Source organism: Bombina bombina, chromosome 3 (assembly GCF_027579735.1).
Source record: "Bombina bombina isolate aBomBom1 chromosome 3, aBomBom1.pri, whole genome shotgun sequence".
In the NCBI taxonomy this organism is placed as follows: Eukaryota; Metazoa; Chordata; class Amphibia; order Anura; family Bombinatoridae; genus Bombina; species Bombina bombina.
In genome coordinates, this window is record NC_069501.1 from 646970230 (window position 1) to 647223197 (window position 252968).

The 252968-nt window shown below is 39.0% G+C and overlaps 1 protein-coding gene across 2 annotated transcripts; it reads right to left on the reverse strand.

The window, feature by feature from the left end:
- Positions 1 to 7961: 7961 nt before the first annotated feature.
- LOC128653834 (multidrug and toxin extrusion protein 1-like) lies at positions 7962 to 182825 on the reverse strand. Of its 2 annotated transcripts, XM_053707369.1 has the most exons (17): positions 182578 to 182822; positions 168938 to 169039; positions 166232 to 166300; positions 155332 to 155480; positions 133992 to 134034; positions 128986 to 129030; positions 127278 to 127375; positions 100479 to 100576; positions 89690 to 89803; positions 89534 to 89601; positions 89262 to 89370; positions 87703 to 87778; positions 83549 to 83618; positions 75849 to 75981; positions 63613 to 63707; positions 52176 to 52248; positions 7962 to 8719 (listed from the first exon to the last, which is right to left on the reverse strand). In XM_053707369.1, exons 1-17 carry the CDS (start codon positions 182689 to 182691, stop codon positions 8514 to 8516), a joined length of 1662 nt encoding a protein of 553 aa, XP_053563344.1. In that variant the 5' UTR covers positions 182692 to 182822; the 3' UTR covers positions 7962 to 8513. The 2 variants fall into 2 exon arrangements, with proteins under 2 accessions (XP_053563344.1, XP_053563345.1); XM_053707370.1 differs by lacking the exon at positions 52176 to 52248 and having other exon boundaries at positions 8552 to 8719; positions 182578 to 182825.
- Between the last annotated feature and the right edge of the window lie 70143 nt (positions 182826 to 252968).

The window sequence follows — 252968 nt, forward strand, 5'->3', positions numbered from 1 at the left end:
GGTTCCAGGTTGTAGGATGAAAGTGTAGCATCCTCGGCCTTCCTGGCGCAGCTGGGCAAATAGCTGATGGTACTTGGGGGGCAGAGGCCAGCGGCACTCTGCCCTGGTGCCAGCGCTTCTGCTGGGGTGAGGGGTTTGCAGGCCAGTCCTGTAACAAGGGGGTCTGTAGGGCAGAGGCCAGCAGCGCTCTGTCCTGATGCCAGCTCTTCTGCTGGGGTGAGGGGTTTGCAGGCCAGCCCTGTAACAAGGGGGTCTGTAGGGCTGAGGCCAGCAGCGCTCTGTCCTAATGTCAGCTCTTCTGCTGGGGGCATTGGGGCATAGTCCTGCCCGGTGGCAAAGGGAACGTGGGGGTCAGTGGGGGTTAACATCTCCACTGTTAACCCTGGGCCCAAGTTAGGAGTTAGCTGGAGAATGGAGACTGGGCTCCCAATCCACTGCATCTCACTCTGCTGATGGGGGACAGGAGCAACTATCTCTGCCCCCTGTGCTGTAAGTGCAGAGACCATGGTCCCATCTGCACGGTTGTGGGGCTTACTGTCTCCCCCTGTTGCGTTAAGCTGCCGCTGCGGAGAGGGGGTTACAAGCTTCTCTCCCATACATACTTCCAGCCGCTGGGGAATGGAGTCTGGGCTCCCAATTCCCTGCATATTCCTCTGCTGCTGGGGGACAGGACCAACTGTCTCTGCCCCCTGTAACTCAGCCTGCCGCTGGGGAATGGAGTCTGGGCTCCCAATTCCCTGTATATTCCTCTGCTGCTGGGGTACAGGACCAACTGTCTCTGCCCCCTGTAACTCAGCCTGCCGCTGGGGAATGGAGTCTGGGCTCCCAATTCCCTGCAATTCACTCTGCTGCTGGGGGACAGGACCAACTGTCTCTGCCCCCTGTAACTCAGCCTGCCGCTGGGGAATGGAGTCTGGGCTCCCAATTCCCTGCAATTCACTCTGCTGCTGGGGGACAGGACCAACTGTCTCTGCCCCCTGTAATTCCGCCTGCCGCTGGGGAATGGAGTCTGGGCTCCCAATTCTCTGCAATTCACTCTGCTGCTGGGGGACAGGACCAACTGTCTCTGCCCCCTGTAATTCAGCCTGCCGCTGGGGAATGGAGTCTGGGCTCCCAATTCCCTGCATATTCCTCTGCTGCTGGGGGACAGGACCAACTGTCTCTGCCCCCTGTAACTCATTTTCTCGCTGGAGAGCAGGTGTTCATACCCCCAAACTCTACAGTTGGCGCTCAAAGGCTCGTAACGCTTCGTTCTCAGTAGCCAATTTTCGGATGATTCGACTGACTACCTCCTGCGCAGGGTCTGGACCATATCGGACTAGCCGCCTCTTTACCTCTGGAACGAAATCAGCGCCCTCATAGAGACGGATCAGGTTGAGGTGCTCTTCACAGGGTTCTGACCAGTGTCTTGTCAGCTCCATGCTGCTGTAGGTAGGGACACTGCGCAGTGGCTAGCGTTGCCCTCAATAACTCTCCTACGATACCAGTGCTGTTGTGGTGCTGCTCCTTGCGCTTGGACGCTATCCCACCGCTGCCGCCAAATGTTACGGTTGCCTCCAGGCTGGCTGGAAGTTGGACCATAGAAAAGGATCCTCCTAGCGCTCACCAAAGGAGCAGCAGCACCGTAGACACTCTAACTACTGCGTAGCCACCATACGTAATGCAGACTCTATGAACCACCGCTGCTGGGCTGGTATCTCGCTGTCTGCTCTGCGCCCTGGACCTACGACCAGGCTCCAGTAGGTGAACCTCTTCCTTCTGTAGCAATCCCTGTAGCTAAGGGAGTATGAAAAGCATAGCAATCCCTGTAGTGATTATAGCTGTATCCTACAAACATGAGTCAAAGCTGCAAGTTAGAGGGTCAGAATAGGTATGATGTGCTGGACACACAGCCTGCTTTTTATTGAGGTTACATGCAAACAGGACACTCTCAGGGGGAGGCATAAAATCCCCCATCACACATTTGATATTAGATAGAGAGACACTCCCTTTGACAGGCCACAACATTACTTCAGCAGATAACAAGTTACACACAATAAAACAATGCAGTCCACCTTATCACTAGCAGTCTGATTAGACAATGGTAAGGTTTATCACTAAACCTAATTAGAGATGATCCCAGCAAACTTGTATTTAGAATTGAACAAAATTAACTCTTAATGGCACACAATGAAACTGAACCAAGTGGGAGAAAGCCAGGGACAAGTCATTTCACAGGTCTGGGGACATAGTCTTAAAGGGGCATTGTTCACCAAAGTCACAATATGTCCCCAGACGGTTCTTAAAGGGCCATACACACCCAATAAAAGTTAATATGCTCTCAGGGGCACAATCTTCCAGGGGCCATAGTCATGAGGAAGGAGGCTGGCAAATAGGCTTCTCCAAAATCCAGGGAAGCAGGGCAATTTTCCATTTAAAGGGCCAGTTACAAATAGCAGTTTGTAACATATCTCCCCTTTTGGAGGGAGACTAACCAGGCACCTGACCTTCTGTCGGTCAGTGCCTAAGTTAGTCTCGTAACCCAACCACAAATAAACATTAGCAGGAAAGTAGCCCCTCCACAATACGTAGTACTGGCCTGTAGGTTCCAGGTTGTAGGATGAAAGTGTAGCATCCTCGGCCTTCCTGGCGCAGCTGGGCAAATAGCTGATGGTACTTGGGGGGCAGAGGCCAGCGGCACTCTGCCCTGGTGCCAGCGCTTCTGCTGGGGTGAGGGGTTTGCAGGCCAGTCCTGTAACAAGGGGGTCTGTAGGGCAGAGGCCAGCAGCGCTCTGTCCTGATGCCAGCTCTTCTGCTGGGGTGAGGGGTTTGCAGGCCAGCCCTGTAACAAGGGGGTCTGTAGGGCTGAGGCCAGCAGCGCTCTGTCCTAATGTCAGCTCTTCTGCTGGGGGCATTGGGGCATAGTCCTGCCCGGTGGCAAAGGGAACGTGGGGGTCAGTGGGGGTTAACATCTCCACTGTTAACCCTGGGCCCAAGTTAGGAGTTAGCAGGAGAATGGAGACTGGGCTCCCAATCCACTGCATCTCACTCTGCTGATGGGGGACAGGAGCAACTATCTCTGCCCCCTGTGCTGTAAGTGCAGAGACCATGGTCCCATCTGCACGGTTGTGGGGCTTACTGTCTCCCCCTGTTGCGTTAAGCTGCCGCTGCGGAGAGGGGGTTACAAGCTTCTCTCCCATACATACTTCCAGCCGCTGGGGAATGGAGTCTGGGCTCCCAATTCCCTGCATATTCCTCTGCTGCTGGGGGACAGGACCAACTGTCTCTGCCCCCTGTAACTCAGCCTGCCGCTGGGGAATGGAGTCTGGGCTCCCAATTCCCTGTATATTCCTCTGCTGCTGGGGTACAGGACCAACTGTCTCTGCCCCCTGTAACTCAGCCTGCCGCTGGGGAATGGAGTCTGGGCTCCCAATTCCCTGCAATTCACTCTGCTGCTGGGGGACAGGACCAACTGTCTCTGCCCCCTGTAACTCAGCCTGCCGCTGGGGAATGGAGTCTGGGCTCCCAATTCCCTGCAATTCACTCTGCTGCTGGGGGACAGGACCAACTGTCTCTGCCCCCTGTAATTCCGCCTGCCGCTGGGGAATGGAGTCTGGGCTCCCAATTCTCTGCAATTCACTCTGCTGCTGGGGGACAGGACCAACTGTCTCTGCCCCCTGTAATTCAGCCTGCCGCTGGGGAATGGAGTCTGGGCTCCCAATTCCCTGCATATTCCTCTGCTGCTGGGGGACAGGACCAACTGTCTCTGCCCCCTGTAACTCATTTTCTCGCTGGAGAGCAGGTGTTCATACCCCCAAACTCTACAGTTGGCGCTCAAAGGCTCGTAACGCTTCGTTCTCAGTAGCCAATTTTCGGATGATTCGACTGACTACCTCCTGCGCAGGGTCTGGACCATATCGGACTAGCCGCCTCTTTACCTCTGGAACGAAATCAGCGCCCTCATAGAGACGGATCAGGTTGAGGTGCTCTTCACAGGGTTCTGACCAGTGTCTTGTCAGCTCCATGCTGCTGTAGGTAGGGACACTGCGCAGTGGCTATCGTTGCCCTCAATAACTCTCCTACGATACCAGTGCTGTTGTGGTGCTGCTCCTTGCGCTTGGACGCTATCCCACCGCTGCCGCCAAATGTTACGGTTGCCTCCAGGCTGGCTGGAAGTTGGACCATAGAAAAGGATCCTCCTAGCGCTCACCAAAGGAGCAGCAGCACCGTAGACACTCTAACTACTGCGTAGCCACCATACGTAATGCAGACTCTATGAACCACCGCTGCTGGGCTGGTATCTCGCTGTCTGCTCTGCGCCCTGGACCTACGACCAGGCTCCAGTAGGTGAACCTCTTCCTTCTGTAGCAATCCCTGTAGCTAAGGGAGTATGAAAAGCATAGCAATCCCTGTAGTGATTATAGCTGTATCCTACAAACATGAGTCAAAGCTGCAAGTTAGAGGGTCAGAATAGGTCTGATGTGCTGGACACACAGCCTGCTTTTTATTGAGGTTACATGCAAACAGGACACTCTCAGGGGGAGGCATAAAATCCCCCATCACACATTTGATATTAGATAGAGAGACACTCCCTTTGACAGGCCACAACATTACTTCAGCAGATAACAAGTTACACACAATAAAACAATGCAGTCCACCTTATCACTGGTAAGGTTTATCACTAAACCTAATTAGAGATGATCCCAGCAAACTTGTATTTAGAATTGAACAAAATTAACTCTTAATGGCACACAATGAAACTGAACCAAGTGGGAGAAAGCCAGGGACAAGTCATTTCACAGGTCTGGGGACATAGTCTTAAAGGGGCATTGTTCACCAAAGTCACAATATGTCCCCAGACGGTTCTTAAAGGGCCATACACACCCAATAAAAGTTAATATGCTCTCAGGGGCACAATCTTCCAGGGGCCATAGTCATGAGGAAGGAGGCTGGCGAATAGGCTTCTCCAAAATCCAGGGAAGCAGGGCAATTTTCTATTTAAAAGGCCAGTTACAAATAGCAGTTTGTAACAGTCAGTAATAGTGGTAATAATTAAAGTGGGTACAATAGTTTGGGCATGGCTATCATTTTTAGTAAGCTAACTCTGCCAGAGAGTGATAGTGGTAGATTGGCTTGTTAATAAGGATTGAAATTGTGTTAGAACTGGGGTGATATTAAGTTTGTAGATGAGGTTAGGCTTTGTGTGTAGTTGGATACCAAGATATTTAAATAAACCATCCTTAATTTGGAATGTGTTGTGTATTAGAGGGAAATTAGCTGTCTTTTTTAGGAAAATTAATTCCGATTTAGTAAGATTAACGTTGTATCACGAAATTGCTCCGAATTGTTGAATGATATGTAGGAGTTTGGGGATCATTCGGTTTGGGGTTTGAATGTATAGTAGTAGGTCTTCAGCATAGAGAGACAAATGTAATGAGTGATGTCCAATGTTGATGCCTTCTATTGAATTTCTAATATATATGGCCAGAGGCTCAATGGCTAGGTTAAACAGAAGGGGTGACAGGGGGCACCCCAGTCTGGTACCTCTTTCTAAGATGAATAGTTGGGAGACTTCGCCATTTACTAAAATTGAGGTCCGTGGTTTGAAGTAGAGTGTGTGGAGAAGGTTATGAAAGTCACCCGTTATTCCAAATTTGTCCAGGGAGAACAGTAGGTGGTCCCAATCAACCCTGTCAAAAGCCTTCTCAGCATCAATGGTGAGAAAGCATACATCTAAGAGTGAATTAAGTCGCCCTTTCCCTTTGGCCTGCCAGTATTGTGTAATTACTGCAAGTGTCTGACGAATGTTGGTGACTGATGAATGATGTCGCATAAATCTCGTCTGGTCTGTCTGTATAACCGTTCCCACTACCCCTACAAGTCTTTCCACCAGAATGGCTGTAAAGAGCTTGTAGTCGTTGTTTAATAATGCTATGGGCCTATAAGAGGCATTCTGGTTTGGGTCTTTGTCAGGTTTTAGGAGTAGACACAAATGTGCATCTGTGAAGTCATCTGGGGGTAAGGCTGTCCCTTTTAAGTAAGAAGTAAAAGTTTGAGCTAGGAGTGGGCTAAGTTCACTCTGTAAAATTTTGTAGTACTCAATTGGTATTTTGCCCGGTCCTGGGGCTTTACCTTGTTTAGCTGATTGTATAGCTTTCTGTACCTCCGTTGGAAGTATCAGTGCATTCAGGACCTCTATTTGCTCTGCTGTTAGGGTGGGGAGTTTAATTTAATTTGGGCCCAGAAATTGTCTTTATCAGGTGTATCTATCGTTTGTTTGGAGTAAAGTGTTATATAAAACTGTACAAATTCTTCCATAATCCCTTTGTTATCAGTACCTATGTCCTTGTTAGTACTTATGGCCATTATTAATGATTTAGGTGAGGTTAGTTTTACTTTATTGGCAAGAAGCTTTCCAGCTTTTCTTCCATATCGGTAGAAATGTCCCTTTCTGTGTTGTTGGAATATGATGTCTTGCTGCTTTAAAGCATTATCTCTCAATGTTTTCAGCTTGTAGTATTGATTTCTATTGGTAAGGAAGGAGTCAGATAATTGTTAAATGATGCCGATACCACTAAATTTGTAGTTCTCCCTATGTGTTTGCGTTTAGAATTAAAAAGGGCAGTGAAGTTAGTTATTTGTCCCCTCATGACCCCCTTAGAGGCTCCCCAAATGATTCCAGGGGTGTCTAGGTGTGGGGAATTAAAAGTGTAGTAATCCAGCCACTGTGCCTTAAGTTGTCTTTGAAATTTTATGTTATGATAGAGGTATGTGGAAAATCTTCATGCTCTTATGGGGTGTTTGGGAGTTTGGGAAAGTTGTAGCCATATGGGTGCATGATCTGAGATTGTGATATCAGATATTGCAATGTCTGAGATTTGTCTATGCAAGTAGGGGGAACACAACAAATAATTAATGTGTGAGAGAGTTCCGTGTGCCTTGAAGACACAGATAAATTCCCTTTGTGTCGGGTGTCTTTGTCTCCATAGGTCAATTAGTCCTAATGTGTTTCTAAATGAAGAAATGGTGCTAGCTTCTTTTCTGTGTCTTCTAGCTGCAATTTTTGTTTGGTGTTTGATGCGTGTGTCAGCTTTACGATCTCATGGTAGTAATTGAGCAAGGTTGAAGTCGTCCCCTATCAGGAGAGGTTTATCTGTGTGGGGCAGTAAAGCGGTTTGAAGTGATTTCCAGAAGAGGGGGAGTGGGCAGCTGGGTCCATATACATTACATAAGATGTAAGATTGTCCAGCTATTGGAAAAAAATAAATGTTATAGTCTTTCCATATCCCCCCACCCCCTTATATTAATGCCTGAGATATCCAGATTAGGGGAATGCAGCTAAGGTTGCATAAAGTGCTGATAATATGCACCCTGCTGTGTCTCAATTTTTATGTGTAGCGTTGCAGTATAATATGTTAATGATCAATCATCTAACTTATAGCTAAACTATCTTTTATGTTTTCGATGTCTAACTCTAAGATATAGAAACACCATTTATTTCTCCCAACATTTACTGAGCTGTATCCAATACTGGGAGCCTGAGGGCTGTGTCATGGCAGTTCTGGGGGCTGATTCAGGATGGGTCATGAGTGGAATAGAGTATGCTTGTGGCATGGTTGAGCATTTTGCCACCATGGATGAGATTTCCATGGTCATTGCTTGGTGGAGTATAGATGACCCCCACATTCACTTTGTAATACTGAGGCACATATAGGGATAGGAGAGTTACTATGCTCACAAATCACATTTGTCCCAGATTATCCTCTCTCTTTGCCTTTCTCATTTTGTTAAAACTTTGCCCTGTCAATTAAAATTCCTTATTGCTCTGTGGGAAAATTATTATTCAAAGAATGGGATAGATCAAGTGTGTTTAACTTATTCAGATCCAGGAACACATTGAAATTTCTTTACTTGCAGGACCAGCTAACACATTTTTTTTAAAAGTTCTAATAAATGAAATAAAAACATACACATCTGCTTAATCAGATTGGAAATGAGCAATTCTTTATCACAATATGTATCAAGCCTAGATACACGCCATAAAAAATATGCTTTGGATTATTGCAGTAAGAACAGTTCAGCTGTGATCTATCTAAAAAAATAACTGCAAATTTGTCTAAATACATCAGTATTGCGGATTTACATACGAATGGTAGGAGAGCCCTGTTGTTGCCCTGTACAGGTTTATAGTGAATAAAGAATACCTGCATATAACCTATAACTTAACTTCTCTATATATATTGCTAGAAAGTAAAAGTTAAACCTCAAGTTGATTGATGCAAATGGAGTCTGGGAATGGGGATTACAATTTACAAATTAGTATTTAGTACTGAACTAACAATGATCATGAATAAAATGATAAATAAGAAAGCTGTTTTATTTTACCTAGCTGCACTATAAGTGTACAAAGTCCCTGACTGTTCAAAGCTGGTCTAGCATTAGCAATACTATAATACTGCCTGTAAAGTAGCATGTGATTAATAAGCAACGTTAACATTATACATTGTTCAGTTCTGTTATTTCTGATACAGAAGTTAATGCGGATTCACGGTTAACCTAATTAGAAGCCCAATAAGGAAAATAGAGATCATAGCGAGTGTTGTCAGAACACGGTGGATAATTATCTTCTTCAGAGACTGTTCATCCTTCACTTTAAGTAGTGCAAAAGATTGTCTTTCATGTGGTTCTGTCTCACTATTGGTAGAGTTTATCGATGCATAATTATTTCCATCCACTGTGTCTACAAATAAAAACAAACAACAAAGATAATTTAAAAAAAATTTGTGTATCATATACCTAAGCATCAATTGAGTATATATATATATATATATATATATATATATATACACATATACATACACACACACATATATATATAATATTTTGGATCAACACAGAGATTATAGCAATGGGCAGAGTTCTTTCATAAAGTAGTTGAATCCACTTCCTTAGCACTTTACGAATGTGTTTTTAACCCCTTTACAGAGTGGATAACAGTCCTTTAGAAATGCTTATCTAATACTCTTTCTATAAAATTCATCATGAAAGTCTATGGGTATTTTTGTAGATAAATCATTTGATAAACTTTTCTAAAGGATTGGAATTAACTCCAGTTGCGAAATGTAAACAAAAATTAAGAAGCATTTTTTCTCTGGGCTCAATTTATCAAAGAGTGGGAAGATGAGATTAGCTGTCATGAAGCAGTATGCTGCCCACATTTTACATTGCCCAAGCCACTGCTTGTGCACTGCTGCCCCCTGTTCGCATGCGGCAAATCTTGCACAAGTGGGGGCTATCATTCATCTTATTCAGGATGATTGCAATCGGCAATGCTATAAGTGGCTGGAGAGGTTAAGTATAGAGGGTATTTAGAGTGATTAGTGCCTGGCAGGCTGCTAAATCAATACTAAAAATCTGTGGCGCTGAAGAAACAGCTAAACTATAAACTTAATGGCTTAAATGATTAATTAAAAGATATATATAATTAATTAATAAAATATAATTAGTTAATAAAATATATAATGCTGTTGATTCAATCCCTGTAGTTCATAGTAATGTGGCAAAAATTCAATAATTTAATAATAATGCATCAAAAATAAAATAACACAGTCTAAATAACCGTTAAAAGAAGCAATTGCTTTCTAGAAATAAACATAAAACATATGCACATAAATATAAAAATACAAAATGCAAAAAATGCAATCCAAAACACAATTTGACCGTCAGAAGGATAGTGTAGTATCCCAATATAAAAAGCACAGTTTATAAAGACAGTCTCTAGCGTGTCTGCAGTAAGTACGGATCCTCAAATGGAAAAATAGCTTGAGAAAGGCGTATCAGCCAAAACGCGTTGCTTTCCTTTTTTTTTTTTTTAAATAAATTTTTATTGAGGTACAGTTTGGCGTACAAGCAAGATTTTTAAACATTCCACAAGTGTCAACATAAACAACTCAGTGCAAGGTTCATCATACAGTGGATAAGTTGCAAAGGATTATCAATCATAACAACTAATAGAATAACAACAAGGTAAGCAATGTTAGACAAAAAAAATTCTTTGCTCAGTAGAGACACAATACAATCGTGCCAATGATAGTGTAAGCCTCCTCTCATAATTCAAAGAGCCACTCTTGGACTTCTGATTAAGGGGGTGTTTTGCAATAATTGGAGGCTACCTGCTATATATTAGACCACTCATGGATCTTATTCCGATTACCTCAGATTTTTAAAAGTTTTTATTATATTAACCAACTGTTAGGGACTATATCAAGGGAGGAATATGCAATCATAACCAGGCTTAATCCCTGTTAGCTGTCATTAAGGACAAAGAAGGTAGTTAGTGAACGGTATAAGTAAGACAGGCCGCGCATTAAAACCTCCTAAAAAGGGAGGTATATTATATTATGGACAAGGTGTTAAAACAATTTTGCTATACCTTAAGGGGGAACTATGGTTGGTCTCATGGTGCACTACAAGATTAACATATAAAGACAATAATTAAGGTGCGGTACAAGTTAGAGAAACCGCGCAGTGAATCCTCCCGTAGGAGGTGCCTTAAGTGGGAAAGTGGGGGGGGAGGAGGTAGGAATTTAAGTAAACCAAACTAGGTAAAACAGGGGTTTGCATAGTACCAAGAGGGGTGGAATAAAGCACTGCATCCTGGTGAGAAGTATATTATTTGCTAAAGGACAGAGAGTTATGCCTGTGGGGAGGACTAGTTGGGCATGGATAAAAGCTATATTTCACATACTAAGAAGTTGTGCAACTAGAAATAAGTGCAGGTCCAGCCTGCGCTAGGAGGCAGGGCATCCTAAGGTAACTAGGATCAGTACATAGAGAGGGCTTTAGCTAATAAAATGGTTAAAGTACTCCAAATTGTATACTCTAGTACAAATAATATTAAAACCATCTGAGTATATCAAAGTCATATGACAACTGTAAGTAGAATATTTGGGACAAAACTATAATCCTAGTACTCAATGAAGAACTGAAACATTGCTTTTGTGCTGTGGGAGGAAATATGTTGCAAAGCTATATCCAAGGCTATTCTTTGGGGCTATCTGTTTGACAAATATAGTCATCTCACCGCCTCGGCCTCTGGCGGCAAAAAGTCATGCACATAAATTACACCTGGGCACAATGTGTATACATACAGTGTAAGGGTTTGCAACCTTGGAGAAACTATGCAGTGTAATTTTGATATTCAGTTGATCTCATAATAAGTGCAAACAATAAGGAGCCTGCAAACATAATATGATACAGTATATAGACAAAGTCAGCATCCCACAAAATAATCTAGTTAGCACATATGGACGCCATTTATAGCGATCTAATATATAGGCAATCAAAATTTAAGAGATACTGTGTCTGGGACATCAAGCATTCCTAGGTGCAACACACACTCTTACATAGGGAAGTCTATAATACTGAAGCTATGCAGCTAACTTATAATCTAGCAGAGCCACAAAATAATTAAGAATTTAAACTTAGAGCACTGCCAAGAATAAATAGTTATTTTCCTGTAATGTCAACTGTTACTGGTTTTGTGGGTACATATAACTCTTGAAATAGATTATAAACGGGTGCTTAGCGCCTATGAACTAACATTAGAGCAGACATATAACTAAAACCTATGCTTTAACTTTAGAACATTACATACGTAACCAGTCCAAAATGAGCAGAGGTATTGTACCAAATAAGGTATATATGAGATAGTAGAACTGATTTGTGAAAGTACATAATGTTAACAAGAAAACAGATGTGGCAAAGTCTGTTAATGTCCAACTGCAATGTCCATATCTCTGCCAACTCTGCAATCAGATGAACGTGGTAGTTAGCATCATGTAAGATATGGATGCAAAGAAATTTCCCCAGATAGGGTTACCCTATTCCGCATCTTAGGAACATATTGATCACCATGATGGGTACACATATTTGCAATTTATTGTAAGTAGCAGTTGACCAAGGCATGCTAAGGCAAAGTAAGGCAAACCCCAAGGGTATGTCTACAAAGACAGATGAAAAAAGCATGAGAGATAGGGCCTGCTTTCATGAGTCACCGCGGTTGTTAATTATGTGCGTGCTGCTGCAAGGATCTATGAAGTTCCCATACGATACCTGGCAATCTTTCTCCCCAGCCTGTCTCCGTGAGGCCAGAGACCCCTCCGTGGTTAAATAAATGTTGTCAAAGTCCAAGCCTGTTACTGCATCCTGAGATGGGTCTGCGATGGCCGCCGCGTGAGTACTGCCCTTCACCGTTACGGTAATACGCATCTGTGATTGGAGATCCAAGGCCCCACAGGACAGCAGCTGCTGGGAACCCAAGGCAGTGTCATCAGAAGGCTTGCTAGTTGCGTTGTCCTCAGTGACTGCGGTAGGAGCATAAGTAATAGGGGGAGAAAATGCGGCCTCCATCTGAGCTAGAAAATTTTCCTGGTGCTGGCGCAGCGCACAACCAATTGCGTGCAGCAGGGTGAGAGGCTCCATATTGAGTGTCAAAAAATCACCTCCGGAGGGTCTTAGATTGAGAATCAGCAGGTTCTTCAGTGTTAGCGATCTGTGCCCAAGCCACAAAATGATTGCCCAGTCGGCAGGCTTACTGGATTACACTGAGAGCTCCATATTGCAGGTGTCGATCTCTAGGTTAGCCCTCCTCATGGCCTCAGAGAAATAAAGTCCATGTTAGTTTAGCTACTGCTGTAGAAATCAAGTTAAAGCAGCCCAAATTAGATTCTTCCATTATGTCAGAAATAAAAAACCAAAAGTAAGGTATTTAGGCTACATATTACAGCCATAGAATGAAAATATTTTGCAGGAGCTCTGTGTCTGTGTGACCTATCGCTATGGAGGCTGGCTCCGACCCCCCCCCCGCTTTCCTATTTTTCATTTGAGGATCCGTACTTACTGCAGACACGCTAAAACGCTGACACGCTGATTCAGTCTGAAAACGCTGAAGCGGCAAGACTACTGTAACTATTGAAGCGGTAACAGTATACAGAGATGTCTGCATCGATAGTGCCCTGCTGTTAGGAGACACAGAAACAGCCACTGGGATGAACTTCGAGGAGCTATTTGACACCCTCTGGTGATCATTGTGCAATCACTGGATTGTGAACATAACACAACTGTTTTTTAACCAACTAACTTTTTTAACAAACTGACTTTTACATCTAAGGTCTTATCAAACCTTATAAAGGATCATCTAGAGACTGTCTTTATAAACTGTGCTTTTTATATTGGGATATTACACTATCCCTCTGACGTGTTTTGGATTGCATTTTGTATTTTTATATTTATGTGCATATGTTTTATGTTTATTTCTAGAAAGCAATTGCTTCTTTTAACCGTTATTTAGCCTTATTATTATTTTATTTTTGATGCATTATTATAAAATTATTTAATTTCTGCAACATTACTATGAACTACAGGGATTGAGTCAACAGCATTATATATTTTATTAATTAATTATATTTTATTAATTAATTATATATATTTTTAAATTAATCATTTAAGCCATCAAGTTTATAGTTTAGCTGTTTCTTCAGCGCCACAGATTTTTAGTATTGATTTAGCAGCTGGCAAGGCACTAATCACTCTAAATACCCTCTATAGTTCTGTTAAGGTGTGTTTTGGAGAATAGCACCTGTATCTGTAGGCTTCTATTCACTTCTATTTGCAAGCGCAGTTCTAAATTTGTACACTTGGAGAGGTTAAGTAGCAGTGGTCTTAAGACCACAGCTACTTGCAGGTGAAACTTGAAAAAAATTAGAATATCATGCAGAAGTTAATTTATTTCACTAATGCAACTTAAAATGTGAAACTAATATATGAGATAGACTCATTACATGCAAAGCAAGATAGTTCAAGCCGTGATTTGTCATAATTGTGATGATTATGGCTTACAGCTCATGAAAACGCCAAATCCACAATCTCAGAAAATTAGAATATTGTGAAAAGGTGCACAGCCTGGAGAGGATTGTCAGGCCATTCAAAAGTGTTGGGAACTTTTACAAGGAGTGGACTGAGGCTGGAGTCAGTGCATCAAGAGCCACCACACACAGATGGATCCTGGACATTGGCTTCAAATGTCGTTTTCCTCTTGTCAAGCCAAGCATCTTGGAAACTTCACAATGGACTTCAGGCATCTTGCAGTGTGTGCCTCTTCATTCTTCCTCCATACTCTGGGTCCTTGGTTTCCATATGAGATGCAAAATTTGCTCTCATCAGAAAAGAGGACTTTAAACCAATGAGCAACAGACCAGGTCTGTTTTTCTTTAGCCCATGTAAGACGCTTCTGACGTTGTTTGTTGTTCAGGAGTGGCATGACAAGAGGAATACGACATTTGAAGCCCATGTCCAGTATCCATCTGTGTGTGGTGGCTCTTGATGCACTGACTACAGCCTCAATCCACTCCTTGTAAAAGTCCCCCAACACTTTTGAATGGCCTTTTCCTGACAATCCTCTCCAGGCTGCAGTCATCCCTGCTGCTTGTGCACCTTTTTCTTCCACACTTTTCCCTTCCACATAACTTTCTATTAATGTGCTTTGATATAGCACTTTGGGAACATCCAACTTCTTTTGGAATTACCTTTTGAGGCTTTCCCTCCTTATGGAGGGTGTCAATGATGGTTTTCTGCACAACTTTCAGGTGAGCAGTCTTTCCCATGATTGTGATTCCTACTGAACCAGACTGAGAAACTATTTAAAGGATCAGGAACCCTTTGCAGGTGTTATGGCTTAATTAGCTGATTAGAGTGGGACACTTTGAGCCTAGAATATTGCACCTTTTCACAATATTCTAATTTTCTGAGATTGTGGATTTGGGGTTTTCATGAGCTGTAAGCCATAATCATCACAATTATGACAAATTAAGGCTTAAAAATTACATAGTTGATGCAGAGTCTGGTTTTAATCCATAAAGGGCATAAATCACCTAACATTCCTAAATTGTTTGGAACAACGTGCTTTAAAACATCAGGTATGATGTTGTATCGTTCAGGTAGTGTAAGGGTTTTTTTTTTTTAAATGTACACTACTGTTTTAGCAGGTATGACTTGCACTGGTGTGACACTGTGCCCTGGCAGGACCTGGAACGCACACGTGTGAGGGAAACTGACTGCTATTATTTCACAGTAAAAAAAGGCTGTTTTTTTTTTTTAATGTATGTACACTACTGTTTTAGTAGATATGACTTGCACTGGTGTGACACTGTGCCCTGGCAGGACCTGGAGCGCACACGTGTGAGGGAAACTGACTGCTATTATTTCACAATAAAAAAGGGTTTGTTTTTTTAACCCCTTAATGACCACAGCACTTTTCCATTTTCTGTCCGTTTGGGACCAAGGCTATTTTTACATTTTTGCGGTGTTTGTGTTTAGCTGTAATTTCCCTCTTACTCATTTACTGTACCCACACATATTATATACCGTTTTTCTCGCCATTAAATTAACTTTCTAAAAATATCATTATTTTCATCATATCTTATAATTTACTATAAAAAAAATTATAAAATATGAGGAAAAAATGGAAAAAAACACACTTTTTTTAACTTTGACCCCCAAAATCTGTTACACATCTACAACCACCAAAAAGAAAACATGCTAAATAGTTTCTAAATTTTGTCCTGAGTTTAGAAATACCTAATATTTACATGTTCTTTGCTTTTTTTGAAAGCTATAGGGCCATAAATACAAGTAGCATTTTGCTATTTCCAAACTACTTTTTTTCAAAATTAGCGCTAGTTACATTGGAACACTAATATCTTTCAGGAATCCCTGAATATCAATGGACATGTATATATTTTTTTTTAGAAGACATCCCAAAGTATTGATCTAGGCCAATTTTGGTATATTTCATGCCACCATTTCACCGCCAAATGCGATCAAATACAAAAAATCGTTCACTTTTTCACAAATTTTTTCACAAACTTTCGGTTTCTCACTGAAATTATTTACAAACAGCTTGTGCAATTATGGCACAAATGGTTGTAAATGCTTCTCTGGGATCCCCTTTGTTCAGAAATAGCAGACATATATGGCTTTGGCATTGCTTTTTGGTAATTAGTAGGCCGCTAAATGCCGCTGTGCACCACACGTGTATTATGCCCAGCAGTGCAGGGGTTAATTAGGGAGCTTGTAGGGAGCTTGTATGGTTAATGTTAGCTTTAGTGTAGTGTAGTAGACAACCCAAAGTATTGATCTAGGCCCATTTTGGTATATTTCATGCCACCATTTCACCGCCAAATGCGATCAAATAAAAAAAAAAACGTTAAATTTTTCACAATTTTAGGTTTCTCACTGAAATCATTTACAAACAGCTTGTGCAATTATGGCACAAATGGTTGTAAATGCTTCTCTGGGATCCCCTTTGTTCAGAAATAACAGATATATATGACTTTGGCGTTGCTTTCTGGTAATTAGAAGGCCGCAAAATGCTGCTGCGCATCACACGTGTATTATGGCTAGCAGTGAAGGGGTTAATTAGGAAGTTTGTAGGGAGCTTGCAGGGTTAATTTTAGCTTTAGTGTAGAGATCAGCCTCCCACCTGACACATCAGACCCCCTGATCCCTCCCAAACAGCTCCCTTCCCTCCCCCACCCCACAATTGTCCCCGCCATCTTAAGTACTGGCAGAAAGTCTGCCAGTACTAAAATAAAAGCTTTTTGGGGGTTTAGGTTTTTTTAAAAAATAAAAAAATAATTCTTCTGCTGTGTAGGACCCCCCTTAGCCTCCAACCTCCCTGATCCCCCCCAAAACAGCTCTGTAACCCTTCCATATCTGCCTTATTGGGGGCCATCTTGGGTACTGGCAGCTGTCTGCCAGTACCCAGCTTGCACAAAAAAGGGCTTTTTTTTTTTCTTTCTTAGTGTTATTTTTCTTTCTTATGTATTTTTTTTCTGTAGTGTAGCTTCCCCAAACACCCCCCCCCCACCACAAACCCCCACCATCTCATTGATCGTATTTTTTTTTATATACATTTTTTGAACTGATTGCCTTTTTCTGTAGTGTAGCGGTTCCCACCCGCTCCCTCCCCGTGCACGCGCCCGCCCCCCCCCCTCCCGTGCACGCGCGCGCGTCCGTGCGCGCCCCTGGGCATCCCCGCCCACGATCCCGCCCCCCTCCACATCTCCAGGGCCATCGATGGCCGCCACCCGCCTCCCGGTACTGCTCCCACCCACCAACGAAGGAAGCCACCGATCTCCGGTGCAGAGAGGGCCACAGAGTGGCTCTCTCTGCATCGGATGGCTTCAAAAGGTTATTGCAGGATGCCTCCATATCGAGGCATCACTGCAATAACCGGAAAGCAGCTGGAAGCGAGCAGGATCGCTTCCAGCTGCTTTCCACACCGAGGACGTGCAGGGTACGTCCTCAGGCATTAACTGCCTTTTTTTTGAGGACGTACCCTGCACGTCCTCGGTCATTAAGGGGTTAAATGTATGTACACTACTGTTTTAGCAGATATGACTTGCACTGGTGTGACACTGTGCCCTGTCAGGACCTGGAACACACACGTGTGAAGGAAACTGACTGCTATTATTTCACACAGTAAAAAAAGTTGTTGTTTTTTTTTTTAAATGTACACTACTGTTTTAGCAGATATGACTTGCACTGGTGTCACACTGTGCCCTGGCAGGACCTGAAACGCACACGTGTGAAGGAAACTGACTGCTATTATTTCAAATTAGAAAAAGGTTGTTTTTTTTTAAAAATGTACGCTACTGTTTTAGCAGATATGACTTGCACTGGTGTCACACTGTCACCTGGCAGGACCTCAAATGCACATGTGTGAAGGAAAATGACTGCTATTATTTCAAATTAAAATTTTTTTATTTTTTTTTTAAATGTACACTACTGTTACACCAGATATGAGTGGTGGCACTGGGCAAGTGGGCACAGTATATGCTGCGAGCCTGAGCTGGCAGGCAGGTAACTACAATTAGATTACACAGGAAAAAAAAAAAAAGCAGGCTGATGTTCTAGCCCTAAAAAGGGCTTTTTGGGGTGCTGTCCTTACAGCAGAGATCAGATGAGTCCTTCAGGACTGTAGTGGACACTGAATACACTAGCCTAGCTATCGATTTCCCTATTAAATCAGCAGCAGCTACACTGTCCCTCCTCTCACTAAGAATGCAGGCTCCGAATGAATCTAAAATGGATGCCGTCCAGGAGGTGGGAGGGTCTGGGAGGGAGTGTCTGCTGCTGATTGTCTGGAATGTGTCTTGTGACTGTGAGCTACAGGGTCAAAGTTTACTCAATGATGACGAATAGGGGGCAGATCGAACATCGCATATGTTCGCCGTCCACTGCGAACGCGAACATGCTATGTTCGCTGCAAACTATTTGCGGCAGAACTGTTCGCGACATCACTACCAATAAATAAAGCTATTAACCCTTAAACCGCAAATCACGAAATAAAACTATTAACCCCTAAACCTAACACCCAACAACTTTAAATTAAAATTACAATATAATTATATTTAAATAAATGAAAACTTAAGGGTGAAATAAAAAAAAATATATATAAATGAACCTAACATAACTAATCTAATAAAATAAAAAATACTACCAATTAAAATATCTAAATTACAAATTTAAAAAAAAACTAACACTATGAAGAAAATTAAAAATTCTAAATTACAACAACAAAAAAACAAATCCTGCAAAAAAATTAAATATTCTAAGTTTACCAAAAATAAATAACACTAAAATCACGAAAAATTAAAAGCACTAAGATTACAAAAAATAAATGAAATTATTAAAAATAAAAACAATTACACCTAATCTAATAGCCCTATAAAAATAAAAAAGCCCCCCAAAATAAAAACACCCCCTAGCCTATAATAAACTACCAATAGCACTTAAAAGGGCCTTTTGTAGGGCATTGCCCTAAAGAAATCAGCTCTATTACCTGTAAAAAAATAAAAAGTCCCCCCAAAAGTAAAACCCACCACTCAACCAACCTCCCAAAATAAAAAACCTAACTCTAAAAAAAAACCTAAGCTACCCATTAGCCCTAAAGGGACATTTGTATGGGCATTGCCCTTAAAAGGACATTTAGCTCTTTTTCAAAGCCCAAACTCTAATCTTAAAAAAAACACTCAAAAAAATAAAAAAATACTTAACACTAACCCCAGAAGATCTACTCATGGTTTCTGAAGTCCGGACATCCATCTCCATCCAGGCGGCAAGGTCTTCATCCAGGAGACAAGGTCTTTATCCATCCCGGGGCCTTCTTCTATCTTCATCCCGGCAGCGCAGAGCCATCCTGGAAACCGATGCCATCCTGCGCAGAGCGTCCTCTTCATACGGTTGCCGCTGTGCACTGAAGTTGAATGCAAGGTAGCCATTTCAAAATGGTGTACCTTGCATTCCTACTGGCTGATTTGATTCTGTTTTGAACAGCCAAAAGGTTTTCAGAATCTCTCATCCTATTGGCTGATTTGAATTTGAACAATCAAATCAGCCAATAGGAATGCATGGTACACCATTTTGAAACGGCTACCTTGCATTCAACTTCAGTGTACGGCCACGACTAAATGAAGAGGACGCTCCGTGTAGGATGACATCGGCTTCCAGGATGGCTCTGTTCCGCGCCGCCAGGATGAAGATGGATGAAGACCTCGCCGCCTCGATGGAGATGGATGTCCGGACTTCAGAAACCGTGAGTAGATCTTCTGGGGATAGTGTTATTTTTTTTATTTATTTTTTTGGGGGGTGTTTTTTTTAAGATTAGGGTTTGGGCTCTGAAAAATAGCTAAATCCCCTTTTAAGGGCAGTGAAAAAGAGCTAAATGTACTTTTAAGGGCAATGCCCATACAAATGCCCCTTAAGGGGAAATGGGTAGCTTAGGTTTTTTTTAGAGTTAGGTTTTTTATTTTAGGGGTTGGTTTGGTGGTGGGTTTTACTGTTGGGGGGACTTTGTATTTTTTTTACACAGGTAAAAGAGCTGATCTCTTTATGGCAATGCCTATTTTTATAGGGCTACTAGATTAGGTGTAATTGTTTTTATTTTTGATAATTACGTTTAATTTTTTGTAATCTTACGCCTAGATTTAGAGTTTGGCGATGTTAGCTGTCAAAAGCAGCGTTAAGGGCTCCTAACGCTGCTTTTTACCGCCTGCTGGTATTTAGAGTCAGTCAGGAAAGGGTCTAATGCTCACTTCCAAGCCGCAACTTTTCCATACCGCAGATCCCCTTACGCCAATTGCGTATCCTATCTTTTCAATGGGATCTTCTTAACGCTGGTATTTAGAGTCTTGGCTGAAGTGAGTGGTAGAGCCTCTACCGACAAGACTCCATCCGCAGGAAAAAGTCAGTAGTTAAGAGCTTTCTGGGCTAACGCCGGTTTATAAAGCTCTTAACTACTGTGCTCTAAAGTACACTAACACCCATAAACTACCTATGTACCCCTAAACCAAGGCCCCCCCACATCGTCGCCACTATAGTAATTTTTTTAACCCCTAATCTGCCGACAGCACATCGCCGCCACCTACATTATTATTATTATCATTTATTTGTATAGCGCCGCCAAATTCCGTAGCGCTGGGTACAATGATAGGGGTATACAATGAAAAAGATTTGTGATACAATACAAAACATAACAAGACTAAACAAATCTAGCACAGGAGGAAGAGGGCCCTGCTCCGGAGAGCTCACAGTCTATAGGTTTAGGGTGCAGAGACATAAGGTTGGGGTAGCTTGTTACATCGGTTGTATTTGCAACAGTGAGTCAGGCAGTTCATGTACATGTATTAGCTTGGTTCGGATGCGGGATGGAGGAGAGATGGTAAGCCTCTCTGAATAGGTGGGTTTTCAAGGATCTTCTGAAGCTATACAAGGTTGGAGACAGTCTGATGGAGCGGGGTAGAGAGTTCCAGAGGACAGGAGCAGCACGTGCGAAGTCTTGGAGGCGGGTGTGGGATGTAGAGATAACAGGAGTGTAGAGATGGAGGTCAGAGGTTGATAGAAGAGGACGGGATGGGGAGTATTTCATGATGAGAGAGGAAATATAGTTGGGAGTTAGACTGTTGAGTGCTTTGTAGGTTAGGGCTAATACTTTAAATTGCATTCTGGAGTGTATGGGGAGCCAGTGTAGAGACTGGCAGAGCGGAGCAGCTGATGTAGATCGTCGACTTAGGTGGATGAGTCTAGCAGAAGCATTCATAATAGATTGGAGGGAGGAGAGGCGATGTTTTGGAAGGCCATTTAAGAGTAGATTGCAATAATCAATGCGTGACAGGATGAGGGAATGAATAAGTATTTTTGTAGTATTTTGAGTAAGGAAGGGACGAATTCTGGAAATGTTGCGTAGATGTGAACAGCATGATTTGGTAAGCGTTTATATATGTGGGTTGAATGTGAGTTCTGAGTCTAGTGTGACCCCAAGGCAGCGGACCTGGGGTGAGGTGTTGAGAATAGAGTCTCCAACCATCAGAGAAATGTCAGGTGTCGGATGTCTCGAAGAGGGGGGAATAAGAAGCAGCTCAGTTTTGGACAGATTGAGTTGGAGGTAGTGTGAAGACATCCAAGAGAAAATTGCAGAGAGGCAGTCATAAATCTGGTTGAGTAAAGAGGGAGAGATATCAGGAGAGGAAAGATAGATTTGGGTATCATGAGCATATAGCATTATCCCTATGAACCCCTAATCTGCTGCCCCTAATATCGCCGACACCTACATTATATTTATTAACCCCTAATCTGCCCCCCCCCCCAATGTCGCCGCTACCTACCTACACTTATTAACCCCTAATCTGCCGACCGGACCTCGCCGCTACTATAATAAATGTATTAACCCCTAAAGCTAAGTCTAACCCTAACACCCCCCTAAGTTAAATATAATTTTATTCTAACGAAATAAATTAACTCTTATTAAATAAAGTATTCCTATTTAAAACTAAATACTTACCTGTAAAATAAACCCTAATATAGCTACAATATAATGAATAATTATATTGTAGCTATTTTAGGATTTATATTTATTTTACAGGCAACTTTGTATTTATTTTAACTAGGTACAATAGCTATTAAATAGTTATTTACTATTTAATAGCTAACTTTTTAAAATAATTACAAAATTACCTGTAAAATAAATCCTAACCTAAGTTACAATTAAACCTAACACTACACTATCAATAAATTAATTAAATCAATTAAGTACAAGTACCTACAATTAAATAAACTAAACTAAATTACAAAAAAAACAAAACACTAAATTACAAAAAAATAAAAAAAGATTACAAGAATTTTAAGCTAATTACACCTACTCTAAGCCCCCTAATAAAATAACAAAGCCCCCCAAAATAAAAAAATAACATAATTTATGTAAGAACTTACCTGATAAATTCATTTCTTTCATATTAGCAAGAGTCCATGAGCTAGTGACGTATGGGATATACATTCCTACCAGGAGGGGCAAAGTTTCCCAAACCTCAAAATGCCTATAAATACACCCCTCACCACACCCACAAATCAGTTTAACGCATAGCCAAGAAGTGGGGTGATAAGACAAAAGTGCGAAAGCATAAAAAAATAAGGAATTGGAATAATTGTGCTTTATACAAAAAAATCATAACCACCACAAAAAGGGTGGGCCTCATGGACTCTTGCTAATATGAAAGAAATGAATTTATCAGGTAAGTTCTTACATAAATTATGTTTTCTTTCATGTAATTAGCAAGAGTCCATGAGCTAGTGACGTATGGGATAATGACTACCCAAGATGTGGATCTTCCACGCAAGAGTCACTAGAGAGGGAGGGATAAAATAAAGACAGCCAATTCCGCTGAAAATAATCCACACCCAAAATAAAGTTTGAATCTTATAATGAAAAAAACTGAAATTATAAGCAGAAGAATCAAACTGAAACAGCTGCCTGAAGTACTTTTCTACCAAAAACTGCTTCAGAAGAAGAAAACACATCAAAATGGTAGAATTTAGTAAAAGTATGCAAAGAAGACCAAGTTGCTGCTTTGCAAATCTGATCAACCGAAGCTTCATTCCTAAATGCCCAGGAAGTAGAAACTGACCTAGTAGAATGAGCTGTAATCCTTTGAGGCGGAGTTTTACCCGACTCGACATAAGCATGATGAATTAAAGATTTCAACCAAGATGCCAAAGAAATGGCAGAGGCCTTCTGACCTTTCCTAGAACCGAAAAAGATAGCAAATAGACTAGAAGTCTTTCGGAAATTCTTAGTAGCTTCAACATAATATTTCAAAGCTCTAACTACATCCAAAGAATGCAATGATCTCTCCTTAGAATTCTTAGGATTAGGACACAATGAAGGAACCACAATTTCTCTACTAATGTTGTTAGAATTCACAACCTTAGGTAAAAATTTAAAAGAAGTTCATAACACCGCCTTATCCTGATGAAAAATCAGAAAAGGAGACTCACAAGAAAGAGCAGATAATTCAGAAACTCTTCTAGCAGAAGAGATGGCCAAAAGAAACAAAACTTTCCAAGAAAGTAATTTAATGTCCAGTGAATGCATAGGTTCAAACGGAGGAGCTTGAAGAGCCCCCAGAACCAAATTCAAACTCCAAGGAGGAGAAATTGACTTAATAACAGGTTTTATACGAACCAAAGCTTGTACAAAACAAAGAATATCAGGAAGATTGGCAATCTTTCTGTGAAAAAGAACAGAAAGAGCAGAGATTTGTCCTTTCAAGGAACTTGCAGACAAACCTTTATCCAAACCATCCTGAAGAAACTGTAAAATTATCGGAATTCTAAAAGAATGCCAGGAAAAATGATGAGAAAGACACCAAGAAATGTAAGTCTTCCAGACTCGATAATATATCTTCCTAGATACAGATTTATGAGCCTGTAACATAGTATTAATCACAGAGTCAGAGAAACCTCTTTGACTAAGAATCAAGCGTTCAATCTCCATACCTTCAAATTTAAGGATTTGAGATCCTGATGGAAAAAAGGACCTTGTGACAGAAGGTCTGGTCTTAATGGAAGAGTCCACGGTTGGCAAGAGGCCATCCGGACAAGATCCGCATACCAAAACCTGTGAGGCCATGCTGGAGCCACCAGTAGAACAAACGAGCATTCCTTCAGAATCTTGGAGATTACTCTTGGAAGAAGAACTAGAGGCGGAAAGATATAGGCAGGATGATACTTCCAAGGAAGTGACAATGCATCCACTGCTTCCGCTTGAGGATCCCTGGATCTGGACAGATACCTGGGAAGTTTCTTGTTTAGATGAGAAGCCATCAGATCTATTTCTGGAAGTCCCCACATTTGAATAATCTGAAGAAATACCTCTGGGTGAAGAGACCATTCGCCCAGATGTAACGTTTGGCAACTGAGATAATCCGCTTCCCAATTGTCTATACCTGGGATATGAACCGCAGAAATTAGACAGGAGCTGGATTCCGCCCATACCAGTATTCGAGATACTTCTTTCATAGCCAGAGGACTGTGAGTCCCTCCTTGATGATTGATATATGCCACAGTTGTGACATTGTCTGTCTGAAAACAGAGGCCATGACTGAAGAGCTCTTAAAATTGCACGGAGTTCCAAAACATTGATTGGTAATCTCACCTCCTGAGATTCCCAAACCCCTTGTGCTGTCAGAGACCCCCAAACAGCTCCCCAACCTGTCAGACTTGCATCTGTTGAAATCACAGTCCAGGTCGGAAGAACAAAAGAAGCCCCCTGAACTAAACGATGGTGATCTGTCCACCACGTCAGAGAGTGTCGTACAATCGGTTTTAAAGATATCAATTGAGATATCTTTGTGTAATCCCTGCACCACTGGTTCAGCATACAGAGCTGAAGAGGTCGCATGTGAAAACGAGCAAAGGGGATCGCGTCCGATGCAGCAGTCATAAGACCTAGAATTTCCATGCATAAGGCTACCGAAGGGAATGATTGAGACTGAAGGTTTCGACAAGCTGAAATCAATTTTAGACGTCTCTTGTCCGTTAGTGACAGAGTCATGGACACTGAATCTATCTGGAAACCTAAAAAGGTTACCCTTGTCTGAGGAATCAATGAACTTTTCGGTAAATTGATCCTCCAACCATGATCTTGAAGAAACAATACAAGTCGATTCGTATGAGATTCTGCTAAATGTGAAGACTGAGCAAGTACCAAGATATCGTCCAAATAAGGAAATACCACAATACCCTGTTCTCTGATTACAGACAGAAGGGCACCGAGAACCTTTGTAAAAATCCTTGGAGCTGTTACTAGGCCAAACGGCACAGCCACAAACTGGTAATGCTTGTCTAGGAAAGAGAATCTCAGAAACTGAAAGTGATCTGGATGAATCGGAATATGCAGATATGCATCCTGTAAATTTATTGTGGACATATAATGCCCTTGCTGAACAAAAGGCAGGATAGTCCTTATAGTTACCATTTTGAATGTTGGTATCCTTACATAAAGATTCAATATTTTTAAATCCAGAACTGGTCTGAAGGAATTCTCCTTCTTTGGTACAATGAAGAGATTTGAATAAAACCCCAGTCCCTGTTCCAGAACTGGAACTGGCATAATTACTCCAGCCAACTCTAGATCTGAAACACATTTCAGAAATGCTTGAGCCTTCGCTGGATTTACTGGGACACGGGAAAGAAAAAATCTTTTTGCAGGAGGCCTTATCTTGAAGCCAATTCTGTACCCTTCTGAAACAATGTTCTGAATCCAAAGATTGTGCATTGAATTGATCCAAATTTCTTTGAAAAATCTTAATCTGCCCCCTACCAGCTGGGCTGGAATGAGGGCCGCACCTTCATGTGGACTTTGGAGCTGGCTTTGGTTTTCTAAAAGGCTTGGATTTATTCCAGACTGGAGATGGTTTCCAAACTGATACCGCTCCTGTGGGTGAAGGATCAGGCTTTTGTTCCTTATTGTGACGAAAGGAACGAAAACGATTATTAGACCTAAATTTACCTTTAGATTTTTTATCCTGTGGTAAAAAAGTTCCTTTCCCTCCAGTAACAGTTGAGATAATAGAATCCAACTGTGAACCAAATCATTTATTACCCTGGAAAGAAAGGGAAAGCAAAGTTGACTTAGAAGACATATCAGCATTCCAAGTTTTAAGCCATAAAGCTCTTCTAGCTAAAATGGCTAGAGACATATACCTGACATCAACCCTAATGATATCAAAGATGGCATCACAAATAAAGTTATTAGCATGTTGAAGAAGATTAACAATGCTATGAGAATTATGATCTGTTACTTGTTGCGCTAAAGCTTCTAACCAAAAAGTTGAAGCTGCAGCAACATCTGCTAAAGATATAGCAGGTCTAAGAAGATTACCTGAACATAAGTAAGCTTTTCTTAGAAAGGATTCAATTTTCCTATCTAAAGGATCCATAAAGGAAGTACTATCTGCCGTAGGAATAGTAGTACGTTTAGCAAGAGTAGAGATAGCCCCATCAACCTTAGGGATTTTGTCCCAAAACTCTAATCTGTCAGATGGCACAGGATATAATTGCTTAAAACGTTTAGAAGGAGTAAATGAATTACCCAAATTATTCCATTCCCTGGAGATTACTTCAGAAATAGCATCAGGGACAGGAAAAACTTCTGGAATAACTACAGGAGATTTAAAAACCTTATTTAAACGTTTAGATTTAGTATCAAGAGGACCAGAATCCTCTATTTCTAATGCAATTAAGACTTCTTTAAGTAAAGAACAAATAAATTCCATTTTGATTAAATATGAAGATTTATCAGCATCAACCTCTGAAACAGAATCCTCTGAACCAGAGGAATCATTATCAGAATCAGAATGATGATGTTCATTTAAAAATTCATATGAAAAATGAGAAGTTTTAAAAGACCTTTTACGTTTACTAGAAGGAGGAATAACAGACATAGCCTTCTTAATGGATTTAGAAACAAAATCTCTTATGTTAACAGGAACACTCTGAGTATTAGATGTTGATGGAACAACAACAGGTAATGTAATATTACTAAAGGAAATATTATCTGCATTAACAAGTTTGTCATGACATTCATTACAAACAACAGCTGGAGGAACAGATACCACAAGTTTACAGCAAATACACTTAACTTTGGTAGATCCAGCACTAGGCAGCGATTTTCCAGAAGTATCTTCTGACTCAGGGTCAATCTGGGACATCTTGCAATATGTAATAGAAAAAAACAACATATAAAGCAAAATTGATCAAATTCCTTAAATGACAGTTTCAGGAATGGGAAAAAATGACAGTGAACAAGCTTCTAGCAACCAGAAGCAATAAACAAAGAGACTTAAATAATGTGGAGACAATAGTGACGCCCATATTTTTTAGCGCCAAAAACGACGCCCACATTATTTGGCGCCTAAATGCTTTTGGCGCCAAAAATGACGCCACATCCGGGACGCCGACACTTTTGGCGCAAAAAAACGTCAAAAATGACGCAACTTCCGGTGACACGTATGACGCCGGAAACCAAGAAAAAAATTTTGCGCCAAAGATGACGCAATAAAATGAAGCATTTTCAGCTCCCGCGAGCCTAACAGCCCACAGGGAAAAAGTCAAATTTTAAGGTAAGAAAAAAATTGATTTATTCATATGCATTATCCCAAATATGAAACTGACTGTCTGAAATAAGGAACGTTGAACATCCTGAATCAAGGCAAATAAATGTTTGAACACATATATTTAGAACTTTATATAAAAGTGCCCAACCATAGCTTAGAGTGTCACAGAAAATAAGACTTACTTACCCCAGGACACTCATCTACATGTAGTAGAAAGCCAAACCAGTACTGAAACGAGAATCAGTAGAGGTAATGGTATATATAAGAGTATATCATTGATCTGAAAAGGGAGGTAAGAGATGAATCTCTACGACCGATAACAGAGAACCTATGAAATAGACCCCGTAGAAGGAGATCATTGAATTCAAATAGGCAATACTCTCTTCACATCCCTCTGACATTCACTGCACGCTGAGAGGAAAAGCAGGCTCCAACCTGCTGCGGAGCGCATATCAACGTAGAATCTAGCACAAACTTACTTCACCACCTCCATAGGAGGCAAAGTTTGTAAAACTGATTTGTGGGTGTGGTGAGGGGTGTATTTATAGGCATTTTGAGGTTTGGGAAACTTTGCCCCTCCTGGTAGGGATGTATATCCCATACGTCACTAGCTCATGGACTCTTGCTAATTACATGAAAGAAATCCCTACCATAATCTAAATTAAAAAAGTTTACAGCTCTATTACCTTACCAGCCCTTAAAAGGGCTTTTTGCGGGGCATGCCCCAAAGAAATCAGCTCTTTTGCCTGTAAAAAAAAACACAATACCACCCCCCAACATTACAACCCACCACATACCCCTACTCTAACCCAAACCCCCCTTAAATAAACCTAACACTACCCCCTGAAGATCTCCCTACCTTGAGTCGTCTTCACATAGAATGTTCGCGTTCGCCGCAGCGGGCGAACATATGTGATGTTCGATCCGCCCCCTATTCGTCATCATTGAGTAATACTTTGACCCTGTACCTCACAGTCAGCAGGCACATTCCAGCCAATCAGCAGCAGACCCTCCCTCCCAGACCCTCCTACCTCCTTGACAGCATCCATTTTAGATTCATTCGGAAGCTGCATTGTTAGTGAGAGGAGGGACAGTGTAGCTGCTGCTGATTTAGTAGGGAAATCTATAGCTAGGCTAGTGTATTCAGTGTCCACTACAGTCCTGAAGGACTCATCTGATTTCTGCTATAAGGACAGCACCCCAAAAAGCCCTTTCTAGGGCTGCTTTTTTTCCTGTGTAATCTAATTGCAGTTGCCTGCCTGCCAGCGTGTGTGTCAGGCTCACAGCGTATACTTTGCCCACTTGCCCAGTGCCACCACTCATATCTGGTGTAACAGTAGTGTAGATTTTAAAAAAACAACACTTTTTAGACTGTGTTAAATAATAGCAGTCAGTTTCTTTCACATGTGTGCGTTTAAGTGCCTGCCAGCCAGGGTACAGTTTCACCCCAGTGCAACTCATATCTGGTGTAACAGTAGAGTAGATTTAAAAAAAACAAAAAACTTTTTTGACTGTGTTAAATAATAGCAGTCAGTTTCCTTCACACGTGTGCGTTTAAGTACCTGCCTGCCAGGGCCCAGTGCCACCACTCATATCTGGTGTAACAGTAGTGTAGATTTAAAAAAAACAACACTTTTTTGACTGTGTTAAATAATAGCAGTCAGTTTCCTTCACACGTGTGCGTTTAAGTGCCTGCCTGCCTGCCAGGGCACAGTGTCACCCCAGTGCAACTCATATCTGGTGTAACAGTAGTGTAGATTTAAAAAAAACAACACTTTTTTGACTGTGTTAAATAATAGCAGTCAGTTTCCTTCACACGTGTGCGTTTAAGTGCCTGCCTGCCAGGGCACAGTGTCACCCCAGTGCAACTCATATCTGGTGTAACAGTAGTGTAGATTTAAAAAAAAAAAAAACACTTTTTGGACTGTGTTAAATAATAGCAGTCAGTTTCCTTCACACGTGTGCGTTTAAGTGCCTGCCAGGGCACAGTGTCACCCCAGTGCAACTCATATCTGGTGTAACAGTAGAGTAGATTTAAAAAAAAACAAAAAACACTTTTTTGACTGTGTTAAATAATAGCAGTCAGACCTTGAAGCCCACCTCTTTCAAATTGCATTTTAACAGTTTCATATAGATAACACTGTGCTTGTGCATGAGAAGTTATCTGGGAGCAGGCACTGATTGGCTAGACTGCAAGTCTGTCAAAAGAACTGAAAAAAGGGGCAGTTTGCAGAGGCTTAGATACAAGATAATCACAGAAGTTAAAAATATTTTATTATAAATGTGTTAGTTATGCAAAACTGGGAAATGGGTAATAAAGGGATTATCTATCTTTTAAAACAATAAAAATTCTGGTGTAGACTGTCCCTTTTAACGGGGAGTTTGGTCTGTCACTGTGAAGTGGGCATAACCCTTACACTACCTGATCAATACAACATCATACCTGATGTTTTAAAGCATGTTGTTCCAAACAATTTAGCAATGTTAGGTGATTTATGCCCTTTATGGATTAAAACCAGACTCAGCATCAATTATGTAATTTTCCATGGGAGTTTTGCCATGGATCCCCCTCCGGCATGCCACAGTCCAGGTGTTAGTACCCTTGAAACAACTTTTCCATCACTATTGTGGCCAGAAAGAGTCCCTGTGGGTTTTAAAATTCGCCTGCCTATTGAAGTCTATGGCGGTTCGCCCGGTTCGCCCGTTCGCAAACAGTTGTGGAAGTTCGCGTCCACCGTTCGCGAATGCAAAATTTTAGGTTCGCAACATCACTAGTCTTCACCCAACCGGGCACCGATGGACCAAAAGAGGGCATCCGGAGCGGCAGAAGTCTTCATCCTATCCAGGCAGAAGAGGACATCCGGACCGGCAAACATCTTCATCCAAGCGGCATTTTCTATCTTCATCCACCCGACGAGGAGCGGCTCCATCTTCAAGACCTCTGGCGCAGAACATCCTTCTTGACTGACAACTAGACGATGAATGAAGGTTCCTTTAAGTGACGTCATCCAAGATGGCTTCCCTCGAATTCCGATTGTCTGATAGGATTCTATCTAGAGAAGGACAGGCGGCACTCCAGGATAAAAGTTAAAAAGTCATTCTTTATTCAAAGATACTTTAAAAATAGCAACACTCATGTTGCAAACAAACAAAAGGTGGAGGAGGAGGAAACCTTACATGTTTTGTACCCTGCGGCACTTAATCATAGATACCTATGATTAAGTGCCACAGGGTACGAAACATGTAAGGTTTCCTCCTCCTCCACCTTTTTTTTTTGTTTTTGTTTTTTGTTTTGTTTGTTTGTTTGCAACATGAGTGTTGTTATTTTTAAAGTATCTTTGAATAAAGAATGACTTTTTAACTTTTATCCACGAGTGCCGCCTGTCCTTCTCTATATTGTATTTTGGTCTGCTCAAACCTATTTTTTGTGCTGGCACCGCTCCTTCACAGACCTATTACCCACTTTCAGGATTTTGGAAAGGATCATTTGTTCAGCTGTGTGAATTGGACTGAGCGACGCTGCACCTTTCTCACTACTGGATAGGATTCTATTAGCCAATCGGAATTAAGGTAGGAAAAATCTGATCGGCTGATTGAATCAGCCAATCAGATTCAAGTTCAATCCGATTGGCTGATCCAATCAGCCAATCAGATTGAGCTCGCATTCTATTGGCTGATCGAAACAGCAAGCCAATCGGAATTCGAGGGACGCCATCTTGGATGACGTCACTTAAAGGAACCTTCATTTGTCGTCTAGTCGTCGGTCAAGAAGGATGTTCCGCGCTGGAGGTCTTGAAGATGGATGAAGATAGAAGATGCCGCTTGGATCAAGATGTCTGCCGGTCCGGATGTCCTCTTCTGCCCAGATAGGATGAAGACTTCTGCCGCTCTGGATGCCCCCTTTTGGTCCATCGGTTCCCGGTTGGGTGAAGACGACTCAAGGTAGGGAGATCTTCAGGGGGGTAGTGTTATGTTTATTTAAGGGGGGTTTGTGTTAGAGTAGGGGTAAGTGGGTGGTGGGTTGTAATGTTGGGGGGTGGTATTGTGTTTTACAGGCAAAAGAGCTGATTTCTTTGGGGCATGCCCCGCAAAGAGCCATTTTAAGGGCTGGTAAAGTAATTAGCTTTTTTAATTTAGATTAGGGTAGGGAAATTTTTTTATTTTGGGGGGCTTGTTATTTTATTAGGGGGCTTAGAGTAGGTGTAATTAGCTTAAAATTCTTGTAATATTTTTTTATTTTTTGTAATTTAGTGGGGTTTTTTTTTTGTAATTTAGTTTATTTAATTGTAGGTACTTGTAGTTAATTGATTTAATTAATTTATTGATAGTGTAGTGTTAGGTTTAATTGTAACTTAGGTTAGGATTTATTTTACAGGTAATTTTGTAATTATTTTAACTAGGTAGCTATTAAATAGTAAATAACTATTTAATAGCTATTGTACCTAGTTAAAATAAATACAAAATTGCCTGTAAAATAAATATAAATCCTAAAATAGCTACAATATAATTATTCGTTATATTGTAGCTATATTAGGGTTTATTTTACAGGTAAGTATTTAGCTTTAAATAGGAATACTTTATTTAATAAGAGTTAATTTATTTTGTTAGAATAAAATTATATTTAACTTAGGGGGGTGTTAGGGTTATGGTTAGACTTAGCTTTAGTGGTTAATACATTTATTATAGTAGCGGCGAGGTCCGGTCGGCAGATTAGGGGTTAATACTTGAAGTTAGGTGGCGGCAATGTTAGGGAGGGCAGATTAGGGGTTAATACTATTTATTATAGGGTTTACGAGGCGGGAGTGCGGCGGTTTAGGGGTTAATACATTTATTAGAGTGGCGGCGAGGTCCGGTCGGCAGATTAGGGTTTAATAAGTGTAGGTAGGGTAGCGGCGATGTTGGGGGGGGGGCAGATTAGGGGTTAATAAATATTATGTAGGTGTCGGTGATGTTAGGGGCAGCAGATTAGAGGTACATGGGTATAATGTAGGTTGTGGCGGTGTCCGGAGCAGCAGATTAGGGGTTAATAAGTGTAAAGTTAGGGGTGTTGAGATTCGTGGTTCATGTTAGGGTGTTAGGTGCAGACTTAGAAACTGTTTCCCCATAGGAAACAATGGGGCTGCGTTAGGAGCTTAACGCTGCTTTTTTGCAGGTGTTAGGTTTTTTTTCAGTCCAAACTGCCCCATTGTTTCCTATGGGGGAATCGTGCACAAGCACATTTTTCCAGCTAGCCGCTACCGTAAGCAACGCTGGTATTGAGAGTTGAAGTAGCGGCAAATTCGGCTCTGCAAAAAATGGGTTTGAGAAAGGAGCACCAAAAGAGGCAAGGTCTCGAGAGTGTAGGGTATAACACCCTATATATATACCCTACACTCTCGAGACCTTGCCTCTTTTGGCGCTCCTTTCTCAAACCCATTTTTTGCAGTATCTTATTTGTGGGTATTTGGGGACCCACCTAGACAGGAGCTATAGGTCTAGTTCTTAGAAGCGCTGTGAGTCATACCATTTCCTTGGTAAATTCGGCTCTACGCTCCCTTTTTGGAGCACAATGCAGCCCTTCAGAGAACTCTAAATAACAGCGTTGTCTTAAGGGTGCGCTGGGAAAAAAAGCAGCGTTAGCTACGCGGGTCTTTACCGACAAAACTCTAAATCTAGCCGTTAGTGTTTTTTATTTTTCGGGATTTTAGTGTTAATTATTTTTTGTAAATTTAGATTATTTAATTTATTTTAATTTTTTCGTAGTGTTAGGATTTTTTAAATTTTTAATTCAGATATTTTAATTGGTAGTGATTTTTTATTTTATTAGATTAGTTATGTTAGGTTAATTTATTGTTTAATGTTAGGTTTATTTTTATTTCACAGGTAAGTTTTTATTTATTTAAATAGAGTTATATTGTAATTTTAATTTAAAGTTAGGGGGTGTTAGGTTTGGGGTTAATAGTTTAATTTAGGGTTTTGCGATGTGGGGGGGCGGGTTTGGGGTTTAATAGGTTTATTTAGTGGCGGAGATGTAGGAGGCTGGAGGTTTAGGGGTTAATAACTTTATTTAGTGGCGGCGATGTCGGTAAGCAGTGGAATAGGGGTAAAGTGGCGGCAATGTCGGGGTGTGGGGGAATGGGGTTAATATATTTAAATGGTTTTGGTGATGTGGGTGGGCGGCAGATTAGGGGTTAATAACTTTATTGAATAGTCGCTATTTCGGTGGGCGGCAGATTAGGGGTCAATAGGTTCAATATAGTGTTTGCGATGCAGGAGGGCGGCGGTTTAGAGGTTAATAGGTAGTTTTGGGGTGTTTAATGTACTTTGTAACAGTTTAGTTATGAGTTTTGTGAAACATTTTTGCTACACAAAATCCATACTTTTGCTCTCAGATGGCGATATGGATTGTGTCGGTATAGGCTGTAACGTAAGCATTTTAGCCTCACCGCACAACCTGTAATATCAGCGCTATGAAAATCCCACACAAAAACTTACGGCTAGATTTAGAGTTGGGCGGTAGCCGTAAAAACCAGCGTTAGAGGCTCCTAACGCTGGTTTTTACCGCCCTCTGGTATTTGGAATCAGTCAGGAAAGGGTCTAACGCTCACTTTCCAGCCGCAACTTTTCCATACCGCAGATCCCCTTACGTCAATTGCGTATCCTATCTTTTCAATGGGATCTTTCTAACGCCGGTATTTAGAGTCGTGGCTTTAGTGAGCGTTAGAAATCTAACAACAAAACTCCAGCCGCAGAAAAAAACAGGAGTTAAGAGCTTTCTGGGCTAACGCCGGTTTATAAAGCTCTTAACTACTGTGCTCTAAAGTACACTAACACCCATAAACTACCTATGTACCCCTAAACCGAGGTCCCCCCACACCGCCGCCACTCTATTAAATTTTTTAACCCCTAATCTGCCGCTCCGTACACCGCCGCCACCTACATTATCCCTATGTACCCCTAATCTGCTGCCCCTAATACCGCCGACACCTACATAATATTTATTAACCCCTAATCTGCCGCCCCCAACGTCGCCGCCACCTACCTACACTTATTAACCCCTAATCTGCCGACCTAACCACACCGCTACTATAATAAATGTATTAACCCCTAATCCGCCTCACTCCCGCCTCAATAACCCTATAATAAATAGTATTAACCCCTAATCTGCCCTCCCTAACATCGCCGACACCTAACTTCAAACATTAACCCCTAATCTGCCGACCGGAGCTCACCGCTATTCTAATAAATTTTTTAACCCCTAAAGCTAAGTCTAACCCTAACACTAACACCCCCCTAAGTTAAATATAATTGTTATCTAACAAAATAAATTAACTCTTATTATATAAATTAATCCTATTTAAAGCTAAATACTTACCTGTAAAATAAATCCTAATATAGCTACAATATAAATTATAATTATATTGTAGCTATTTTAGGATTAATATTTATTTTACAGGCGACTTTGTAATTATTTTAACCAGGTACAATAGCTAAAATAGTTAAAATAATTACAAAATTACCTGTAAAATAAATCCTAACCTAAGATACAATTAAACCTAACACTACATTATCAATAAATTAATTAAATACAATACCTACAAATAACTACAATTAAATAAACTAACTAAAGTACAAAAAATAAAAAAGAACTAAGTTACAAAAAATAAAAAAATATTTACAAACATTAGAAAAATATTACAGCAATTTTAAACTAATTACACCTACTCTAAGCCCCCTAATAAAATAAAAAAGACCCCCAAAATATAAAAATGCCCTACCCTATTCTAAATTAAAAAAGTTCAAAGCTCTTTTACCTTACCAGCCCTGAAAAGGGCCATTTGCGGGGCCGAAGAGGAGATCCGGGAAGAAGAGGAGATCCAGACCGGCAACCATCTTGATCCAAGCGGCATCTTCTATCTTCATCCAATGAGGAACGGCTCCATCTTGAAGACCTCCAGCGCGGATCAATCTTCTTCTTCCGACGTCCAACTGAAGAATGAAGGTTCCTTTAAGGGACGTCATTCAAGATGGCGTCCCTCGAATTCCGATTGGCTGATAAGATTCTATCAGCCATTCGGAATTAAGGTAGGAAAATTCTGATTGGCTGATGGAATCAGCCAATCAGAATCAAGTTCAATCCGATTGGCTGATCCAATCAGCCAATCAGATTGAGATCGCATTCTATTGGCTGATTGGAACAGCCAATAGAATGCAAGCTCAATCTGATTGGCTGATCGGATCAGCCAATCGGATTGAACTTGATTCTGATTGGCTGATTCCATCAGCCAATCAGAATTTTCCTACCTTATTTCCGATTGGCTGATAGAATCCTATCAGCTAATCGGAATTTGACGGATGCCATCTTGGATGACGTCATTTAAAGGAACCGTCATTCGGCGAGTAGGCGTCGGTAGAAGAGGTTGGATCCGTGTTGGGTGGAAGATGATGGCTCCGGAAGAAAGAAGATTGAAGATGCTGTTGATAGAAGACTTCAGCCGGATCATGGTCCTCTTCAGCTCCCGCTTGGATGAAGACTTCAGCTGGATCATGGACATCTTCAGCCCCCCGCTTGGGCTTGGATCAAGACATCGGAGCCAGGACGGATCGGTGTGATACCCGGCGAGGTGAAGACAAGGTAGGAAGATCTTCAGCGGCTTAGTGTTAGGTTTATTTAAGGGGGGTTTGGGTTAGATTAGGGGTATGTGGGTGGTGGGTTGTAATGTTGGGGGGGGTATTGTATGTGTTTTTTTTACAGGCAAAAGAGCTGAATTCTTTGGGGCATGCCCCGCAAAGGGCCCTTTTCAGGGCTGGTAAGGTAAAAGAGCTTTGAACTTTTTTAATTTAGAATAGGGTAGGGCATTTTTTTATTTTGGGGGTCTTTGTTATTTTATTAGGGGGCTTAGAGTAGGTGTAATTAGTTTAAAATTGTTGTAATATTTTTCTAATGTTTGTAAATATTTTTTTATTTTTTGCAACTTAGCTTTTTTTATTTTTTGTACTTTAGTTAGTTTATTTCATTGTATTTATTTGTAGGTATTTTATTTAATTTATTTATTGATAGTGTAGCGTTAGGTTTAATTGTATTTATTTGTAGGTATTTTATTTAATTTATTTATTGATAGTGTAGTGTTAGGTTTAATTATAGATAATTGTAGGTATTGTATTTAATTAATTTATTGATAGTGTAGTGTTAGGTTTAATTGTAACTTAGGTTAGGATTTATTTTACAGGTAATTTTGTAATTATTTTAACTAGGTAACTATTAAATAGTTATTAACTATTTAATAGCTATTGTACCTGGTTAAAATAAATACAAAGTTGCCTGTAAAATAAATATTAATCCTAAAATAGCTACAATATAATTATAATTTATATTGTAGCTATATTAGGGTTTATTTTACAGGTAAGTATTTAGCTTTAAATAGGAATAATTTATTTAATAAGAGTTAATTTATTTCGTTAGATTTAAATTATATTTAACTTAGGGGGGGTGTTAGTGTTAGGGTTAGACTTAGCTTTAGGGGTTAATACATTTATTATAGTAGCGGTGAGAACCGATCGGCAGATTAGGGGTTAATTATTGTAGGTAGGTGGAGGCGACGTTGGGGGCGGCAGATTAGGGGTTAATAAATATAATATAGGGGTCGGCGGTGTTAGGGGCAGCAGATTAGGGGTACATAACTATAATGTATGTTGCGTCGGTGTACGGAGCGGCAGATTATGGGTTAATAATAATATGCAGGTGTCAGCGATAGCGGGGGCGGCAGATTAGGGGTTAATAAGTGTAAGGTTAGGGTGTTTAGACTCGGGGTACATGTTACAGTGTTAGGTGCAGACGTAGGAAGTGTTTCCCCATAGGAAACAATGTAGCTGCGTTAGGAGCTGAACGCTGCTTTTTTGCAGGTGTTAGGTTTTTTTTCAGCTCAAACAGCCCCATTGTTTCCTATGGGGGAATCATGCACAAGCACGTTTTTGAAGCTGGCCGCGTCCGTAAGCACCGCTGGTATCTAGAGTTGCAGTGGCGGTAAATATGCTCTACACTCCTTTTTTGGAGCCTAACGCAGCGCCTCTGTGAACTCTAAATACCAGCGGTATTTAAAAGGTGCGGGGGAAAAAAGCATGCGTAGCTAACGCACCCCTTTGGCCGCAGAACTCTAAATCTAGCCCGTTAAATTTTTTGAGTGTGGGATTGACGTTGCGTTACATTACAGGCTAAAATATGCAGGATAGCTATACTGACATGACTCCCAATAGTGCGTTCCTGCTTTTACGCTGAAATTGCCATTTTTTGAGCGTTAAAAGCCGCAACACAAAACTTGTAATCTAGGTGTAAACTACTAGATATATTGGTCAAAAAAAATTCTTTTTGATCTTCATTTCATATTTATTCTTAATAGTGTGAACTGATTTTTTAGTTTAGTAAACATTTATTATTCCATGTTATATTGGCAACATCTCCAATGCATATTTACGTGTAATTTTATGTATTGTTACTAAAGTATATAGTAAATTAACAAATATATATGTTTTTACAGATGGGTAAACAAAGTGACTTGTCATTAAAGAAAGTCAGTCAAAATGACGGCCTGTTGAATGCAAAAAACATTGCAGTACAAAATAAAAAACATATTTTATGTAAGAATTTACCTGATAAATTAATTTCTTTCATATTGGCAAGAGTCCATGAGCTAGTGACGTATGGGATATACAATCCTACCAGGAGGGCAAAGTTTCCCAAACCTCAAAATGCCTATAAATACACCCCCCCCCCCCACCACACCCACAATTCAGTTTAATGAATAGCCAAGAAGTGGGGTTAAAGGAGCGAAAGCATCAACAAGGAATTTGAATAATTGTGCTTCATACAAAAAAAATCATAACCACCATATAAAGGGTGGGTCTCATGGACTCTTGCCAATATGAAAGAAATGAATTTATCAGATAAATTCTTACATAAATTATGTTTTCTTTCATGTTATTGGCAAGAGTCCATGAGCTGGTGAAGTATGGGATAGCAAATACCCAAGATGTGGAACTCCACACAAGAGTCACTAGAGAGGGAGGGATACAAATAAAGACAGTCAATTCAGCTGAAAAATTAATCCACAAGCCAAATCAAAAGTTTTAATCTTAATAATGAAAAAAAATGAAATTATAATCAGAAGAATCAAACTGTAACAGCTGCCTGAAGTACTTTTCTACCAAAAACTGCTTCTGAAGAAGAAAAAACATCAAAATAGTAGAATTTAGAAAAAGTATGCAAAGAAAACCAAGTTGCTGCTTTGCAAATCTGATCAACAGAATCTTCATTCTTAAAAGCCCAGGAAGTAGAAACTGACCTAGTAGAATGAGCCGTAATCCTCTGAGGCGGGGATTTACCCGACTCCAAATAAGCATGATGAATCAAAAGCTTTAACCAAGAAGCCAATGAAATAGCACAGGCATTCTGACCTTTCCTAGAACCAGAGAAGATAACAAATAGACTAGAAGTCTTCCTGAAATATTTAGTAGTTTCAACATAATATTTAAAAGCTCTTACCACATCCAAAGAATGTAAAGATCTCTCCAGAGAATTTTTAGGATTAGGGCACAAAGAAGGGACGACAATTTCTCTACTAATGTTGTTGGAGTTCACAACTTTAGGTAAAAATTTAAACTAAGTCCGCAAAACCGCTTTATCCTGATGAAAAATCAGAAAAGGAGACTCACAAGAAAGAGCAGATAATTCAGAAACTCTTCTAGCAGAAGAGATGGCCAAAAGGAACAATACTTTCCAAGAAAGTAATTTAATGTCCAGAGAATGCATAGGCTCAAATGGAGGAGCCTGTAAAGCCTTCAAAACCAAATTAAGACTCCAAGGAGGAGAGATTGATTTAATGACAGGCCTTATACGAACCAAAGCCTGAACAAAACAATGAATATCAGGAAGATTAGCAATTTTTCTGTGGAACAGAACAGAAAGAGCAGAGATTTGTCCTTTCAAGGAACTTGCAGACAAACCCTTATCTAAACCACCCTGAAGAAACTGTAAAATTCTAGGAATTCTAAAAGAATGCCAAGAGAATTTATGAGAAGAGCACCATGAAATGTAAGTCTTCCAAACTCGATAATAAATCTTTCTAGACACAGATTTACGAGCCTGCAATGTAGTATTAATCACTGAGTCAGAGAAACCTCTGTGACTAAACACTAAGCGTTTAATCTCCATACCTTCAAATTTAATGATTTGAGATCCTGATGGAAAAATGGGCCTTGAGATAGAAGGTCTGGCCTTAACGGAAGTGGCCAAGGTTGGCAACTGGACATCCAAATAAGTTCTGCATACCAAAACCTGTGTGGCCATGCTGGAGCCACCAGCAGTACAAACAAATGCTCCATTATGATTTTGGAAATCACTCTTGGAAGAAGAACTAGTGGCGGAAAAATATAAGCAGGTTGATAATTCCAAGGAAGTGTCAACGCATCCACTGCTTCTGGCTGAGGATCCCTGGACCTGGACAGATACCTGGGAATTTTCCTGTTTAGATGAGAAGCCATCAGATCTATTTCTGGAAGCCCCCACATCTGAACAATCTGAAAAAACACATCTGGGTGAAGAGACCACTCTCCCGGATATAAAGTCTGACGACTGAGATAATCTGCTTCCCAATTGTCTATAACTGGGATATGGACCGCAGAGATTAGACAGGAGCTGGATTCCACCCAAGCAAGTATCCAAGATACTTCTTTCATAGCCTGAGGACTGTGAGTCCCACCCTGACATTGTCTGTCTGAAAACAAATAAACAGTTCTCTCTTCAGTAGAGGCTACAACTGAAGAGCTCTGAAAATCACACAGAGTTCCAAAATATTAATTGGTAATCTCGCCTCTTGAGATTTCCAAACCCCCTGCACTGTCAGAGATCCCCAGACAGCTCCCCAACCTGAAAGACTTGCATCAGTTGTGATCACAGTCCAGGTTGGACGAACAAAAGAGGCCCATTGAACTAAACAACAGTGATCTAACCACCAAGTCAGAGATAGTCGAACATTGGGATTTAAGGATATTAATTGTGATATCCTTGTATAATCCCTGCACCATTGGTTCAGCATACAAAGCTAAATAGGTCTCATGTGAAAATGAGCAAAGGGGATCACGTCCGATTCTGCAGTCATGAGACCTAAAACCTCCATGCACATAGCTACTGAAGGCAATTATTCAAACTGAAGGTTTCGACAAGCTGAAACCAAGAGACAAAGTCATGGATACTGAATCTATTTGGAATCCTAAAAAGGTTACCCTTGTCTGAGGAATCAAAGAACTTTTTGGTAAATTGATCCTCCAACCATGTCTTTGAAGAAACAACACTAGTTGATTCATGTGAGATTCTGCAGAATGTAAAGACTGAGCAAGAACCAAGATATCGTCCAAATAAGGAAACACATCAATACCCCGCTCTCTGATTACAGAGAGTAGGGCACCAATAACCTTTGAAAAGATCATTGGAGCTGTTGCTAGGCCAAAAGGAAGAGCAACAAATGCTTGTCTAGAAAAGAGAATCTCAGAAACTGATAGTGATCTGGATGAATCGGAATATGAAGATATGCATCCTGTAAGTCTATTGTGGACATATAATGCCCTTGCTGAACAAAAGGGAGAATAGTCCTTATAGTCACCATCTTGAATGTTGGTATTCTTACATAACGATTCAAAATTTTTAGATCCAGAACTGGTCTGAAAGAATTCTCCTTCGTTGGGACAATGAACAGATTTGAATAAAACCCCAGATCCCGTTCCTGAAAAGGAACTGGCACAATTACCCCAGACAACTCCAGGTCTGAAACACACTTCAGGAAAGCCTGAGCTTTTTATGGCTTCACTGGAATGAATGAGAGAAAGAAACTTCTCACAGGCCGCCTTACTTTGAAACCTATTCTGTACCCCTGAGAGACAATGTTCTGAATCCAATGATTTTGGACTGAATTGATCCAAACATCCTTGAAAAATCTTAGTCTGCCCCCTACCAGCTGGGCTGGAATAAGGGTCGCACCTTCATGCGGACTTGGGGGCTGATTTTGATCTTTTAAATGGCTTGGATTTATTCCAGACTGAAGAAGGCTTCCAATTGGAAACCGTTCCCTTAGGGGAAGCATCAGGTTTCTGTTCCTTATTTTGTCGAAAGGGACGAAAATGGTCAGCAGCCTTACATTTACCCTTAGATTTTTTATCCTGAGGCAAAAACACTCCCTTCCCCCCAGTGACAGTTGAAATAATCTAATCCAACTGAGAACCAAATAATTTATTACCTTGGAAAGAGAGAGATAGCAACGTTGATTTAGAAGTCATATCAGCATTCCAAGATTTAAGCCATAAAGCTCTTCTAGCTAAAATAGCTAAAGACATATATCTAACATCAATTCTAATTATATCAAAAATGGCATCAGAAATGAAATTATTAGCATGTTGAATTAATTTAACAATGCTATACACATTATGATCTGGTACTTGTTGCGTTAAAGGTTTCCAACCAAAAAGTTGAAGCAACTGCAACATCAGCTAAAGAAATAGCAGGCCTAAGAAAATGACCTGAACATTTAAAATAAGCCTTCCTTAGATAAGATTCAAGTTTCCTATCTAAAGGATCTTTAAAAAAAGTACTATCTGCCGTAGGAATAGTAGTACGCTTTGCAAGAGTAGAGATGGCCCCATCAACTTTGGGGATCTTTTCCCAAAACTCCAATCTATCAGACGGATACAATTTCTTAAACCTTGAAGAAGGAGTAATAGCAGTACCCAGTCTATTCCATTCCCTAGGAATCACATCTGAAATAGCATCAGGAACTGGAAAAACCTCAGGAATAACTACATGAGTTTTTTTTTTTTTTTTTTATTATATTTTTATTGAAGTTCAATTAAAGGCATACATTAATGTCATGTCATCAAAAGGAAACACAAGAATAACTGATAATAAACATACAAACAATAGAAAAGTAGCATAAATAGTAAATGCTAATGACACATCGTAGGATTATATGTATAGTACTTGTCTATCAAAACTGTATACCCCCTAGATGACGCCTGAGGCCTCTCTTGGACCTCTTACTAAAATGAAGAGTGCAAAGCTACAGGAGGTAACCTTTGATTGGGAGAGACCACTCTTAGATCCCATATGTTGAACTTCTAGTTTTTTATTTTTAATATGGTCTTTTATGCTTTCGCAGTATTTATTACAGAGGAGAAGAAAAAAAATAAAAAAAAAATAAAAATAGATTTTACTGCTTAGTACAAGGAATTTACCTTGGAAGTTTAGTACAGAAGGGTATGACTGGAGCTACACTACACACTAACTGTAAACCGGTTATGAAGGGTCACATGAGAAAGCACATTTGCTAAAGCATGGGGACTAAGGGTCATGGGTATAGTGTTGATAGGTAAGACCTGAGAGACATATACTGTAGGAAAGGAGCTATTGGTTATCAGGAGGCACATCCTGACTGGTAGAGCAAAACGACTCATGTTCTTAGCTATGCATTCAATTTTAGGTCATTTAATGCAGGCTTGAGTATGTTATAAGGAGTATCAACAAAAAAATAAGTGAGGGGGTATTCTATACTGTACCTATATCTGGTTCTGGGAGTGAATGGAAACTACTTGGCTAGGAGCATTATGAAAGCAAACGGTGTACTATAAAAAGACAGGATCCCACCATCCCGGCCGCAGACAGCAGGACCCCAATACATGCTAATAAAGGACCAGAAGCAAACACTCCTAGACGGGTCATGGGAGTCAGAAAAAGAAATAATATTAATAAGAGTGGTGCTGCTAGCTGGGAGAGAAGAAATGCGCTTGCTTTGCAAGTGTATGTTAGGCGAGGGCTTAGTTTCTATAAGGTGCTACCTCTACACACGCTAATGTTAGATTGTTTCTCCATCCCTCCTAGCAAATCATATCCTAGTAGAAGCCATAGAAATACAAATAGGGGCTATTTAGGATGGACACATAACTATATTGTCCTTCAGAAATATATGAATGAAGCATTAAGTAAACAGTCAATTATTATTACTGAACCCAGGAGGCTTCTTTAAAAAAAATATTTACAAATTTCTGCTGTGAAAAACTGTTATAGTAGCTTAAGCGACTTAATATCTGGGGGGTAACTGGTAGTCATACATCTAAAATACTAAGGACTTGTTAAATCTGCAAGTATACATTTGGTCTAACATACAATAACTAACAAGTGCTCACATATATAGCCATGCATCAGAAATACTAACGACATATTTAACCTGCAAGTACACATTTGGTCAAGTATCCATTCTATAATGCAATAGCTAACAATTGCCCACGTGTGTATGAGATAACTTCAGTGTGTATCTCTGGCTGTCATATAAAGTCTCAGGCTGGTAGATGCAGTAAAAATAAAAGAGCTGTGAGCAACAAAGCTTAAATAAGATAACTATTATGAGAGGTAATAAAATAAAAATAAAATAAAAAAGTTAGTGCTATAGGTATATAATAAGCAAATAATAGGCCCCCACATAGTACCATGACATCTATTTCGTTCCTTCTTCAATGCTATGTACATAGAAAGGACACTCCCCATCCAGCCTACAAATACTAGGGCACATATAATACATTAACCCTGCAATGCAAGATACTTTTAAAGTGAATGGAAATAAACAACTGAAGTCCCGATAATGATTAAGAGGGTCTGCATAGTTTGGTGCGCTCATGCACGCTAGTAACTGTATTGAGATAAGACTCCCCACCTTAAACAGTGTGTGAATCAATATCTAGCCCACACCGGTTTTAATACTTGAAAATCCATAAGACAATCGTCCATATTCTTGATAAACATGACCCCGCATATATGGCCCCCAACTGGTGTCTCTCACAGGACCGGGTCTGGAACAGAATACAAGCGCGGCCAAAGTTGTGATCTCATTGAAAGACCTCTTGTCACTGTCCTGCAGTGATATTTCCAGGTGCGGTAACATGGTAGCCGGATGAATAACAATGTCCTTATCCCTTTGACCGGACACATAGGTAGTATCTATACCTGGCCCGGGAGCTAGATTTGAGACAGGAGGAGAGTGGAGGTGCGTAGGCGGTAATGGTGCGGTGCTCTCTGTATTGCGGGTTAGACCGAGTGTTGCGCATTGGTCACTTGGAGGGCAAGTACTTGTGAGGGAGACATCAGGTCGCCACGCCATGTCCGATCTCTTGCTCCTATCGACATACTCAGTCAGAGTGTGCTTCGTATTTGCGGCGTGGAGGCGCCATTCTGAATTATTGCTGTGGCCCCATACTGTGTCAAGTGTGTGCGCGAGACGCTGGAAATGTTCATCGAAGAGATCTTTTAGCTGATTGTGTAGCTTGGTAAGGTTAGACTCCATCTGGGAGGTAGAAGCGTTAATTCCTTCAAGGTGAATGGCATCCATACTCTCAAGGTACTTTGCGTTCAGCACAATATGCTGCGTAACGACAAGGCCCATACAGGCCTCGCCGGGGGGTAGGATAAAGGTCGCAACCTTAAAGTTTGATCCGGGAGCTCACAGTTCTCTCTTTCAGAGTGGTTTTAGGCTCAGCTGATGCAGGAGCTTTAGAGCTTCAAGGATCAAGGTGTGAATCAGGCAAAAGAGCCGATGGGCTGCTATAGTATTCAAAAGTTATTAGAGATGCTGGAGCAGGATGGTATCTTGCGACCTGTCATGGCCGCCGCCCGGAAGTTCCCCCAACTACATGAGGTTTAAAACCCAAATTTAAATGTTTATTAGTTTTAATATCAAGAGGACTAGTCTCCACCATATCAAATGCAATTAACACCTCCTTTAATAAGGAACGAATATACTCCATTTTAAACAAATATGAAGATTTGTCAGTGTCAATATCTGAGGCAGAATCTTCTGAACCAGATAGATCCTCATCAGAGATAGATAAATCAGAGTGCTGTCGGTCATTTAAAAATTCATCAATCTTATGAGAAGTTTTAAAAGACCTTTTACGTTTATTAGAAGGCGGTATGACAGACAAAGCCTTCTGAATGGAATTAGAAACAAATTCTCTCACATTAACAGGAATATCCTGAGCATTAGATGTTGAAGGACCAGCAACAGGTAATGGACTACTACTAATGGAAATATTGTCTGCAGGTAAAAGTTTGTCATGACAACTATCACAAATTACAGCCGGAGGAACACAAGTTTACAACAAATGCACTTAGCTTTGGTAGAACCGGCATCAGACAGCAGGATTCCAGTAGTAGATTCTGAAACAGGGTCAGTTTGAGACATCTTGTAATATGTAAGAGAAAAAATAACATATAAAGCAAAATGATCAATTTCCTTATATGACAGTTTCAGGAATGGGAAAGAAATGCAAAACAAAATAAGCCTCTGGAAAACAGAAGCCAAAAGAAATTAAGTCTTAAATAATGTCAAAAAGTTTGGCGCCAAGTATGACGCCCAACTGACAAAATATTTTTTGGCGCCAAGAACGTCTGCAACAAACACGAGCGTCATAGATGACGCAACTACGTTAAAAAACTCAGCGCCAACTAAGGGTTTGCTTCCATTGAGTCATTAAAAATGGAGCCATAAGCTACTGAAGCGGCTGACAGCCAAAAGTAATTTACGGCTCCATTTTGGTACCAGGTTTCCATTGAAATATTTTGCGGATAGCGTGCAATCGCTCTTTTCGTGTAGCTGTAAGTTAACGTTGTGTTAACGCTTCCATCTTATGTCGGATTTCTTGAAAATCAATTAGTTGCTAAGGTAACCCGACCTTACGCTATAGAATTTACGTTTAACGTCCGTGCTCCTTACCGGTGATCACCTCTCAAGAAAAATAAAGATACACTTATCCATATTTTTAATAATCAAATACTATTTTTAATATAATTATATTTACCACTTCATAAATATAAGTAATATGTATTGCTGCCCTAGGCATAGCTCTAGTTTGCATTCTGTAGATATGTTCTTGCATATATTATTATATTTAAATATATACTGATATTTTTATTAGAATATAAGTTAAACTATTTCTATACATGAGACAACAATAACTATTACTTATAACAATTTATTTCTACATTAAAACACTTGCATTATTTGCAAGTTTTATAATTTCAATAGAAAATAGGTCTCAAAAAGCACAATTTTCCTCTTTTACACCTAGTTGAGCTTGGTGTAATATTTCTCAATGTATCGACAGCCTCCGACGGTATATTAACGGTTTGCGCTTTCATTGGAAACCTGGTATAATTTATCGATTAACGGCTTCTATTACTTTCTATGGGAGGTGAAGATTTTTTCGGCAGCCGGAGTCCAGCTGCCGATATTGAGGTATATCGCGCCATTGGAAACAGTAGATAAACGATATTGCTTTTGACAGCATATTTAATGGTTTGCGAGTGCACGCAAACTGAATTACAACTCAATGGAAGTGAGCCCTAAGACGCCGGAAATGATGAAATTACGTCAACAAACGTAATTCTCGTGCCAAAAAAATCTTTCGCCAAGAAAGTCGCAATCAATTATAGCATTTTGTGCTCCCGCGAGCCTAACAGCCCACAATTTTGAAAAGAGAGTCAATTTGAAAACTTCAGGTAAGAAAAAAATTTTTTTATGCATTTCCCAAATATGAAACTGACAGTCTGCAAAAAAGGAAATATACTGATAAACCTGAATCATGGCAAATATAAGTACAAACATATATTTCGAACTTTAAATATGTTTAAATATATAACTTTAAATATAAGTGCCAAACCATAGCTGAGAGTGTCTTAAATAAAGGAAACATACTTACCAAAAGACACTCATCTACATAAAGTAGATAGCCAAACCAGTACTGAAACGAGAATCCGCAGAGGTAATGGTATATAAGAGTATATCGTCGATCTGAAAAGGGAGGAACGAGATGAATCTCTACGACCGATAACAGAGAACCTATGAAACAGATCCCCGTTAGGATGACCATTGTATTCAACAGGTGATACTCCCTTCACATCCCTCTGTCATTCACTGCACTCTGAGAGGAACCGGGCTTCAAAAAAGCTGAGAAGCGCATATCAACGTAGAAATCTAGCACAAACTTACTTCACCACCTCCATAGGAGGCAAAGTTTGTAAAAACTGAATTGTGGGTGTGGTGAGGGGTGTATTTATAGGCATTTTGAGGTTTGGGAAATTTTGCCCCTCCTGGTAGGATTGTATATCCCATACGTCACTAGCTCATGGACTCTTGCCAATTACATGAAAGAAATTGCAGTTCCGTAAAGAATATAGAGAAAAAATGGATTGTGGGGATGATTTGAACCCCACACGGAAGGGTGCTTGTGATTGACATCATGTTACTACACCAAGAACTGACAGAAGAATTCAAGATTTATGTACTGAACATAGGAAACTGCCTGTCATAGTCTTCACTAAACACATTCAGGATGTAGTCATCAAGGTATCCGAGAGAATTGTTCAGCGACGATTAGCTGAAGACAACCTGTTAAGCAGAAACCCTGCTCGGAAGCTATCCCCACAATCCATTTTTCAGAGCTAAATTACACGAAAAGGGGAAGAAACACATAATGATAATAAACTGCAAAGTTGTTTCATTATTTATAACTAAACATTTTATATATGTTCATTTAACAGGCATATTAGGCAGCCTCTTTTAAAACCCAGAGGACACATAAGAGGTCGTATAATAATGCATCTCTCCATCTGTTCTCTTGCAATATTCTGCTTCATCTGGTAGTTTATAGCCTTTGTATTATGAAATGACACATTTACAATGAAAAGTAGAGGTGAACACGGGAGAAAAATTTAGTTTGCCAAATCTTTTGGAACGAATATTAGAAAAATTTATTTTTCTGAATACAGGTAGCCCTCAGTTTACACCAGGGTTAGGTTCCAGAAGGAATGGTTGTAAATCGAAACCATTGTAAATTGAAACCCAGTTTATAATGTAAGTCAATGGGAAGTGAAGGAGTTAGGTTCCAGGCCCCTCTCAAAATTGTCATAAGTAACACCTAATACATTATTTTTAAAGCTTTGAAATGAAGACTTTAAATGCTAAACAGCATTATAAACCTAATAAAATAATCACACAACACAGAATATATAATTAAACTAAGTTAAATTAACAAAAACATTTGCTAAACAGCATTATAAACCTAATAAAATAATCACACAACACAGACTTCACTTACATTTTTCTGCAAACAGTTTTTTCTATGCATTCCAATCTGGACTGATTTATAGACAGGAAGATCTTGTTCCTTTGAAATCTGCTCGATAGCTCAGGTCTGGTTAAACTGATTAATTTCAGCTTGCTTGGCTTTGCTGCAACACAAGCGGGCAGCTCCACCTACTGGCTATTTTAATAAATGCACTGCTTCTCAATGCTTTTCAATAGCAGTGACATGACTGGAAAAAAAGGTTGTTATTCTGAAACGGTGTAAATTGAACCGTTGTAAAACGAGGGCCACCTGTATTTGTTTGGAGTGCTATTCGGTATTCATTTTGTTTTAACTAAAACAAAAACTGAATATTTATTGAACATTTACATTTGTTTTCGAATATAAATGTTCCTTTGCTACAGGTGAGAAAGTTCATCCTGGCCCTTCTTCACAGATCCCCAGGGGGCGCTAATAGGAGGCTTAGTACAGCAGGGCCTGTGCTAAAGGATCGTCACCTTTAATGCAGGCCCTGGATTCTGAGACAATAAGCCTCCTGTTTGCACGCGCAGGGGCTCTTTGAAGAATGGTCAGGAACTCTCTGGCGTGCTTAAGGTATTTTTAACCCCTAAGGTCATTTAAAGGAAATAAATACTGACAAATTTCGTCAGTATTTATTCATTTTCTTTCAATGTTGTGGTTGTTTGGATATTCGTCTTGTGAAAATGAAATGAATATCTGCTCTGTTAACGAATTTGCATTTGTAATGAAACAAATGCACGTCTACTGAAAAGTATTGTTACTACTAGCATTGTTGTTATTGGCACAAGGTGGTTTAGGAGTATATCTTATAAATTCCTAAATGGAAGATGTAAAACAAGCCCTTATACTAAAGCTAGCTTGTAAAAGCCAATCGGCTAGATTTAGAGTTTGGCGTTAACCGTCAAAAGCAGCTTTTTACCGCCCGCTAGTATTTAGAGTCAGGCAGGAAAGGGTCTACCGCTCACTTTCTTTCCGCGACTCCAGGCTACCGCAGATCCCCTTACGTCAATTGAGTATCCTATCTTTTCACTGGGATTTGCCTAACGCTGGTATTTGGAGTCTTGGAAGAAGTGAGCGGTAGAGCCTCTACCGACAAGACTCCTACCGCCAAAAAAAGTCAATAGTTAAGAGCTTTATGGGCTAACGCCAGAACATAAAGCTCTTAACTACTGTGCTATAAAGTAAACTAACACCCATAAACTACCTATGTACCCCTAAACCGAGCCCCCCCCCCACGTCGCAAACACTCTAATAAAAAAATGTAACCCCTAATCTGCCGACCGGACACCGCCGCCACCTACATTATAGCTATGAACCCCTAATCTGCTGCCCCTAACATCGCCAACACCTACATTATATTTATTAACCCCTAATCTGCCCCCCAATGTCGCCGCTACCTAACTACAATTATTAACCCCTAATCTGCCGACCGGACCTAGCCGCCACTATAATAAATGTATTAACCCCTAAACCGCCGCACTCCCGCCTAGCAAACACTATAATAAATAGTATTAACCCCTAATCTGCCTTCCCTAACATCGCCGCCACCTACCTACAATTATTAACCCCTAATCTCCCGCCCGCAATGTCGCAGCTACTATAATAAATGTATTAACCCCTAAACCTAAGTCTAACCCTAACCCTAACACCCCTTAACTTAAATATAATTTAAATAAAACAAAATAATATTCATATCATTAAATAAATGAATCATATTTAAAACTAAATACTTACCTATAAAATAAACCCTAATATAGCTACAATATAACTAATAGTTACATTGTAGCTATTTTAGGATTTATATGTATTTTACAGGCAACTTTGTATTTATTTTAACTAGGTACAATAGGATTAGTAATTGTAGTTAATTTATTTAATTAATTTAATGATAGTGTAGTGTTAGCTTTAATTGTAACTTAGGTTAGGATTTATTTCACAGGTAATTTTGTAATTATTTTAACTAGGTAGCTATTAAATAGTTATTAACTATTTAATAGCTATTGTACCTAGTTAAAATAAATACAAAGTTGCCTGTAAAATAAATATAAATCCTAAAATAGCTACAATGTAACTATTAGTTATATTGTAGCTATATTAGGGTTTATTTTATAGGTAAGTATTTAGTTTTAAATAGGATTAATTTATTTAATGATAGGAATATTATTTCATTTTATTTAAATTATATTTAAGTTTGGGGGGGTTAGGGTTAGGGTTAGACTTAGGTTTAGGGGTTAATACATTTATTATAGTAGCAGTGACGTTGTGGGCGGGAGATTAGGGGTAAATAATTGTAGGTAGGTGGCGGCGATGTTAGGGAGGGCAGATTAGGGGTTAATACTATTTATTATAGTGTTTGCAAGGCGGGAGTGCAGCGGTTTAGGGGTTAATACATTTATTATAGTGGCGGCGAGGTCCGGTCAGCAGATTAGGGGTTAATAATTGTAGGTAGGTGGCGGTGATGTTAGGGATGGCAGATTAGGGGTTAATACTATTTATTATAGTGTTTGCGAGGCGGGAGTGCTACGGTTTAGGGGTTAATACATTTATTATAGTGGCAGTGAGGTCCGTTCGGCAGATTAGGGGTTAATAAGTGTAGGTAGGTGATGGTGACATTGAGGGGGGCAGATTAGGGGGTAATAAATATAATATAGGTGTCGGCAATGTTGGGGGCAGCAGATTAGGGGTTCATAAGTATAATGTAGGTTGCGGCAGTGTCCGGAGCAGCAGATTAGGGGTTAATAATATAATGTAGGTATCAGCGATAGTGGGGGTGGCAGATTAGGGGTTAATAAGTATAAGATTAGGGGTGTTTAGACTCAGGGTTCATGTTAGGGTGTTAGGTGTAGACTTAGAGAGTGTTTCCCCATAGGAAACAATGGGGCTGCGTTAGGAGCTGAACGCTGCTTTTTTGCAGGTGTTAGGTTTTTTTGCAGCCAGCTCAGCCCCATTGTTTCCTATGGGGATATCATGCACAAGCACGTTTTTACAGCTTACCACTACCGTAGGCAAAGCTGGTATTGAGAGTTGAAGTGTAGCTAAATTATGCTCAACGCTCCCTTTTCTGAGGCTAACGCAGCCACTCAGACAACTCTAAATACCAGCGTTGTCTTAAGGGTGCGCTGGAAAAAAAGCAGCATTAGCACCGCGGGTCTTAACTGACAAAACTCTAAATCTAGGCGAATGTTTTTAGCATTTGGTAAAACTCTTTACAAGAAGAAAGTGATCACCTCTGTCTTGCTAAGCACACAGTAGGTAAACATACTTTTGTGCTATTAGTTATGACACATGCAACACATTTGCTGCAACCCAAAGGATCTGTAGTTTATATTACAGTGATTATATACAAATACACTATCTTGGAGACTGATGCACAGGAACCTATTTCATCCAAATATCTTTTGGCATGTAAACCTTACATCTAGTAACAAACCATATAACATAAACCATGTAACTGTAAAAATTTTTTAATAACATCTCAAATAAATCTAAGTGTGTTCTTGGGACACGTACCTGCTGTATCTATACTGGCACTAAGGATGAAGGTAGAATCATTCATCGGTTTTAACCCTGCTCGTTTCTGAGCCTAATAAAGAAAGAAATTTATTATGGTAACAAAAATATTCCTTATACTTAATCATACACATATTAAAACATAGCATAGTTAATAGATGATAGTGAGGGAAAAAGTTGAGTGCTTCATCTATTATCAGCATTTATATAGTATTTTAGTAATATTTAAAGGTCATTTGCATCTGTGCAGATTACAATAGTGTCTAAGGCAGTGGCTCTCTTAGTGTACTTCATATGACACCTAATTTATTGTAATGTACAGGGAGTGCAGAATTATTAGGCAAGTTGTATTTTTGATTAATTTTATTATTGAACAACAACCATGTTCTCAATGAACCCAAAAAACTCATTAATATCAAAGCTGAATAGTTTTGGAAGTAGTTTTTAGTTTGTTTTTAGTTATAGCTATTTTAGGGGGATATCTGTGTGTGCAGGTGACTATTACTGTGCATAATTATTAGGCAACTTAACAAAAAACAAATATATACCCATTTCAATTATTTATTTTTACCAGTGAAACCAATATAACATCTCAACATTCACAAATATACATTTCTGACATTCAAAAACAAAACAAAAACAAATCAGTGACCAATATAGCCACCTTTCTTTGCAAGGACACTCAAAAGCCTGCCATCCATGGATTCTGTCAGTGTTTTGATCTGTTTACCATCAACATTGCGTGCAGCAGCAAACACAGCCTCCCAGACACTGTTCAGAGAGGTGTACTGTTTTCCCTCCTTGTAAATCTCACATTTGATGATGGACCACAGGTTCTCAATGGGGTTCAGATCAGGTGAACAAGGAGGCCATGTCATTAGATTTTCTTCTTTTATACCCTTTCTTGCCAGCCACGCTGTGGAGTACTTGGACGCGTGTGATGGAGCATTGTCCTGCATGAAAATCATGTTTTTCTTGAAGGATGCAGACTTCTTCCTGTACCACTGCTTGAAGAAGGTGTCTTCCAGAAACTGGCAGTAGGACTGGGAGTTGAGCTTGACTCCATCCTCAACCCGAAAAGGCCCCACAAGCTCATCTTTGATGATACCAGCCCAAACCAGTACTCCACCTCCACCTTGCTGGCGTCTGAGTCGGACTGGAGCTCTCTGCCCTTTACCAATCCAGCCACGGACCCATCCATCTGGCCCATCAAGACTCACTCTCATTTCATCAGTCCATAAAATCTTAGAAAAATCAGTCTTGAGATATTTCTTGGCCCAGTCTTGACGTTTCAGCTTGTGTGTCTTGTTCAGTGGTGGTTGTCTTTCAGCCTTTCTTACCTTGGCCATGTCTCTGAGTATTGCACACCTTGTGCTTTTGGGCACTCCAGTGATGTTGCAGCTCTGAAATATGGCCAAACTGGTGGCAAGTGGCATCTTGGCAGCTGCACGCTTGACTTTTCTCAGTTCATGGGCAGTTATTTTGCGCCTTGGTTTTTCCACACGCTTCTTGCGACCCTGTTGACTATTTTGAATGAAACGCTTGATTGTTCGATGATCACGCTTCAGAAGCTTTGCAATTTTAAGAGTGCTGCATCCCTCTGCAAGATATCTCACTATTTTTTACTTTTCTGAGCCTGTCAAGTCCTTCTTTTGACCCATTTTGCCAAAGGAAAGGAAGTTGCCTAATAATTATGCACACCTGATATAGGGTGTTGATGTCATTAGACCACACCCCTTCTCATTACAGAGATGCACATCACCTAATATGCTTAATTGGTAGTAGGCTTTCGAGCCTATACAGCTTGGAGTAAGACAACATGCATAAAGAGGATGATGTGGTCAAAATACTAATTTGCCTAATAATTCTGCACTCCCTGTATACATTGATGGACAAAAAATTAAAAACACTACAATGAGTGTATGGGCAATATTACTGTCAGAGCCTGTACCTTTTAGGACCCAGCGCAGTTTCACCTTGTCCTGCCTACCTAACTAATAAAACACCTGAGATCACAGGCCTCTGTGCTTAGTATTTTGTATAGCAGTTTCAGAGCTGCTGTTTCTCTAAGCTCTCTAAACATTTTGGATTACAAATATTCTACAGCTTTTTCTAACAACTGAAGAGTTATCTTTAACACTTCCTTCTGCATCTATCTGATGTCTTGCATGCAATAAGGAACTTTGTATTTTGGACAGTTCAACTACTTATAAACCTTCTGGAGTCCGTTAACCCTGACTGTTAATATTGTTATTCCTCCTTTTCAGCAGCAAGGACATACCTACACTCAATCTGGTAACTGTGCAGGAACAGACAGGGCTATTTCACTCTGTCTCACTACCTAACAGCTAACCGCAATTCCGCAGCTTTACCTGCTTCACTGACAACTCCTCTCACTCAGCGGACAGCACGGAAGTCAGACGCAGTAGCACACAAGCGCTTAGGAGAAGCGTTACACACAGGGACAACTCCTGCAATCTCTGTAATAGCTCAGCCACAGGAATACCTAGCACAGCATCCGGAGTCACAGTAAGAGTATTATCTAATAGACTATACTTATAACAAGAAGTTTTCCTTACTGTGTTGTAAAGTAATTTCAGTCAGATTCCTGCCTAACGGTTGCTCTTGCTTCTAATAGAGACTATTTCTAATACTCTGTCTGTTTCCCAAAAGTCTGCAGATTCAGAGCACACTTCCTGCAGGGTTAATATTCTTTCAATCTATCACTGGATATACTCAAGGGTTAATTCTAACGTTCTTACAACCCTCTTGGGGATTCAAAGACTAAATTCATTTCCCTGCTGCAGTTTGCACTTTTCCCATAGTGCATCTTGGCATGGAGCTGATACAAAACTAATCTATTTGCATATAGATATATACAATTACAGTCTTAAATTCTGCAGTTGTGCTCCTAAACCATTTAGCACATTATTTGCTCTAAGAGAATATTAGAGTAACATTACAATTACACACATTCAGCTAGATTACGAGTTTTGCGTTATGAGTGAAAAAGCATTAGTTATGCTTCATAACACTGCTTTTACCCTAACGCCGCTATTACAAGTTTTGTAAGTATAGGTGTACCGCACACCTTTTTGGCCGTCACGCAACATCAGTACCGCACTTTTAAAAAAGTACTTTTTCAATGGAACTTCCATAGCGCCGGTATTACGAGTTTTCCTAGGAGGCCAAAAAGTGAGCGGTACACCCTATACTGATCCGTACCGCCATCTATAGTCAGTAGTTGTGTGATTTACGTTACCAAGCTGTAGCATAAAACTCATAACTAAAGTGTTACAAAGTACACTAACACCCATAAACTACCTAATAACCTCTAAACCGAGGCCCTCCCACATCGCAAACACTACATTCAATTTATTAACCCCTAATCTGCCGCTCTGGACATCACCGCCACTAAAAAAAAATTATGAACCCCTATTCCGCCACTCCCCGACATCGTCGCCACTATAATAAACATATTAACCCTTAAACCGCTGCCCTCCCGCATCACAAACACTATTTCAATATTATTAACCCTTAATCTGCCGTCCGCCCACTCCGCCGCTATAATAAACCTATTAAACACTAAACCGCAAACCCCCCACAAGGAAATAAACTTAAATAAATTATTAACCCCTAAACCTCTGACCTCCCACATCACTAACTCTACATAAATATATTAACCCCTAAACCTAACCCTAACGTAACCCTAAGCCAAACCCTAACACCCCCTAACGTAAATATAATTAAAATAAATCTAAATAAACCTTACAATTATTACCTAAATAATTCTTATTTAAAACTAAATACAAACGTACCTGTAAAAAACCTAAGCTAATTACAATATAACTAATAGTTATATTGTAGCTATCTAAGGTTTAATTTTTATTTCACAGGTAAGTTTGTATTTATTTTAACTAGGTAGACTAGTTAGTAAATTGTTATTAACTATTTACTAGCTACCTAGTTAAAATAAATACAAAGTTACCTGTAAAATAAAACCTAACCTGCCTTACACTAAAAACTAATATTACAATAAAATAAAATAAATTAAATTATTAACATACAATTTTCTAAATTACAAAAAAAAATAAACACTAAATTACAAAAAATAAAAAAACATTATCAAAAATAAAAACAAAGAAATCAGCTCTTTTACCTGTAAAAAAACAAACACCCCCAACAGTAAAACCCACCACCCAACCAACCAACCCCCCAAATAAAAACCTATCTAAATAAACCTAAGCTAACCATTACCCTGAAAAGGGCATTTAGCTCTTTTATATTGCCCAAACCCTAAGCTAAAAAAAAACACCCAAAAAAACGCTAACCTCTGACGATCCACTTACAGTTTTCGACATCCATCTTCATCCAGCCAGCGAAGTCCTCATCCAGATGGCAAGAAGTCTTCATCCAGACAGCATCTTCTATCTTCATCCATCTGGTGCAGAGCGGGTCCATCTTCAAGACATCCAGCACAAAGCATTCTCTTCTTACTATGGTCGCTGTAAAATGAAGTTTCCTTTTAAGTGACATCATCCAATATGGCGTCCCTTACATTCCTATTGGCTGAAAGATTTCTATCAGCCAATAGGAATGAATTAATTTTACAGTGACCATCGTAAGAAGAGAATGCTCCGCGCCGGATGTCTTGAAGATGGACCCTCTCCGCACTCACAATCTAGCTGATTGTGTCTCTAAATGCTTTCAATATTGAGTTTCTTAAAATTAAAATCCCACAATCTTTTCATCATTAACCTAATTTCTGAGTGTGACATCCTTAGCTTGGGTTGTGACAATGTAGTGTGTCCCTACACTTCTAGGACACAGCTATCTTATTAATTTATTTGTATACATATATACAGTGGGGCAAAAAAGTATTTAGTCAGTCACCAATTGTGCAAGTTCTCCCACTTAAGAAGATGAGAGAGGCCTGTAATTTTCATCATAGGTATACCTCATCTATGAAAGATTTTAACAAACAATATCTATGTACAAGGTTAAATACTCCCCTCTGTTTACACCGCCGCCGTCTATCAGTCTCTCCCAAAATGAGACTGTGGTAATTGTAATGGTTTGTAGTATAGAGGCGCAGGTGTTTTCTTGATTATGCTCCAAAATTGCCTGAGAATGAGAGGACTTTATTTCTGTGTGTGTAGATCAACACCATATAATTGTGCAGTATACTTACTCTGAAAAATTCAGAGTCCAGCTTCTTCTTTATAAGTTAGTCTAAATGATAAGGTATTCCCCCAATCCACTGTAACTTTGTATCCACAGTTACAGTGGATTGGGGGAATACCTTATCATTCAGACTAACTTAAAGAAGAAGCTGGACTCTGAATTTTTCAGAGTAAGTATACTGCACAATTATATGGTGTTGATCTACACACACAGAAATAAAGTCCTCTCATTCTCAGGCAATTTTGGAGCATAATCAAGAAAACACCTGCGCCTCTATACTACATACCTCAACTATGAGAGACAAAATGTGGAAACAAATTCAGACAATCACATTGTCTGATTTGGAAAGAATTTAATTGCATATTATGGTGGAAAATAAGTATTTGGTCAATATCAAAAGTTCATCTCAATACTTTGTTATATATCCTTTGTTGGCAATGACAGAGGTCAAACGTTTTCTGTAAGTCTTCATAAGGTTGTCACACACTGTTGCTGGTATGTTGGCCCATTCCTGCATGCAGATCTCCCCTAGAGTAGTGATGTTTTGGGACTTTCGCTGGGCAACACAGACTTTCAACTCCCTCCAAAGGTTTTCTATGGGGTTGAGATCTGGAGACTGGCTAGGCCACTCCAGGACCTTGAAATGCTTCTTACGAAGTCACTTCTTCGTTGCCCGGGTGGTGTATTTGGGATCATTGTCATGCTGAAAGACCCAGCCATGTTTCATCTTCAATGCCCTTGCTGATGGAAGTAGGTTTGCACTCAAAATCTCACTATTCATGGCCCCATTCATTCTTTCATGTACACGGATCAGTCGTCCTGTTCTCTTTGCAGAGAAACAGCCCCAAAGCATGATGTTGCCATCCCCCATGCTTCACAGTAGGTATGGTGTTCTTTAGTTGCAACTCAACATTCTCTCTCCTCCAAACACGATGAGTTGTGTTTCTACCAAACAGTTCTACTTTGGTTTCATCTGACCATACATTCTCCCAATCCGCTTCTGGATCATCCAAATGCTCTCTAGCATACTTCAGACGGGCCCGGACATGTACTGGCTTAAGCAGGGGGACACGTCTGGCACTGCAGGATCTGAGTCCCTGGAGGCGTAGTGTGTTACTGATGGTAGCCTTTGTTACATTGGTCCCAGCTCTCTGCAGGTCATTCACTAGGTCCCCCCGTGTGGTTCTGGGATGTTTGCTCACCGTTCTTGTGATAATTTTGACCCCACGGGGTGAGATCTTGCGTGGAGCCCCAGATCGAGGGAGATTATCAGTGGTCTTGTATGTCTTCCATTTTCTAATTATTGCTCCCACAGTTGATTTCTTCACACCAAGCTGATTACCTATTGCAGATTCAGTCTTCCCAGCCTGGTGCAGGTCTACAATTTTGTTTCTGGTGTCCTTCGACAGTTCTTTGGTCTTCACCATAGTGGCGTTTGGAGTGTTACTGTTTGAGGTTGTGGACAGGTGTCTTTTATACTGATAACAAGTTCAAACAGGTGCCATTAATACAGGTAATGAGTGGAGGACAGAGGAGCCTCTTAAAGATGAAGATACAGGTCTTTGAGAGCCAGAAATCTTGCTTGTTTGTAGGTGACCAAATACTTATTTTCCACCATAATATGCAAATAAATTCTTTCCAAATCAGACAATGTGATTGTCTGGATTTGTTTCCACATTTTGTCTCTCATAGTTGAGGTATAACTATGATGAAAATTACAGGCCTCTCTCATCTTCTTAATATGTCTACATTTATAATTGTATCAGAAGTTCACCAGAACTGCTTGTGCAATACCGCTCCCTGCAGATTCATGGCCAATCGGCCGCTAGCAGGGGGTGTCAATCAACCTGATCGTATTCGATCAGGTTGATTTCTGTCCGTCGCCTCAGAGCAGGTGGACAAGTTATGGAGCAGCGGTCTTTAGACCGCTGCTTCATAACTTCTGTTTCTGGTGAGCCTAAACGGCATCAAGCTCCATTCGGAGCTTGGTAATTTGGCCCCTAAGTGTTGAGATGTATTGTGATAAGTTAATGTCACATATGTAAATGAGTGTTTTCCTTACCCAGTGAGAAAATGGGTTACATGAATAAAGCATTCCTGTATCCTTAAGAGGTGTGAATGGGCTATTGTATTTGTCAGTTTTGGGACACCTCCCAGTTTATATTTTGAAAGCAGGCACTTATTAAATGAAAAGTAATATTCAGGAGCTTTTCAGTTGTAAGCACGTTAGCAGCAGCAGTTTTTTTTTATTATTATAACAAGCTTTATTGAGTCAAGTTATACAGCAACAAATTTTGAACAGTCAACAAGAATGTTACATTGAGATGCACATATTTCTTGCCATTATAAAACATTTCACAATCTAGATGAAGCATTGACCGCTCAGGCAAAGTCTGTTGTTGAAAGTAGAGTTCGGCTCATCCACTTATAAAGAACTTGTTTCTAAGCTTACATAGTGCTATCATAAATAGTGGAATATGGCATAGGATACAACATGATAATATCTAGCACCCACGTTCTTCAATACCGCCAACAGAGAGGTGGCTAGAGCTTAATTTCATGCCCACTGAACATATAACATGTAGTAGAAGGGATAGGAAAAGACAAGTGAGGAAGGAGAGTATTGAGGAGGGGAAGGAGAAGAGAAGGAGGGGAGAGAGGGGAAAAAAGGGGGGGAGAGTGAGGATGTAGGAAAGGGGTGACTAAGGCGAGCACACCTTTCTGGAGGGACAGGGAAGTATGATCGTGTCACTAGACCAGGCCTAGGGAGCACCAAACTGTTCTTATAGATCTCTACCTTCCCACAGCAATATCATATATTCGTGAGTTGCTTTCTTCCCCGTTTTAAGGTAATGATACCTTTCCAATCAATGCAGGTCCCCAACTCCTGCCTTTCACTCAGTCAGACTTGGGGCTTGCAAGGATTTCCAACGTTTCGGGACAAGTCCCTTTGCACAGTTCAGCAGGGAGGAACAGCCTTCATTTTGCGTCCACTGTTATCTTAAGTAGGTTGTGATAAATTAGATAGTTTGGGTTGGGTGGTAGGATAATTTTCAGGAGTCTACTGCTTTCTTGCAGCACCCCTTCCCAGAAAGGCTGTATATGAGGACAAGACCACCATATGTGCAGCATTGACCCCTACTCTCCACAGCCTCTCCAGCACTCCCCTCCAGTGTTCGGGTAAATCTTTTTTAGCCTCTGAGGGGTCAGGTACCATTAGCTCAAAAATTCGTAATGCATTTCTTGTATCTTTGATGATACCGACGCCCCCTTAGCAGCAGCAGGTTTTTAACAAATTATATGATATGGCATTGTGATCACTCGAGAAATTCAGATCCCAATTTAGCTAGGGAGCAAAAAACATTTTCACTCAATAAAGTAGCTACCTTTTGCAGATAAAACAGGGTTTAACTCTGGAGCCTATGTTAGCCATTCTTTTAAGGTAGTTCTGACATAGCATAAAGCTGTGTTTTGGTTCGTTATCTTCTTTAAGTAGGATAAACACCAAGGCAAATGCCAGAGAGCGTTACATGGTGCTACAAAATGTTGTGATAGTCTTTTTGGATTAGGTTGACATTTATTCTGTAATGAGTAAGGATTAAGTTTAAATACAGTAAGAGAGCCCCCCGACTATTGAGCTCCTATTCCATGTTTGATAGTTGGTCAAACAAAGAGGAACCATCTTTTTGCCTACTCAACAAATTTTGATTATTTGGTCCATAGGACCTTCTTCCAGTCTTCACCATTATACCAGTCTAGTACTTCATACAGTACAATGCTGTCCAACTAATGTTTAAGCTGTTGTAGTAACTGGATATGTGCATTTATGCACATTGGGAGCTAACAAATGTGGAAGAAGGCAGCCACAAGCTGCATTTGTCTCTTTTCAGAGCCAGATTTATACTTGTGAAAGTGCAGCTCAATGAGATCTGTGCTGCACTTTTACAAGAATAAATCCGGCTATCTTGATAGATAGGCCCCTAAGCCTTAAAGTGATGGTACAGGTATACCTCACTTTACAGCGCTTCACTTTACAGCGTTTCGCTAATACAGCGCTTTGTGGAGCTGAAGTTCATCCTCCAGTGATTTTGAAACAGTGCTATAATCATCGTGAGATTGCGAGAAAAGTGACTGGCACCATTTTGTTATGATTAGTCCATTCTATTTACAGCATTACAGTGCAATCTGTGTCTCAGTGCTATAGTCTAGCAAATTTTACTACAGTAATTGTAACTAATTTACAGGTACAGTATTTATTGAATACTGTGCTGTGCTAGTGTTAAACTAAACCTAGCACTATTGCACCTCTAATATATGTTAGTTCAAACATGTTTTCAAGTTTTTAAACACACTGGCAAGTGAAAAGAAAGCTAAAACTGCCTTGTTTCACTTTAAGGCGGTTTTCACTTTACAGCGGGGCTCCGGTCCCTAACCCGCTGTATGAGTGGGGTATACCTGTATATGAAAGTAGATGCTTAATCTACCTTTTATTTTAATAGCACTTTCATTTGTACTTTTTTAAAGAGGCACAAAATCTTATTTTTTTAATTATCATCTATAAGTTTGATTATTCCCTGTCCGGCTGCCCTCTACAAATGCCTTTTTTGTTTCTCTAAGTGATTTATTTACCTCTTACCAAATACAAAACACTGACTAAGAGAAATCAGAGCACATGAGCAACTCTTTTCCCCATGGTGTCTAGCACCAAAACAGATTGGATAAGAGGTGAAACTGTCACCTATAAAAACAAGGCATTTATAGATGGTGGCCAGCCAGGGAATATAACAATTATAGATAATAATTTAAAATAAAGATTTTGCGCATCTTTAAAAAAAATATAAATGAAAGTACTATTAAAATAAAGGTTGATTCAGGATTTACTTTCATATACTATACACTTTACCATCACTTTAAATAGAGTAGGAGATCTTGATTTTGGTTCACAAGTTTGGGAGCATAATCCCTTTGTACCAATTAGTAAATTAGCTTTGAGTTTCTTAAAGGGCAATAATAGTAAAACAAAAATACATTCTCTAATTCGTTAGAGCATGTAATTTTACATCTGCCCTGCACTACTGTGTGTTTAACCCCTGCAAACGGTCACTAGTCTTAAGATTACATACTCTAACGAATTAACATGTAATTTTACATCTGCCCTGCACTACTGTGTGTTTAACCCCTGCAAACGGTCACTAGTCTTAAGATTACATACTCTAATAAATTAACATGTAATTTTTATGACTATAATGGTCCTTTAAGATTATAGGTTTATCACAATCTATTTTTTGATTATTATCTGCATATGAACTCATTTCAATGTCAATGCTTTTCAATTAGACATTTTTATTGCTTATCGGAAGCACTTTTTAAATTATCGGTTTTGCAAAAAACAGCCCTTTACTTAACATGTACCTGTCCTGTTTGTTCTGATCACAATGATTACCCACCATCATTCCATTCATTATTAAGCACCCCCTAAACATTTTGGAATGTAGCATTAGTTTTGTGCATAAGCAAAATAAACTGATATTACCACAGCCATATTGCATGATGTTAGAAAGCAACATCACAAAACAGATACAAATGCTAAATGCTCAATAAAAGTTAAAGATTGTAAGCAGGAAAAGACAGTACGCTAGGCATTATCTTCTTTTTTGCCAAAGATGCTTAATTTTTAGAATGTTAATTTTGAATTTGTTGCTTTATCTATCTATCTATCTATCTATCTATCTATCTATCTATCATCTATCTATCTGTCTATCTATCCCTGAACATATATAGCACATGAACAGGGCATACAGGATTACATGTATAGTAACATAGTAGATAAGGTTTAAATAAGACAATAAAATATAACTCAATATTTATTAATTTGTGCATTCGTGCACTGCGGGAGCAAACAAATGCAGAAGAAGGCAGCTGCAAGTCGCATTTAGCTCTTTTCTGAGCTGGATTTAATTCTTTTGAAAGTTAAACACACTGAGATCTGGATTTGCAAATATCTCAGGGTGCTGCACTTTCACAAGAATAAATCAGGCTCCAAAAACAGCTGCTTGCGGTTGCCTTCTTCCGCATTTGTTAGCTCCCGAAGTGCACAAATGCACAAATCTAATAAATATGTAGAAAGAGAGAGCAGAGTTATGTCTTGTTTTATTGGGGCATTCTTTGCTATTTTTTTCTTAAATTATATTCTTATCAATACTGAGAATGCAATAATATTATCAGACTATTTTATAAAATGTGCTCAAATTACCTTGTCAGTCATATCCTGCCAATTTATCCTCCAGAAATGTATGAACAAGAAAATATTAATGCAAACACAACAAACTGATACTCCAATCCAAAAACCTGTCAAAATGGAAGAAAATTTGTTATACATATTTAATAGATTAGTTCACCAAAACAGGCATTAATTGTAAGGTTCACATTTTAAATGACAATATAATATATACAAATGACATTTACTAAAGCAAATTGTATGATTGGGAGGTTTGGACAAGCCCACTTATCCTACTTTTAAAATCATAAACATTTAATCATAAATATAAAACAGAGAACATGTAAATGATGCAAACAACCAAAAAATGAGTAGGCGTGAGTGGAGACAAGGCTGTTACTGTCGCAACCTGCAGAGTATGGTTGACTCATGGGAGTTAATAATACCGCTATCCATATATGACACAATAAGCGGCTTGTGAAGTTTGTTAGTAGGTCCCAGCAGTGGAGCAAATGAAACAAATGAGACAAATGCTTGCGATATGGCGTATAGGAAAAATTTACTGAGAAAACAGGCAAGCTGCAAGCATCAGAAAAGCCGAGTTCCACTTGTATAAATGCTTAAAGTAACATTCAGGTATAATAAGCATAATCAACTTTCAAGCCCCTGTAGATGCAGTCAAGCAAAAGAAATGCAGTGCGTGTAATCCTCATTCAAAGTAAACTGTAGATGCCAAATTAGTCATTCATACGTTGTGCATAGCAATAAAGCATATGAGGTATGTGTAACAAGCAGGTATGCCATGCAAAGTAGCGGTATATTTTATAATTCTTTAAGTCAATCAAATTGTTTTTATCCTCATGCATCAATATCTCTTATTTAACATAACTTAAGACTATCTGTGTATTAACAATATTTAAATTTAGCACTACCTAAGCAAGAAATGTATTATAAGTCACTTGTTTGGTAGTCTGTACACTTATATATTCACAAGTTAAATATATGTATTTGTTTCTCTTTAAGGGTTAACATGTTGGGAGTCATCACTTTTTCTTTTATCTCCTCCCTAGGGAGGGGTTAAGGGTTTTAAATAGTTTGCACCTATACAGGTGTAACATGTCTATGACTACAGCCAGAGAGGCTGAAACCGGTCAGACCTACTTTTGATTCTCCCATCTGTTTACCGGAGTCTGCCTTTTTTGTTACTTCGTTTTTAATCTGATATAATAAACCTGTTTTTTACTCTAAGCACCTTGGTGTCTTGCTGCAACTTCTTTGGAACTTTTTTTGCTATTTTTATATGGAGTACTGGGACTCCATTCCTATCTAACAGTTTACAGCGAGACTGGACGGCACTATCGAGTGACGTCACCACCGGAGGAGGAGTTGAGTGGCGTGTTGTTCTAATGGAGACAGGCTGAGCAGAGCTGGGGCCGGAAGCATATCGACAAGGGACCGCAACTGAGGTATCTAAAGTGTATTGCCAAACGGAACATAAAGAGCAAGCTGTGAGCAACGGACAAACAACGGACAAATTACCATCTGTCATGAGGCAAGTGTACCTTTAAACAGAGCTTGAAGATCTGGCTGTGAATATCTGGTAACTATTATCTGTTATGTTTTGGGGCTTATTGTGTTATATCGGTTTGCACCTAGCAGTATTACCGAATGCATGCCCAGTTACCCTGCACTTCATATATGGATAGCGGTATTATTAACTCCCATGAGTCAACCATACTCTGCAGGTTGCGACAGTAACAGCCTTGTCTCCACTCACGCCTACTCATTTTTTGGTTGTTTGCATCATTTACATGTTCTCTGTTTTATAATTATTTTCCCTGGACTGATGCAACAACTGGAGTGTGTGTGTACATACATATAGACTTTTTACTCAAGTACACACAACACCATTTCTCCCCCCGGAGTGACTTACATTTAAGCCTTTCTCTTGCTATATAATAAAAAGGCTGTCCAGTGTATTTATTTACCCAAGTGCCAGTTTACTTATTTATCTATTTATGGACAATATGGCAGCTAAAGACTCCTTTTATTCCCTTAAAGAGTCCGATGATGAGGATTTAGATTTGTTGGAACTGCAAGATGTGTTTGACCGTGATACACCTAATACTAAATTAGGGGACAATTTCTATGATATGGAAATACTGAAGTTGAAAGAACAAAGACTGAAGTGGGATAAGTGGATCCTTTCCAAGTATATCAATATGCAAATGGTGCCTAGGGGGTTAAGGATCAACAAATTCCCAACCTATGACATAAAAGATGCGGACTTTATAGAACGCTGGAATCAGGCTCTGACTGACTGTTCTTTGAGACTTATTGCCTTACTAATTGAATATAAGGATATGTTGCTTAAAGAGGTTAAAAATAAGATCTTATTGCTTCAGGCAGATATGAATAAGTTTAGTGAACATGAGGTATACCCTCAATTTGATGAGACACTTAGGAAGGTGATTGAGGAATCTAGAAAGCTGATTATTCAGGTGAAACACACCAAGTTCCTTAGGGACCAGAAAGATTATTCCAAAGGCATGGTGTATATTTGGAGACGCAAAGAGAGGAGTAGGATTTGGTCTCAGTTACAGCATAATAAGTCAGATAATCAGATTACAGGTCAGGGGGGACATTCAGATCATTTACCTAAGAAAATACAACAACATAAGGTCAAAGTCACCAAGAAAGTGGCCTTCTCCGACTCAGAGCCAGAGTTGACAGACGAGGAGAGGTTTGCCTCCAGCTTTGAGTCAGAAGGATACTCTGGCTCTGAGGGGGATGAAGCAACATCATCCAATCAAATGAATGTACCCTCTAATATGTTAAGTGAAATTCCACCAAAAGGTATACTCAAGGAACACGTTAGTTCAGGGGCTGTGCCTAAAAGAGGCAGACGCCAGAGAAGGGGAAGCTCTCATTACCATACGTCCACCCATCCCCATCATACAGGTGAAAGCACAGAAACTTCACATCAGGTTTTTCAGTGGCCCCCGAGACGACCCAGGGGAGGGGGGCGAGGCAATACCCAGAAATCCAACACTGGGGATTTTCAACAACAGAGATACCCAGTGAGGGAGAACAGGGGGACCCCACGACACAGGTATCAATGACAGACAATACAGTCATTAATTTGTCCACTTACGATCTAACTAACCTCGAAAGAAAAGTGTTAAGCTATGGCCTAGGATTTGTACCTTCCAGGAATTTTGATCTGTTTCAGACTATCCTGGACGTAAGCAGATTGGTCAGGGATTTAACACTTAGGAAATTTTTCCCAGAACCAGAAGCAGATAGCTTTTGTCCTGCTGCTGATCAAATAACAGAAACATCATCTACTGAGGTGGATAGTATGTCTTTTGTTGACACATGCGCCCTCATGAGTCTGGAAGACTTATCGGGCAGCATAGGTCATACACCTCGCGATAAATTACATCAACACAAACTGAAATCTACATCTAACTTTTATCCCTTACAGTCCAGGGGTAAGAGTCTTGAGGTGTTCCATAAGAGGGTCATGGAGGACCTCACTACTCTTTCTCAATCAACTAATAGTCACTTTTCCAATCTGACTAGGAAGGAAAGGGAGGCAATCAGCAGCCTACAGAATAACATCAACATTGTCATTCGACAATCAGATAAGGGCGGCAGTGTTGTCGTTATGGATAGGGACGCATATACTGCGGAAGCCCTTAGACAATTGAGCGACAATGAAGCCTATTCCATCTTGCCCAGAGATCCTACTATTTCTTTTGGCCATATTCTGAGGGACCTCCTGGATGATGGATTGGAGATGGGGATCATAGATAGACACACTTTAGACTTTCTATTAGTCGAAAGTCCTGTGATGCCCATCTTCCACCACTTCCCGAAGGTCCACAAGAGTCTCGAAAATGTACAAGGTAGACCCATTGTGACAGGTATTGGCTCATTATTAGAGCCACTGTCGAAATGGGTCGACAACTTTTTACAACCTTTGGTACATAAGTTACCCAGCTATGTACGAGACACAGCTCATGCCCTATCCAAACTTGAACAAGTTAGATGGGAGCACAATTATAGCTGGATAACCATTGACGTGGTGGCCTTGTATTCCAGCATTCCCCACGAGTTCGGGTTACAGGCTATTGAATTTTTCTTGGATATGTGCACAGACCTGGACTCTAGACACAAAGATTTTGTGTTGAGGGCGATTAGGTTTCTACTACAACATAATTTTTTCAAATTTTCGGACACTTTCTACCTCCAGAGATGTGGAACCGCCATGGGGGCAAAATTTGCCCCCTCCTATGCCAACCTCTTCATGGGGTGGTGGGAGCGGTTCCACGTCTATGGAGGTAGAAATACTTTTTCTGGATGTATCGTTAAATATCTGAGGTTCATAGATGACCTTCTGGTCATCTGGTCCTCTAGTGAGACACAAGCGCAAAAATTGATCGACCAACTGAACTGTAATGAAGTAGGTTTAAAATTCACTTACCAATGGCATAATAAGACCATGAACTATTTGGATGTAACACTGACGGGTGACGTTGACACCCACAGCGTTACGTCATCACTCTATCGTAAGCCTATCTCCGGAAACACTCTTTTGCATGCGAATAGCAGTCACCCTAAGCATGTGTTTAGGGGCATTGCTAAGAGTCAGTTCATGCGCATCAAACGCAATTGTTCCCGGGGCGAGGACTGCCTTAGAGAAAGTGAAGATCTGAACAAGCGCTTACTCGAAAGAAATTACCCAGTAAAGGTAATTAATAGAGTACGACAGGAGGTTGATCGAATGTATCGGTCTAGGCTGTTCCACAGGACAAGCAGTCCTGACGGCAAAAAATCCAGAACACGTTATGCTCCCACGCTCATTACTGCTTATTCTAATCAGTACCACCAGGTTTGCAACATAATTAAGAAGAATATTCCTATCTTGCGAGGGGATAAATCCCTGCGCAAGGTAATAAAAGATGGTTGTAATTTTGTATATAGGAAGAACCTGACATTAGGGAACTTGCTGTCTCCTAGCTTACTCAGAGAAGAACCAAGTAGGAGTTCATGGCTAAGTTTCAAAGGTACATTTCGTTGTGGAAAGAGGTCCTGCGGATCATGCGACCACATCAAAGTTGCTACCCACTTCACTTCAGCTACAAGGAATGAATCTTTTGAGACCAAGGGCTGCATGAAGTGTGGTAGTAAATTTGTGGTGTACCTTATAGAGTGCATCCTGTGCCATCGACAGTACGTGGGTAGAACAACTAGAGAGGTTGGGACACGTATAAAAGAGCACTTAGCTCACATTTCTCATGACAGAGCAGTTTCAGCTCTGTTCAAACACTTATTGGAAGTCCATCACGGTCGGGTAGAATCCTTTAGGTGGCAGGCAATCGAGCAAGTTGTTAGACCCCCCAGGGGAGGAGACAAATTTCGCATATTGTGCCGCCAAGAAATCTATTGGATTCATAAGCTCGGTTGCCTGCTACCTAGGGGATTCAACTCAGAATTTGACATTATCAACTATTGGCAACATTGATGTTTGCAGATGATTAGATTTTTTCTGATACCTGGAGTATACTAAGCTTATATGGGCATATATATGTATGTATATTTGTGCTTGTATATATTTATATGTTTGCTTGTGTATACTTATGAGTATGCTTTCGCCAATTTACCATATAGGGGGTTCTGGCATTTAATACATAATACAAATTACTATTTAAATACTCCTATTGGTATTGTATTGTATTATAGCATATTGTCTTACTCCAACCATTTAATGTTCCATGACTTAGAATTTTATTAAGTGTATTTTATAATTCTTTAAGTCAAATTGTTTTTATCCTCATGCATCAATATCTCTTATTTAACATAACTTAAGACTATCTGTGTATTAACAATATTTAAATTTAGCACTACCTAAGCAAGAAATGTATTATAAGTCACTTGTTTGGTAGTCTGTACACTTATATATTCACAAGTTAAATATATGTATTTGTTTCTCTTTAAGGGTTAACATGTTGGGAGTCATCACTTTTTCTTTTATCTCCTCCCTAGGGAGGGGTTAAGGGTTTTAAATAGTTTGCACCTATACAGGTGTAACATGTCTATGACTACAGCCAGAGAGGCTGAAACCGGTCAGACCTACTTTTGATTCTTCCATCTGTTTACCGGAGTCTGCCTTTTTTGTTACTTCGTTTTTAATCTGATATAATAAACCTGTTTTTTACTCTAAGCACCTTGGTGTCTTGCTGCAACTTCTTTGGAACTTTTTTTGCTATTTAATCATAAACATAAACATTTAATCAAATAAATATATGTTAAATACATACATTTAAAAAACAACAACATGTAAACCTAGTCTGAAACAGAGTCAATATCATAACTATTGTAAAAGAAAACAGAAACATTTTTGCACGTTTCATAAAGCACATCTGAGATTTGCAACCTTTTTTACTGTGAGACTCATTTGTATTAAGATCCCATTTTAAGGGGCCGAATTATCAAGCTCCGAATGGAGCTTGATGCCCCTTGTTTCCAACGAGCCTGAGCCGCTGCTCTATAACTTCTGGTGAACTGCTTGTGCAATGATAAATGCCGACAGCGTATGCAGTCGGCATTTATCGATATGTGCAGCGGACATGATACGCAACATTGTATCATGTCCGCTCGCACTTTGATAAATATGCCCCCAAATGTTGCTCAAATCACATTTTTTAAACATCTTCAGACCATGGGGCCTATTTATCAAAGCATCAACTACGTTGCATTCTCTGGCATCAATACACTCACCAAACATCTCTGCGCGGACCTGAATACGTTCTCCTTATTTAACAAAAAAGCCGTCAAAAACATGCGCATCACGTACGGTGCGAAGAGCATCGAACTGGTGTTAACGAACAGTCATCGATGTAACGGTTATTCAGGTTTTCCCAACTTTATTTATACCATTTCATTACTGTCTTTGTACAAGCACATTTCTCTAAAACTAATCTTTTATTTTTCATCTGTTAATGTCCAAGAAATAGATTGATTTATACCTCAACAAACAATATCTCATAGAAAGTAATTTTTATATTGATTTGTTATATGATACTTTCACAGAAATTAATGTGTATTTTTATTTCAAGGATTAATTTTTTTTTATTATTATTATTAATGCTAGAATTTGTACATATATCCTTGCACATACTTGTATGTGTGTATGTATATATAAATATAAATAAATATATATATATATATATATATATATATATATATATATATACAGTTATGTCAGAAATGTTTTGCATAATAATTATACCTTTTAAACCTATGATAACTTAACCCCTTGGAATGAATGGTTCTGAATTTACTATATCTGATGATACAATACAGCGATAGTTGACCTCATTACATTATGGTTGATATGAGGAATTATAGGTATCCTAGAAGGGAATACACACTCCTGCTAGATGTAACCACGAGGGATAAGGAAACCTAATGTGTATTAATATATAGGTTCAACATCATATAAGGTTATTAGGTACTACCACGGTTGAATTAGCTATATTCTAATTAGTGACATAGTTATGTTTCAATCTTTCTATGCTACTATAATATAATATGACACAGAGGGTCGATGTGTATGTTTTTTAGAGTCCTGTCTTTGGCTGACGTTATAGTTGGATAAAAAGTAAGGTAATAGTAACCCAGACGTAATGAGTTGAATGTTTATTACCGTATGTACTTTAACTTAAAGTGATATTGTTGAAGTAAACTGCATGATTAATGTGCTTGTCCTAATATTTGTATACCTGATATTACAGACCAATAGATATAGATGGTGCTCCTTTGTAAAAAGGATTTATAATGGCTCTTTCAAATATCGCATTTTAGCATTGTTTGAATAACGTAATATAGTAAATGGAAATTTTAGTTTCAAGCATAATATGTAACATAGAAACTTTTCACTCTAGTAACAATGCAGCCATTTGATGGGACCCAGACACTGTGACAATCGTATGTGCCGCAAGCTACTGTTTATAATTCAGGTGCTAACCCAATGAGACGAGCTCCCACACACACGCCCCCTCAATATCCAATGAAAGTAATAATGTGAAATTGGAGGAGGGAAGAGCTATGACGCAATGCGCCGTAATTGGAGGTTTGACTCAGACAGGGTATTTAAGTTGCGCCGAAAAAGCGCTCGGTTTATCCTATTCATCACAATCACAGTCACATTGAGAAAGGCCGTATACAGGCCAAAACGCGTTTGTGCTTAACTTTATCTTCACTTTATAGTCTTGCTTACGCCTCTGTCAACTGATGCTGATGTAAGCTGTTATCGGCCAGGAAACAGGGAGACGGACAGACTATGCATTGATAGTTAATTTAGGTTATTTTGTTTTTAAGTGTGGTGGGGGATTTACCAGGGTTTCCTGTTTTTTATGATTAATATCTTTATGAAAAGTTATATTTTAAGTGTATACTCAATTAGAGGTGGAGTGCTAAATCCACATCTTTAATGGGGTGATGGTGTTCTATAGTATTTATTAGGGCAGCACCGGTCCCTTTCAAAGGGTCCTTTCCTCTAATTTAACTCCTGGAGTGCCAGTAATTCATTCCTCTACCAAAAGAAATCTTTTGCAAACATATTTACGTGTCCCTAAGTTCCTTTTTTGTTCTAAACAATGTTGTCTGTTATATCTCTGTGTTTATTTATATCACTATATGTATATATTTAAATGTATTATTATTCTGAGCAGGAATAAATGTGAATATAACATGTAATCAGAGTATCATATGTATTTATTTGCAATCAATGGATATTTTAAAGGGATAGGAAAGTAAAATTTTAAGTTGCATGATTCAGATAGAGCATGTCATTTTAAAACACTTTAAAATTCACTTCTATTTTCAAATGTGCTTTGTTCTCTTGGTATCCCTTGTTGGAAAAGAATACGCACATATCCTACAGTAGTGGGAGCTGCTGCTAATTGGCGCCTGCACACATTTGTCGCTTGTGATTGGCTAACTAGATGTGTTTAGCTAGCTGCCAGTAGTGCAATGCTGTTCCTTCACCAAAGGATAACAAGAGAATTAAGCAAATTTGATAATAGAAGTAAAATGGAAAGTTGTTTTAAATTGTAAGTTCTATCCAAATCATGAAAGATTATTTTGGGGTTTCCTGTCCCTTTAAGAGCTGAGACATATTTTTCTCTTCACCTGTCTAACCCCTCCTGATTGCAATCTATTTTTAAAATCCACCCCTACACAGGTGTTATAAAATGGGCTGGCATATAAGATGACATTTTTTACTGAAAAAGAAATTCAAGAGAAGGAAGAAATACACTGAAAATAGCATGCCAGTAAAGAGGTGATTTTAATTTCTGCTGTATCTGAATCATGACAGTTTAAAGTTGAGTGGGCTATACCTTTGAGCTATCATCTTAAGATTCTATTGAATCAAACATCAATTCAAATTTTAAAATCCTTGTCTAAAATATTACACTGTGTGTCCTAATGTCAGCATAAATGTTTATCTTTAATACTAATTTCACATATACATACTTTCAAAGTATAATACACAATGTAACAAATGGCACTTACAAGTTTTGATGAGTGATCAATGACACAAGTATCAATCAATTTGATTTGTTATTGATAGTTTATAATGTGTATTTGAATCAGATTGGCAAATGTCATAAATCATGTGATTATGCATATTCCAATCAAAAGTGGTGGAAAAATTCACTAGTGTGTGGGTTATTTAGGAGTTAGCATCATAATTGGTGCAAAAAGTGTTGCGTCAAATTTGGCGCAAAATAGAGAGTGGGACTTGTATTACATGGCTTAAACATGGTGCGCATAGATTTTTCAGAAAACATAAAAAGGAAGTTAGCTATATTATGTTGTGTATTTATTTCATTTTTATCTCTATATCTATTAGTGCAAAAAGTTTGGGGCAAAACTTTGCACCAAATATGTAGAAATAATATTGCCCCCTTGCTTTGTAATGGGACAAAGTTGTAGCATTTTTATCCCTATATCTACTAGTGCACCAAATGTGTAGCAATAATATTGTTTGATTTAGAAAGGGTATACAAATTTAATAAAGTTTCTAATTTACTTTTATTATGTAATATACTTCATTCTCTTGCAGCATCCCATTGACTCCTATGGCATCCGCGACTTCAAAGGTGGCGGATTGAAAAACGCTGAGTCGCTTAAGATGCGAGCGTAAATGTAGAATTTTTTATAACTTTGTGAGAGCAAATAGTGTCGAATAGGAGGGTGAATTATCACTATTCCTCTCAAATACCACGCTTTTCAACTTGCATCGATCTGTGTTGGATTGAGATTGCGGGATCGTATTTTACGTCACAAATTTCAACATTTGCCGATCTTGATGCTTTGATAACTACAGCGGATCAATCTCACGACAATTATGACGCGGAATTCCAGCGTCTTTTCAGTTGACGCTTTGATTAATACGCCCCATATATGAAAGTATTAACTGTACATATAATGAATTGTTATTACTAATTAATTGAAAACAAAACAAACATTTAAACATATAAGTTAGTTTTTATCAATGCTAAATCAATGATTTGCCATAGTTTCCTTTTTGCATCAGCTACATATATTTTGCTTCGTTGTAAATCTCAGAAAACCCTCTTAAAAAACTCAGCCTGTTCCTTACATTCTTTTGGGCCCATTTATCAAGCTCCGAAGGGAGCTTGTGGGCCCGTGTTTCTGGCGAGTCTTCAGACTCACCAGAAACAGCAGTTATGAAGCTGCGGTCACAAAGACCGCTGCTCCATAACCCTGTCCATCTGCTCTGAGCAAGCAGACAGGAATGAGCGGAATTCAACCCGATCGAGTACGATCGGTTTGATTGACACCCCCTGCTGGTGGCCCATTGGCCGCGAGTCTGCAGGGGGCGGTGTTGCACCAGCAGCTCTTGTGAGCTGTTGGTGCAATGCTGAATACGGAGAGCGTATTGCTCTCCGCATTCAGCGAGGTCTTGCGGACCTGATCCACACTGTCGGATCAGGTCCACAAGACCTTTGATAAATAGTCCCCTGTGTCTCAACACCTTGGGAAAAGCTGTACATTACTAGCTGCCCCAAGAGTGCTCACACCTTTCCTGTTCTTTTGTAGTTTTCTTGGTATTCCACCCACCATTATGGTGTTACCTGGGAACACTATTTTAGAACAAAACAGGCGTGTGTCAGATGCTTGGTTGTCCTATGTGCTATTCATTTGTGGCCTCTAGGCCTGGCCATTATCTGCTGCTGTATCTTGCTAACCTATGCCTACAATTGTATCTGTTGTCCATTAACCACTGTTGTGTCCTTATGGCCTATATCTGCCATTATACATGCTGGGCATTACCAGCTGGTGTGTCCTGCCAATACTTGATATTAGTAACCTACTGATATACTAGTTATTTATCTGTTGATCATTAACTGCTATCAGTATCAGGCATTGGTAAAATTTTGGGATTCAGCATTTGTTTGCAAAACAAATGCCAAATACGGCCACAGGCAGTGGCATTCATCTTGTTTCAGTACTGGATATATCAGTGTGAAAGAGCAACACAAAATGACCTGTGTAAATCCAGATCTTTGTGTGTAGCACTTCTGTTAGCATTGCCAGGTTATCTGAACCTTGTTCTGTGGCTATCTGCTGGGCTCAACCTCTTCCAGATGCAGACCTCAGAAACTGCATCCTAATGCCATAGCTCTATTATCATCAAATCTTCTGATTATTTTTTCAGAACTATCTAACTTTCTATCTATCTGTCTATTTATCTATCTATCTATCTATCTATCTATCTACCTATCTAAGAAAGAACAGTTAAAGATTATCTGTGATACAGAGCCAGTTTGTAAATCACCTCTAGATAATTTATATACTAATCCTAATGTAGGAAAACCAGTTGTTCTTGATCTATTGCATTTCTAAATATTTTGATGCCATAAAAGTAAGTAAAAGCACACTGGTGTTGATTTTGATTTTTTCACAGAACATATTCATATCCAGTATACAGTATAATGTTTAAATTCGAGGGCACATTTTTCTCAATGTAAACTGTATAAAAGACATTTTGGAATCTTGTATTTGGTTGTAATTTTTCTTTTATGCATATACAGTATGTACATGATGTTAATTTTTTTTCACTATTGTTATAAGTATCACATACACATACATAAATAATGTATTTCTAAAGTTAACATATTATTTTCAATGAAAAATGGTCATTTAAAATGTTTACTTCAATAGTGGTGTACCTTTCATTCCAAGTTTCGCTACAAACATAAGAGGTGCTCCAATAGGGAAAGTGATTAAACAATATCCCAAGACAGTTGCTAAAGCTCCAATTTCTGGTTTGCCAATTCCTCTGAGAACTCCACAAAAAACGTACTGTAAAGAAACAAGTAAGTGCAATAAAACAAAATACAGATCTGAACCCACTCTGTGCATTTTATTCAATATTTTATAAACAATGCTCAGTTCTGCACACAAATATAATTTTTTTGTTGCTTGTTATATATTTATCTGTAAAAATAATCCAAATATTTAGTTTAACATAAATGAATATGGAAAATATATAAACTGAAGTATTATTATAATTTGTATTATCCAGGATATGAAAGGGAGGAAAACTGTACAAGGCTCTGACTTATGGCTTGGATGAGTTCTGCAAGGGGCCTTGCTGCTGATCCCAGAGGAGGCTGAAGAACGACAATAATGAAACAAGGCTTAAAGTAGGAAAAGAGCTTTGGGAGAAGAATTCTTTTTTTTGGGGGGAGACTATTAGTTAGTTAGGGGTTTATAGTTGTTAGGGTTTCCTTGGGAGTTGGGTGGCTGTAAAGCTGACTTGATCATGTTTTGTGGGGGGCACTTGGCTGCTAGGTGGTTGACGCACTAGAGGGTTATGTGGGGGCCCCAGCATGCTAACAATGGGTGTAATCAGCAGTAGGATTAATCTAAGTGGGAAAGGTTGCACATAGGGTTATTTGACATACAACATGTGGGCACATAGTGTAGGGGGCAGGGATTACATGATTAATTGTGTTAGTGGGGACATGGTCAGTGAGTGGTCTGGGATTTCTGAGTATCCACAATTACATATTTATATATATCTTTCCTCTATCAGGGAAATATACTTTAAATAACAACGTTGGTACGGTATAGTACGAACCTCACTGTACTAGGTTTAAACCGCTATAGCAGCAAGATATAAATCTCGCTATGAGTAGAGTTGAAATTCCACTATTGTAATGGACTTAAATAAAGTCCTATGATCTCGTCTTGAGACAGTAGTCTGTTTTTTATAGCCTGTATAAGTGAACACTTTAACAGTCAATCTTGATATGTAATGTGCTTGAGATCAATTTTACATCCCTTGTCCACTTTAATATATAGATTCACTCAAGAACCTGTACATTCAGTTCTGCTATCCTTGATAATTAGAATTTAACTGTAACATAATAAATAAAGCAGGTCACTGTCTTATGTATGTTACTGTAGGTCCAGTACTACCCAGATATTATTAAATTCAAGTAATTATTGGAGTTAAATGAACACTCAGTTTTGACTCATTTTGTGATATTTTAGGTAAGATTCAATAGTCCCCTTTGAGTACCATTGGTTTCCTAAAGAACCAGTGAAAGTTAGACCTATGTCAGTAAAGGTATCAATGGTATACAATCAACATGTGTTGCGGTAAATACTTGGTTTAGCCTACTCCAGAATGTGCAATTTATTCAGCGATATTCAGTTAAGTAAATGCTCGGTCTAGCACAACCCAGATTGTTCTGTACATTTAGCACTAGTGATATTATAAATACTGAGTCTAGCACAACCCAGACTATATAATAATTTAGGCTTCTTATTGCTAAATATATTAAGTACTGATAAAAAATTGTGGTTGAATAAATGCTAAGTCTGGCACAACCCAGACCCTACAACAATTTTAGCTATTTTAACACTAGCAATATTTATGTAGAGAGCATAGTCATTGTGAATCTGTGTCTGACTATTAAAATAAGAGCTTCCAAACACTGTAATGGATCCACTGATGTGTTTCGCCCCTCTGGGCTTTATCAAAGGCAGCGGACCGCCGTTACTTGGGGGCTATATACCTTTGTTTCCGGATGTCCCGCCTTATCTCACATCTGATAGGCTGAGGATTCTCACTATTGTCGGCTGGTTGTCAATTGTATAGTGGATAATGGGAGGTTACGATGATGTCAGTGTGTTTTCGCTAATACAGTGACCCTCCAATTATCTGCTGTTAGTACTATGATCTGTCATCTTTCATTATATCCAAATAATTAGGTTTATCAGTGTGTTACACTCCCCCATCATGGACACAAAAATTATTTTGATTATCTTGAGATCCGTCTAGATTTCAGCTAGAGTGGTTGCAGCTGTTTCACCCCTTAATACTAGGGGATTCATTCATTATGTGTTTTAGTATCACACTCTCAATCTCTAACCTACTGAATCACTCTGTTCTATCCCGGGGAATAAATGGTAATTAGTTTACATAACTACACCATCGCCGATTTCAGTAGTTCTTTCTCACTTGATTGAAGTTTGAACTCATGTGCTTTTAATATCGTACTTTATATTCCTTACGTCTATGTTAATACTTAGTTCAGCCTTATAAGTTTGTGATATGTTGGGACACACAACACCTAACTTAGCATATTCGAAAATCCCTCTGTGTTCATGAGGATATTCCTTTATTCATGTCTTTGTCAAGTGTGACAAAGATTATATAGTGAATATTGTGTGGTGCATAATTATATGGTGCAAATAAAATAGTGCATAATTGTGTGGTGCATATCTGTGGAGAACATGTAAAAGCTCTCCTATATGTTACAGCAAAAATAAATACATAAAAATAGATGTTATAGTGAACCATTTAAATAAATTAATGGTGTGATCCTGAGTGGATGTTATTATGTGATACCTTGTTGAGTGGTAATGTTCGTGATGTGTCGAGTGAATGTGAAGAGTGCTTTCCAAAAAACGATAGACAATAAACAAACAAAAATCAATCTCGTGATCTACGTGAAAAAACTGGTGTTAGTATTTTTTTTTCCAAAATACGTTTTTTTTTAACTTAATACAAGCACAAGCTAACTAGAGCAAAAAGCTTAAAGGGACAGTCAACACTAACGCCTAGATTAGGAGTTTTTTCGGTAAGGCTGTGTGGTGCTAACGAGCAGTTTATGCTCACTGCTCACTTAAGACAAAGCTGGTATTACAGGTTTTTAGAAACCCGACGTTAGCCGCAAAAAAGTGAGCGTAGAGCAAAATTTAGCTCCACATCTCACCTCAATACCAGCGCTGCTTAAGTTAGCGGTGAGCAGGTAAAACGTGCTCATGCACGATTTCCCCATAGGAATCAATGGGGGAAAGCCAGCTGAAAAAAAAACCTAACACCTGCAAAAAAGCAGCGTAAAGCTCCTAATGCAGCCCCATTGAATCCTATAGGGAAATAATTTTATGTCTACACCTAACACCCTAACATGAACTCCGAGTCTAAACACCCCTAATCTTACATTTATTAACCCCTAATCTGCCGCCCCCGACATCGCTGACACCTGCATTATACTATTAACCCCTAATCTGCCACTCCGGACACCGCCGCCACTTACATTATACTTATTAACCCCTAATCTGCCGCCCCCAATGTCGCCGCAACCTAACTACATTTATTAACCCCTAATCTGCCGCCCACAACGTCGCCGCCACTATATTAAAGTTATTAACCCCTAAACCTAAGTCTAACCCTAACTCTAACACCCCCCTAACTTAAATATAATTTAAATAAATTTAAATAAAATAACTATCATTAATTACATTATTCCTATTTAAAACTAAATACTTACCTATAAAATAAACCCTCACGGCTAGATTTAGAGTTCTGCGGCCAAAGGGGTGCGTTAGCTACGCTGGCTTTTTTTCTCCCGCACCTTTTAAATACCACTGGTATTTAGAGTTCACAGAAGGGCTGCGTTAGGCTCCAAAAAGGGAGCGTAGAGCATATTTACCGCCACTGCAACTCTAGATACCAGCGTTGCTTACGGACGCGGCCAGCTTCAAAAACGTGCTCGTGCACGATTCCCCCATAGGAAACAATGGGGCTGTTCAGCTCCTAACGCAGCTACATTGTTTCCTATGGGGAAACACTTCCTAAGTCTGCACCTAACACCCTAACATGAACCCCGAGTCTAAACACCCCTAACCTTACACTTATTAACCCCTAATCTGCCGCCCCCGCTATCGCTGACCCCTGCATATTATTATTAACCCCTAATCTGCCGCTCCGTACACCGCCGCCAGCTACGTTATCCCTATGTACCCCTAATCTGCTGCCCCTAACACCGCCGACCCCTATATTATATTTATTAACCCCTAATCTGCCGCCCCCAATGTCGCTTCCACCTACCTACAATAATTAACCCCTAATCTGCCGACCGGAGCTCACTGCTACTATAATAAATGTATTAACCCCTAATCCGCCTCACTCCCGCCTCAATAACCCTATAATAAATAGTATTAACCCCTAATCTGCCCTCCCTAACATCGCCGACACCTAACTTCAAGTATTAACCCCTAATCTGCCGACTGGAGCTCACCGCTACTCTACTAAATTTTTTAACCCCTAAAGCTAAGTCTAACCCTAACACCCCCCTAAGTTAAATATAATTTTTATCTAACTAAATAAATTAACTCTTATTAAATAAATTATTCCTATTTAAATCTAAATACTTACTTGTAAAATAAACCCTAATATAGCTACAATATAAATTATAATTATATTGTAGCTATTTTAGGATTAATATTTATTTTATAGGCAACTTTGTAATTATTTTAACCAGGTACAATAGCTATTAAATAGTTAATAACTATTTAATAGTTACCTAGTTAAAATAATTACAAAATTACCTGTAAAATAAATCCTAACCTAAGTTACAATTAAACCTAACACTACACTATCAATAAATAAATTAAATAAAATACCTACAATTATCTACAATTAAACCTAACACTACACTATCAATAAATTAATTAAATACAATACCTACAAATAAATACAATGAAATAAACTAACTAAAGTACAAAAAATAAAAAAGAACTAAGTTACAAAAAATAAAAAAATATTTACAAACATTAGAAAAATATTACAACAATTTTAAACTAATTACACCTTCTCTAAGCCCCCTAATAAAATAACAAAGCCCCCCAAAATAAAAAAAATGCCCTACCCTATTCTAAAATTAAAATAGAAAAGCTCTTTTACCTTACCAGCCCTGAAAAGGGCCCTTTGCGGGGCATGCCCCAAATAATTCAGCTCTTTTGCCTGTAAAAAAAAAACATACAATACCCCCCCCCAACACTACAACCCACCACCCACATACCCCTAATCTAACCCAAACCCCCCTTAAATAAACCTAACACTAAGCCCCTGAAGATCTCCCTACCTTGTCTTCACCTCACCGGGTTCAGTGATCGGTCCAGAAGAGGGTCCGAAGTCTTGATCCAAGCGGCGGCTGAAGAACTCCATCATCGGGCTGAAGTCGGAAGTCCATCCTCGGGATGAAGTCTTCTATCAAGCGGCATCTTCAATCTTCTTTCTTCCGGAGCGGAGCGGAGCCATCTTCTTCCCAGCTGACGCGGATCCATCCTCTTCAACCGACGCCTACTCGCCGAATGACGGTTCCTTTAAATGACGTCATCCAAGATGGCGTCCCTCGAATTCCGATTGGCTGATAGGATTCTATCAGCCAATCGGAATTAAGGTAGGAATATTCTGATTGGCTGATGGAATCAGCCAATCAGATTCAAGTTCAATCCGATTGGCTGATCCAATCAGCCAATCAGATTGAGCTTGCATTCTATTGGCTGTCCCTAAGCTAGCTACAGTGTAACTATTAGTTATATTGTAGCTATCTTAAGGTTTATTTTATAGGTAAGTACAGGTGGCCCTCGGTTTACAATGGTTCAATTTGCGCCGTTTCAGAATAACAACCTTTTTTTTCAGTCATGTGACTGCTATTGAAAAGCATTGAGAAGCAGTGCATTGATTAAAATAGCCAGTAGGTGGAGCTGTCCGTTTGTGTCGCAGCAAAGATCTGCAAGCCAAGCAAGCTAAAATTAATCAGTATAACTAGACCTGAGCTATCGAGCAGTTTTCATAGGAACAAGATCTTCATGTCTATAAATCAGTCCAGAATGAAATGCATAGAAAGAACTGTTTGCAGAAAAATGCACGTAAAGTCTGTGTTGTGTGATTATTTTATTAGGTTTATAATGCTGTTTAGCAAAAATTTTTATTTATTTAACTTAGTTTAATTATATTTTCTGTGTTGTGTGATTATTTTATTAGGTTTATAATGCTATTTAGCATTTAAAGTTTTCATTTCAAAGCTTTAAAAATAATGTATTAGGTGTTACTTATGACAATTTTGAGAGGGCCCTGGAACCTAACTCCCTCACTTCCAATTGACTTACATTATAAACTGGGTTTCAATTTACAACGGTTTCGATTTACAACCATTCCTTCTGGAACCTAACCCCGGCGTAAATTGAGGGTCCAGCTGTATTTAGTTTTAAATATGAATAATTTAGTTATTGATAGTTATTTTATTTAGATTTATTTAAATTATATTTAAGTTAGGGGGTGTTAGGGTTAGACTTAGATTTAGGGGTTAATACATTTAATATAGTTGCGGCGACGTTGGGGGCGTCAGATTAGGGGTTAATAAATGTAGGTAGGTGTCGGTGATGTTAGGGACGACAGATTAGGGGTTAATAAAATTTAAGTAGTGTTTGCGATGTGGGAGGGCGGCGGTTTAGGGGTTAATATATTTTTTAAGAGTGGCGTTGATGTCCGGTTCGGCAGATTAGGGGTTAAAATGTTTTTTTTATTGTTTGTGATGTGGGGGGGGGGGCCTCGGTTTAGAGGTTAATAGGTAGTTTATGGGTGTTAGTGTACTTTTTAGCACTTTAGTTAAGAGTTGTATGCTACGGTGTTAGGCCATAAAACTTTTAACTACTGACTTTTAAATGCGGTATCAGTCTTGACAGGAGAGGCTGTACCGCTCACTTTTTGGAAGACTCGTAATACCGGCGTTATGCAAGTCCCATTGAAAATATATGATACGTAATTGACGTAAGTGGATTTGCGGTATTTTCAAGTCTGGCCAAAAAAGTGAGCGGTACACCTGTACCTGCAAGACTCGTAATACCAGTGTTAGGAAAAAAGCAGCGTTGGGACCTCTCAACTCTGCTTTTTAACCCTAACGCACAACTCGTAATCTAGCCGTAAGATTGTTATTGTTTAAAAATATAGAAAATGACTTTACTACCCATTCCCCAGCTTTGCACAACCAACATTGTTATATTAATATACTTTATAACATTTAAACCTCTAAATTTCTGCCTGTTTCTAAGCCATAAAAGACAGCTTCTTATCACATTAATTTTATTTGCTTTTCATAACAGCGGAGTGCTAGTTCAAGTAGGCCATATAGATAACATTGTGATCACACCCCTGGCTTGTGGCAGACACTGCACTAACTGACTGAAATGCAAGTCAATAGATAATAACTAAAAGTCATGTGATCAAGGAGCTGTCAGAAGATGCTTAGATGCAAGGTAATCACAGAGGTAAAAAGTATATTAATATAACAGTGTTAGTTATACAAAACTGGGGAATGGGTAATAAAGGGGTTATCTATCTTTTAAAACAATAAAACTTCTGGTGTAGACTGAACCCTTTAACTCTAGAGGAGTTTTTGCGATTTGCAAAAATGCAATATACCGCGCCACTTGTAATCTAGCCCTAATTTTTTTTAAGTAGGCTGTATTTTTAAACTAAAATATTAGTTGTTTGACAGACATTTTGAAAACGGAAATCACAATAATAATTGTAGCTATAACATACATTACATAACTGTATACTTACACTTGCTGCTGTTGCCACGTGATGCAAGACTCCTATGGGTATCGCCTGAATCACCAGAGATTGTATAGCTCTGAGGACAAGCAGTACAATAAAGATGTAAATGGAATTTCTCAAAAACAATAAAATCAACAGAATATGACTAAATAGTAGGCACTAAAATCATTGTTGCTAAAAAAGGCATTCTATGATTTTTTTTTTCAGTGCTTTGTGAAAATCCCTTTAACTTAGGCCAAAACAACAGATTAGCAAATCTTTTCGTTAATGACAATACATATTAATCCATATATATTTGTATATTCACAATAAAGGGACAATCTACTCCAAAATTGTTATTGTATAAAAAGAAAGATAATCCCTTTATTACTTCAATATATACTATAATATGTAATAATACACTTTTTATCTCTGCAATTATCTTGTATCTAAGCTTCTGTAGACTTTCCCCTTATTTCAGTTCTTTTGACAGACTTGCATTTTAGCCAATCAGTGCTGACTCATAGGCAGCTCCACATGAGTGAGCACAATAATATCTATATGGTGCATATGAATTAGCGCTGTCTAGCTGTGAATAACTGAAAATGCATTCAGATAAGAGGCAGCCTTCAATGTCTTAGAAATTAGCATATGAGCATACCTAGGTTTAGCTTTCAAAAAAGAATACCAAGAGAACAAAGCAAAGCTGATGATAAAAGTAAAAAGAAAGTTGTTTAAAATTGCATGCCCTATCTGAATTATGAAAGTTTAATTTTGACTTGACTGTCCCTTTAAAAAAAAATATTTTTGATGTGTGAAGGGAACAAGAAAAACAGAATTTATGCTTACCTGATAAATTACTTTCTCCAACGGTGTGTCCGGTCCACGGCATCATCCATTACTTGTGGGAAATGTTCTCCCCCACAGGGAAAGGCAAGGAGAGCACACAGCAAGAGCTGTCCATATAGCTCCCCCTCTGGCTCCGCCCCCCAGTCATTCGACCGACGGTTAGGAGAAAAAGGAGAAACTATAGGGTGCCGTGGTGACTGTAGTGTATAAAGAAAAAAAAATTCAACCTGATTAAAAAAACCAGGGCGGGCTGTGGACCGGACACACCGTTGGAGAAAGTAATTTATCAGGTAAGCATAAATTCTGTTTTCTCCAACATTGGTGTGTCCGGTCCACGGCGTCATCCATTACTTGTTGGAACCAATACCAAAGCTTTAGGACACGGATGAAGGGAGGGAGCAAATCAGGTTACCTAAACAGAAGGCACCACGGCTTGCAAAACCTTTCTCCCAAAAACAGCCTCCGAAGAAGCAAAAATATCAAATTTGTAGAATTTGGCAAAAGTGTGCAGAGAAGACCAAGTCGCTGCCTTACATATCTGGTCAACAGAAGCCTTGTTCTTATAGGCCCATGTGGAAGCCACAGCCCTAGTAGAGTGAGCTGTGATACGGTCAGGAGGCTGCCGTCCGGCAGTCTCATAAGCCAAGCGGATAATGCTTTTCAGCCAGAAAGAGAGAGAGGTAGCAGTAGCTTTTTGACCTCTCCTCTTACCAGAGTAAACGACAAACAAGGATGAGGTTTGTCTAAAATCTTTTGTTGCTTCTAAATAGAACTTTAAAGCACGAACAACATCTAAATTGTGTAATAAACGTTCCTTCTTTGAAACTGGATTCGGACACAAAGAAGGAACAACTATTTGCTGGTTGATGTTCTCGTTGGAAACAACTTTTGGAAGAAAACCAGGCTTAGTACGCAAAACAACCTTATCTGAATGGAACACCAGATAGGGTGGATCACACTGCAAAGCAGATAATTCAGAAACTCTTCTAGCAGAAGAAATAGCAACCAAAAACAGAACTTTCCAAGATAGTAACTTAATATCTATGGAATGTAAAGGTTCAAACGGAACCCCTTGAAGAACTGAAAGAACTAAATTTAGACTCCAAGGAGGAGTCATGGGTTTGTAAACAGGCTTGATTCTAACCAAAGCCTGAACAAAAGCTTGTACATCTGGCAAAGCTGCCAGTCGTTTGTGCAACAAGACGGATAATGCAGAAATCTGTCCTTTTAGAGAACTAGCTGACAATCCTTTATCCAAACCTTCTTGGAGAAAGGAGAGAATCTTTGGAATTTTAATCTTGCTCCAGGAGAATCCTTTGGATTCACACCAACAGATATATTTTTTCCATATTTTATGGTAAATCCTTCTAGTCACAGGTTTTCTGGCTTGGACCAGAGTATCAATCACAGAATTTGAAAACCCACGCTTGGATAGAATCAAGCGTTCAATTTCCAAGCAGTCAGCTGCAGAGAAACTAGATTGGGATGTTCGAATGGACCTTGTACTAGAAGGTCCTGTCTCAAAGGTAGCTTCCATGGTGGAGCCGATGACATATTCACCAGGTCTGCATACCAAGTCCTGCGTGGCCACGCAGGAGCTATCAGAATCACCGAGGCCTTCTCCTGTTTGATCCTGGCTATGAGCCTGGGGAGGAGAGGAAACGGTGGAAACACATATGCTAGGTTGAACGACCAAGGCGCCACTAATGCATCCACTAGAGTCGCCTTGGGATCCCTGGATCTGGACCCGTAGCAAGGAATCTTGAAGTTCTGACGGGACGCCATTAGATCCATGTCTGGAATGCCCCATAATTGGGTTAACTGAGCAAAGACCTCCGGATGGAGTTCCCACTCCCCCGGATGGAAAGTCTGACGACTCAAATAGTCCGCCTCCCAGTTGTCTACTCCTGGGATGTGAATAGCAGATAGATGGCAGAAGTGATTACCTGCCCATTGGATTATCTTGGTTACTTCCTTCATCGCTAGGGAACTCTTTGTTCCCCCCTGATAATTGATGTACGCAACAGTCGTTATGTTGTCCGACTGAAATCTTATGAACCTGGCTTCCGCTAGCTGAGGCCAAGCCAGGAGCGCATTGAATATAGCTCTTAGTTCCAAAATGTTTATCGGGAGAAGCGACTCTTCCCGCGACCATAGGCCCTGAGCTTTCAGAGAGTCCCAGACCGCGCCCCACCCCAAGAGGCTGGCGTCGGTCGTGACGATGACCCACTCCGGTCTGCGGAAACTCATTCCCTGAGACAGGTGATCCTGGGTCAACCACCAGAGAAGTGAGTCCCTGGTTACCTGGTCTACTTGAATTTGGGGAGACAAGTCTGTATAATCCCCATTCCACTGATTGAGCATGCACAGCTGTAATGGTCTTAGATGAATTTGAGCAAAAGGAACCACATCCATTGCTGCGACCATTAGTCCTATTACTTCCATGCATTGAGCTATGGAGGGTTGAGGAATAGAGTGAAGAACTCGACAAGCTTTTAGAAGCTTTGTCTTTCTGACGTCTGTGAGAAAGATCTTCATTTCCACAGAATCTATTATTGTTCCCAGAAAAGGAACCCTTGTGGACGGTGACAGTGAACTTTTTTCTATGTTCACTTTCCACCCGTGAGATCTGAGAAAAGCCAACACAATGTCTGTATGAGCCCTCGCTTTGGAAAGAGACGACGCTTGGATTAGGATGTCGTCTAGATAAGGTGCTACAGCGATGCCCCTCGGTCTTAGGACCGCTAGAAGGGACCCTAGCACCTTTGTGAAAATTCTGGGAGCGGTGGCTAAACCGAATGGAAGAGCCACAAACTGGTAATGTTTGTCCAGAAAGGCGAACCTCAGGAACTGATGATGAGATTTGTGGATTGGGATATGCAGATACGCATCCTTCAGATCCACGGTAGTCAAAAATTGACCCTGCTGGATTGTTGGTAAGATTGTCCGAATGGTTTCCATCTTGAAGGATGGAACTCTGAGGAACTTGTTTAATATCTTTATATCCAGAATTGGCCTTGCTACTTGTTCAGAGCGGCAAGGAGAATGACTGGGGGGCGGAGCAAGAGGGGGAGCTATATGGACAGCTCTTGCTGTGTGCTCTCCTTGCCTTTCCCTGTGGGGGAGAACATTTCCCACAAGTAATGGATGACGCCGTGGACCGGACACACCAATGTTGGAGAAATATGTATTGCACTGTAGCTTGTGTATAAGTATGTGTTAACCCCTTTAAATGGGTATATCTAACATAACTAAAATACATTGAAATGCCACTAAAACGTAAAAATATTCATTATGATGCACTATTTTAACAGCTAAATAGAATCACCTACATGTCAGTGGTAAATAAACAAGCAAAGGGTCTCCTTAGGCCAAGTAGTAGGCTGGCATTCATACATATAGAGACACCTGAAATATACACAAGATCAGAGAATAAATATTCACAATTTTCCACCAATAAACAGTTGAAACCACACAGTATGCTTATATATATAGAGAGAGAGAGACTGATAAAGACATTTAGCTCTGCTTTACAAAGCTGAGACTGTTACAACCAATCATATTCCCAAAACTCCAGCTATTTACAAGGGATGGGCGAATGATTTGCATCGCTTGAAAAATGAAACAAATGTTAACACATTCTTCCGTTGGTTTAAAATTTCGCATCTTTGTACAACACTCTAATATTCAATTAATGTTAAAGTAATTTTAATGCTGTCTTTAAATGTAATAATCAAATTATGCAATATTTAAAATAGAAACATTTTAATCAACATATTTGTATCTATTACGTATCATTTTATTAAACTCCCTACCACATGAACTATTAAACTTCTGAATAGTATTTGTTAAATTTAATGCTACATTCGAAATTTTGAGTGGATATTCGATCTTATTATGAAGAAAAGCAACATTCGAAAACCAGAAATAACATTTGATTACCAAACTTTAATGGATTTTTCAACATTCTTATATCCAAAATGAATGTTCACAGGATTATTCGTTTTACCAAATTGCATAATTAACAAGTTTCTAATAAAAAAGACAATAATTTAATACCTATTTAAATAAGCAGTAGATTTTTTTTCTGACAAATTAATTTTTTCTCCAATTTTCCGGCCCCCTGTATCATGTGACAGACATCAGCCAATCACAGACTAGTATACATATACCCTGTGAGATTGTGCACATGCTCAGTAGGATCTTGTTCCCCAGAAAGTGTGTACATAAAAAGACTATGCAAAATTTGATAATGGAAGTAGATTAGAAAGTGTCTTAAAAATGCATTTTCTTTCTGAATCATAAAAGTTTATTTTGACTTGAGTGGAAAAAAAAGATTGTGGACTCACAACTATAAATAGACCAACTTTAAAAAGGAAATTCAGTACTTTTATACAGAAAATATCATTTGTATCAAAAGAATGACTAAACACAGCTTAAACATATGCAATAAACTGTTAATATGCAGACATAACCAGTTAATACATAAATAATCAGATAATTGGTCAGTCCAGCCAGACCCCACAAGAATATATGGTTATTGTCCAGATAGCTAAATGCTAGAGGATCTTAGGAATTGTTACTTGGCATAACAATTATATATTAATTATTAATAAAATATACCAATCGATTTCTATATTTCTGGAGATATAAATGTTGTCATATATCTATGATAAGAAATAAATATCAAAATTCCCTTATAACTGATTAATACATCATTAGTTAAAAAAACAAACAGTAAAGCAATTTGCGGGCGTGGGATAAATTAGCGCTCCACTTGTAATTTAGCCCTATATATTTTTACACTTTCTTTCATGTTAACATTTTAATACTGGTTAAAAAATGCCAGCTTTTCCTTTATATTGTGTATATTAAACCTATTCATCCATACCTGTAATTAGAAAGCCCAGTTTTGCAGACATCTTAGCTTGATCAGTCTCACCAGCACCTAAGAAATTACCAACTCTAATGCTGGTAGCCATGCCAATTGCATTTGCAATCTGAAATACAATACAACCGCAATAAGTGCATGTTACATATCATATCTAATGTGAAAACAATACATTCAGCTTTTTAAAATGTTCACAAAATGCAAAGTTATAGAACTATAAAAATGAATAGCACACCATACGTTTGTTTGCAGATCAGATTAAAATGCAATACCTTGAGAAATACAACCATCAGCTGGTACACAACTGACTGTGCTCCAAGTTCCACCAGATTAATGAGCCCTAGAATTGAAAAATAGATTATAGCACAATAAAAAAATAATCCTTTTTTATGTGAAGAGTAATAAATAAATTAATATATTATAGATACCTGTTAAAAATATTGCTATTTCAAAAGACCACCATTCCATACAGATTGTCACCATATTTGGAATTCCAAGAGAGAGAAAAGACCCCCAGTCCTTCAAGCACTCAGTAGACCAACCTGTAAATAAAACAAATGGAGAATATGAAATATTACAAAATGTTTTTTTTTTTTTTAAATTTTTTAAATTATTTATTGAAAAATCCATATATAAAATATACAGCAGAATAAAAAAGTGAACGAAAAGAGAAAAAAAAATATCGTATAAGATATTGATTAGCTAGCCATCGCCAACTTATAATATCCAAGTACTCCCCCTTCTTTCCACTTCACTCTTCATTCCTCTAAGGCTTTCCATCCTCTAATCAGACCACTAAATAGCTTTGCATTATCAACTTATTGTATTAAACAGATACAGAACTTGTCTACTCCCAACCCCTCCCTGAACAAAAAAAACAAAAAAAGAAAAGAAAAAAAAACTACCCCACTACTTCCCCGCTCCCCTCAGACAATGGAATTATCTGTGATATGTTTAACAAAACATCTTCCCCCATGTACTTAATAAATTCCAGCCATGTTTTCTTGTAAATCAAGATATTTCCTTTACTATAAAATGTAGTTTCATAAGCCTCCAGGAACGCTTGTTTGACTAACATTTTTTTAACTGCTCCTATAGAAGGAATCTTATTATTGATCCAGTTTACATAAATTAAGGATCTCGTTAAGATTATGACCCATTGAATAAATCTAGTGTTTGCCCCCCCAGTTTGCCTCCTTATTTAGGAAGATAGAGTTTAGATGACTTTGTAATCTTCTTAATAACTTCAAAACTAGAGCCAATCACACTAGTACTGAGGTTATATTTACCCCACCTATTAGTGTACTCTCCAATAACTCTCTCCGTCTCTGGAGTTTGTAATATACCATATAAGAAGGACAATAGACCCTTTTTGACTCTTGGACAATCTAAAATCACATGCTTATAAGCAATTCTTGGTTCTTGGCCTAACATTTGCAACAGGTAGTGTTTTGCCTGAAAGAAATGGAACTTATCTGATGTTGACACTTCATATTTTAACTGAAACTCCCTAAAATTATAGCAACAGGGGGTTAAATTAATTGGTTTATGTATACAATGTTCTTGAACCTCCATCGATGGAATACCTCATAACTTAAGCCTGGAATAAATCTAGGGTTCCCCAAAAGGGGCAGTTATTTGGTGACCATATGCCCATAGCCCACCAGTTTCATTGCCCCCCTCCAAGCCCTTATGATATCTTTATAAAGGGTGTGTGTGCGAATTCTAGTGCCAAGTTCCCTATCTGAAGCATGCAAAATGAATGGCAGAGATAATGGCGCACATACTGCTTCCTCCATTTTACAATTCGAGAAGTTATCCGTATATGTTAACCAATCTAATTAATATCTTACTAAAGCTGCATAATTATAATTTTTTAAATTAGGGAGGGCCAATCCCCCTTTAGAAATTGGAATGTATAATTTTTCCAATCTAATCCTCGGCTTCTTCCCTTTCCACAGAAAGTGCCGAAGTTCTTTAAAAAAATTACAGATATCTGCGTCTCTTATCATCATGGGGAGAATTCTGATAAGATAGAGAATTCTAGGTAAAATAAACATTTTGAATACCCTACCCATTAATGAAAGCGGCATATTAATCCATTGTTTTAATCTTTCTATATTTTGTTGGAGAGCCGGAGTAATATTTAATTCATACCATTTAGCTGGGTTTGATGATAGAAAAATTCCCAGGTAACTCAATTTCTGTGTTTCTATAAATTGATATGTTTGGGTATCAATTGGTTTCTTTAACCACAGAATTTTAGATTTAGAATACTTGATTTTGTAACCTGAAACCTCTCCATACATTTCCAATATTTCTATTAATACCTTAACATATTTTCCTGGAAACGAGACAAACATAAGTAGATCATCTGCAAAGAGCAAGATTTTAACAGTTTCTTTGCCAATCTCAGACCCTACCAAGAAGCCCCTAAGAAGAATAGCCAATGGCTCCAAGATTAAGTCAAAGAGCAGTGGGGACATAGGGCAGGGGAAAAGAAGAAGATACATAACTAACCAGTACCGAGGCATTTTGCTTTTAAAAACTGAACAAACTTTATTGAGTTATTCAAATAGCTAGGCATAAAAAATGAATTATAATTTGGTTTATTGGGCTCCTTTACTGTTACAGCTATAAGTGCGTGGTCTGATAGTGTAAACTACAAAATTTTCATATTCTCAATTCTATTAATCAATGTTCCTGATATCAGGAATAAATCTAGTCGAGCTAAAGTCAAATGTATAACGATCATAAAACATGTGTACTCTAAATTATTAGGATTTAAAAATCTCCATATATTCCTCAAGTTGTATAAATCTAATAGAGTTGAGAATATCTTTTTTTCATATTTTAAATTACGCTTTGGAATTGTTTTCCTCTGGTTACCCCCCAATTTCCCTCTATCAATGAGATAATCTCCCATAATTATTGTCTCATACATTGAGAATTTATCTATAATTTTAAAAAATATTCCTCCAAAATTTCCAATCTATTTTATTGGGACCATATATGTTCCCGATAAAATATGCCCTAACTTCTTTGTTTATATGTATAAAAACACCTTCCTTCCTTATCAATTCTTTTTTACTTAATTACATAATTCAACTTCTGGTGTAGTACAAATGCTACCCCCTTGCCTATTTCTTGTACAATGAGCTAATGACTTCAGAAATCCATCCAGCCCTGATTATTTGATGTTCACATTCAGACAAATGCGTTTCCTGGAGGCCTATAATGTCCACTTTTTTCTTACTTAAAAAATTCACAATGGCTTTGCGTTTTATCGGGGAATTTATCCCCCCACATTCCATGATAGTAGTTTAACCATTATGTTTTTTCATAAACTACCATCAACGACACGAGGAGGAAAAAAAAAAAAGGGGGGGGGGGGCAGAAAGGGCGGAAAGAGGAAAAGCCCAAATAACTCAAATCATCTAAATCCTCTCCTTCCGTTATTATTCCCATCTTTTTATCATCTCCATGAGCCTTCACTCTTTATATTTTCAGTTTGTTAGACCTTAAGCAGTTACCCATTTCATTTCTAATCTTTGTTCTCCCAGCACTTCTCAATGCAGTATTCCTCCCTAACGAGAAAAAAAAAAAAAAACACGTTCTATAGCCCTATAATTTATTTGTGAAATACATACTAGAATTATCTCACTAATCCACTCTTGTGTGTATTCAAAAACTACTAGCCAACCTCAATGGTTTCTTCTATTGAATAGAGAAGATAAATTCTTCTTATTGCACTAAATATTACCCTTATTGTGAATCTTCATATCTTCACTTAACACATAATCATACATTTCTCACTATTTCAATAAACAGGCTTATGTGATATTCCTTTAAACTAACCGTGAATATTTAAACAAATATAGCATACTCATTTGTAAACTAGTTAACCCACTTGTGCAAAAAAAAAAAAAAAAAAAAAAAAACATTCTATACCCCTATAATTTATTTGTGTAATACATACTAAAATTAATTCACCAATCCACTCTTGTGTGTATTCAAAAACTAGTAACCATCCTCAATGGTTTCTTCTTTTAGATAGAGAAGGTAGAGTCTTCTCATTACACTAAGTATTACCCTTATTGTGAGTCTCCATATTTTCACTTAACACATAATCAATGATCATACATTTCTCACATTTTCAATAAAACAGGCTTATGTAACATCGCTATAAACTCTCGTGAATATTTAAACAAATATAACATACTCATTTGAAAGCTAACTAACCCACTTGTGCAAAATAAAACAAAAAAACAACCATCTTGTTACACTATACCATACCCTCATTGTGAAATAACGATATTTTCTTAATCCCTTTCCTTTCAGACATTTCTCTTTCCTTTTCCTTCTCTCAAAATTTCCTTACCCTAAGTGCTTTGCATACATTTCTCACAATTTCAGAGAACAAGATTGTATAATATTCATATAAACTCTCTATAAGTGTCTAAACAGATATAACATATTAATTTAGAAATAAGTAATCCACTTGTACGAGAAAAAAAAAAAGATAAAGAAAAAAAAAAAGAAAAAATTTAAAACTCTTAGGGGGGAAAGACCATTATGAAGTGATAAGAAACCCTTCAATCAAAAACTAACTGGGCTTAATATCTCTGTCCAAAAATCTTTGGGCCTGATCAGGGGACTCAAAAATAAAAGCCATCGTTCCCTGTTATGATTTTCAATTTAGCCGGGTACATTAAGGAAAAGTTCTTCCCTTCCTTCACCAATCGCGTGCAGATAGGTGAAAACAGCTTCCTTTTACTTGCAGTCTCATATGAAAAGTCTTGAAAAATTAAGACTCTTCCTTCTTTATAAGTAAGCTGTTGTTATTTTCTGTAGGCTCTTAGGATGGCCCATTTACTCTGCTCCATTTCTGTGAGCCGCTCATTCTGCCTCTTCAACTCCTCCATGATTGAAGCCAATTTTATATTTATTTCTTCCATTTTGGGAAAGATTAAGGCAGAAACTTGGCTAGCGATAATATTGGCCTCAGTTTCCTCACTTTTATCTTCCAATATTGATGAGCCAGAGATATTAATATTTTTATTTGGTTTTCTTTCCCCTATTTTCTGTTTTGATTACATTTTCTGGGATTTCAAGCATTTATCCATCCAGAACTTTACTAAATTCTTTCAGATGCATCTATTTTTCAGTTTTATTGTATCTTTGAGGAAAGTGGGGAAGGGGCTTGCACTCAGGCCATAGAGTGTGTTTCTTTGTATTTAAGAGGTAAGAGGTTCCAAATCTTTGAGGAAAGTGAGGAAGGGGCCTGCGCCCAAACCATAAAATATATTTATTTGTATTTAAGAGGCAAAAAGTTTCAGTACAACCACCTTTTGTAATTGGCCTTTATTAATACATTTCCACATTAGCTTTAACCCAGTGGAGAATTACAGACCCAGACCCCTTTAATTCTACACCGACCTCTAATGAGCAGTTTTTATTGAGTAGAGAAATAACTACAACTTAAAAGTCAAGCTCATGAGCCCAAAACTGGCCTTCTCTCCTTTCTTCCTTGTTATTAAGGAGTTTTGCAGTAATAAAAGAAAAAGAGTAAATGCATACATAGGCTTATGTCTGTAGTTATACTTCTCTAGATTTTCTTAATATCCAGATACTTTATCTTGTGTATCACCGGCTTTTAATGTTGACTTTAATGCCTAGAGGATATTCACATATCGCATATCACTACTTATTTAATGCTTGATTATTAGCAGTCAATCAAAGTCTTTCAAATGCTGCTAGCAGTATTTTCACTGCTCCATTTTTCTTTAAAACCAAGTATACCACAGTCACAATATAATACACTTTCTGGTAGTAACAAGGAAAAATGAAAGAAAAAAAAAGATACCTTGATCCTGCTGCTGTGATAATTTCCTTAGAGTACTCCTCTGTAGTCCAAAGCTTGGTCGACTTTTCTAGGGGGAGGGTCTCACCTGTTGTTGATGGTGATATGGGGTAGAAATCCTTGACTGAATTTCAAAGGCAGACTTGTCTTGTTGAGCCTATGCCATCCCTCCTAGCCGTGGCTTATACCCGGAACATCTAGTCCGTCCTACCCAACGTCACTTTGCCGACCTGCAGACCCCCTTTACCTCCGTGGGTTTGTTGATATGCACTCTTGCTGCTAGCCGGAGTTTGCTTGCTTGCTTGCTGATAGGCACCCAGTACACGGCCCCTTCCCTCTTTGCCTTACTCTGCAGTTGCGCAGCTCCTCAGACATGTGATGGCACAGACGTGTGATGGCACCACTATGCCACTTCTCCACCCCCCATATTACAAAATGTCCTGATGGTAATGAAATTATGTTTTACACTAAATATTAAGGGAGTAAATAAAAATAACATTTACACTGACTCAGTTGAAAGATTTATATATGCAGAATTTGTGTATTATGTATTAAAGTTGTTACAAATCACCAAGTTGTACAGATAGATAAATAAATAGATGATAGACAGAAAAAGTTATGCAATACCGACTTAAATATATTATTTGCCATATTCATACCTCACAGTAAACTAAATGAACATGTCGTTAAGAAAAAAAACCCACTGAAAATAAATATTAATTCCAATAAAAATAATTATATACATTGGTATCATAGAAAAATACATATATTTTTCCTTTCCGAGTTACTGGATGGCTTTCGTGCAAGTTTCTTTGATGAGGAGCCCTGACATAAAGATTGTACAAGATGACCACTGTTGGCTGTTACTGTGACCCCTAAATGAGGGACATATTTATATCACTGAAAGGGACAAATAGTTCTGTAGAATAATTCCATCACCCAAAATAAAGCCTATAAATAATTTATAAAGGTTTATGTTACCCAAATGCTGAATAACTTGAAAGTGATGCAGCATATTTGTAAAAAAAAACTGACTAGAAAATATCACATCTCTATGTAAAAATGAAAGACATTTTACTGGAAAATTTTCTCAATTGCCATATCCCATTCTTAAGGGACTTCCAAAATTCAATCAGAAAGCAAGTCCTGGGACTTGCATGGGAGCGTGCATCTGGCATGTACAGACACAGTCATATTATTTCCCTCCTCAGTTTAAGTAAGTTCAGTATGAAATCTCTTGAGATTATGGAGAAATCCCACAACATCACAGTAAGACAAATGGGCTGATTTATTAAAGTGCGGACGGACATGATACGATGCATGTCAGCCGCACATCAATAAATGCAGACAGCATACGCTGTCAGCATTTATCATTGCACAAACAGTTCCAATTGGCCACTAGCAGGGGGTGTCAATCAGTACGATCATACAGGATCAGGCGGATTGATGTCCGCAGCCACAGAGCAGGTGGACAAGTTATGGAGCAGTGGTCTTTAGACCGCTGCTTCATAACTACTGTTTCCGGCTAGCTAGAAGGCTCGCGCAGAAACAGGGGCATCAAGCTCCATTTGGAGCTTGATAATTCGGCCCCTATGTGTGAAGTAAGCACAGATGTTGCTGACTGGCTGTTTTTTCCCCTACCATACAGCTGTAGAATAACTGCTTACAAGGCACTCACTCTGGTGAGCTGAAGACTTTCGCCTGGATTTAGAGTTTTGCGGCCAAAGGGGTGCGTTAGCTACGCGTGTTTTTTTCCCCCCGCACCTTTTAAATAACGTTGGTATTGAGAGTTCTCTGAAGGGCTCCAAAAAGGGAGCGTAGAGGCATATTTACCGCCACTTCAACTCTCAATACCAGCGTTGCTTACGGTAGCGGTAAGCTAGAAAAACGTGCTCGTGCACGATTCCCCCATAGGAAACAATGGGGCATTTTGGGATGAAAAAAAACCTAACACTTGCAAAAAAGCAGCGTTAAGCTCCCAAAGCAGCACCATTGTTTCCTATGGGGAAACACTTTCTAAGTCTGCACCTAACACCCTAACATGAACCCCGAGTCTAAACACCCCTAACCATACACTTATTAACCCCTAATCTGCCGCTCAGGACACCGCCGCAACCTACATTATAGCTATGTACCCCTAATCTGCTGCCCACAACACTGCCGACCCCTATAGTATATTTATTAACCCCTAATCTGCCCCCCCAACATAGCCACTACCTTACCTACACTTATTAACCCCTAATCTTCCGACTGGACCTCGCCGCCACTATAATAAATGTATTAACCCCTAAACCGCCGCACTCCCGCCTTAAAAACCCTATAATAAATAGTATTAACCCCTAATCTGCCCTCCCTAACATCGGCAACACCTAACTTCAAGTATTAACCCCTAATCTGCCGACCGGACCTCGCCACTACTCTAATAAATGTATTAACCCCTAAAGCTAATTCTAACCCTAACACCCCCCTAAGTTAAATATAATTTTTATCTAACGAAATAAATTAAATATTATTAACTAAAGTCTTAGCTAAATACTTACCTGTAAAATCAACCCTAATATAGCTACAATATAACGAATACTTATATTGTAGCTATTTTAGGATTTATATTTATTTTACAGGCAACTTTGTATTTATTTTAACTAGGTACAATAGCTATTAAAAAGTTATTTACTATTTAATAGCAACCTAGTTAAAATAATTACAAAATTACCTGTAAAATAAATCCTAACCTAAGTTACAATTTAACCTAACACTACACTATCAATAAATAAATGAAATCAATTAACTACAAGTACCTACAATTAAATAAACTAAACTAAATTACAAAAAACAAACAAACACTAAATTCCAAAAATTAAAAAAGATTACAAGAATTTTAAGCTAATTACACCTACTCTAAGGCCCCTAATAAAATAACAAAGCCCCCCAAAATAAAAAAATTCCCTACCCTAATCTAAATTAAAATAGTTAACAGCTCTATTAGCCTTAGGGCTTTTTGCGGGGCATGCCCCAAAGAAATCAGCTCTTTTGCCTGTAAAAAAAACACAATACCACCCCCCAACATTACAACCCACCACCCACATACCCCTACTCTAACCCAAACCCCCCTTAAATAAACCTAACACTAGCCCCCTGAAGATCTCCCTACCTTGAGTCGTCTTCACTCAGCTGAGCAGCGATGGACCAAAAGAAGACATCTGGAGCGGCAGAAGTCTTCATCCTATCCGGGCAGAAGAGGACATCCGGACCGGCAAACATCTTCATCCAAGCGGCATCTTCTATCTTCATCCATCCGACGAGGAGCGTCTCCATCTTCAAGACCTCCGGCGCGGAACATCCTCTTCTCCCGACGACTAGACGACGAATGAAGGTTCCTTTAAGTGACGTCATCCAAGATGGCGTCCCTCGAATTCCGATTGGCTGATAGGATTCTATCAGCCAATCGGAATTAAGGTAGGAAAAATCTGATTGGCTGATTGAATCAGCCAATCAGATTCAAGTTCAATCGGATTGGCTGATCCAATCAGCCAATCAGATTGAGCTCGCATTCTATAGGCTGTTCAGATCAGCCAATAGAATGCGAGTTCAATCTGGTTTATTTTACAGGTAAGTATTTAGTTAAGACTTTAGTTAATAATATTTCATTTATTTTGTTAGATAAAAATTATATTTAACTTAGGGGGGTGTTAGGGTTAGGGTTAGACTTAGCTTTAGAGGTTAATACATTTATTAGAGTAGCGGCGAGGTCCAGTCAGAAGATTAGGGGTTAATAAGTGTAGGTAAGGTAGCGGCGACGTGGGGGGGGGCAGATTAGGGGTTAATAAATATTATGTAGGTGTCGGCGATGTTAGGGGCAGCAGATTAGGGGTACATAGGGATAATGTAGGTGGCGGGGGTGTGCGGTCGGCAGATTAGGGGTTAAAAAAATTATTAGAGTGGCGACGATGTTGGGGGACCTCGGTTTAGGGGTACATAGGTAGTTTATGGGTGTTAGTGTACTTTAGAGCACAGTAGTTAAGAGCTTTATGAACCGGCATTAGCCCAGAAAGCTCTTAACTCCTGACTTTTTTCTGCGGCTGGAGTCTTGTCGGTAGAGGGTCTACCGCTCACTTCAGCCAAGACTCTAAATACCGGCGTTAGGAAGATCCCATTGAAAAGATAGGATACGCAATTGGCGTAAGGGGATCTGCGGTATGGAAAAGTCGCGGCTGGAAAGTCAGCGTTAGACCCTTTCCTGACTGACTCTAAAAAGCAGCGTTAGGACCCCTTAACGCTGCTTTTGACGGCTAACGCAGAACTCTAAATCTAGGAGATTGTGAGGTAAAATATTTGTACATAGAAATTTTTAAATTGATATTTTCTAGTCAGCATTTTTCAGATCTGCTGCATTATTTTCATGTGAGTTAGCATATGGATAGCATGTCCCTTTTAGTTAGTGAATTACTAGCTTATTTCAAGTATGGCAATTATTTGATGAGTGAATCAGTTTCCTGATTTCACTAAGGCTCAGAAGAAATGGGAGTTCCTATATCCTTTGTGCTTAAGGTTCGGGTTGTATTGCACAGTGATAATCTCAAAGAAACTTGTGATTTGGCAATTTGGCACCTGGGCTCTATCAAAACATAGTTTATATGCCCAAATTTGGTCAATGAGTGCATTATGGTCAATAAAGAGCCCAGAACTCTAAAACTGGTTAACATTTCTATGAAAACCACTTGCTATCCAAGTGAGCAGAAACCCCCTTATTTGAAAGAAGGAAATGCCTTATGTCTAGGGGTGGACTGATCAGCCGGGCAAAAAGGACCTGGACTGAAGGCCCAGCATGTAGGGGGGCCCACAAATAGCATCTCCATGGCTCCTGGTGTGCTGCTTAAGTTAGGGTTGACAGCTGCCCTATCAATAACTAAGCAGTTAAGTGTGGGTTTAGTGGGAGCCTTGTGCCTGGATGTGGGTTTTATTGCTTGAGGGGCCCTAGAGTGGGGGGTCCTGTTGTGGGTCTCTTGCTGCGAGGGCCATGGAGTCTGGGATCCAGCCCTGGAGGTTGGGGGCCCTTTCTCTGGCCCTTAACATTGGGGGTACTGGCCCTGGAGGTTGGGTGGTCTGGTGGGTGCAGGGCAGGGAGGCTACCATGTTCAAATGCATATATTTGAATACATTTGGGGCATTTTTGACCAGGGCCCTGATTGGTCTCAGTCTGCCCTTGTTTTTCCTCATTTAAATATTATTATATATACTTTCATGTCAAAAAAGTTAAATATAATCAAGAAATAGAATAGGACACATATGTGTAACAATTCAAAAGTGAAAGAAACAAATGACTAGGTATAGATTCATCAATAATTTATACTTGCCTGACCATGACTCCACATGGATTTTTCTCAGCCAGATATAGAGGTACAACAATATCATATCTGCTACATATGTAATTGTCATAGCCACTGCTGTGCCTCTGTAATAAGAATGATGATGAGTTATTATCTTCTTCCAAAATAATGGATGAGTACACATTAACAGAATTACCAGTAGTGAAACAATGCATCTAACCCATTTGAGCTTTATTTAGTAATTGATGAGAAAGAGAAAGTATTCATGTTCATACATGTTAATCAAGAAGCATGCAATGTTTAAATGCTGAACAAAAGGGTAAACAAAAAGTACAGGAATTTCCCACTAGTGGGATATGAACACTAAGGATGGTTGAAGTACTTAGGATACACTAAGGATGGTTGACGTATTTAGGCTACTGCTCCCCATTTCTTTCATACAGGTGGTGAGAGTCCATGATCCATTACTCATGGGAATTACTCTTCTCTACCACTAAGAGGAGGCACAGATTCCCAAACCCCAAGAGCTCTTTAAAATCCTTCCCACCACACACTTAACTCAGTCTTTCCTTTGCCTCCACTGGAGGTGGTTCCCCTGAAAGTTCAGTGCTTGTCAGAGGGATGTATTTGGGGTATGTTTTATAATCCAAATGGTTTCAACTCATGGGAAATCTTTTGTAAACCCTCTGTAATCGGCCGATGGGACGTGTCTTCTGCCTCCCTTTATAGATCTACATTATACTCCTATTCCATAACCTCTGCTGATATATTTCAGTACTGGTTTGGATGTCTGCTACTTGTGTTTAAACAAACATGTGTCTATGGGTAAGTATATTTTATATTTAACATACAGACACTCATGTAGGCTCATTTGAACTATTGGCATTTTTCAGAGAAGGTGTCTACTGGTATATTGCCAGTCCTCATGGAGGAGGCACAGAAAACGGATTCTATGTTTTTAAAGGAGATAGATGAGGATAACTTTGATTTGCTGGGCCTGGATATTGTGTTCAGCCATGACTCCCCTAAAATTAAGTTGGGGGACCTCTTCCACGACTATGAAAATTTTAAACTAAAGGAGTGGATTTTAACCAAGTATTTGGATCTGAAGATGGTACCTAGGGGGCTTAGGTTGAATCAATTTCTAACTTATGACATTAAGGATAAGGATTTTGTTAATCGTTGGAACCAAGCCTTAACTGACTGTTCGCTTACCCTTATTTCTCTCATTATCGAATATAAGAATGTATTGCTTATGGAGGATAAGTCTAAAATTGCATGTATACAGTCCGATATGGACAGGTTTAAGGAATGTGATATATATGTGAGATTTTAAGCCATTTTTAGGAAAACAATTGAAGAGTCAAAGAAATTAATAATCCAAACAAAACATACTAAGTTCCTGAGAGATCAGAAAGATTATTCGCAGGGAATTGTTTATATATGGCGAGAACGCCAAACAAATAAATCCTGGTACAATGCAGGTACCCAAGAGACATCCTTAAATGGTAATAATACTAATAACAATAGGAATAAGAACAAAAAATAGAGGCACCATAGGGGTAATAGACAGAAGGCACAAAATCCTACACATGAACCCCCCAAGAAGGTCACTTTTTCTGATTCAGAGGTGGAAGCCTCTGATGAGGACAGATTTGCCTCAAGCTTTGAGGGGGGTTCAGGTGATGAATCAGTGTCAGGGGTAGATGAGCAGCCACAGGTACTTAACTCACATATACCCCCAGGGGCTAAGAACAAGAGTATACTTAAAAGTGCCAATAATCAAGGGACTAGACCCAAATCTCACCCTGAAACTTTAGCCCCAATAAGCACCACTCAGTACTCCAGTGTGCAGGTTTTTCACGAGACCCCGAAGCAATTCCCGGGTGGGGGGGGGGGGGAAATCAGAGTGTATCTACCCAAGAGAACCAGGAACAAGCCAGGTACTCCTTACGAGCAAAGAACAAAAAAACAAAAGAAGTATCAATAAATATAAATGATAAATATATCCACGTACCCATTATCAGCAGTTAAACTTGAAGTCCTCAATTATGGATTGGGGTTTGTTCAATCAAGAAGTTTTGATCTGTTTCAGACAATCCTTGATGTTAACAAACTCATACGAGATCTTACGTTCCGTAAGTTTTTCTCTGAATCCAGAGCCCCTGCTGAAGGATATGTGGATAGTGTGCCTGAAATGTTAGGTGCATCAAATGGATTGGACTTTGCAGATTCGCTGTGGTGTCCCTTGAGGGTCTGTATAGTGAAGGGTATGATCATAATGAAACAGGTATGAAGGTAACCATGCCCACACTGGAATCAAAATCATCTTTTTATCCCCTCCAGGCTAGGGGTAAATCACTTGAGATTTTCCACAAGAGAGTGGTTGAAGACCTAACTGAGCTGTCCATGGCCACACAAGCAGGACCCCATAATCTGACTATAAAGGAAAAGACAGCATTTACTGATTTACAGAATAATAAACACATTCACCAAGATTACGAGTTTTGCGTTAGAGGCTATGCGGTGCTAACGCTTAGTTTCAGCTCACCGCTCCCCTACAAACAACGCTGGTATTACAGTTTTTTTTCAACCCGGCATTAGCCTCTAAAAAGTGAGCAGAGAGCAAAATTTAGCTCCACATCTCACCTCAATACCAGCGCTGCTTACGGTAGTGGTGAGCTGGGTAAACGTGCTCGTGCACGATTTCCCCATAGGAATCAATGGGGCTGAGCCGGCTGAAAAAAAGCAGTGTTCAGCTCCTAACGCAGCCCCATTGATTCCTATGGGGAAAGAACATTTACGTTTACACCTAGCACCCTAACATGAACCCCGAGTCTAAACACCCCTAATCTTACACTTATTAACCCCTAATCTGCCACCCCCAACATCGTCGACACCTGCCTTATATTATTAACCCCTAATCTGCCGCTCCGGACACTGCTGCCACCTACATTATACTTATGAACCCCTAATATGCTGCCCCCAACATTGCCGAACCCTACATTATATTTATTAACCCATAATCTGCCCCCCCCCCAACGTCGCTGCAACTATATTACATGTATTAACCCCTAATCTGCTGCAGCCAATGTCGTCGCCACTATAATAAAGTTATTAACCCCTAAACCTGTCTAACCCTGACCCTAACACCCCCCTAACTTAAATATAATTTAAATAAATCTAAATAAAAATACTACAAATAAATAAATTATTCCTATTTAAAACTAAATACTTACCTATAAAATAAACCCTAAGATAGGTACAATACAACTAATAGTTACATTGTAGCTAGCTTAGTGTTTATTTTTATTTTACAGGCAACTTTGTATTTATTTTAACTAGGTAACTAGGTACAATAGTTTATTAAATAATTATTAACTATTTAATAACTACCTAGTTAAAATAAAGACAAATTTACTGTAAAATAAAACCTAACCTAAATTACAATTACACCTAACACTACACTATCATTAAAATAATTTCCTAAATTAACTGCAATTAACTACAATTAAATTAAATAAACTAAAGTACGGAAAAAACACACTAAATTACAGAAAAAATTAAATAATTACAAGAATTTTAAACTAATTACACCTAATCTAATCCCGCTAGCAAAATAAAAAAGCCCCCCAAAATAATAAAAATCCCTACCCTATACTAAATTACAAATAGCCCTTAAAAGGGCTTTTTGTGGGGCATTGCCCCAAAGTAATCAGCTCTATTACCTGTAAAAAAAAAATACAATACCCCCCAACATTACAACCCACCACCCACACACCCAACCCTACTCTAAAACCCACCCAATCCCCACTTAATAAAACCTAACACTAATCCATTGAAGATCACCCTACCGTGAGACGTCTTCACCCAGCCGGGCACAAGTGGTCCTCCAGAGGGGCAGAAGTCTTCATCCGATCCGGGCAGAATAGGACCTCCAGGCGGCATCTTCTATCTTCCTCCATCCGGAGCAGGTCCATCTTGAAGCCAGTCGACACGGAGCATCCATCCAGACCAATGACTACACGACGAATGACGGTTCCTTTAAATGACGTCATCCAAGATGGCGTCCCTTGAATTCCGATTGACTGATAGGATTCTATCAGCCAATCGGAATAAAGGTAGGAAAAATCCTATTGGCTGATGCAATCAGCCAATAGGATTGAAGTTCAATCCTATTGGCTGATCCAATCAGCCAATAGGATTGAGCTCACATTCTATTGGCTGTTTCAATCAGCCAATAGAATGCGAGCTCAATCCTATTGGCTGATTGGATCAGCCAATAGGATTTTTCCTACCTTAATTCCTATTGGCTGATAGAATCCTATCACCCAATCGGAATTCAAGGGACGCCATCTTGGATGACGTCATTTAAAGGAACCATCATTCATTGTGTAGTTGTCGGTCTGGATGGATGCTCTGCGTCAGATGTCTTCAAGATGGACCCGCTCCTCGTCGGATGGATGAAGATAGAAGATGTCGCCTGGATAAAGACTTCTGCCCGTCTGGAGTTCCTCTTCTGCCCGGATCGTATGAAGACTTCTGCCCCTTTGGAGGACCACTTCTGCCCGGTTGGGTGAAGACATCTCAAGGTAGGGTGATCTTCAAGGGGTTAGTGTTAGGTTTTATTAAGGGGGGATTGGGTGGGTTTTAGAGTAGGATTGGGTGTGTGGGTGGTGGGTTGTAATGTTGGGGGGGTATTGTATTTTTATTCCAGGTAAAAGAGCTGATTACTTTTAAGGGCTATTTGTAATTTAATATAGGGTAGGGATTTTTATCATTTTGGGGGGCTTTTTTATTTTATTAGGAGGATTAGATTAGGTGTAATTAGCTTAAAATTCTTTTAATTATTTTATTTTTTTTTCTGTAATTTAGTGGGGGGGGTTTTCGTACTTTAGTTTATTTTATTTAATTGTAGTTAATTGTAGGTAATTTAGTAAATTAATTTAATTATAGTGTAGTGTTAGGTGTAATTGTAATTTAGGTTAGGATTTATTTTACAGTTACTTTTGTCTTTATTTTATCTAGGTAGTTATTAAATAGTTAATAACTATTTAGTAACTATTGCACCTAGTTAAAATAAATACAAACTTGCCTGTAAAATAAAAATAAACCCTAAGCTAGATACAATGTAACTATTAGTTATATTGTAGCTAGTTAAGGGTTTATTTTATCGGTACGTATTTAGTTTTAAATAGGAATAATTTATTTAAATGTAGTAATTTTATTATGTTTTATTTCAATTATATTTAAGTTAGGGCGGTTAGACTTAGGGTTAGACTTAGGTTTAGGGGTTAATAAATTTAATATAGCAGCGGCGACGTTGGGGGCGGCATATTAGGGGTTAATAAATGTAGGTAGGTGTCAGCGATGTTAGGGACGGCAGATTAAGGGTTAATAAAATTTAACTAGTGTTTGCGAGGCAGGAGTACGGCGGTTTAGGGGTTAATATATTTATAAGTGGCGGCGATGTCCGGTCGGCAGATTAGGGGTTAAAAACTTTATTTAAGTGTTTGCGATGTGGGGGGGGGCTCAGTTTTGGGGTTAATAGGTAGTTTATGGGTGTTAGTGTACTTTATAGCACTTTAGTTAAGAGTTTTATGTTACGGCGTTAGCCCATAAAAGGCTGTACCGCTCACTTTCTCCAAGACTCGTAATACCAGTGTTAGGAAAATCCCATTAAAAAGATAGGATACGCAATTGACGTAAGGGGATTTGCGTATACAGAAAGGAGACAATGGCACTACTCAGTTTATTAGTATATTTAGACGTTCCCCTACTAATTCATAGAGTGATGAGTATATTTATTATTGATATACTCCAATGTGATTTATCTGATAGGGGTAGGTGCTTGTACCTATGTGCAAATTTTACAAAAAATCAGTAAGAAACTGACAAAAGGGTACAAATATAGCACTCTGAGAACGTACTTATGTGATGCAGAAAAATGAGAAATTAAAATATAACTTTTACTAGATCACATTAAAAACAGGGGATTAACAAACATTTTAAAAGAAATTGGAATTTGGATCCACTACCTGTTAGCCAGATACTGTCACTGCTGGCTAATAGAGACAAACACCCTCGTTAGGGGATTTGCAGTAAGCTCGAGTCACGGAATTAAAGTGAGTGGTGAGCCTGTACCTGCCAGACTCGTAATACCAGTGGGCGTTAAAAAGCAGTGTTGGGACCTCTCAACACTGCTTTTTAAGGCTAACGCAAGACTCGTAATCTAGCAGATTGTGATGAAACAGTCAGATAAAGGTGGCAGCATGGTGGTCATGGACAGGGACAGTTATGTGGCAGAAGCGTTGCCCCAATTGGAAGATACGGATGCATTTCTGTTGCTTTCAGTGGACCCTACTAAAAGGTTCTATCACAAACTTAAACATCTTGTGGATGAGGTGGTGGAAGATGGGTTGATGAATAAATTGACAGCTGAACATATGTTGGTCAATAATCCAGTGGTCCCCATCTTCCACCACCTTTCGAAAGTTCACAAAAGTACAGTTAATGTGAAAGGTAGACTCATCATGGCTGGGATAGGCTCATTGATGGAACCACTGTCAAAATGGGTTGATCATTTCTTACAACCTCTGGTCTCCAGACTACCTAGTTACATCAGGGATACCACTCAGGCCCTGCGCATTATGTAAAAGCGAAGAGTACAGTTGGAGCGAAGAGTACAGCTGGTTGACAGTGGATGTTGTATCCCTGTACTCTTTAATCTCTTATATGTATGGTCTCAGGGCAGTTGAATTCTTCCTGGATTTATACACTGACCTATCCCCAGAGATGAAGGAATTTGTGGTATGGGCTGTAGGGTTCCTACTGGAACATAACTTTTTTATGTTCCAGGGACGCTATTATCTCCAGAGGTGTGGGACTGCTATGGGAGCTTAATTTGCTCCTTCCTACGCTAACCTCTTCATGGGCTGGTGGGAGAGGTCCCACATCTATGGAAATAGTGGAGCCCCTCCACCCACACATATAGTCAAGTACATACATTATATTGGCAATTTGCTCATGGAAAGGTCTGCCGGCTTAACCGGGGCTGATGAGTTTGTCAATTACTTAAATACCAATGATGTGGTATAAAGTTTACCTATTAATGGCAGAAAGACATTATTTTCTTTTTGGACATTTCGCTCAGAGGTCAACCATCAGAAGGTAGAGTGGTGTCTGTTCTCTTCAGGAAACCTATTACAGGCAATAGCCTGCTACATGCTAACATTAGTCACCCCAGGCATGTCTTCAAAGGCATAGCCAAGGGGCAGTCTATGAAAGTGAGTCGTAACTGTACGCTGGACAGTACGTTTCTTGAGGACAGCAGACACCTTAATAGAAGGTTGAGAGAAAGGGGTTACCCAAAGTCCACCAGTGGATAAAGCATTTCAAGAGGTGATTAAGATGGAGATGGCTTCCCTTCTCATGAATGCTCCCAGAAACTGGGGATTAGAGGGGTCTTTGCAACAGACGAAACCTAAATTTGTTACTCCATTCTCCAATGAATATCATCAAATATGTAAAATTATCAACAAGAATCTACCAATACTAATGGGGGATAAGAAATTTAGGAACACTGTGGAAGGGGGTGTATGTTTGTTGCCAAAAAGAATGTCACACTAGTTAACATTATCTCCTAGCTTGCTTAAAGAAACTGACTCCCGAATTTCATGGTTGCAATGCAATGGAACTTACAGGTGTGGGAGACATACGTTTACCTCCTGTGATTACATCAAGATTGGCAAGACGTTTACCTCTTTCCTCTCAGGAGAGACATTTGACACAAGAGGTTGTGTCAACTGTAAAAGTACCTTTATTATCTATCTGGTAGAGTGTACACAATGTTCCAAGTGCTATGTAGGTAGAACTACTTGAGAAGTAGAGACTCATATTAGGGAGCATTTATCCTATATATCGGGAGAAAGACCCTGCTCTGCACTGTCCAGGCATTTCTTAGAAGTACCTTGTCAGGATGTAAGTAGCTTCAAGTGGAGAGCTATTGAACAAATCAGAAGACCTCCCAAAGGGGGAGAGAAATTCCAATTGCTCTGCATACAAGAGATTTACTGGATATATAGACTTAATAGTCTAATTCGGATTGGCTTAAATTCGGAATATGACATCATTAATTACTGGCAACATTAGGTCTGTATATCCAGTTAATAGCTAAATGTACTATATCTCCCATTATGTTATCTGGGTCTGCTCCTTTTGACACCAAATAGGTTTCTTATCTCCTTTTCCCCTATTCTTCTACCTATTTGCCTCCCCTAGAAATGAGTAGTTACTACCCCCAACTCTTCTAGATGTATTTTTGAGGGGGATTTCTTCTGTTGGGGGGGGGGTTTAGTTTGCGTTTGAGGTCACTTATTATGTCTTTCTTAGGAAGACTATTAGAGAAGACTTGAGGGATCCATTCTCTCTGTTATGTTTTCACCAAACTGCCACACATATTTAAAGTCTGATTATGTCCATTACTATGTCAAATTGCATGGGTTTTATCTAGGGTATTAAGGTATGTTTGTTGTATATTGTGTGGATTGTCCCACTGAGATTTCTGAAGAGATGCATAAAGTCCTATATTTATGCTGTTCACATTGAGTGATCATTAACTTGCTTGCTGACCTTGATTACTCCTTGTATGTAAATATGATTATCAAGTTTTCCGTGTGTTTACTCCTTTAAATATATTCCCAGCCCTAAATCATTGTTTTTAAACCAATTAGATTGAGTTTTACCTTTTAAGGTCTGTGTTCAGATGTTACCAATTGTGTCTATCATTATGGACCCTGTGACCAAAACCGGTCAGACTAGCCTACGGGCTTAGGATTGTACATCCATTTTCCTGCTCCGTTTTAAGATGTTGGAATAAAGCATTGTTTTTTTATCAGAGGATTATGTTTTAACTTTTCTTTTTAATTTAGATTTTTCTCTGACTTCAGGGGTCCGTTTTCTACAAACTAAGCCGTATTTTGCCTGCAGGACGCACACAGAGAGCCCTTTTGCCCACATTTGCCTATTTTGTAACCCTACTTATGTACTAGTCTCACTCACTCATTTTAGGTTACTGAGCTCTTCTGTTTTCCCACGAAGGACTGCCGTTTGTTAACTCAGCTGATTTTGATTTACACATTGATTGACTCATCACATTTTCCAGACACTCATGTAGTTACATTATGAGCACTTTTATATTTTAAAAAGTTTATCTATATATTTAATTATATATGGCCCTGGGACAGAGCCTTCACTATTCCCTTGCTTTTGCGTGCGGCGGGTTTGGCCAGCTTAGTTTTTCACACGTTAGGATTGCGCACATCGGATTTACGCTCTTTGAGTTAGTGCACGTTCCTGAGTCTATTAGGAGCTGTCAGGTAAGCACACGTCTTAAGTTTTTCTCGTGCATTAGTGTACACACATCGGGTTAGCGCACGTTTGCTCGGTTATGTGTGCGGCAGATTTTTTTGCACGATTTCTTCTATTTATATGTATGTTGTTTGCCGTGCATTCAGGTATAATGTTTTTCCTCTTGTCATTTCAGCTCAGTAGCACGCATTGTTAAAAGCTACTTAGCTGGGGGTAAATGGTTTCCTTTCCTCAAGAGCTTTTATAGTGTTTATTGCATTGCTTTGCCATATGCTATAATGGAGCAGTAGGTTTCTGTATCTAAATATACCCTAGAAACTGAGTCTCATGAACACCTTTCTATCATTTTTAGGTGTGGTTATTGTAAAAAAAAGTTGAGGTTCCCTCTTCAGCTCATTTATGTGGCTCATGTTTAGATTTGTTAATGCATACATACCAATCTAATGCTGTTTCTTTGGGTACTAATGCACATACTTTGTTCATTACAGGAGGCCAAAGTGGTGCCTCCTGACATGAAAGCGTTTATCAAGGCTGCAGTATCTGAGGCAAGGGGACCTATCTATCAAGCTCCGAATGGAGCTTGATGCCCCGTGTTTCTTGCGGGCCTGCAGGCTCGCCAGAAACAGCAGTTATGAAGCAGGGGTCACAAAGACTGCTGCTCCATAACCTGTCTGCCTGCTCTGAGACAGACATTGCCGGAATTCAACCCGATCGAGTGCGATCGGGTTGATTGACACCCCCCTGCTGGTGGCCGATTAGCCGCGAGTCTGCAGGGGGCTGCGTTGCACTAGCAGCTCTTGTGAGCTGCTGGTGCAATGCTGAATATGGAGAGCGTATTGCTCTCCGCATTCAGCGTGGTCTGGCGGATCAGGTCCACCAGACTTTGATAAATATAGGCCATTGGCTGCTCTCCACCTTCAAATAATTGTAAAAGGTCAGATTTTACATATGCCCTAAGCTCAGGGATACTGTTGTGTCTTCAGATGGTGAAGTTTCCTCTAAAAAATATGATTCCTCATCTGAAGATGAACCTGATATTTCCTCCTTTTTGTTTAAAGTTGAACACATTCGTTCTCTTTTAAAAAAGGTCTTGATTACTTTAGGTGTTAAAGATCCTAAAGCCTCTGATAATAAACATTGTAATCGTCTAAATTCAGTTTGTTAATCTCCCTGAGGTTTTTCCTGTGCCTGATGCTGTCTCTGACATGTTTGCAAGGGAATAGTCTAAGCCAGGTGTGTATTTTAATCCTTCTGCAAGGTTTAAAAATGGTATAGTTTACTTTTTGCCAATCTAGCGTTATGGGAAACAGCTATCAAGTTGGATGGGGCTATTTCCACTCTGGCTAAACATACTACTTTTCCTTTGGAAGACAGTACGTCTTTTAAAAACCCTCTAGACAGAAAGCTAGAATCTTTTTATAGAAGGGCCTTTATACATGCTGATTATATTCTCAGACCAGATATTTCTATTGCTGATATGGCTGCTGCTTCTACCTACTGTCTAGTCAATCAGAGCAGCTTTCTGATGACCCTGTTAGTGCAAATATCTTGCAGAGTGCCTATTCTTGAATTTGTGATGCAGTGTTTGATATTATGAAGATTAATGTCTAAAGCATGTCTTTAGCAATTCTGACCAAGAGGGTCTTATGGCTTGAATCCTGGTCTGCTAATATGCGGCTAGATTATGAGTCTTGCGTTAGCCTTAAAAAGCAGCATTGAGGGGTCCCAACGCTGCTTTTTAATGCCCGCTGGTATTACGAGTCTGGCAGGTACAGGTGTACCGCTCACTTTTTTTCCACGATTTTAGCATACCTCAAATCCCCTTACGTCAATTGCGTATCCTATCTTTTTAATGGGATTTTCCTAATGCCGGTATTACAATTGCTGGAAAAAGTGAGCAGTAGACCCTCTCCTGTCCAGACTCCTACCGCATTTAAAAGTCAGTAGTTAAGAGTTTTATGGGCTAATGCCGTAACATAAAACTCTTAACTAAAGTGCTAAAAGTACACTAACACCCATAAACTACCTATTAACCCCTAAACCGAGGGCCCCCCACATTGGAAACACTTAACTAAAATGTTTAACCCCTAATCTGCCGACCAGACATCGCCGCCACTTTAATAAATATATTAACCCCTAAATCGCCGCACTCCTGCCTCGTAAACACTAGTTAAATTTTATTAACCCCTAATCTGCCGGCCCTAACATCATCGACACCTACCTACATTTATTAACCCCTAATCTGCCGCCCCCAACGTCGCTGCTACTATATTAAATATATTAACCCCTCAATCTAAATCTAACCCTAACACCCCCCTAACACCCCCCTAACTTAAATATAATTTAAAAAAATATAAATAAAATTACTACAATTAATTACATTTTTCCTATTTAAAACTAAATACTTACCTGTAAAATAAACCCTAAGCTAGCTACAATATAACTAATAGTTACTTTGTATATATCTTAGGGTTTATTTTTATTTTACAGGCAACTTTGTATTTATTTTAACTAGGTAGAAAAATTATTAAATAGTTATTAACTATTTAATAAGTACCAAGTTAAAATAAGTACAAATTTACCTGTAAAATAAACCCTAACCTAAGTTACAATTCCACCTAGCACTACACTATAATTAATTACAATTAAATTAAATAAACTAAAGTACGTAAAACCCCCCCACTAAATTACAGAAAATAAAAAAGAAATTGCAAATTTTTAAACTAATTAGACCTAATCTAATCCCCCTAATAAAATAAAAAAGCCCCCCAAAATAAAAAAATTCCCAACCCTGTACTAAATTACAAATAGCCCTTAAAAGGGCTTTTTGTGAGGCATTGCCCCAAAGTAATCAGCTCTTTTACCTGTAAAAAAAAATACAATACCCCCCCAAACATTAAAACCCACCACCCACACACCCAACCCTACTCTAAAACCCACCCCAAAACCTAACACTACCCCCTTGAAGATCACCCTACCTTGAGCTGTCTTCACTCCAGAGGTTCATAAGTCTTCATCCGATCCGGCCAGAAGAGGACATCCAGACCGACAGAAGTCTTCATCCAGGCGGCATCTTCTATCTTCTTCCATCCGGCGCGGAGCGGGTCCATCTTGAAGACATCCGACGCGGAGCATCCTCTTCCATCCGATGGCGACTGGAGAATGAAGGTTCCTTTAAGTGACGTCATCCATGATGGCGTCCCTTCAATTCCGATTGGCTGATAGAATCCGCCAATCGGAATTAAGGTAGGAAAAATCCTTTTCTATTGGCTGATTGGAACAGAAAATAGGATTTTTCCTACCTTAATTCCGATTGGCTGATAGGATTCTATCAGCCAATCGGAATTGAAGGGACGCCATATTGGATGACGTCACTTAAAGGAACCTTCATTCTTCAGTCGTCGTCGGATGGAAGAGGATGCTCCGCGTCGGATGTCTTCAAGATGGACCCGCTCCGCTCCAGATGGAAGAAGATGCCGCCTGGATAAAGACTTCTGCCGGTCTGGATGTCCTCTAATGCCCGGATCGGATGAAGACTTCTCAAGGTAGGGTGATCTTCAAGGGGGTAGTGTTAGGTTTTATTAAGGGGAGGTTGGGTGGATTTAAAAGTAGGGTTGGGTGTGTGGGTGGTGGGTTTTAAAGTTGGGGGGTTGTAATTTTTTTTTACAGGTAAAAGAGCTGATTACTTTGGGCCAATGCCCCACAAAAAGCCCTTTTAAAGACTATTTGTAATTTAGTATAGGGTAGGGAATTTTTTATTTTGGGGGGCTTTTTATTTTATTAGGGGGATTAGATTAGGTGTAATTAGTTTAAAAATATGTAATTTCTTTTTTATTTTCTGTAATTTAGTGTTTGTTTTTTTCGTACTTTAGTTTATTTAATTTAATTGTAATTAATTGTAGGTAGTTTAGGTAATTAATTTAATTATAGTGTAGTGTTAGGTGTAATTGGAACTTAGGTTAGGGTTTATTTTACAGGTAAATGTGTACTTATTTTAACTAGGTAGTTATTAAATAGTTAATAACTATTTAATAACTATTGTAGCTAGTTAAAATAAATACAAAGTTGCCTGTAAAATAAAAATAAACCCTGAGATAGCTACAATGTAACTATTAGTTATATTGTAGCTAGCTTAGGGTTTATTTTATAGGTAAGTATTTAGTTTTAAATAGGAATAATTTATTTAATTGTAGTTATTTTATTTAGATTTATTTAAATTATATTTAAGTTAGGGGGGTGTTAGGGTTATACTTAGGTTTAGGGGTTAATAACTTTATTATAGTGGCAGCGACGTTGGCGGCGGCAGATTAGGGGTTAATACATTTAATATAGTTGCGGTGATGTTGGGGGCGGCAGATTAGGGGTTAATACATATAATATAGTTGCGGTGATGTTGGGGACGGCAGATTAGGGGTTAATACATATAATGTAGGTGGCGGTTGTGTCCGGAGCGGCAGAGTAGGGGTTAATAAGTGTAGTTAGGTTGCAGCGACGTTGGGGGGGCAGATTAGGGGTTAATAAATACAATGTAGGGTTCGGCGATGTTGGGGGAAGCAGATTAGGGGTTCATAGGGATAATGTAGGTGGCGGCGGTGTCTGGAGCGGCAGATTAGGGGTTAATAATATAATGTAGGTGGCGACGATGTCAGGGACGGCAGATTAGGGGTTAATAAGTGTAAGATTAGGGGTGTTTAGACTCAGGGTTCATGTTAGGGTGTTAGGTGTAGACATAAAATGTATTTTCCCATAGGAATCAATGGGGTTGTGTTAGGAACTGAATGCTGCTTTTTTGCAGGTGTTAGTTTTTTTTTCAGCCAGCTCAGCCCCATTGTTTCCTATGGGGAAATCGTGCACAAGCACGTTTAGCCAGACAGTGCGGATTAGGTCTGACAGACCTCGCTGAATGTGGAGAGCAATATGCTCTCCGTATTCAGCATTGCACCAGCAGCTCTTGTGAGCTGCTGGTGAAACTCCACCCCCTGCAGATTCGCGGCCAATCGGCCACCAGCACGGGGTGTCAATCAACCCTATCGTACTCGATCGGGTTGAATTGCGTTATAGTCTGTCCGTCTGCTCAGAGCAGGCGGACAGGTTATGGAGCAGCAGTCTTTAGACCGCTGCTTCATAACTGGTGTTTCTGGCGACCCTGCTGCCTCGCCAGAAACACAGGCCCTCAAGCTCCATCTGGAGCTTGATAAATGGGCCCCCAAGCCTGTTTTTAACTGCATTATAAAAAAAATGATTTGGTGTTGTGGATTTATTCTTCCAGTGGAAAAAGCTGTTTTTAAATCCCTCCCTTTATGTTGAAACTTGTGGACTCCACAGCTTGGGTGATGAGTAATGGATTGTGGACACTCACCACCTGTACGAAAGGAAACATAATTAATACTTAGTAGATAAATTCATTTCTTTCATGGTGGTGAGAGTCCTTGAGCCCTCACATTTTGTTTTTGGGGGATTTGATTTTTTTGAGCACATCTTTCCCTGTTGTTTTTTTTTTTTACCTCACTTGCTTGGCTATACGTTAGACTGAGGTATGTGTGAAGTGGGAGGGGTTTTATAGAGCTCTTGCGGTTTGTGAATCTTTGCCTCCACCTAGTGGTAGAGAAGAGTAATTCCCATGAGTAATGGATTGTGGACTCTCAACACCATGAAATAAATTAATATATCAGGTAAGCATAAATTATATATTTTTTTGTAGGTTGCACCTGCACTGCAGTTTGCTTCTACAAAATAGTTGACTCTAGCAACTAGAGGACTTTTTCCTTTCAATGTACTTTTTTATTGTAAATATTTATTTCTATATATAGCTATATATACCTATATGTTTATTTCCATAGATATATAGGTATATATATCTATTTAAAATTAACAGAATCAGTCATACATTATATATTTATATATACATATATATTTAATAATAAAATTACATTATTTTTTATGTGAAGAACATAGGAATTTAAAATATGTGAATTTTTTAAGGGAGATATACTGTTAATTCATTAGATTGACACAAATAATAACAATGGGTATGTAAACCCTTTTAAGGGAATAGTATGCAGACCCTTTAAAAAAACATTTTGAAAAACAAAAAAGAAAGAAAAGGTAGGAACTCAATCAGTTACTAGGGATTTCAGCACACAAAATTTGTAATTAATTATTTTTGTTAAACCACCAACATTAGTGGTAAATGCAGTGTCTATCTAATCATGCATATACATCATGAGGACAAATCTCCAAATATGGGGGCATATTTATCAATGTGCGAGCGGACATGATACGAAGTAGCGTATCATGTCCGCCATGCTATCATTGCACCAGCAGTTCTTGTAAACTGCTGGTGCAATGTCACCCCCTACAGATTTGCAGCCAATCGGCCGCTAGCAGTGGGTGTCAATCAACACGATCATATCCAATCGGGTTGATTTCTGTCCGCAGCCTCTGAACAGGTGGACAAGTTATGGAGCAGCGGTCTTTAGACCGCTGCTAAATAACTTCTGATTCCTTCTCATTCCGGTGAGCAAACAAGGGGCATCAAACTCCGTTCAGAGCTTGATAAATTGGCCCCATAATGTGGACAAATGAACCATAATAAATATAAACTGCACTCAGAGAATGGTTTGCTCTCATCACCTAAAAAAAAAAAAAAAGTAAGAAACAAGAAAACACCTCCACTAGAGGGTAGCTTTGCAGCCTGTGCGAAAAATGTCCACCATAGTGATCCTTGAGGATCTATGCTTGTTTAACATGAAGTCTCCAAAACTCCCAATATTACATAAACACAGTACCATTAAAGTATTTAATAAAGACAGCGTTAATCAAGTGTATACGTAATGACCATTCAGCAACACCTCCACCAGAGGGTAGCTTCGCTACACAAGCGAAAAAAATAGGCTACCTTAGTGATCCGTGAGGATCTATGCTGTAGTTAACATTGTCATTTCTAATATTGTATATGTGTTATATCAGTGGTAAGCGTAACGTGATAAGGGGTGTGTACAACACCTATTTCAGGGGTCACCACTATAATATAATAGTACACGGTATCATGAAAATAAATAGTTATGTAGGATCTATGCACACCCACAGTTAAATCAGATTGCCACCAGTACAAGGTAGGGTACAGCTTAAAATTAATTCAGAAGCATATATTATATTATGCATATATGGCATTGACAACCATGGCTTTTTTTAAAAAACGCAAATAGTGGAGACTTACGGCTAGATTTAGAGTTTTGTCGGTAACGACCCGCGTATCTAATGCTGGCTTTTTTTCCCCCGCACCTTTTAAATACCGCTGGTATTTAGAGTTCACAGAAGGGCTGCGTTAGGCTCCAAAAAGGGAGCGTATAGCATATTTACCGCCACTGCAACTCTCAATACCAGCGGTGCTTACGGACGCAGCCAGCTTCAAAAACGTGCTCGTGCACGATTCCCCCATAGAAAACAATGGGGCATTTTGAGCTGAAAAAAAAACCTAACACCTGCAAAAAAAGCAGCGTTCAGCTCCTAACGCAGCCCCATTGTTTCCTATGGGGAAACACTTCCTAAGTCTGCACCTAACACCCTAACATGTACCCCGAGTCTAAACACCCCTAACCTTACACTTATTAACCCCTAATCTGCCGCCCCGCTATCGCTGACCCTGCATATTCTTTTTAACCCCTAATCTGCCGGTCCGTACACCGCCGCAACCTACGTTATCCCTATGAACCCCTAATCTGCTGCCCCTAACACCGCCGACCCCTATATTATATTTATTAACCCCTAATCTGCCGCCCCCAATGTCGCCTCCACCTACCTACACTTATTAACCCCTAATTCGCCGACCGGACCTCACCGCTACTATAATAAAGTTATTAATCCCTAATCCGCCTCACTCCCGCCTCAATAACCCTATAATAAATAGTATTAACCCCTAATCTGCCCTCCCTAATATCACCGACACCTAACTTCAAGTATTAACCCCTAATCTGCCGACCGGACCGCGCCGCTACTATAATAAAGTTATTAACCCCTAAAGCTAAGTCTAACCTTAACACTAACACCCCCCTAAATTAAATATAATTTAAATCTAACGAAATAAATTAACTCTTATTAAATAAATTATTCCTATTTAAAGATAAATACTTACCTGTAAAATAAACCCTAATATAGCTACAATATAAATAATATATTGTAGCTATCTAACGGCTAGATTTAGAGTTTTGTCGGTAAGGACCCGCGTAGCTAACGCCGGCTTTTTTCTGGCCGCACCATAAAAATAACTCTGGTATTGAGAGTCCACATAAAGGCTGCGTTAGGCTCCAAAAAAGGAGCGTAGAGCATATTTAACGCAGCTTCAACTCTCGATACCAGAGTTGCTTACGAACGCGGCCAGCCTCAAAAACGTGCTCGTGCACGATTCCCCCATAGGAAACAATGGGGCTGTTTGAGCTGAAAAAAAACCTAACACCTGCAAAAAAGCCGCGTTCAGCTCCTAACGCAGCCCCATTGTTTGCTATGCGGAAACACTTCCTACGTCTGCACCTAACACTCTAACATGTACCCCGAGTCTAAACACTCCTAACCTTACACTTATTAACCCCTAATCTGCCGCCCCCGCTATCGCTGACCCCTGCATATTATTATTAACCCCTAATCTGCCTCTCCGTAAACCGCCGCTACTTACATTATCCCTATGTACCCCTAATCTGCTGCCCTAACATCGCCGACCCCCATATTATATTTATTAACCCCTAATCTGCCCCCCACAACGTCGCCTCCACCTGCCTACACTTATTAACCCCTAATCTGCCGAGCGGACCTGAGCGCTACTATAATAAAGTTATTAACCCCTAATCCGCCTCACTAACCCTATAATAAATAGTATTAACCCCTAATCTGCCCTCCCTAACATCGCCAACACCTAACTTCAATTATTAACCCCTAATCTGCTGACTGGAGCTCACCGCTATTCTAATAAATGTATTAACCCCTAAAGCTAAGTCTAACCCTAACACTAACACCCCCCTAAGTTAAATATAATTTACATCTAACGAAATTAATTATCTCTTATTAAATAAATTATTCCTATTTAAAGCTAAATACTTACCTGTAAAATAAATCCTAATATAGCTACACTATAAATTATAATTATATTATAGCTATTTTAGGATTAATATTTATTTTACAGGTAACTTTTTAATTATTTTAACCAGGTACAATAGTTATTAAATAGTTAAGAACTATTTAATAGTTACCTAGTTAAAATAATAACAAAATTACCTGTAATATAAATCCTAACCTAAATTACAATTAAACCTAACACTACACTATCATTAAATTAATTAAATAAAATATCTACAATTACCTACAATTAAACCTAACACTACACTATCAATACATTAATTAAATACAATATCTACAAATAACTACAATGAAATAAACTAACTAAAGTACAAAAAATAAAAAAGAACTAAGTTACAAAAAATAAAAAAATATTTACAAACATAAGGAAAATCTTACAACAATTTTAAACTAATTACACCTACTCTAAGCCCCCTAATAAAATAACAAAGCCCCCCCAAAATAAAAAATGCCCTACCCTATTCTAAATTACTAAAGTTCAAAGCTCTTTTACCTTACCAGCCCTCAACAGGGCCCTTTGCGGGGCATGCCCCAAGAAGTTCAGCTCTTTTGCCTGTAAAAAAAAACATACAATACCCCCCCAACATTACAACCCACCACCCACATACCCCTAATCTAACCCAAACCCCCCTTAAATAAATCTAACACTAAGCCCCTGAAGATCATCCTACCTTGTCTTCACCTCACCGGGTATCACACCGATCCGTCCTGGCTCCGATATCTTCATCCAACCCAAGCAGGGGCTAGACATCCACTGAAGAAGTCCAGAAGAGGGTCCAAAGTCTTCATCCTATCCGGGAAGAAGAGTAGATCCGGACCGGCAACCATCTTCTTCCAAGCGGCATCTTCTATCTTCATCCGATGAGGACCGGCTCCATCCTGAAGACCTCCACCGCGGACCCATCTTCATCCGGCGACGTCCAACTGAAGAATGACGGTTCCTTTAAGGGACGTCATCCAAGATGGCGTCCCTCGAATTCCGATTGGCTGATAGGATTCTATCAGCCAATCGGAATTAAGGTAGGAATATTCTGATTGGCTGATGGAATCAGCCAATCAGAATCAAGTTCAATCCGATTGGCTGATCCAATCAGCCAATCAGATTGAGCTCGCATTCTATTGGCTGTTCCGATCAGATGAAGATAGAAGATGCCGCTTGGAAGAAGATGGTTGCAGGTCCGGATCTACTCTTCTTCCCGGATAGGATGAAGACTTTGGACCCTCTTCTGGACTTCTTCAGTGGATGTCTAGCCCCCGCTTGGGTTGGATGAAGATATCGGAGCCAGGACGGATCGGTGTGATAGCCGGTGAGGTGAAGACAAGGTAGGATGATCTTCAGGGGCTTAGTGTTAGGTTTATTTAAGGGGGGTTTGGGTTAGATTAGGGGTATGTGGGTGGTGGGTTGTAATGTTGAGGGGGGGGTATTGTATGGTTTTTTTTACAGGCAAAAGAGCTGAACTTCTTGGGGCATGCCCCGCAAAGGTCCCTGTTCAGGGCTGGTAAGGTAAAAGAGCTTTGAACTTTAGTAATTTAGAATAAGGTAGGGCATTTTTTTTATTTTGGGGGGCTTTGTTATTTTATTAGGGGGCTTAGAGTAGGTTTAATTAGTTTAAAATTGTTGTAATATTTTTCTTATGTTTGTGAATATTTTTTTATTTTTTGTAACTTAGTTCTTTTTTATTTTTTGTACTTTAGTTAGTTTATTTCATTGTAGTTATTTGTAGGTATTGAATTTAATTTATTTATTGATAGTGTAGTGTTAGGTTTAATTGTAGGTAATTGTAGGTATCTTATTTAATTAATTTATTGATAGTGTAGTGTTAGGTTTAATTGTAACTTAGGTTAGGATTTATTTTACAGGTAAATTTGTAATTATTTTAACTATTTTAGCTATTAAATAGTTCTTAACTATTTAATAGCTATTGTACCTGGTTAAAATAAATACAAAGTTACCTGTAAAATAAATATTAATCCTGAAATAGCTATAATATAATTATAATTTATATTGTAGCTATATTAGGATTTATTTTACAGGTAAGTATTTAGCTTTAAATAGGAATAATTTATTTAATAATAGTTAATTAATTTCATTATATTAAAATTATATTTAATTTAGAGGGGTGTTAGTGTTAGGGTTAGACTTAGCTTTAGGGGTTAATACATTTATTAGAATAGCGGCGAGATTCGGTCGGCAGATTAGGGGTTAATAATTGAAGTTAGGTGTCGGCGATGTTAGGGAGGGCAGGTTAGGGGTTAATAAATATAATATAGGGGTCGGCGGTGTTAGGGGCAGCAGATTAGGGGTACATAGCTATAATGTAGCTGGCGGCTCTTTGCAGTCGGCAGATTAGGGGTTAATTATTGTAGGTAGGTGGCGGCGACGTTGTGGGGGGCAGGTTAGGGGTTAATAAATATAATATAGGGGTCGGCGATGTTAGGGCGGCAGATTAGGGGTACATAGGGATAATGTAGCTGGCGGCGGCATGCGGACGGCAGATTAGGGGTTAATAAGTGTAGGTAGCTGGCGGCGACGTTGTGGGGGGCAGATTAGGGGTTAATAAATATAATATAGGGGTCGGCGGTGTTAGGGGCAGCAGATTAGGGGTACATAAGGATAACGTAGGTGGCGGTCGGCAGATTAGGGGTTAAAAAAATGTCATCGAGTTGCGGCGATGTGGGGGGACCTCGGTTTAGGGGTACATAGGTAGTTTATGGGTGTTAGTGTACTTTAGAGTACAGTAGTTAAGAGCTTTATGAACCGGCGTTAGCCCAGAAAGCTCTTAACTACTGACTTTTTTCTGCGGCTGGAGTTTTGTCGTTACTTCAGACACGACTCTAAATACCGGAGTTAGAAAAATCCCATTGAAAAGATAGGATACGCAATTTACGTAAGGGGATCTGCGGTATGGAAAAGTCGCGGCTGAAAAGTGAGCGTTAGACCCTTTTTTGAGTGACTCCAAATACCGGAGGTAGCCTAAAACCAGCGTTAGGAGCCTCTAACGCTGGTTTTCACGGCTACCGCCAAACTCCAAATCTAGGCCTTAGGAATTATTTTTATTTTACAGGAAACTTTCAATTTATTTTAACTAGGTACAATAGCTATTAAATAGTTATTAACTATTTAATAGCTACCTAGCTAAAATAAAGATAAATTTACCTGTAAAATAAAAACTAACCTAAGTTACAATTATACCTAACACTACACTATACTTTAATAAATTATTCCTATTTAAAACTAAATACTTACCTGTAAAATAAACCCTAAGATAGCTACAATGTAATTAATAATTACATTGTAGCTATTTTAGGATTTATATTTATTTTACAGGTAACTTTGTATTTATTTTAGCTAGTTAGAATAGTTATTAAATAGTTATTAACTATTTAATAACTACCTAGCTAAAAGAAATACAAAATTACCTGTAAAATAAATCCTAACCTAAGTTACAATTAAACCTAACACTACACTATCATTAAATTAATTAAATAAATTAACTACAAATAACTACAATTAAATACAATTACATAAACTAACTAAAGTACAAAAAATAAAAAAGCTAAGTTACAAAAAATAAAAAAAATAGGTTACAAACATTTTAAAAATATTACAACAATTTTAAGCTAATTACACCTAATCTAACCCCCCTAATAAAATAACAAAGCCCCCCAAAATAAAAAAAATGCCCTACCCTATTCTAAATTAAAAAAGTTCAAAGCTCTTTTACCTTACCAGTCCTTAAAAGGGCCTTTTGCGGGGCATGCCCCAAAGAAAACTGCTCTTTTGCCTGTAAAAGAAAAATACAACCCCCCCAACATTAAAACCCACCACCCACATACCCCTTATCTAACCCAAACCCCCCTTAAATAAACCTAACACTACCCCCCTGAAGATCATCCTATCTTGAGTTGTCTTCAGCCAGCCGACCCACCGATGGAACCAAAGAGGAGATCCGGAGCGGCAGAAGTGATCCTCCAAGGGGCGCTGAAGAAGTCTTCCATCCGATGAAGTGATCCTCCAGGCGGCGCTGAAGAAGTCTTCCATCCGGGCGATGTCAGCCAATCAGATTTTTCCTACCTTAATTCCGATTGGCTGATAGAATCCTATCAGCCAATCGGAATTCGAGGGACGCCATCTTGGATGACATCCCTTAAAGGAGCCTTCATTCGTCGGTAGTCCGTCGGGGAAGAAGGATGTTCCGCGTCGGCGGAATGAAGATGGATCCTGAAGAAGAAGATTGAAGGTAGGAAAAATCTGATTGGCTGATGGAATCAGCCAATCAGATTCAAGTTCAATCCGATTGGCTGATCCAATCAGCCAATCAGATTGAGCTCGCATTCTATTGGCTGTTCAGATCAGCCAATAGAATGCGAGCTCAATCTGATTGGCTGATTCAATCAGCCAATCAGATTTTTCCTACCTTAATTCCGATTGGCTGATAGAATCCTATCAGCCAATCGGAATTCGAGGGACGCCATCTTGGATGGCGTCCCTTAAAGGACCCTTCATTCGTCGGTAGTCCGTCGGGGAGGAAGGATGTTCCGCATCGGCGGAATGAAGATGGATCCTGAAGAAGAAGATTGAAGACCCCGCTTGGAAGATGACATCGCCCGGATGGAAGACTTCTTCAGCGCCGCTTGGAAGATGACATCGCCCGGATGGAAGACTTCTTCAGCGCCGCCTGGAGGATCACTTCATCGGATGGAAGACTTCTTCAGCGCCCCTTGGAGGATCACTTCTGCCGCTCCGAATCTCCTCTTCGGTTCCATCGGTGGGTCGGCTGGCTGAAGACAACTCAAGGTAGGATGATCTTCAGGGGGGTAGTGTTAGGTTTATTTAAGGGGGGTTTGGGTTAGATTAGGGGTATGTGGGTGGTGGGTTTTAATGTTGTGGGGGTTGTATTTTTCTTTTACAGGCAAAAGAGCAGTTTTCTTTGGGGCATGCCCCGCAAAAGGCCCTTTTAAGGGCTGGTAAGGTAAAAGAGCTTTGAACTTTTTTAATTTAGAATAGGGTAGGGCATTTTTTTATTTTGGGGGGCTTTGTTATTTTATTAGGGGGCTTAGATTAGGTGTAATTAGCTTAAAATTGTTGTAATATTTTTAAAATGTTTGTAACTTATTTTTTTTTATTTTTTGTAACTTAGCTTTTTTTATTTTTTGTACTTTAGTTAGTTTATGTAATTGTATTTAATTGTAGTTATTTGTAGTTAATTTATTAAATTAATTTAATGATAGTGTAGTGTTAGGTTTAATTGTAACTTAGGTTAGGATTTATTTTACAGGTAATTTTGTATTTCTTTTAGCTAGGTAGTTATTAAATAGTTAATAACTATGTAATAACTATTCTAACTAGCTAAAATAAATACAAAGTTACCTGTAAAATAAATATAAATTCTAAAATAGCTACAATGTAATTATTAATTACATTGTAGCTATCTTAGGGTTTATTTTACAGGTAAGTATTTAGCTTTAAATAGGAATAATTTATTTAAAAAGAGTTAATTTATTTCGTTAGATTTAAATTATATTTAACTTAGGGGGGTGTTAGTGTTAAGGTTAGACTTAGCTTTAGGGGTTAATAACTTTATTATAGTAGCGGCGAGGTCCGGTCAGCAGATTAGGGGTTAATACTTGAAGTTAGGTGTCAGTGATGTTAGGGAGGGCAGATTAGGGGTTAATACTATTTATTATAGGGTTAATGTGGCGGGAGTGAGGCCGATTAGGGGTTAATAACTTTATTATAGTAGCGGTGAGGTCCGGTCGGCGAATTAGGGGTTAGTAAGTGTAGGTAGGTGGAGGCGACGTTGGGGGCGGCAGATTAGGGGTTAATAAATATAATATAGGGGTCGGCGGTGTTAGGGGCAGCAGATTAGGGGTTCATAGGGATAACATAAGTTGGGGCGGTGTACGGAGCGGCAGATTAGGGGTTAAAAAAAATATGCAGGGGTCAGCGATAGCGGGGGCGGCAGATTAGGGGTTAATAAATATAATATAGGGGTCGGCGGTGTTAGGGGCAGCAGATTAGGGGTACATAGGGATAACGTAGGTGGCGGCGGTGTGCGGTCGGCAGATTAGGGGTTAAAATTTTTTAATAGAGTGGCGGCGATGTGGGGGGACCTCGGTTTAGGGGTACATAGGTAGTTTATGGGTATTAGTGTACTTTAGAGCACAGTAGTTAAGAGCTTTATGAACCGGCGTTAGCCCAGAAAGCTCTTAACTCCTGACTTTTTTCTGCGGCTGGAGTTTTGTCGTTAGATTTCTAACGCTCACTTCAGCCAAGACTCTAAATACCGGCGTTAGAAAGATCCCATTGAAAAGATAGGATACGCAAATGGGGGATCTGCGGTATGGAAAAGTCGCGGCTGGAAAGTGAGCGTTAGACCCTTACCTACAAGACTCTAAATACCAGCGTAGCCCAAAACCAGCGTTAGGAGCCTCTAACGCTGGTTTTGCCGGCTAACGTAGAACTCTAAATCTAGCCGTTAGTATTCCATCATATGAATAAAGAATAGTTTGGCGTAACAAACTGTAATTTTCCTCTGTTAATAGGTGTATATATAGGTACCACCTTAATCTCTCCACATTTACAGCCGTGCTCCTGAAGTTATATTCAATAGAGGGGATGTCCGTAATTCTTCTGGTAAACTTTTAGAGTATCCATCCTCTTTGGCAAACTCCCAATAGCTTGCTTTGGATAGGGAGTGGCTGCAGGTTGCAAAATAAACCTCTGTAAAGCTGAGACCAACCGTTAAGAGATGGAGCCACCCACTCTGGTTGCGTCACTGCTGACACGCGTTTCACCCCCCACATGACTACAACATCATTGGGGCTTCCTCAGGGCAAACACTACTGTTGGTGGCTTAATAAAACTAATTGACAAAACATTTTGTGTGCTGAAATCCCTGTCTTGTGTGTAGTAACTGATTGAATTCATACCTTTTCTTTCTTTTTTGTTTTTCAAAATCTAAAATTTGTGTAGCGCACATCTGGGTTCAAGATTTAGGTCTAATGTAGTCAGTTAAGCACATATTAAGAATTGCTAACAATGCTAACAATGCATGTTCTTGAAATTTTAAATAGAACATTTTAAAAAATATTAATACAATTTAATATAGATATATTCTATGTATTATTTAACTTTTTTACAGTATGTATAATAATTTAAAATAATTTGTATTATTTATTTTTTAATATTTTATTTTTAATATTTCAATAACACGCAATGAAGTTAACAATTCTTCATGTGCGCTAACCCATCTGCTTTAGACCTAAATCACAAACCCTGATGCAAGTTATGCATGTTTTTACATTGCTATGTTCTTCACATAGAGAATTATGTAATTTTTATGATTAAATAAATATATAAATATTTATTAATTTTAATTTAAAAATATATATCTATACCTATATATATATAGGAATAGATATACAAGTATAAGTATATATAGAGACACGTATTTACAATAATAACATTTTCATAACTCCTATCAGGTTAGCGCATGAGTGATAGGTTTTAGTTTTTTTTCTTCTGCACTCTCTATTGACTTCTATGCAGAGAAAAAGTTAAGGAGGTCGCAATATTTGGTTAGCATGCGTCAGGTTTCCCTTGAATGCAAAATTATTACTTTCAACTCGTAATACGTGTGCTACCTGACGTGTGCAAAAAGCCTCCGCCTAGCACTTCACTCATAATCTAGCCCTATATTGTAATGTATGTGTCTATCCTTTGCATTCTTATCCCTAATTAGCAAGATAAACATCTTTCAAGTTAAATAACTTTTTAAATACTAAATTAATTTAAACCAATTTTCTTAGTGATCAGTATGCAACTAAAATTGCTGAATATCAGCAAAATTTGTTCATCCAATAAAAATGTGGAAGCCTGTGAAAATTGTCATTTAAAGGGACATGAAACCCATTTTTTTTCTTTTGTGAGTCAGATAGAGGATACCATTTTACACAGCATTCTAATTTACTTTTTTTTTTTTCTTTGTTGAAAAGTATAACTAGGTCAGGTCAGGAGCTTGGAGCTAACTTCTGATTGGTAGCTGTACATATATGCCTCATGTGATTGGCTTACTGATGTGTTCAGCTAGTTCTCAGTAGCGCATTGCTGCTCCTTCATGTATGGATACCAAGAGAATGAAGCAAAATTGATAATAGAAGCAAATTGGAAAGTTTTATACAAATGTATGCTCTATCTGAAACATGTTGGGTTTCATGTCCCTTTAACACTAAAAGTTTGATTTAGATGCACAACATAAATATATTAGTTTCTTATGCTACAGGTCATGCACATTTCACATAATACATTTGAAACATTATACTCACATCACTCCAGTTTTCATTACAAAAAGAAAAATGTAATTCAGGATGATATTAACAATGTTTCCAAAAAGACTTACAAAAATTTGAGGCCAAATAATTCCCTGCAATGTAAAAAGACATACAATGAATTATATGAATATATATTAATTATATCTCTTTCTTTTATAGTGGGTGGTGTATGAAAAAAATAGGTTACTAATAATATGCAAACTAAAAAGTAACAGTGAAGACGATTGGGTATGAAGTTCTGATGTAGAGTTGAGGATGTAGCAGGCTATGGGAATAAATATAATACAGGGAGGGAAAAGTGATGGCATTTGTGGTTGAATGACAGAGGTTAGGAGTCACATGTCAAGTTGAAAGCAGGTTGGTCAATGATATTGTGGCATTATTTTGAATAATATTAATGTTGAATGAGATTGGGATTTTCATATGCAGAGAGTAATTGTGTGTATGTGGGATAATGGCATGATGAAGATAAAAAAGAGAGGGTACAATTGTTTCTGAATGAAAAAAGTGAGATCTCAAATTAAATATTAAATATTAAAAATGCAGTTTTTCAGAAGAAAAATAGGTAAAAGCCATTATATGTACTTAAAGATAATGACAGGTATTACATTTGATTCAATCACTTTTGTAAAGTGTGGATGAAATATACTGAGAGAGTTTATACAGTGGTAACGGTACAATGGTAACATTTATAAGAGGCAATAATAGACCAGATGAATGAGTGGAAGGCTTGACCAATAAGTTAACTTCCCTTGTAGATTATTTTACATGATTTACAGAACAGCTGTATTACTAAATTAATTATTACAGGTACATATTTCAAATCCGTAATTCCAAAATCCAAACATTCTAAAAACCAAACTTTTTCCACTAATATTTGATTTATTTATTTTTAGCAAAAATTACTATTTTCCCTGCCTTTAAGTCACAAAAGTATTAAAATATGAGATAAAACTACATTTAGTTACATGTATAGGTTGTTTTATGTAAATATTGCCTAAATTACATAAGATATTGTTCTTTACACTTGGTCCCATACCCTCTCCCAACTGTCCCATTTTAAAGATGCAAATATTCCAAAACACAAACTATTAACAAATTCAAACCTTTTCCAGTCCCCTTCATGTATACATTTGTTATTCATATACACACGTAAGTGACTTTGCTATTTTCTATTAATCTTTGATAAAATGAAAAATCTTGAGAAAATGTAAAATATTAAACATTTTTACGTAAATGTAACCTTTTAATTTGGGGTTATTATAAAAAAAGAACAAAAAAACAAAACAAAAAAAACAACAAGAAGCATTTAAAAGGGGTTTGAAGACTTTCTCCAGGAGAAAATTGTTTATGTCAATAGAATTTTCAGTTCAAAAGTAAAAATTCAATTGTGTCACTAATATTTTTCATTAGTCCAGCAATGAAATCCAAATAACTGTTAAAGCAGGTGAATTTTATCATAGTTGATCAAAATGGCACAGTCTGAAATTTAACTTAAAAATATTAAAAATATCCTAAACAACAATTTTTAGAAGGTAATATACATATGGTAATCAACTGCATGATGTCATAATCTGTATTTTGGAAGGCTACAGAAGTTTTTTAAATACAAATATATAATTTTTACATTTAGCATGTGTAGTATAATTAAGGGCCAAAGTAAATCTATTTTGGCCCAAAGATAAAAGATGTTAAACATTACCTGATTTTGTAGAAAACGTAACTGAAGTTGATAAAAAATGATTGCCTGTAAGAAAAAAAGGTTAAATTGTATTAAAGGTAGATATGTGCGTTTCAATTGGCAAAATTTTGGCCAATTCGGAGATTCAAATGCATCCGAATCGGCACCATAACTAAAATCCCTAAAAATTCAGAAAATTAACAAATCAGTTTCCGAATTTTCGGATCCATTATTCATATTCGGAATTTTTCATTGTTTTAATCTAAACCACAGTTCCCCGACATCGTGGACACTAACAAAATCACTAAATAAAGCTATTAACCCCTAAACCGCTGTTCCACAACATCACCGACACTAACTAAACCTATTAAACCCTAAACCGCAGTTCCCAAACATCGCTGACACTAACTAAACCTATAAACCCCCGATTGCATGAAGAGGACCTCCACGTCGGACCGATGGACCTCCGCCAGGACCTCCGCCTGGACCTCCGCACATCGACCGCTCCTTCTCCACAGGGATGCAGAAGATGCCAGTCCCGCAATGGATGAAGATGAAGCTGCCTGGATGAAGATGCTTCATAGCTGGTATGATGATCGTTCGGCGGACTTCAGCAACTGTGAGTACCTATTTTGGGGTTAGTGTTAGGTTTTTTAGGGGGGGTTTTGGGGTGTTTTTTAATTTTTAGATTAGGGCTTTTGTTATTGTAATGTGCCGAAAAAGAGCTAAATGCCCTTTTAAGGGCAATGCCATACAAATGCCCTTTTCAGGGCAATGGGTAGATTAATTTTTTTAAAGGGACACTGAACCCAAATTTTTTTCTTTCGTGATTCAGATAGAGCATGCAATTTTAAACAACTTTCTAATTTACTCCTCTTATCAATTTTTATTCGTTCTCTTGCTTTCTTTATTTGAAAAAGAAGGCATCTAAGCTATTTTTTTGGTTCAGAACCATGGAAAGCATTTGTTTATTGGTAGGTGAATTTACCCACCAATCAGCAAGAACAACACAGTGTGTTCACCAAAAATGGGCCGGCATCTAAACTTACATTCTTGCATTTCAAATAAAGATACCAAGAGAATGAAAAGAATTTGATAATAGGAGTAAATTAGAAAGTTGCTTAAAATTGCATGCTCTATCTGAATCATGATAGAAAAAAATTGGGTTCAGTGCCTCTTTAAGTTAGGTTTTTTTTATTTTGTGGGTTTGGGAGGGTGGGGTTTGTAATGTTAGGGGGTTTTTGTTTTTATTTTTTTGCAAAAGAGCTGTTAACTTTAGGGCAATGTCCTACAAAAGGAAAACCTTTTAAGGGCCCTTGGTAGCTTATTATAGATTAGGGATTTTGTATTTTAGGGTGGTTTTTAAAAAAAAAAAAAAAAAAACAGGGTATTAGAATAGGAATATTTTTTATTGTTTTGGATAATTTTGTTTGTTATTTTTTGTAATGGTAGTTTTTTTTATTTTTTGTAATTTTAGTGTTTCTTATTTTTTGTAATTTTTGCGTTATTTTTTTGTAATGTTAGTTTTTATTAGTGTAAGCTTAATTTTCATTTCACAGGTAAGTTTCTATTTATTTTAACTAGGTAGTTAGTAAATAGTTATATTGTAGCTAGCTTAGGTTTTATTTTTATTTCACAGGTAAGTTTGTATTTATTTTTAAATAGGTAGTTAGTTAATAATTGTAACTTTAATTTAGGTCTATTTTAATTATGCTAAAGTTAGGGGGTATTGGGTTAAGGGGTTAATATAGTTTAATTTAGGTTGTTGCAATGTGGGGGTGCGGTTTAGGGGTTAATAGGTTTAGTTAGTGTTGGCGATGTCGGGGAACTGCGGTTTAGGGGTTAATAGGTTTAGTTAGTGTTGGCGATGTTTGGGAACGGCGGTTTAGGGGTTAATAGGTTTAGTTAGTGTCAACAATGTTTTGGAACTGCGGTTTAGGAGTAGGTGTATTTAGTGTTGGTGATGTTTGCGAACGGTGGTGTAGGAGTTAATAGGTTTATTTAGTGTCAGCGATGTGGGGGTGCGGTTAAGGGGTTAATAGGTTTAGGTAGTGTCGGCGATGTGGGTAACAGCAGCAGTTTTAGATAATTTTGTTTCTGCAATATTAGTTATGTTAAATGAAATAGTTTTTTCTGATCCTTTCGTTTTTTCGGATCGTTTTGTTTTTTCAGATCCATTCTTTATTCATATGCATTATTCTATTCTAAACTTCAGAATAGAATAATTCATATGAATAAAGAACGGATCTGAATAAACAATTTAACTTAACATAACTAATTTGCCCAAACGAAATTATTTATTTAACTAATGAAAACAAAACAAAACAATTTTTTAGAGTCGCACATGTCTATTTTTTTGTTACAAAAAATAGGGACAGTCTAGCAAAATTAAACTTTTCTCATTCAGATAGGACATGCTATTTTTTTTTTAATACATTTTTATTAGCTTCCAACAGATTAATACATTTTGTAACAAAAAAAGAAGAGAAGAAAAAAAAATGAGCTGAACAACGATGAGCAAATACAGGCCAATAATACAATTCATATCCAATAGATAGTAGTGTGCCTTATACATTACAAGAAAATAATAAAACAAAAGGAAGAGGAACCTCTCTTTTATATATAAAGCCATGTAAATCTCATACTGTAAATTCAACTAACACTTCATACTCTTTAAGATTTTCTGTTGGAATATTTTTTTTCCCTTTTTTATATACCTCACCCAAAAAAAAAAAAAAGAAAACAAACACCCACAGCACTACGTAGCTGTTACCATAGTCCTAACAGAATTAACTCTGTATTTCTGAATGGGTAAATTAAATATTCCATTTCACTCAAGGGAAGAGATTTAATAAAGACAGACCACTTTCTAAAAAATAACATCTCTTTCGTCATTGAGATTAGTGTCTATCTGTTCAAGTATACATTGTTTTTTAAGGCAATTTTTAACCTCTTGGATACTGGGGGTTGCCCTATTCTTCCATTTTTTAAGAATTGGGGGCATGCTATTTTAAACAACTTTCCAATTTACTTTTATTATCAAATTTGCTTTGTTCTATTGGTATTCTTAGTTGAAATCTAAACTTAGGTAGGCTCATATGATAGAGGGCGTTAGTTCATGTGTGCCATGTGACATGCCATGTAAATTGTTCTCATGCTTGAGAGGTTACATAAGAAGAGAGAGAGAGGCAAGACATAGTAGCAGAAGGCCTCCGCCAGACCAAGAAGAAAATGCCTTACAGACAGTGTGCTCAGTGAAACTAGAAATAGTTTCTGTGTAGACACGCTTCAAATATTGCTGGTGGGACCTAAGTTTTACTACACCTACACTAACTACCTCAACTGATTAAAAACAGCCAATAGGGATGATTTATATCCCGTTTAGTAGCTGTGAACATTCTACCTATTGTGACATGAACAGTGGGTCGGACTGATGTACACGTTATTAGACTGATCAGTGATAGACTGTGGCTACTATGCACGCTTGTAATGTAATACATATGGTTTAATGAGCCAGATGGCCGAGGTTTTGATTGGGCAGAAAAAAGGGGGAAAAAAAAGGGGGCCAGCAGAGGAGCATAATCTATAAGATAATAGATCAATAAAAATGTTTAATTTAATAGAAGTATTAAAAAAAAGAGGTTTTTAGAAATATTATGGCATGAACTTTATTTATTTATTTTTAAATTATATTGAAGAGTTTACCATCCCTTTAATGTAAGGTTAGTTTGCATTTGGCTGTGTGGCAGTTTAGGGTTAATAGTGTGGGGTACTTGCAGTGGGTATATGGCGGTATATGGGTTAATAGTGTAGGTTACTTGCAGTGGGTATGTGGCAGTATAGGGGTAAATAATGTAAGGTACTTGCAGTGGTATGTGGCGGTATATGGGGTTAATAGTGTATAATAGATACTTGTGGTGGGTATGTGGCGGTTTAGATAGTTTTTACTGTAGTGTTAGTTTGCCATAGTGGGGTACTTCGGTTTAGGGGTATTAAGATTAGTGGTTAGGCATGGCAGTTCTATTCCAAGGGATCCTTTACTATACATCGCCAATATGGGAGCGGTAATGCTGAGTGTTATCTATAGCTAGTATCGCAGACCAATGGCATGTATAGTAAATGCCTCTCGGAGAAGCTGCCTGTTAGCCACTTTGTCGGGAGCTTTGAATATTTTGACAGGCTCACTCAACATAGCGGCAGATCCCTTGGAATATTTTGCTGTCTCATAGCACTTAGTCTGTATTTCAAATGAGTAGTAGATTTTTTTTTCTGACAAATTTCAAAGTTATGTCTATTTCCACCCCGCCTGTATCATGTGACAGCAATCAGCCAATCACAAATGCTTATACAAATATTCTATGAATTTTTGCACATGCTCAGTAGGAACTAGTGACTCAAAAAGGGTAAATATACAAATACTGTGCACATTTTGTTAATGGAAGTAAATTGGAAAGTTGTTTAAAATTGCATGCTCTATCTGAATCACGAAAGTTTAATATTGACTTGAGTGTCCCTTTAAAGGGACAGTCTACACCAGAATTGTTATTGTTTAAATAGATAGGTCACATCTTTACTACCCATTACCCAGTTTTGCACAACCAACATTGTTATATTAATATACTTTTACCTTTAAACCTCTAAATTTCTGCCTGTTTCTAAGCCACTAAAGACAGCCTCTTATCATATACTTTTTTATTTGCTTTTCACAACATGAGGACTGCTAGTTCATGTGAGCCATATAGATAACATTGTGCTAACGCCGAGGTTTGTGGCAGACACTGCACTTTAATAAAAAGTCATGTGATCAGGGGGCTGTCAGAAAAGGCTTAGATACAAGGTAATCACAGAGGTAAAAAGTGTATTAATATAACCATGTTGGTTATGCAAAACTGGGGAATGAATCATAAAGGCATTATCTATCTTTTTAAACAAAAATATTTTTGGAGTAGACTGTCCCTTTAAGTAAGTGGTCTCCTTGATTAAATTATGTGCCAGAATAACACAGATAAAAAAGTAAGAAAACTTACAGGAAGAGCTGGGATATGCGCTATAACGCACCATTCCGCCAACCTGCAGAAAACATAAATGATTGTTAAAACAAATAAATAAGAAAAAGAAGTATTAGTGTAATATTATTGGTACAGCAATAGGCTAGCACTAAATCATGGTAAAACATTATTGCCAATAAATAAAATGAAATAAAAAAGTTCATGCATGTATTTTTCTAGGTTTGGTAAGTTAACATATAGGGGTCAATTTATCAAAGTGCAAGCAGACATGATACGATGTAACGTATTATGTCCGACGCACATTAATAAATGCCGACAGCGTCCGCTGTCGGCATTTATCATTACACAAGTAGTTCTTGTGAACTGCTTGTGCAATGCCGCCCCCTGCAGATTCCCGGCCAATCGTCCGCTAGCATGGGGTGTCAATCAGCCCGATCATATAGGATCGGGCGGATTGAAGATGGCAGCCTCAGAGGCAGAGGACATGTTATGCAGGGGGTGTCAATCAATCCGATCATATGAGATCGGGCAGATTGATATCCGCAGCCTCAGAGGCGGCGGACCAGTTAAGGAACAGCGGTCTTAAGAAAATTTATTAAAACAGAATTTCAAAAACCTCTACGTGTTTTAGCAAATAAAATTGCCTTTTTCAAGAGCAAATCAATAGTGTGCAAAATTAGCTTTTTAAAATTCTGTTTTTAATAAATTGTATGAAGCTGTATCCCATTGATGTCCTGCTTGTGATTCGATAATACAAGCTGACCTTCACTTGAAATCTGGGGCGCGATCCGATATAGATCGTAGTTTGCGGCGCAAGCGAGGGAACCGGCGTCGCCCGCAGTTTCAGCTCGCAACTCGAGCTATCCCATATATGTCGCTGTCAGATGCTAACGTGCCGTAAGTCTGACAAACCAGCGATGTCCAGAAATCTGCGCAAGTACAAATTTCTGGCGTCGCCAGTGACTTGCGGCACGTTAGAAACTGCCGGCGCCTACAAAACCTGACTAAAGTCTAAATCACCCGCACTGTCTAACACGCCTCCCTAACATAGCCCGACACGTCTAACCCTCTATCCGCTATCCCCCCTCACTAGCCTAACAATAAAATATGTATTAACCCCTAAACCGCCGCTCGCGGAGCCCGCCGCTACCTAATAAAGTTATTAACCCCTAAACCGCCGCCAGCTATATTAAATCTATAACCCCATAAAGTGAGCCCCTGACACCGCCGCCATCTACCTTACCTACCCCCTAAAGTGAGCCCCTACCCCGCCGCTATTTTAAAATTATTAACCCCTAATCTAATCCCCCTACCCCGCCGCCATCTATATTAAATTATTTAACCCCTAAAATACTAAACTATCCCTACCACTAAACCTAAGTTTAACCCTACAAATAGCCCTGAAAAGGGCTTTTTGCGTGGCATTGCCCCAAAGTAACAGCTCTTTTGCCAGCCCTTAAAAGGGCTTTTGGCGGGGCTTTGTCACAAAGTAAACTGCTCTTTTGCCTACAATCTACATCCTCTACACCGCGGCCACCTATAATAAATGTATTAACCCCTAATCTAATCCCCCTAAACCGCCGCCAGCTATACTAACTATATTAACTGTAATTATATTAGGGTTAATATAGTTAATATAGTTATTATATTATATATATTAACTATATTAACCCTAATTATATTAGGGTTAATATAGTTAATATCGTCATTATATTATATATATATATTAAGTATAATAACCCTATCTAACTCTAACATCCCTAACTAAACTCTTATTAAAATAAATCTAATATTAATATTATTAATTAAAATATTCCTATTTAAATCTAAATACTTACCTATAAAATAAACCCTAAGATAGCTACAATGTAATTAATAATTACATTATAGCTATGTTATGGTTTATATTTATTTTACAGGTAAATTGTTAATTATTTTAACTAGGTATAATAGCTATTAAATAGTTATGAACTATTTAAGAGCTACCTAGTTAAAATAATTACCCAATTACCTGTAAAATAAATCCTAACCTAAGTTACAAATACACCTACACTATCAATAAATTAAAGAAACTACAAATATCTATCTAAAAATACAATTAAATAAACTAAACTAAATTACAAAAAAAAAAAAAAAACACTAAATTACAAAAAATAAAAAAAAGATTACAAGATTTTTAAGCTAATTACACCTATTCTAAGCCCCCTAATAAAATAATAAAGCCCCCCAAAATAAAAAAATTCCCTACCCTATTCTAAATTAAAACAAGTTCAAAGCTCTTTTACCTTACCAGCCCTTAAAAGGGCCTTTTGTGGGGGCATGCCCCAAAGAAAACTGCTCTTTTGCCTGCAAAAAAAACACAATACCACCCCCCAACATTACAACCCACCACCCACATACCCCTAATCTAACCCAAACCCCCCTTAAATAAACCTAACACTACCCCCCTGAAGATCTCCCTACCTTGTATTCACCCAGCCGGGCCGAACCGATCCAGGCGATATGTTCCAGCAAGCGGCAGTGAAGTCTTCATCCATCCGGGCGATGTCTTGAAGCAAGCGGCAGAGAGTCTTCTTCCATCGGCGACGTCTTCAAGCAAATCGGCATCTTCAATCTTCTTACTTCGCTCCTCCGCCGCGGAGCATCCTTCCGGCACGACAACTTCCCGACGAATGAGGTTCGTTTAAATGATGTCATCCAAGATGGCGTCCGCCGAATTCCGATTGGCTGATAGGATTCTATCAGCCAATCGGAATTAAGGTAGAAAAATCTGATTGGCTGATTGAATCAGCCAATCAGATTAAAGTTCAATCCAATTGGCTGATTGGTTCAGCCAATCGGATTGAACTTGAATCTGATTGGCTGATTCAATCAGCCAATCAGATTTTTCTACCTTAATTCCGATAGAATCCTATCAGCCAATCGGAATTCGACGGACGCCATCTTGGATGACGTCATTTAAAGGAACCTCATTCGTCGGGAAGTCGTCGTGCCGGAAGGATGCTCCGCTGCGGAGGAGCGAAGTAAGAAGATTGAAGATGCCGATTTGCTTGAAGACGTCGCCGATGGAAGAAGACTCTCTGCCGCTTGCTTCAAGACATCGCCCGGATGGATGAAGACTTCACTGCCGCTTGCTGGAACACATCGCCTGGATCGGTTCGGCCCGGCTGGGTGAATTCAAGGTAGGGAGATCTTCAGGGGGGTAGTGTTAGGTTTATTTAAGGGGGGTTTGGGTTAGATTAGGGGTATGTGGGTGGTGGGTTGTAATGTTGGGGGGTGGTATTGTGTGTTTTTTTGCAGGCAAAAGAGCAGTTTTCTTTGGGGCATGCCCCCACAAAAGGCCCTTTTAAGGGCTGGTAAGGTAAAAGAGCTTTGAACTTGTTTTAATTTAGAATAGGGTAGGGAATTTTTTTTATTTTGGGGGGCTTTATTATTTTATTAAGGGGCTTAGAATAGGTGTAATTAGCTTAAAAATCTTGTAATCTTTTTTTTATTTTTTGTAATTTAGTGTTTGTTTTTTTTTGTAATTTAGTTTAGTTTATTTAATTGTATTTTTAGATAGATATTTGTAGTTTCTTTAATTTATTGATAGTGTAGGTGTATTTGTAACTTAGGTTAGGATTTATTTTACAGGTAATTGGGTAATTATTTTAACTAGGTAGCTATTAAATAGGTAATACCTATTTAATAGCTATTATACCTAGTTAAAATAATTAACAATTTACCTGTAAAATAAATATAAACCCTAACATAGCTATAATGTAATTATTAATAACATTGTAGCTATCTTAGGGTTTATTTTATAGGTAAGTATTTAGATTTAAATAGGACTATTTTAGTTTATAATATGAATTAGATTTATTTAATAAGAATTTAGTTAGGGGTGTTAGGGTTAGATAGAGTTAATATAGTTAATATAAATACTATAGTAACTATATTAACCCTAATATAATTAGGGTTAATATAGTTAATATATATAATGTAATAACTATATTAACTATAATATACTTAGGGTTAATATAGATAATATAGCTGGCGGCGGGGTAGGTAGATTAAATTAGGGGTTAATAATTTTAATATAGATGGCGGCGGTTTTAGGGGCTCACAGTAGGGGGTTAGTTTATGTAGATGGCGACGGTTTAGGGGTTAAATACTTTATTAGGGATTGCGGCGGGGGATCGCGGTTGACAGGGAGATAGACATTGCGCATGCGTTAGGTGTTAGGTTTATTTTAGCAGATCGCGGTTGACAGGGAGATAGACATTGCGCATGCGTTAGGTGTTAGGTTTATTTTAGCAGCCAGTTTAGGGAGTTACGGGGCTCCAATACTCAGCGTAAGGCTTTTTACGGCTGCTTTTTGTGGTGAGGTGAAAATGGAGTAAGATTTCTCCATTTTCGCCACGTAAGTCCTTATGCTGTATATTGGATACCAAACTGCGCGGGTTTGGTATACCTGCCTATGGCCCAAAAAACTACGGGTGATGGCAGAAATATAGGCGCGTAACTTCTAGGTTACGCCGTATATAGGATACCAAACCCGCGCAAATATTGGCGTCACCGACTTTTGCGGGCGACGATTTTTATCGGATCGACCCCCTTGTGAGTATCTACCATTTGGCGTACCCCTTTGTGTGAGGTTACTGCACTATTTTGGGCTACTTTCTTTTGGAGGTTAAAGACGTTTTTATTTGGTCGGAGAAGTAAGGAGGGAAATACAGCTCCATTCCCAGAGACACAGCGCCGCCATATCTGCATCTACAATAAAAATGGACTGTTTCGGGGGGCGGAGCCTAGCCATAGATGGATATGGCTGCTTTCTAAAAAAGCTCTGAGGTCCCTGCCGTGCATTTACATTATAATTTTAAGCAGCATACTGCATTTTTAAAATATTTTAAACTTTACCCTGTGGCCTGGGACACCTTGGGTAACTTTGTGGCTTCACATAGGACCGTTCTGCAGAGTCAGGAACTAACGGCGCCGAAATTAGGCCTGACTTCACCCGGAACTACCTACCGCAGGCAAATACCCTTAACTGACAGCCGGCTTCACTGGCTGGGCAGTGGATCACGAGCTGGCTGAGTAGTGCATCACGACGGTTGAAGCAGGTGGGGCCGGAGCGGTTCCGGTGCCGGACTGAGTATCGGTGGGCCTGTGTGCCTTGGCGCGAATAACTTGGGACCCGACAGCTGCACTGGGTGAGTTTGCCTGTACGCTGTGTCTAAGGGGGCTTACTCATCTGACCTTGGCCTCCCATGTAGTGAATCTGGGCAGAGAGGACAGACCAATCAACGGACATAAAGAGGAGCGGGCCCAGGCGGGGTCGCATTGTCAGCTCCACAGGAAGAACACACGTGGCGAGAGAGAACGCTGCTTATTACCCATCCACAATAAGGTGCATGCTTGCCATTTTTCCAGTCCTTTACCGGAGGGCTCCCCAGCATGATCTGAGAAAGGGGTTAAGTGTAAGGGGACCACAATACCTCCACAATCATCTAACAGCCTGGTCTTCAGGCATATAGGCCGCAAAGCTAGTGAGAGCACTGTTAATGATAAACACTACACACCCTGACACAGATTTTTGGGTGACAGCGCAGAAAGGTGCTTCTTCCAACAGACTTCTCCTACTCCTTGGTGCCCCAGGCCATAAGAGTTCCCTGGAGAGTGACCTAGTTATATGAAGAATAAAGAAAGCCACATATAACTCAGTGCAGTTGCCCCACAGAGACATAATTGACTGCAGGACTTCTGTAATCAGGCCTGCTGCCTCACACCCAAATCACATAGCTCAGATTAATTGTGCTTATGTGATGTCTAATAAAAGACACACCAGACCGCCTAAAAACTCCCAAACCACTATGATGGACAGTTACTTAATAGCTAGTGAACCTGCAGCTTCTTCAAGGAGGCCTGAGATACACCAGAAAGACACGACTGCACAGATTCATAGCTCTGAAATAATGCCTACTCATCAGAACTGTGTGACCAAAGAGGACATCAAGCTTCTCTCTTCAAAAGCAGATATAAAAGAGGCTATGAGGGATTTTAAATCTATGTTCCATGAACTTAAAAGAGATATCTCAGCTGTTGACCACAGAGTAACTCAGGTAGAGGAAAAACATGAGGCACTCAGTTCTGACCTTCAGCATCAAGCCAGCTTTCTACAGGCACAAGAGAGCACAGTACATACATTACTGGAGAGAATAGAGGATCTTGAGAACCGCAGTAGGAGGAACAACCTCAGACTGCGGGGAGTTCCCGAGACAATAGAACCTCCTGCCATACAAGAATATATTCAAGATTTTGTCAAGTATCTCAGAAATGAAGCTGTGGGGCCTGAGATCCAGATAGAAAGAGCCCACAGGGCGCTACGCCCTAAACCCCCAGGACAGGCCCCACCCAGGGACATCATCTTAAAGCTACTCTCTTTCAAGGAAAAAGAAGAAGTGCTGAGACTGGCTAGAAACAAGCAACAGATAGAATTCAGAGGAGTGGAGCTGCAGGTATACTCTGACTTGAGCCCAACCCCCCTCCAAAAGAGGAGAGACCTTAGGTTTGTCACATCCACTTTGAAAGCCAACAGAATCCCATACAGATGGGGTTTTCCCACAAGCCTCATAGTCAACAAAAATAATGTCACACATGTCCTCAAGACTCCAGCAGACCTTTCATCTTTCAACCAGGTATTGGGCCTTAACATAAGACTTCCTGTAAAGGCCCCTGTGGTTCTGGAGGGTCCAGCTGAGCATAAGGGCCATTCTCATACCATTATTCTGAATGTTCTGACTTACCTGATTTCAGCACTAGACCTAGGTATAGGTCTCAATATTCTGGACATTGTGGGGGGTAGTTATCAACGTGTCAACTTTCCTGCCTTCGCCGGCCCAATACGCCCGCCTAAGCTCGCCTCACATCGCCGCCGCGGACCTGAAAAATTTCGCCTAAGTTATCAAATAAAGCTGTCAAAAAGCCACGGGGCAATGAGCAGCGGACTGTGAGAGTTATCACTCATCTGATCTCGCTGCTCTTCGGCTTTTTCCCAGCTTTATTGCTAGCCTGTCACTAAGCACTCACACTAACTACACTGTTCTACCCCCTATACCGGCGCCCCCGGAGCCCCCCGCAACTAAATAAAGTTACTAACCCCTAAACCGCCGCTCCTAGACCCTGCCACAACTCTGATAAATGTATTAACCCCTAAACCGCCGCTCCTAGACCCTGCCGCAACTCTGATAAATGTATTAACCCCTAAACCGCCGCTCCTGGACACCGCTGCCACCTACATTATACCTATTAACCTCTATCCTGCCCCCCCTACACCGTCGCCACCTATAATAAATTTATTAACCCCTATCCTGCCCCCCACTACACCGCGGCCACTGTAATAAATTTATTAACCCCTAAACCTAAGTCTAGCACTAACCCTAACACCCCCCTAACTTAAATATTAATTAAATAAATCTAAATAATATTTCTATTATGAACTAAATTAATCCTATTTAAAAATAAATACTTACCTTTAAAATAAACCCTAATATAGCTACAATATAAATAATAATTATATTGTAGCTATCTTGGGATTTATTTTTATTTTACAGGCAACGTAGAATTTATTTTAACTAGGTACAATAGCTATTAAATAGTTATTAACTATTTAATAGCTTACCTAGCTAAAATAAAGAGAAATTTACCTGTAAAATAAAAATTAACCTAAGTTACAATTACACCTAACACTACACTATACTTTAATAAATTATTCCTATTTAAAACTAAATACTTACCTTTAAAATAAACCCTAATATAGCTACAATATAAATAATAATTATATTGTAGCTATCTTAGGATTTATTTTTATTTTACAGGTAACTTTGTATTTATTTTAGCTAGTTAGAATAGTTATTAAATAGTTATTAACTATTTAATAACTACCTAGCTAAAATAAATACAAAATTACCTGTAAAATAAATCCTAACCTAAGTTACAATTAAACCTAACACTACACTATCATTAAATAAATTAAATAAATTACCTACAAATAACTACAATTAAATACAATTACATAAACTAACTAAAGTACAAAAAATAAAAAAAGCTAAGTTACAAAAAATAAAAAAAATAGGTTACAAACATTTAAAAAATATTAAAACAATTTTAAGCTACTTACACCTAATCTAAGCCCCCTAATAAAATAACAAACCCCCCCAAAATAAAAAAATGCCCTACCCTATTCTAAATTAAAAAAGTTCAAAGCTCTTTTACCTTACCAGCCCTTACAAGGGCCATTTGTGGGGCATTCCCCAAAGATTTCAGCTCTTTTGCCTGTAAAAGAAAAATACAACCCTCCCCAACATTAAAACCCACCACCCACATACCCCTAATCTAACCCAAACCCCCCTTAAAATAACCTAACACTAATCCCCTGAAGATCATCCTACCTTTAGTCGTCTTCACTCAGCCGAGCCACCGATGGAACTGAAGAGGAGACCCGGACCAGCAGAAGTGATCCTCCAAGCGGCGCTGAAGAAATCTTCCATCCAATGAAGTGATCCTCCAAGCGGCGCTGAAGAAATCTTCCATCCGATGAAGTGATCCTCCAAGCAGCGCTGAAAAAGTCTTCCATCCGGGCGATGTCATCTTCCAAGAGGCGCTGAAGAAGTCTTCTATCCGGGCGATGTCATCTTCCAAGCCGGGTCTTGAATCTTCATCCTGCCTAGGCGGAACATCCTTCTTTACCGACGGACTACCGACGAATGAAGGCTCCTTTAAGGGACGTCATCCAAGATGGCGTCCCTTCAATTCCGATTGGCTGATAGGATTCTATCAGCCAATCGGAATTAAGGTAGGAAAAATCTGATTGGCTGATTGAATCAGCCAATCAGATTCAAGTTCAATCCGATTGGCTGATCCAATCAGCCAATCAGATTGAGCTCGCATTCTATTGGCTGTTTTGATCAGCCAATAGAATGCAAGCTCAGGGTGGCGGTTTGAAAACCAGGTACGCTGGGCCGGAAAAGTGCCGAGCGTACCTGCTAGTTTTTTGATAACTAGCAAAGGTAGTCAGATTGTGCCGAACTTGTGTGCGGAACATCTGGAGTGACGTAAGAATCGATCTGTGTCGGACTGAGTCCGGCGGATCGAAGTTTACGTCACAAAATTCTACTTTTGCCGGTCTCTAGCCTTTGATAACTAAGGCGAATCAGCCTCGCCACAAATACGCTGCGGAATTCCAGCGTATTTGAGGTTGACGGCTTGATAACTAGGCCCCTAGGAGTCGACTCTGATAAGTTATTGTTTAATGATGTTGAAATCTGTGTTATGACTTGATTAATGGTAACCCCTACGGTTAATTTAAATAATGTTTATGATAACAATACTAGACGACTGTATATAGTTCCTGTACTAACATTGTTAAGATGCATTTTCACATGTTTGGATGGTAGCAAATATTTATCTCATAGCTCAGAACTTGATACAGGTTAGACCTCCCAGCTGACTAGAAATAGGCTAAACCAGAGATCTCTCCGTAAAGGTACAGCCACCTCACCCCTGTATTTTATTAAGACTGATATGGGATGACACTCAATCACTTCAGGTAGCCCATCAAGAATAGACAGGTAGAGGAGAACTAATTGGCTCACCGCAATCTAAGGGGACACTGAAAAGAGGCCAATAAGTAGCATCAAGCCTTAATACGTAGGTGGACCCCCCTAAAATACAGGTTACTGGTTCCATTATAATGTTCTCATGATGTATGTACTAGAAGTTCACTATATGAGTTTACCATTAAATATATGGAGGGCAAATCACGAAAAGTGCATGTTTTAAATGCTCACTACTTTGAAATGCTCTGATTTACCTGGGTCTTGCACCAGACCTATGTATAGGTCTCAACTTCATCAATACTGTGAGGTGATTACGATAATTTAAGGTTTAATAATGTTGAAATTTATGTCATGACATAGTTATATTAACCCCTACGGCTAGTTTCCACTCCATTTAGGATAAACAAAATGCACTAGATGCACGTATATAGTCCCCGTACTAGTATTGTTGAGAGGTAATCATGCTAGTTTAGGTAGTAATCAATAATTAACTGATATTTAAGAACATGACGCAGTTATAACCTCCCTACTGAATAGCTCAATACTAAGCAGTGGATACTCTTGTACAGGTAGTGTCCCCTAGCCCCTATGATCAATTGATATTGGATGAGGAGGCTACAGCCACAGCCATCTGCCATCATAGATAACATTGTACCAAGTTGCACAGAGCTTTTATACCCAATTGCTGTAAATAGCCCCCAATGAATAGACAGGTAGAAGAGAAATACCTAGTTCACCTCAGGTTTTGAGAACACCGAAATGAGACCACTGAACTGCGTCAAGTGTCAAAAGGGAGTTAGACCTCCTTAAAGTACAGGTTACTGATTTCATATAATGTTCCCATTTTGAGTTTAACAGGGGTTTACTATGAGAAATTATTATTAAAAGTATGAAGGGTAAGTCGCGAAAAATGCACTTTCCAAATGCACTTGTTACTGTTAATCTTTTTTCCAAAAGAAAATATATGTAGTGTAAGTAGGCAGGGAACACTACCCCTGCTTTTGTTGTTTGTTGTTAATATCTGTTATTTCTTAAATTGATTTACATCTGTGTTTTATAAGATACGGTTTAACATTACCACAAAGAGCGTTATACACAGGTTGGATCACACTTATATTTACTTTATTGTGACGTAAACCATCCTCTTCCTTTCCCCTTTACCTAGCGCTCTTCTCCCCAACACTAACCCACCTTCTCCCTCCCCCTTTTTCCCCTCCTCCCATTTTCTCACTTCTTCCTCCCCTCCCCCCCTTTTTTTTTTTTTTTCCCTTCCCGAACCATTGAAAATGGCGAACTCACACACAGGAGTTGTGTCCCGCCCCATAGAACTGATTTCTATAAACGCAAAGGGCCTAAATAGTCCAGCTAAACGTTCTATGGTACTGAGAGACTTACATAGACAAGGGGGTAATGTCATCTACTTGCAAGAAACTCATTTTGCGTCAGGCCATAAACCCCGTTGGTTTAGTCGACAGTACCCCTTAGCCGGCCCTCAGAAAAGAAATGGGGTGGGTATTCTTTTTAGTGCGGACTTGCCATTCCAACTCGCACAAATACACAGAGACCCAGAAGGTAGGTACATGATCCTCACAGGCTCAATATACAATAGACCCATAACACTGGTTAATGTTTATTGCCCCAATCAATCTCAGCAGGTCTTCTTTCAAAAGGTTCTGCATAAGGTGCTCGAAGTACAATCTGGCATATTATTCTTGGGAGGTGATCTAAATGCCTCCCTAGATCCAGTCTTAGATACCTCTGATGGAGTTTCCAGCATCCCCCATAGATCTCTCAAATGCATGTTATCCTCTCTCAGAGACGCGGCACTACACGACATTTGGCGGTCACAACATCCCTCCTCTAAGAATTTCACATTCTATTCTCATCCCCATAGAAAATACTCCAGAATAGACTACTGCTTTACAGACGCGACAGGACTCACAATTACCACAAGCAGTAACATACTTCCTATCACATGGTCCGACCATGTCACCTGTACTGTATCATGGTCTAATGCACCGGCCATGCCTTACATTTGGAAACTGGATGACCTCATGTTGGATGATCCGGTTTTCAAGTGAGAAGTAGAGGAAGCACTAACAGAATATTTTCAAATACACAGAGGTTCGGGCTCCCAACCTACAGTGATCTGGAAGGCTCATAAATGTACAATCAGAGGCCTCTTCCTTAAGCAGAAAGCTAGGCTAGTCAAGAAGAGAAGAGAGATGTACCGCATCTTGCTAGTAGAGGTAGAAAAGGCGGAGTATGTGCATAAGATAGCGCCAGCAGATGACACATTAACCAAGACTTTGGTTCAGGCGAGAACGGAACTCTTGAAATTCCTTCAAGTGGACTATCAAAGGGCGGCCTTAATTTTAAGGCAACAATTTTTTGAGCAGGGAGACAAAGCCGGACGCTTACTAGCCAGAGCCATAGCGCGGAAAAAAAAGAAACACTATGTGCACAGTATGATTCACCCGGACAGGGAATCAAAAGAGGATGGTAAGTCAATCGCTGAGATCTTCGGATCTTATTATGAAACCCTATATAACATCCAGAAAACAGATGAAAGGATATGATCCATCCTTTTGGGCACGCGAGACGCAAAAGATACTTGAGTATCTCGGGAGGGTTGAGGTCCCCGGGCTTTCTGAACAAGACTCGGAGGCTCTGGAATCTCCATTCACATTGCCTGAAATTAAACAAGCCATCAAAGACTTAACAACCGGGAAAAGCCCGGGTCCGGACGGATTTGGGGCCAAGTACTATAAAGTATATAGTGACATACTGGCACCTGAAATGCTGATTCTCTTCAACCAGCTATCAGACTCCCCGGTCCTGCCTCGCTCGATGCTGGAGGCCCATATTACAGTAATCCCCAAACCAGACAAACCAGACAATAGACCAGAGAATTATCGCCCCATATCGTTGCTAAATTCGGATATCAAAATCTTAGCGAAAGTCATAGCTAATCGCCTCAATAAAAACCTGCCACAGCTGATCTCTACTGATCAAGTGGGTTTTATTCCGAAACGTGAAGCCAGGGATAATACCCTAAAGGTCCTTCAGATAAAAACATATGCCCATAACAATGCAACCCCGCTGGCTCTGGTCTCTACAGACGTTGAGAAAGCGTTTGACCGGGTCAGCTGGGCATTTATGCAACACACTCTGGAGAAATTTGGTTTTGGTCCTAAACTTATAAATAGGATCATGTCCTTATATTCGTCACTGAACGCTAGAGTTAGGGTGAACGGTACACTCTCCAATGCCTTTGCAATCTGTAATGGGACCAGGCAGGGTTGTCCCCTCTCCCCGCTCTTGTTCGCGTTGACAATTGAAATCTTGGCAAGCAAAATTCGAGCAAGTCCAGAGGTGAATGGAATCTCTATAGGGGGCTATGAATATAAGCTCGCCATGTATGCCGACGATGTCTTATTAATGATATCAGATGTAGGAGGGTCCCTTGTAGCAGCCCTGGATGAGTTCACACATTTCGGTGAGGTATCAAATTTCCTCTTGAATCCCTTAAAGTCTGAGATTATGAATGTCACAATCCCCCACACTGAATATGAGACTCTGGAAGGCGACTGCCCGATAAAAGAAGCGCATGGCAAATTGAAATATCTTGGCATTTATCTGACACCATGTATAAAGGAGATGGTGGACATGAACTATAAAACCATTAGAGATGAGATCCTTAAAGATCTATTGAGCTGGAAAAATAAAACCATCTCCTGGCTAGGCCGCATTGGAGTGGTCAAAATGAATGTGATGCCAAGGGGGCTTTATGTCATGCAGACTATTCCATTGTCCGCGGCCTCTCACATTATTCATCAGATACAGTCGGCTATGGAGTCTTACATTTGGAGGGATCTGAAGCCGAGAATTAACAGGAAAACTATTTTCCTACCACGGAATAAAGGCAGACTGGGTGTACCAGACCTACAGGTATACCAAAGCGCGATATCCCTCCAAAGATTGGTGGAATGGTGTCATAACTCGACTCAAAAGGCCTGGGTTTAGATTGACAGCATGATTTTGAGGAGAGGAAATGTGGGAGCCCTTGCATGGATCACTCCCAATGGCAGACCCCCTGCAATCCGGCTCTACCCTATGATAGAAGAAGTATTCTCAGGCTGGGATAAATTGATTAAAAGAGCCCCTTATATCTCCACTACGTTCTCGCTGGCTACCCCTCTTAGAGAAAATCCCGATATGGAATTCCTATCAAGAACTAATTTCCCGGACAAGACCTATGGTCTTGGGGATTCGGCAATATATAACATACTTCATCGGGATAAATTGAAGTCCCAGACGGAATTATCTGAATGGGACAGTGAAGTTTTCACTTCATGGTTTACAGTGGCACAGACCAAGCATTACTTTGACACTCACAGAGCTAGGCCAGACTTGACGAGATGCAGAACCCATTTTGAAACCCTATGCACAATGACCCCACATCCGACTCACTTGATCTCACAAATTTATAGATTATTACAACAGGGTGGAGACATTTACCTTCCAGGATACACACAGACATGGCAAAGCGAACTGGGCCTAGAGATAGGACATAAGGAACAAAATTTTTGACAAAACAAGGCGGGCATCAGTCTCAGCCAGGGTCCAGGAAACACAATATAAACTGTTGAGCAGGTGGTACCTGACCCCCCAAAGATTGAAACACATATACCCACATGCGAATGGGGGATGCTGGAGAGGATGCGGGGAGAACGGTACCCTCTTACACATTTGGTGGTCCTGTCCCCTGCTAACACCTTACTGGAATGACATAATGGCTGAAATGAGTAGGGTCCTTGAAATAATCATTCCCCCCCAACCCCAGTTATCTACTATATCACCAACTACCAAGGATTATTAGGGAAGACAAATACCTGCTTCTTCTGCTGATGCTCAATGGAGCAAAAAGCCTGATCCCCATATACTGGAAAAAACAGACCATCCCTAGTATTCAGGAATGGAAAAACAAAGTAGCTGACCTGCTGAGACTTGAAAGGTATCATTATCTCAAAATTGGGAAACTGAGCACACACGAGATGATGCTGCTGACCTGGGAGGGGAGAGGACTCTGATTAACTGGTAAAACAATAATAGTAGACGCTGTAAACGACTGTAGCACTGTGTCCATTTTTTTTTCTCTCCCCCTCCACTTGAACTGATTACCCCTTTCTACCCCGCTCTACCTTTCTGCCCTTATAGTTACCTTTACACCGAGTACAACTTTATCCGCAGCTGTGTGTTGTAGGTAAGCTGTTACAACGCCCTCTTTGCCATATGATCCGTACCCGAGGAATTATACTTTTTTCCTATGCTTTCTCTGTAAATAATAACTGTTATCACTAAACAGCTGAAGTTTGATGTTTATGCAATATAGTCAGTATACATTTCTATAGTATCTGACGAAGTTTTCTATGCTGTTTGATTTGAACTTTTTACTAGCTGCGAAGTGTCTCAAAAATAAAATTGTACAATTGTATAGATTCATGTAAAATTGAAAGATGTATTGTACTTACATTATTATTCTGTATTTTTCGCATTTCGCTAATAAAGCTTATTTGAAAACTAAAAAAAAATAAAAAAAATGGACTGTTTCTTTAAATAGCTGTACTATATGGGCTCCATGTACTAAGCAGCGGGCGGACAGCTTCTCAACTCGCAAAGTTGTCCGCTAGCCTTCGCTACACACGGGCAGCCAATCTGTTGATCCGCTTGCCCGTATGTATCATTACACACACATCGGAGTGTGTAATACCCGCCCCTTCATTCTTGCGACCAATCACACGACTGAAAGGGCTGTCAATCACAGAGAGCAAGCTCTCTGTGATTTTCCCTCGCCACCTCAGAGGTGGCGTAAGGTGTAAGAAGCAGCAGTCTAATGACCGATGCTTCTTACTTTGCGGGAAGCAGGCTTGCATATGGGAACCTGCCCTGCAAGGGCTCCGGAGCAGCTTTCGCTGCTTCGTACATGGAGCCCTATGTGTTTACAGCGTTGTCATATCTTCACTTGGTATAGTATAATCAAATAAGAACTGCTCCTTTAAATACCATGGGGCCGATTAATCAAATGTCTGTCCGACATGATCCGCTCAGCGAATCATGTCCAACAGACAACGCTGAATGCCGACAGCATACGATGTCGGCATTTAACATTGCACAAGCAGTTCTGATGAACTGCTTGTGCAATGCCACCCCCTACAGAATTGCGGCCAATTGGCTGCTAGCGGTGGGTGTCAATCAACCTGATCATATGAGATCGGGGAGATTGATATCCGCAGCCTCAGAGGCAGCAGACCAGTTAAGGAGCAGCAGTCTTAAGACCACTGCTTCATAACTGCTGTTTCCGGCGAGCCTGAAGGTTCGCGCTGACACAGGGGCATCAGGGGCCATTCAGCCCTTGATAAATCGGCCCCCATAAATGAAAAGCCACCTCATTAGTGTTTCTTTAAACCATTCCTTAGATCACTGGTTTTCAAACCTGCCCTCAGGCCTCCCTAACAGGCCAGATTTTCAAGATTACATTGAATGAGAGCAGGTAAAATAACCATATTTACTAATCAGCTGATTAATTCACCTGTGCTCTAGTGCAGATATCCTCAAAATTCGGCCTGTTAGGGAGGCCTTAAGACCGGTTTGAAAACTTGTGCCTTAGATCATACAAAGATATTTATATTTGCACTCTTTGAACTCTCTACCCCGCTCCATCAGACTGTCTCCAACCTTGTATATCTTCAGAAGATCCTTGAAAACCCACCTATTCAGAGAGGCTTGCCATCTCTCCTCCATCCCGCATCCGAACCAAGCTAATACCTGTACATGAACTGCCTGACTCACTGCTGCAAATACAACAGATGTAACAAGCTACCCCAACCTTATGTCTCTGCACCCTAAACCTATAGACTGTGAGCTCTCCGGAGCAGGGCCCTCTTCCTCCTGTGCTAGATTTGTTTAGTCTTGTTATGTTTTGTATTGTATCACAAATCTTTGTCATTGTATACCCCTATCATTGTACCCAGCGCTATGGAATTTGGTGGCGCTATACAAATAAATGATAATAATAATTTGTTAGATATTAGTATATTGCTTACAAGAGAAAATGTCTGCATTGGAGCTCTTATAATGATGTTAGTTTGTCATAGAAAAATCCTGCGCACCGTTCTACCTTATTTGTGCTATAGGCTGTAAACACCAATGGTACAAAACCACGCACAGTTTATTTAAGGGATTAAGTGAGTGCTTGGTATCCCTTATTCAGTTCTATAAACTGGATTTGTTAAAGGTTCAAACCTTGTAATTGCAAGACATTAACTGTATGATGTCTAGCTATAGAATTACTAGAAAAACCACGTTTAGACATTTCTTGTTTGCTGCCATTGTTTTTCAACAACCAAACACCATCCACCACTTGCTCTGTAGACAAAAAGACTATCCATTATGTTGGTATAAAGTGCAGTTGTTATCAGCAATTAGAGAAAATATGTAGGAAGGTTAGGAGGTCTGAGACTTAAAAAAACAAACAAAAAAATTAATTTCAGAGCTAAATGACATAAAACTGTTATATTTGCAAATTGTTTTTCTATGTATAACTAAGGGGCCTATTTATGATGGTGCGAGCGGACATGATCCGATATTGCAGATCATGTCCGCTGCACATCGATAAATGCAGACAACATAAGCTCTCTGCATTTATCACTGAACCAGCAGTTCTGGTGAACTGCTGATGCAATGCCGCCCCCTGCAGATTCGCAGCCAATTAGCCGCTAGCAGTGGGTGTCAATCAACCCGATCGTATTCAATCGGGTTGATTTCTGTACGCCGCTTTAGAGCAGGCAGACAGGTTATGGAGCAGTGGTCTTTAGACCGCTGCTTCATAACTTCTGTTTCTAGCAAGCCAAAACACGGGGCATCAAACACATTCTACAATTGCTACTTTATGTCCTTTTTTTGTTCAAATTACAGTGGGTCTGGGAAATACTCTAGGAAGTCTAAGTTTAAACCTTCACATAAAGTCCTGCAAAGGAAGCACATTTCCTATTTCTCCTTTAGATTTTTTCCCAAAAATATTATATTTTTTCAGATTCTTGGCCAAACAGAATTGTGTTCTAGGGACATAGCTCAGACACAGTCTACCTTCTTCAACTGCTTTTTTTAAGTTATGATGGTTTATTTTTCACTAAAGCTATGTAGTACCATCAGGCTGGATTCATTCATTATGGATCTTTCTGGACATTATTCTGGTTTGACCAAAGCAGTCAGGGATATACTGCAGATGCAGGTTCCTTGTCCCAAGGATTGATGGTGGTACTAGGTTTGATGGAAGACATTTTAGATGTAGTTCCATTTGCACAGTTTGACTTAAGACCATTTAATTTAAATGTCTTGTCGCACTGTAACTCAGATTTTTGAGACTCACAGAGTTTATTGCTCTCCCCAGGAAATATGCAGGCACTGCAAATGAATTAGATTCTGCACCCAATACTATATGGATTTAAAAAAAAATGCTATTTGGGTCACAGTTTTGGTCTCCTTAGGAGACATTCTTTACTATAAATGTTTTAGAGCTCAGAGCAGAGATTTTTTTTGCTCTCACCCATTCATTGTCTATCATGTTTGTATCCTGTTTGACAACATGATTGTCATTGTATTGCATAACCATCAGGGAGAGCTCATAGCAGGCTTGCTATGCCTGAGGTCGTTTGAATACCTAAGTAGATTTACTGGGTTACTAGAACATTTATCATAGAGTGTGGTCTCTCCTCAAAGATTTGTTTCTGGTAATTATCCAGAAAATTTGGTTTACAGAATAAGATCTGATGGTAACATGTGTAGTCTGGAAGGTTGTCAGTTTTGGGATCATCCTGGTGCCTTTGTGGTGGATTTAATAGCAATATCTTGGAGATTCAGACTACATGATGTCTTTTCTCTAGTTGATTAGTAAATTAAACATAAGATGAATTCTCTAGCTCTAACGTACCCAAAAAAGATTGATTTTTAGATCTAGTTCCTCTGGCAAGACAAATGTACTGGCTTCGTCCTCATTTTACCAATCTTCTGTCTTAAGATCAATTTCTTTTTTTGTCATCAAGAGTTAAAGTTCTACACTGTCAACTTAATGTTTAAATTATTCATTTTCAAGAGTAAAATATTTTCGATAAAGTAGTTTCTACTTTTCTAAGGGCCCGTTAACCTGTAATAACTGTTGCATATTATAAAACTTAAGGATTATGGTGTGAAGAAAGGATTTTCCTTTAGAGCTATATATCTCTTTCAAAGTCTTTGGGTGGTATAGTTATAGGCTTATCAATTAGTGACATAAAAGCTCTGTTTGATGAACGTTCCATTCTTTTAAAGTAAAATATTTTCCCTTTTATCCTGTTCAGCCATCCTTTTAAGCACCAGAAAATATGTTTCCTGTCTTTGAGGCATCCATTTATCCACATTTATTTAGTTTTGCAGGTTTTATTATTTAGAAACTACTAAAAAATTCAGGCATTTTGATATTTACTAAAAGTGTCTTTTAAGTAATTTATTTCTAAAACTATCCTGCTGGAGGCTTTGTTTATGGCAAGTCATATTTCTGAGAAAGGTGCTCTTCTTTGTGTCCTACCTTCTTTGATTTTCCAGGATAAGGTAATTTGAGAACTTTGATTTTATTTCTGCTAAACGTGGATTCTTTTTATAATTGTATTTCTGAGATTCTGTTTTCTTTATTCTGTCTGATTTCTAGGAATTATTTGCAAAATTGATGTCAGAATTCTAAAATATAATTAGAAAACTAGCAAGAAAATCTGGATGTCTAAGATTTATTTTATCTAGATGCCAGAAAAGGCTGAAACAATCAGGTCTCTTTCCACTCTGAACATGATAACTACCAGTTTTATGTGCTTAAAGAAGAGAATGTGAAATAAATCTGTATTTTTTCCCAAAGATAAATCAATGGGGCCCATTTAAAAAGCTCCATATGGAGCTTGAAGGCCTGTGTTTCTGGCAAGCCTTCAGACTCGCCAGAAACACCAGTTATGAAGCAGCGGTCTAAAGACCGCTGCTCCATAACCTGTCCGCCTGCTCTGAGCAGGCGGACAGACATCGCCGGAAATCAACCCGATTGAGTACGATCGGGTTGATTGACACCTCCCTGCTAGCGGCCAATTGGCCACGAGTCAGCAGGGGGCGGCGTTGCACCAGCAGCTCTTGTGAGCTGCTGGTGCAATGTTAAATGCGGAGAGCGTATTGCTCTCCGCATTTAGCGAGGTCTTGCGGACCTGATCCGCACTGTTGGATCAGGTCCGCAAGACCTTTAATAAATAGGGGCCTATGTCTTTATACTCCAAGAAGAAACATGTAATATTTGGTACAATTTTTTGGTTCATGCCTTTTTGGACCAAACCAATTTGCCATAAGGCATATGTTAATAATATTCTTATTATTTTCTGAACTTACATAGAATTGGTAAGCAGCACTTTTTATTTGAGTAGATTTTAATCTTCCAAGATTTCCTGTCTTGAAACTTGCTGATATTTAAACAATTATTCTAATCTGACTACAAAGTTCTTGAATACATACTGGATTTTGATGCAGGTTACTATGGACTTCCATATTTCTTACATCTGAGACAATAGAAGTGTAGAAAAATGCAGTATTAGAAAGACACTAAACACTAAATAAAAGCTAGATATAAGGATGCATTTATAGCAAATGATTGGTTTAAGGGTAATTTTTTTAATTATGTTAGTTGTTCAACTTTTGAGACAAATAAGTTTAATTTTAAGCTCATATAAGGTACAGTGTTTTGCCATTTTGTAGCATATTTTTTACTAGGTTTAAAATCTTATATTGTCTCCTCCGCTAAGTCCAGTAAAAGGGCAGTTATAAATTAACAATCTCTCAGTAGAAATGAAAGTCAGGCCCGGCTCAAGATATTCTGCTGCCTGGGTCCGAGAATGAAATGACCCCCCCCCCCCCGTAGTAGCATTACTTGTTCGCAAATCAACCTACTAGCCTGTCCACTGACCTTACTAAGAGGCCCAATTATCAAGCTCTGAATGGAGATTGAGGGCCCGTGTTTCTGGCGAGCCAGAAACTGCAGTTATGAAGCAGCGGTCTAAAGATCGCTGCTCTATAACCTGTCTGCCTGCTCTGAGCAGGTGGACAGAGATCACCACAATTCAGAGACACCCCCTGCTGGCGGGCCAATTAGCCACAAATCTGCAGGGGGCGGCGTTGCACCAGCAACTCCCAAGAGCTGCTGGTGCAATGCTGAATACGGAGAGTGTATTGCTCTCCGCATTCAGTAAGGTCTGTCGGACCAGATCCTCACTGTCGGATCAGGTCCGACAGATCTTTAATAAACAGGCCTCCATGCCTTACGGCCTACCTGCATGCAAACAAAGCTTATGCACAATTGCATAATAAGTGGAAAGGAAGTTAAGTAAGAGATACACTTGTCCCAACTTGAATGTCACCTCCGACTGTTCTGTGTCTTTGTGCATGATCAAGTTAAGCTGCTGTCACAGAGACAGAGGACAGGAATGGTCTGGGTCTGACAGTGATTGACTCAGGCACTAAAGTGCTGCCCCTTGTCAAGTGCTGCCTGGGTCCGTTGGACCCACTTTGTTTCATTGTTGAGCCAGCCCTGATGACAGTTGCCACTTTGCAATCACTGTAATCATTTATTAATCTTCAGATAAAAATATATTAATTAAATGTACATGTTAAATAAAATGTCAAAAATAGAATTGTACCTTGCGACTCTTGGCTCTTGTCCACAAAGTAGCAGAATATTCTGAGTGTTAATATATATTGCCCAACATGGGAAGCATGAAAGAAACAGGATAAGGATCCCACGTTGAATGACTACTCCAATGAGCTTGAGGTTTTTTCCTCCATAGATCTTAAAAGGTAAAAAAGAAATTGTTATTGCCTTTCCTTTAAAAACACCGTAGATAACTGAAGTGACATTAAAGCTGAAAATTGAAGATTTTATCATTCTTAGAACTTGAAATGCATTCTGACGATTTCTCAAAGCTAACCCTGCTACATATATTTCCCTTATTGGCTTTAACTAATAACAACTGCAAAACCATGCAGTGCTAGATTTATAATAAGACAGAGTAGGCATGTGCCTACAGGCGCCCTCCATAAAAGGGTGCCTGTCTCTGCCTATTATAAATACCGGTCAGCCAGCGACCTTAACTAAGATGGCTGCTGCAATATTACGCATGTGTGGCATCCAGCTTCCTTAGCACATACACAATGCTTCCCTATTTAAAATAGATGATCTTTCTGGAGTCACTCTGAAGAAATTTATGACTCCAGACTAGTCATCAGAAGCCATCCTGAAGTATGCCCACAGGCCAAAATATTTAAATGAGATCACTATAGAGCCATTCACTGGCTGTTCATGCTTGTGAAGTAATCAGTAAGGTAATCTGCTAATCATTCTAAAGTCATCCATTTTTTACATTAGCTGATGACTTTACAAGCCTGATGATGTCTGATGATGTGCAAATCACTTCTAAAGTAGTTTGATAATAATCTCAACTCCAGTATGGTCTCTAAAGTAATTCTGTTAGTCTTGGGTTAACAAAGATGGCCATCGCACACAAGAGATGCTGTTATTTCACTGCCGGTGCCCATCTTAGTTAAGGTAGCCGGCATATTGGTGAGCGGAGAGCATGGGGGGTGCAGGGGACGCTTCAGATTTAAATCCCTGCAGGCACCTGGTCTTTAAAGCCGGCCCTGAAACCATGCATTTTATACTAGCTTTATGAAAGTGGCTAACCTTGTTGTCTGCACACTGATTTCAATGTCGAATGAATGGTGGTTTGAATTTGGCTCTTAAAAATTGCAATAAAAACGATGTTAGTTTGTTTTAAAAACATTTAGCCTCTGCTGATATTTTATTCTATAGCAACACAACAGACATGTATAGTATTTGTTATCCCCTTAAGTAAACATAAAGGCACAACTTTTTCCATTTTTGTGAATATGGTGATGCATAATCCTAGGTATGATATCCGTGCCTGGACTGGCCATAGGGCCTACAGAGCAAATGACTGGTGGGCCGGGCTCTTATGTTGGCCTTGCTGCTATATAGAAGCCCCACCCTCTCTTAATATGGGTAACAATAGGAAAACTGTTACATTCTGCCTATTTTGTAAAGAAGAAAGTACATTGTCTATTTGGTTGTTAAGCAGAAGTGCTGCAAGATGAGAGATCTCATTTATTATGGCTACTTAGCTGACATAAGTCTAACTTTTGTGGGCTGCTCCGCCTTTAAATGTCCAGGACTATTGTTGGCCCCAGTTCATTCCTGATCATATCTACAAGTACACATTTAACCCTTTGAGTGCTAAGCACTTTCCCACCTGGGTGCTAAGGTTTTTTAAAGGTTTTTTTTTATTTTATATTTTTAAAAATATTTTATTTTAACTTTTTTTATTTCAGATCCCCAAAACTTACACTGTTGGAAAGGTTAGGCGATTACCTTTCCAATGGTGGGTCTTGGGGGTCTGTAGCTGCTTAGATGCCTGAGATACAGGCTTCTAAGCAGCATGCCCCGTGCTCCTATATTTAACATTGTTAATGTTAAATAAAGTTGCGCAGTGACGTCATCATGTCATTGCGCGTGACGTCACGTAACGTGAAGCCCTGGCAATGCCTGTCACTATGCAGGCCTGATCGCTGGGGTAGGAGCCGGTGGGAGCCCCCAGATCTCCCTCAAAGTGGGAGAGTGCTAGTGACGGCTCTTATCACCTGACTGAGACAATTTGTGACGGCTCAGAGCCGTCATTAGCTAATTAGACAAAACGTTCTAATATAAAGTTTACATGCGGTTATCCTTTAGATTGTCTCTTAAAAAAAGTGTTAAATACCCAGCGCTTTTACTTCTACATCTAAATTCATAATTATTTAAAGATGGAGCGTGTCTTTCTGTTGTTCATTTATTGCAACATAACAGAAATATTGAAAGATATGTACATATGTTAAACTTAAAGGGCCACTAAACCCAAAATCTTTCTTTCATGATTCAGATAGAGAATAGAAATTTAAACAACATTACAATTTACTTCCATTATTTATTTTGCTTCATTTTTAAAATATCCTTAGTTGAAGAAAAAGCAATGCACATGGTGAGCCAATCACACGAGGCTTCTATGTGCAGCAACCAATCAGCAGCTAGTGAGCATATCTAGATATGCTTTTCATCAAAGAATATCAAGAGAATAAAACAAATTAAATAATATAAGCAAATTAGAAAGATGTTTAAAATTGCATTCTGTTTATAAATCGTAAAAGAAAAAATGTGAGTGGCATGTCCCTTTAAGTGAACTAAATTAAAATACCCCCCCCCCCCATTTTTGGTTTCGAAGTATATAGTCTAAATCTCCCAAATTGTTATAGTTACGGTAGTTGGTGAATTCAGTTACATTTGCATTACATGAAAACAATACTTTCTCTGTTGTGATTTAGATAGAGCATGAAACTTCTAACAACTTTTGAATTTATTTCTATTATCTAATTTGCTTCATTCTCCTGGTATCCTTTGTTTCAAAGTATACCTAGGTAGGCTAGGCAGCAATAATACAGGGAGGTAGCTGCTGATTGGTGGGTGCACATGCAGTGTATGCATCTTGTCATTGGCTCACCCAAAGTGTAAATTGGGAAGTTGTTTAAAATAGTTCACTATGGGGACAATTTATCAAGCTCCGTATAGAGCTTGATGCCCCTTTTTTTCTGGCGAGCTGCTCCATAGCTTGTCTGCCTGCTCTGAGGCCGTGGACAGAAATCAACCCCATCGAATACCATCGGGTTGATTGACACCCCCTGCTAGCGGCCAATTGGCCGTGAATCTGCAGGGGGCAGCATTGCACCAGCAGTTCACAAGAACTTCTGGGGCAATGATAAATGCAGACAGTGTATGCTAACGGAATTTATCGATGTGCAGCGGACATGATGTGTTACTTTGTATCATGTCCGCTCACACATTGATAAATTCGCCCTGAATCCTGAAAGAAAAAAAATGGGTTTCATATTCCTTTAAGCTTTTCAGGCATAATCATCAATTTAAGTCTATTTTGATATACTATGGAAAAATGTATTTATATTTAGTCATCTTGGCTACGTATGGTGGATTTATTAATGCCCAGTAACAAATACACTTGGTGGTAAACTTAGCTATGTAAACACAAGTCATCAGTATTCAGGAAACTCTGTTATATTCGCTGGCCTAGATTCACCTTTAGCTATTGTTGTAGAAGTACATCTATTACTGATTGTGCTCAAGGTCAGATATGTCCTCTCCTTTTGTTTAAGTTTGTTAATATAAGTATTGTCTGTCTTATAGATGTAATGTAGGCCTCTATAGTGCTGCGCAAAATGCTGGAGCTTTATAAATTATAGCTAACTAGTGGGAAAGCCTGCCCAGAGGGTATTCTATTGTGGTGACGGAACCACGGAACCACCCTGCCATTTTCGGAAGGACAGTCTATTGTGGTGATGGAACCACCCTATGCTGCATCCAGGTGGATTCCGAAAATGGCAGGGTGGTGAAAGAATCCACCTGAATGCAGCTTATGCTGCATCCAGGTGGATTCTTTCACCACATTGCCATCCAGGTGTATTCCAAAAATGGCAGGGTTCAAATCAGCCAATAGGATAAGAGCTACTAAAATTATTTTGGCTGATTTGAATAGCCAATAGAATTTCAGTAGCTCTCATCCTATTGACTGATTTAAACAGCCAATAGGATTTCAGTAGCTCTCATCCTATTGGCTGATTTGAATTTGAAGAATCAAATCAGCCAATAGGAATTAAAGGGATGCCATCTTTAATCGCGTACCCTGAATTAATTATTCAGTGTACGGCGGCAGAGGATTCTCCACGATCCATGGCTCCGCGCCAGATTGTTCCTGGAAGAAGAAAGAAGAGGTTGCCGCTTGGAAGAAGACTTTACCGTCTGGAACAGGACCTTCAGCGCCGGACTTCAGGAACGGTGAGCACCAACCTGTGGATTAGACTTAGGTTTTTTTTAAGGGTTTTTTGGGGGGTTTGTTTTATTTATATTAGGGATGTGCAGTAAAAGAGATAAATGCCCTTTTAAGGGTTAATGCCCAAACAAATGCCCTTTTCAGGGCAATGGGTAGTTTGTTTTTTAGTGTTAGGTTCTTTTATTTTGGTGGGTTTGGTGGGTGGGGGGGTTTACTGTTGGGGGGACTTTGTGTATGTTTAATGTAAAAGAGCTGTTTATCTTGGGGCAATACCCTGTAAAAAGCCCTTTTAAGGGCTACTGGTAGGTTATTCTTAGAGTAGGGGGTGTTTTTATTTTGGGGGGCTTTTTATTTTCATAGGGATTAGGTTTAATTTTGTATACTTTGGTCATTTGTTTTTTTATTTTCTGCAATGTTAGTCTTTTTATTTTTGTAATCTTAGCTTTTTTTTTGTAATTTTAGTATTCTTAAGTTTAGTTAATTTGTGTTAATTTATGGGGTGTTAGGTTAGGGGGCGTTAGGTTAGGGGGCTTAGTAATTTAATTAGTTATTTGTGTTGTGGGTTTTGGCAGTTTAAGGGGTTAATAGGTTCATTAGGTTTATTGTGATGTGGGGGTTTGCAGTTTAGGGGTTAATGGGGGTAAATAGGTGTATTGCGATGTGTGGGTTTTGCGGTTTAGGGGTTAATAGGTTAATTATGTTTATTGCGATGTGGGGGTTTGGCGGTTTAGGGGTTAATACTTTAATTAGTTTTATTGTGATGTGCTGGTTTTGCGGTTTAGGGGTTAATAGGTTAATTATGTTTATTGCAATGTGGAGGTTTTGCGGTTTAGGGGTTAATAGGGTAATTAGGTTTATTTTGATGTGGGTGGTTGACGGTTAAGGGGTTAATTACTTTATATTTTGCGATGTGTGTGTTTGCAGTGTATGTGTTAATAATTTGTGTGGGAGGATTCTTTCACCACCGTGCCGTTTTTGGCTGTGCTATGTGTGGGTTTGCGGTGTATGTGTTAATACTTCGTGTGGGAGGTTCATTTTTTTTTTTGTACTTTTGTGGGCGGTGTTTTTTTTTTTTTTTAATGCTCCGTTTGCCTTTGCTGCATCCCAGTGGATTCTGAAAATGACCTTTGGTGGATTCTTTCACCACCGTGCCGTTTTTAGAATCCACCTGGATGCAGCTTCGCTGCACCCAGGTGAATTCTTTTGGCTGTGCGCGCAGCCAATATTCTGTTGGCTGCCTCGCGCTGCCAACATTCCATTAAGGATGCGTGCGCAACTGCCGACGGCGATGGACATTACAAACACAATTATAGTATAGATAATAAAAATTAGTAATATGAAGGAGTTCAGCTGAGTCCAAGTATGGTTGCAGATCTGAGTAGACAAACTATGGTCTAGGGGCCAAATCTATTTTTTGCACGTACTGTGTGAGCTAAGAATTATTTTTTGAGCAGAATAGTTGCAACAGAGAACATACTTCAGGATGACTTCAGATAACTAGTCTGGAGTTATCAATTACTTCAGAAAGACTCCGGGAAAATCTTCCTTTTTGGCTAGGGCAGTCTCAGTATTTCCCTCTTCAGTTTAAAGGAACATTAAATTGCTGGATACTACTGAACATGCTGTTATTTTCCCTCTTGCTAGCAGCTCACTTTTAAGCTGTTGGCTTAATTTTACACTTTTACAAGTGCTAGCTACTGAAGCTATGCATCTTCACTTTCAAGGGATATAGATAATTATTTAAATGTTAACAGCTGAGTATGAGCTCTTTTCAATGTTGATGTGATCACAATAAGCCTTTTTATTGTTTATCAACAGACTTTTTACATTAACCTTTTAAAGCCATTATGACGTTCTATTCCGTCATAATTAGACTGGGCTTTAAAGCCATTATGACGGAATAGAACGTCAAAATTAACGGCTGTCCTGAAGCCTTCTGTGCAGTCAGGACTTGATCGCGGTCTTGGGGGCGTTCCTAGGGTTGTAGGGACGCCCCCCAGACGCGATCCAATAATTGAAATCTCGTGATCGTGTGCACGATCGCGTGGTTTCAATTTGTCTACATCGGAACAGTTGTTCCGATGTAGGCACTTTAGCCCAGACTCGAAAGGGTTAAATCCCTTTACTTAATGAGCCAATCCTGTTTTACTGATCACAATCCAAAGTCTCCATACTTAATTACACATTTACAGGGCCATTTTCACACATTGAATTCCACTGATAAAAATACTCAATAAACCCTCTTATCTACTTATTACTGATTATCCCAAAAAGTATGCTACTCTGGTTTTGCGTCTGAGCAAATCCTACTGATATTACACCCCTGCTATACTGAACGACATTAGGTCACCAAACAGATGCAAACAGCCCCTGCCTAATCAATTTAATCTAAAAAAAACCCAATAATAAACTCTTTTCCACTAATAAAAATTAGTCAGATTTATACCAATAATATCCATGTTAAATTTCCTTAAAAAACATACGCATAGCTCTATGATTTTGGAGCTCTTATTACGCACTATTAAAAGTGATAAATTAACATGTGGGTCCTTAAACTGTGTTATTGGTTAACCCAAGGAAAAAATCACCATTTTGTTGGTCACAAATTGTGCACATTAGGGGCGCGATCCGATATCGATCGCAGTTTGCGGCGCAAGCGAGGGAACCGGCGTCGCCCGCAGTTTCAGCTCGCAACTCGAGCCATCCCATATAGGTCGCCGTCAGATGCTAACGTGCCGTAAGTCTCACAAACCAGCGATGTCCAGAAATCTGCGTAAGTACAAATTTCTGGCGTCGCCAGTGACTTGCGGCACGTTAGAAACTGCCGGCGCCTATAAAACCTGACTAAAGTTTAAAACACCCGCACTGTCTAACACGCCTCCCTAACATAGCCCGCACTGTCTAACACGCCTCCCTAACATAGCCCGCACTGTCTAACCCTCTATCCGCTATCCCCCCTCACTAGCCTAACAATAAAAAAGCTATTAACCCCTAAACCGCCGATCCTTTACCCCGCCGCAACCTAATAAAGTTATTAACCCCTAAACCGCCGCTCCCGTACCCCGCCGCCAGCTATATTATATCTATAACCCCCTAAAGTGAGCCCCTAACACCGCCGCCATCTATATTAAAATTATTAACCCCTAATGTAAGCCCCTTACACCGCCGCCATCTCTATTAAAATGATTAACCCCTAATTTAATCTACCTACCCCGCCGCCAGCTATATTATCTATATTAACCCTAAGTATATTATAGTTAATATAGGTATTACATTATATATATTAACTATATTAACCCTAATTATATTAGGGTTAATATAGTTAATATAGTTACTATAGTATTTATATTAACTATATTAACTCTATCTAACCCTAACTAAATTTATATTAAATTAATCTAATTCATTTATAAACTAAAATATTCCTATTTAAATCTAAATACTTACCTATAAAATAAACCCTAAGATAGCTACAATATAATTAATAATTACATTGTAGCTATGTTAGGGTTAATATTTATTTTACAGGTAAATTGTTAATTATTTTAACTAGGTATAATAGATATTAAATAGTTATTAACTATTTAATATCTACCTAGTTAAAATAATTACCCAATTACCTGTAAAATAAATCCTAACCTAAGTTACAAATACACCTACACTATCAATAAATTTAATAAACTACAAACATCTATCTAAAAATACAATTAAATTAACTAAACTAAATTACAAAAAAAAACAAACACTAAATTACAAAAAATAAAAAAAAGATTACAAGATATTTAAGCTAATTACACCTATTCTAAGCCCCCTAATAAAATAATAAACCCCCAAAATAAAAAAAATTCCCTGCCCTATTCTAAATTCAACAAATTTCAAAGCTCTTTACCTTACCAGCCCTTAAAAGGGCCTTTTGTGGGGCATGCCCCAAAGAATTCAGCTCTTTTGCATACAACAAATACAATACCCCCCCCCCCCATTACAACCCACCACCCACAGACCCCTATTCTAAACCCACCCAACCCCCCCTTAAAAAAGCCTAACACTACCCCCCTGAAGATCTCCCTACCTTGTCTTCACCACACCGGGCCGAACTCCTGATCCGATCCGGGCGATGTCTTCCTCCAAGCGGCAAAGAAGAATTCTTCCTCCGGCGATGTCATCCTCCAAGCGGCAAAGAAGAATTCTTCCTCCGGCGACGTCTTCCTCCAAGCGGCAGCACAGTCTTCATTCTTCCGGCGGCATCTTCAATCTTCTTTCTTCGCTCCGCCGCCGCGGAGCATCCATCCCGGCCGACTGCTGAACTTGGAATGAGGTACCTTTAAATGACGTCATCCAAGATGGCGTCCGCCGAATTCCGATTGGCTGATAGGATTCTATCAGCCAATCGGAATTAAGTTAAAAAAATCTGATTGGCTGATTGAATCAGCCAATCAGATTCAAGTTCAATCCGATTGGCTGATCCAATCAGCCAATCAGATTGAGCTCGCATTCTATTGGCTGATCGGAACAGCCAATAGAATGCGAGCTCCAATCTGATTGAACTTGAATCTGATTGGCTGACGTCATTTAAAGGTACCTCATTCCAAGTTCAGCAGTCGGCCGGGATGGATGCTCCGCGGCGGCGGAGCGAAGAAAGAAGATTGAAGATGCCGCCGGAAGAATGAAGACTTTGCTGCCGCTTGGAGGAAGACGTCGCCGGAGGAAGAATTCTTCTTTGCCGCTTGGAGGATGACATCGCCGGAGGAAGAATTCTTCTTTGCCGCTTGGAGGAAGACATCGCCCGGATCGGATCAGGAGTTCGGCCCGGTGTGGTGAAGACAAGGTAGGGAGATCTTCAGGGGGGTAGTGTTAGGCTTTTTTAAGGGGGGGTTGGGTGGGTTTAGAATAGGGGTATGTGGGTGGTGGGTTGTAATGGGGGGGGGGGTATTGTATTTGTTGTATGCAAAAGAGCTGAATTCTTTGGGGCATGCCCCACAAAAGGCCCTTTTAAGGGCTGGTAAGGTAAAGAGCTTTGAAATTTGTTGAATTTAGAATAGGGCAGGGAATTTTTTTTATTTTGGGGGTTTATTATTTTATTAGGGGGCTTAGAATAGGTGTAATTAGCTTAAATATCTTGTAATCTTTTTTTTATTTTTTGTAATTTAGTGTTTGTTTTTTTTTGTAATTTAGTTTAGTTAATTTAATTGTATTTTTAGATAGATGTTTGTAGTTTATTAAATTTATTGATAGTGTAGGTGTATTTGTAACGTAGGTTAGGATTTATTTTACAGGTAATTGGGTAATTATTTTAACTAGGTAGATATTAAATAGTTAATAACTATTTAATATCTATTATACCTAGTTAAAATAATTAACAATTTACCTGTAAAATAAATATTAACCCTAACATAGCTACAATGTAATTATTAATTATATTGTAGCTATCTTAGGGTTTATTTTATAGGTAAGTATTTAGATTTAAATAGGAATATTTTAGTTTATAAATGAATTAGATTAATTTAATATAAATTTAGTTAGGGTTAGATAGAGTTAATATAGTTAATATAAATACTATAGTAACTATATTAACTATATTAACCCTAATATAATTAGGGTTAATATAGTTAATATATATAATGTAATACCTATATTAACTATAATATACTTAGGGTTAATATAGATAATATAGCTGGCGGCGGGGTAGGTAGATTAAATTAGGGGTTAATCATTTTAATAGAGATGGCGGCGGTGTAAGGGGCTTATATTAGGGGTTAATAATTTTTATATAGGTGGCGGCGGTGTAAGGGGTCAGATTAGGGGATAGATAAGGTAGATGGCGGCGGTTTTAGAGGCTCACAGTAGGGGGTTAGTTTATGTAGATGGCGGCGGGGTCCGGGAGCGGCGGTTTAGGGGGTAATAACTTTATTAGGGATTTCGGGGGGGGGGGGGATCGCGGTTGACAGGGAGATAGACATTGCGCATGCGTTAGGTGTTAGGTTTATTTTAGCAGATCGCGGTTGACAGGGAGATAGACATTGCGCATGCGTTAGGTGTTAGGTTTATTTTCTAGTTAGTTTAGGGAGTTACGGGGCTCCAATAGTCAGCGTAAGGCTTCTTATGGCTGCTTTTTGTGGCGAGGTGAAAATGGAGTAAGTTTTCTCCATTTTCGCCACGTAAGTCCTTACGCTGCATATTGGATACCAAACTGCGCGGGTTTGGTATACCTGCCTATGGCCCAAAAAACTGCGGGCGACGGCAGAAATATACGGGCGTAACTTCTAGGTTACGCCGTATATGTGATACCAAATCCGCGCAAATATTGGCGTCGCCGGCTTTTGCGGGCGACGATTTATATCGGATCGACCCCTAGATTTTTTGATAACAAAATCAATAGATTAATGATGCAGATAATGAATTTGCGTTTTTTTTTGTTGGAAAAAATAATTCTGACATTCAGGGGGGATTAATGGCAGATACATTGTTTGTTTTGTAATCATTGGAAAAACACACTGACAATACTGGACAATGTTCAAAAGAATTGTCATCTGCTGAAAACAAGTGCAAGTTTGTCATCAATTTTTTAGTCTGCTAGATTTGATAGTGTTTTCTGATTATTTTACAGAGGTATAAAAAGAAAGTGTTAGCGGCAAAGCCAATTGAATTTTTGTACCTGGGAGATTAGAGTGTCACATGCTGATGCCAATCCAAGCCCAATAGACTGTCCTGTCACTGCAGCAATCTGAAAAGAAATACATAGATAACTTTATAGAAAGCAGTTTAAAATGTATCTTATGAATCACATCTATTCAACATAAACATCTAACATCATGACATCAAATTAGATATGATTGTCATCTCTATTTTCTTATATTAAATGGCAAAAAAAATACATTCATGATAGAGTTGTTTTTCTTAGTCAAAAATAAAAACGCAGGGAAATAACTGGATCAAGCTGTCTCTTAATGGTAAACTAGAACTACAGTTCTGCATTAACCCTTTTCCTTATGCAGTCCCAACCATATAAATGACTGCACCACCTTACTTTGGAGCTTGTAATATAATGGCACAACTAAGCTTTATATATGACAAGCAGATTTCAATAAATAATGTGACTTTGTTTTGTGAAATAAGTAAAGGTTTATTGTTTTTTTATTGGTAATTTATCAGCTTGCCAGAGAAAAAAAAAACATTGCTAACCACTGTCATAACCCTGTCCACATGTATTGGATATGCATTGTGGTTTAAAGGACCATTAAATCCTCTAGACTTGCATAATCAACAAATGCACAAAAAAGACTATACAATAACACTTTCAAATAAGCACTCTTTTTTTTTCTGACAAATTTCAAATAATTTTCCTGCCCCATGTTTCATGCAACTATGTGATGTACTGTGAAATCTTGTACATGCTCTATAGGAGCTGGTACCTCAGAAAGTGTGCACATAAAACGAGTAAGTTGCAAGTGGGATTGCTCTGCAAATGCATTATTTATCCTCATATAGGTTACACAGTGATAACTATACCTGTAATTTGTTTATAAAACATTGTATTATCTTGTTTGCGTACTTACTACCAATTTGACGATTAAAATGTTTTCTATGTATAACGTGTCTGAATGATAATGTGTTTTTGCTGTTTATCTCTATGGCAATTCATTCTAAACATTAAGTTGCATCATCATTGAAGTATGTATGTGTATGTCGCTTTCTTCAGTATTCAATTCATGTATTTATTTATTTTTTATGTTCCTCTTCCACACAGTTGTAGCACAGGGTCTGTTTAGTTATTTTTTTTATAATACATAAACAAGTTTATTAAACAAACAGACCTTTAATTAGTTGACCCTGTTAATTCCCAAGGTGCTAGAATCCATGGAGAAGCATACCCCGGGGGTTCCATTGCAGAAGATGTAACCAATTCATCCAACAATACACAGTTTATTTATTCTGGGTGAAATAGGAACATGAACTGACAGTAAATGTTTCCAATCTCTACTCTATAACTAAGTATAAACTAATAACTAAGTATAAACTAAGTATAAATATTGATATTATACATTTATAACCTCAGAGGATCACAGTCCATAATTGCTGAAATGCAGCCATTAACCTGTAGGTTACTGTGCAAGTACAGGCTGCTGCTATCTGACTAGTGTCTTACAATAACATCCATACTTATGCACCTAGTGCTATTGCAAATAATGTTTTTGTTTTTCATGACCAGCAAAGCTAGTAGACAGTGAAGTTTACTGATGAAAAAGATGTCAGTCACTGAGAAACGACCCTCATTGTTAAGGAGGAACTAGCCAGATAGAAATCATGGCTACTAAAAATGTTGCTTCAAAGTTATTTATTTAAAATTTCAACATTCAGCTTTCTGAAGACATATGAGTGCTCTAAGCATTTATTCTCAAGCTTGCTGCAGTGGTGAGTATTATTTTGGGCTTTTAAGCCTTAGTTCAAATAGAAACAAAAGATTAAAACTGGTTAGGGGTCCAAAGGGTAACCTTTGAATTTTCACTTAGGGGAGCTTAAGCTTATACCAGGAATTTCTACTTGACCAAGAACTTACACTCTTGCTTGAAAACACATTTACTTATGACAGGTTGCTAAAAGCAAATAAATAAATAAAAAATACATTGGATGGATATGAAAACCTTTTGATATTCTAATATGAAATGTTTGAAATAAAACAACTGTGCATTATAATTGTATTACATAGTTTGCTGCCTTTTCCAGTACTTTAATTGTGAAATTTATGTGAAAAGAATTGGCAACCTTCATAAACCTCATCCTTGCTACATATCTGTCCCAAATTGGCCTCAGCAGGAAGGTTCAGACAGTGAAGGAACTGCAGAACAATTATAGATTTGTTTACTTCTAACAAAACTCAAGATTGGCTCCTCCAAATAAGTGGTGGTGGGAATTTTGGCTATTGTAAAAATAATTGCAGCAAATATGGTGTTAATGCATTAAACATTACACTCAACTAGCATATTAATTATTGCAAGATGGCAGAGAAACTTTGTAATTACGAGGTGTTTATGTGTGTATATACCAATTAGTTGTAACACTATGTATGGAAAGTGTTTGTTACTTGAGCCAATCATTTTCTATAAACTACATATTCTAAAAATTACACTATATACACTGCAAGTATGTTTAAAAGTTTTTCTTCATTTTGTATGAAGTGAAAATATGACTATTAATAATTACAAAGCATATATGCTAGCCTTGTAGAAAATGTGATAATAGTTTTCTTTTTCATAAATATGTAAAATAGCAGAAGTCATTAAAACATTGTTATGGTAGCAATTTTCTTGTTCATAATGTAATGCAAAATGTAGTAATTATATAGATATAAAGTTATACCTACAGCATTAGCCAGCGTGATGGAATCTAGTTCAACCTTTCCTAGATGTCCACAAAATATAGCCGTTATGACGTATGGTGCATAGTCCAATACACTGATCAAAGTCTAAAAAAAATAAGAAAATATAGATTTGAAACAATACACATTGAATGAAAACTACTGATAATATTGTTTTCATGACTATAGACAATAAGATAAATTAGCAGTTTTATGCTACATGGTACTTGCATGTGCACCATTATGGGATATGTGTGTCAGTGAGAGAGAATGGGTCAGGTCTCCAGGTTTCAGGTGCAGGTGAAGAAATATATTTTATAGCTTGTTACACAGATTATAATGCATTTACAAAATGTCTCACTGGTAGTCAGGGTTGGCTCCAAGGGGGTGCATTGGGGGGCAATGCCCACCCAAATGGAATGCTGTGCCCCCTCAAAAATATTGATATGATCATACGCTTTAAAAATAATAAATAAAATAATGAATTGTTATGTAATGCTGCATGCTGGGGGCAGAGTTAGCTGCCGAACTGTGAGGTCGCATCACGCATCTGCAAGGAGCTCCTTGTGTTAACCTCTTATTTGGAATTGGAAGTTAATTAGAGACTTTTTGGACTTGTCTTTAACCCTATTAATTTTACCTAACTATCGTGAGTTACTCATTTTCTTAAACAATAGACCACAATAAGTATATGATTGTATCATATAAATGGATGAAGACTTCTACCGGATGGAGGACCTCTTCTTGCCCCGCTTGGATGAAGACTTCTACCGGATGAAGGACCTCATCTGCGCACCTTGGATGAAGAATTCGGCTCGGCTGGGTGAAGACGACTCAAGGTAGGGAGATCTTCAGGGGGTTAGCGATAAGTTTTTTTTAAGGGGGGTTTGGGTGGGTTAGAGTAGGGGTATGTGGGTTGTAATGTTGGGGGGTATTGAATTTTTATTTTCAGGTAAAAGAGCTGATTACTTTGGGGCAATGCCCTGCAAAAAGCCCTTTTAAGGGCTGGTAAAAGAGCTGATTACTTTAGTAATTTAGGATAGGGTAGGGCATTTTTTTATTTTGGGGTATTTTTTATTTTATTAGGGGGCTTAGATTAGGTGTAATTAGTTTAAACTTCTTGTAATTTTTTCTTATTTTTTGTAATTTAGTGTTTGTCTGTATTTTAGTGTTTGTCTGTATTGTCTGTAATTGTATTTTAGTTTAGCTAATTGTAGTTAATTTATTTAATTAATTTAATGATAGCGTAGTGTTAGGTGTATTTGTAACTTAGGTTAGGATTTATTTTACAGGTAATTTTGTACTTATTTTAACTAGGTATCTATTAAATAGTTATTAACTATTTAATAGCTATTGTACCTAGTTAAAATAAATACAAAGTTGCCTGTAAAATAAATATAAATCCTAAAATAGCTACAATATAATTATTATTTGTATTATAGCTATATTAGGGTTTATTTTCTAGGTAAGTATTTAGTTTTAAATAGGAATAATTTATTTAATTTTAGGAATATTATTTTGTTTAATTAAAATTATATTTAACTTAGGGTGGTGTTAGGGTTAGGGTTAGAGTTAGGTTTAGGGGTTAATATATTTATTATAGTAGTGGCGACGTTGTGGGCGAGAGATTAGGGGTTAATAATTGTAGGTAGGTGGCGGCGATGTTAGGGAGGGCAGATTAGGGGTTAATACAATTTATTCTAGTGTTTGCGAGGCGGGAGTGTGGCGGTTTAGGGGTTAATACATTTATTATAGTGACGGCGAGGTCCAGTCGGCAGATTAGGGGTTAATAAGTGTAGTTAGGTAGCGGCAACGTTGGGGGGGCAGATTAGGGGTTAATAAATATAATATAGGTGTCGGCGATGTTAGGGACAGCAGATTAGGGGTTCATAGGTATAATGTAGGTGGTGGCGGTGTCCGGTCGGCAGATTAGGGGTTAAAAAATTTTATTATAGGGTTTGCGATGTGGGGGGGGCCTCGGTTTAGGGGTACATAGGTAGTTTATGGGTGTTAGTGTACTTTGTAGCACAGTAGTTAAGAGCTTTATATTACCGTGTTAGCCCATAAAGCTCTTAACTACTGACTTTTTTTGTCGGTAGGAGTCTTGTCGGTATTGGGTCTACCGCTCACTTGGTCCAAGACTCCAAATACCAGCGTTAGGCAAATCCCATAGAAAAGATAGGATACGCAATTGACGTAAGGGGATCTGTGGTAGACTGGAGTCAGGGTAAGGAAGTGAGCGTTAGACCCTTTCCTGGCTGACTCTAAATACCAGCGGGCATTAAAACGCAGTGTTAGGACCCCTTAACGCTGATTTTGACGGCTAACGCCGAACTCTAAATCTAGCCGATAATGTCTCACTGGTAGGTATACATAGTAATGTATTTTATATCTTAATACACAGATTATAACACATTTACATAAAGTATCACTGGTAGGTATACATAGTAATGCATTGTATATCTTTTTACACAGATTATAACCTATTTACATAATGTCTCACTGGTAGGTATACATAGAAATGTATTTTATATCTTAATACACAGATTATAAAGTTTTTACATAATGTATCACTGGTAGGTATACAATTTATGTATTTTATATCTTAATACACAGATTATAATGCATTTACATAATGGCCTCTAGTTATCAAGGTCTGGCGGACCTGATCCGACACTACGACCTCGCTGAATACGGCAAGCAATATGCTCGCCGTATTCAGCATTGCGCCATCAGCTCACAAGAGCTGCTGGTGCAACGCCGCCTCCTGCAGACTCGCGGCCAATGGGCCGCCAGCAGGGGGGTGTCAATCAACCCGATCATACTCGATCGGGTTGTATTGTGGCGATGTGTGTCCGCCTGTTCAGAGCAGGCGGACAGGTTATGGAGCAGCGTTCTTTGTGACCTCTGCTTCATAACTGCTGTTTCTGGCGAGCCTGCAGGCTCACAAGAAATACGGGGCACCAAGCTCCATTTGGAGCTTGATACATATGCCCCATAGTCTCACTGGTAAGTATACATATAAATGTATGTTATATCTTGTTACACAGATTATAATTAGTGATGTCCTGAATAGTTCGCCGTTGAATAGTTCCCGGCGAACATAGCTTTAAAAATTGTAAAGCTTTTTTACCTTACCAGCCCTTAAAAGGGCCTTTTGCGGGGCATGCCCCAAAGAATTCTGCTCTTTTGCCTGTAAAAAAAAACATACAATACCCCCCCAACATTACAACCCACCACCCACATACCCCTAATCTAACCCAAACCCCCCTTAAATAAACCTAACACTAAGCCCCTGAAGATCTCCCTACCTCGTCTTCACCACGCCGGGAATCACCGATCCATCCAGAAGAGGGTCCGAAGTCTTCATCCAATCCGGGCGATGTCTTCATTCAAGCGGGGGCTGAAGAGGTCCATCATCCGGCTGAAGTCTTCATCCAAGCGGGGGCTGAAGAGGTCCATCATCCGGCTGAAGTCTTCTATCAAGCGGCATCTTCAATCTTCTTTCTTCCGGATCCATATTCATCCCGCTGATGCGGAACATCCTTCCTCCACGACGAACTCCGAATGAATGAATGTTCCTTTAAGGTGTCGTCATCCAAGATGGAGCCCCTCGAATTACGATTGGCTGATAGGATTCTATCAGCCAATCGGAATTAAGGTAGGAAAATTCTGATTGGCTAATTGAATCAGCCAATCAGATTCAAGTTCAATCCGATTGGCTGATTGGATGAGCCAATCAGATTGAGCTCGCATTCTTTTGGCTGATTGGAACAGCCAATAGAATGCAAGCTCAATCTGATTGGCTGATTGGATCAGCCAATCGGATTGAACTTGAATCTGATTGGCTGATTCTTCATTCGTCGGGAGTTCATCATGGAGGAAGGATGTTACGCATCAGCGGGATGAAGATGGATCCGGAAGAAAGAAGATTGAAGATGCCTCTTGATAGAAGACTTCAGCTGGATGATGGACCTCTTCAGCCCCCGCTTGGATGAAGACTTCAGCTGGATGATGGGCCTCTTCAGCCCCCGCTTGGATGAAGACATCGCCCGGATTGGATGAAGACTTTGGACCCTCTTCTTGTGGTGAAGACAAGGTAGGGAGATCTTCAGGCGCTTAGTGTTAGGTTTATTTAAGGGGGGTTTGGGTTAGATTAGGGGTATGTGGGTGGTGGGTTGTAATGTTGGGGAGGTGTTGTATGTTTTTTTTTACAGGCAAAAGAGCAGAATTCTTTGGGGCATGCCCCGCAAAATGCCCTTTTAAGGGCTGGTAAGGTAAAAGAGCTTTACAATTTTTATTGTAGAATAGGGTAGGGAATTTTTTTTATTTTGGGGGGCTTTGTTATTTTATTAGGGGGCTTAGAGTAGGTGTATTTAGCTTAAAATTGTTGTAATATTTTTATAATGTTTGTAAATTATAATTTTTTTTGTAACTTAGTTCTTTTTTTATTTTTTGTACTTTAGTTAGTGTATTTATTTGTATTTATTTGTAGGTATTTGTATTGAATTTAATGATAGTGTAGTGTTAGGTTTAATTGTAACTTAGGTTAGGATTTATTTTACTGGTAATTTTGTATTTCTTTTAGCTAGGTAGCTATTAAATAGTTAATAACTATTTAATAGCTATTGTACCTAGTTAAAATAAATACAAAGTTGCATGTAAAATAAATATTAATCCTAAAATAGCTACAATATAATTATTATTTATATTGTAGCTATATTAGGGTTTATTTTACAGGTAAATATTTAGCTTTAAATAGGAATAATTTATTTAATAAGATTTATTTTATTTTGTTAGATAAAAATTATATTTAACTTAGAGGGGTGTTAGGGTTAGGGTTAGACTTAGCTTTAGCGGTTAATACATTTATTATAGTAGTGGTGAGGTCCGGTCGGCAGATTAGGGGTTAATAATTGTATATAGGTAGCGGCGACGTTGAAGGGGTCAGATTAGGGGGTAATAAATATTATGTAGGTGTCGGCGGTGTTAGGGGCAGCAGATTAGGGGTACATAGGGATAATGTAGGTGGCGGCGGTGGGCGGTCGGCAGATTAGGGGTTAAAAAAAATTAATAGAGTGATGGCGATGTGGGAGGACCTCGGTTTAGGGGTGCATAGGTAGTTTATGGGTGTTAGTGTACTTTAGAGCACAATAGTTAAGAGCTTTATGAACCTGCGTTAGCCCATAAAGCTCTTAACTCCTGACTAGGGATGGGCGAATGTTTCGCTACATTCGAAAAACGGCACGAATTTTAACACATTCGTTCGTTCGAATCGAATTTCGAATGTTTACATAACATTCTAACATTCGATTTTCGAATATTCGGTTTCGAATTTTACGATTACATTCGAAAATATTCTAATTCGAAAAATTCGAATTTAGATTGTAATAGTATTTCTAATGCTTTTTCTTTAAATGTAATATTGGAATTATGCAATATTCGAATTCGAAAAATTCGAATTTAGATTGTAATAGTATTTCTAATGCTTTTTCTTTAAATGTAATATTCGAATTATGCAATACGTGTATTCGAATTCGAAAAATTCGAATTTAGATTGTAATAGTATTTCTAATGCTTTTTCTTTAAATGTAATATTCGAATTATGCAATATGTGTATTCGAATTCGAAAAATTCGAATTTAGATTGTAATAGTATTTCTAAAGCTTTTTCTTTAAATGTAATATTCGAATTATGCAATACGTGTATTCGAATTCGAAAAATTCGAATTTAGATTGTAATAGTATTTCTAATGCTTTTTCTTTAAATGTAATATTCGAATTACGCAATATTCGAATTCGAAAAATTCGAATTTAGATTGTAATAGTATTTCTAATGCTTTTTCTTTACATGTAATATTCGAATTATGCAATATTCGAATTCGAAAAATTCGAATTTAGATTGTAATAGTATTTCTAATGCTTTTTCTTTAAATGTAATATTCGAATTATGCAATATTCGAATTCGAAAAATTCGAATTTAGATTGTAATAGTATTTCTAATGCTTTTTCTTTAAATGTAATATTCGAATTATGCAATACGTGTATTCGAATTCGAAAAATTCGAATTTAGATTGTAATAGTATTTCTAATGTTTTTCTTTAAATGTAATATTCGAATTATGCAATATTCGAATTCGAAAAATTCGAATTTAGATTGTAATAGTATTTCTAATGCTTTTTCTTTAAATGTAATATTCGAATTATGCAATACGTGTATTCGAATTTGAAAAATTCGAATTTAGATTGTAATAGTATTTCTAATGCTTTTTCTTTAAATGTAATATTCGAATTATGCAATACGTGTATTCGAATTCAAAAAAATCGAATTTAGATTGTAATAGTATTTCTAATGCTTTTTCTTTAAATGTAATATTCGAATTATGCAATATTCGAAAAAAAAAAATTTGAATTTAGATTGTAATAGTATTTCTAATGCTTTTAAATGTAATATTCGAATTATGCAATATTCGAATTCGAAAAATTCGAATTTATATTCGAATTCGAAAAATTCGAATTTATATTCGAATTCGAAAAATTCGAATTTATATTCGAATTCGAAAAATTCGAATTTATATATTCGAATTCGAAAAATTCGAATTTATATTTGAATTCGAAAAATTCGAATTTCGAATGTAGACATTCGATATAATTATAAACATTCGAATTCGAAAGTGACATTCGAAAACTGTAAATAACATTCGATTTTCGAATTTTTAAGAATATTCGTTCTTATCGACATTCGAATTTAGAATTCGAATTTCGGTAATAACATTCGTTCTACATTCGAAATTCGAAAATTTGCACATTCGCCCATCCCTACTCCTGACTTTTTTCTGCAGCTGGAGTTTTGTCGTTAGATTTCTAACGCTCACTTCAGCCAAGACTCTAAATACCGGCGTTAGAAAGATCCCATTGAAAAGATAGGATACACAAATGGCGTAGGGGGATCTGCGGTATGGAAAAGTCGCGGCTGGAAAGTGAGCGTTAGACCCTTTCCTGACTGACTCTAAATACCAGCGGGCGGCCAAAACCAGAGTTAGGACCCCCTAACGCTGGTTTTGACGGCTAACGCAGAACTCTAAATCTAGGCGTTAGGGTTTATTTTACAGGTAAGTATTTAGTTTTAAATAGGATTAATTTAGTTAATAATAGTAATTTAAATTTAGATTTATTAAAATAATATTTAAGTTAGGGGGGGTTAGGGTAAGTGTTAGACTTAGGTTTAGGGGTTAATAATTTTAATATAGATGGCGGCGGTATAGGGGGGGCAGGATAGGGGTTAATAAGTTTAATATAGGTGGCTTCGGTATGGGGGGCAGGATAGGGGTTAATAACTTTAATAAAGGTGGCGGTGGGGTCCGGGAGCAGCGGTTTAGGGGTTAAACAATTTATTTAGTTGCGGCAGGGTCCGGGATTGCAGGATAGGGGTAAATAAGTTTATGTAGGTGGTGGCGGTATAGGGGGCGGATGATTAGGGGTTAATATGTATAATGTAGGTGGCGGCGGGGTCAGGGAGCGGCGGTTTAGGGGTTAACATGTGTATTATAGTTGCAGCGGGGTCCAGGAGCGGCGGTTTAGGGGGTAATACATTTATTTAGTTGCAGAGGTGTAGGGGGGCAGATTAGGGGTGTTTAGACTCGGGGTACATGTTAGGGTGTTAGGTGCAGACATTTCCCATAGGAATCAATGGGATATCGGGCAGCAGCGAACATGAGCTTTCACTATGGTCAGACTCCCATTGATTCCTATGGGATCTGCCGCCTCTAGGGCGGCGGATTTAAATCCAGGTACACTGGCCCGGAATAGTGGCGTGCGTATCTGGTAGTAGTTTGATAACTACCAAAAGTAGTCAGATTGTGCCGAACTTGCGTTCGGAACATCTGTAGTGACGTAAGCATCGATCTGTGTCGGACTGAGTCCGGCGGATCGAAGCTTACGTCACTTGATTCTACTTTTTCCGGGCAGTAGGGCTTGATAACTAAGGTGAATCAGCCTCGCCACAAATACGCTGCGGAATTCCAGCGTATTTGCTGTTGACGGCTTGATAACTAGAGGCCAATGTCTCACTAGTAGGTATACATAGAAATGTATTTTACAGCTTTTCAAACAGATTATAACATATTTACATAATGTCTCACTGGTAGGTATACATAGAAATGTATTTTACAGCTTGTTAAACAGATTATAACATATTTACATAATGTCTTACTGGTAGGTATACATAGTAATGTAATTTATATCATGTTACACAGATTATAATGCATTTACATAATGTCTTACTGGTAGGTATACATAGAAATGGGTTTTATAGCTTGTTACACAGATTATAACACATTTATATGATATCTCACTGGTAGGTATACATAGAAAAGTATTTTACATCTTGGTAAACAGATTATAACACATTTATATGATGTCTCACTGGTAGGTATACATAGTAATGTATTTTATATCTTGTTACACAGATTATAATGTATTTACATAATGTCCCACAGGTGATTTTTAAGAAGAGCAAAGATATTAAAAATTATATTGCTCCCACAAAATTAAGAGATAATAAAAAACAATCTGTTTCTCTGAATAAATGGTGTGGGGGCAAAAATGGTTTACATCTGTGCAAAAAGAAGGATTGTATTTTGTGTCCTTTAATAGATAAAGACAGTACTCATTTTTATAACTATAACAATAGCAAAAAGTATACATGTAAAGATAGATATACATGTCACACTACATATGTGGTCTATCAATTAGTCTGTAAATGTGGATATATTTATATAGGGCGCACGAAGAGAAAAATCAAATATAGAATCAGAGAACATGTAAATAATATTTCAAACGGTTTTGAAAATCATAGTGTGTCCCGTCACTTCAAAACCCACCACAATCAAAATCCCCTAGATCTCACTGTCAAAGTTATAGAGTGGGTAAAACCTAATGTATGGGACACAAATAGACTATTAAAACTTAGAAAACAAGAAACCTTTTGGATTAAAAATCTCAATTGTATGGAGCCCAATGGGTTAAATATAGAAATTGACTTGCAGGCCTTTTTATAAAATAGTTTCATAACATACATCAATTTTAATGGTTTTAATTTTTTAATTTTAATTCAGGTGTTACTATTATTAGTATTTTTAAGATACATATATTTATATTTAATATATACATGTTTACACAATTTTTCTATATATATAGTATTTTAATATTTGAATATTGGTCTATGTATTATAGCATATTCTTATTAACATATTCATATATATATTCTTGTATCTATATTGTATGGTATTATTAGCATGCCCATCTTTATTAATCAATATTTATATGCATATCGTATTTAGTATTTATTATTGTGATATTTTAAAGAAAGTATTGTCATTTTTCTTATATGTCGTTTTTATCTTAGATATCCAACACTGCCGTTATTTACCCCATGCGATTGGTCTAATAAGTGGGTGTGTGTATTTACACTCCCCTTTATAGAGCCTCTCTTCCCTTATCACCTATTACTCTTGAGAAAGTCACGCCGAGACGTGACGAAACGCGTAGAGACCCTCCCATCCCTGAGCCATTCGTTCCTGTGAAGCCGCCCCAGCTCTAAGTCTGCAGCTACGAGTCTGGAGGTATAAGAGCAGAGGAACGTTATTACATAGTCGCAATTGTCAATCTGCCTGTTATCCTCCTTGCCCCATATTCCAGTATTGAATCACAGGTATTATTACCACTGTTGTTTATGTCTGATGCTTTTGCTTGAACTTTGTTTGGAGACACTTTGCAACGGACATAATCTGACAACCGGGCTATATTTGGAAATCATTGGAGGGACACGCCAACTTTGACATTTTTGGAACACAGAAGGAACCTGACATGAGACGATAAGTCTTTTGTGTTATTGTTGCACATATGCTGAATTTTAACTTTTATCTTGTGAGTGGCCATTTGTCTTGTGTGTTATATTAAAACTGTTATTACTCTGCATTTGAGTCTGCGCTCCTCTCTTCTCTAATTTCAGAGAAAAAACGTGTTTTACAATCAAGGTCTGTGGAATCACCTGTTCAAGAGGAGCTGCTGGAATCCTTTGCTTTATTCATAGGATCTTTTAATAAGTATAAAGAACTTTCCTTGCATCTACATCACTGGACTTTGTGTTATTTGTATTTATATTTTACACAATAACAATTGGTATGTTTTATATATGATATTCAATTTATAACTTCCAGGTTTATTGCGCTGCTTTGGTGTGTGTGTGCAAACACTCCCCATTTGTTTGTATTATATTCAGATTATAACACATTTACATAATGTATCACAGGTAGGTATACATAGTAATGCATTTTATAGCTTGTTACACAGATTATAACACATTTACATGATGTCTCACTGGTAGGTATACATAGTAATGTATTTTATAGCTTGTTACACAGATTATAACACATTTACATAATGTCTTACTGGTATTTATACATAGTAATGTATTGTATAGCTTGTTACACAGATTATAATACATTTACATAATGTCTCACTGGTAGGTATACATAGTAATGCATTTTATAGCTTGTTACACAGATTATAACACATTTACATAATGTCTCACTGGTAGGTATACATAGTAATGTAATTTATATCTTGTTACACAGATTATAATGCATTTACATAATGTCTCACGGTAGGTATACATAGTAATGCATTTTATAGCTTGTTACACAGATTATAACATATTTACATAATGTCTCACTGGTAGGGATACATAGTAATGTATTTTATATCTTGTTACACTGATTATAACACATTTACATGATGTCTCACTGGTAGGTATACATAGTAATGTATTTTATAGCTTGTTACACAGATTATAATGTATTTACATAATGTATCACTGGTAGGTATACATAGTAATGTATTTTATAGCTTTATACACAGATTATAACACATTTACATGATGTCTCACTGGTAGGTATACATAGTAATGTATTTTATAGCTTTATACACAGATTATAACACATTTACATGATGTCTCACTGGTAGGTATACATAGTAATGTATTTTATAGCTTGTTACACAGATTATAACACATTTACATGATGTCTCACTGGTAGGTATACATAGTAATGTATTTTATAGCTTGTTACACAGATTATAATTTATTTACATAATGTCTCACTGGTAGGTATACATAGTAATGTATTTTATAGCTTGTTACACAGATTATAACACATTTACATGATGTCTCACTGGTAGGTATACATAGTAATGTATTTTATAGCTTGTTACACAGATTATAATGTATTTACATAATGTCTCACTGGTAGGTATACATAGTAATGTAATTTATATCTTGTTACACAGATTATAACACATTTATATAATGTCTCACTAGTAGGTATACATAGTAATGTATTTTATTTGGGTGATATTTAATTGTATCTGTGTTATGCAAAATGTAAATGTAATGTTCCCTTGCATTAGCAGAAAGATAATTCTTCATATAGAAAACCAGCTTTACTCTATTGCCTCAGGATGTTCTTGTAGATGGATTTGTGCCCTGTGATACTGGGAAGAAGGATTAATAATGTAGATTATAGGGTAGGTATGGTTGTTTTTATATTAGTAACAATGTTATACATTGTTGCAAACACTGATTTTTTTTCTAGTGCTTAACAATGTACAGTATTGTTAAAATAAATGTTATAAACACAGCTGTCATACAGTGCTCGGGACACATACATGCTTCTCAGCCTACCTAGGTATGCTCTCCAACAAAGGATAACAAGAGAGCAAAATAAATGCGATAATAGAAGTAAACTTGAAAGTTGTGTAAAACTTTCTTCCTTTCTTTCTTGATATTGATATTAGCAGAAAGTGCATAGTAAAGAAACTGAAAAAGCTACAAGTATTTAGCACTCAGTTACCTTATATTCACTAAGTGTGAAACAGAAGACTATAGGGGGCGCACTATCACTACAGACCCTACAAAGATACAGAAATATGAAGTATATAAATATGAAGATAATTGTTTAAATACAATCAAACTTGTAAAAATACACAAATGATAAGAAAATATTTTCAAATGTCCTGTCCAATAAGTAAAACAAGACTGTCCAAATCTCTATCCTAAGATATCTTTACACAGGAGAAGTCATCAAAACCTGGTTGTGACAAAACCATCATCTAAAGATAACTGCAAAAACAAAACAAAAAATGAGGTGCCACTTTTCTCAGTTTCATTACTGATATTGAGTTAAAAAGGAGATACCCAGCACCTTCCTCATTATACTAAATTAAGTTGACTGACTAAGGAAAAGTAAACTGTGGATAATGTCTATTGTATTTCTACTGCAAATCTAATATAAAGGTGCATGTTTGTGAACTACTAACAAATATTCACTGGCTAAGGAGAATCCCCACAGCACAGTCTATGCAAGGAATAACGAGTCCCTAGCTTTATTTAATCACAGAAATGTTTAAAAATGAGAGAGAAAAAAAAATCTGAATTGCATTGTAACAGCAATAAAGAAAACTTGTGTTTGCCCTGGCAGTGGCATCACTAGGGGGTGCGGGCCACACCTGGGTGACACCCTCCAGGGGGTGACACCACTAAAAAAATTTTTTTTATTTTTTTTTTAATTTTATTGAAATTCAAAGAAATACAATGTAGAGATGCATATATTTTTTTATTAGAGGGGCCAGAATTTGTGAACATTAGTGGGACTGGGGAAGTTGTAGACACATATTTTTGAGCCAGCACTGCAATTTTCACAAATAGTTTTCCCAACTGCTTTTGCTTGTTTGTACTTTGCTCCTCTACTGCCCAATTTCACTATGAATGTTGTGGGCGTGCCGTGGGGCTTGTAAAGTTGTACTGCTAGCCTAAACCTGCCTGCCTATCTGTGCTCACTGCTCAGTGGCATGTGGAGCTGTGGAGTCACTCACTGCTGTGCTGTCTCTCTAATCAGGAACTGGGAAATCATGAGGGGGATGACTGTCTGACACTGTCTCTAAAGTTACGGTACACTAAGTTCAGACTGAAGAGGTAGGAGAGGAGGGCAGGTGGGGGTCTGGGGGTGAGCAGAGAGCAGAGGTGCTTGGCCATAAGAAGTGGTAGACACGCAGCCCGGGCTGTGCACTGACAGACTTGGTACAGAGTCAGAGAGCAGAATTTTCATAGTTTGCGTGCCTAAACCTTTTCTTTAGTGATTTATTTTTAGAGCGCCCTGTTTATCTTTCATTTGATGCTCTGCTGAGCCAGGGAGCAGCTCTAGGCATGAGCTTTATAATTAATGCAGTGCAGTTTACATATTTTGTATGTGTGTGTGTCTGAGTGTTTTTGTGTGTGTTTGAGTGTTTTTGTGTGTCTGAGTGTTTTTGTGTGTGTGTGTATCTGAGTGTTTCTGTGTGTGTGCCTGAGTGTTTCTGTGTGTGTGCCTGAGTATTTTTGTGCGTGTGTCTGAGTGTTTTTGTGCGTGTCTGAGTATGTTTCCGAGTGTTTGTGTGTGCATCCGAGTGTGTTTTTAAGTGTGTCTGAGTGTTTGTATTTGTGTGTGCCTGTGTTTGTGTGTTTACTTTCTGGGAGGAGGGGGGGTGATATGCAATATGAGTGAATATATTAGAATGTTTTAAAGAAACCACAAAAAATGTGTCAGAGACTTACCAGAGGGCCAGTAAACCACAGAAGCATCTTCAATTCCCCAATATTGTCTATAAAGAACTGCTGAATCCTCTTAAAGCTTGTGCTGCAGCAACCAGAAAAGCAATTTAGTGTCATTGTGATAACTTCTTAGATAGTTTGTTTTCTTTCAAAAAATCACAAATGAAAGGTTCCTTGTCTGTAGCTGTGGTACATAAACCGTCACAAAAGGAACTGAATAACACCTGATTTAGAGTGCATGAGAGTTAAACTAATGGACAAGTTTGTCAGCTTTTTTTTGTGGCTGGGCAGGTTTCTTGGTGCAGGAATGTAAAGTAAGAATTTGTCTTTAAATTAAAACAAGTATATCCTGCAGGGGACTTGATTTATTTTATAATGCGTTATTGCTAACATATTGATTGTTTATGTACTACTAGTTTTAATGTAGTGTTTTAGCGGATAACATTTTACAGATGGATATTAAAGATATTAAAGAGACACTAAAGTCAAATTAAACTTTCATGATTCAGAAAGAGCAAAATGATAAGAAACTTTCTAATTTACTCCTATTATCAAATTTTCTCCCTTCCCTTGGGATCTTTATTTGAAAAAAAAAAAGGAATGTAGTAAGCTTAAAAGCCCATTCTTTGTTCAGAACATGGGTTGTACTTGCTTACTGGTGGCTAAATGTAGCCACCAATCAGCAAGCACTAGCCAGGAACCAAAAATAGGCCAGCTCCTTAGCTTACATTGTAAGTTTTTCAAATAAAGATACCAAGGCCTAGATTTGGAGTTTGGCGGTAGATGGGCTGTTAACGCTCCGCTGGCTTTTTTCTGGCCGCAGCATAAAATTAACTCTGGTATCGAGAGTTCAAAAAAATGCTGCGTTAGGCTCCAAAAAAGGAGCGTAGAGCATCTTTACCGCAAATGCAACTCTCGATACCAGAGTTGCTTACGGACGCGGCCAGCCTCAAAAACGTGCTCGTGCACGATTCTCCCATAGGAAACAATGGGGCTGTTTGAGCTGTAAAAAAACCTAACACCTGCAAAAAAGCAGCGTTCAGCTCCTAACGCAGCCATATTGTTTCCTATGGGGAAACACTTCCTACGTCTGCACCTAACACTCTAACATGTACCCCGAGTCTAAACACCCCTAACCTTACACTTATTAACCCCTAATCTGCCGCCCCCGCTATCGCTGACCCCTGCATATTATTTTTAACCCCTAATCTTCCGCTCCGTACACCGCCGCAACCTACGTTATCCCTATGTACCCCTAATCTGCTGCCCCTAACACCGCCGACCCCTATATTATATTTATTAACCCCTAATCTGCCCCCCTCAACGTCGCCTCCACCTGCCTACACTTATTAACCCCTAATCTGCCGAGCGGACCTGAGCGCTACTATAATAAAGTTATTAACCCCTAACCCGCCTCACTAACCCTATCATAAATAGTATTAACCCCTAATCTGCCCTCCCTAACATCGCCGACACCTAACTTCAATTATTAACCCCTAATCTGACGACCGGAGCTCACCGCTACTATAATAAATGGATTAACCCCTAAAGCTAAGTCTAACCCTAACACTAACACCCCCCTAAGTTAAATATAATTTAAATCTAACGAAATTAATTAACTCTTATTAAATAAATTATTCCTATTTAAAGCTAAATACTTACCTGTAAAATACATCCTAATATAGCTACAATATAAATTATAATTATATTGTAGCTATTTTAGGATTAATATTTATTTTACAGGCAACTTGGTAATTATTTTAACCAGGTACAATAGATATTAAATAGTTAAGAACTATTTAATAGTTACCTAGTTAAAATAATTACAAAATTACCTGTAAAATAAATCCTAACCTAAGTTATAATTAAACCTAACACTACCCTATCAATAAATTAATTAAATAAAATACCTACAATTACCTACAATTAACCTAACACTACACTATCAATAAATAAATTACAATTTCTACAAATAACTACAATTACATAAACTAACTAAAGTACAAAAAATAAAAAAGAACTAAGTTACAAAAAATAAAAAAATATTTACAAACATAAGAAAAATATTACAACAATTTTAAACTAATTACACCTACTCTAAGCCCCCTAATAAAATAACAAAGACCCCCAAAATAAAAAATTCCCTACCCTATTCTAAATTAATAAATGTAAAAGCTCTTTTACCTTACCAGCCCTGAACAGGGCCCTTTGCGGGGCATGCCCCAAGAAAATCAGCTCTTTTGCCTGTAAAAAAAAACATACAATACCCCCCCCCCCCAACATTACAACCCACCACCCACATACCCCTAATCTAACCCAAACCCCCCTTAAATAAACCTAACACTAAGCCCCTGAAGATCTTCCTACCTTGTCTTCACCATCCAGGTATCACCGATCCGTCCTGGCATCCGGTGCTGAAGAGGTCCAGAAGAGGCTCCAAAGTCTTCCTCCTATCCGGCAAGAAGAGGACATCCGGACCGGCAAACATCTTCTCCAAGCGGCATCTTCGATCTTCTTCCATCCGGTGCGGAGCGGGTCCATCTTGAATCAGCCAACGCGGATCCATCCTCTTCTTCCGGCGTCTCCCGACGAATGACGGTTCCTTTAAGGGACGTCATCCAAGATGGCGTCCCTCGAATTCCGATTGGCTGATAGGATTCTATCAGCCAATCGGAATTAAGATAGGAATATTCTGATTGGCTGATGGAATCAGCCAATCAGAATCAAGTTCAATCCGATTGGCTGATCCAATCAGCCAATCAGATTGAGCTCACATTCTATTGGCTGATCGGAACAGCCAATAGAATGCGAGCTCAATCTGATTGGCTGATTGGATTTTTTATTTTTTGTAACTTAATTCTTTTTTATTTTTTGTACTTTAGTTAGTTTATGTAATTGTAGTTATTTGTAGAAATTGTATTTAATTTATTTATTGATAGTGTAGTGTTAGGTTAATTGTAGGTAATTGTAGGTATTTTATTTAATTAATTTATTGATAGGGTAGTGTTAGGTTTAATTATAACTTAGGTTAGGATTTATTTTACAGGTAATTTTGTTATTATTTTAACTAGGTAACTATTAAATAGTTCTTAACTATTTAATAGCTATTGTACCTGGTTAAAATAATTACCAAGTTGCCTGTAAAATAAATATTAATCCTAAAATAGCTACAATATAATTATAATTTATATTGTAGCTATATTAGGATGTATTTTACAGGTAAGTATTTAGCTTTAAATAGGAATAATTTATTTAATAAGAGTTAATTAATTTCGTTAGATTTAAATTATATTTAATTTAGGGGGGTGTTAGTGTTAGGGTTAGACTTAGCTTTAGGGGTTAATCCATTTATTATAGTAGCGGTGAGCTCCGGTCGTCAGATTAGGGGTTAATAATTGAAGTTAGGTGTCGGCGATGTTAGGGAGGGCAGATTAGGGGTTAATACTATTTATGATAGGGTTAGTGAGGCGGATTAGGGGTTAATAACTTTATTATAGTAGCGCTCAGGTCCGCTCGGCAGATTAGGGGTTAATAAGTGTAGGCAGGTGTCGGCGACGTTGTGGGGGGCAGATTAGGGGTTAATAAATATAATATAGGGGTCGGCGGTGTTAGGGGCAGCAGATTAGGGGTACATAAGGATAACGTAGGTGGCGGCACTTTGCGGTCGGCAGATTAGGGGTTAATTATTGTAGGTAGCTGGCGGCGACGTTGTGGGGGGCAGGTTAGGGGTTAATAAATATAATACAGGGGTCGGCGGGGTTAGGGGCAGCAGATTAGGGGTACATAAGTATAACGTAGGTGGCGGTCAGCAGATTAGGGGTTAAAAAATTTTAATCGAGTGGCGGCGATGTGGGGGGACCTCGGTTTAGGGGTACATAGGTAGTTTATGGGTGTTAGTGTACTTTAGGGTACAGTAGTTAAGAGCTTTATGAACCGGCGTTAGCCCAGAAAGCTCTTAACTCCTGCTATTTTCCGGCGGCTGGAGTTTTGTCGTTAGAGCTCTAACGCTCACTTCAGAAACGACTCTAAATACCGGCGTTAGAAAGATCCCATTGAAAAGATAGGATATGCAATTGACGTAAGGGGATTTGCGGTATGGAAAAGTCGCGGCTGAAAAGTGAGCGTTAGACCCTATTTTGAGTGACTCCAAATACCGGCGGTAGCCTAAAACCAGCGTTAGGAGCCTCTAACGCTGGTTTTCACGGCTACCGCCGAACTCTAAATCTAGGCCCAAGAGAATAAAGAAATAATTATAATAGGAGTATATTAGAAAGTTGCTTAAAATTGCATGCTCTCTCTGAATCATGAAAGAAAAAATTTGGGTTTACTATCCCTTTAAAGGGATATACATGTTCAAAAACAAAATACTCCAACAATAATGGAGTCAATTATAATCCTTTACAAAAACATATATAATGGTTTTTAACAGAAAATCACCATTAATATCTACAAGGATAGTTGTAGATAAATAATTTCATTGTGATATTTATGTGGATTACTAACGCCTAGATTTAGAGTTTTGTCAGTAAAAACCTGCGGCTCTAACGCTCCTTTTTTTTCCAGCGCTCCCTTAAGCCAACGCTGGTATTACGAGTTTTCTGAATGGCTTCGTTAGCCTCAGAAAAGTGAGCGTTGAGATAAATTTAGTTCCACTTCAACCCTCAATACCAGCGTTCCTTACGGTAGCGGTAAGCTGGAAAAACATGCTCATGTACGATATCCCCATAGGAAACAATGGGGCTGAGATGGCAGAAAAAAACCTGCAAAAAAGTAGCGTTCAGCTCCTAACGCAGCCCCATTGTTTCCTATGGGGAAACACTTTCTAAGTCTACACCTAACACCCTAACATGAACCCAGAGTCTAAAAACCCCTAACCATACACTTATTAACCCCTAATCTGCCACTCCCGCTATCTCTGACACCTGCATTTTATTATTAACCCCTAATCTGCAGCTCCGGACACCGCTGCCACCTACATTATCCATATGAACCCCTAATCTGTTGTCCCTAACATCACAGACACCTACATTATATTTATTAACCCCTAATCTGCCCCCCCCAACGTCTCCGCCACCTACCTACACTTATTAACCCCTAATCTGCCGACCGGACATCGCCACCACTATAATAAATGTATTAACTACTAAACTGCCACACTCCCGCCTAGCAAACACTAAAATAAATTTTATTAACCCCTAATCTGCCCTCCCTAACATCGCTGCCACCTACCTACAATTATTAACCCCTAACCTGCCGCCCCCAATGTCGCCGCTACTATAATAAAGTTATTAACCCCTAAACCTAAGTCTAACCCTAACACCCCCCCAAGTTAAATATAATTTAAATACATTTAAATAAATTTACTATAATTAAATAAATTATTCCTATTTAAAACTAAATACCAATAAAATAAACCCTAAAATAGCTACAATATAATTAATTATTACATTGTAGCTATTTTAGGATTTATATTTATTTCACAGGCAACTTTGTATTTATTTTAACTAGGTACAATAGCTATTAAATAGTTAATAACTATTTAATAGCTACCTAGTTAAAATGATTAGAAAATTACCTGTAAAATAAATCCTAACCTAAGTTACAAATACACCTAACACTACATTATCAATAAATTAATTAAATTAATTACCTACAATTATCTAAACTAAAATACAATTAGATAAACTAAACTATAGTACAAAAAAAACCCCCACTAAATTACAAAAAATAAAAAAATATTTCAAGAATTTTAATCTAATTACACCTAATCTAAGTCCCCTAATAAAATAAAAAGCCCCCCAAAATAATAAAATCCCCTACCCTATACTATATTACAAAGTAGTCAGCTCTTTTACCAGCCCTTAAAAGGGCTTTTTGTGGGCATTGCCCCAAAGTAATCAGCTCTTTTACCTGTAAAATAAAATACAACCCCCCCCAACATTACAACAACCCACCACCCACACACCCCTACTCTAAAACCCACCCGATCCCCCCTTAAATAAACCTAACACTACCCCATTGAAGATCACCCTACCTTGAGCCGTCTTCACCCAACCGGGCCGAACTCTTCATCCGATGCGGGCACAAGTGGTCCTCCAGCCGGGCACAAGTCTTCATCATATCTTGGCAGAAGAGGACATCCGGACCGGCAGACATCTTCATGCAAGCGGCATCTTCTATCTTCATCCTTCCGGCGATGAGTGGCTCCATCTTGAAAACCTCCGGCACGGAACATCCAGCTCTACCGACGACTACCCGACTAATGACTGGTCCTTTAAATGACGTCATCCAAGATGGCGTCCCTCAAATTCCGATTGGCTGATAGAATCCTATCAGCCAATCGGAATTCGATGGAACGCCATCTTGGATGACATCATTTAAAGGACCAGTCATTCATCGGGTAGTCGTCGGTAGAGCTGGATGTTCCGCACCAGAGGTCTTCAAGATCGAGCCGCTCATCGCCAAAAGGATGAAGATAGAAGATACCGCTTGGATGAAGATGTCTGCTGGTCTGGATGTCCTCTTCTGCCCGGATAGGATGAAGACTTTTGCCCGGCTGGAGGAACACTCGTGCATGCATCGGATGAAGAGTTCGGCCCGTGTTACAAACTGCTATTTGTAACTGGCCCTTTAAATGGAAAATTGCCCTGCTTCCCTGGATTGTGGAGAAGCCTATTTGCCAGCCTCCTTCCTCATGACTATGGCCCCTGGAAGATTGTGCCCCTGAACACATATTAACTTTTATTGGGTGTGTATGGCCCTTTAAGAGCTGTCTGGGGACATATTGTGACTTTGGTGAACAATGCCCCTTTAAGACTATGTCCCCAGACCTGTAAAATAACTTGTCCCTGGCTTTCTCCCACTTGGTTCAGTAAATAGGGCTTACTGAACCAAGTACCACACAGTCAGTATTACCTGCTGCACCCCCTCTATACACATCTGTTACAGAAGCATTAGTTTTCATTGTGTACCGTTGAGTGCTATGTGACAGACCCTTCGGTCAGAACTGAAAGAGTTCCTGATCCTGCTTTGCTCTACAGAAGGAAGAGGTTCACCTACTGGAGCCTGGTCGTAGGTCCAGGGCGCAGAGCAGACAGCGAGATACCAGCCCAGCAGTGGTGGTTCATAGAGTTTGCATTACTTATGGTGGCTACGCAGTAGTTATGGTGTCTACAGTACTGATGATCCTTTGGTGAGCACTAGGAGCATCCTTTTCTACGGTCCAACTTCCAGCCAGCCTGGAGGCAACCGTAACATTTGGCGGCAGCGGTGGGATGGCGTCCTAGTGCAAGGAGCAGCACCCCAACAGCACTGGTATCGTATGAGAGTTATTGAGGGCAACGCTAGCCACTGTGCAGCATCCCTACCTACAGCAGCATGGAGCTGACAAGACACTGGTCAGAACCCTGTGAAGAGCACCTCAACCTGATCCGTCGCTATGAGGGCGCTGATTTCTTTCCAGAGGTAAAGAGGCGGCTAGTCCGATATGGTCCAGACCCTGCGCAGGAGGTAGTCAGTCGAATCATCCGGGAATTGGATACTGAGAACGAAGCGGCATGAGCCTTTGAGCGCCAACTGTGGAGTTTGGGGGTATGGACACCTGGTCTCCAGCGAGAAAGTGAGTTACAGGGAGCGGAGAGCAACGACCTCCCTCCCTCCCCAGCGGCAGCCTGAGTTACAGGGAGAGGAGAGCAGCAACCTCCCTCCCCAGCGGCAGTATACCGTGCAGAGGGAAGAGACAACCGGTCTCCTTCCCAACCCCAACCAGAGATACCCGAGGCAGCAGGCCTCATAGACTGGTCCTGGGAGGACCCAAAGCAGGCAGGTGGAGATGGGACTGCAGTCTCTCTACTGGCCGTTGAGTGCTATGTGACAGACCCTTCGGTCAGAACTGAAAGAGTTAACTTTGTTCAGCTTTAAGAAGCTATTTTCTAAATACAAGTTTGCTGGCATCAGCTCTAATTAAGTTTAGTGATAAACATTCCCATTGTCTAATCACCTCCGGAGTCAGACTGCTAGTTGATAAAATGGACTGCATTGTTTTCTTGTGTGTAACTTGTTATCTGCTGAAGTAATGTAATTCTATTGTGGCCTGTCAAAGGGCGTTGTCTCTCTATCTAAATGTACCAAATGTGTGATGGGGGATTTTATGCTTCCCCCCCTGGGAGTGTCATGTGTGCATGTAACCTCAATAAAAACCAGGCTGGGTGTTCCAGCACCTCAGACCTCTTCTGACCCTCTAACTTGCAGCCTTGACTCATGTTTGTAGGGGACAGCTATAATCACTACAGGGATTGCTATGCTCTTCATACTCCCTTAGCTACTGAGCTCTTGTAAGAGCTCTTGTTCCTGATCCTGCTTCGCTCTACAGAAGGAAGAGGTTCACCTACTGGAGCCTGGTCCAGGGCGCAGAGCAGACAGCGAGATACCAGCCCAGCAGCGGTGGTTCGTAGAGTCTGCATTACTTATGGTGGCTACGCAGTAGTTATGGTGTCTACGGTGCTGATGATCCTTTGGTGAGCGCTAGGAGCATCCTTTTCTACGGTCCAACTTCTAGCCAACCTGGAGGCAACCATAACAGCCCGGTTGAGTGAAGACGGCTAAAGGTAGGGGGATCTTCAATGGGGTAGTGTTAGGTTTATTTAAGAGGGGATCGGGTGGATTTTAGAGTAGGGGTGTATGAGGGTTGTAGGTTGTAATGTTGGGGGGTCTTGCATTTTATTTTACAGGTAAAAGAGCTGATTATTTTGGGGCAATGCCCCGCAAAAAGTCCTTTTAAGGGTTGGTAAAAGAGCTGATTACTTTTGTAATTTAGTATAGGGTAGGGAATTTTATTATTTTGGGGGCTTTTTTATTTTATTAGGGGGCTTAGATTAGGTGTAATTAGATTAAAATTCTTGTAATATTTTTTTATTTTTTTCTAATTTAGTGTTTGTTTGCTTTTGGCGCTACATAGAACGATGAAGGCAATCCTGAATCTGCACCCACATGGAACAGAGTTGCTGGAGATGCTCCTCCAAAGCCGGAATACCCTGAGACATGAATGAATCAGGGAACAAGGATGGTTGAAACTCATAATTCGCCATGAACGGGGATAACTAGGAGGAAGCATTAATAGCACTATTACGAGCAAACTCTGCCCAAGGTAACAGTTTAGACCAATTATTGTGGTGATCTGAGACATAGCAATGGAGGAACTGTTCCAGAGCTTAATGAGACCATTCCGCAGCCCCATAGGATTGAGGGTGATATGCTGAGGAGAAGGAAAGCTGGATCCCCATTTGAGCACAAAAGGAACGCCAAAATCTGGAGACAAACTGGCTACCCTGGTTCAACACTATCTCCTTGGTTAACCCATGTAAATGGAAGACCTCCCGGGCAAAAATTGAAGCAAGCTCCTGAGTGGTAGGCAGCTTCATCAAGGAAATGCAATGTGACATTTTAGAAAAAACGATCAACCACCATAAGGATAACAGTATTGCCATTGGAAGCAGGGAGCTCGACAATGAAGTCCATGGAAAGATGTGTCCAAAGACGCTCACCATTAGCAATAGATTGAAGAAGACTCACAGGAAGACGTTGAGAAATCTTATTCTGTGCAAAAACTGAGCAGGAGGCAACATGCGCAGCAACATCAGAATAAAGACCTGGCCACCAGAATTGTCGAGTGACAGACCAAATAATTTGGTTCTTGCTTGGATAGTGGTAAGTGTGCAAAAGTTTAGTTTGAAGATTCTCAGGAACAAAACACTTACCACTAGGTTTCTCAGGAGGTGCATTGGTTTGTGCAGCCAGGATCTCCTCCCCCAATGGAGAAGTCAAATTAGTACGTATGGTAGCCAAAATATGGTCAGGAGGTATAACAGGAGAAGGTACAGACTCCTCCTTGGACAGAGGTGAAAATTGTCGAGAGAGGGCATCAGCCCTAACATTCTTACTACCAGGCAGGTAGTTTACTATAGTTTAGTTTATTTAATTGTATTTTAGTTTAGATAATTGTAGGTAATTTATTTAATTAATTTATTGATAGTGTAGTGTTAGGTGTAATTGTAACTTAGATTAGGATTTATTTTACAGGTAATTTTGTAAATATTTTAACTAGGTAGCTATTAAATAGTTATTGACTATTTAATAGCTATTGTACCTAGTTAAAATAAATACAAAGTTGCCTGTTAAATAAATATAAATCCCAAAATAGCTTCAATGTAACTATTAGTTATATTGTAGCTACATTAGGGTTTATTTGATAGGTATTTCGTTTTAAATAGGAATAATTTATTTAATTATAGTAAATTTATTTTGTTTTATTTAAATTATATTTAACTTAGGGGGATGTTTGGGTTAGGGTTAGACTTAGGTTTAGGGGTTAATAACTTTATTATATTAGCAGCGATGTTGGGGGCGGCAGATTAGGGGACAATAATTGTAGTTAGGTGGCGGCGATGTTAGGGAGGGCAGATTAGGGGTTAATATTATAGTGTTTGCGAGGCAGGAGTGTGGTGGTTTAGGGGTTAATACATTTATTATAGTGGCGGCGATGTCCGGTCGGCAGATTAGGGGTTAATAATTGTAGGTAGGTGGCGGCGACGTTGGGGGGCAGATTAGGGGTTATTAAATATAATATAGGTTTCAGCGATGTTTGGGACAGCAGATTAGGGGTTCATAGGTATAATGTAGGTGGCGGCGATGTCCGGTCGCAGATTAGGGGTTAAATAATTTTATTTTAGTGTTTGCGATGTGGGGAGCCTCGGATTAGGGGTTCATAGGTAGTTTATGGGTGTTAATGTACTTTGTAGCACAGTAGTTAAGAGCTTTATGTTCCGACATTAGCCCATAAAACTCTTAAATACTGACTTTTTTAGGCGGTAGAAGTCTTAGCAGTAGAGGCTGTACCGCTCACTTCTTCCAAGACTTATAATACCAGCATTAGGCAAATCCCATAGAAAAGATAGGATACGCAATTGACGTAAGGGGATTTGCGGTAGCCAAAAGTCGTGGAAGAAAAGTGAGCGGTAGACCCTTTCCTGCCTGACTCGTAATACCAGCGGGCGTTGAAAAGCAGCGCTAGGACCCCTTAACGCTGCTTTTTAAGGCTAACGCAGAACTCTAAATCTAGGTGTAAGTGTTTAAAATATGCAAATCGATTAATCTGAAAATAAAAAAAATATAGAGTGAAGACTTTTATCAGGTATTGGAATCCTCTCTTAGCTTTAGCATCATGTATTATATCTATCAATATTCATATTAGTTGGTTAAGGACAATATGGATGTCAAAGGGTTAAAATATTTGTAAGCTTTTCAGTATACATAGATCTTTTTTAGATATGGGCTGTTGGTTGCCTGGGTTCACGCTCAGTGCATAGAAAGAGAGCTAACTGTCTCCCTTGCTCATTGTTGGCCACCCACATAGCCCTCTAAACCAATCAGAGAGACTGTAACATAATGCAACACATACATTCTGAAAAAAAAAAAAAATGTTGGCCTTTGAGATGCAAACTACACCAGCCCTTAAAGGGTTATTACTCAATTGCTGCAAAGGCAAAATGACATATCTGTGAACCCTAGGCCCTAGGTAGGCATTTATAGCTAATGTAAACGCGTATGGTGAGAATTCTAGATGAAAAACAGGTTTTCTTTTGAATACAAATAAGAACTCTAGGTGTAACATAATTGTTTAACGAAAATAAAAAAAAAATGTCTTCATTCAGTAAAATTTAGTAAATCTTACATGGGGAATTTTTGAGTTTAATATGTATTTAAAGGGACAGTCTAGTCAAAATTAAACTTTCATGATTTAGATAGGGCATTCAATTTAAAAAAAACTTTCTAATTTACTTTTATCTGCCTACCTGGGAAATTAAAAAAAATTAAATTAAAAAAACCTAACCCTACTAAAAAAAAATCTACAGTTACAAAAAATTAAAAATACTAAATTACAAAAAATAAAAAAATACTAAATTACAAAAAATTAAAAATACTAAATTACAAAAAATAACAAACAAAATTATCCAAAATAAAAACAATTACACCTAATCTAATAGCCCTATAAAAAATAAAAAAAGCCCCCCCAAAATAAAAAAACCCCTAGCCTACAATAAACTACAAATAGCCCTTAAAAGGGCATTTTGTTGGGCATTGCCCTAATGAAATCAGCTCTTTTCCCTGAAAAAAAATGCAAAGACCTCCCAACAGTAAAACCCACCACCCAACCAACCCCCCAAAATAAAAAACCTAACTCTAACAAAAACCTAAGGTACCCATTGCCCTGAAAATAGCATTTGTATGGGCATTGCCCTTAAAAGGGCATTTAGCTCTTTTTCTTTCCCTTAAAAGGGCATTTAGCTCTTTTAAGACAAGCCCAAATCCTAATTTAAAAAATAAATCAACCCAAAAGAAGTAAAAAAAAACCTAACACTAACCCCGACGATCCACAAACAATTTCTGAAGTCCGGACATCCAGGCGGTGAGAGGTCTTCATCCATCCAGACGGTGTCTTCTATCTTCATCCAGGTAGCATCTTCTTTGAATAGCCAATAGAATTTCAGTAGCTCTCAATCTATTGACTGATTTGAACAGCCAATTGGATTTTAGTAGCTCTCATCCTATTAGCTGATTTGAATTTCCAAAATCAAATCAGCCAATAGAAATGCAAGGGATGCCATTTTGAAAGGCTTCCTTGCTTTCAGGGTGCCAGGAATCAGACTGAGACGAGAAGTGCAAAAATAATCACACCTTTATTAATAGCAAAAAATAATAAAAAGTCCACAAGTCAAATAACAAGCCAGGAGCTGGTAGTCAGATGAGCCAAGTCAGGAGCCAAAGCAAATAGTCAGATGAGCCAGAATCAGGAACAAGGAAAACAGCAGAGTCAGGAACAAGGCAGAGAGCAGGAACCAGGAAGGACGTCAGGCAGCCAGGTAATACACAGGAACTCTCACAAACAGGTCTGAGACAACACAAAGGCAAAGCATACTGAACAGATGCCTATTAAACAATAAGTGATGACATCACAATTCTGAGACTGGATCCTGTCTCACATGGATGATGCACACCAGTCTGGCCATAAAAGGAAGTGCAGGAAAAGAGCAGCATCCCCCACAATGCATCATAGTCAGCAAGAGAGGTGAGTAAAATGGCTGCGAGCAGCACATGGCAAACACAACAGGGAAAAATCCCTGACAGTACCCTCCCCTCAATGACCCCTCCCCTGCGGGAAGACAAAAGGCTTATTGGGGAAACAGGCATGGAAGGCACGGAGAAGGGTGGGAGCATGAACATCAGAGGAGGGAACCCAAGAACGCTCCTCCAGACCGTAGCCCCTCCATTGAACCAAATACTGTACACAGCCCCTGGACGTACGAGAGTCAAAAATGCTGCTGACCTCATACTCCTCATGGTTGTCAATAAAGATAGGACAGGGATGAGGCAACACAGTGGTAAACCGATTACAAACCAATGGTTTCAAGAGGGAGACATGAAAAACATTGGAGATTCACATAGCAGGAGGAAGGTCAAGAGCGTAGGCTACAGGATTAACCCGTCGGAGAATTTGAAAAGGACCAACCTAATGGGGAGCCAATTTATTGGAAGGCACACGAAGGTTCAAGTTGCGGGAGGACAGTGAAATTCTCTCATCAACCTGGTAGGAAGGTGCGGGCAGATGCCTACGATCAGCCTGGAACTTTGGCGCTACATAGAACGATGAAGGCAATCCTGAATCTGCACCCACATGGAACAGAGTTGCTGGAGATGCTCCTCCAAAGCCGGAATACCCTGAGACATGAATGAATCGGGGAACAAGGATGGTTGAAACTCATAATTCGCCATGAACGGGGATAACTAGGAGGAAGCATTAATAGCACTATTACGAGCAAACTCTGCCCAAGGTAACAGTTTAGACCAATTATTGTGGTGATCTGAGACATAGCAATGGAGGAACTGTTCCAGCGCTTAATGAGACCATTCCGCAGCCCCATAGGATTGAGGGTGATATGCTGAGGAGAAGGAAAGCTGGATCCCCATTTGAGCACAAAAGGAACGCCAAAATCTGGAGACAAACTGGCTACCCTGGTTCGACACTATCTCCTTGGTTAACCCATGTAAATGGAAGACCTCCCGGGCAAAAATTGAAGCAAGCTCCTGAGTGGTAGGCAGCTTCATCAAGGAAATGCAATGTGACATTTTAGAAAAACGATCAACCACCATAAGGATAACAGTATTGCCATTGGAAGCAGGGAGCTCGACAATGAAGTCCATGGAAAGATGTGTCCAAAGACGCTCACCATTAGCAATAGATTGAAGAAGACTCACAGGAAGACGTTGAGAAATCTTATTCTGTGCAAAAACTGAGCAGGAGGCAACATGCGCAGCAACATCAGAATAAAGACCTGGCCACCAGAATTGTCGAGTGACAGACCAAATAATTTGGTTCTTGCTTGGATAGTGGTAAGTGTGCAAAAGTTTAGTTTGAAGATTCTCAGGAACAAAACACTTACCACTAGGTTTCTCAGGAGGTGCATTGGTTTGTGCAGCCAGGATCTCCTCCCCCAATGGAGAAGTCAAATTAGTACGTATGGTAGCCAAAATATGGTCAGGAGGTATAACAGGAGAAGGTACAGACTCCTCCTTGGACAGAGGTGAAAATTGTCGAGAGAGGGCATCAGCCCTAACATTCTTACTACCAGGCAGGTAGGAGACCACATAATTAAACCGAGACAAAAATAGCGCCCATCTGGCCTGTTGGGGTGACAAACGTTTTGCTTCAGATAGATAAGTTAAATCCTTGTGGTCAGTACGAATGAGCACTGGCACGCTAGTATCCCTCGAGAAGATGCCTCCATTCCTTAAGTGCCAAAATTATGGCCAGTAATTCCCTGTCGCCAATTTCATAATTGCACTCCGCTGGAGACAATTTCTTAGAGAAGAAACCACACGGATGCAAGGAACCATCAGGCGTAGGACGTTGAGACAAGAGGGCACCTACCCCAGTCTCAGATGCATCAACCTCAAGAACGAAAGGCAGGACATGGTTAGGATGAGCCAGAACTGGAGCGGCAGCAAAGGCAGTCATAAGACTATCAAAGGCCTTAATGGCAGTAGTTGACCAATGGAGTGGATCATTCTCTTTACGGTCATGTCTGTGATAGGTTTGACCAAGGAAGAAAAGATTTTAATAAACTTTCTATAGTAATTGGCGAACCCCAAAAAATGTTGAATAGACTGAAGACCAACCGGGGCGAGGCCACTGCAGAACTGCAGATAACTTGTCAGGATCCATGGAGAACCCTGCAATGGAGATAACATAACCTAGGAAGGTTACTTGAGTCTGATGGAACTCACATTTCTCGAATTTACAAAACAGGCCGTTCTCATGTAGTCTCTGAAGAACCCGTGTAACATCAGAACGATGAGCCTCAAGAGTGGTTGAGTGTATATCTCATAGGCCATCATTAATAAATTCCTGAAAAACAGAAGGAGCATTACTTAGGCCAAAGGACATTACAAGATACTAATAATGCCCGCTCCTGGTGTTAAATGCTGTTTTCCATTTGCGGCCCTCCTTAATCCTAATGAGATTATACCCTCCTCTCAAATCAAGTTAGTAAAGACCGTAGCTCCCTTGAGGCGGTCAAAAAGTTTCGTAATAAGCGGGATAAGGTAAGCATTCTTAATGGTAAGACGATTAAGACCCCTATAATCGATACATGGTCTTAACTCTCCACCCTTTTTCTTCACAAAGAAGAAGGCAGCCCCTGCAGGAGAGCAGGATTTGCAGATGATCCCCCATGACAGAGCATCGGCAACATACTCCTCCATAGCACAATTCTCTGCAACAGACAGAGGGTACACCCGTCCCTGAGGAGGAATGGCTCCGGGTTGCAGGTCTATGGCACAATTGTAAGACCGGTGAGGAGGCAACGTACCGGCACGCACCTTGTCAAACACGTTTAGGAACTCTCGGTACTCCTCTGGCAATTGAGATACCAAAGAAGTGCACAAGACTTTAACTGGTGTCCAAGACAAATGGGAATACATTGCGGGGACCACAACAAAATTTCGGACTAGCGCCAGTTGAGACTGGGATTGTTCTTTTGGAGCCAGGGATAGCCCAGAACAACCAAAAAATGTGGAGAGTTTATTACCTGGAACTGGAGAGTTTCAAAATGGAGAGCCCCAACAGCCATGGACAACGGAGCAGTTTTGTGAGTAACGAGTGTGGGCTGAAGGGGCCTGCAATCAATGGCCTCAATAGCAAGTGGAACGGACCGAGGCAAAACAGGAATGGAGTGCTTTGATACAAAAGCACTGTCAATGAAATAGCCCGCAGCACCGGAATCAACAAGAGCCTGAGGGACTATGGTGGAGTCCACCCAGGAAAGGACAACCGTGACCAAAGGTTTCTCCTTAAGTGGTTCCGGGGACGAGGATAAACCACCCAAGGTCTGCCCCCTGTGAGCGTTTCCTGGCCGTGTAGGAAAAGACTTCAAAAGGTGGCTCTGTAACCCACAATAGAGACAGAGCCCCTCCCTCCTCCTAAAGGCCCTCTCCACTGTGGAGAGATGCGTGAATCCCAGCTGCATAATCTCATGTAGTGCCGTTGTTGTTTTTCCTTTTTTGTTGTTATAATCTCAGCAGTACCTGGTGACTGGGGACCGGGATGCATGGGAGGAGAGGGAGGCATGGCTGGGAATGAACACTTAGGAGACAACGGAACAGTAGGCTTCCGCAAGAGCTCCTTGAAAGCCTCGCTCTGAGTCTGATGCCAATTAGGATAAAAAAAGACACCAATGCCTCGAGATCCTCTGGTAAATCTCTGGCAGCAACTTCGTCTTTAATCACATCAGAGAGCCTATGAAAGAATGCGGCAACAAGGGCATCATTGTTCCAACCTACCTCTGCGGCAAGCATACGGAACTCAATAGCATACTGAGCAACAGATCTTGTACCTTACTGAATGGACATGAGTAATTTAGCAGCAGAGGAGGAGCGAGTCGGAACATAAAATACCCTTCGAAAGGAGAACACAAATTCAGGGTAATTTGAAATCACAGGTTTATTAGTCTCCCACAAGGGATTAGCCCAGGCAAGAGCTGTGTCAGAGAGTAATGAGATGAGAAATCCCACCTTAGCTCTGTCAGAGGGAAATGCCTGAGGTAACATCTCAAAGTAAATGCCCACCTGGTTGAAAACCCTCTGCACTGAATAGGATTGCCTCCATAACGCTGAGGTAGAGGTGCAGAACCGGACATGCTCCTGGTAGGCATAGGTGCAGCAGCGGAATCAGGAGCAGCCATAACTTGCGGGACACTTTGGTCCAAATGTGCAGTGCGAGTCAGCAGGGTTTGCAGGACTAGTGCAAATGGATCTAAGTGGTAATCCTGTTAATCAATCCTGCAAATGATGGCAGGTAAAGGGGGATTATTAGCACCATCAGGATTCATGGCCTTTGCGTAATGTCAGGGTGCCAGGAATCAGACTGAAAAGAGAAGTGCAAAAATAATCACACCTTTATTAATAGCAAAAAATAATAAACAGTCCACAAGTCAAATAACAAGCCAGGAGTCAAAACCAGAGCTGGTAGTCAGACGAACCGAGTCAGGAGCCAAAGCAAATAGTCAGACGAGCCGGAATCAGGAACAAGGAAAACAGCAGAGTCAGGAACAAGCCAGGGATCAGGAACCAGGAAGGATGTCAGGCAGCCAGGTAATACACAGGAACTCTCACAAACAGGTCTGAGACAACGCAAAGGCAAAGCATACTGAACAGAGGCCCTTTAAATAATAAGTGATGACATCACAATTCTGAGACAGCATCCTGTCTCACATGGATGAAACACACCAGTCTGGCCATAAAAGGAAGTGCAGGAAATGAGCAGCATCCCCCACAATGCACCATAGTCAGGAAGAGAGGTGAGTAAAATGGCTGCCAGCAGCACATGGCAAACACGACAGGAAAAAAACCCTGACGCTTGCATTGAAGATTCAGTATACGGCGGCGACCTTATGAAGAGGATGCTTCGCACCGAATGTCTTCAGGATGCACCTGCTCTGTGCTGCCGGGATGAAGATAGAAGATGCCGCCTGGATGACGATAGAAGACACCGCCTGGATGGATGAAGACCTCGCCGCCTGGATGTGCAGGAAATGAGCAGCATCCCCCACAATGCACCATAGTCAGGAAGAGAGGTGAGTAAAATGGCTGCCAGCAGCACATGGCAAACACGACAGGAAAAAAACCCTGACACTTGCATTGAAGATTCAGTATACGGCGGCGACCTTAGGAAGAGGATGCTTCGCACCGAATGTCTTCAGGATGCACCTGCTCTGTGCTGCCGGGATGAAGATAGAAGATGCCGCCTGGATGACGATAGAAGACACCGCCTGGATGGATGAAGACCTCGCCGCCTGGATGTCCGGACTTCAGAAACTGTAAGTGGATCATCGGGGGTTAGTGTTAGGTTTTTTTAAACTTTTTTTGTGTGGTGGTTTTTTTTTAGATTAGGGTTTGGATTTTTCTTAAGAGAAAAAGAGCTAAATACCCTTTTAAGGGCAATGCCCATACAAATGTTCTTTTCAGGGCAATGGGTAGATTAAGTTTTTGTTAGAGTTTTGTTAGGCTTTTTATTTTGGGGGGGGGTTGGTTGGGTGGTGGATTTTACTGTTGGGGGGTCTTTTTTTCAGGTAAAAGAGCAGATTTCTTTATTGCAATGCCCTACAAAAGGCACTTTTAAGGGCTATTTGTAGTTTATTGTAGGCTAGGTTTTTTTTTATTTTAGGTGGACTTTTTTATTTTTATTAGATTAGGTTATTTGTTTGTTTTTTTATAATTTTGTTTATATTTCGTACTTTAGTATTTTTTTATTTTTTGTAATTTAGTATTTACATTTTTTGCAACTGTAGATTTAATTTTTTTAGTAGTGTTAGTTTTTTTAATGAGTAATTACATTTATTTAATTGATAGTTATTTTAATTTTAGTATAATAGTAATGTTAGTTTAATTTATAGTTTAAATTTAGTCTTTTTTTAATTTCCCAGGTAAGTTTTTATTTATTTTAAGATAGGGATCTTGCAATTTTAATTTAAAGTTAGGGGGTTGTTAGGTTTAGGGGTTAATAATTTAATTTATTTTTTGGTGATGTGGGGGGTTGGTGTTTTAGGGGTTAATTGGTTTATTTAGTGGTGGTGATGTTGGAGGGCAGAGGTTTAGGGGTTAATAACTTTATTTGGTGGTGGCAGTATCGGGGAGCGGCGGAATAGAGGTTAATATCTTTATTATAGTGTGGACAATGTCGAGGATCAACGGAATAGGGGTTAATATCATTATTATAGTGTGGGCAATGTTGTGGTGCGGGGCAATAGGGGTTAATACATTTAGTATAGTGGCGGTGATATCGAGAGGGGCAGATTAGGGGTTAATAGATTTATTTAGGTGTCGGCGATGTCTGGGCAGCAGATTAGAGTGTTAGAAAAAAACTAACACTTTCTCCCCATTGATGTATATGGGGAAAGCATGCACGAGCACGTCAAAGCAGTTCGGTATTGAGGTCATCGCCACCATATCGTACGCACAAGGTGGCTTTTCAAAAACTTGTAATGGCAGCGCTATGGAGGGTGAAATAATGCAACTTTTGTTGCGTTCGTTTCGCACCCTCTATAACGTAAAACTTGTAATCTAGGTGATTGCTTCTGTTGCATACACATTACTGCTACTGCAAAAAGAGGTTGAAATTACTTTGCAATAAAAATCTTTAGAATTGTGGAGCATAATAAATTAAATGGAAAGTACGTTCTGTAGCTAAGTAGCTAGGGATGTTTCACAGTGAATCTACTAAGTCCAATAATAAATACGGATACAACTGCTATAGTATCATAGTATCATGTACTCGGCGTATAATTCTTTTTTTCAAAGGCTGATCAATCTTCTTTTTGGAAGGCTGAGACACTTGCCTATCTGGCTGAGTTTCACTGTTTGAAGATTCCAATGCAGCATAATTCTTTAACTCCAATTTGTCTGTTAAGAAAAAAAACCCTGCAATATCTGTTTAAAAAAAAAAAGAAAAGGATTCAGGGGGTTACCAATTGTGTGTGTGTATATATATATATATATATATATATATATATATATATATACAGGGAGTGCAGAATTATTAGGCAAATGAGTATTTTGACCACATCATCCTCTATATGCATGTTGTCTTACTCCAAGCTGTATAGGCTCAAAAGCCTACTACCAATTAAGCATATTAGGTGATGTGCATCTCTGTAATGAGAAGGGGTGTGGTCTAATGACATCAACACCCTATATCAGGTGTGCATAATTATTAGGCAACTTCTTTTCCTTTGGCAAAATGGGTCAAAAGAAGGACTTGACAGGCTCAGAAAAGTGAAAAATAGTGAGATATCTTGCAGAGGGATGCAGCAGTCTTAAAATTGCAAAGCTTCTGAAGCGTGATCATCGAACAATCAAGTGTTTCATTCAAAATAGTCAACAGGGTCGCAAGAAGCGTGTGGAAAAACCAAGGCGCAAAATAACTGCACATGAACTGAGAAAAGTCAAGCGTGCAGCTGCCAAGATGCCACTTGCCACCAGTTTGGCCATATTTCAGAGCTGCAACATCAATGGAGTGCCCAAAAGCACAAGGTGTGCAATACTCAGAGACATGGCCAAGGTAAGAAAGGCTGAAAGACGACCACCACTGAACAAGACACACAAGCTGAAACGTCAAGACTGGGCCAAGAAATATCTCAAGACTGATTTTTCTAAGGTTTTATGGACTGATGAAATGAGAGTGAGTCTTGATGGGCCAGATGGATGGGCCCGTGGCTGGATTGGTAAAGGGCAGAGAGCTCCAGTCCGACTCAGACGCCAGCAAGGTGGAGGTGGAGTACTGGTTTGGGCTGGTATCATCAAAGATGAGCTTGTGGGGCCTTTTCGGGTTGAGGATGGAGTCAAACTCAACTCCCAGTCCTACTGCCAGTTTCTGGAAGACACCTTCTTCAAGCAGTGGTACAGGAAGAAGTCTGCATCCTTCAAGAAAAACATGATTTTCATGCAGGACAATGCTCCATCACACGCGTCCAAGTAATCCACAGCGTGGCTGGCAAGAAAGGGTATAAAGAAGAAAATCTAATGACATGGCCTCCTTGTTCACCTGATCTGAACCCCATTGAGAACCTGTGGTCCATCATCAAATGTGAGATTTACAAGGAGGGAAAACAGTACACCTCTCTGAACAGTGTCTGGGAGGCTGTGGTTGCTGCTGCACGCAATGTTGATGGTGAACAGATCAAAACACTGACAGAATCCATGGATGGCAGGCTTTTGAGTGTCCTTGCAAAGAAAGGTAGCTATATTGGTCACTGATTTGTTTTTGAATGTCAGAAATGTATATTTGTGAATGTTGAGATGTTATATTGGTTTCACTGGTAAAAATAAATAATTGAAATGGGTATATATTTGTTTTTTGTTAAGTTGCCTAATAATTATGTACAGTAATAGTCACCTGCACACACAGATATCCCCCTAAAATAGCTATAACTAAAAACAAACTAAAAACTACTTCCAAAACTATTCAGCTTTGATATTAATGAGTTTTTTGGGTTCATTGAGAACATGGTTGTTGTTCAATAATAAAATTAATCCTCAAAAATACAACTTGCCTAATAATTCTGCACTCCCTGTATATACAGTCGTATGCAAAAGTTTAGGCACCCCTGACAATTTCCATGATTTTAATTTATAAAAAATTGGGTGTTTGGATCAGCAATTTCATTTTGATCTATCAAATAACTGAAGGACATAGTAATATTTCAATTGTGAAATAATGTTTATTGGATTAACAGAAAATGTGCAATATGCATCAAAACAAAATTAGACAGGTGCATAAATATGGGCACCCTTGTAATTTTGTTGATTTGAATACCTGTAACTACCTAGCACTGATTAATTGTAACACACAATTGGTTTTGTGAGCCTGTTAAGTCTTGAACTTTATAGACAGGTGCATCCAATCATGAGAAAAGGTATTTAATTAAGGTGGCCAATTGCAAATCTATGTTCTCTTTGACTCTCCTCTGAAGAGTGGCAACATGGGAGCCTCAAAACAACTCTCAAATGACCTGAAAACAAAGATTGTTCAACATTATGGTTTAGGGGAAGGCTACAAAAAGCTATTGCAGAGATTTAACCTGTCAGTGTCTACTGTGAAGAACATAGTGCGGAAATGGAAGACCACAGGCACAGATCTTGTTAAGGCCAGAAGTAAAATATCGGAGAGGCCAAGGCAAAGGATGGTGAGAATGGTGAAAAACAGCCCACAGACCACCTCCTAAGACCTACAACATCAACTTGCTGCAGATTGTGTCACTGTGCATCGTTCAACAATTCAGCGCACTTTGCACAAGGAGAAGCTGTATGGGAGAGTGATGCAGAAGAAGCCTTTTCTGCACACACGCCAGTCGCTTGAGGTATGAAAATGCACATTTGGTCAAGCCAGCTTCATTTTGGAAGAAGGTGCTGTGGATTGATGAAACAAAGATTGAGTTATTTGGTCATAACAAGGGGCGTTATGCATGGCGGCAAAAGAACACAGCGTTCCAAGACAAACACTTGCTAGCCACAGTAAAATTTGGTGGATGTTCCATCATGCTGTGGGGCTGTGTGGCCAGTGCCGGTACTGGGAATCTTGTTAAAGTTAAGGGTCGGATGGATTCCACTCAATATCAGCAGATACTTGAAAATAATGTTGACAAAGCAGTCACAAAGTTGAAGTTACACATGGGCTGGATATTTCAACAAGCCAACGACCCAAAACACTGCTCAAAATCTACTCTGGCATTTATGTAGAGGAACAAGTCAAATGTTCTGGAATGGCCATCCCAGTCCCCAGACCTGAATATCATTGAAAATCTGTGGGGTCATTTGATGTGAGCTGTCCATGCACAGCAACCATCAAACCTAACTGAACTGGAGATGTTTTGCAAGGAGGAATGGTCCAAAATACCTTCAACTAGAATCCAGACACTCATTACAGGCTATAGGAAGTGTCTAGAGGCTGTTATTTCTGCTAAAGGTCTCTACTAAATATTGATGCAATATTTCTGTTGGGGTACCCACATTTATGTACCTGTCTAATTTTGTTTTGATGCATATTTCACATTTTCTGTTAATCCAATAAACCTCATTTAACTACTGCAATATTACTGTGTCCTTCACTTATTTGATAAATCAAAATGAAATTGCTGATCAAAAAAACCAAATATTTATAAATGAAAATCATGGAAATTGTCAGGGGTGCCTAAACTGTATATATGTATATATATATATATATATATATATATATATATATATATATATATATATATATATATATGTACAAATAGATCCCGCTCAAAAGGATATTCTGGTGATTAGTAATGGGAGACCTGACTTACAAAGTATTTGCAGATGAACCAGTGCACGGAACTCATAAAGCTAATAATATGAAAAAAAATAAGAAAAATAGGCAGATGAGTTAATACAGCACAAACTAAATTGCAAACCAAATCAAATAATTGAATAGGTCTATGATCACAGGAAGCTGCCAATTCAAACCAGAGAGAGCAATTTATTGGTTAATAACTACCTCTGTATATCACATCAATAAAATAGTAATGTATATAGAACAAAATAATTAAAGAAATCCAAAAACCCTAGGAAAAATCAGGCCTGATATAACCTAAATATACCAGTATATATACTAGAAAAGTAACTGTCATCAAGGCCTAGATTGTGATTGACCTCAGTATAAAAGCTAGTATACGTAAAAAGTCATGCAAAAAATATATCATTGAGCAAGTTTACGACATGGTATCTACACACAGTAACAAAGTATCAGCAAGATCTCAAAATGCAACATTTAGCAATAAAAGTAAATAGTAGTCAAAGCCCAGCAACATGTATATGCAGATTTGACGTTACAAAGATGAAATGTTAAAGCACATAGTCACTGTAGCTGAGTAGTTAGTTAAAGCAGTGTGTTTGTAGCCAAAGTAAAACTTGTCTTCACTTCAAAGGCAGCTTGTCATAACAGTGATAGCACACAAATTAATACCAGCTTGTCGTAGCAAAATAATACCAGCTTGTCGTAGCAAATGGTGCAAAGTCATTTGAGCATAATATCAGTAGAGTGTCAAAGCGGTATATTATGGCAAAAGCAGATGTTAAGCACACAAATTATCCAGCACTTCAAAGCAGCTTATTATGGCAATGTTTGCTCACAGACTTTTAAACGATGATGTAGTCACATAGACCCACAGTTAAACAATCACAGTAGGAACAAGCAATTCAGCAAAGCGTCCTTGATTAATAGACAAAATAAAGAGACCAGGATCAAAGGCTTATAGCCCACAGCTCACCAGACCAGGCTCAACGCCTCCCACTCACCAGACCAGACTAGTGTGTCCTCCGTGGTAATACGGCCACAATAAGGAGAGCTGTCCTTCCGTCTCCATCCGAAATGCTTTGCAAGTAGACTCCAGCTGCACAAGTAAACCGGCCAAACTTCTCCCAGGTTCACGTTCAACGCCTCTACCTTCTTAGAGGCGTCACCTTCACGCAACGTGCGTTTCAACCTCTGAAAATTCAAATTGGGCTTTCTCAAGCGTCATACTGTCGGTTGCTTAATGGCAACTTATATAGGCTGATCCTAATTATAATTTGGTGAAATATCTGCACAGGATTCCTTATTATATCGCATACTTAATTGAAATAACTGTTTCTCAAAATATTAAGTGAAATTATATACAAAATATACCTATTTACATATACACTGAGTTTAACTTTTTGAGATTGGGAGATAGAATCAAAGGACATATTTTTCATTTTAATTGAAATCCCATAGACATGTCAAAAAAAAATAAAATATATATATATATATATATATATATATTCAGATCTACCATTACACTTCAGATCATTAAAGAGACAGGAGCATACAACTCGCCATGTACGATCATTCTATCATAATGGAAAAAAATTATTGTAAATTTTGGAGTACTAAAAGAGAGAAAGGACATTGAGTTTTTTATCTTTTAATTAGATTTTATTATTTAGTAGATACATTTTAACCAAGGAAAGGGGCATAATTGATTTCTTCATTTAAGCAATTGGGGGTCAAATAATTCATGTTATATATCCATTTACATTCTGCCTTCAATAAGGCCTGATCAATATCCCCTCCTCTGTCCTTAAAGTCTATCAGTTCTAGACCTATCCATTTAAAATCAGTGTCCAGACTCATATGGTGTTCCTGAAAATGTCGGGCAATTCCACTATTCTTAATATTTTCATTTAGGATATCCCTCCTATGTTCCTTTATCCTCTCATGTAATTCCCCATAGGTTTTTCCTATATAGAATTTGGGACAAGAACAGGTCACCATATAGATTACTCCAATACTTTTGCAAGTTATATGTCCCCTTATTCTGAAAGCTGTACCTTCCAAGTTTACAATTTTATTACTTTTGATCATAAACTTACAGATAATACATTTTCTACACATAAAGGACCCATTTTCTTTCGCCTTTTTTGCTAGCCAGTTCTCTCTTCAATCTTTATTCACAAAATGACTTGTTACCAGCTTATCCTTTAATGAAGGTGCTTTCTTAGCAGTCAGTGAGGGATATTTCCCTACAATTTTTTTAACCTCTTGATCCAAAGGCCCTCACATCCTGTCATCTGTCGTTGAATGTTGATCTATATCTTACAATGGGTTGTTTATATTCTTTATCTTTATAAAGTAAAGTGTCTCTGTCTGAAGCTTTAGCTCTTTTAAAGCCTTCCTTTATACATTTGTTTGAATAGCCTCTTGCTATAAAGCTTTTAGTTTGATCCGCTGCATGTATTTTGAATCCATCATCCATTGAGCAGTTTCTCCAATGCCTTAACACAGCAACTATATTAGTCTTTATAGATGTAGAGGCTTTGTATTCTTGCATTCCCCACAAGCAAGGGATTGAAGCATGTAAATATTATTTAAAACAAAGAGGTACTAAATATGATAAACATACAGCTTTCGTGTTAAAACTGTTAATTTTTATGTTGGAACATAATTATTTTCTTTTTGACAGAAAATATTATAGACAACTAATGGGGACAGCCATGGGGGCATGCTGTGCCCCCACATATGCCGTCTGTATTTAGGCATGTGGGAAGCTAATACTATTTTGAATATCTCTGCACAATATGACCCCATGGTTGACATGTGGACACGTTATATAGACGATGTCCTCCTTTTATGGACAGGAACTGTTGATGATTTACATACATTTATGAAAATGTTGAATAAAAATTCCTTCAATTTAAAATTTACGTATGAATACAGCAATAGTGAATTAACATTTCTTGATCTAAGGATTATGAAGAATGGTAATGTTCTTATTACAGAATCCTATAGAAAACCTACATCAGCTAATACACTACTGTTAGCTAGCATCCATCACCCAAAAAGTCAGATTGAGTCCATTACCGTTGGGCAGTTGCTCAGGCATAGGAGAAACTGCTCAACGGATGATGGATTCAAAATACATGCAGCAGATCAAAATAAAAGGTTTATAGCAAGAGGCTATTCAAGCAAATTTATAAAGAAAGGCTTTAAAAGAGCTAAAGATTCAGACAGAGACACTTTACTTTATAAAGATAAAGAATGTAAGCAACCCATTGTAAGATATACATCAACATTCAACGACAGATGGCAGGATGTGAGGGCCATTTTAAAAAAACACTGGAGTCTACTAACTTTGGATCTAGAGGTTAAGAAAATTGTAGGGGAATATCCCTCACTGACTGCTAAGAAAGCACCTTCATTAAAGGATAAGCTGGTAGCAAGTCATTTTGTGAATAAAGATTCAAGAGAGAACTGGCTAGCAAAAAAGGCAAAAGAAAATGGGTCCTTTATGTGTAGAAAATGTATTATCTGTAAGTTTATGATCAAAAGTAATAAAATTGTAAACTTGGAAGGTACAGCTTTCAGAATAAGGGGACATATAACTTGCAAAAGTATTGGAGTAATCTATATGGTGACCTGTTCTTGTCCCAAATTCTATGTAGGAAAAACCTATAGGGAATTACATGAGAGGATAAAGGAACATAGGAGGGATATCCTAAATGAAAATATTAAGAATAGTGGAATTGCCCGACATTTTCAGGAACACCATAGGAGTCTGGACACTGATTTTAAATGGATAGGTCTAGAACTGATAGACTTTAAGGACAGAGGAGGGTATATTGATCAGGCCTTATTGAAGGCAGAATTTAAATGGATATGTAATATGAATTCTTTGACCCCCAATGGCTTAAATGAAGAAATAAATTTTGCCCCATTCCTTGGTTAAAATGTATCTACTAAATAATAAAATCTAATTAAAAGATGAAAAAACTCAATGTCCTTTCTCTCTTTTAGTACTCCAAAATTTACAATACATCTTTTCCATTATGATAGAATGATCGTACATGGCGAGTTGTATGCTCCTGTCTCTTTAATGATCTGAAGTGTAATGGTAGATCTGAATATATATATATATATATATATATATATAAAAAAAAATTTGACATGTCTATGGGTTTTCAATTAAAATTAAAAATATGTCCTTTGATTCTATCTCCCACTCTCAAAAAGTTCAACTCAATGTAAAAGTATATAGGTATATTTTGTATATATTTTCACTTCATATTTTGAGAAACAGTTATTTCAAATAAGTATGCGAGATAATATGGAATCCTGTGCAGATATTTCACCAAATTATAATTAGGATCAGCCTATATAAGTTGCCATTAAGCAACCGACAGTATGGTATGGTCATTCACTTTTTTTCCTAACAAGACTTGGTAATGCTAGAAGACTGACAGAAATCCCCATGTGGGAAGGTAAGCCATATTCTGAGACTCAGTATAGAAGGATGGCTTAGTTAAAGGGCTTAAATACTGATGGCTAAGTTGATTATTTTATTACTATAATCTCTTATTTGCACAAGTGTTTTTTATGTTTGGAACACTTTTTGGGGTTTTAATACTCCTGGCATATGTTTAGACACCTAATTTGGCTTAGGAAGGCCCCATAACTCCGGAGTGAAGAGGGAGGGGGCCTAATTTTCGCTCCTCAGTTGCGCAGTTCTTTTGCAAGACAGCTTCATGCAGCTTCACGTGTAGAGTCCAGAGATTGCTGGAGGACTCCAGGGAGGCTTATTTTCGTCCAAAAGTAATCCCCAAGGAAGGTAGGGCCACAGCAGAGACTGTGGCATTGTGCTGTAGTGTGTTAAACCGGTAGCCTGCTTCAATTTGCTCCGGTTTGGGCAAACGTTGTGTGCAATCATTTCAAAGCATTAGGATCATGTGGTGAAAATTTCATAAAGATTGGATGTTTTTTGGAGATTTGGTAAAAAAGTGTGTGCTTTTTATTATTTAAAGGCACAGTAACGTTTTTTCAAAAAGTATTTTTTACTGTATTTGAGTGCTGTCTAAGTCTGTCAAACATGTCTGAGCCTTCAGATAGACCCTGTTCTATGTGTTTAAAAGCCATGGCGGTACCCCCATTGCATTTGTGTTTAAAGTGTGCTAAGGTATCTAAACATTTTAAAGACCATGCAGTGACACTTAAAAATGTAGCCCAAGATGATTCTTTAACAGAAGGTAACAAGGATAGTCCTCCTTCCTCTCCCCATGTGTCAACACCAGTTACGCCCGCGTAAGCGATGTCTAGTACCTCTAGCGCATTGGCCCCTATTACATTACAACAATTAGCAGCAGTCATGGATAATTCCCTTGCAGCATTTTTATCCAAACTGCCAGTTTTTCCAAAGAAGCGTGATAGCTCAGTTTTAAGAACAGAGGATGAGCAATCAGAAGCTTTGGATGATTTATCTGTAGTACCCTCACAACACTCTGAAGTGGCAGTGAGGGACGGTCTGTCCGAGGGAGAAATTTCTGACACAGGAAAAGATTCTCAGCGGACAGAGTCAGATTCCTTAGCGTTTAAATTTAAGATGGAACACCTCCGCGTCCTGCTTAAGGAGGTTTTAGCTACACTGGATGATTGTGACCCCATGGTCATCCCAGAAAAATTGTGTAAAATGGACAGGTTTTTAGAGGTCCCTGTATACACTGATGCGTTTCCGATCCCGAAGAGGGTGGCGGATATTGTGACTAGGGAGTGGGAGAGACCAGGTGTACCTTTTGTTCACCCCCCTATCTTTAAGAAAATGTTCCCCATAAATGACCCCAGGCGGGGCGCGTGGCAGATGGTCCCTAAGGTAGAGGGAGCAGTTTCAACACTTGCTAAGAGTACAACTATACCAATAGAAGACAGTTGTGCTTTCAAAGACCCTATCGATAAAAAATTGGAAGGTTTGCTGAAGAAAAGGTTTGTTCAGCAAGGTTTCCTTCTTCAACCAATTGCCTGCATTATTCCTGTAACTACTGCAGCGGCTTTTTGGTTTGAGGTGCTGGAGGAGTCGCTCCAGAGGGAGACTTCATATGACGAAGTCATGGATAGAATTCATGCTCTAAAGCTGGCTAATTCTTTTATCACTGATGCCGCTTTCCAATTAGCTAAGTTAGTGGCGAAAAATTCAGGTTTTGCCATTATGGCGCGAAGAGCGCTTTGGCTCAAATCATGGTCGTCCAAAACTAAGTTACTAAACATTCCTTTCAAGGGGAAGACCCTCTTTGGTCCCGAGTTGAAAGAAATGATCGCGGATATCACTGGGGGGAAGGGTCATGCCTTCCCGCAGGATAGACCGTTTAAGGCCAAAAACAAGGCTAATTTTCGCTCCTTTCGCAACTTCAGGAGCGGACCTGCTTCAACCTCTGCTGCCGCAAAGCAGGAGGGTAACGCTTCACAGCCCAAAGCAATATGGAAACCCTTGCAGGGCTGGAACAAGGGTAAACAGGCCAAGAAGCCTGCGCCTGCTACCAAGACAGCATGAAGGGGTAGCCCCCAATCCGGGACCGGATCTAGTAGGGGGCAGACTTTCTCTCTTTGCTCAGGCTTGGCCAAGAGATGTTCCAGATCCCTGGGCGTTAGAAATTGTTGTTCAGGGGTATCTTCTAGTATTCAAGGACTCTCCCCCAAGGGGAAGGTTCCACATTTCTTGTTTGTCTTCAGACCAGACAAAGAAACAGGCGTTCTTACGCTGTGTAGAAGATTTTCTAAAGATGGGAGTGATACACCCAGTTCCAATTGCAGAACAAGGACTGGGATTTTACTCAAACCTGTTTGTAGTTCCCAGAAAGGAAGGAATTTTCAGGCCAATCCTGGATCTAAAAATTCTAAACAAATTCCTCAGAGTTCCATCTTTCAAAATGGAAACCATTCGGACAATCTTGCCGATGATCCAGGAAGGTCAATATATGACTACTGTGGATCTAAAGGATGCGTACCTACATATTCCTATCCCCAAAGATCATCATCAGTTCCTAAGGTTCGCCTTTCTGGATACGCATTACCAGTTCGTGGCCCTTCCTTTCGGGTTGGCCACCGATCCCAGAATTTTCACAAAGGTGCTAGGGTCCCATCTAGTGGTACTAAGACCGTGGGGCATTGCAGTAGCACCTTACCTAGACGACATCTTAATACAGGCGTCGTCTTTTCACAGAGCCAAGGCTCATACGGACATTGTTCTGGCCTTTCTAAGGTCTCACAGGTGGAAGGTGAACGTTGAAAAAAGTTCTCTGTCCCCACTCACAAGGGTTCCCTTCCTGGGAACACTAATAGACTCAGTAGAAATGAAAATCTTTCTGACAGAGGTCAGGAAGTCAAAACCTTTAAATACTTGCTGGGTTCTTCATTCCATTCCTCGGCCTTCTGTGGCTCAGTGCATGGAGGTAATCGGTTTAATGGTTGCGGCAATGGACGTTGTCCCTTTTGCCCGAATTCATCTAATACCACTGCAACTGTGCATGCTCAAACAGTGGAATGGGGATTATGCAGATTTGTCTCCTCAAATACAAATGGACCAGAAAACCATAGACTCTCTTCTCTGGTGGTTGTCTCAGGATCACCTGTCTCAGGGAATGAGCTTCCGCAGACCGGAGCGGATCATTGTCACGACCGATGCCAGTCTATTAGGCTGGGGTGCGGTCTGGTACTCCCTGAAAGCTCAGGGTCTATGGTCTCGGGAAAATCTCTTCTCCCGATAAACATTTTGGAACTGAGAGCGATATTCAATACGCTTCAGGCATGGCCTCAACTAGCAGAGGCCAAATTCATCAGATTTCAACATCACGACTGTAGCATACATCAATCATCAGAGAGGAACAAAGAGTTCCCTAGCGATGAAGGAAGTAACCAAGATCATCAAATGGGCGGAGGATCACTCCTGCCATCTATCTGCAATTCACATCCCAGGAGTAGACAACTGGGAGGTGGATTTTCGGAGTCGTCAGACTTTCCATCTGGGGGAGTGGGAACTCCACCCAGAGGTTTTTGCTCAGTAGACCCAGCTATGGGGCATTCCAGAATTGGATCTGATGGCGTCCCGTCAGAACACCAAACTTCCCCTTTACGGATCCAGGTCCACGGATCCCAAGGTGGCATTGATAGATGCTTTAGTAGCGCCTTGGTCATTCAGTCTAGCTTATGTCTTTCCACCGTTTCCTCTTCTCCCTCGGCTAGTTGCCAGAATCAAACAGGAGAAGGCTTTGGTAATTCTGATAGGGCCTGCGTGGCCACGCAGGACTTGGTATGCAGACCTAGTGGACATGTCATCGGTTCCACCATGGAAACTGCCATCGAGGCAGGATCTTCTAATTCAGGGTCCATTCAAGCATCCAAATCTAGTTTCTCTGCAACTGACTGCTTGGAGATTGAATGCTTAATTGGGTGGGTTCTCTGAATCGGTTATAGATACTCTGATCCAGGCCAGGAAGCCTGTCACTAGGAAAATTTACCATAAGATATGGCGGAAATATCTTTGTTGGTGCGAATCCAAGGGTTACTCTTGGAGTAAGGTTAGGATTCCAAGGATATTGTCTTTTCTCCAAGAAGGATTGGAGAAAGGTTTGTCAGCTAGTTCCTTAAAGGGACAGATATCTGCTCTGTATATCCTGTTACACAAGCGTCTGGCAGATGTTCAGGCGTTTGCACAGGCCCTAGTTAGAATCAAGCCTGTCTACAGACCTGTGGCTCCTCCATGGAGTTTAAATTTAGTTCTTTCAGTTCTTCAAGGGGTTCCGTTTGAACCTTTGCATTCCATAGATATTAAGTTATTATCTTGGAAAATTTTGTTTTTGATAGCTATTTCTTCTGCTCGAAGAGTTTCTGAATTGTGTAATTCACCCTATCTGGTGTTCCATGCAGATAAGGTTGTTTTGCGTACCAAACCTGGTTTCCTTCCAAAAGTGGTTTTTAATAAGAATATTAACCAGGATATCATTGTTCCTTCTCTGTATCCTAGTCAAGTTTCTAAGAAGGAACGACTGTTACACAATCTTGATGTGTTTCATGCTTTAAAATTCTATTTAAAGGCAACTAAAGATTTCAGACAAACATCATCCTTGTTTGTTGTCTATTCTGGTAAGAGGAGAGGTCAGAAAGCGACTGCTACCTCTCTTTCCTTCTGGCTGAAAAGCATCATCCGATTGGCTTATGAGACTGCTGGACAGCAGCCTCCTGAACGAGTTACAGCTCATTCCACTAGAGCTGTGGCTTCCACATGGACTTTCAAGAATGAGGCTTCTGTGGAACAGATTTGTAAGGCAGCGACTTGGTCTTCACTGCATACATTTGCCAAATTTTACAAATTCGATACTTTTGCTTCCTCGGAGGCTATTTTTGGGAGAAAGGTTTTGCAAGCAGTGGTGCCTTCTGTTTAGGTTACCTGACTTGTTTCCTCCCTTCATCCGTGTCCTAAAGCTTTGGTATTGGTATCCCACAAGTAAGGATGAATCCGTGGACTGGATACACCATGTAAGAGAAAACAGAATTTATGCTTACCTGATAAATTACTTTCTCTTACAGTGTATCCAGTCCACGGCCCGCCCTGGCAATTAAGTCAGGTTCAAATTTATTTTGTAAAACTACAGTCACCACTGCATCCTATAGTTTCTCCTTTTTCTCCTAACCGTCGGTCGAATGACTGGGGGGACGGAGCCTGAGGGGAGCTATATGGACAGCTCTGCTGTGTGCTCTCTTTGCCACTTCCTGTAGGGACTGAGAATATCCCACAAGTAAGGATGAATCCGTGGACTGGATACACCGTAAGAGAAAGTAATTTATCAGGTAAGCATAAATTCTGTTTTTTCTTACTTTTATATATATATATATATATATATATATATATATATATATATATATATATGCAATAAACAATGGACAGGTACAACATTTGCATTTTTGCAGTAATAATTTCTTGTCCTGCACACCTCTAATAAACAGAAGCAAATCCAAAAGGAAGACATCAGCACCCACAGTTCATCAAAGTGTTGTCTTTATTTTACAGTGACATTGAAGACAAAAAGCAGCAACGTTTTGGATCCATCTGATCCTTAGTCATGATATAGTATACAGTACTAACATTCAATCCCTTATATAGCACTTGTGTGGTGATTAATTCTTTCCCCTGTTCATTCTTAATGGTGAGCACATTTAACATTAACTATCACCATCTAGTGGATGTACTATATTATTGCCAAATTTAAACAGACTTTTTTCCTTTTTTATTTCTTTAAACTGATTTAAAATTTTGAACTATTGAATAGAATGATAGTTGGATAATAGAAACAACACATCACATATTAAAAAAAAAACTCTATTGCAGTCAATTGAAGATTACTTAAATATGAATATAGAAAAATCATTATAAAAACAAATGTAAATCATCATCCCTATTTAATCCGGCAGGATGTAGTGTCCTTAAATTTTGTATCCACCAAACCTCTCTCCTTTTCAATAGTAATTCCCTATCCCCACCCCTATTTAATTTTGGGATGTGATTTATAACTTGAAACCTAAGTTGGCTCACTGACGGCTAGATTTAGAGTTTTGTCGGTAACAACCCGCGTAGCTAACGCTGGCTTTTTTCTGGCCGCACCTTTTAAATAACTCTGGTATTGAGAGTTCACAGAATGGCTGCGTTAAGCTCCAAAAAGGGAGCGTACAGGCATATTTAACGCCACTGCAACTCTCGATACCAGAGTTGCTTACGGACACGGCCATCTTAAAAAACGTGCTTGTGCACGATATCCCCATAGGAAACAATGGGGCTGTTTGAGCTGAAAAAAAACCTAACACCTGCAAAAAAACATAATTTATGTAAGAACTTACCTGATAAATTCATTTCTTTCATATTAGCAAGAGTCCATGAGCTAGTGACGTATGGGATATACATTCCTACCAGGAGGGGCAAAGTTTCCCAAACCTCAAAATGCCTATAAATACACCCCTCACCACACCCACAATTCAGTTTAACGAATAGCCAAGAAGTGGGGTGATAAAAAAGTGCGAAAGCATATAAAATAAGGAATTGGAATAAATTGTGCTTTATACAAAATCATAACCACCACAAAAAAGGGTGGGCCTCATGGACTCTTGCTAATATGAAAGAAATGAATTTATCAGGTAAGTTCTTACATAAATTATGTTTTCTTTCATGTAATTAGCAAGAGTCCATGAGCTAGTGACGTATGGGATAATGACTACCCAAGATGTGGATCTTTCCACGCAAGAGTCACTAGAGAGGGAGGGATAAAATAAAGACAGCCAATTCCTGCTGAAAATAATCCACACCCAAAATAAAAGTTTAACGAAAAACATAAGCAGAAGATTCAAACTGAAACCGCTGCCTGAAGTACTTTTCTACCAAAAACTGCTTCAGAAGAAGAAAATACATCAAAATGGTAGAATTTAGTAAAAGTATGCAAAGAGGACCAAGTTGCTGCTTTGCAAATCTGGTCAACCGAAGCTTCATTCCTAAACGCCCAGGAAGTAGAAACTGACCTAGTAGAATGAGCTGTAATTCTCTGAGGCGGAGTTTTACCCGACTCAACATAAGCAAGATGAATTAAAGATTTCAACCAAGATGCCAAAGAAATGGCAGAAGCTTTCTGGCCTTTTCTAGAACCGGAAAAGATAACAAATAGACTAGAAGTCTTACGGAAAGATTTCGTAGCTTCAACATAATATTTCAAAGCTCTAACAACATCCAAAGAATGCAACGATTTCTCCTTAGAATTCTTAGGATTAGGACATAATGAAGGAACCACAATTTCTCTACTAATGTTGTTGGAATTCACAACTTTAGGTAAAAATTCAAAAGAAGTTCGCAACACCGCCTTATCCTGGTGAAAAATCAGAAAAGGAGACTCACAAGAAAGAGCAGATAATTCAGAAACTCTTCTAGCAGAAGAGATGGCCAAAAGGAACAAAACTTTCCAAGAAAGCAATTTAATGTCCAATGAATGCATAGGTTCAAACGGAGGAGCTTGAAGAGCTCCCAGAACCAGATTCAAACTCCAAGGAGGAGAGATTGACTTAATGACAGGTTTTATACGAACCAAAGCTTGTACAAAACAATGAATATCAGGAAGAATAGCAATCTTTCTGTGAAAAAGAACAGAAAGAGCAGAGATTTGTCCTTTCAAAGAACTTGCGGACAAACCCTTATCTAAACCATCCTGAAGAAACTGTAAAATTCTCGGTATTCTAAAAGAATGCCAAGAAAAATGATGAGAAAGACAGCAAGAAATATAAGTCTTCCAGACTCTATAATATATCTCTCGAGATACAGACTTACGAGCCTGTAACATAGTATTAATGACAGAGTCAGAGAAACCTCTTTGACCAAGAATCAAGCGTTCAATCTCCATACCTTTAAATTTAAGGATTTCAGATCCTGATGGAAAAAAGGACCTTGTGACAGAAGGTCTGGTCTTAACGGAAGAGTCCACGGTTGGCAAGAGGCCATGCCGGAGCTACCAGCAGAACAAACGAGCATTCCTTCAGAATCTTGGATATTACTCTTGGAAGAAGAACTAGAGGCGGAAAGATATAGGCAGGATGATACTTCCAAGGAAGTGATAATGCATCCACTGCCTCCGCCTGAGGATCCCGGGATCTGGACAGATACCTGGGAAGTTTCTTGTTTAGATGGGACGCCATCAGATCTATTTCTGGAAGTTCCCACATTTGAACAATCTGAAGAAATACCTCTGGGTGAAGAGACCATTCGCCCGGATGTAACGTTTGGCGACTGAGATAATCCGCTTCCCAATTGTCTATACCTGGGATATGAACCGCAGAGATTAGACAGGAGCTGGATTCCGCCCAAACCAAAATTCGAGATACTTCTCTCATAGCCAGAGGACTGTGAGTCCCTCCTTGATGATTGATGTATGCCACAGTTGTGACATTGTCCGTCTGAAAACAAATGAACGATTCTCTCTTCAGAAGAGGCCAAAACTGAAGAGCTCTGAAAATTGCACGGAGTTCCAAAATATTGATCGGTAATCTCACCTCCTGAGATTCCCAAACTCCTTGTGCTGTCAGAGATCCCCACACAGCTCCCCAACCTGAAAGACTTGCATCTGTTGAAATTACAGTCCAGGTCGGAAGCACAAAAGAAGCCCCCTGAATTAAACGATGGTGGTCTGTCCACCATGTTAGAGAGTGTCGAACAATCGGTTTTAAAGATATTATTTGAGAAATCTTTGTGTAATCCTTGCACCATTGCTTCAGCATACAGAGCTGAAGAGGTCGCATGTGAAAACGAGCAAAGGGGATCGCGTCCGATGCAGCAGTCATAAGACCTAGAATTTCCATGCATAAGGCTACCGAAGGGAATGATTGTGACTGAAGGTTTTGACAAGCTGCAATCAATTTTAGACGTCTCTTGTCTGTTAAAGACAGAGTCATGGACACTGAATCCATCTGGAAACCCAGAAAGGTTACTCTTGTCTGAGGAATCAAAGAACTTTTTGGTAAATTGATCCTCCAACCATGATCTTGAAGAAACAACACAAGTCGATTCGTATGAGATTCTGCTAAATGTAAAGACTGAGCAAGTACCAAGATATCGTCCAAATAAGGAAATACCACAATACCCTGTTCTCTGATTACAGACAGAAGGGCACCGAGAACCTTTGTAAAAATTCTTGGAGCTGTAGCTAGGCCAAACGGCAGAGCCACAAACTGGTAATGCTTGTCCAGAAAAGAGAATCTCAGGAACTGATAATGATCTGGATGAATCGGAATATGCAGATATGCATCCTGTAAATCTATTGTGGACATATAATTCCCTTGCTGAACAAAAGGCAATATAGTCCTTACAGTTACCATCTTGAACGTTGGTATCCTTACATAACGATTCAATATTTTTAGATCCAGAACTGGTCTGAAGGAATTCTCCTTCTTTGGTACAATGAAGAGATTTGAATAAAACCCCATCCCCTGTTCCGGAACTGGAACTGGCATAATTACTCCAGACAACTCTAGATCTGAAACACATTTCAGAAATGCTTGAGCTTTTACTGGATTTACTGGGACACGGGAAAGAAAAAATCTCTTTGCAGGAGGTCTCATCTTGAAACCAATTCTGTACCCTTCTAAAACAATGCTCTGAATCCAAAGATTGTGAACAGAATTGATCCAAATTTCCTTGAAAAAACGTAACCTGCCCCCTACCAGCTGAGCTGGAACGAGGGCCGCACCTTCATGTGGACTTAGAAGCAGGCTTTGCCTTTCTAGCTGGCTTGGATTTATTCCAGACTGGAGATGGTTTCCAAACCGAAACTGCTCCTGAGGATGAAGGATCAGGTTTTTGTTCTTTGTTGAAACGAAAGGAACGAAAACGATTATTAGCCCTGTTTTTACCTTTAGATTTTTTATCCTGTGGTAAAAAAGTTCCTTTCCCACCAGTAACAGTTGAAATAATGGAATCCAACTGAGAACCAAATAATTTGTTACCCTGGAAAGAAATGGAAAGCAAAGTTGATTTAGAAGCCATATCAGCATTCCAAGTTTTAAGCCATAAAGCTCTTCTAGCTAAGATAGCTAGAGACATAAACCTGACATCAACTCTGATAATATCAAAAATAGCATCACATATAAAATTATTAGCATGCTGAAGAAGAATAATAATATCATGAGAATCCCGATGTGTTACTTGTTGCGCTAAAGTTTCCAACCAAAAAGTTGAAGCTGCAGCAACATCAGCCAAAGATATAGCAGGTCTAAGAAGATTACCTGAACACAGATAAGCTTTTCTTAGAAAGGATTCAATTTTCCTATCTAGAGGATCTTTAAACGAAGTACCATCTGACGTAGGAATAGTAGTACGTTTAGCAAGGGTAGAAATAGCCCCATCAACTTTAGGGATCTTGTCCCAAAATTCTAATCTGTCAGACGGCACAGGATATAAATGCTTAAAACGTTTAGAAGGAGTAAATGAATTACCCAATTTATCCCATTCCTTGGAAATTACTGCAGAAATAGCATTAGGAACAGGAAAAACTTCTGGAAAAACCACAGGAGCTTTAAAAACCTTATCCAAACGTTTAGAATTAACATCAAGAGGACCAGAATCCTCTATTTCTAAAGCAATTAGTACTTCTTTAAGTAAAGAACGAATAAATTCCATTTTAAATAAATATGAAGATTTATCAGCATCAACCTTTGAGACAGAATCCTCTGAACCAGAGGAATCATCAGAATCAGAATGATGATCTTCATTTAAAAATTCATCTGTAGGGAGAGAAGTTTTAAAAGATTTTTTACGTTTACTAGAAGGAGAAATAACAGACATAGCCTTCTTAATGGATTCTGAAACAAAATCTCTTATATTATCAGGAACATTCTGCACCTTAGATGTTGAAGGAACTGCAACAGGCAATGGTACTTTACTAAAGGAAATATTATCTGCTTTAACAAGTTTGTCATGACAATCAATACAAACAACAGCTGGAGGAATAGCTACCAAAAGTTTACAGCAGATGCACTTAGCTTTGGTAGATTCAGCACTTGACAGCGATTTTCCTGTAGTATCTTCTGACTCAGATGCAACGTGGGACATCTTGCAATATGTAAGAGAAAAAACAACATATATAAAGCAAAATTGATCAAATTCCTTAAAAGACAGTTTCAGGAATGGGAAAAAATGCCAAAGAACAAGCTTCTAGCAACCAGAAGCAAAAATGAGACTAAAATAATGTGGAGACAAAAGTGACGCCCATATTTTTTCGCGCCAAATAAGACGCCCACATTATTTGGCGCCTAAATGCTTTTGGCGCCAAAAATGACGCCACATCCGGAACGCCGACATTTTTGGCGCAAAATAACGTCAAAAAAATGACGCAACTTCCGGCGACACGTATGACGCCGGAAACGGAAATAGAATTTTTGCGCCAAAAAAATCCGCGCCAAGAATGACGCAATAAAATGAAGCATTTTCAGCCCCCGCGAGCCTAACAGCCCACAGGGAAGAGTCAAATTTTTTGAAGGTAAGAAAAAATTTATTAAATCAAATGCATTATCCCAAATATGAAACTGACTGTCTGAAAATAAGGAAAGTTGAACATTCTGAGTCAAGGCAAATAAATGTTTGAATACATATATTTAGAACTTTATAAACAAAGTGCCCAACCATAGCTTGGAGTGTCACAGAAAATAAGACTTACTTACCCCAGGACACTCATCTACATATAGCAGATAGCCAAACCAGTACTGAAACGAGAATCAGTAGAGGTAATGGTATATATAAGAGTATATTGTCGATCTGAAAAGGGAGGTAAGAGATGAATCTCTACGACCGATAACAGAGAACCTATGAAATAGACTCCGTAGAAGGAGATCACTGCATTCAAATAGGCAATACTCTCCTCACATCCCTCTGACATTCACTGCACGCTGAGAGGAAAACCGGGCTCCAACTTGCTGCGGAGCGCATATCAACGTAGAATCTAGCACAAACTTACTTCACCACCTCCATCGGAGGCAAAGTTTGTAAAACTGAATTGTGGGTGTGGTGAGGGGTGTATTTATAGGCATTTTGAGGTTTGGGAAACTTTGCCCCTCCTGGTAGGAATGTATATCCCATACGTCACTAGCTCATGGACTCTTGCTAATTACATGAAAGAAAGCCGCGTTCAGCTCCTAACACAGCCCCATTGTTTCCTATGGGGAAACACTTCCTACGTCTGCACCTAACACCCTAACATGTACCCCGAATCTAAACACCCCTAACATTACACTTATTAACCCCTAATCTGCTGCCCCCACTATCGCTGACCCCTGCATATTATTTTTAACCCCTAATCTGCCGCTCCGTACACCCCCGCCACCTACATTATCCCTATGTACCCCTAATCTGCTGCCCTAACATCACGGACCCCTATATTATATTTATTAACCCCTAATCTGCCGCCCACAACGTCGCCTCCACCTAACTACACTTATTAACCCCTAATCTACCGACCGGACCTGAGCGCTACTATAATAAATGTATTAACCCCTAATCCGCCTCACTCCCGCCTCAATAACCCTATAATAAATAGTATTAACCCCTAATCTGTCCTTCCTAACATCGCCGACACCTAACTTCAAACATTAACCCCTAATCTGCTGACTGGAGCTCACCGCTATTCTAATAAATGTATTAACCCCTAAAGTCTAACCCTAACACTAACACCCCCCTAAGTTAAATATAATTTAAATCTAACGAAATAAATTAACTCTTATTAAATAAATTAATCCTATTTAAAGCTAAATACTTACCTGTAAAATAAACCCTAATATAGCTACAATATAAATTATAATTATATTATAGCTATTTTAGGATTAATATTTATTTTACAGGTAACTTTGTATTTATTTTAACCAGGTACAATAGCGATTAAATAGTTAAGAACTATTTAATAGCTAAAATAGTTAAAATAATTACAAAATTACCTGTAAAATAAATCCTAACCTAAGTTGCAATTAAACCTAACACTACACTATAAATAAATAAATTAAATAAAATACCTACAATTATCTACAATTAAACCTAACACTACACTATCAATAAATAAATTAAATACAATTCCTACAAATAAATACAATTAAATAAACTAACTAAAGTACAAAAAATAAAAAAGAACTAAGTTACAAAAAATAAAAAAAATATTTACAAACATTAGAAAAAAATTACAACAATTTTAAACTAATTACACCTACTCTAAGCTCCCTAATAAAATAACAAAGCCCCCCAAAATAAAAAAAATGCCCTACCCTATTCTAAATTACAAAAGTTCAAAGCTCTTTTACCTTACCAGCCCTGAACAGGGCCCTTTGCGGGGCATGCCCCAAAGAATTCAGCTCTTTTGCCTGTAAAAAAAAACATACAATACCCCCCCCAACATTACAACCCACCACCCACATACCCCTAATCTAACCCAAACCCCCCTTAAATAAACCTAACACTAAGCCCCTGAAGATCTTCCTACCTTGTCTTCACCATGCCAGGTATCACTGATCGTTCCAGGCTCCGAAATCTTCATCCAAGCCCAAGCGGGGGCTAGACATCCATCATCCGACGGCTGAAGAAGTCCAGAAGAGGGTCCAAAGTCTTCATCCTATCCGGGAAGAAGAGTAGATCCGGACCGGCAATCATCTTCTTCCAAGCGGCATCTTCTATCTTCATCCGATGAGGACCGGCTCCATCTTGAAGACCTCCATCGTGGATCCATCCTTCTTCTCCGACGACTTCCCGATGAATGACGGTTCCTTTAAGGGACGTCATCCAAGATGGCGTCCCTTGAATTCCGATCAGCCAATAGAATGCGAGCTCAATCTGATTGGCTGATTGAATCAGCCAATCGGATTGAACTTGATTCTGATTGGCTGATTCCATCAGCCAATCAGAATTTTCCTACCTTAATTCCAATTGGCTGATAGAATCCTATCAGCCAATCGGAATTCGAGGGACGCCATCTTGGATGACGTCCCTTAAAGGAACCGTCATTCGTCGGGAAGTCGTCGGAGAAGAAGGATGGATCCGCGATGGAGGTCTTCAAGATGGAGCCGGTCCTCATCGGATGAAGATAGAAGATGCCGCTTGGAAGAAGATGGTTGCCGGTCCGGATCTACTCTTCTTCCCGGATAGGATGAAGACTTTGGACGCTTTTCTGGACTTCTTCAGCCGTCGGATGATGGATGTCTAGCCCCCGCTTGGGTTGGATGAAGATATCGGAGCCAGGACGGATCAGTGTGATACCCGGTGAGGTGAAGACAAGGTAGGAAGATCTTCAGGGGCTTAGTGTTAGGTTTATTTAAGGGGGGTTTGGGTTAGATTAGGGGTATGTGGGTGGTGGGTTGTAATGTTGGGGGGGTATTGTATGTGTTTTTTTACAGGCAAAAGAGCTGAATTTCTTGGGGCATGCCCCGCAAAGGGCCCTGTTCAGGGCTGGTAAGGTAAAAGAGCTTTGAACTTTTGTAATTTAGAATAGGGTAGGGCATTTTTTTATTTTGGGGGGCTTTGTTATTTTATTAGGGGGCTTAGAGTAGGTGTAATTAGTTTAAAATTGTTGTAATATTTTTCTAATGTTTGTAAATATTTTTTTATTTTTTGTACTTTAGTTAGTTTATTTAATTGTATTTATTTGTAGATATTGTATTTAATTCATTTATTGATAGTGTAGTGTTAGGTTTAATTGTAGGTAATTGTAGGTATTTTATTTAATGTATTTATTGATAGTGTAGTGTTAGGTTTAATTGTAACTTAGGTTAGGATTTATTTTACAGGTAAATTTGTAATTATTTTAACTATTTTAGCTATTAAATAGTTCTTAACTATTTAATAGCTATTGTACCTGGTTAACCCCTTAGTGACCAGACCACTTTTCAATTTGTTGACCATCTGGGACCAAGGCTATTTTTGCATTTCTGCGATGTTTGTGTTTAACTGTAATTTTCCTCTTACTCATTTACTGTACCCACACATATTATATACTGTTTTTCTCACCATTAAATGGACTTTCTAAAGAAATGATTATTTTCATCATATCTTATAATTTACTATAAAAAAATATAAAATATGAGGAAAAAATGAAAAAAAATTCACTTTTTCTAACTTTGAGCCCCAAAATCTCTTACACATCTACAACCACCATAAAATACCAATGCTAAACAGCTTCTAAATTTTGTCCTGAGTTTATAAATACCCAATGTTTACATTTTCTTTGCTTTTTCTGCAAGTTATAGGGCAATAAGTACAAGTAGCACTTTGCTATTTCAAAACCATGTTTTTTCAAAATTGGCGATAGTTACATTGTAACACCAATATCTGTCAGGAATCCCTGAATAACCCTTCAAATGTATATATTTTTTAAAAGAATACAACCTAAGGTATTAAACTTGGGGTATTTTGACTTTTTTCATGCAACCATTTTACCACCAATCTATGCCAAAGTTTGGGGGGGGAAAAAATAATTAGATTTTTTGACAAAATAGCAATTTAAGAATACATTTACTGATAATATTAAGGGTTACTGCCAAATAACACCCTAATATGTCTTCAGCAGCATCTCCTGGGTACAGTGATACCACCCATGTATAGGTGTGTCGGGTTCTCGGGGGGCTAAAAGCTCTTATTTTTAGAGAGCGCATTCCAGTTTTTCAACTTGGAATTTTCACATCGGTCATCATGCACCCATGTCCTATTTGGGACATTTCTGAAGCTGGCCAATGGAATTTACCCCCATAAAACCATATATTTTTGAAAAGTAGATACCCTAGGGTATTTCAAATGCTGGTATTTTAACACTTTCCATGCACTAATTCAACCACCAGTCTTTGTCAAACTTTTGGGTAGTTATTTTTTTGTGTTATTTTTCACACACATTGTACTTTAGGCATGGATTCTCAGTTCCTGTTATGTGTTACTGCCAAAAAACACCTCAATATGTATTCAACAACATCTCCTGAGTATAGTTATACCACCCATGTATAGGTGTGTCGGGTTCTCTGTGGGCTAAAAAGCCTTAATTTTAGGAAGCGCATTCCAGTTTTTCAACTTGGAATTTTCACATCGGTCATCATGCACCCATGTCCTATTTGGGACATTTCTGAAGCTGGTCAATGGAATTTACCCCCATAAAACCATATATTTTTGAAAAGTAGACACCCTAGGGTATTTCAAATGCTTGTATTTTAACACTTTCCATGCACTAATTCAACCACCAGTCTTTGTCAAACTTTTGGGTAGTCATTTTTTTGTGTTATTTTTCACACACATTGTACTTTAGGCATGGATTCTCAGTTCCTGTTATGTGTTACTGCCAAAAAACACCTCAATATGTGTTCAACAACATCTCCTGAGTACAGTGATACTACCCATGTATAGGTGTGTCGGGTTCTCTGGGGGCCAAAAGGCCTTAATTTTAGGAAGCGCATTCCAGTTTTACAACTTGGAATTTTCACATCGGTCATCATGCACCCATGTCCTATTTGGGACATTTCTGAAGCTGGCCAATGTAATTTACCCCCATAAAACCATTTATTTTTGAAAAGTAGACATCCTAGGGTATTTCAAATGCAGGTATTTTAACACTTTCCATACACTAATTCAACCACTAGTCTTTGTCAAACTATTGGGCATTCATTTCTTTGTGTTATTTTTCACATACATTGTACTTTAGACATGGATTCACAGCTCCTGTTATGTGTTACTTCCAAAGAAGACACCAATATGTGGTCACCAACATCTCCTGAGTTCAGTGATACCACCTATGCATAGGTTTGGTGGCTTGTTTGGGCGGTGCAATGCCAAATGTCTGACATGTGTTTGTGATTTTTTTTCACATTTAACATATTTTCTTTGCCTATGGTCTTTTTTGGGGGTCTTTTAACATACCCCAATTTATTTGTTTTCCATAAATGTGATTATATTTAAAAAGTTGACACCCCAAGGTATTATACATGGAGTGGTTTGATGACTTTGATGCAACCGTTTTAGCCCAAAAAATTGGAGAAAGTATATGGTGGTAATTTTTCAATTTTCATTGTAACAGACACATTGCTTTTTTACTATGATTTAGGAGAGACTGTTGTAAGTTATTGCAAAAGAATACTTCAGGTTGTTTTCTGCAAGGCACCCTCAGTACACCTATGCCCCCCATGCATAGGTTTGCCAGGATTTTGGGAAGGTTATGTTACATGATTTTAGTTATTAAAAATGAGAGTATTTCTTCTGATAGGCCTATCTTTAGTTTGGGGCCTATCGCATACCCCACTTTTATTTATTGCATTCAAAGTGTATATTTTTTAAATGTTGACACCCCAAGGTATTGTATATGGTGTGCTTTGATGCCTTTGAAGCAACCGTTTTAGCCCAAAAAATTGGAGAAAGTGTATGGTGGTAATTTTTCAATTTTCATTTTTACAGACACATTGCTTTTTGACTATGATTTAGGAGAGATTGTTGTAAGTTATTGCAAAAGAATACTTCAGGTTGTTTTCTGCAAGGCACCCTGAGTACACCTATGCCCCCTATGCATAGGTTTGCCAGGATTTTGGGAAGGTTATGTTACAATTTTATGACTTGTGATTTTAGTTATTAAAAATGAGAGTATTTCTTCTGATAGGCCTATCTTTAGTTTGGGGCCTATCGCATACCCCACTTTTATTTATTGCATTCAAAGTGTATATTTTTTAAATGTTGACACCCCAAGGTATTGTATATGGTGTGCTTTGATGCCTTTGAAGCAACCGTTTTAGCCCAAAAAATTGGAGAAAGTGTATGGTGGTAATTTTTCAATTTTCATTTTTACAGACACATTGCTTTTTGACTATGATTTAGGAGAGACTGTTGTAAGTTATTACAAAAACATACTTCAGGTTGTTTTCTGCAAGGCACCCTGAGAACACCTATGTCCCCCATGCATAGGTTTGACAGGGGTTTTGGTTAAAAAAAAAACAGGCCCAATTTTAGAAAAAAATAGAGTAGTGAAATGTAAAAATCTGGCACAGTAAAAGTAAAAAAAACAAAAAAACATCTAACTGTAAACATAACCAAAAAAAAAATATATATATATAACAGCAAATGTATTTATTTTTTAAAAAATTGACCATTGTATGGTACCGCTTGAAGCAGTCCCCAATGCTGAGTGCAGGCTGTCCAGGGCAATCAGGACAGTGATATATGGTGTCCCTTCTCTTCCCCCTCTTGGTACAGACTCTGCATTTTTTTTGTGGTTTCTGCTTTGCGGCAGTAGGGGGGATTTTAAAAATAAAATGGGTAGCCCCAACTCTGCTCTCTCCCATCACCGCCCGGGGAGCAGGCCATCACCGCCCGGGGAGCAGGTGCATCATGGTACAAAATCCCCGTAATAATCTGGAGCTGAAACTGTAAAAAAGTTTTTTTAACTCTGGGGTTTGCTTTTTTGAACAACAAAAAAGCGTTGTGGGTTGCAATCTGCATTAGGTAAATTGCAACCTTTTTGTACCAGGCCCTTGTCTTCCGCATAATTAGGTAGGGCTGCAGCAGCTGATCATCCAGATCAACCCCACCCATATGCCGGTTATAAGACTTGATGCACACTGGCTTCCTTATGATCTCAGCTCTGCCACGTACAGAAACCGCCACCGTCCTCTCTGTGTGGATGGTGGTAAGAAGGTATACATCCTTCTTGTCTCTGTACTTCAGTGCCAACAGCTCCTCTTGGCGCAGAGCTGAGGTCTCCCCCCTTCGTAGCCGGGTGCGTACAAGCTGTCCTGGGAAACCTGCGCGGTTCTTTTTAATTGTACCACAAGCTACTGTATCAAAGCAATACAGTAGCTTGAACAAAAGGACACTTGTAAAAAAATTGTGATACCCTTTGTTCATTAGGGGTAATATCAGGTCCCAGACAATCTTGCCAGTGGTTCCCATATGTTCTGGGCAACCTGAAGGGTCAAGTTAGCTATCCTTTCCCTCATACACCCGGAAGGCCTGAGTATACCCATTCTCGCTGTCACAGAGCTTATACACCTTTACCCCATATCTGGAGCGCTTGGAAGGAATAAACTGCTTGAATCCCAGCTTTCCCTTATACTTCATTAGGGATTCATCAACGCATATATTCCTTCCAGGTGTATAAGCCTCTGCAAACCTGGCAGAAAAGTGGGTTATCAGGGGGCGGATTTTATACAGCCTGTCAAATTGGGGATGCTCCCTAGGGAGGCACAGGCTGTTGTCGCTGAAGTGCATGAAATGCAGAATCATTTCATACCTCTTCCTCGACATAATCTGGGAGAAAATGGGGGTAGAGCAGATGGGGCTAGTACTCCAGTAGGAGCGAATGGAGGGTTTCTTTATGATGCCCATCAGCATGGTCAATGCCCAGAATTTTTTGAATTCTGGCACATTGATGGGGGCCCATTGCTGCTTTGCCAAATATGTTCCAGGCTTTGCAGCACGGAACTGATGGGCATATAAATTAGTTTGGGCGACAATGTTCCCCAATACATCATCGCCCAGAAACACTTCCAGAAACTGCTGGGGGCTAAAACCTGCCACATCTATATTTATGCCAGCATTTGCTGTGAAGGGTGGGATATCTGGCCTCTGGAGATGGTGTTACCCACTCTTCAGCAGCAATGGCAGCAACACGCCTCCTTCTGGTAGGGGGTCTAGCAGCCACAGATACATCACTATCAGTTAAGACTGCATCTAGTGATGTATCTGAGCATATGGCAGGGTCAAAATTGGGGTCTGAGTCAGACATAGAGGCATCTGACTCTGACGCAAGGATGGCATTTTCTGTGACATTTTTGTATCTGTCACAGAAAAAATGTACTAAATTTTTTTAAATTAAATTAATTAACTAAATTAATTAACTAAATAAACTAGCAAAAAAAGTACTGCTATGTTACTGCCAGTGATTTATAGCGATCACTGGCAAGCTAGGGGTTAATGGCTCTGAAAATTAAATTAAATTAACTAAATGGTTCTGAAAAGAGCCTCTGGATTTTTAAAAAATTACAACAACAAAATTAACCCCTAAAAAAATGCACAGACAGCAAAAAAGTACAACTATGCTACTGCCAGTGATTTATAGCGATCACTGGCAAGCTAGGGGTTAATGGCTCTGAAAATTAATTTAAATTAACTAAATGGTTCTGAAAAGAGCCTCTGGATTTTTAAAAAATTACAACAACAAAATTAACCCCTAAAAAAATGCACAGACAGCAAAAAAGTACAGCTATGCTACTGCCAGGGATTTATAGCGATCACTGGCAAGCTAGGGGTTAATGGCTCTGAAAATTAAATTAAATTAACTAAATGGTTCTGAAAAGAGCCTCTGGATTTTTAAAAAATTACAACAACAAAATTAACCCCTAAAAAAATGCACAGACAGCAAAAAAGTACAGCTATGCTACTGCCAGTGATTTATAGCGATCACTGGCAAGCTAGGGGTTAATGGCTCTGAAAAGAGCCTTTGGTTCTATATTTTTTTAACAAATAAAAGAATTAAATCTCTCTCTGCAAAAAAACAGGTCTCTCTCTCTCTCCAACAAAATCGCAAGTGAGGAGAGGGAGGGAGATCCACACTGATCAGTGTCAATATTTACAAATATTGACATGATCAGACAAATGAGGTATTTTATTATTAATATTTTTTTTGGGTGGGAGGCTCAGATTGGGTGACCCTAGCTTGCCCCTATGATGAGGCAGGCTAGGGACACCCCCAGAAGCCCCATGATGCACTGGGCATCGCCATCTTGGATGCCTAGTGAAGGGGGAGGGGGGGGGCTATTTAGGGCTTTTTTTTTATACGTTTTTTTTTTTTTATTATTATTTTTTACTTTTATTTATAACTAACTAAGTGCCTCGACCCACCGAGGCCCTTAGCACACAAGCAGAGCATCGGAAGCGTGTCCGATCGCTTCCGATGCTCTGAAACACTGCCGGGCTCCACGTGGAGCGAAACCGGAAGTGATCACTCGTGGGGGAGTGATCAATCCGGTCCCGGCACTCGGGAACAGTATTGCAGGATGCCTAGACCTCAAGGCAAGCCTGCAATACTGTTAGAGCAGCTGGAAGCGATTTCGATCGCTTCCAGTGCTCTGTTAAACAGACGACGTATGCCATACGTCCTCGGTCGTTAAGTGCTTTTTTTTTTTGGACGTATGGCATACGTTGTCGGTCGTTAAGGGGTTAAAATAAATACAAAGTTACCTGTAAAATAAATATAAATCCTAAAATAGCTATAATATAAATATAATTTATATTGTAGCTATATTAGGGTTTATTTTACAGGTAAGTATTTAGCTTTAAATAGGAATAATTTATTTAATAAGAGTTAATTTATTTTGTTAGATTTAAATTATATTTAATTTAGGGGGGTGTTAGGGTTAGGGTTAGACTTAGCTTTAGGGGTTAATCCAATTATTACAGTAGCGGCGAGATTCGGTCGGCAGATTAGGGGTTAATAATTGAAGTTAGGTGTCGACGATGTTAGGGAGGGCAGATTAGGAGTTAATACTATTTATGATAGGGTTATTGAGGCGGGAGTGAGGCGGATTAGGGGTTAATAACTTTATTATAGTAGCGGTGCGGTCCGCTCGGCAGATTAGAGGATAATAAGTGTAGGCAGGTGGAGGCGACGTTCAGGGGGGCAGATTAGGGGTTAATAAATATAATATAGGGGTCGGCAGTGTTAGGGGCAGCAGATTAGGGGTACATAAGTATAATGTAGGTGGCGGTCGGCAGATTAGGGGTTATTATTGTAGGTAGCTGGCGGCGACGTTGTGGGGGGCAGGTTAGGGGTTAATAAATATAATATAGGGGTCGGCGGTGTTAGGGGCAGCAGATTAGGGGTACATAAGTATAACGTAGGTGGCGGTCGGCAGATTAGGGGTTAAAAAAATTTAATCGAGTGGCGGCGATGTGGGGGGACCTCGGTTTAGGGGTACATAGGTAGTTTATGGGTGTTAGTGTACTTTAGAGCACAGTAGTTAAGAGCTTTATGAACCGGCGTTAGCCCAGAAAGCTCTTAACTACTGACTTTTTTCTGCGGCTGGAGTTTTGTCGTTAGATTTCTAACGCTCACTTCAGCCACGACTCTAAATACCGGAGTTAGAAAGATCCCATTGAAAAGATAGGATACGCAATTTACGTAAGGGGATCTGCGGTATGGAAAAGTCACGGCTGAAAAGTGAGCGTTAGACCCTTTCCTGACTGACTCCAAATACCGGCGGTAGCCTAAAACCAGCGTTAGGAGCCTCTAATGCTGGTTTTCACGGCTACCGCCAAACTCTAAATCTAGGCCTGAATGTCCTGCCACAATAGAATAGGCAGAGACTGGAAGGGACTTATCCTCACACCAAATTGAAGATTTATGTGCACTGATTCTATCCTTACTGGGGCGTATTGTTTCACCCACATATCCCCGCCCACATGGTAAACTACATAGTCAGTATCACATGTGTAGAAACCATTTATCTCTCGCTTTTTCCTATCATTTACTTGTGCTATACACTTTCCCTTGATCATAGAGTTGCATTGTGCGCAATGAAGGCAAGGATAAGATCCCTTCTTATGAGTGGTCAAAAAGTTAATTTTTTGTTCCTTCCTTGTTTCCATATCAGCTTTTACAAGCATATCTCTGAGGTTTTTTACCCTCTTGTAGGCATGGATGGGGGGATATTGAAATTCACTAAAGTTGGGGTTGTATTTGTTAAGCAAATACTTATTGGCTAGATTTAGAGTTTTGTCGGTTAAGACCTGCATAGCTAACACAGCTTTATTTCCTACCGCTGGTATTGAGAGTAGTCTGAGGAGCTGCGTTAGGCTCAAAAAAGGGTGCGTTGAGACGAATTTACCGCCACTTCAACCCTCAATACCAGCGTGCTCGTACACGATTCCCCCATAGGAAACAATGGGGCAGTTTGGGCTGAAAAAAACCTAACACCTGCAAAAAAGCAGCGTTAAGCTCCTAACGCAGCCCCATTGTTTACTATGGGGAAACAGTTTCTAAGTCTGCAACTAACACCCTAACATGAACCCCGAGTCTAAACACCCCTAACCTTACACTTATTAACCCCTAATCTGCCAACCCCGCTGTCGCTGACACCTGCATTATACTATTAACCCCTAATCTGCCGCTGCAGACACCGCCGCCGCCTACATTATCCCTATGAACCCCTAATCTGCTGCCCCCAACATCGTCGACACCTACATTATATTTATTAACCCCTAATCTGCCCCCCCAACGTAGCCGCTACCTTGCCTACACTTATTAACCCCTAATCTGCCAACCGGACCTCACCGCTACTCTAATAAAGTTATTAACCCCTAAACCGCCGCACTCCCGCCTCGCAAACCCTATAATAAATAGTATTAACCCCTAATCTGCCCCCCCAATGTCAATGCCACCTAACTTCAAGTATTAACCCCTAATCTGCCTACCGAACCTCGCCGCTACTCTAATAAATGTATTAACCCCTAAAGCTAAGTCTAACCCTAACCCTAACACCCCCCTAAATTAAATATAATTTTAATCTAATGAAATAAATTAAATCTTATTAACTAAAGTCTTCCTATTTAAAACTAAATACTTACCTGTAAAATAAACCCTAATACAAATAATTTTATGCAACATATATGCCCCAAATGAGACACAAATCTCCTTCTTTTCCCAAATCGCTTACTTATTGACTCAATGGTCACAAGCTAGGATCATATTAGGGGGTGATTTTAATATATCGATGTATACATTTCAGGGCACAGAAAGGCTAAAGCTAACTCAGAAGCAGATGAGACACAACTCATTGGTTAAAAAGATTAAGGAGACCCTTCTATCACACAACTTAATAGATTCCTGGGACACTTTATATGGTAAAACCACAGACTACACCTACTACTCTCACGCACACAAGACCTATTCCAAATTATACTATGTATATTTGAGTCAGATATGGATCCCAGACTTGACAGCCTCTACCATACATGCATGCGCTTGGTCAGACCATTCCATAGTCCAGGTACACATCAAAGAGACATTCCAAGTTAGCTCGGCTCGCTCTTGGAACTACGACCCTTATGTATTACAAAACCCAACTGTACACAATTCCATAACTTTAGCTTTATCTGAATATTGGGAATCAAATGTAGGATCCACTTCCAAACCAATTAATACCTGGACAGCACACAAACCCTTTATTCGGGGATTACTCATTAAAGAGAAATCGGCCATTACCAAAGCAAATAGACAGCAAATTGACTCTCTTCAGACCCAGATAGATACACTTACCAAACTCCATCAACAGAATTTAGCGACAGAAATCTTTCAGGAACTACAGACTAAAAGATCAGAATTAGCAAACATCATGAACAAAGCGGCGGTTAGAGCAGCACATAGGCTGAAAGCACAATACTTCCTCTATTCTAATAAACCTGACAGATTCTTGGCGCATAAGCTTAGAGAAAAGACTAACGGCTAGATTTAGAGTTTTGTCGGTAAGGACCCGCGTAGCTAACGCCGGTTTTTTCTGGCCGCACCATAAAAATAACTCTGGTATTGAGAGTCCACATAAAGGCTGCGTTAGGCTCCAAAAAAGGAGCGTAGAGCATTTTTAACGCAGCTTCAACTCTCGATACCAGAGTTGCTTACGCAAGCGGCCAGCCTCAAAAACGTGCTTGTGCACGATTCCCCCATAGGAAACAATGGGGCTGTTTGAGCTGAAAAAAAACCTAACACCTGCAAAAAAGCCGTGTTCCGCTCCTAACGCAGCCCCATTGTTTGCTATGCGTAAACACTTCCTACGTCTGCACCTAACACTCTAACATGTACCCCGAGTCTAAACACCCCTAAGCTTACACTTATTAACCCCTATTCTGCCGCCCCCGCTATCGCTGACCCCTGCATATTATTATTAACCCCTAATCTACCGCTCCGGACACCGTCGCTACTTACATTATCCCTATGTACCCCTAATCTGCTGCCCTAACATTGCCGACCCCTATATTATATTTATTAACCCCTAATCTGCCCCCCACAACGTCGCCTCCACCTGCCTACACTTATTAACCCCTAATCTGCCGAGCGGACCTGAGCGCTACTATAATAAAGTTATTAACCCCTAATCCGCCTCACTAACCCTATAATAAATAGTATTAACCCCTAATCTGCCCTCCCTAACATCGCCGACACCTAACTTCAATTATTAACCCCTAATCTGCCGACCGGAGCTCACCGCTATTCTAATAAATGTATTAACCCCTAAAGCTAAGTATAACCCTAACACTAACACCCCCCTAAGTTAAATATAATTTACATCTAACGAAATTAATTAACTCTTATTAAATAAATTATTCCTATTTAAAGCTAAATACTTACCTGTAAAATAAATCCTAATATAGCTACAATATAAATTATAATTACATTGTAGCTATTTTAGGATTAATATTTATTTTACAGGCAACTTTGTAATTATTTTAACCAGGTACAATAGCTATTAAATAGTTAAGAACTATTTAATAGTTACCTAGTTAAAATAATTACAAAATTACCTGTCAAATAAATCCTAACCTAAGTTACAATTAAACCTAACACTATACTATCATTAAATTAATTAAATAAAATACCTACAATTACCTACAATTAAACCTAACACTACACTATCAATACATTAATTAAATACAAATAATATAACTACAATGAAATAAACTAACTAAAGTACAAAAAATAAAAAAGAACTAAGTTACAAAAAATAAAAAAATATCTACAAACATAAGAAAAATATTACAACAATTTTAAACTAATTACACCTACTCTAAGCCCCCTAATAAAACAACAAAGCCCCCCAAAATAAAAAATGCCCTACCCTATTCTAAATTACTAAAGTTAAAAGCTCTTTTACCTTACCAGCCCTGAACAGGGCCCTTTGCGGGGCATGCCCCAAGAAGTTCAGCTCTTTTGCCTGTAAAAAAAACATACAATACCCCCCCCAACATTACAACCCACCACCCACATACCCCTAATCTAACCCAAACCCCCCTTAAATAAACCTAACACTAAGCCCCTGAAGATCTTCCTACCTTGTCTTCACCATACCAGGTTCACCGATCGGTCCTGAAGAGCTCCTCCGATGTCCTGATCCAAGCCCAAGCGGGGGGCTGAAGATGTCCATGATCCGGTAGAAGTCTTCATCCAAGCGGGGCAGAAGAGGTCTTCCATCCGATTGAAGTCTTCATCCAGGCGGCATCTTCTATCGACATCCATCTGGAAAGGAGCGGCAGCATCCTGAAGACCTCCGACGCGGAACATCCATCCTGGCCGACGACTGAACGACGAATGATGGTTCCTTTAAATGACGTCATCCAAGATGGCGTCCCTCGAATTCCGATTGGCTGATAGGATTCTATCAGCCAATCGGAATTAAGGTAGGAATATTCTGATTGGCTGATGGAATCAGCCAATCAGAATCAAGTTCAATCCGATTGGCTGATCCAATCAGCCAATCAGATTGAGCTCGCATTCTATTGGCTGTTCCGATCAGCCAATAGAATGCGAGCTAAATCTGATTGGCTGATTCCATCAGCCAATCAGAATATTCCTACCTTAATTCCGATTGGCTGATAGAATCCTATCAGCCAATCGGAATTCGAGGGACGCCATCTTGGATGACGTCATTTAAAGGAACCGTCATTCGTCGTTCAGTCGTCGGCCAGGATGGATGTTCCGCGTCGGAGGTCTTCAGGATGCTGTCCCTCCGTTCCAGATGGATGTCGATAGAAGATGCCGCCTGGATGAAGACTTCAATTGGATGGAAGACTCTCTGCCCCGCTTGGATGAAGACTTCTACCGGATCATGGACATCTTCAGCCCCCCGCTTGGGCTTGGATCAGGACATCGGAGGAGCTCTTCAGGACCGATCGGTGAACCTGGTATGGTGAAGACAAGGTAGGAAGATCTTCAGGGGCTTAGTGTTAGGTTTATTAAAGGGGGGTTTGGGTTAGATTAGGGGTATGTGGGTGGTGGGTTGTAATGTTGGGGGGGGGGGTATTGTGTGTTTTTTTTACAGGCAAAAGAGCTGAACTTCTTGGGGCATGCCCCGCAAAGGGCCCTGTTCAGGGCTGGTAAGGTAAAAGAGCTTTTAACTTTAGTAATTTAGAATAGGGTAGGGCATTTTTTATTTTGGGGGGCTTTGTTGTTTTATTAGGGGACTTAGAGTAGGTGTAATTAGTTTAAAATTGTTGTAATATTTTTCTTATGTTTGTAGATATTTTTTAATTTTTTGTAACTTAGTTCTTTTTTATTTTTTGTACTTTAGTTAGTTTATTTCATTGTAGTTATTTGTAGGTTTTGTATTTAATTAATGTATTGATAGTGTAGTGTTAGGTTTAATTGTAGGTAATTGTAGGTATTGTATTTAATTAATTTATTGATAGTGTAGTGTTAGGTTTAATTGTAGGTAATTGTAGGTATTTTATTTAATTAATTTAATGATAGTATAGTGTTAGGTTTAATTGTAACTTAGGTTAGGATTTATTTGACAGGTAATTTTGTAATTATTTTAACTAGGTAACTATTAAATAGTTCTTAACTATTTAATAGCTATTGTACCAGGTTAAAATAATTACAAAGTTGCCTGTAAAATAAATATTAATCCTAAAATAGCTACAATATAATTATAATTTATATTGTAGCTATATTAGGATTTATTTTACAGGTAAGTATTTAGCTTTAAATAGGAATAATTTATTTAATAAGAGTTAATTAATTTCGTTAGATGTAAATTATATTTAATTTAGGGGGTGTTAGTGTTAGGGTTAGACTTAGCTTTAGGGGTTAATACATTTATTAGAATAGCGGTGAGCTCCGGTCGGCAGATTAGGGGTTAATAATTGAAGTTAGGTGTTGGCGATGTTAGGGAGGGCAGATTAGGGGTTAATACTATTTATTATAGGGTTAGTGAGGCGGATTAGGGGTTAATAACTTTATTATAGTAGCGCTCAGGTCCGCTCGGCAGATTAGGGGTTAATAAGTGTAGGCAGGTGGAGGCGACGTTGTGGGGGGCAGATTAGGGGTTAATAAATATAATATAGGGGTCGGCGGTGTTAGGGGCAGCAGATTAGGGGTACATAAGGATAACGTAGGTGGCGGCGCTTTGCGGTCGGCAGATTAGGGGTTAATAAGTGTAGGTAGCTGGAGGCGACGTTGTGGGGGGCAGGTTAGGGGTTACTAAATATAATATAGGGGTCGGCGGTGTTAGGGGCAGCAGATTAGGGGTACATAAGGATAACATAGTTGGCGGTCGGCAGATTAGGGGTTAAAAAAAATTAATCGAGTGGCAGCGATGTGGGGGGACCTCGGTTTAGGGGTACATAGATAGTTTATGGGTGTTAGTGTACTTTAGAGTACAGTAGATAAGAGCTTTATGAACCGGCGTTAGCCCAGAAAGCTCTTAACTACTGACTTTTTTCCTGCGGCTGGAGTTTTGTCGTTAGAGTTCTAACGCTCACTTCAGCCACGACTCTAAATACCGGAGTTAGAAAAATCCCATTGAAAAGATAGGATACGCAATTTACGTAAGGGGATCTGCGGTATGGAAAAGTCGCGGCTGAAAAGTGAGCGTTAGACCCTTTTTTGAGTGACTCCAAATACCAGAGTTAGCCTAAAACCAGCGTTAGGAGCCTCTAACGCTGGTTTTCACGGCTAACGCCAAACTCCAAATCTAGGCCTAAATATTTTACAATTCCACATCTTCTGAAAACGGACGGCACATGCACCTCGAATCCTCAAGAAATAGCGGATAGTTTTGCTCTATATTACGCACAATTATATGACGGAGAAAAAACGGCACATAATGACCACACTAAGCAAATGATGTGCAAATTTTTAGATAGCGCGAAACTCAAACCCATAGATGACAATATTAGGGACGAATTGAATGCGAAGGTGTCTGCCAGGGAGGTACTTAACGCTATCAGAGACCTGAAGCCTGGAAAGGCAGCTGGCCCGGATGGCTTCCCAGGAGTACCAACTTTTTAAAACCACCTTAATCCCGCACATAGCGACACTTTGCAATGACATATTACAAGGCAAGGAAATTCCAGACGAAATTCTTCAAGCTAAGATAGTGGTGATTCCTTAAACCGGGAAGGAACCCAAAAGTGTGCCAAAATTATAGACCCATATCATTAATCAACCAAGATATAAAGATAGTCACGAAAATTTTAGCAAACCGGCTTAAGGTACACCTACCTGGCTTGGTTCATCCAGATCAGGTGGGATTCATTCTGGATAGGGAAGCCCCAGACAATACTAGACGTATGATCTCCCTGGTGGATTATTTAACAAAACACGGACGCCTTCTCTGGTCCTGTCTCTGGACGCGGAGAAGGCATTCGATAGGATAGACTGGGACTTTATGTTTGAGGTTTTGGACCGACTGGGATTTCAGGGCCCATTTATACAGGCTATTAGAAGCTTATATTCACACCCCACAGCACACATCAGAGCGGCAGGCTATCAATCCAAACGTATTAACATTTGGAATGGGACAAGACAAGGCTGTCCTCTGTCACCACTCTTGTTTGCACTCTGTATAGAGACGTTGGCAGCGACAATCCGTTTGGCTTCAGAGGTACATGGCGACGATGTCCTCCTCACCCTGACAAGACCGTTAACATCTCTCCCTCATTTATATCAAATTCTCCAAGACTACTCGGACATTTCAGGATACAAAATCAACTTAGACAAGAGCGAAGCTCTACGTATCGCACTTCCAAATCACACAAAAAAGTTAATTGACACTAACTTCGCACTTAAATGGGTAAAAGAGGCACTGAAGTATCTAGGAATTAAACTATCAAGTGATATGACAGAACTATATAAATTGAACTATGTTCCACTATACAAAACAATCAGACAGGAGATAAAAACATGGAAAGCCGGTAGTTTTTCGTGGTATGGTCAATTATCGGCTGTTAAAATGAACAGTCTCCCAAGACTTCTATTACTATTCAGGACCTTACCAAAATCCCTTTAGTAGACCTCAATAGACTCCAGACGGACTTGATTGGCTTTATAAGGGGTAGTAAGAAAGCTAGAATTCCTTCCCATACACTACTTCGCCATAGGCAACTGGTAGGGGTAGGGGTTCCCAATCTCATAAACTACTACCAGGCGGAGAGACTAGCGCAAACCACTTTACTAGGCAAAAGAACAAACAATCTTAGATGGGTACGAGTTGAGACATTGATGGCAGGTTACAAGCACTCAGATGATATTCTTTGGGAGAAACCGGGACATATTTCTAATAAACCACAGGCTTCTAAACTAACAGGGGAGATGATGGCACTATGGAGTTCGCTATCTTCCTCTCTAAATTTACTACCAACAGACTCACTGAAAAGACCAATTAGGACTCTTATGCACCAAGACTTCCACAATCAGATAGGAAAATGGGAGAACAAAGGACTTTACAGAGTTGCGGACTTCTTACATAACAGTAAAATAGTTACATTCCAACAACTACAAGACAAATTACAACCAGAAAGGCTACATTGGTTTTTATACCTGCAGATGGCATCAGCCATATCAAGCGCTACAACTCGCAACCCCAGACAACATCTGACTACACTAGAACGATACTCCAGTTCGAGTATTAGACACAAAAACTTATTTCTCACATATACATCTCAATACAGATGGCCAAAAACACCTCTAAGACTCCATTAATGGAAAAGTGGGAATCATACACAAATAAGATCCAATCCAAAAAGGAATGGGAAGAAACCTTCTATACTGCAGGGAGGGGTCTGATCAATGCAGACTTTAAAGAGAATTGTATTAAAACCACCTTCAGATGGTATCTCACACCAGTAATTACATTGCATTATAGCCAGAAGGGCAACAAGAATTGCTATAGAGGGTGTATAGAGATGGGGACTTATATACACATGTGGTGGGAATGCCCCCAGATACAACTGGTATGGACTAGGCTATCTGCACTATTAAGTGGTGTTCTGACTGAAAATATAAACTTAACAATGTCCCAAGCATTATTAAACGAACATATTAAACCCTTTAACAAAGCCATCAACACATTTATACATACACTATTCACAGCTACTAGGATATGTGTGGCCAGATACTGGAAGATAGGGATCCCCACATGGGGAGAAATAATAGAGAAGATCAAAGCCACATATAAGTTGTCCGAATCAGCCTCCTTTATACAAGCAAGCCATGACCAATTTCTAAAGATATGGAATTACTGGATCTTGAAGGGGTATTAAAACATTACTGATAAAGAACTAGAACACACAAACATTATAAGACACAGACATTAACTTAAAGTTACAAGAGGACATAGGACACTGACTGTTTATGAGAAAACACAAGAAAATTTAGTAAAGCTCTCCTAAATAAATCTAAATAATATAAGCTATAGTGCAACCTAGAAAACTATATATTTGAAAAAACAGGAAAAAAGAGAGAAGATTCCACAAATAAGTGCAACCTCAAAGTCTAGGATACAAAGCACAAATAGAGACAGGACCAGTAAGTTCAATGCAAAAATAATATATTTAAATATACATAATGAACAGTGAAATATACAGTTAAATGCATTCAACTACATCCATACACACACATAAATACATACTTCATTAAAAGGGGTACCCCAATAGGCAGCAAAATTGTGGTGCACAGCATAAGTTCAGAGACTGTAAATCAGGATGGCATTGGATGTTAAAGTCAAGCACTAGATACATGCAAACAAATGCGTGAGCCAGATGTAATATAGCAGGGATTTAAAGCAGGGATTAAAGCATTTTTTCCAAGGGTCCTTCATGCAAGTTGGTTAGTGCATTAAACTCATGAATCACAATCCCGTACACATATCCAAATATCCTGTGCAAGCAGTAGCGTTAGTAACATGCAAATGGAGCAAAGTTTGATAAGACTCCTTTTAGTGTAGCAACGTTATTAAAGCACAATTTCTACCACAAGCACTGTTATGCAGTAAATAGGTATATACGTCTCATTGGTGCATATTTCCTCTTTAAAGGCCGAAAGCCACAGCAAATAAACAGTCACTTGCAGTCCGCAAATAAATGCTTAGTAAGCACATCAGAAGTAATCACAGACAGGTAATCACATACCAGCCGCATCGAGCGGCATACTTGGTTTCAGAGACACCGTGATCCTCATCCGTCTGTGTGTATACAGCAACAGTGGCAAGACGTCCAAATCTGAGTTTCTTAATCTTTGCTTTCAACGGGGTAACTCTTCCTAATAGCGGGCTTAGAGTGTAAGGTAGCGTTGCATTGAACTTACTGGTCCTGTCTCTATTTGTGCTTTGTATCCTAGACTTTGAGGTTGCACTTATTTGTGGAATCTTCTCTCTTTTTTCCTGTTTTTTTCATGTTTATGAGAAAACCCTTGTATGGCAAGGAGGGGGGCTTCCTCCCTGGATCTACGGAAGGGGATTGAATGAGACAGGCAAGTTACAGTTAAAGTTTATGTTTTGTTTTATTGTTTAATATTTATTGTTATTATTTACAGTTGGGGGGGTAAGAGGTTCAATTTATGCATTAGAGAGCTAGGGAGGGAGATGGTCGTACTGTTACAAAGACTTTTCTGCTTCTTGGATGATATACACCCCTCTCTCGCTTTTGGATGCTATAATAATATATGCAGACGCACACGCACAGACATACAGAATACTCTGGTTGAAGCTGCGCTAAACTTTTATTTTCACAATTTTGACATCACATGAACTCAAGCCTACCAGGCAAGGAAATGAAGATTTATTTTTGAAAGGTGGGAAGGGCAAGGAATCTTACCTGAATGAATAATATGTGATGTAAGTTTTATATGTTCTGCAATAATAAAAATAATTTCAACTAAAATAAACCCTAATATAGATACAATATAACGAATAATTATATTGTAGCTATTTTAGGATTTATATTTATTTTACAGGCAACTTTGTATTTATTTTAACTAGGTACAATAGCTAGGGGAGTAGTGGCGAGGTCCGGTCGGCAGATTAGGGGTTAATAAGTGTAGGTAAAGTAGCGGCGACATTGGGGGGGCAGATTAGGGGTTAATAAATATTATGTAGATGTCAGCGATGTTAGGGGCAGCAGATTAGGGGTTCATAGGGATAATGTAGGTGGCGGCGATGTGCGGTCGGCAGATTAGGGGTTAAAATATTTATTATAGTGGCGGCGATGTGGGGGGACCTCGGTTTAGGGGTACATAGGTAGTTTATGGGTGTTAGTGTACTTTAGAGCACAGTAGTTAAGAGCTTTATAAACCGGTGTTAGACCATAAAGCTCTTAACTACAGACTTTTTTTGTCGGTAGGAGTCTTGTCGGTAGAGACTCTACCGCTCACTTCAGCCAAGACTCTAAATACCAGCGTTAGGAAGATCCCATTGAAAATATAGGATACGCAATTGGAATAAGGGGATCTGCGGTATGGAAAAGTTGCGGCTTGAAAGTTAGCGTTAGACCCTTTCCTGCCTGACTCTAGATACCAGCGGGCAGCCAAAAGCAGCGTTAGGACCCCATAACGCTGCTTTTGACGGCTAACGCAGAACTCTAAATCTAGGCAAATGTTTTTTTGATAATTCCATAAATTCTTTCACTATACATACTATGTTCTGTTGTGAATACAATCTGTTCCTTTTTATTACACTTTATCACTGAATCACATTCTACCCTTTCAGTTAAATATAACAAAGATAGATAGGGTACAGCGCTAGACCAATCCTACTATGCCTAACTATGGTAATTGTCTCCTCCCTAGACAATTCAAAATATATAAATTAGTAAAGCAATAGGTATAGAAGGCGCTAAAAAGCAGTAGGATTTATAGATATGTGGTATCACTTTATGTCAAATAGATCAATGTCACCTTATATAAAATAGATAAATGAACCAATACTAGTATAAAATAAAATAGCCATTTTAATCAATATAAAAATCAATCAGAGTGTAACTAAAACCCATCAATGGTTAAAATCCAAAATTCAGATAAAAGATAAAAAATCTCTTAAACAGCTAAAACATGTATGTGTTATTACAAGATAAACATTCACACTGCTCATTCAACAATACAATCTCTCAGACTCTTAATGCACATAACAGACTATATAAATGCCAGTATCACAAGTGTCCAGCTGAAACTTTCTTTTATGGGGATCCCCAACTTAGATTCTTATAGATTCGGAGGTCAATATGGGCTAAATTATCTGCAGTTCTCCAACATAAGTTACTAGTATGTGTGCCCCCGGATGTCAGCGTCCTCACTTTACCTTCAGTAGCTCCTTTTCAATAAGGTTACAGATCAAAGTGGTTTATCTCATTCCCTTACCGCTGTATTAGTGATTGGAACAGTCAATGATACTGAATGGAGCTGGGAGGCTCTCTTACCTCCTCTAAGTGTCTACTTGTCGGCCACCTCACCTGACCCGACACTATGGCTTCTCCTTCGGTTCCTGGCTTTCAGATTTCCGTGAGTGACGTCACCCGGTTCCCGGAACCTAGGTGACTACTTGCGCAAGTAATTTCCACGGATGTATCCAGATGATCCTCTGCACTTCAGTACACCAGGGTACGCAGAGTTCAGCTTAGCTGCAAAATGTCAAACACGTAAATGGCAGGAAAAGTCCTCTACACGTATCAACTTAGCTGCAAAATGTCAAACACGTAAATGGCAGGAAAAGTCCTCTACACGTATCAACCCCTCTCAGGGTCTTTATCAAGATACCACTTCCTGCATCCTCTGTCCTTAAATACTCTCTCTATGTAGGTGATTCGCTGTTGCTCCAATACCTTTTCAGCAGGTAAGTATTTCCTGGGGGGGAAAAACGGTAGCCACACATGTTGTTCATTCTTCACATAGCCATTTACGATACACCTAATACCAATCCCATATTACTGGAATCGCTAATATTTAAATTCAGACAACACAACTTCCATACAATCAAGCTAAACATATTCCCAAACTGAAAATACTTAAAATGGATAATCCATTCTAAAACATGTTAAACATAACCAATTGATTAAAGTACAAATTATATCTATAAAATTATGTCTATAAAAATTATATCTATAACAATTAATACCACCACTATTAAAAAATATATATAAAATGGCTTAGAATATAAATTGGAGGATATATATATATATATATATATATATATATATATATATATATATATATATATATATCGAGAATTCATAACAGATCAAAAATTTCAAACACCGGAAATTAATGACATATACAATATTCCTCTAAGCATGCATACATATCCCTGGTTAGCTGACAAGTATAAGATCACCCTAAGAATAATAATATGTTCATAAGCATTACTATGTACATAAAACAGGCTTAAAAATACATATTAAAAATATACAAACATTAAGAGACTGAAATTTAATTAAATATACCAAAATAGGAAAGAATTCAAGCAGGATTAAAATCAAAAACCTAGTTCAAACAAACCTAGCCTTAAAAATTATCCATATCAAGAAAAAATACCCAATAATAATACTCCAATCATATTTAGGTTATAAAATTATAATTCTTATTTAGGTTAAAAAAGGGGCTAATTCCAACTTTAATTATAGCAACAAGTGGGAGTTTTTGGAAAGGAAAGGCATTATTGGTTTATGTGAAGGAAGGGGAGGGTTTATTGCAAACATATGGTTACTGATCCCTATTTAAAGGGAATTAAAACAGTCTTATACAAGCCTGATGAAACAGGGTTATCCCTGAGAAACGCGTCGCTATTATCTCTGCATACACAAGGAGATTTGCCTTTTAACACACCCAGCTTTAATTCATTGCACTGATGGTATTTTTATTTTTGGAACAATAAAATACTTGGTATATTTTTTTTACAAATCTGGTGTTTGTGTGGCATTTCCCTTGCAAGTAACCCTTCGGGCTGTTTAGCCTTTCTCCCCTCTTCACTCCAGTTCCATTCTGCTGAAAGTGACCCAGACAAGGATTGCTTTTGGGACAACTAGAACCATAGGACATCACGACGGAGATTCCCTGGTACAGCCAGCTGGTTTGCTGTGAAAATACCAGCCTGCCTCTACAGGCACAAGAGAGTGCCTTCACGTTTGTGAGTATCCTGTATCTTGTATCGCTTGGATATTGTCAGCTTTGATTGATCTACACATGTGGCGCCTCTGTTTCTGTTCTCATTACAGTTAACCATTTTAGAAGCTACACGATCGTTTGGGTGAAGACCGAGAGCTGCCTGTTCTATTTCTGGACTTTGTTGGATACCATTTGAACTTATCAAATGGCATAAATGGGTGATATGGATCATTTTTAAGGCTAGGTTTGTTTGAACTAGGCTTTGATTTTAATCCTGCTTGAATTCTTTCAGATTTTGGTATATTTAATTAAATTTCAGTCTCTTAATGTTTGTATATTTTTAATATGTATTTTTAAGCCTGTTTTATGTACATAGTAATGCTTATGAACATATTATTAATCTTAGGGTGATATTATACTTGTCAGCTAACCAGGGATATTTATGTATGCTTAGAGGAATATTGTATATGTCATTAAATTGTATATGTCATTGAAATTTTTGATCTGTTATGAATTCTCGATATATATATATATCCTCCAATTTATATTCTAAGCCATTTTATATATATTTTTTTAATAGTGGTGGTATTAATTGTTATAGATATAATTTTTATAGACATAATTTTATAGATATAATTTGTACTTTAATCAATTGGTTATGTTTAACATGTTTTAGAATAGATTATCCATTTTAAGTATTTTCAGTTTGGGAATATGTTTAGCTTGATTGTATGGAAGTTGTGTTGTCTGAATTTAAATATTAGCGATTCCAGTAATATGCGATTGGTATTAGGTGTATCGAAAATGGCTATGTGAAGAATGAACAACATGTGTGGCTACCGTTTTTTCCCCCCAGGAAATACATACCTGCTGAAAAGGTATTGGAGCAACAGCGAATCACCTACATAGAGAGAGTATTTAAGGACAGAGGATGCAGGAAGTGGTATCTTGATAAAGACCCTGAGAGGAGTTGAAACGCGTAGACGACTTTTCCTGCCATTTACTGTGGGCTGTTTGACATTTTGCAGCTAAGCTGAACTCTGCGTACCCTGGTGTACTGAAGTGCAGAGGATCGTCTGGATACATCCGTGGAAATTACTTGCGCAAGTAGTCACCTAGGATCCGGGAACTGGGTGACGTCACTCACGGAAATCTGAAAGCCAGGAACCGAAGGAGAAGCCATAGTGTCGGGTCAGGTGAGGTGGCCGACAAGTAGACACTTAGAGAAGGTAAGAGAGCCTCCCAGCTCCATTCAGTATCATTGACTGTTCCAATCACTAATACAGCGGTAAGGGAATGAGATAAACCATCTGGTAATAACACATATATGTTTTAGCTGTTTAAGAAATTTTTTATCTTTTATCTGAATTTTGGATTTTAACCATTGATGGGTTTTAGTTATACTCTGATTGATTTTTATATTGATTAAAATTGCTATTTTATTTTATACTAGTATTGGTTCATTTATCTATTTTATATAAGGTGACATCGATCTATTTGACATAAAGTGATACCACATATCTATAAATCCTACTGCTTTTTAGTGCCTTCTATACCCTTTCAGTTAACACTTCCCGTTTGCAGCTAGTTATTAAAGATTTTGGGTATCCCCTTTGTTTAAAGTTAGTTGCCATTTGTTCTAATCTTACTGGTTGTTAGTTCTTGTCCTTTACATTCCTCAAGTCCTAACAAACTGACTTTTGGGGACAGAACTAAAAACCCGCTTAGGGTGACAGCTGTCATAATGTAAAAGTGTGTTAAGTGTGTTATGTCCTTGCATAGACTGTGCTGTGGGGATTCTCCTTAGCCAGTGAATACTTGTTAGTTCACAAACATGCACCTTTATATTAGATTTGCTGTAGAAATACAATAGGCACTATCCACAGTTTACTTTTCCTTAGTCAGTCCACTTAATTTAGTATAATGAGGAAGGTGCTGGGTATCTCCTTTTTAACTCAATATCAGTAATGAAACTGAGAAAAGTGGCACCTCATTTTTTGTTTTGTTTTTGCAGTTATCTTTAGATAATGCTTTTGTCACAACCAGGTTTTGATGACTTCTCCTGTGTAAAGATATCTTAGGATAGAGATTTGGACAGTATTGTTTTACTTATTGGACAGGACATTTGAAAATATTTTCTTATCATTTGTGTATTTTTACAAGTTTGATTGGCTTTAAAAAATTATCTTCATATTTATATACTTCATATTTCTGTATCTTTGTAGGGTCTGTAGTGATAGTGCACCCCCTATAGTCTTCAGTTTCACACTTACTGAATATAAGGTAACTGAAATAACTTCTCATTCTATTGGCTGATCCAATCAGCCAATCGGATTGAACTTCAATCCGATTGGCTGATTAAATCAACCAATCTGATTTTTCCTACCTTAATTCCGATTGGCTGATAGAAACCTATCAGCCAATCGGAATTCGAGGGACGCCCTCTTGGATGACGTCATTTAAAGGAACCATCATTCTTCGTTAGGATATCGGAAGAAGAAAATGGCTCAGCGTCGGATGGATAGAAGATGGCTCCGCTCCGGAAGGATGAAGATAGAAGATGCCGACTGGTTGAAGACTTCTGCCGGTGCCCGGCTGGGTGAACACGGCTCAAGGTAGGGTGATCTTCAATGGGGTAGTGTTTTTTTTAAGGGGGGATCGGATGGGTTTTAGAGTAGGGGTGTGTAGGTGGTGGTTTGTAATGTGGGGGGGTATTTTATTTCTTTTTTTTACAGGTAAAAGAGCTGATTACTTTGGGGCAATGCCCCACAAAAAGCCCTTTTAAGGGATGGTAAAAGAGCTGATTACTTTGAAATTTAGTTTAGGATAGGGAATTTTGTTATTTTGGGGGGCTTTTTTATTTTATTAGGGGGATTCGATTAGGTGTAATTAGATTAAACGTCTTGTAATATTTTATTTTTGTAATTTAGTGTTTGTTTTTTTGTAATATAGTTTAGTTTATTTAATTGTATTTTAGTTTTGATAATTGTAGTTAATTAATTTAATTTATTTATTTATAGTGTAGTGTTAGGTGTATTTGTAACTTAGGTTAGGATTTATTTTACAGGTAATTTTGTAATTATTTTAACTAGGTAGCTATTAAAAAGTTATTAACTATTTAATAGCTATTGTACCTAGTTGAAATAAATTATAAATAAAATAAATAAATACAAAGTTGCCTTTAAAATAAATATAAATCCTAAGCTAGCTACAATGTAACTATTAGTTATATTGTAGCTATCTTATGGTTTATTTTATAGGTAAATATTTAGTTTTAAATAAGGATAATTTATTTAATTATAGTAATTTTATTTAGATTTATTTAAATTATATTTAACTTAGGGGGGTGTTAGGGTTAGGGTTAGACTTAGGAGTTAATAACTTTATTATAGTAGCAGCGACGTTGGGGGCGGCAGATTAGGGGTTAATAATTCTAGGTAGGTGGCAGCGATGTTAGGGATGGCAGATTAGGGGTTAATACAATTTATTATAGTGTTTGCGAGGCGGGAGTGTGGCAGTTTAGGGGTTAATAAGTGTAGGTAGGTGGGGGCAACATGGGGGGGCAGATTAAGGGTTAATAAATATAATGTAGGTGTCGGCGATGTTAGGGGCAGCAGATTAGGAGTTCATAGGTATAATGTAGGTGGCGGCGATGTCCGTTAGGCAGATTAGGGGTTAAATAATTTTATTATAGTGTTTGCGATGTGAGGGGGCCTCGGTTTAGGGGTTAATAGGCAGTTTATGGTATATTTATATGTTAGTGTACTTTTTAGCACTGTAGTTAAGAGCTTTATGTTCCGGCGTTAGCCCATAAAACTCTTACTACTGACTTTTATATGCGGTAGGAGTCTTGGAGATAGAGGCTGTACCGCTCACTTTCTCCAAGACTTGTAATACCAGCGTTAGACAAATCCCATTAAAAAGATAGGATACGCAATTGACGTAAGGGGATTTGTGGTATGGAAAAGTCGTGGAAAAAAAGTGAGCGGTACACCTGTACCTCCCTGACTCGTAATACCAGCGGGTGTTAAAAAGCAGTGTTAGGAGTCAGGACCCCTTAACGCTGCTTTTTAAGGCTAACGCAGAACTCGGAATCTGGGCGAGTGTTTGCAGAAATGTATAACACTGTTACTAATATAAAAACAACCATACCTACCCTATAATCTACATTATTAATCCTTCTTCCCAGTATCACAGGGCACAAATCCATCTACAAGTTAATCCTGAGGCTATAGAGTAAAGCTGGTTTTCTACATGAAGAATTATCTTTCTGCTAATGCAAGGGAACATAACATTTACATTTTGCATAACACAGATACAATTAAATATCACCCAAATAAAATACATTTATATGTATACCTACCAGTGAGACATCATGTAAATGTGTTATAATCTGTGTAACAAGCTGTAAAATACATTACTATGTATACCTACTAGTGAGACATTATGTAAATGTATTATTATCTGTGTAACAATTATAAAACACATTTCTATGTATACCTACCAGTGAGACATCATGAAATTGCATTATAATCTGTGTAACAAGCTATAAAATGCATTACTATGTATACCTAACAGTGAGACATTATGTAAATGCATTATAATCTGTGTATTAAAATATAAAATACTTTTCTATGTATATCTACCAGTGAGACATTGGCCTCTAGTTATCAAGCCGTCTACTTTACCTGCCTTCGCCGGCCCAATACGCCCGCCTAAGCTCGCCTACCATCGCCGCTGCGGACCTGAAAAATTTTGCCAAAGTTATCAATAAATCTGTCAAAAAGCCGCGCACCAAGTACGGGGTGATGAGCAGCGGACTGTGATAGTTATCACTCATCCGATCTCGCTGCTCTTCAGCTTTTTGACAGCTTTATTGACAAGCTGTCACTAAGCACCCACACTAACTACACTGTTCTACCCCCTATACCGGCGCCCCGGAGCCCCCTGAAACTAAATAAAGTTATTAACCCCTAAACCACCGCTCCCGTACACCGCCGCAACTATAATAAATATATTAACCCCTAAACCGCCGCTCCCGGACACCGCCGCCACCTATATTAAACTTATTAACCCCTAATCTGCCCCCCCCTACACCGCCGCCACCTATAATAAAGTTATTAACCCCTATCCTGCGGATCCCGGACCTCGCCGCAACTAAATAAATAGTTTAACCCCTAAACCGCCGCTCCCGGACCCCGCCACAACCTATATTAAACTTATTAACCCCTAATCTGCCCCCCCCCTACACCGCCGCCACTATAATAAAATTATTAACCCCTAAACCTAAAATCTAACACTAACCCTAACACCCCCCTAACTTAAATATTAATTAAATACATCTAAATAATATTTCCCTTATTAACAAAATTAATCCTATTTAAAACTAAATACTTACCTTTAAAATAAACCCTAATATAGCTACAATATAAATAATAATTATATTGTAGCTATCTTAGGATTTATTTTTATTTTACAGGCAACTTTCAATTTATTTTAACTAGGTACAATAGCTATTAAATAGTTATTAACTATTTAATAGCTACCTAGTTAAAATAAAGAGAAATTTACCTGTAAAATAAAAGCTAACCTAAGTTACAATTACACCTAACTCTACACTATACTTAAATAAATTAATCCTATTTAAAACTAAATACTTACCTGTAAAATAAACCCTAAGATAGCTACAAAAAAATAATAATTACATTGTAGCTATTTTAGGATTTATATTTATTTTACAGGTAACTTTGTATTTATTTTAGCTAGTTAGAATAGTTATTAAATAGTTATTAACTATTTAATAACTACCTAGCTAAAATAAATACAAAATTACCTGTAAAATAAATCCTAACCTAAGTTACAATTAAACCTAACACTACACTATCATTAAATTAGTTAAATAAATTAGCTACAATTATCTACAATTAAATTCAATTAAATAAACTAACTAAAGTACAAAAAAATAACAATATTTAAGCTACTTACACCTAATCTAAGCCCCCTAATAAAATAACAAAGCCCCCCAAAATAAAAAAATTCCCTACCCTATTCTACATTAAATAGTTACCAGCTCTATTACCTTACCAGCCCTTAAAAGGGCCTTTTGCGGGGCATGCCCCAAAGAAAACAGCTCTTTTGCCTGTAAACATTAAAACCCCCAACATTAAAACCCACCACCCACATACCCCTAATCTAACAAAAAAAAAACTTAAATAAACCTAACACTACCCCCCTGAAGATCATCCTACCTTGAGCCGTCTTCAGCCACCCAACCACCGATGGAACCGAAGAGGAGATCCGGAGTGGCAGAAGTCATAATCCAAGGGGCGCTAAAG

Coding starts and splice junctions, on each gene's coding strand:
- LOC128653834 (XM_053707369.1), bottom strand. CDS start 182,691: ATGACACTAAATTGCTTTTCTGGTTGCTGCAGCACAAGCTTTAAGAGG. Junction 166,301..168,937: donor CCATCACGCTGGCTAATGCT/GTAGGTATAACT, acceptor ATTTCTTTTCAG/ATTGCTGCAGTGACAGGACA. Junction 52,249..63,612: donor GGCAGGATATGACTGACAAG/GTAATTTGAGCA, acceptor TTTCTTTATTAG/GCTCAGAAACGAGCAGGGTT.